Consider the following 214,126-nt stretch of genomic DNA (forward strand, 5'->3'; position numbering starts at 1 on the left):
AAAACCTCCGTCCCCAATTGTTCCTTCATTTCCCAAGGTCCACAGGTCTGAGTCTGCAGGGGTGGTGGACAGGTCATCGTTCTCGAAGTCTCCTGCTACAAAAGAAACATAAAGGCAAAAAACATGAAACATGGGAAATAGTAAAACACAGTGACCTCAACCCTTCTGCCTTCTTACCTTTTTTCATTTATTTAGAGAGAAACAGAGAAAAATGGAGGCAGATAATGACTTATGGCCTATCCAGTCTGCCCATCTCTTTCTCACAACTTAGTACAATGGGGTTCTGTTGAGGTGACCTCGGCAGAAAAATAGAAGCTTCTTGGTCAACCTGATATCCCTGAGACAGATGTGGGTAGATTAATGCTGCTACTTATCACTGATAATTCTCTGCATACAAAGTCTGTTTGTTCATTTTGCTGGAGATCAGAGAAAAACAGAAGAAACTGCCTGAAGGACTCTAGGATTATGTATTTTGCTGGTGTGTAGTTTCTGTGTGGAATAGGGATCTGTAGGAGTCTGGCATGTTTGGAGCTGGTGTAATATTTGCAGTACTGGATTTTCCTAGGCCAGGTTGCTGTGTAAGTCTGGGGAAAGTCAGTGCTGTTTTCAGGTTGTATAGTAACTAAGTAAATGCAACTAGTTACCGTACTTAAGTAAACATTTTGTTACTTTTACTTGTAAAGAAGTGTTACTTATACTTTTACCGAAGTAATAATTTTACCAATTTTTACTACTTTTACAGAGCTACTTCTGATGCTTGTAGTTAAAAGTAAAAAGTAAAAAAGTGGCAGAGAGACCTAAATGATGATTCCTCAGCAAACCAAATGGAACAGCAAAACCTGGAACATGATTTTGATATTGCAAACCTCATTATACAAACTCATCTTAAATTTTGCTTTTCAGGGAATACAGCCCATGAGAACAGTAGAGTTGCCTGTGCTTGGTTACTAGTCTCCAGCCAAACAGAACAGTGATGAGCTGGGTCACTTTGAAGTGGAGACGAAGTTGAAGCAATTCTTGGTGAACAGACATATGTCTCTATCACATCAGACTGCTGGTTATCCCATGGAAAATTTTACATTGGCGTGACTGTCTGTTGGATTGATAGTCTGCTTGTCTGGCCTTAAGACTGAAGAGTTTCCATACATTTGACATTCTTGCATCAGTTCAGAGTTAGCCATCAGATGAAAAATTGTTAGCACAACGACAGACAATGATTTCAACTTTGTGAAAGTTTTCTCTGTAATGGAACAGCACGACAAAGATAACAAAGATGAAGATTGATGAAGATAAAGATGCAATTGATGAATTAGCAGATGATTTAGGGTCTGAGACCTTACTGCCAGCCATAGACCTAGCGGTAAAAAATCTGGGTGGTTATGACCTATGCGTGTCAGATACCACTTGGCGTGCGTCCGTTGCACATGCCAGAAAATAAAAAATATTTTCAGGCACACGTAGCGGACGCGCGCCAAAATTGAAATTACCGCAAGGGCCATGCAGTAACCAGGCAGTAACTCCAATTTGGCGCACATTCGGTGCGCGTAGGCACCTACACGGCTTAGTAAAAGGGGCCCTCAATTCCCAGTGGGCTTCTTTGCATTCAGCGCATGCTAAACGGTGGTGCTGCTTTGTAAAAGGAATCCTAAATGTTTTAAACTTCAATGTGACAAGCAAATATCTGCAAGTCATCACTTCATAAAGCATTGTACTTACGGGGATTGACGCAGCACAGTGCTCTTGCAGGCTGCTGTCGACATGTGATTCAGAATGATGCTGGCAATGGACATAACTCTTCCGCTGTACGTTTCCCTAAATGTGACTATGCCACATGAACTTTATCCTACCACAACATCACTTTGTATTTATTCTCACTGGAGCCGGCAAACGCCTTCCAGTACTATGTAAGCCACATTGAGCCTACAAATATGTGGGAAAATGTGGGCTACAAATGTGACAAATAAAGAATGACCACGATGATGATAAATCATTCTTTGCTATAAGGAAGAAGTGCTTCAGAGAGAGAGAGAGATTCCTTTGACCATTACCTGCAGACCCACTTAAGAGGCATCAGTAATTTTGCAGCCTGGCCTGATCTGAAGGAACTTTTTATCAGACTGAACCATCCACTTCCTGCTAGTGCAGTTGTTGAACACCTTTTTAGCTGTGGTGGATTAAAGACTCACAAGTGTATTCACATAGGCGCCCCGTATAAGAGGCTTGGGGAGGCTAAGCCTCCCCCAATCCAATCGTGGACTTCCGTTTGCGTTGCAGCCCACCCCCCTGACCCGCGCGTTTTGACCTTTTATTTCCGTGGCAGCGACGTCAATGAAGAAAAAGACCACAGGCTCGCCGCCAGCTTCTCCCTTCTCTCTGCACACAGTGTCCCGCCTTATGTGGTGATGCATTTCCTGATTCTGCGAGGGCGGGACACTGTGTGCAGAGAGAAGGGAGAAGCTGGCGGCGAACCTGTAGTGTCTTTTTCTTCATTGGCGTCGCTGCCACAGAGCGTATGGAGGTAAGCTCCGCCCCCTTTAGCCTCCCCAAACACCCCAAACAGTTGGGCTACCGACCGTCTATGTGTATTCACATGAGTGACAGTCATTTTCAAAATTCAGTTTCACTAAAAGAGAAGTAGATTGAATTGCAGAGCAATAAAATTGTTGGGATAAAAATGTTAGCAATAGCTGTAGTTACAATGTTTTTACTTTTTACTCAAAAAGTATTGTATTAGGCAGTACATTTTTTACTTTCACTTAAGTACATTTTTAAATGTGTTCTTCATTGTACTGTTACTCAAGTATTAAAATACACATCCATTTTTATTTTTACTTAAGTACTTTGACCTAGTACTTTGAATAACACTGGCTGTTATAGTATGGCAGTGAGGATCTGTGCCTGGCAGCGGAGGGGGTTCTTCTTCTCTGTTAGCAATCTGTTCTGACAGACATTAAATGTGTCTGTATCCCTTTAAATGGAGAGAGCTCCTCCTGTAATGAATGACATATGAGGAAATAGCAGAATGAGGAAGTAAACGTAGGAGAGACTTGGGTCGTCTGTGCAGGGACATCCTGTTCTGTTAGTTGAATTTGGGTTTGTGAAGAAACAGGAATCTGACTTCATATGGCTCATCAGGTAGGAAACAAGAAGGAACAGGAACTGGGAGTGCAGGGGAGCAATGGTGTGAAGTGTTGTCTGAGGGAAACCTCCTGTTTGCAGTATGGATAAGTACGTAAAACGGGATTAAAGGGTCATGGATTTGATATACTGCCAATATGTGCAGGTACTTTCTCTGTTCCTAGTGGGCTCGCAATCAAAGTTTTTGTATCTGGGGCAGTGGAAACAGTGCAGGCACCGTATAACCTGTAGTCTTTCTATATGCAACACTGCACACATACAGGTTCATTTTCAAAGCACTTAGCCTCCCAAAGTTCCATAGAAACCTATAGAACTTAGCCTCCCAAAGTGCTTTGAAAATATGCCTCAATGTGTATGTATCTGAGTGCTGTGCAACACACTGGAGGTAGGCAGTATGCTTAACTTTATAGACTCCAGCAAATGTACAATTTGGGCTTCTGATTTTAGATGTTAATTGATTAAACACTGATTAAAACACTTCAATGCAAATGCAAAAAGGAAAAAAAAAGAATTACTGTATTTCCTACATTCTAAGACACCTCCCCTCCCTTTGCATACAAGGGGAACCCCCCCCCCCCCCCCCCCACTCGATTCTAAGATGCACCGTCATTTTGCAAAAGAAGGAAAAGCACACACACATTTATTTTCAATTACTGGTGAGGCAAATACATCTTTGTATGACACTTAACATGGAACACTATGGTACTATGGTAAATAATCTTACCACAGTACTATATACTGGTAACTTTTAAAAAACAAAATTACCAGTATATGGTAAACATATGCAGAAGGAAAAGCACAAACTTTTGAAAAACCAAATGATGGTTTCATATACGGTAGTGTATATTCTTCTAATCACTATTCTTAGTACCAGCCGATTCCTCAGAAGCTGAGTGATCGCTGTCAAAGCTTGATGACTCGTCACTCTTGGAATCATAGTCACCGTCGGTGTCTTCCCATATCAGATCATCTTCTGTACCATCATTCGCATTTGTTATACAGCACTGCTTAAATGAGTGCTGCACTATATGTTCCGAAACTTTTTTCCATACAGCTGACACCCACTCTGTGATTTTTGAAGAAGGTTCTGTCTTAATATTCTTGGAAGGCAGCAAAGGAAGGATGTCAGAAAATAACTAGGTCTCATATTCTTCTCTTAAAAAGTATTAATTTTTTTATTCATTGTTTTTATTTATTATTCCATACCAAAGAGTATCAAAGCAATCAAATTTACAACCATAATGTCACGGTCCTACCGTGACTCTGGGCCGGTGCCGTCTGCTAGCGCTGAGAGCTGGTAGGCGTGCTTCCCGATGCTCCTAGAAGTCCCACAGGACCAGCATGGGCACGCTTCCATGCCACATCAAGACGCTGTGCTGACACCCCTGGCGGGTATTTAACTTTCCTGTTGCGGGACTTTGTTGTTGGGGTTTCTGGGTTAGCCACCTGTAGTGGTTTCCTTTCCTTCTGTGGGTTCCTGAGACGCCTTCAGCATCTTGTGTGAGCAGGTTCCTGTACGCTTCAGTGGTTCCAGAGACCCTATAGCGTCAGTGTGTGAGTGGTTTTCTGAGATGCTTTCAGCGTCAGTGCGTGAATAGGTTCCCGAGACGCTTTCAGCTTCAGCGCGTGAGTGGCTCCCTGAGACGCTTTCAGCTTCAGCGCGTGAGTGGCTCCCTGAGACGCGTTCAGCTTCAGTGCGTGAGTGGTTCCCTGAGACGCGTTCAGCTTCAGCGCGTGAGTGGCTCCCTGAGATGCGTTCAACCTCAGCGCATGAGTGGGTTGCTGAGATCAGTGGCGTAGCCACAGGTGGGTTTGGGTGGGCCAGGGCCCACCCATTTATGACTCAGGCCCACCCAACAGTAGTACATGCTTAGTGGTAACTGGTGGGAATCCCAAGCTCCGCCAGCTGAAGATTTTCCCCTGATGCTAACGAGAACGCTGCTCTCCATGACACATGCTCAGTTTCAGTGCATGCCTGCTGCCAAGGTGGAAAAAAGCATTTTCCCACCAGCTGAGATAATTTTTTTTTTTTTGGGGGGGGGGGGGGGGGGAGAACACTTGGTGCCCACCCAATTCTTGCCTAGGCCCACCCAAAATCTGTTGTCTGGCTACGCCTCTGGCTGAGATGCTTCTAACCTTGTGCATGGGCAAGTACCTAAATCTCTGAGGTGCTACTTTGACCCTGCTCACCGTGGTCCAGTACCTTGTTTTTGCTGCACTCCCTTTTAGTCTCTACCTTACCTTATTATCTCTCAGGGTATCGAGTCTTGCTCTTTTCTTGCTCCCCTGCTTTGCCGGAGACTTCTCTGCTCATATCCAGCAGATCGCCAAGACCAGTCATTTCTTTCTTTACAACATCCGTAAAATCCACCCCTTTCTTTCTGAGCACTCTACCAAAACCCTCATCCACACCCTTGTCACCTCTCGTTTGGACTACTGCAATCTGCTTCTTGCTGGCCTCCCACTTAGTCACCTCTCCCCTCTCCAGTCGGTTCAAATCTCTGCTGCCTGTCTCATCTTCCGCCAGGGTCGCTTTACTCATACTACCCCTCTCCTCAAGTTGCTTCACTGGCTCCCTATCCGTTTTCGCATCCTGTTCAAACTTCTTCTACTAACCTATAAATGTACTCACTCTGCTGCTCCCCAGTATCTCTCCACACTCGTCCTTCCCTACACCCCTTCCTGTGCACTCTGTTCCCTGGATAAATCCTTCTTATCTGTTCCCTTCTCCGCTACTGCCAACTCCAGACTTCGCTTCTTCTGTCTTGCTGTGCCCTTTGCCTGGAATAGACTTCCTGAGCCCCTACGTCTTGCCCCATCCTTGACCATCTTTAACTCTAGATTGAAAGCCCACCTCTTTAACATTGCTTTTGACTCGTAACCACTTGTATCCACTCGCCTCCACCTACCCTCCTCTCCTCTTTCCTCCACACGTTAATTGATTTGCTTGCTTTATTTTTTGTCTATTAGATTGTAAGCTCTTTGAGCAGGGACTTTCTTTCTTCTATGTTTGTGCAGCGCTGTGTACGCTTTGTAGCGCTATAGAAATGCTAAATAGTAGTAGACTTGTCTACTGTATTTCTCTCACACTCAGTGATACATCCCCGTTATATAGCTTTGGTCCCCCTCCCCCTCGGAATTGCTCATATTATACAAAAACTGATGTCTAAAAACAATAGAAGTAGGTCCATTAGAAATTACATCTGAAAAATATCATCTCAGAGGAGATGCTCCAAGTCCTCTAATACCATGTCAGAAAGGGCTTCCAAATTTGATTAAAAGCTGTGGATCAGCCTCGTCTCAGAGCTATCAGCTTGCTTAAGTAGTATGCATCCCAGAAAGCACTTTCTAAGAAATGATTTATAGTAGTAGTAGTAACCTTGGTTACTGAGGTAGAGCCATTGATTTCCAGCATTTGGCGACCTCACACCGAATGACAGATATACAAAGGAGTAACACTTCTACTACTATAAATCACTTCTATAGCTTCCAAACATTTCTTCTGATATAGAGGCAGGTGGGATATGTAACAAAAATAAAGCAGGATCTGCCGTGACGGAGATTAAAAACATTTGTGAAAACAGCATGGCAGAGTTTGTATCCAGCATATTCTGTTTGGTGCTACGTGATCAGTGAGCTGACAACACACATACAAGTAGGACTCTTCATTTTGCATTCACTACTTGGTGTATTTATTGACCCCTGATGCAGACGCTTTTTAGCGTCGAAACACGGCCTGGGTTGGGTCGTTATCTTTGATATAATAAAGACTGTTGGACTCACGTCTCCAGTGGTGAATCGTCTATTAGTCTCTACTTTTGCCTTCAGAGTTACATAAGTACATACATTAGTACATAAGTATTGCCATACTGGGAAAGACCAAAGGTCCATCAAGCCCAGCATCCTGTTTCCAATAGTGGCCAATCCAGGTTACAAGTACCTGGCAAGATCCCAAAAAAGTACAAAACATTTTATATAGCTTATTCCATAAATAGTGGATTTTCCCCTAGTCCATTTAATAATGGTCTATGGACTTTTCCTTTAGGAAGCCGTCCAAATCTTTTTAAAGCTCCGCTAAGCTAACCGCCGTTACCACATTCTCTGGCAATGAATTCCAGAGTTTAATTTCACGATGAGTGAAGAAAAATGTTCTCCAATTCGTTTTAAATTTACTACATTGTAGCTTCATCGCATGCCCCCTAGTCCTAGTATTTTTGAAAAGTGTAAACAGACGCTTCACATCTACCTGTTCAACTCCACTCATTATTTTATAGACCTCTATCATATCTCCCCTCAGCCTCCTTTTCTCCAAGCTGAAGAGCACTAGCCGCTTTAGCCTTTCCTCATAGGGAAGTTGTCCCATCCCCTTTATCATTTTTGTTACCCTTCTCTGCACCTTTTCTAATTCCACTATATATTTTTTGAGATGCTGCGACCAGAATTGAGCACAATATTCAAGGTGCGGTCGCACCATGGAGCGATGCTAAGGCATTATAACATCCTCATTTTTGTTTTCCATTCCTTTCCTAATAATGCCTAACATTCTATTTGCTTTCTTAGCCGCAGCAGCAGAACACTGAGCAGAAGGTTTCAACGTATCATCAACGACGACGCCTAGATCACTTTCTTGGTCCGTGACTCCTAACGTGGAACCTTGCATGACGTAGCTATAATTCGGGTTCCTCTTTCCCACATGCATCATTTTGCACTTGCTCACATTATATGTCATCTGCCATTTAGACGCCCAGTCTCCCAGTTTCGTAAGGTCCTCTTGTAATTTTTCACAATCCTCCCGCGATTTAATGACTTTGAATAACTTTGTGTCATCAGCAAATTTAATTACCTCACTAGTTACTCCCATCTCTATGTCATTCATAAATATGTTAAAAAGCAGTGGTCCCAGCACAGACCCCTGGGGAACCCCACTAACTACCCTTCTCCATTGAGAATACTGACCATTTAACCCTACTCTCTGTTTTCTATCTTTTCACCAGTTTTTAGTCCACAATAGAAGGCTACCTCCTATCCCATGACTCTCTAATTTCCTCTGGAGTCTTTCATGAGGTACTTTGTCAAACGCCTTCTGAAATCAAAATTACCGTCCGGGCCACGTGGTAGCCGGGCGGTAACTCCAAATTGACATGGATTGGGCGCACGTAAGCACCTATGTAGCTTAGTAAAAGGGCCCCTCAATATGTAACTTTGGAAGAAAGAGTGGGAGAGGAGAAATATGATGGAGAAGTTTAAATACCAATGTCAAGATAATTTTCAAAACTCCTTGAACTCACCATTTAAACAGGCTTCTAAAAATGTCACAGAAAAAAAAATATTTTTTGGACCAGTCAGCGGTGGGCACATTCCATAATAAACAATTTGTAAGGAATGCCAATTTCCACACAATTTTGTCATAGGTACTTCTTGTTTGAAAGTATCTAAAGAAAAAAAAATATTTCAGTTCATTCATATCCAATCCCTTATAAACTTCAAATTGTACTCGGTGTGGACATTAGCATTCCTTGCAAATTGTTTATTATGGAATGCGCCTACTGCTGATTAGTCCCAAAAAAATTTTTCTGTAACATATTTAGAAGTTTGTTCAGATGGTGAATTCAAGGAGCATTGGGAGTTTTGAAAATTATCTTGTGTTTGTATGCCCCTGCTAGAATTTTGTGAACTGTTCACTAGCAGTAAATACCAATGTGACATAAATGCACAGGAGTGAGTATCTTTTTCAATTGTAAAGGGAACTCTGGAACGAGGGGGTATAGAATGAAGATTAAAGGGGATAGACTCAGAAGTAATCCGAGGACATACTTCTTCAAGGAATGGGTGGTGAATTCATGGAATTGCCTTCTGGTGGAGGGGGTGGTGACGAAAACTGTATTTGAAGGTAAGAAAGCTTGGGACAAGTACATAAGATCCCTAAGGGAGTGAAAGGGAGAGTAGATAGCATGGGTGGGAAGACTGGATAGACCATATAGTTTTTATCTGCCTTCATTTTAATACGTTTCTATCTAAGTAAAAGCAAAGAGGTAGGAAGGCAGAAGGTTTGAGGTCACTGTGTTTTACTGTTTCCCATGTTTCATGTTTTCTGCCCTTATGTTCCTCTTGTAGCAGGAGAGTTCGGGAAGGATGAGCTGTCCACCACCCCTGCAGACTCAGACCTGCGGACCTTGGGAAATGAAGGAGCGACTGGGGACAGGAGGTTTTGGAAATGTAATACGATGGCAGAACAAGGTACAATTTCTTCTTGTACACCTCTCCCATCGGTATCGAACCTGAATGGGGGAATGACAAAGGAAGGTGGTGGTGAATGTATTGGGGTGAGAGATTCGGGACATACAGAAAGGAATGAAGCCATAACAGAGAAGGAGCAGGCAATGCAGGGGGTATGGGGTTCCTTTCCTGTGGGAGGGATAAACATCTTGGGGTAGATTCTGTATAGAGTGCTCACATTTAATCGCCGGGTTGATGTGTGGTAGGCACAAATTCTGTAAAGGCAGACCCGCACAGAACTGTCTTTCTACAATACCAGCTTAAGTCATTTTGGGGCCTAAACATTTACTCCTGCCAAAGTCTGGTGTAATGCCTACGCCTAACTACTGTCAGGCACGGAAGTGGAAGTATTCTATTACCTTGCGCCTAAATCCTTGGAACGTCTTGACCCGCCCATGTCCCTCCCTTGGCCACGCCCCATTTGGAGCTGCACATGAGGTTATATAGCAAGCCATAACCCTGAAAATGATCTTAAATTCTGCCTTGTGTAATAGCATGGGTTGGATTCACCAGCCTCGCATCTGGTCATAATTTCTAGTTTTCATTCTGTTTTCAGGAAACTGGAGAGCAAATTGCTATTAAACAGTGTCGGCAGGAGCTGAGCCCTCGAAATCGTGATAGATGGTGTCTAGAGATTCAGATTATGAAGCGGTGAGACAACATTCTAGAAAATGTATCAAAGCCACATCTTGATATGTGGGGCATAGTTTTTTTATTAATAAGGTGGTCGATATTCAAAGCAATTTAAGCAGCAAGAAGAGGCTCCTGGCCGCTTAAATCGCTAGTACGTAGTTATATGTTTATATTCAGCGGTACTTAACTGGTTGGTATCACTGAATATCACCACAGACTGTTAAACTGAAAGCTATTTTGTGTGCAGTACTGGGGCGGAGTCAGCACTCATGTGGTTAAGTGTTGATATTTAGCACTTAAGCGCCTAAGTTAAGCGGCCAAATCAGACCAGTTAAAACTTAGTCCTATCTTTATGTAGTGTCACTTAGGGGCCCTTTTACTAAGCCGAGTAGGTGCCTACACACGCCCAACACGCACTAGTTTCGAGTTACCACCCAGCTACTGCGTGGCCCTTATGATAATTTCATTTTTGATGCGCCTCCGCTATGCGTACCAGAAAATATTTTTATTTTCTGGTGCACGGGCGATAATTGTCATTCTACGCGCGTAGACCATTACTGCCCGGTTACTGCGTGAGACCTAACCGCTAGGTCAATGGCTGGTGGTAAGGTCTCAGACCCAAAATGGACGCGCGGCAATTTTCATTTTGCTGCACGTACGTTTTCGGAAATTTTTTTTTAAAAAGGCATTTTTTTTACAGGTGAGCTGAAAAATGATTCTGCGTGCGTCCAAAACACACGTCTACACACAACCGCAGGCCATTTTTCAGCATGCCTTTGAAAAAGGGCCCCTTGGGCGGTTAAGTGCCCACTTCAGGCACAGTCAGCTCCTTGTGACTCTGGGCAAGTCACTTAACCCTCCATTGCCTCGCCCCCAGGTACAAATAAGTACCTGTATACAATATGTAAGCCACATTGAGCCTGCCATGAGTGGGAAAGCGCGGGGTACAAATGTAACAAAAATAAAAAAAATAAAAATATTGCACTTCACCGCATAAGAGAGAGCCAGCCACACACAAACCCAGATATTCACCGCTGGTGCCTGGACATGGCCTGGCATTGAATATCTGGGATAAAGAACACCCAGCTGAATATATTACCCAGGGTTTCTAAAAATGAATTCCACAGAATCCCCTTTCTATACAGCATATTTTCAAAGCACTTAGCCTTCCAAAGTTCCATAGCTTAAGTGCTTTGAAAATAAGCATATTTTAGGCACCTGTGTGCCTTTATAAAATAGACAATTACAATGATCCCCAGTAGCATACTTATCTAAGTAAGTGCTATCTTTTGTTGCATCTGCTTTGTATGCATGTATATTCCTGTGCAATTTTCTAATTGCCCTGTTCCACATTTATTTATTTATTAAGTTTTATTTACTGCCTTTTTGAAGGAATTGACTCAAGGCGGTGTACAGTAAGAATAGATCAAACATAGTTTTCCTCAGAAATATTTCCTCAATTATTACTTTAAAAGGAGTGAAGCCTGTGAAAATTGGGATTACTTTAATCAGTGGGATTTGAATTAGAGACTTAAGTATATGTATTGTTAAATAACTTCTGGTTTTTAAAAGTGAAAGAATGTAATCAGATGTATTATTTCTAACTAATATTGGACAATAAGTATGTTTTCAATGAAACGATTTGACTATACACCATATTGGCCTTGAAGAAGCCAACCAGTTGATCAGTGTGAAATAATGAATTAGATGAGTAATATCTGGGGATAGTCAGGTTAATACCACTTTTTTTTCTGTTTACTGTTTAATTGATCTCCTTGTCTTGTTTCATTCTCCCTATTTATTATTATTATTATTATTACATTTGTATCCCACATTATCCCACCTTTTTGCAGGCTCAATGTGGCTTACAATTCATCGTGGATACTGGAAATAGAAAAGAATGTACATTTGTTTTTGCAGAAGGTTTGGGTACATGATGGTGAAATACATGATAGTGTTAAAGCCATAGACATTAGGTGCATGATAGTGTGAAGGCAAAAGACATTAAAGAACATCCCTGGATATCTTAAAGAATGTAGAGTTACGTGTGTTGTTCTTTATGATATATTTTGTCGAAGTGATAAGTTTTCAGGAGTTTGCAGAAATTGGTCATTTCATAGACCGTTTTCAGGTTACGTGGCAGTGTGTTCCAGAGCTGTGTGCTTGTATAGGAAAAGGTTCATGCATGCATTAATTTGTATTTCAAGCCTTTACATTTGGGAGGATGAAGATTGAGGAATGTGCGGGAGGATTTTTTTGCATTTCTGGGTGGTAGTTCTATTAGGTCTGAAAATGTAGGCTGGGGCGTCACCATGGATGATTTTATGGACCAAGGTACAGAGTTTGAACGTGATGCGTTCTTTGAGTGGGAGCCAGTGTAGTTTTTCGCGAAGGGGTGTTGTGCTTTCGTATTTTGGTTTGCCGAATATAAGTCTGGCTGCCGTGTTCTGGGCTGTCTGGAGTTTTTTGAGTATTTGCTCTTTGCAGCCGGCATAGAGTGAATTACAATAGTCCAGATGACTAAGTACCAGTGATTGTACCAGGTAGCGGAAGACATTCCTTGGGAAAAATGGTCTGACTCTTTTTAGTTTCCACATTGAATGGAACATCTTTTTAGTTATGTTTTTTGCATGCACCCTACGCTTGGAATAAACTTCCTGAGCCCCTATGTCTTGCCCCATCCTTGGCCACCTTTAAATCTAGACTGAAAGCCCACCTCTTTAACATTGCTTTTGACTCGTAACCACTTGTAACCACTCGCCTCCACCTACTCTCCTCTCCTCCTTCCTGTACACATTAATTGATTTGATTTGCTTACTTTATTTCTTGTCTATTAGATTGTAAGCTCTTTAAGCAGGGACTGTCTTTCTTCTATGTTTGTGCAGCGCTGCGTACGCCTTGTAGCGCTATAGAAATGCTAAATAGTAGTAGTAGTAGTTATGTTTTTTGCATGATTCTCAAGTGTTAGGTGTCGGTCAATGGTGACTCCAAGGATTTTTAGTGTGTCTGAGACTGGTAGACTTAAGATTAGGTGTGTTGATGGTGGTAAATTCCTTCTTGTTGTATTGCGAGGTGAGTACTAGGCATTGGGTTTTTTCAGCATTTAGTTTCAGTTGAAATGCATCTGCCCAGGAGTTCATAATGTGTAGGCTTTGGTTGATTTCGTCGTAAATTTCTCTTAATCATGTTTGAATGGGATAAAGATCGTTACATCATCAGCATATATATATGGGTTTAGATTCTGAATCGATAGTAGCTTAGCCAAGGGTGTCATCATTAGGTTGATTAGTGGTCTAAGGAAGAGAATAGAATTACCTGAATGAAATAATTCCCATATATTTCTTTCTCTGTATTTCCGGCAAGTTGTTTTATCACTTGTAAAAATTTAAATGGTTATAAAAAAAAAAAGAATAGATCAAACATGAGCACTAGGCAGTTACAGCAGTAAAAATATTCAACTAACAATACAAAGTATGGCATGGTATACTATTTGTTAATATTCTAGAGGACCTCTGGTTTCTTATCTATATATTTAATCTTTTTCCAGATGGTAAAAAAGGAGTTTGTCTCTCAGCTAGGTAAATAAGAATGTATCTCTTTATTTATTTATTTTTTCTTTCTTTATTTTTTCACCAGACCTCAATGATGCCCAGCGTGGCTTTTCTGCAAGGAATACATGCTCGTTGTTTTCTGTCAAACATTCAGAGCGCCTCCGTTGCTATTTGGCTTGTCTATCACTGGTCCAGCTAATTTTTTCTTTTTTCTATTTTCAGTTGTTTTTTTCCTTAATTTCAAGACTGTCCCCTCCGATGTAAACAAAACTTATATCAAGAAAAATCGTCGGGTTAAAGTCTTAAATTCAATTATTCCCTTTGTTGTGAGACAAACACTCCTTTCTTATTTAAGTATTATCATCCAGCTTCTTACTTATCTATTAGGATCTGCAGGTTTTACAATTCCACAAGCTGTTTTATCCAACTTTACTTATCTTGTGCGGCTGGGCTTTTTTCGATCTCGCCCTTCTATTCCGGTTCTCCGGTACGGACTTAGTGCTCACACCGCCATTGTCATGTTCCTTCTATATGACTCCTAATGCTTCTGGGACATAACCTCTCTTCACCTTTACTTTAGGTTTTGTACTCTTCAACAAGTACGTCTTGTTTCGCAGTACCTACTGCTGCTTCAGGAAGAGTTGTTATGTTGGAATGTTTTATTTCTTTCAAAGCCCGCGGCCATTTTGAAAGAAATAAAACATTCCAACATAACAACTCTTCCTGAAGCAGCAGTAGGTACTGCGAAACAAGATGTACTTGTTGAAGAGTACAAAACCTAAAGTAAAGGTGAAGCGAGGTTATGTCCCAGAAGCATTAGGAGTCATATAGAAGGAACATGACAATGGCTAAAATACTAGCAAACATCTTGATGTCTTGGTTTAGTAAGGAGATTGGCCTATACGAGCCCAATTGTTCCTTATCTCTTCCTGGCTTGAGCAATACAAGTCACCCACCTCCTGGCCCGCTCTAAGAACAGCCTGCCCCATATCTCCAAACGGGCCCATCATATGTACCCCCAAAATTTTGTAGTACTCGGGGCCTAATCCGTCTGGTCCTGGCGCCTTTGCTAGCTTCAGCCTCTTAAGCGCAGCCTGAATTTCATTCCCTTTTATGGGCGCATTTGAAACAGCCAACTGATCTGAATTTAACTCTGGTAGGCCAAGTCCTTGAAAAACTCTGTGCGCTGCCCCACATCACAGTGTCCCGAGTCGTACAGTGTTTTATAAAATTCCACAAATGTCTCCTGTATTTCTACTTCTTTTTCACACATCTTCCCCGACCTCGCTTTAATGCAGGAAATCACTTGCTTTGCCGGTCTATTCCTAACTAAGTTTGCCAGCAATCTCCCCGCTTTGTTTCCCCACCTGTGGAGATTATATTTATATAATTGAATGTCTCTCTTGGCCCTTTGGCTCAGAATTTCGTTTATGCTGGATTTCAATTCCTTGAATTTATCCTTCGCCTCTTTATCCCCCCTCACTGTAAGGCCTCGGGTGGCCTGCATTTGCTTCAGCAGAGAGAGAAGTTCCCCATCATGTTTTTTCCTTTTCCGTGCTGTGTATTCTATAATCTTGCCCCTCATGACTGCCTTCCCCGCTTCCCAAAATGTTACTGGACTGGTATCCTTCGGATTATTATCTACAAGATAATGCTGCCATTCCTCTATTAAGAAAGATTTAAACTCCGAATCCAGATATAGTGTGGGGTTCATTCTCCATCCCGATACCCTTTTACCCTTTAAGCTTCCCATCTCTACCCATACCATACTATGATCTGAAACTACAGCTGCTTCGATATCTGCCCTACGGGCCTTTGGGAAGGAGATATCAGAATATAATCCAATCGAGCCCTAACATTGTGTATGTGGGAAAGAAAAGTGTACTCTCTTTCATCCGGGTGCAGAACTCTCCAGATGTCTACCAATCCCAACTCGCATTGCAAAAGTCCCACTCCCTTCGCTTCCAGCCCCTTGGGTCTCTGTTTTGGAGGGTTACAGTCCACTAAGGGATCCGCCATTATGTTGAAATCCCCCCCCCCCCCCCCCACCAATTGATACCCAGAAACCGTGACTAATGCAGCCAATAGGGATGAAAAAAAATTAAGTGAATAAACATTAGGGGCATATACTGAGCAGAGAGCTACCTTACTACCCTGTAGTATCCCAGCCCAGATGACAAACCGCCCTTCTGTATCCTGAATAATTCTGTGCAGAGTGAAGTCTAGACCTTTATTAATCAGCTCCGCAACTCCTCTTTGTCTGTTGTTAAAAGAGGCAGAAGCCAGCTCTCCGACCCACCTTTGTTTCAACTTAGAGTGCTCTGTTTGTGATAAATGTGTCTCCTGAATAAGTAATACATCTACCTTCATGTGCTTGCTGTATTGTAGGATCTTAGAGCTTTTGACAGGCGAGTGAATGCCGTCTGCGTTCAATGTGGCTACACGCAGACTAGCCATACTCCCAATCCCGCCATTTCGCTAGTACAATTAATTTGTTTACCTCTTCCCCGGGTGGCGTCCCAGCCAGACCGCCCCACAGGAACACTGAATATACCACCGCTGAGTGTATATTTCCCCCCATATAGTCCATTACTGCCTGTTTAACACACCTTTCCATCAGCACCAGCTCCCTTCCCCTCCCTCCTATCTCTCCCCAGTCCCCTCTATCCCCCTTCCAGCCACACTCTCAACCATCCACCTCTCATACATCCACTCAAGTTTACATCCCTCCATCCCCCACATCCCCCCTCCCCTCGCCCCTCTTGATTGTACCCAGAACACAAGGCTCCTGCCCCCCTCCCCTCTCTCTCTGTATCACAAATTCACATTTTCTTCCACCCGACACCCTAAATTTTTAACAATTTACTGATACCCCCGTATCAACACAAGGATATAATATCTCACATGTCAGAAGCAACTTTACCCGAACTGGTCCATGTATGTCCATGTATACGGCTTGGCAGTTACCCAATTCTCAATTTGTGTCCATAAGTCCCCACAGATAACTTCTCTCTAAAGTGGCACTGGCCCAGCCGCTCCAAAATGCTGGGACTCTTGTCCTGAGTACTGAATTGTCTCAAAGGTGCGCTCTGCCATTTATATCGCACTCCGTTCCCGCTCCGTGCCGTCAAGTTCCTTGCTTCCCCATGTATTCAAGGGAAAATTCCTCAATTCTTAACTTAAACTGAAACAAACCGTTGCTGCTCCCCTGCATTGCGAGCAGCACCTCGCTTTTCCTGCAGTTTCTTAATGGCTTGCCAGGTGTGCTGCCGCTCCTGTGCTTGTACTGTCGAACACAGTCCACTTCTTTACTCACTTGGAAGCTTAGCCAAAAACGCCTTGAGCTCTTCCACTTTGGTGTAAGTGACCGTGTGGTTATTATGCATGATCCTGACCCGAGCTGGGTATTGGAAGGCAAATTTAACCCCCTTTGTATACAGCTGGGAGCAATATGGCGCCAAAGCCCTCCTCTGCTCCGTTACCCGCACTGAAAAATCCTGAAAAAGTAGCACCCTGGTGCCTTTATAGTCCAACGCCCGCTGTTTCTTAAAGAGTTCCAAGATTTTTGCTTTTATTGCATAGTTAAGGTATCTAGCTATCACGGGTCTCGCCTTTCCAGATTCCTCTGCGTACTCTGATTCTGTGACCCTCTCCACGTGCACCTGGCCTGCCTCCGGGGGGACCCCCAAGGTTTTCGGTAACCAGGTTTCCACCGTTTCTCAGAGTTTATCGGACACACTTTCTGGGATTCCGATGATTCGGAGGTTATTGCGGCGTCCCCTGTTATCCTGGTCCTCCACTCTTTCAATGAGTGTTTGGACCTGATTTTCCAGAATTCCAATATGGCCTTCAGCTGAGGTAAGCAGGTCTTCTTGCGCAGAGATGCGTTTTTCCGCTTGTTGAATTCTCACTGCATGCCCCACCACACTGTCTTTGATTTCCTCCACACCTGCATGGGGTTTAGCCAGTTTATCATCCAGCAGCTACGACAAATTTCGCATAGATACGTGTACCGTATCTTCCTGCAACCCCCTTGACGCCGAAGAGATGTGTGGCGATAGGGCCGCCGCTGACGAGGAAGAGGCCGGCGATGCCATCTTTTTTACAGCAGCGTTTGTTCTCTCTCAGTTCTGCCGCGCCGATTTCACAGGTACCCCCTCACCTCCGCCGCCGCATTCACCTGCTCCCGATCTCTTTGTTTACTGCACGCACTGCTTGGGCTCTTTGCAGCATGGAAGAACGCTTTTAAAACCAATTTTTGAGAAGAAAGGAGAGGAGCCGAGCCAGCAGACGTCCGCTCAGGCTATTACCATCATTTGACTCCCCAGGTTGAGTGAAGAAATATTTTCTCCGATTTGTTTTAAATTTACTACTTTGTAGCTTTATTGCGTGCCCCCTAGTCCTAGTATTTTTGGAAAGAGTAAACAAGTGATTCATGTCCACCTGTTCCACTCCACTCTTTATTTTGTAGATCTCTATTGTATTTCCCCTCAGTCGTCTTTTCTCCAAGCTGAAGAGCCCTAAACACTTCAGCCTTTCCTCATAGGGAAGTCATCCCATCCCCTTTATCATTTTGTCCCCCTTCTCTGTACCTTCTCTAATTCCACTATATCTTTTTTGAGATGCGGCAACCAGAACTGCACACAGTACTCAAGGTGCGGTCACACCATGGAGCGAGGCATTATAACATCCTTATTTTTGTTTTCCATTCTATTTAAGTAATGCCACACTGGGAAAAGACCAAGGGTCCATCGAGCCCAGCATCCTGTCCACGACAGCGGCCAATCCAGGCCAAGGGCACCTATTTGCTTTCTTAGCTTCTGCCGCACACAGAGCAAAGGGTTTCAACGTATCATCAACGATGACGCCTAGATCCCTCTCCTGGTCGGTGACTCCTAATGTGGAACTTTGCATCATGTAACTATAGTTCAGGTTTCTCTTTCCCACATGCATCACTTTGCACTTGCCACATTAAACGTCATCTGCCATTTGGATGCCCAGTCTCCAAGTCTTGTGTGGTCCTCTTGTAATTTTTCACAATCCTCTCTATAGGGTGGGAAGAGTTAACCAAAAGAACTCTATCCAGTTGGCTAGCAGACTGCATATTTCACTGATACAACTTGGCACAGTTACATCTTAATGACATAGCTCTGATTTGATGTGCTTTTATTATGACAGCATCGGTTGCTCATTTATACCGTCCCCATTCAATATATCTATGGAGCTGCAATGTAGTCAGTCGTTGATTCGCACTTTCACATCCACTATCTAGACAGTATGGTCGGAAGAGATTGAGACGAGCAGTGCTTCAAAATTTCAACACCCTCCATCAGCATTCATTCTGGGTTTTCTTAAAGAACAAAGGTCTAATTTCTATCAGGTGTGCATCCCGTGAAGAGGAAGAAGCAGCATGGTATCGCGCTGTGTGGTCTAGCCATGGCCGCCAGGTTGTGAATTGGATATCATTGCAGTGACATCGTAGAAGCACTTAGATATCCCCTAAAGAAGCTTTTTCTGAAACGGAAGTCCCCAATGGAATCTATCATATAAGTTCTGAAACTATATTGTTAAAGTTGCTATGGAAATGCAAATGCAAAGTCGCCCCAGTTATTGAATCACAGGTCTTTGTTTATGATCTGCGATTAAGCATAAGGGCTCAATTTGGACTCTTGCCAATAGATTGTCTGTCAAGGACATGTTAGAAGAAGGCCAATTGTTGGCCAGAAGAACTATGTAAAGTTACTGTGTGTTAGATTATTGTGAAAGATTTAAAATACTTTAGGCCCTGTTTACTAAGCCACACTGTAGGCATGCTAGTGTTTTTAGTCACGCTAACGCTAGTGACACCCATAGGAATATATGGGTGTCTCTAGAGTCAGCGCACGATACATTTTAGCACACGCTAAAAACGCTAGCGCACCTTAGTAAACTGGGCCTTTTATTTTTTTTGCTGTATTAATATTTTTGAACACGCATGGATTTTTTGGAGGTTTTTTGACCTTGATTACAAATGGGGTTGTGTAATTGCATTATTAGACCACAATTCCATATGCCTAAAACCTGCTGAGGTCTTTTTCCTCTTTAAACTTTTGTTTTTTTGAATATTAAAGAATTAAAAATCAAAAAATTACAATAAAGATTCAGCTTTTTACCAGTGTGATTTCCACTTTTTGTTTATAGTGTTAGTACACGTTTTTGGGCTAATTGGAATTTCCCTAAATGTTGATTTTGTGTTCTAATTTCTGTCTAGCAACTATTGATTCCTCACTTTGTATATGATTCATCTTGCTTGTCCATGGAGAAAGCAAAGTTCTTTACCAGTAATGACCAGCCATCCCAGGGAGTTGACTTCTAAGGTTTGTAAAGAATGAGGGAACTCGTGAGGTAGTGATGTGACTGTGTGGCAAGTCCCGCACTTTCCAGAAAATCTCTCTCAGATTTTTCTAAACTGTGAAAGTTCTGTCTGCCTCACTGCTGTCAGATGATGGTATCCTGCTGTCTATGGAGAACCCCTGGTGTAGGGATGCAGCTTTCAGTGTATCTTGTTTTCTGTCCTCAGACTGAATCATCCTAATGTTGTGGCTGCTCGGGATGTTCCCAATGGGATGCAGAAGCTTGCACCCAATGATCTACCTGTCCTGGCCATGGAATATTGTGAAGGGGGAGACCTTCGCAAGGTGAGAATCCACTCAAGTATGTGGACAAGTTTAATGCATATACTTCACAGCTAACTTTCAAGGTCAAACTGCCTGAATAATGATCAAATTGAAAACTAACCAATACAAATATATGTATGTACTTTGGTAAATGCTTTCTTTTAACCTGGGTAGAACCAGAAGCCTGTGCATACTTCAGCTAGATTGAGCAAGGATGGTTTTTAGATAGTCACTATACTTGATAAATTGCCATTTACCCAGGTAACTGACTTTGAAAATTATAAGGGTGGTTCTATAACTAGACGCTTGCGGTTACACACCCCTTGTGCTTGCAAATACACAATAAAATACTACTTAACGTACATATTGTGTAAGGGTCCACATAAGTGCTATGGTGTGTAATTACAAGTGGGCTTCCATGCTGGTGGAGCATGTAGGACATGGGCGGGGCTCCCAGTTACAAGCAAAACTTTTAACACACGTTTAAGCTGGAGCATAGCCAGACAGAAAATTTAGGGTGGGCATGAGCCCAAAGATGGTGAGCCTGAAAACTCATCTCTTCCCCACCCTTCTTGACTTTGGGGTTCTCTCTCCCCTCCCACTCAAACCAAGAGAAATACCTGAGGTGGTGGGGGATCCAGAAGCCCTGCCAGCCGAAGACCTCCTCCCCGGAAAAAAAGAACACTTACACCCTATGGTGGTAGTGTCCCCGAACCACTGACATGGCCAGTTTCTGCGCATGTGCGAAGAAACTTGGATAGGGCAACAGTGGCTCAGCGACAGCACTGGCTGGACAGGGTGTAAGTATTCTTTCTGCCAGGAGGAGAATGGAAATCTTCGGCTGGCGGGGCTTGCAGATCCCCGCCAGCCACGCCTACGGAGCACTGATTTCGGGAGGACCTGACTCCAAAGTGGCCCACCCATGACTACGCCATGGCATTTAAGTTCCCACAGTTACAGCAGGTCCATGGCGAGTGTAATTGCAGAACTGGGATGCCCAGTTATAGAACTACTCCCTATGTTCATGGGAGAAACAGTTTTTGAGTCCCTCATGCCAGGATTTGGGCACATTTGTTGTAACTAGTATCTTATCATACATTCCTGTGACAGGACTGGAGAATGACCTGCTTGTATATCAGCAGGAAACCACAGCATGTACGTTTTGATAGCTACCTAATTTTTGTAATCTTTTGCAAAACTAAATACGAGTTAGTTGCTAAGGATATGAGGCGCTGTATTCCAAAAGATATGATAAAATAATCAGTGAGAAGGCAGATCTGTGTTGTAACATGAACAGATAAACCTCTTCCGTAGATTGCTTTAAAGTGCATTCCAAAATATTTGATCTCTGAAATACTAGAGCAGGCTTGGAGTTTGACCTTTTCTGTTTTTTTTTTTACTTGGGGGGAGAAATGGAAATTTTGACTTCTTGTGCCTTGGATTATTCCAGTATCTAAATCAGTATGAGAACTGCTGTGGTTTGCGGGAGAGCTCAATTCTCACCCTGCTCTCCGATATCGGTAAGTGAGGCATCAGTACTGAGTCCTCTTGAGGGCTTTTGGTCTCTGGGGGGGGGGGGGGGGGGGGGTGGCTTTTGCCCCTTAGGTGACATTTTTGGTTTCTGTGTATTTCAGCATCAGCTCTCAGGTACCTTCATGAAAACCGAATCATTCACCGGGATTTGAAACCGGAGAACATAGTTTTGCAGCAGGGAGAACAAAGGGTAAGTGACACAATTGCTGCTGTGTGACGTGGTAGAGATCAGACTAATGTAGAGCAGGTTTTCCTTCTAGCTCCATTAGGTGCACTGCTGCTTTTTTAAAGATCGGTGGTAGTAGGGTTACCATTTTTTGTCCTCATAAAAAGAGGACACTTGCCCCGCCCCTTTCATGCCCCTGCCCCGCCCCTTTCACGCACTCGCCCCACCCCTGACGCATATTCCCCTCCCCCAGTCATCCCTCCTCCCCCCATCACCTTCCCTCCCCCGTCATCTCCACTCCCCCCCGTCACCTCCCCTCCCCTTACTCTACTATCCCTGGTGGTCTAGAGGTACCTCTTCGGGGCAGGAAAGAGCCCCCTCTTTCCTGCCCGGAGCGCTGCTGCCAGCTCAGCTGCCCTGCATCCTGTGAGACCGGCTTTCGGCGTTTCAAAATGGCCGCCGAGAGTTGGCTGCTTCAACTCTCGGCGGCCATTTTGAAACGCCGAGAGCCGGACTCACAGGATGCAGGGCAGCTAGCAGCAGCGCTCCGGGCAGGAAAGAGGGGGCTGTTTCCTGCCCTGAAGACAAAGAGGTACCTCTAGACCACCAGGGATAGTAGAGTAGAGTAGGGGAGAAGAGTCCCGCGCCTGCCAGCCAGACCGTTTGTCCAGAAATCCGGATAAACGGGCAGGCTGGCCAAATCTGTCCGGACATGTCCTCAAAAAGAGGACATGTCCGGGTAAATCCGGACGTATGGTAACCCTAGGTGGTAGAGGCCCTGCTACATTGTCGGGAACTGTAGACTCCGATCCAAAGGTGGCCATTTTAGAAGCCCTATGAGTGATTTGGACATGCATAAACCAGCATTTACTAAGCTAAAGGCAAGATTCACAATATTTAACCTGGAACCATACAAATATCCAACCTGAAACTTCTTGGTATCCAGTCAAAATTCAATAAACCTTGTTCATATATATCCAAATCTGCTTCATTAACTTTTCATTTACTTTACAGATATACTTTTCATAAGATTCCCAGTGACCTCAGTGATGTTCACCGCCCGCAATACAAAAGTTTTTTATGGCGATGTAGACAACATCAACATCTTCATAGGTTCACGCTAAAGTATTACTATCTTTTATAGAAAAACACTTCTTCAATTATTTGACTTATCTTTTTGAAAACTTGTTCAGTCGGACCCAGTTTTCAAAAAGATAAGTCAAATAATTTAAGAAGTGTTTTTCTATAAAAGATAGTAATACTTTAGAGTGAACCTATGAAGATTTATTTATTTACAGCATTTATATCCCACAATTTCCCACCCATGGGCAGGCCCAATGTGGCTTACAACAATCTACATGAAAACACAGCATGTCAGGGGTCAAACAATTAATGTCCTAGAAGTATAATGGGGAAAAGGCAAAGGCAGGTAAAGTAAAAGAGCAGTGGTGAGTAATGTGACACCGGGGTAAAACAGATCAGAAGGTAGTGATGCCTGGCGGGAGTGATGCATACGCTTTGCCAAATAGAAAGGTCTTGAGGCGCTTTTTGAAAGTAGGGTGATCAGTAGTAAGTTTCACCAGTTTAGGCAGTTCATTCCAGAGATGAGCGCTAGAGTAGGAGAAAGTTGATGCATAGGAGCTTTTGTATTTAAGTCCATTATATACTGGGTAATGGAGGTTTAAGTACGTTCGTGAGGATCCGTGGGAGTTCCTTGGTGGCAAGTTGATCAGGGTGTCCGTGTATGAAGGGGCTTCTCCATAGATGATTTTATGCACCAGAGCGCAAATTTTAAAAGTGATACGGTCCTTGACAGGAAGCCAATGCAGTTTCTCTCGCAGAGGCCTTGTACTTTCAAATCTAGATGCACCATAAATGAGCCTGGCAGCTGTATTCTGAGCTGTCTGTAGTTTTTTCAGAAGCACATCTTTGCACCATGAGTAGATGCCATTGTAATAATCAAGACGGCTAATGACCAGTGATTGTACTAAAGTGTGAAAGACGTCTCTAAGAAAGTATGGTTTTATGCGTTTAAGTTTCCAAAGAGTGAAGAACATGCTTTTGACGGTATTGCTGGCGGTGAACATCACTGAGGTCATTGGGAATCTTATGAAAAGTATATCTAAAGTAAATGAAAAGTTAATGAAGCAGATTTGGATATACAGTGGTGGAAATAAGTATTTGATCCCTTGCTGATTTTGTAAGTTTGCCCACTGACAAAGACATGAGCAGCCCATAATTGAAGGGTAGGTTATTGGTAACAGTGAGAGATAGCACATCACAAATTAAATCCGGAAAATCACATTGTGGAAAGTATATGAATTTATTTGCATTCTGCAGAGGGAAATAAGTATTTGATCCCCCACCAACCAGTAAGAGATCTGGCCCCTACAGACCAGGTAGATGCTCCAAATCAACTCGTTACCTGCATGACAGACAGCTGTCGGCAATGGTCACCTGTATGAAAGACACCTGTCCACAGACTCAGTGAATCAGTCAGACTCTAACCTCTACAAAATGGCCAAGAGCAAGGAGCTGTCTAAGGATGTCAGGGACAAGATCATACACCTGCACAAGGCTGGAATGGGCTACAAAACCATCAGTAAGACGCTGGGCGAGAAGGAGACAACTGTTGGTGCCATAGTAAGAAAATGGAAGAAGTACAAAATGACTGTCAATCGACAAAGATCTGGGGCTCCACGCAAAATCTCACCTCGTGGGGTATCCTTGATCATGAGGAAGGTTAGAAATCAGCCTACAACTACAAGGGGGGGAACTTGTCAATGATCTCAAGGCAGCTGGGACCACTGTCACCACGAAAACCATTGGTAACACATTACGACATAACGGATTGCAATCCTGCAGTGCCCGCAAGGTCTCCCTGCTCCGGAAGGCACATGTGACGGCCCGTCTGAAGTTTGCCAGTGAACACCTGGATGATGCCGAGAGTGATTGGGAGAAGGTGCTGTGGTCAGATGAGACAAAAATTGAGCTCTTTGGCATGAACTCAACTCGCCGTGTTTGGAGGAAGAGAAATGCTGCCTATGACCCAAAGAACACCGTCCCCACTGTCAAGCATGGAGGTGGAAATGTTATGTTTTGGGGGTGTTTCTCTGCTAAGGGCACAGGACTACTTCACCGCATCAATGGGAGAATGGATGGGGCCATGTACCGTACAATTCTGAGTGACAACCTCCTTCCCTCCGCCAGGGCCTTAAAAATGGGTCGTGGCTGGGTCTTCCAGCACGACAATGACCCAAAACATACAGCCAAGGCAACAAAGGAGTGGCTCAGGAAGAAGCACATTAGGGTCATGGAGTGGCCTAGCCAGTCACCAGACCTTAATCCCATTGAAAACTTATGGAGGGAGCTGAAGCTGCGAGTTGCCAAGCGACAGCCCAGAACTCTTAATGATTTAGAGATGATCTGCAAAGAGGAGTGGACCAAAATTCCTCCTGACATGTGTGCAAACCTCATCATCAACTACAGAAGACGTCTGACCGCTGTGCTTGCCAACAAGGGTTTTGCCACCAAGTATTAGGTCTTGTTTGCCAGAGGGATTAAATACTTATTTCCCTCTGCAGAATGCAAATAAATTCATATACTTTCCACAATGTGATTTTCCGGATTTAATTTGTGATGTGCTATCTCTCACTGTTACCAATAACCTACCCTTCAATTATGGGCTGCTCATGTCTTTGTCAGTGGGCAAACTTACAAAATCAGCAAGGGATCAAATACTTATTTCCACCACTGTATATGAACAAGATTTATTGAATTTTGACTGTAAATCAGCATTTAGACATGCATATTGCAGACATATCTAAATCCCGATTTTAGAAAGACAGGATATATGCATCCAGGGACCCTTTTACTAAGCCGTGTAAGCATCTACGCGCGCCCACCGAGCGCCAAAATGGAGTTACTGCACGGCTACCACGTGGCTCTTGCGGTAATTTTATTTTTGCCGTGCGTCTGGCACGCGTGGCCGAAAAATAATGTTTATTTTCTGCCGCGTGTATCAGATGCGCGCCAAGTGGCATTTGGTGCGCGTAGGTCATTACCACCCGGTTACTGCGTGAGACTTCACTGCTAGGTCAATGGCGGGGGGTAAGGTCTCAGACCCAAAATAGGCGCGTGGCAATTTTGATTTTGCAGCATGTCCATTTTCGGCAAAACTTTTTAAAAAGGCCTTTTTTTACGGTTGCGCTGAAAAACGATTCTGCACGCGCCCAAAACCTGCGCCTACACTACCGCAGGCCATTTTTCAGCTCACCTTAGTAAAAGGACCTCCCCCCCCCCAGATTTATGTGCGCGTTGCAAGGAGGCGTAGTCTGGGTGTCTTTCGGGCATTTCAGAAGGGGAAAGCAGATATGTCCCCTGAGATCAGCATCTGGATTTACACCTGCTCCTGGGGATGTCTAGGTCAGGGGTAGGCAACTCCGGTCCTCGAGAGCCGCAGGCAGGTCAGGTTTTCAGGATATCCAAAATGAATATGCAGGAGATAGATTTGCAAGCACTGCCTCCATGGAATGCAAATCTATCTCCTGCATATTCATTCTGGATATCCTGAAAACCGGAGTTGCCTACCCCTGGTCTACGTTATATAAAGGTGCGTGTGTTGTGCAGCGCTGTACTGGAGGGATTAGGGAAGGTTGACACCTTAATCCTGCAGTGCTTTTTGTTTATCTTCCCCCCCCCCCCTCGAATGCTATACTGGCAATGATTTCAAGCTCTGTAATAGAGGAAGCATAGGTATGTATGTTTCTAAAATGACAGATATACACACATATGTTTGAAATATGGACATATGTAAGTATGTCCCTGTGTTGACCCCATTGATATTTTCGATATTGACAGCTGAAAAATAGTTGCTGTTCCTGTAGCTGGCACACACATGTCCATTCCTCTATGTATTTTAGAAAATGCTTTACATTGGCCGACCCTTTTCTAAAATACTAGCAGAAATTGACATGTCTCCATCTGGATGTCTCAATTCTGATTTGTATGGTCTTTCTAAAGCTTTTGGGACAGAGAAATATCCAGTGTATCTGAATGTAACTCACCTTGAGCTACTACTGAAAAAGGTGTGAGAAAAAATCCAAATAAATAAAAATAAATAAAATCTGCCTTGAAAGCACCTAAGCTGAAGACTTATTATTATTTTTGACCTAGTGGTTTCTTCCTCCTTCTTAGAGCCTCCAGCTCAATTGTAACCATGTCTGGGATGCTGGACACTTCATTCACAACTACCTGGCATTTTTCTCCTATTTGTATTTCCCACCTCCACTCTCCCCCCCCCCCCCAAAAGAAAAAAAAAAAAAAACCAAACCCATCTAATCTAGTCATTCAGCTGGGGGACATGCACCAGGATGCCTAGGATCCTTCAATCATGCACTGCAAATCCAGCCACTAGGTGTTGCCCTTGAGCAATGACTATTATTCCCTCTGCTGCATCCCTAGCAGACCTGAGGAGCAGAAGATCTGAATCTTGTGTATGAGTGCTGCTGAGTCACTGGGCCACCCCCTGAAGGGTAACTTATTTCGTTTTGCATGAGGTTTAAAACTCCTTTTCTAGCGATAGTGCCAAATGGAGTCATTACTCTCCCCATCTCCCCAGTTGTACAGGTTCTTGGGCTCAACCAAATGGTTGAGAACCCCTGCTTTAGAGGAAGGCTGGAAGCGTGCAGTCTTAGAACTGCACTGAACTAGTATCGCAGGGCTGCCACATGCTTAGAACTTTAAAACTCTGACCCTGTGCCCTAGTTTAAACCCCTGAATACTCTACCCTGGTCTCCTGATTTATAACCTATCTAAAATCATACACGCACACTAGAAACTTTTTTTCTCAAGCAGGAAGGCAAACAACTTTATGGCCTGCAGTGCCATTGTTTAACTCCAGCGACTGTGACTGGCCCTGCTGGAAACGGGACCAAAAGGCTCCACAATGGACCTGTTATCAGATTTCATGTTTAAACATTTTTTTATTGAACAACAATAAAATATTACAACCAGATTTCTGAGCAAATTGTTCATTTCCTGTTATGCCCCTCCCCCCTTTGCATTCCCTCCCCCCTGCCTCATGTTTAAAATCATTATCCAACATACATGAATAACGTGAAGTCCAGAGAGAAGTCCCACTCAAAGTCCAAAGTAAGTCAGATATAATGATGAGGGAGGTCAAATTCTTGGGCCTTCCCCCATCACACCAGATTAATCCCCCGATTGAAAGCAAAGTCACTGGGACTTGTAGGCTATACAAATCTTTATGTTGCCACATAGCTGTCTCTTGTCTTTAATAGATTCATTCTCTCCCATGAATCCACTCTTACTCATGTAATCCCCCCCAACCCCCCCTCCTCCCTCCCCCATTTCCCACCCTTGCCGATAATTACCCCTAACATCCACCATCACTACAGCGCTCTAAATATTAAAGTTCTGCTCCGAGGAGTCAAAGAATCCAAGTATGCGCCCCATATTTTCAGAAATGCAAGTCTTTTTTTGGGCCCGCTCCTAGCTTCTTTGGCCTCCCACACCACCAATTGGTGAATTAAATTTCTGTTATCAGATTTCAAAACACACTCATTTGCTACTGAAATGCAAAAGTAGAACTTTTCTTTTTTCCTTTGTCTCAAAGTTACATAAAGAACCAGAAGAAAAAGGCACTGAGCTGATAAAGCTGACATTCAACTAGTTACTTTATTTAGAGATAAGTGATGAATGCACTATCAAACCGCAAGAAGCCTATAAAAGGTTCAATGCTATGCACTGCTTGAGTATCAGAATATCACTGTTGGACATCGTGGCTGGGACCCAAGCGCAGAATCTGAGCTATGAGGTGTAAATGTCTCTTGACCAATTTAGAAATACATTGACGGATATTTTCAAAGGCATTATCTCTATATATAAAAGGCACCTCCAACGTTCCAATGAAGCCTCAAGCCGGAAACTTGAGGCGCCTGAGATATCCGGTTTGGCCTGCAGTCACTGTACCTCTGCCCTCGCGTCAAAACGCGATGACGTAGAGGGCAGGGCGGGGCGGGGAAGGCACAACGCACGAGTTCCACAGATTCAGTGACAGCAGCGGGGAGAGCGCTGCGAACTTTAATCACAAACTCCCAACCAAGTGACTGAGGGACGGAGGGAGGGAGAGGGGGTGTGGAACTCGGGAGGGAGGGTGGTGGTGGGGGATTACCTTGCTAGTGCCCGTTTCATTTTTATCCAAAACGGGCATTTCTCACTAGTTTATCAATATATGTAGAACTAGTATGGCATAGACCGGTATGTGTAAAGCCCACGTGGCCATGTTAACCTTAGACCCCTCCACAAAATTATTTCTGGCTATGCCACTGTGTTGCCTTCTGCATTGCTTTCTCAGGTGGGAGTTCAGCAGCCATTGGAGTTTGGACTAGGGGATGGGAAGTTCAGTGGCTGCAGTAGCTGATTTGGTTTAGTTCAGGCAGGAGAGGAAGGAGTTCTCCAGCAGCATCGGAAACTCTGGCAGGTTCAGAGGTACAAATGCCACTTCAGTAACAGCAATCAGAGAAGGGGGGACACGTACAAATGTGCGAGAACTGATGTTCCTCAATCAATCATGCAATATTATAAATAGGAACAAAAGAAAAAGTGATGTGGAGAGAAAAAGAGGAAAAAAAGGAACCGGAGGCATCAGGGATAAATCAGTAAACAGGCTATCAGGTCTCTTATAACGCTTAAGCTATTTCAGACCTCTGAACCTCCTGAATGTCATTAATCATTTGCCTCTCTGGAACCCAAACCTCTATATATGTTTTACTAGCTTTATTAGTATCTTTATTAATTTCTTTTCTTTTGTTAAGTCCATAAGACCTTAAAATATCAAAGACAAAAAAATAGTGACTACTTATCCCTGCATCTGCAGCTTCAGTGCTGAATCAAAACTGTTATGATTGCCCGATGCTGATATCTTGATGAAGCAAACACCCACAGAAGGTGATCTCTCCACAGGAGAACCAAAGACAAAACGTACAAACAGTGGATCCAAAAAAGTCCTCTCACAGTTGGTGTCTTCCTAAACAAGGTCTTTATTCAAATCAATAAAAACAACCCGACACGAAACGTGTTTCGGCTGTAAAGGCCTGCGTCAGGGGTCTATTGATCTTTGATGCAAAACACCTTGTAAAGCAGATGACTCACAGTCAATTATCTGTTAACAGAGATATCGTATGTAATACGTCGCTGCACCAATCTCTGTCAAACGCAGTATACCGGTTAAAAATAAACCAGTATATTGGATTTGACAGAGATTCGTGCAGCAACATATTGTATACGATATCTCTGTTAACAGATAATTGACTGTGAGTCATCTGCTTTACAAGGTATTTTGCATCAAAGATGAATAGACCCCTGACGCAGGTCTTTTTGGCCGAAACACGTTTCGTGTCGGGTCGTTTTTATTGATTTGAATAAAGACCTTGTTTAGGAAGACACCAACTGTGAGAGGACTTTTTTGGATCCACTGTTTGTACGTGATATTTATTTATTTATGGCATTTATATCCCACATTTTCCCACCTGCGGGCAGGCCCAATGTGGCTTACAACAGTAAAGGGCTGAAAACAGCGTTTTGGTCAAAAGACCTGCTTTCAGGGACTGCTGAAAGTCGAAATAATTGCGGCCGGCGTACCGGCTCAAATTAGTCAAGATGAACAGGCTCAAGATATGTCTTTGATACTTTACACATACACATACACATCAAGGATAATTCCCCAAAGCCATTTACTCAGGTAAATGGACTGTTAGAAAACTGCCTATCCTTTCTGCAGGTAAAAGTATGCATTGATGGTTCTTGGAGTTTGTGTGACTGTCAGGATCTATTGATTTGGTTTGTGTGAACTTACTCTGTGCTCTCCCCTGGAAGCTACTGCCCTAGTTGACCACCTAATCTTGTCTAATGGTTGAGCCATCCCAGTGTCCTACCCTCTTCCTCTGAAGACTACATCCCTCTGCTAAACCCTTTTCCAGTTGATTTTTCATATGCTCCTAACCCCATACAGTTTCTGTTGGATTGTGCTTCCTTTCCTCATCATGTGTGATGTGTGTTTTTAACTCTAATTACCATATTTCAGAGGAATAATTACTCTCTCACCATTTTTCATTGTCTCCCTACAGCCACCTCTTAATCTCCATGTGTCAAGTCATTTATCCTCCACTGCCTAGTTGTACCTGAGTGTAATTTGCCTTGAAATACCAAGGAAGGCCTGAGCTAAATCAAAATCTCCTCCTCCTTTCTCTTTTCACTAGTTAATCCACAAAATCATTGATCTGGGATATGCAAAGGAGCTTGACCAGGGGAGTCTCTGTACCTCATTTGTTGGGACCTTGCAATACTTGGTAAGATACTCTTATTGATTATTTTTCACATTTTATGTATCTTTATATATTTTCTAACTTTGATAAGTGTCTTTCTCACTGCAAGCGGGATAACCTCCTGCTTTATAAATTAAACTGCTTCTATGGTGTTTGTGAAAGCGGATGGGAGAAAGGAGTTAATATATCTTGTTCCCCAGTCGGTGGGGAATGCTGAGAATCATTCTATCTGTAGAAGTGAAATAGACATACCACTGGAATATGAAGTGCCCCCCCCCCAATCTCCTCCAGCTTCTGCCTTGGTCTCCATAGGTGGTGGCTCTTATAGAAAGGCAAACTAATTCCAGATCCGTCATGTTTTTAAAATGCCCTATTTTGAGGTTTCTTTTCTTTTTCTTAGTGCAAATGCTAGTTTCTATAAGAAATTGTAAAACACTCTTGATTCAAGTGACTAACCCTGGCAGGGGATTCAGGTCGCTCTTGAACTTTGAATAAGTGGTCTTCATTGTAAAACCCAGGAGCTTGTGGTGTTCTTACTGATTAGTCAAACAAAACAAGTCTTCCAGAATTATTATTTCACTCTGAATCACTGCTTGTGAAAGCTGACTAATTACAGTTAATAACTGCAATTTAACCCAATCTGGAGAGCATTCTTTGAAGGAGGAAAAGGATCTTGGAAACCTAAGGACAAATGAATTGAAAAAATTTGTCCAAAACTGTTCAGTTTTCTATTTGTGCCGCTTGTCTCTTGTGAGTTTGCACTGCACAGTGCCTGGACTCCTGCACTATTCTAAGTCTGTGAGAACTGCAGGGAAATTTGGACACCATACAGCTTAAATTCACTGAGAGGAGAACCAGCTTGGAGCAGGGGTATAGCCAGACCGCGAAGTGGGAGGGGGCCAGAGCCCAAGGTAGGGGGGCACTTTTGGTCATCGCCCTGCCGCCCCCACCCCTCTGCCGCCTCGCTGCTCCCTTTCTGCCGCCCACTGCCACCGCTGTACATCTTGGCTGGCGGTGGTCCCCAGCCCCCGCCAACTGAAGCGCCGCTGCCGCAAATATCTTGGCGCTGGTCTCTGGCACCGCTATATTTCCTGCCCTGCTCTCTCTTCCCCTCACATCTCGCATGCTCCTTTTAGTGAAACTTTAAATTTCACTAAAAGGAGAATGCCTGATGTGAGGGGAATAGAAAGCAGGGCAGGCAATGTGGTGACACCACCGCGGACCAGCGCTGGACGAAGACTTCAGCTGGTGGGGGCTTGGGGACCCCCACCAACCAGGGACCCAGAGCAAATTTTGGGGGGCACAGGCCCCTGTGGCCCCACCTAGCTAGGGCACAGGCTTGGAGGGATGAGGATGGGGGCAACATGGTGGAGGTTGACTGGGAGGGGGCAAGTGGGAGTTGAGTTTGATTGGGATTGGGCGTAGGAAGAATGTGTATTCGAGAAGGAGACTGCTGGGGGAAGTGGAGTGAGTTGAGTGGAAATGGGCTGGGATTAAAAAGAGCATTTGAAGGTGGAGGGGTAGACAAGTTGAAAGAAAAGGTAGGGAGAGCAGACTTTTAGGCGTGCGTTGCTCTGAGCATGCGTGTACAGCTGGGCCAGCCTCATCATTGGAAGGGGATCCTTCTTTGCCCAGGACCTAGGCCTTTATATGGAGGCTCTTACATACATAGAAGCATACATGATTTTTTTTTTTTTTTTGCCAACATAGCTCCCACTTCAGATATTTATTTATTTATTGAGGTTTATTAACCCAGACATGCAAAGTCACACGCATTAGATGTGTGACATGAATATTTGATCCCCCTTCTCCTGGTCACATGAAAAGTGTTCTTCCCTCCGCTGTTCGCTCCTTGCTCCTCAACCTTGCGGTATGACATCTCTTTCCCTTTCCTTGCCCCCCCCCCCCGGGGTCAGCATCTTCCACTGAAGCGCTGAAAACTGGCTGCCTCTGGGCAGTTGGTGGGGCCCAAGTACGTCATAAAGTTGAAGCCATCCTCAACTGTCCGCCCCCTCCATCGCCGCCATATTGACCAGAACAAAACAATTGCTATCGCTATTGAAACTAAAAGCAAACTTATGAGGTTTTATTAAACCTCCTAGGTATTGCATTCTCTCTGTTAGGAGGGGTTGGGGGCGGAAGATGTAAGGGAAGTTCGGGAGCCTCACAAATACAGTTTGAATTTAACCCTCTCCCACTTCACAGGACCCCTTGAAAACTCCCCAACCCCCCAAACTCCCCTTACATCCCCTGCCCTTGATCCCCTCCTAACGGAGAGAATGCAAAACCTAGGAGGTTTAATAAAACCTCACAAGATTGCTATTGTTTTCAATAGCGATTGTTAATGTTTTGTTCCGACTGATATGGTGGCAAGCTCCGCCCACTGCCTTCAGCCCAGATAATGGGCTAGATAGGATCATGCAGGCTCCTGTCATTAAACCTCCTTGGTGGGGCCTTCACTCTCCTGGTCCCAACCCTCAGGAAGTAGGAAGTAGAATCAGAGGAGACAGAACTGGCAGAAGGAAGGCCCTGCAGACTGCCGACAGGTAACTTATTTTCTGTGTTTCTACTGGTTTAGGAGTGAGTGGGAAATGCAGACGCGGGGGGGAGGGAGCAGGGGAGTGACTGGGAGATGCTGAACCATGAGAGGGGGTGCAAGCGAGTGACTGAGAGATGCTGAACCACAGGCAGGTGATGCAAGCGAGTGATTTAGAGATGCTGAACTGTGGAAAGGGATGAGCAACAGAGTGACTGAGAGGTGCCGAACTGTGGGAAGTGTGTGTGTGGGGGGGGGGGGGGGGGCGGGGAGGGTGACAAGCAAGTGACTGAGAGATGCCAATGGTTGGAGGTGGGGCAAGACAAGGGAGTGACTGAGAGAAGGTGAAACATGGGGAAGGGGGGGGGGGCATAGGAGTGACCAAGAGATGCTGAGCCATTAAAAGGGGGGCAAGGGAGTGACAGATCCCAAAAGGGGGGGGGGGGTGACTGAGACCAACATGGGGAGGGGGGGAAAGAGAGTGACTGAGAGATGGTGAAATGGGGTTGAGGGTGGGGGGGGGGGGGGAGATGATGCCATACCATGAGAGAGGGAGAAATAATGATGCCAGGTCCTGCGGGGGACGAGAGATTCTGGACCCCCAGGTGGGGGTTGGTAGGGAACAAGAGAGAGAAAAGACAGAAGAACATTCCTGAATTCCTGAGGAGGAGGGCAGGAGGAAAGGAAGAGAGGGAGAGATGCTGGACATGAAGAGGGATAGTGTAACATATATATAAATTGGGGTTTGATAAAGGGTAGTTTGTGTGTTAGTGAAGCTGGCATTTTGATCTGCATGATTTTTCTGTCAGTTCATGATGACGTCAAGTTTGTGAGACAGAGCAGGCTGTCAGTAAATGTGTCAGTCTTTCTTCTGCATGAAACCAGAGACTGGGATGAACATGATTAGAAAAATAAAATAACTAGACAACAAAGGTAGAAAAAGGCATTTTATTTTCTGTTTATTGGTTAGAATACGTCAGTTTTTGGAATGTACACATGCAAGAACTGGTTTAAGACATGACTGGGGCCTGCGAAAAAAACCTAATTCATTGGACTTAAATCTCCAGCATAGTGGTGGCAAATCTCTAGCTTTGGGATGGGCCACCCTTGACTTCTCTGTTAATTGCCTTTATGAAGAGATTCACCAAGGCAGAGTACAGCAGGTACAGTTTACATAAAAAGCTTGCAGTTTTGTTAACAGCATAACAATAGTAAAATGACCAAATATAAACATAACTACAATCAATGAGGTAAACCTGGAGGAGGCAAATTGAATCCTAGTAATAGGAACTAACACAATACATGACCCCCCTCTCCCCACCACCCCCACCCCCAAAGGAAAGAGGGTTTGGAGAAACAGAAGGATAAGAAGAAATCTCTGGTTAAAGTGAGTTTGGAGGGCAGACTTGTTCTCTCTGGCTAGTGTAGATTATTAGAGAGAAAAAGGAGCATTATCTAATACAATAATTTGCTCCTCCAACATTCCAATGTGTGTCACTGGGATTGTAATCACCTGCTGATGTCACTCCTCCGTCCCCCCTCCCTCCCAGTTCCATGGGACCCTGGAACTGGGAGAGAGGGACGGAGAGAGGGGAGACCCTGGAAATGGGAGGGAGGGAGGGGGGCCTGGAACTTGGAGGGAGGTGAAGAGTGCAGGGGAGAGATGCTACACATGGATGGATGGAAGGGGCAGGGCACAGAGGACGTTGCCTGCATATGGATGAATGCAGGGGAGAGAGCATAATGCAGGGGAGGGAGGGGACCCTGAAACTCAGAGGGAGGCAGGGAGGGGACGACCCTGGAACTCGGAGGGAGGGGACGACTCTGGAACTCGGAGGGAGGGGACGACCCTGGAACTTGGAGGGAGGGAGGGGGGCAACAACCCTGGAACTCGGAGGGAGGGAGGGACAACCCTGGAACTCAGAGGTAGGGGGGACCCTGGCACACACTCTCATGCTCACACACACACACTCGCACCCAGTCTCACTCTCTCTCTGTCACACACACACACACACACTCGCACATTCATTCTCTCTCTCACACAGTCACTCTCACACACACTCGCTCAAACATACACACTCCGAGGAAAACCTTGCTAGCGCCCGTTTAATTTGTGTCAGAAACGGGCCTTTTTTACTAGTAACTAAGATATTTTGCTCTGGCAGCAGCCCTGTGAGTGAAATGTAACCATATGAAGATTGTTTTATTGTGAGAGGTGAACAGCAAAGTGGGCTGGATATATAAACTGCTCACTATGTGGAAAGGCAAACTAATTATCAACATTTATACACTTTGGGGATGATTATCTGTTGAATTGGGTGGATAAAGTTGGGGCTAATAAAGCAAACACACTAAAGGAAAGCAAACGAAGCTTTAAATTGGCCGAGAAGAGCAATGATCAAACAAGGCAATCTGGACAACTAAGCCATTACCTGGGTAAAATCTGTAGTTGAAAATTGCCTTTCTTCTCTGTGACCAGCATGGGAACTTTTACCCACAATGCAAAGGGGACGAAAAAGCTGGCAGGTAATAAATATGTGGAGATTTTATTTTGAAATTCCCATTCATAATTTACAGAAAGGACTTTGCACCTGAATTTTCAAAAGGAAACCCGATGGAGAGATTCTCTTTGAAAATTCGTTTGCAGCCCCTTGGATTCAAGGTGCCCATGGGTATGCAAACTGGCAACAGAGTTTAAAAATTAGGCCTCATTAAGAATAAAAGCACATAGTGTACTTTGTAGTATGCTTTGCTTGGACTGCTTCAGCAGGTTCGAAAGCTGTTGAAGAATCCTTCTATTCAGTGCGTGTTTTTCCTAGCAAAAAATGTGCCGGTACTCAAATGCTAGGCCATCCTTCAGGTGTGGGGTGATCACTGAGGGATCCACCCCACAATAGCCAGGACCCTGCAACCAGTCACAGAATCTAGGCAGAATTGGTTTGTAGAGCCTGAGCTCTTTCATTAAAACTTGGGGTCCATGGGTCAATTTTAGCAGACAGTGGAAAAGGTGCCGGTACTTAGTACCCCCTCAAAAAAAAGCCCTGCTTCTATTTCAGATTACTAGAAAAGGACTGGACATGTAGAAAATGATTCATTCCAAAAAATGATATCACATCTTTCACCCACCTACTGTTCGCTAGATCGGATACTGTCAAATTGGCTAAAGTTTCCCTCTTTAGAACTACTAACCCATCTACACTCAATTATAACAAAAAGCCTTACAGATGGAGTAGTCCCAAAAAATCTCTTAAAGAGGCCCTGGTAAAGCCAAGTCTTAAGAAATCTTCATTGGATCCATACTCCCTAAGTAACTATCATCCAGTTTCAAATCTTCCATTCTTATCCAAAATATTGGAAACGGTTGTGCTTACACAGTTACAATCTTACGTAGAATTGAAAAACGAATTACATCCAAGACAATCAGGTTTTAGGAAAGGTCATAGTACAGAGATGGTTCTGACTTCCCTTCTAAGTGAAGTACATTCTAGACTGGAACAAGGTTACATCGCATTGATTATCTCACTTGATCTGTCCACGGCGTTTGATCTAATAGATCATGATCTACTACTCAATTGTTTGAAGGAAATTGGTATCTCGGGCACAATCTATAATTGGTTTGCATCTTTTCTCAGTAACCGTTCATTCAAAGTTGTTCAAAATCAATCTATTTCAAAATCTCACCCCATCTCCTGTGGGGTACCACAAGGATCGGTTTTATCACCAATATTGTTTAATCTATATGTCAGTCCATTTTCGTTACTTATCCAGTCTCTGGTTATCGGCTCGTATTCATATGCTAATGCTTCCTTCGTATTCATTGCGTGCAGCCGCTGAACATTGATTTGACACCATTTCAAAACTGCCTTGATGAGGTGGCCAGTTGGCTTACAAAGCACCATTTAGTATTAAATCCAGATAAGACAATAACAACTTGGATAACAGGTCATGGATCAATACCATCTTTAATACTTACTCTGTTTAGTAAGCAGATACCTACGGTACAATCCTTTAAATATTTAGGTGTCATTATTGACTCTGCATTATCCTTTAATGAACAAATATCTGATGTAGTAAAAAAATCTTTTTATCATCTACGGAAATTGCGTTCAATCAGAAACTCGAAAGACAAAGACTCCTTGTGTACCCTAACGTATGCAAGTCACTTAACCCTCCATTGCCCCATGTAAGCTGCATTGAGCCTGTCATGAGTGGGAAAGCGCGGGGTACAAATGTAACACAAATAAATAAAATAAATATCATAACACGTATTGACTACTGCAATGTCATTTATGCAGGCCTCACAAAGGTCAATTTAAAATGCCTACAAATGATACAAAACACAACAGCCCGTGTTATCTTCCAGGCCTCAAAATATGACAGGATTACACCCCTTTTACACCATCTTCACTGGCTTCCAATTGAAGTCAGAATAAAATTTAAGATCCTCATTCTGGCATATAAAGCATTACACTTATCAACCCCATCATATTTAGCCAATCTCACCATACCATACTCACCAACACGTGCACTCCGGTCACTCACAGATATTAGATTAGTAATTCCATCACCTTTGAGGGCTGGATGGGAATCTACGCGAGTGTCCGCTTTCTTTTTCTTATCCCTCACACTTTGGAATTGCCTCCCAAAAGTAATTAGATTAGAGGAATCATATACCCGCTTCCGTAAAACCTTAAAAACATACTTTTTCCACAGTACGTAAAACAACGCATGATAAAGGGATAACAGACGCAATGGATGTGCTATTTTCAACCTGCAGCATTATAATCTTGGTTTTTGTATGAACGGTACTGTATTTTTGTTCACTCACCTCTTAGTATGGATGTTTCTGTTTTTGCTGTGCTTTCCTATCGACTAATGGATTTCTTAGTTTGTATGTCTGTGTTCTAAATGTATATTTTTACAGTGTAAACCGTTCTGCTTTGCCAATGCAATAAGTAACGGTATAGTAAATGAATAAACGATAAACGATTCCTCATTTCCTCTTCCATTTCTGTGATGTTTCAGGCTCCTGAGCTCTTAGAACAGCAGAAATACACAGTGACAGTGGATTACTGGAGCTTTGGCACACTGGCTTTTGAATGCATTACTGGTTTTAGACCTTTTCTTCCAAATTGGCAGCCGGTGCAGTGGTGAGTAGCCTGAGCAGGAAAAGAGAACTGGCTGATAGTAACTATGAAAATATATTTGTGTTTGTGTGTATGAGAAGGTGTGTGTGGGGGGTGGGGGGAGTAGGGGAATGGGTAAAGGTATTGGTTAGTCCTTACTTTTATTCTTTTTCCTTACTTGAAATTTTAGGCATTCAAAGGTGAAACTGAAAAGCGAGGACGACCTTGTTGTTTATGAAGATCTGGCAGGGGAAGTGAAGTTTTATAACTCTTTACCGTATCCTAATAATTTAAACAGGTAAACGAGATGAACTCAGTCACTGAGAGGAGATTTCTCTGGTACGCTGGGAAGTTGATATGTGTATTGTTTTGGGTACTAAACAAAAGCTGATTAATTTTTTTTAATGAAGCCGCCAGAGGAGCACATCAGAAGGATGCCTTGGATGTGGCCAACCTGGATTTTAATAAAATCTTTGAAATTGTTCTGTATAGAAGACCAGTGAGTAACATAGGTGGAATCCCCTTTTTATGGGTGGTCAAAAAGAAATTATAAAAAAAATGGATGAGAAGTTGGTCTGTGTGGTCCATTCTACTAAAGAGAAACCGGCAGATATTCAAAGCAGTAGCGTAGCCAGAGTTCAATTTTTAGATGGGCCTGGAGGTGGACTGGGTGGGCACAGGCCTCGCATTTCCTCCCCACCCGCTGCCGCCGCCGCATTTTCTCTCCATCCGGCCGCCGCCGCCACATTTCCTCTCCACCCTCTACCCCCTCCCCCCCGAGACAGCCCCCTGCAAATGGTCAGTTCAGGTCATTTTTACTGACCTGAAGCGCCGTTCTCCCTCCAGCACCGGCGATTCCCATAGCCAGTCTTCTGCCAGCGCGTGTCGTCGGAGCCTCTTCTCAGGCGCGTCCCGCCTACGATGCAACTTCCTGTTTTCCGTAAAGGTGGGACGCAGGAAGTTGCAGAGTAGGCGGGACGCGCCTGAGAAGAGGCCCCGACGACGCGCGCAGGCAGAAGGCTGGCTATGGGAATCGCTGGTGCTGGAGGAAGAACGGCGCTTCAGGGCAGTAAAAGTGAGCAGACCACGCGCATGGGGAGAGCGGGCAGAAGAGGCTGGGCAGGCCTGGAGCAAAAGTGGCTGGGCCTGGGCCCGTCCAGGCCCACCCGTGGCTATGCCCCTGATTCAAAGCTAGTTAACCAGCTGGGGACAGCCGGCGACCGGTTAACTTGATTATCGGCGGCTATCCGGTCATTCTTAGTGGCACTTAACTGGTTATTTTGGCTGAAATTGATCAGTTAGCCCCGAAGTGCTGTGCAAGCTGGGTATGTTGGGGGCATTCCGGGGGCGGAGTCCAGTTAGCCCCGATATTCAGAGCTAATTGCCAAGTGTTAGTGCATAAATATGATCACATAAATAGCAGTCCTGTCTTTGGGCCCTGTTTACTAAGCTGCGTTATAGGCGCGTTAACTATGTATGCGCGTTAACCATGTACATAAGTATTGCCAAACTGGGAAAGACCAAAGGTCCATCGAGCCCAGCATCCTGTTCCCAACAGTGGCCAATCCAGGTCACAAATACCTGGCAAGTTCCCAAAAATGTACAAAACATTTTATACTGCTTATCCCAGAAATAGTGGATTTTCCCCAAGTTCATTTAATAATGGTCTATGGACTTTTCCTTTAGGAAGCCGTCCAAACCTTTTTTAAACTCCGCTAAACTAACCGCCTTTACCACATTCTCTGGCAACGAATTCCAGAGTTTAATTACATGTTGAGTGAAGAAAACTTTTCTCTGATTTGTTTTACATTTACTACATTGTAGCTTCATCGCATGCCCCCATGTACTAGCCTACAATATCTCTATAGGCACCTACATGGTTAGCGCGAGCGCTAATTGTAGGCGCGTTAAAAATGCTAACACGCCTTAGTAAACAGGGCCCTTTATGTGTTAACAAATAGCCAGCTAGCTCGAGTTAACCGGGCATGCGCTAACCAGTTTTAGAAAAAAAAAAAAAACCCCGGATATTCAATTCCGGCAACCGGACACGGCCTGCCATTGAAAATCCGGGTTCAGCGCCGGCAGTGGATATTAACAGCGCAGCCCCACTGCCGGCTGAATATCGGAGGGGGAGGGGAAGGATGCCACAGTGATTAGTATCTTTTTTTCAATTCCTTTTAATGCCTTTATAAGGGACATTTATGAAAGGGCTAGAAAGGAATTTGTGTTTTATGTTTAAATGATTTGTATTGAGATTTCAGCATATTAACCATCTCAATACATTTAACTGAGCAGAGCTCCTCAGCAAATCAGGCAATATACATCTGATGCCGCTTAAAACAATATCCATAATCTTTTTGATTGTTGGTTCCCCCCGTTCCCCCCCCGCCCCTTGATCCCCTTCTATCCCTCCCCCCCTTTAAACTGTAGACATCCCCTTTAACAGATAACAACAACATATGTAACCATTTGTAAACATAATCCAACATCTCTTCACCTGTAACCGTCTCCAGCTATCTTATAAGCTCTCATACTAATACAAAGTTTGTCTATTCCATTTATCATATTCACCTCTCTCCCATCTCATCTCTGTCCCTCCCCCCCCCTCCCTCCTCACCACCGGAGACACTCATCTGCAAAAGAATGAAAATTCTCTCCGTAGGCAATGTAAACCCTGCATCCAGACTTCAGTTCTAAATTGGGTCTTTGATATGTTGTTACTTAAAGTCATCTGTAGAGTTGTATTTACGGAGGCATAATGATAAACCAGATATCCAATTGCTCAACAAAAAAACCACCTTGTCGTCTCCTCTCTTCCCCTTCCCTCCCCCCCCATCCCCTACTCCCCAGTATCATGTCATGTCATGGACTGAAATTTGCGTTTTATTTGCAGATGATATCAAAATCTACCACAGAGTAGATATGCCAGGGGTGATTGAAAAAAAAAAAGATTAAAAAAGACTTTCAGAATATTGAACGACTGATCCAGGGGTTGGCAACTTCTCTTTAATCCAAGCAAATGGTGAATCATATATCTGGGGTGCAGAAATCCACGAGTCGAATACTGTTTTGAAGGGCAAGAACAATCAGCCCCCAAACAGGAAAGAGACTTGGGTAGCAAGAATTTGGGAAATCTAACAGGGCATTTTTTTGGATGACTTTCTATGGTTAGTGCATTGGGCTTTGATTCTGGCAACCTGAGTTCAATTCCCACTGCAGCTCCTTGTGACCTTGGGCAAGTCACTTAACCCTCCATTGCCCCAGGTACAAAAACTTAGATTGTGAGCCCTCTACGGACAGAGAAAAGTACCTGCATAAAGTGCTGGGTACACCTAGTAGCGCTATAGAAATGATTAGTAGTAGTACCTCTCTCTAGATCCACCTTGAGTGCTGTGTGACGTTCTGGGGAGCACATCTACAGAAGGACATTGACAAAGTTGTGGCAATTCTTTTTATTTATGCTTTCATAATATTACACAAGCAATAAAATTGTTACATGTAACTCAGGAATCAAAAGAGATCAAATATTTGAAACAATATATACTCTTACACAGAGATTTACTAATAGAATAAAATATTTCACTTTTGTCCCTTCCTTAGACCACAACCAAGGGGGGAGTGGCAGATAAATCAGGGAAATCACTATAGGAAAAAGGAGAAAAAAAAAGGAAAGGCTTTATGCCCTCCCACCTATATTTTATCTAGCCTTACTGATATTATAGCCCTGACACCCTCTTCAGATCTATGAAAGCTCTAAGTTGATCTGGTGTAAAGAAAATATACTTAACTCCCAAATATTTCACTATACATTTACATGGGTATGCTAACAAGAAAGTTGCCCCCATAGTCTTCGTCTCGTCTCTCATTTCTAGAAATTTTTTCCGTTTTTCTTGAGTAACTTTAGTAACATCAGGGAAAATCCATAATTTTTGACCGCAAAACCTTTGATGTATATTCTTAAAATATAACTTAAGTATAGCATTAAAGTCTTGCTCAAATACAAGTGAAATCAAAAGTGTAGCCCCGTTTGTTACTTCTGATAGTGAGTCCTCTAAGATCAAAGAAATATCTTTCAAATCGTCACGTTTCTCTTCTCACTGAATTTGTTCCAATTCTTCAGGGATCCCCCCCGACTCTTTTTCACAGGAAGAAAATATATCTTTTTTTTATTGGAGGAATATTTTGAGGTGAAATCTTCAAAATTTCAACAAGGTATTTCTTAAATAATTCTAAGGGGAGGATTCCTACTGGCTTTGGAAAACTCAAAATCCTCATATTCAAACGTCTTATTATAGTTTTCAATTTGTTCTATTTTCTGACGTATGCTTCAATTATCCTTCATAACCACTGAGACATTTCCTTTATATTTGAAATATCGTTTTGAGATCTCTGTACCTGGTCATTAAAGTCTTGTTTCAGTCTATCCATCGACTTAGAGAGTTGGTCCACCGTGAAAACAAGAGTAGTGGCAATTCTAAGGAGGACCCCTAAAATGCCCTGTAAACAATAATTAAAGGAGGCAGTTTTCAACCAATTCACAATGCTGCAGAGGACGTGTGTACTTTCACTTTGAAAACCGCTGTGGGGACAAAGTATTTTGCGGATACTTTTTTGATGGAAAATAACACATATCAATTTGTCTTGTTGCTCCCCTGGGAATATCTTCTCATAATGCAGACAAAAATGCTTATACTATGGAACACCACACATTCTTTCATCCGGGTGAAGCTTGGGTGATTTTTCAGGCAGGAAAATGAATGCTTGAAAATTTGCCTCAGAGGGCCCGATGCACAAAATATACTGGGCCAGGAACGAGCAATTGTCCAGCCAGTTCAGCGAGCTCGGTATTCAGCAGGCAAGGCAAAAGGGGCTCTGTGGGCTTTTTAATGTTTGCGGCAGCAGACAACGAGAATCCTATGCTAATGTATTTAAATGAAATAGTAGAGATACAAAAGTCAAATCACTCAATGAGTATGTTCAGCGGAAGTCTCATTCTGTCGCTTCAAATAGCCAGCTAGACTGCCGGTTTCGTGCGACTATTTTAATCATAGACGACCCCCTACCATCCACATACATTTTTTCTTTTTTGTCGTTAATGTGCTCAAAATTATCTCAAAACTAGTGCAATTGAGTGACCGCCATCAAATCAGTGGACGTCTTCTTAAATGTAAATACAAATTATTAATCCATGCCTATGTTTATGCTCAGTAATTGTGTTCTTTATAATACTGTCTACCATTTTGCCCGGCACCGACGTCAGTCTCACCAGTCTATAATTTCCCAGATCACCTCTGGAACCCTTAAAAAAAAAATTGGCATTACACTGGCCACCTTCCAATCTTCCAATTCCATGTTTGATTTTAAAGATAAATTATATATTACTAACAGTAGCTCTGCAAGTTTATTTTTTAGTTCATCACTTCTCTGGAATGTGTACCATCAAGTCCAGGCATTGCTACTCTTTAATTTAACAAATTGCCTCATTATGAAACTGAAGGAAGGGAGGCTCAAAAAATTATTTCACCGAGAGGCTGGTGGACTCCTGGAACAAATATTCAATAAAGCTAGATGCCAAAAGTGTGACAGAATTCAATCATATCAGGGGAGACTTATGATTGAGGTCTACAAAATCCTGAGTGGTGTAGAGTGGTGTGCATTGATTTTTTTTTTTACTCTTTCAAAAAGTACAAAGACTAGGCGTTAGAACTAGAGGGCATGATATGAGAAGGGGGGCAGACTCAAGAAAAATGTCAGGAAGTATTTTTTCACAGAGAGAGTGGTGGATGCTTGGATTGCTCTCCCACGGGAGGTGGTGGAGAGGAAAACGGTAACGGAATTCAAACATGCATGATTTAAACACAAAGGAATCCTGTTCCGAGGGAATAGATCCTCAGAGGCTTAGCTGAGATTGGGTGGCAGAGCCGGTGGTGGGAGGCGGGGATAGTGCTGGGCAGACTTATACGATCTGTGCCAGAGTCGGTGGTTAGGAGGCAGGGATAGTGCTGGGCAGACGTATACTGTCTGTTCCCTGAAAATGACAGGTGGTGGGAGGCGGGACTGGTGGTTTGGAGGTGGGGATAATGCTGGGCAGACTTATACGGTCGGTGCCAGAGCTACAAATCAAGGTAGGGTATACACAAAAAGTAGCACATATGAGTTGATCTTGTTGGGCAGACTAGATGGACCGTGCAGGTCTTTTTCTGCCGTCATTTACTATGTTACTATGTAGATACAAATCAAGGTAAGGTATACACAAAAAGTAGCACATATGAGTTTATGTTGTTGGGCAGACTGGATGGACTGTGCAGGTCTTTTTCTGCCGTCATCTACTATGTTACTATCCAGCTCATAATCGAAAGTGATCGCCGGCCATTTCCCGACACAAATCAGGAGATGGCCGGCGATCTCGGAAAAGCGGCGAAATCGGTATAATCGAAAGCTGCTTTTTTTGACAGCATCGCCGCTTTCCCGCCGCCTCACCGGCGAAAGTTCAAAGGGGCGTGTCGGTGGTGAAGCGAAGGCGGGACATGGGCGGGTATGGGCATGGCTACCAGATAGCCGGCTTTCGCCGATAATGGAAAGAAAATACGGCGTTAAGCAGTATTTCGCCGGGTTTACTTGGTCCTTTTATTTTCACGACCAAGCCTCAAAAAGGTGCCCAAACTGACCACATGACCACCGGAAGGAAGCGGAGATGACCTCCCCGTACTCCCCCAGTGGTCACTAACACCCTCCCACCCAAAAAACCCCACTTTAAACACTTTTTTCCAGCCTGTATGCCAGCCTCAAATGCTGTACCCACCTCTTTGACAGCAGAATGTGTTCTGTCCTCCGACAGCCTTTTCATGCTTGTGATGTGGCTCTGGGGTGAGTGTGACACCTTTTCTGTTATTTGCACTGCAGAGTCACATCAGCAATGCATTGTGGTGGGTGTAGGCATTGGTAGTTGGTAGGCTCTACTCCCCTGGTGTTTTCCCCCTGCTTACTGGGTCAGAGTGTACCCTGTTTTGTTTCCTGTTGTAGTCCATGCAGTAGTGGCCATTTTTGTAAGCCAATTTCAGTTCCCTTTCCTGTGTTACCCACGTTAGAGAAAGTTCTTACCTTGAATGGTGCTGAAAGAGGGCATTGTACACCATTGTGCCAGCTCTGACCTACTGCTTATCTTAGTATCAGGGGACTCTTTGCCAGTGGGCCACAACCTCTGATCTGCAGTTAACTGTGAGTAAACGTGCTTATTCAAATAAAGGACTTTTTCAAAGAGATTAGTCTTCAGGTGTCAACTGGTGTGCCAAAGTTATACAGCAGCAATAAGTCCTAGAGGCTTTATGCAGGTCCCTGGAGCAGTTTTAGTGGGTGCAGTACATTTGTGGGTAGTGGGTTTTTGGGGGGGGCGGTTGGGGGGCTCAGCTCCCAAAGTAAGGGAGCTATGCACGTGGGAGCTTTTCTGAAGTCCACCGCAGTGACCCCTAGGGAGCCCGGTTGGTGTCCTGCCATGTCGGGGGGCCAGTGCACTAAAAATGCTGGCTTCTCCCATGGCCAAATGTCTTGGATTTGGCCGGGGTTTGAGATGGCCGATATAACGTTCCATTATCGCTAAAAAACGACGCCGGCCATCTCAAACCCCGGCCAAATCCAAGGCATTTGGCTGGCCGGAACCGTATTAGCGAAACAAAAGATGGCCGGCCATCTTTTTCGAAAATACGGGTCTGGCCAGCTGTTTGCGGCACCGCCAAAATAAATCGCCGGCCATGTATTTCGTCGGCGCCGTTCGATTATTCCCCTCCACGTTACATGGAAATACTTTTAAAAGAAATAAGAGGAAATATTATAGTTAAGCTCTGGAACTCATTGCTGGAGGGTGTGGTAACAGTGGTTAGTGTATCTGGGTTTAAAAAAAGGTTTGGACAAGTTCATGGAGGAAAAGTTCATAGTTTGCTATTGAGATAGAAATGGGGAACCACTGCTTTCCCTGGGATCAGTAGCATGGAATGTTGCTACTAACTGGGTTTCTGCCAGGAACTTGTGACCTGGATCAACCACTGTTGGAAGCAGGATACTGGGCTAGATGGACCATTGGTCTGACCCAGTATGGCTATTCTTAGTTCTTAAATAAACAATAGAACCTTTAGAGAAGTGAGAGAGAGGATCAAAAACTGAGTAAGATCTGTTTCACAGATCTGCAAACCAAGTATATCGGGCAGTCCTCATCAGCAAACATCTTACAGATTTCTCTGTGAATTTTATACACTTCCTGCATGTATACCCTAATGATATACACAATGTAGGATACATTTTCAAAGGCTAAAGGTGCCTTTTGTGCAGTTAAAAACTGACTTAATCCACCTACATCAGCCTTATCCAAGTAAGCGGATTTTCAGCTGATTAACCAGATAACTATCCTGATCAAGTTTGTTGAGCAAAAAGGTTGTCGTAACTTCTGTTCAGCTATCTGGATATCCCTCCTGTCCAGATAGTGCACCGGTGGGCAACCTGCGACCTGCTATTGAATTTTATGTATCTGCAAGACCATGGAACGTATACATAGAAAACATCATTAACCAGAGTTTTAGCGATTTTAATTACTGTATTTTGCAAATATTTTCAGAATACCCACTCTAGCAGTTTGTTTCCATCATTTTTAGTTGAATTTTTACTTGTGCCTCTATCACAGAGGGTCTATGGAGCTCTGTGCATTTTGGGTTCTGACATTATGTAATATTGTGGCCCACTTGGGGTACTACTGAAATTCATGCAACCCTCTGGGTATAAAGGTGGCCCACCCCTGAGATGGCAATGCCAATCACTGCTCTACCCAGAGATTCACTGCTGCCCTTTATCTGGACTGAATATGAGAATTTGTTTGGCCAGTGTTTAAAAAAATAAATGACCACAGCAGCTAAATACAGACCTATAAGATTGTACCAGAGGCAGTGGAGGGTTAGGTACTTTCAAAAGGGTCAGGGCAGAAGCACGAACTCAGCCCTGGATTGCCTAGCTTACATGCTTTAATTTAGGCGAGCCCATTATAGGCCTATTTTTCGGAACCTCAGTTTAAGATGCTTAAAATTAAAGTTAGGTGCCTATATTCAGGAAAATACTTTAGGCACTTATTTTCATTGAATATAGGATCCCAACCAGCACCTGTCTGAGGAAGCTCTCTTGAGGTGCTCGGCACTCTTTGAATAGGGGGCTCAGTGTGTACAAATATGAGACTGTCTCTGGGAAATGGTGACTAAAGTCGCGGACCCAAAATGCTGAGAATGGCCAATTTATGATGTCATGGATCCATAGGGCAGTCTGAAAAGTGAGGTTCGAACTTTGGAAACTTTTTTTTTTATTTTTTCACATAAAAGGATGGGGTTTGGACTGTTGCGTTACAAATTATTAGCTGTAAAAGGATTCATTAAAACCTTTTCTAGATACTGTACATGACAGATGTTAAATTTCATATCTAACAATTTCTCAGATAAATTGTTTTTGTACTGCTTGGTCTCATTGAATTCTGTTGTACATAAGTTCCCTTTGTCCTTTTCAAAATTCAATAAAGATACTGGGACACAAAAAAAAAAACTTTTTTTTTTTTTCATTGTGGTGACTTTGGTCACCCTTCCCCAGAGATAGTCACATATGTATTTGAAACCTGGTTTGTTTCATGCAGGCTGAAAAGTACGTGCATACTTTTATAATTAGGCATGATTGAAACCGATCTGATTATGTATTCTGAGTACAGCCATCCTGTATTAATTGTATTGCACTTCCTTATCATAATCACTATTTTGAGGTTACTTATATCCTGTTTATAGTAGTATTTCCTACTTTTTCTTCTCCAGCATCCTGGCAGAGCGGCTGGAGAAATGGCTGAAGAAAATGCTTTTGTGGCAGCCACGGCAGAGGGGGACAGATCCTCAGTATGGAGCCAATGGTTGCTTTAAGTCCTTGGACGACATCCTTAGTCTGAATGTGAGTCTAAGACAATTTCTCTGGAAAGGGCAATTCATAGAGATTTGCAGTTGGGATTCTAGTTGTGAGTAGCTAAAGGGAAGCTAAATCTGTGGAACAGGGAAGCCCAAGATAAGGTCAAAGTGGAATATCAGGGAGACGGAGCAGATAAAGCCCACTTAGAAACTGACCACAGGGAATAAGGAGTTCAACAGAAGTGGCACAGTGGTTTGGAATAAGTATGTCAAACAAAAAGATAAGCCTGGCTGTTGTGGTAAGTTCATAGGGCCAGGGCCGGTCTTAGGCAGGGGCGACAGGGGTGGTCGCACAGGGCCTCATGCTCCTAGGGGCCCCGCATCTCTGGCACATCTGTCCTCCTGTCTTGGAACACCTCCCTGCTCCATACCTTAATGTGCATCCACATTTCAGTAGAGAGCATCAGGCAGCGGCAGCGATTTTTATATCCTGTCAGCTGCCAAGCCCAGAGTCTCCTCGCTGCTGTGTCCCGCCCCCTTTTGATGTCACTTCCTACTTCCATAAGGGCGGGACGCAGCAGTGAGGAGGCTGTGGGCTTGGCAGCTGACGGAATATGAAAATTGGTGCCGCTGTCTGCCGCTGTCTACTGAAACGTGGTGGATTGTTATCGAGGTATGGGGTGAGATGGGGTTCCAAGAGCTCTAAACATCCTTATGGCTTGTGGTGGCGGGTGGGTGGGGGCGGATGCGGGCGGCCCACTGAACTGGTCTGCACAGGGCCCTGCAATTGTTAAGACCGGCCCTACATAGGGCATCCAAAGTTTGGCATTGAAATGGGGAAAAACTGGCAGTTGAGCACCAAAAGAAGAGCACATGACAGTTCTTTGCAGAAGTGCACTTAGGCCATATTCTATAAATGAACGCCTAAGTATTCACGTGCATAACTGCAAACGAGGTGTTCCCATGGGTGGGGCATGGGTGGGTCAATGGCATGGCCAGGCATTGAGCGCACATGTTATAGAATACTAAAAAGTTGCGCACCCAACTGCCTGTATGTAGGCATGAGCATTTACACCAGCTTATGCTCACGCCTAAAGTTGGGTGCGCTACTCAAGCTAACATAGTAACTTAGTAGATGACGGCAGAGAAAGACCTGTACGGTCCATCCAGTCTGCCCAACAAGATAAACTCATATGTGCTGTTTTATGTGTATACCTGACCTTGATTTGTATCTGCCATTTTCAGGGCACAAACCGTAGAAGTCTGCCCAGCACTAGCCCCGCCTCCCAACCACTAGCCCTGCCTCCCCCCACCGGCTCTGCCACCCAATCTCCGCTAAGCTTCTGAGGATCCATTCCTTCTGAACAGTATTCTGTATTGGTAGATCCGCACAGAACTGTCTTCATAGAATTGGCAGATAGTGCATGCAATCCCAGCGCCTAACTTTTGAGTGCCCTGTGTAGAATTCCCCTGAAAGTGTGCCGACTAAGGGGTCTTTTTACTAAGCCGCGGTAAAAAGTGTGCTAACTTTGAAATTACCGCTGGGTTGGCGTTCTACCTGGGCGGTAGTGTTGATTTGTCCTACTGCCGCTTTATAAAAGGGGCCCCTATGTGCACAAATATTGTACATGCAGGCCTAAGTATGTGTGCTTACAAGGATGGCCCTTGGGGGATGTGGGTTAATATGTAGAGACTCTTTGTAGGACCTCATCCTTCCTATCCCTGTTGGCATTAATAATGTTCCTTGCCTTTCCTATACCCTGAGCATCAGCACAATCCCTAACCCCCCCCCCCCCCCCAAAAAAAAAAAAAATTCAACAAAAAGAATCTGGCAAGCTCCATACCCAGTGTTGCCAGGGCTGCGGGTTTCCCGCACAATTGGGCGGCTGTCCGCGACCTGTTGCGGCCAATTTTTGATGGCTGCGGGATGGCTGCAGGCTGCGGAAAATTGGTCGGCTTTTTCGCGGCAGCTGTGCGGTTTTGGAAGCTTTTCCGGCGGGGCTTCTAATGGTCCAATTTGGTCCAAGAGAAGCCCTGTGGAGGCGTGGTTAATGACGGCGGAGTCGGCGTTAATGATGGGGGGTTAATGACATCAGAGGCGGGGTCGGAGGCGGGGTTAGTGACGTCGGGGGCGGGCTTTGCCTTTGTGCGGTCTGGGGCTGGTTTTGGGCGGGGAAAATTTTTTCAGTCTGGCAACCCTGTCCATACCTCACCTTCTCTGCTGGCTTCCTCTTTAAGGCAGAACTGCATGGGATGCCCTAATCTTCTAAGACTTACTGGCCCTGCAGTTACAATTTTAATTTATTTTGGTATTTGTATTCTGCTTCTATTGGGAGATTCAAGGTGGATTACAAGATTGAACCAATTTCCATGCTAATAAGGTACCTCTCACCAAATATCCTTTCACTACAATACCCTCCAGTCCCGAAAATAAAACTCAAAAGATCTTTCACACCTAAATCGCCCAAATTAAAACTTTGTCAGCATATATATAACCACTCCATAGCCAATAGAAATCACACTCAGGCAATTTATTTCACCTGCTCATCAATCAAAGCCGCTTCTCAATTTCCCATAAAAGAGAAAAACCATCTCTTTAATTTCTTCCTGAAAGACACTGATTTTGACTTCTCCTCCTCCCTTAATACCACTGGCAGTTTATTCCATTCCTTAGGTCCTATTCTCCTCAATATCTGGCCTCTAGTAACTGCCATTCAGCAATCCTTGATAGATGACGGTTCCAGGTGAATTTCATTTTCAGACCGTAAACAGCGTGATGAGGGAGCACAGAAAATCATACATTTTGAAAGAAAGAAGGAAGGAAACTGGCAAAGGAGGAGGTGGCAGCAAGTAATGTGTGTGGCTCACTAACTACTACCTGCTGGCAGGAGGTTATGGTGCAGGAGACAAGAAAGCAAGACTGCATTTGGTGGGTTGTGGTGGTGACAATGGCCCACCTCCATCTTCTCTCTATAGGAAGCAAAGGACCTGCTAGGCTGGGGACAAGAGGTTGCAGCGACACTGGGCCCAAGGTTTGTGGCATAAACCCTGTGTGCCTATAGCTAACATTCTCCCTGGTGGCAGCAGAGGGAGTGGGGCTGATGGTCAGAGCAGGGCTGTGTGCAAAAGCTTCCTGTCCAATCAAAGGATTGGCTGGCCTTGTGTACTTACATGTTTGTGTCTCCCTCCATCTTCTTTCTCCATGTCTTTGTGCTGCTCTTCATATTTCCTGTGGGATATCTGGTTGCTTTTGTTTCAGCTGGTTCATGTGCTGAACATGGTGACAGGGAGTGTCCACATCTACCCAGTAACAGAGGATGAGAGCTTGCAGAGTCTGAAAGCTCGGATTCAGTCAGACACTGGCATTCTGGAACAACACCAGGAGCTGCTACAAGAGGCTGGACTGGCCTTGCACCTCCCAAAACCTGCTGTGCAGTGCACGATGGACAGCAAGGTGAGGCAACTACTGATTTTTTTACTTCTCTGACCTCTTTTCCAGTAATCAGAATTAACTAGCCCAATCTGTACTAATGTGTCGACACACTTATCACTGTTTGGATTAGTAGAAGCCACGTTATCTCCTCTATATGGATGAACAGCAGGGTGTAAAGAAGCCTAGTGGTACCAGCAGTGGGCTGTGGACCTGGAAAACTAGGGTTCAAATCCTGCCTCTTCCACTAACACCCCTTTTGACCTTGGGCAAGCAATTTCAGTCTGCACTGCCTTAGGTAAAAGTTGTCCCCTCTTGTACCTGAATGTAACGCGCCTTAATATTTTATTTATTTATAGCATTTGTATCCCACATTTCCCCACCTCTTCGCAGGCTCAATGTGGCTTACAATACATCGTGGATAGTGGAAATATAATAGAAAAATAGGCATTTAGTGTTACAGAAAATTTTGGTAACATGATAATGATAAGACATGATAGTAGTCTGACAAGCAGATATTATAAGACATTTCTAACTACGTGTGGAGGATTTATGTATATGTATATTCACATTGGAAAGCTATCTAAATCTAAAATTCAAATCTATATAATTTCCCTCCTTAAAAGATGAAAAAAATTCATGCTTTGTACTCACTCAGCACCAGGGAGTAGTCGAGGCCATACAGCCCTCTCAGGGAAGACCCCGTGCCTTTACCTGCTGCCATTTTCTTTGTTTCTATGGAGTAGAAGATGTTGGCCTAGTTCACTGCAGTGTGATATATATGAATTCTCCTCTTTTCTGTACAGAATGATGGAAGGAAGCTGGAACCAGACCTGGTTTTTCTGTTTGACAATAGCAAGACTACCTATGAAACACAAATGTTAGTGCGACCCCACCCAGACAGCGTTAGCTGCATCCGTAAGTACAAACTGTGAGCTCTGTTAGTATAGCCACATATATTCATAGTTTTTGATCATTTTCTCCTGGTGTGTTTCCAGTTCAAGAGCCAAAGAAAAGTTTGACTTATTTTCAACTGCGAAGGGTGTGGGGCCAGCTTTGGCACACTATTCGGACGATGAAGGAGGACTGCAGCCGACTCCAGCAAGGACAACGAGCCGCTATGTAAGATGCTTCTCTATTGGTAGTTGATTGGTGGAAGGTGGATGGACATGTTGGGGGGGGGGGAGGGGGAGGAAGATTTATAACAGGACACCTGTGGGGAAAAGCCATCCAAAATAATGATCTTAGATAAAAGTTCAGGTATAATTTCAACAACAAACATTTTAATGAACCATTGTACATGAAGCTAGTTTTTCTTGAAATAGCTTCATCTGTGATGGTCCATTAAAAATGATATTGTTGAAAATAATACTTGTTTCATAAAATGTGTGCACATACTGCAGTTCTGCCTCTGCTGCACCCAAACTATGTCCCCTGGAATGCCTACTACTACTGCTATTACTACTAATCATTTCTATCGGCCTACCTGTTTGATGCTGCTTTTAATTCCTAACTTGTCACCTGCTCGTAACCTTTATCTTGTCTTCCTCTCTTCAATAGTCCCTTTTCCCTGTGTGTCCTATCTGTCTGTCCTACCCTTATCCCTTATTTGTCCTGTCTGCCTGTCCTGATTTAGATTGTAAGCTCTTTTTGAGCAAGGACTGTCTTTTCTTCATGTTCAGTTGTGAAGCGCTGTGTACGACTGGTAGCGCTACAGAAATGATTTATAGTAGTAGTAGTAGTACTATAGCACTACTAGAAGTACGCAGCGATGTACAATTGAACATGTAAGAGAGCTTACAATCAGGACAGACAAAGGGGACAAATAAGGGAATTACTTAAGGTGGGAATGATAAAACAGACAAAGGTACTGAACAAGTGAATAGGGGTTAGGAGTTAAAAGCAGCATCAAAAATGTGGGCTTTTAGCCTGGATTTGAAGACTGACTGAGATGGAGCTTAAGTCTAATTGGTGCAGCAAGATAAAAGGAACGGAGTCTGGGGTTGGCAGTGGAGAAGGGTATAGATAAGAGATATTTACCCAATGAACAGAATTCCCGGGGAGAAGTGTAGGGTGTGTAGGGGAGGAGTTTCTACGGAAGAGGCTTGATCAGTGGCGTATCTACTTTAGTTGCCACCCGGGGTGGAGCACCCCTCCTCTGAGCAAGGTGGTACGTGGAGTAGGTGCACGGCTGTCGGCTCTGCTGGTCTCTTGGAACAGGAAGTTGATGTCAGAGGGGACAGGGGACCGGCAGCTCCATGCACCCCCTTGCTGCCTGCACCCAGGGTGGACCGCCTCCACCGCTCCGCCTTTGGTACGCTAGAAGGCTTGATAGATCCATAAGCAGCAAGGTGCAAGAGAAATGCAGATCACGAAGGCAAGGTTTCCTTATATCACAAGTTTTTGTTAAAAAGCCTGACGTGGCCACATTTTGTCCAGCTAAGGGCTGCATCGGGGGGTTAACACAGTAGAGGGAGAAGTAGCAGCAAGGTCCCTCTAAAAGGTCAGCCACTGGTATTCCAACCAACCAGCAGGCACAGTTCGAGTTCACAGCATATACAGATCTCCATTTCTCTTGCACTTTGGAATGCTTAAATCCATGGTCTACATAAATGTATATGTACATAAAATTACCCCTATTACGCACGTTGTCTGTCCTTGCAGGATGAATCTGCTGCGTTACAACAGCACCCTCTCCAAACTGAAGAATTCCATGGCTTCCAAGTCCCAGCAGTTGAAAGCCAAACTGGATTTCTTCCGGAGCAGCATTCAGATAGACCTGGAGAAATACAGTGAGCAGATTGAGTTTGGAATCAGTAAGTACAAGTCTCTGTGTCAGAATACTGCACTTAATGCAATGACTTCACACTCTGTCTTTATTTTATGTACCAGTCTATTCCCCTTGGTAAATCCTTGAATTTGGGGTTCTGTCTGTGAGGTCCCTTCCCTCTGATAACACAAGCAGATGAGTTTTTCCCAAAACAACTAATGTGCTCTTTATTATCAGTGATATATCAGATACAACCCCAAACTAATAAGAGCCAATCATAATCTATGGTGAATGCAAAACCTTACTTTTTTCTCCTGCTCCCCCCACCCCCCACCCCAAGGCAGTTTTCAAATGCCAAGGTTACCTTGACAAATTTCAGTTTATCTAAGTAAACCACTTTGCAAACTGGCCTCTGAATATACAGCTCACAGTTCATTCAACTCACTCAGCAGAGAACAGCCCTCTGTTCCTTGATCCACCCCTTCTATTGCCTTTTGCTTGGCTGGCATGAATGAGAGAGGGGAGGGTGAAGTTTGACAAGACAAAATGAATGTTTGGGAAGATAACATATGGAGAGAGAAAGGGAGATGAGGGAGGGGGAGGGATGGAGAGAAAAGTGTGGACCAGTACATGTGTGTGTCTTTCTGTCACCCCCCCCCCCCCCCCCCCCCCCCCCCCCCATTTGAAACTTTTTCTGTCATCCCCTGCCTGTTTTTCTCTTTCTTTGCCCATGCCATGATGGTAGCAGATCAGGCACCATAAAGTAAGAGTGCTTCTCTTTTATCCCTTCTACCAGTGGGAGAGGGGACAGGACAAGGAGAACTATGTGTTGTAAACACTGTTCACTCTAGCCTAAGCAGAAGTCCTCCACCTACAGTCCTGCCAGTGGGGGGTGCTGTTTCACTATCACATTTTCAATAGTGAGGGACAGGCAAGCTGTGCAGAACTCCAGAGAACCTGCCTGTCCTTAGCAACTGAAAGCACAAAAATGAAGCAGCGCTCCCCACTGGCAGCAGTGCAGTTGGAGGACTCCCACTCAATTTAGAAGGGACAGTTGTTGTAAATGAGCTCAGAGGCTGGCTGCAGGGGACTGGGCCCCTGGTAGTTACCTCAGTTCGTCCTTGTCCTCAGCCAAGAAAGTCCCTTTATCTGTTTTATTATACATAAATGACTTTTAAAAGAATCCCTTAATCTATTAAACATGTTCCACTAAGGGTTTTGTCTCTTGTGAATAAGAGCAGTGACAAGGACCAACTTTGTCTTATACATCTTTCTAAAATACAGGCATTTAGAACTATTCCAGGTGTCCTTGGTTTGCTGTACATGGCCTTTCTGCATTGTGTAAAATCTGAACCTACCCCTGCCTGGATTCTGGGAGCCTTCAATACAAATTTCCACTAGACTTATCAGATTACTTTTTTTTTTTAGCACTGATAAAGTTTCCTCTTTCTCCTCTGCATTATAAATTATCAATGGTTCTTTTACTATTATCAGTTCCCTATCAATCTTTGATGAAATCCACTTGATCCCTGTGCACTCTGGATACAAGAACCATATTGAATCCCATGGCTAGAATTTTACTGTCATAGTTCAAGAGGGAACGAGTCCATAGGTATTGTCTTTAAAAGGACTTTTCCCCACCTTCCCCAAAATTAAAGCATTCAGCAAAATTTCTGGAACTGGTTTTTGTAATGGCACATAATAAAAAAAAAAATACTTGCTAATTCTGAAGTCAAGCTGGGATTTGTCAAGGGCTTGATTCAGTAAATGACGCTGAAAAAAAATTGACATCTTGCGCTATTCTATAAAGGGCGCTTCAGGATGAGCGCTCTTTATAGAACAGCATTGGGCATGGCGACTTACACCAATTGAAACAAAGTGTAAATCCAGGCACAGAAGTTGGGCATGCATCTGCCGTATTCTAGAATACTGCGTGCAATTTTCTGGAATGCTCTCTTTACAGTTGCGCATGGATACACTTAGGCGCTATCCTGTAACTGGTTGTGTAAGTGTATTTCCGCACCGATCTGCCGTTTCAGCACCTTGCATCCATTAGAATGCATTTCTGCGCCAAAATTTGGGTGAAGAATTAGCGCCTAACTTTAGGCGCTATTTTTTAGAATTCTTCAGTTAGCTTCTAGAAACCCTTCCTTTCCTGTACACGTCTCCACTTTCATTCTGAGAATGGCTGCCATTGCAACTGCTATAGCTATTGCACATCCAATCTCTGTCTACCGTCATATATGATTTTCTTCAAACTAATCTAATAACGTTTTCAGATTTCCAAAACTGAAAGAATAATCTCATATTTCAGAAGATTCCATATGTATTCCCTTGGTCATCAAAGATTTTGCTCTCTCCTCTTCATCATTCTGCTTTTAGGGGCCCTTTTACAAAGGCGCGGAAGGGCCTACGTGCTTGCAGCACTTACCAAATTGGAATTACCACCCGACTACCGCCTGCCATGGGTGGTAATTCTGAATTTGGTGCATGCCAAAAATACGTGGTAGAAAATAATTTTCTATTTTCTACCTTGGGGGCGTTCCCGGAAGTAATCGTCAGTTGGCTTGTGCTGGACGGTTACTGTGTGGGTAATGCGCGAGCCCTTACTGCTAAGTCAGTGGGTGGCGTTAAGGGCTCAGGCCATAAGTTAACATGCACTGGTTTTCATTCTGGCGAAAGTCCATTTCCTGGCCCCCCCTCCAAAAACCCCCCTTTTTTCTAGACGCACTCACACTACTGCAGGCCACATTTTGGCATGCTTTGTTAAAGGACCCCTTATTTTTTATTTATATATAGCTTCCTTGTTACATTCTGGACTAGAAGCTGACTGAATTTTGGTTTCAGTTTCACTTTTGGTGCTGAAACCGGCCCCAAATCTTTTTTTTCTGCCTGGTTTTGGTGTTTTGGCAGAAAGGTTATTTTTAGGTCATATTTTCAGTTTCAGCTCAAAATGACCATCTGTTTTTGGTGGAAGACAAAAATTTGTGTTTTGTCCCTGTGATACTGTGAGCGAGGGTTGAGGGTGGGTCTTTGCAATAGCATGGCAGGACAAGGCTGTAAACATAAAATAAGTTCTTTATTAAACTTCAGTCTGAGGCCTGTTACTTCACAGGCTCAGGAACAAAGATAACGTCTCTTTACTTCAGAGAACAAAGTCTTAACCAAGCCCGTGGCTGACAGGGCCAAAACACAGTCCTTAGCTTGTGATTGCCATGCCCCCAACACAGTAAGTTTCTGTTCTCTCTATCTGGGTTTCCAGGTCTGGCCCTAACCAGACCTCAGAACAAGGTTTACAAGTCTTAAAATCACAAGTTGGTTTACCTCAGCCAGGTCACAGTAGCTAGACATATGTCGTAAAGGCGTATGCTGGTGCTTCACTTCTTCCTTCCCTGGGCCTCCTTAATCCCACTCTGGCCCTACCTTTTCTACTTCTTGTTCTTTGTTCCTGCCCTTTCAGCTTCACCCCTTCCATCTCACTTCCTCTGTGGGCAGGACTAATGGTTTTAAGGTGGCTGAGACTACCTGAGGGACTATCCTTAAGGGTAAGGGGCAGTGTTCTATAAACACCATCACAGTCCCATTTGTCTCCCTCCCTCCCTCCGAATAGGAGTTCCCTTTCTCCCAGACCATCCCCCACTCCGAGTGCCTCCTTTTCCACTGGTAGGCCTCTATGGGCCATTCTTACAATCCCTGCTGGTCTAGGAGTGTAGTTGGGACAGGAGCAATCCCCAGCTATTCCTGCCCATTCTGACTCTGCTTGCAAAATGTCTGCCATGACTGGGGCATCACTCTTAGTTGCCCTGAGGACTCTAGGTATTCTTTTTATTTATTTATTTAATTATTTGATTGCATTTGTATCCCACATTCCCCCACCTATTTGCAGGTTCAATGTGGCTTACATAGATTTGTTAACATTGTCATATCAGGATATCAGATACAGTTAGTAATGTGTAGCGATTAAGGAAGGGAAGAGGGAAGAAGGAGGAGAGTTGTTAGGGTAGTTATAGAAGGTGGGCTTTCATAATTGAGTGGGTTGGTGAGGTGGCTTAGTGAGGTTATAGGTTCTCATTGTAGGCCTTGTTGAAGAGAATGTTTTCAGAGATTTTCGAAAGATAGTTGTTTCTTTGATTGCTATTTTGTACTATGATTGCAAGAAATCATGTTATGATCTTGCATAACAGTTTATATGGTAAATAGAATGTTCCAAATAAATGCTTTTGATACACTATTTTTGCAGAAATTTGGGCTGATAAATCCACAGAGGTAACTCCTCAGAGGCCAATTCCTAAGGAGCTTATGACATCAGCTGTCACTTGGAGTGTGGTGCAAAGTCAGCAACTGTAAAAGAACCGTGGCTTTTATTTTCAGTTTTCATTAGCTGTGGTCCATGCGTGTGGAGGCTATTTTGCTTGGACGTAAAACATGGTCTTTCATTATTTAAATTATTATATTCTGGCTTGGATACTGTGGTTTTAGCAGAGTTATGCAGACTGCAAGATCTGACAGTCCCCAGTGGCCTTCACTGGTTCACATTCACACAACTAAACTTGAGTTTTTTGGCTTTGGCTGAAACTGAAAAAAAGCAGTTTGTTGGCCTCAATCCTGAATGGTTTCTGACCTTTCCACTCTTTCCCACATCTCTCACCTTGACCACTCGACCTCTCCCCCATTCTATCCCTCTACATTCCCACTGTTAACCATTCAACTGTGCAAGAGGACTTTGTTTCCCTGGTCATTAAAAAATGTGTTTAATTTAAAGCAGTGCTTCTGACACTGTTTTGGTCCGAGACACCATTTCCCAGCCAAAATCAATCTTGTGACCGCAGCCTTTTTTCTTCAGTATACATCACTTTGTAGTCTTGGCTGATTTTCTCCCGCAGCCCTGCCTTTCACTGAGTCAATGCAAGCTGAGTTATAGTGCTGTCAGTCTATGGAAGCTGATCACACCACTCTCTTGGTTTTGTAGTCATGACCCCATTTGGGGGTCACAACCCACAGTTTGGGAACAGCTGATTTAAGCAATCTTTTGTTAACTTCCACGGGTTGTTGACGCGGTCATCTTCACTAGCAGCATACCATAGAATTATAGTGCTGTCTCATGTCTATGTTTGGTTTCCGTCTTGTGCCTTAAGTCTTTTATATTTATTTATTTATTTTATTTATTTATTTATTGCATTTGTATCCCACATTATCCCACCTCTTTGCAGGCTCAATGTGGCTTACAATTCTTCATGGATGCAGGAGGTAGAAGAGAACATACAATTGGTTCTACAGAGGGTTTTGGGTTACATGGTGGTGAAATACATGATGGTTTTAAAGCAAAAGACATTAAAGAACATTTCTGGATATATTACCTGCCCATAATTAAAGGAGTCTTAGTGTTTGCACCTTAGTGTCTGGCCTCAAACCAGCAAGCTCTAGTCTGTACCTCCAGTCCTCAAGGTTGGTCCATTACTATGCAGGATACTGGCAATCATTTCCCCTCATTAGCAGAGGCTTGCATCTTTGTTGTCCTGCTCCCCTCCATTAGGAAACAGACTTGTGGCCAAAGCAATCACAGCAGAGGACGTGCCATATACCCCACAGTTCGTGGTTAAAGTGATTTTATTTTGTTTTTGTTCTTGGTTTTTATGTTTGTTATTTGCATATGTCATGCATTTTATTATTAGTCACTTAGAAAATTTCAGATTTGAGGCATTACAGTGTATTGAAGGTATTTCTGGTTGCATCTCTCAATACACTCTCTTTTGTCCTTTTCTCTCAATTCACTTTTGTTATGTTTCTATTTATGAGTTTATTCATTAAGCGGGGCTTTCGTACTTTATTAAAAGAGCACATAAATAGCATCATCAGAACTGTGCAGAAACTATCATCCTACACGATGCTGACATCTCTGACTGGCCTTCATTTTATTACTCTTGCCCATTCCCTCTCCTCCTTCCTCCTTCCTGATTTGCCCATATTTCTCTCGTTTTTAAATTGTTTCTTTCAGGTTACCTGCACGGCTGCTTTGTAACCAGCAGGGTTTGCCACTGTAATGGTAGTCATAGACCTTCCGTCCCTGGGTTGAGCATGTCAATTCCTTCTCTCTGGACAGGAGCTGGAAGCAAGACTGGCTCAACTATTAGGCAACACCAGACAGTTGCCTAGGGCAGCCGTTTTGAAGGGGGCAGCAATGAACAGCGGCAGTCAAAGCAAAGCAATAGTTGTGACAGCCCACAAACTCAAAAGAACCATCAGCTTGCATTTTTGTTTACAGGTAGAGTGGGACGTTCCAAGTAGCCATTTACCCAGGGTAATGGTTTTTGGAAATTACTTGTTCGAAATACCAAAAATCAGGAAGCAAAAAATCTAACACCAATCAGATGAAAAATGATATAGCGCTACTAGATGTACGTAGCGCTGTACACTGGACATGAAGAGACAGTCCCTGCTCGACAGAAGTTACAATCTAATTAGGACAGACAAACAGGACAAATAAGGGAATTACTAAGGTGGGAATGATAAAACATGGGTACTGAACAAGTGAGTAAGGGTTAGGAGTTAAAAGCAGCATCAAAAAAGTGGACTTTTAGCCTAGATTTGAAGACGGTCAGAGATTGAGCTTCATGTACTGACTCAGGAAGTCTATTTCAGGCATATAATAACATAGTAGTAACATAGTAAATGATGGCAGATAAAGACCTGAATGGTCCATCCAGTCTGCCCAACAAGATAAGCTCTTTTTACAAGGTATGTGATACTTTATATGTATACTTGAGTTTGATTTGTCCCTGTCTTTCTCAGGACACAGACTGTAAAAGTCTGCCCAGCACTGAATTTAACGTCGAAGCCCCTTCAAATTTACACTCCAGCCCATCCATATTTATTCAGCCACGATCAGGGCGCAGACCGTAGAATTTTTACTCTCCAATTACCGGTGTCGCCACCCAGTCTCCGCTAAGATTCCATAGATCCATTCCTTCTAAACAGGATTCCTTTGTGTTTATCCCACGAAGGTTTGAATTCCATTACCGTTTTCATCTCCACCACCTCCCGTGGGAGGGCATTCCACGAATCTACCACCCTTTCCGTGAAAAAATACTTCCTGACATTACTCCTGAGTTTGCCCCCCTTCAACCATGTCCTCTAGTTCTACCACCTTCCCGTCTTCGGAAAAGGTTTGTTTGCAGATTAATACCTTTCAAATATTTGAACGGCTGTATCATGTCACCCCTGTTTCTCCTTTCCTCCAAGGTATACATGTTCAGGTTGGCAAGTCTCTCCTCATATGGTTTGCAACGTAAATCCCATACCATTTTTGTAGCTTTTCTTTGCACCACTTCTAGTCTTTTTACATTTTTAGCAAGATACAGCCTCCAAAACTGAACACAATGCTCCAAGTGAGGCCTCACCAACGACTTGTAGAGGGGCACCAACACCTCCTTTCTTCTGCTGGCTATACCCCTCTCTATGCAGCCTAGCATCCTTCTGGCCACAGCCATCGGCTTGTCACATTGTTTCTTCACCTTCAGATCCTCGGACACCAACACCCCAAGGTCTCTCTCCTGAGTCGAGCTTACTAATCTCTCCCCTCCTATTCGATATCTCTCTTTTGGGTTTCTGCACCCCAAATGCATCACTCTGCACTTCTTGGCATTAAATTTTAACTCTAGAAACTCAAGACTCAGCTTCACACCCGCTGCATCAATATACTATAAGTACCAACGCTGTCATTAATGGCTAACCACTGCCTCACACATTGTGGTGGAGAAAACAAAGCTTCAGTAACGCCACCCAGCCAGCCCACAATTGGACTATAAGGCATGGGCACAGCGCACCATCATCCGGCTAAGAAAAAACTCCACAATTACTCCGTGTATTTAGGCATCCTTTATCAGCCCTTTATCCCTCCAATATTCTCAGTGACAGACTTGTGTTTATATTTCTTTGAGCACAGAATCCCACTCAACCTATAAACAGTTAATGATAATTCAGACTTTAGATAAATCAGTTCCCAGTATTTCAAGCCATACACCACTTAGCTTTAATCCATCCGAAAAAACACCGGCTTTCACCCAACAGGGAGTCCCTGTTTCGCTTCCGCTGCTTCAGGGGTTCAAAATTCAATATCAGATACCGATCCTGTAGCTCTGCTGTACTCAGGATTCCACCAAATCCATTAAATTTTAACTGCCAGACCCTCGACCATTCTAATTTTTGGAGATCCCTTCTCATCGTTTCTACTCCCTTCGTGTCATCTGCAAAAAGGTAATCCTTTCCTTCCAACCCTTCAGCAATATCTCTCACAAATATATTAAACAGAATAGGCCCCAGCACCGACCCCTGAGGAACTCCACTGCTCACCTTCCTTTCCTCCAAGCAGATTCCATTTACCACCCAGGGCCGCCGAGAGACTGAGCCGGGCACGGGGCAAGGCCACCCCCAGCTCCCCCCCCCCCCAGGATCGCTGCCACCCCGCCCCCGCCTCCCCCCAATCACCACTGCTGCTGTCGCCTTCCTCTCCTGCTCCCAGGCCGCCAGTGCTGCAGTTCCCAGTCTCCACCTACCTTTCCTCAGCAACTTTCTGTCTGCCATTCAACCCCCTTCATTAAAAAAAAAAAATCTCGCAATCGGCAGGCAGCGCAGCGCCTTCTGTGTGAAAGCAGCAGATCCCCTCAGATAGGCCTTCCCTCACTTACTGTGTCCCGCCCTCGCGGAAATAGGAAGTTACATCAGAGGAGGGCGGGACACAGTGAGTGAGGGAAAGCCTGCTCAAGCGGATCTGCCACTTTCACACAGAAGGCACGTGCTGCCCTGCCGATTGCGAGATCTTTTTTTTTATGTATCTGAAACCTTCTTCTTTACACCAAGACTCAAGCCACTTATTGAAATCCACTGTTTTGTGTAGTCTTTCCTCTCCCTTCCCCCATGCGGGAATTACTTCAGAAAAAGCCACAGTCCGAACCAAAGATTTCAGTCACTCCCCAAGCTTCTGGAACGCTCTATGTGCTGTAAACTTGCTATTGTTGGCCAGGTCATTTGTCCCCAGGTGAATTACAACCTCAGTATTTGAAGCCTTGCTCTCTTCTTGGATCACTTTGAGTATTTGGTCAGCACATCTGGTAGCTGAAGATCCTGGAAGGCATTTCACTAGGTTGGAACCCTTGAGCTGTGTTCCTAAGTTAATGCCTCTGATAATGGAGTCTCCGAGCAGTAAGAGTTTTCTGCTTTTCACCAATCTGTCATTGTTTGGGGGATGTTTCTTGGGTTGTGCTACTTTCATTGCCTCTGGTTCCACCACAGTACGTTTTTCAGCATCAAAATGATGCAGCACAGCAAAACTCTCTATACCTGACTGCTTAAAGTACTCTGTAACTTATGAACTTTAATGCAATACCACTCTGTATTTCTCATTCTGATAATGGCGATCGCCACTACGGCATAAAGTAAGCCCCATTGAGCCTGCAAATAGGTGGGAAAATGTGGGATACAAATGCAACAACTAAATAAATAAAAGAATTTGACAGGGGCAAAGGTTGGGAAGGTGAGTGCTTCTGTGTCACAGATCTTAGTCTGCCAGAGCCTACTGTTCCTCTGTAGTTTCATTCTCTGTGGCAGTGGCAAATTGGCTGGGAATTGAGTAATCCTGGGTGCTTTTTTAGTTGTAGCTAATTCTTTCTTGAGTTTCTTGATCTCATCTTTCAAAGCTGATATTTAGAGACAGATAGGACAAACTGTAAGGCCTCCAGATAGTTTGCTTTAGGATTAAAGCAGAACATGTATTGCACTGAATGAAGGTCATATTGATGATTCACAAGTGTAAAAAAGGTGAACTATGATAGGGGATAACAAGGAGTAGGATTGACCAATTATAGTGTAATGAAGATACTTGTCCCTTGATTGCCCTACATAAAGGGAGTTCACCAAGGGGTGGGACTAGGACACCAGTAACCTCAGTTACCAATCAAACCAAGTCTGAAAATGCCCAGCATAGCTCACAGCTCACAAGGTAAACAAGTTCAATTTTTTCTTTTACCACACAGCTCTATACAAATTGCCCCTCCTCCAGAGCTATGAGTCACCAAATGCTATGTAACCAAATTGATTGAATTAAGCCTCTGGCACTGAAATTCAAAACCCAATTCTAATAAACACACCTTTAAGAAAGACACCAGAGTCACCAGGTTTATTAAGTCACTTGGCACAGGTTCAATGCACAGTTCTAGAGAGCACCTTTAAGACAATTGCAGCATAAAAATATGAAATCACTGGCACAGAAGTTCAACACAGTTCAATTAAGAAAATACCAGTATAAAAATATGAAATCACAATGCAACAACAATTGTTAGTTATAGACAATAGGGTGAAGACAGATTAGAAATGTTAGACCTTCTGCAAGTGAAAAGAGGTTTTTTTTTTTTTAAATATGAGAGATAATAGAGTCAACAGTTTATCAGGAAGATTTTAAGACACAGGTAACCCCAGTTACCATTCAGACCAAGTCTGAAAATGCCCAGCATAGCTCACAAGGTAAGAGAGATTTACCCAGTGAACAGAGTTCCCAGGGAGGAGTGTAGGGAGAGATAAGAGTGGAATTTATTTATTTTATTTTTTTATTTAGATTTTGCTCACACCTTTTTTAGTGGTAGCTCAAGGTGAGTTACATTCAGGTACTCTGGATATTTCATCAGACTCACAGAAACAGAAGCCTGTGTGGCCACGTTGCTGATCTGCAAGGGCAGGCTTCTACATGGAATGTTGCTAGTGGAATAGCAACATTCATCCCATGTAGAATCTCAACTAGTAGCAACATTCCAGAATCTCCAATAATAGCAACAGCAACATTCCATGTAGAATCTCAAATATTTATTTAGATTTTGCTCACACCTTTTTCAGTAGTAGCTCAAGGTGAGTTACATTCAGGTATACTGGATATTTCTCTGTCCCAGGAGGGCTCACAATCTAAGTTTGTACCTGAGGCAATAGAGGGTTAAGTGACTTGCCCAAGATCACAAGGAGCGGCGGTGGGATTTGATCCTGCCACCTCTGGATTGCAAGACTGGTGCTCTAACCACTAGGCCACTCCTCCACTTGTAAATTAATAGGAGTTTGAACTGTATGTGGAAATGGATAGGGAGCCAATGAAGTGACGTGAGAGGGCTAATATGAACATAGCAACACTGGAAGGCCAGAGACTTTTAAAGGCAATCCCGAAACAGGAGTCCAGTTTTATCACAAGTTTCAATAATTCCCTGAAAAAGAGCAGCAGAAAAAAACTCCACTCTCCAGTATAGTGGAGAAAAAACAACTGCTCCAAAAGAAGGATGCATCATATCTTTTATCAAAACACTAGCATAGCACTCGCTCAAACTGAAAACTAAATATATATATATGAACAAGTTCCCAAAACTACTATGCACAGAAAAATGAAAAATAAGAGTATCCACTACTTGTCTTCAATAGCATAATTCGGAAAATAGCACAGTTCTACAAAAAAACAGTTTTGAAAATGACCCTCATTAGAAATATAACATCCTGGAAGCAGGGGGAGGGTGCCTAGGAGCCTTGAACGTAAGCGAGAGAGGCAGGAAGCTGAAGACTTGCCTTGGATACCTAATATCATAATGGTCCTGGCTAGAAGTCTTCTGCAGCACAGTGTTACGGTCTGTGATGAGGGGCTCTTGACCGTGCTATTTGACTTGCTAAATTGTTTTTCTAAATTCCTGTTTCAGCCTCTGAGAAACTTCTGTCAGCGTGGAGGGAGATGGAACAAGCAGTCGAGAAGTGTGGACAGGTATTCACACTGTACTATAATTATTATTTATTTATTTATATTTTGCTCACACCTTTTTCAGTAGTAGCTCAAGGTGAGTTACATTCAAGTACACTGGATATATTTCTCTGTCCCAGGAGGGCTCACAATCTAAGTTTGTACCTGAGGCAATGGAGGGTTAAGTGACTTGCCCAAGATCACAAGGAGTAGCAGTGGGATTTGAACTGGCCACCTCTGGATTGCAAGACCGGTGCTCTAACCACTAGGCCACTCCAAAGCTTCCCTCCCCCAGAGCATGTACGCTTCTCCCAAAGCACCCTCCTCACAAAGCTAAATAACATAGGGGCATGTTTACTAAAGGGTGTTAAGCATTTAACACACATTAATAAGGTACCTCATGACTGCATTAAGGCATATTGGGCTAGATTCTATATATCATGCCTAAAAAATCGGCGCCAAAAAGAATACACTTAGGCGTATTCTACAAAGTATGCCTAAATTTAGGTGTACTTTTTAGAATACGCTTAAATTTCCTCGCAGTTTATAGAATATACCAAGCGCCTGTCCATGTGACTAAATTTAGTCAGGGGCAGTTATGCCAAATAAAACTTGGCGTATTCTATATCAACGCACATAGATTTTAGAAACGCCCACGATCCGCCTATTCCACACCCATGGCCACGCCCCCTCTTCAACTATGCGACTTAGAATTTACACCCATCACATTACAGAATACGCTTAGACGGTTGTGGGTGTAAATTCTAATTAAAGCCAATTAGTGTCAATAATTGCTTCTTAACATCCAATTATCAGTGCTGATTGGCTTGTTAAGTAATTAAGTTGCGTGCACAAATCCAGAATACAGCCGGATATGCGTGTGCGACTTAAGTTGCGCTATATAGAGTCCGGGGGATTGCGGTATACCTGTTAGTGCGCCATAACCGTCAAGTTAGGGAATTTTTCAGGAAGAAGGCGTGGCAACATTATCCAGCCAGCAGTAACTGGATATTGCTGAGTTAATGCGTGATCACTTAGTGCCTCCTACATAGGAGATGGTAAGTGATTCCATGTTAATCCCTAGCAGATACTGCACACTAATGACTACTTTAACACATGACCTGCATTTTAAAAAAATACGCTTAAAAATAACAGTGTTAGATTTGCAGTTCACACACTAAAATCCACGTTCACTCCAAATCTTAATGCCCTGTAGTAAATGACAGCAGATAAAAACCTTTGTGGTCCATGCAGTCTGCCCAACGAGGCGGCCAGATTTATTCCTGCCACTCCATACAGGCTACATTCCTTCATGATTAAACACTGACACTACAAACGAGGCAGTCAGCAATACATAATTATTCCAACAATATTGCTAACAACATTTTATTCTCTAATTTTAACCTTAAGATATCTTCCTGTCCTTTACTGAAATTCATATCGTATGCTATGAGTATAGTTGCTATGTATATGATATAAAACATGCATACTTGATCCTGATCTGTCCTTGCCATTTTGCGGGACACAGATTGTAGAAGAGACCCACGGAATATCTCCTTTAACCGCCTAAGCCGAAACTGGCTATGTTGTGGGTGGTCTGGGGGCGGAGTCAGCACTTTATAAGTGTCAATATTCAGAATTTCCATATCATCAAGCTGATCAATCCATAGACTGGTGGGTTGTGTCCATCTACCAGCAGGTGGAGATAGAGAGCAAACTTTTGCCTCCCTATATGTGGTCATGTGCTGCCGGAAACTCCTCAGTATGTTCTCTATCTCAGCAGGTGGTGGTCACACACAGCAGCAGCTCTGGCTAGGCCTCCAAGCCTAATTTTTAGGTTTTGTTGAGTGCCTGGGGTTGAGGGCTCTTTTGAGCAAGTGCAAACCTGGTGGTGCCAGGTCCCTCCTTTTCTCCCCCCTCCCGCTGGCTCCGTTAAAAAAAAAAAAAAAAAAAATTTTAAACGTCCTTAAAGGCGTTTATTTCGACGTTTATTTAAACGTTCATTGCAGCTACTCACTGGGACACCAGTTCGTTACAGCTTGGAGCGGACAGCAGGTAATTTTTACCTTTTTATAGCGGGCAGGGGGTTCCCCGATTCTTCTCCTCGTGGCATATGGCGTCGGAGGGCGAGGGCGCAAAGGGTCGCTCCCCGGATCGCTTGAGCGCTTCTAGAGGGGATGCGGGGGTCTTACAGCCTGATTCGCCCTTGTTGGGTGACAGTTTCGTGACCGATGAATGTCCCGGTCCTTCCTCCGGCGTGGCGGTTTTTCCCGCCATAAACGCCCATCCCCCGCTCCTCGCCTCCGCCATCTTGGCCGGCCACGCGGCTCGGACGGCTTCTTCGTGGGCCGCCCTTGAGGTTGGAGACATTAATGCCATGAACGCCCTTAATTTGGGCGACGGCACAAAAGCGGCTAAAGTTAAGCGCCGTTCTTCCCGCGTGGCTCCTTCGCGGAGTGTCGCGCCGGACGCCATTTTGGATGCGCAGCATGTCTCTCCCCCGCTCTTGCGAGCGCCGGTTGAGGGTGCGTCTAGGGCTGTTGCCCAGGCTGCGGAAGTGCACAGTCTGGGGGGTTTCTCCCCTGAGTTTGTTTTGCTGCTGCATCAGGCTTTCCTCATGCAAAACGCTGCCCCTGCTCCCTCGTCTGGTAAAGAGGTTGAGGTTCCCAGAGGTAAACGCCCTCGGGTTGATTCCCAGGCCTTGGAGGACTTTGTCTCCTCCGATGTAGATGAGGGCAGCGTGTCTGAGGTCTCCCAACGGTCCTTTGCGGATTCCTTGGAGGAGACGGATCCCCGCTCGGATGGAGCGGATGACCCCTCTGCAGCGCGGCTTTTTAGCCCAGAGGATTTGCCCAACCTGTTGTTACAGGCCATGGACACTTTGAAGATTTCCTCTCCGGAGGACGTCTCTCCCTCAGCCCCTGTTGGCTCTGCCATTATGCTGGGGACAAAGCGCCCGCCTAGAACCTTCCACGTGCATGATGCCATGCACACCTTAATTTCGGCTCAATGGGATGTCCCGGAAGCGAGCCTTAAAGTGGCTAGGGCTATGTCCCGCCTCTATCCTTTGGCTGTGAGTGAACGTGAGGCCTATCTGTGGCCTACCGTGGATTCTTTAATCACTGCGGTGACTAAGAAAACGGCGTTGCCGGTGGAAGGTGGCATGGCCCTAAAGGACGCCCAAGACAGAAGATTGGAGGCGGCCTTAAGGTCGTCCTTTGAGGCGGCTGCTTTAAGTTTGCAGGCCTCAGTTTGCGGCTCCTATGTGGCCAGGGCGTGCCTGACTATGGTGCAGCGGGCTTCCCCCTCGGATCATTCCTTGAGGGCTGATTGGCCGGCCCTGGAATCGGGCTTAGCCTATTTGGCAGATTTGCTGTATGATGTCTTGAGGGCCTCAGCTAAAGGCATGGCTCAGACAATCTCTGCGCGGCGGTGGCTTTGGCTGAAACATTGGTCTGCTGACCACGCCTCTAAATCCCGCCTGGCTAGATTGCCTTTTAAAGGCAAGCTGCTCTTTGGGGTCGAGCTGGACAAAATCGTGACCGATCTCGGCACGTCTAAGGGCAAGAAATTACCAGAGGTCAGGGCTCGGGCTAGTACTCGTCCTGGTACCTCCAGAGGACGGTTGCAGGAAGCCCGTCGGTATCGCCCGGGCAAGTCGGGTTCCTCTGCCCCCTCTTCCTTCAAGAGGAATTTCTCCCCCAAGCAGCATTCCTTTCGCAGAGACCGCCGTCCCGGAGGTGCTTCCTCCGGTCCTCCCCCAGGGTCTCGTACCCAATGACGGGGCCTTGGTCCACGCCCCAGTGCAGATTGGAGGACGGCTGTCCTCGTTTCTGGGCGAGTGGACCACAATAACTTCAGACGCGTGGGTGCTGGAAGTCATCAGAGACGGCTACAAGCTAGAGTTCTGCCGACCCTTAAAAGACGGGTTTGTACTCTCTCCCTGCAAGTCTCCGGTCAAAGCTGTGGCAGTGCAGCAGACCTTGGACAATCTGATCCGCCTGGGCGCGGTCGTTCCTGTGCCAGAAAGTCAGCTTGGCAAGGGACGTTACTCCATTTACTTTGTGGTACCAAAGAAAGGAGGTTCTGTCCGGCCTATCCTCGACCTCAAAGGGGTCAATCGGGCCTTGAAAGTGCGGCACTTTCGCATGGAGACTCTCCGCTCTGTTATAGCGGCAGTGAAGGCAGGAGAGTTCTTGGCTTCCTTGGACATCAAGGAAGCGTACCTGCATATTCCCATCTGGCCTCCTCATCAACGCTTCCTGCGTTTTGCAGTCCTGGGACGACACTTCCAGTTCAGAGCCCTCCCATTCGGGTTGGCTACTGCTCCGCGGACCTTTTCCAAAGTAATGGTGGTCATCGCGGCCTTCCTACGAAAGGAAGGGATACAAGTCCATCCTTATCTGGACGACTGGTTGATCCGAGCCCCCTCTTATGCAGAGTGCGGCAAAGCTGTGGACCGGGTAGTTGCTCTTTTGAGCTCCCTGGGATGGATCATCAACTGGGAGAAGAGCCAGCTGCGCCCGACTCAGTCCCTGGAGTACCTGGGAGTTCGATTCGACACCCAAGTGGGCAGAGTGTTCCTGCCAGACAATCGGATTGTCAAACTTCAGGCTCAGGTGGACCAGTTCCTGGGAGCCTCTCCTCTTCGGGCTTGGGACTATGTGCAGCTGTTGGGCTCTATGACGGCCATGATGGAAGTAGTGCCCTGGGCCAGGGCTCATATGAGACCACTTCAACACTCCTTGCTGCAGCGCTGGACTCCGATGTCGGAGGATTATGCTGTGCGACTTCCCTTGGACCCAGCAGTGCGCAAGGCGCTGAGCTGGTGGATGCAGACAGACAAATTGTCTGCGGGAATGCCTCTGGTGACCCCAGAGTGGATTGTCGTCACGACGGACGCCTCTTTGTCGGGCTGGGGAGCCCACTGCTTGGGAAGGACAGCGCAGGGGCTCTGGTCTCCTGCAGAGGCAAAGTGGTCTATCAACCTCCTGGAACTCAGAGCCATTCGGTTGGCGCTTTTGGAGTTCATCCCGGTACTGGTGTGGAAGCCTGTACGGGTCCTGTCGGACAATGCCACGGCTGTGGCCTATGTCAACCGCCAGGGAGGTACTAAGAGCGCCCCTCTAGCCAAGGAGGCTATGTATCTTTGCCAGTGGGCGGAAGCGAACCTGGAGCAGCTTTCAGCGGCCCACATTGCCGGAGTCATGAATGTCAAGGCGGACTTTCTCAGTCGCCATACCTTGGAGCCCGGAGAGTGGCAGCTATCTGCTCAGGCGTTCTTGGACATCACGAAGCGCTGGGGCCAGCCGAGCCTAGATCTGATGGCGTCATCGGCCAATTGCCAAGTGCCGCGCTTCTTCAGCAGAGGACGGGACCCTCGATCCCTGGGAGTAGATGCTCTTCTCCAACAGTGGCCGACACAAGAGCTCCTCTATGTGTTCCCGCCCTGGCCCATGTTGGGCAGGGTGCTAGACCGGGTGGCAAAGCATCCCGGCAGGGTAATCCTGGTGGGTCCGGATTGGCCCAGGCGTCCCTGGTATGCGGACTTGATCAGGCTCTCAGTGGACGATCCTCTGCGTCTGCCAGTGGAACAGGGCCTGTTACATCAGGGTCCTGTGGTGATGGAGGATCCCTCCCCCTTTGGTCTTACGGCCTGGCTATTGAGCGGCAGCGTCTGAGGAAGAAAGGCTTCTCAGACAAGGTCATCGCCACTATGCTGAGAGCGAGGAAGCGCTCTACTTCTACTGCTTACGCCAGGGTTTGGCGTATCTTTGCAGCGTGGTGTGAAGCAGGCTCTCTTTCTCCCTTCACTGCTCCAATTTCTTCAGTGTTGGCGTTCCTGCAAGAAGGTCTGGAGAAAGGCCTGTCGCTCAGTTCCCTTAAAGTCCAGGTAGCGGCTCTGGCTTGCTTCAGGGGCCGCCTGAAGGGTGCTTCCCTGGCTTCACAGCCAGATGTGGTGCGCTTTCTCAAGGGAGTTAATCACCTGCGCCCTCCTCTGCACTCAGTGGTGCCTGCGTGGAATCTCAACCTGGTGCTAAGAGCATTGCAGAAGCCGCCTTTTGAACCCTTGTCGAGGGCATCTCTGAAAGACCTGACGTTGAAAGCAGTCTTTTTGGTGGCTATCACTTCAGCCAGAAGAGTTTCCGAGCTCCAGGCGCTCTCATGTCGAGAGCCTTTTCTGCAGTTCACTGAGGCAGGAGTGTCTATTCGCACAGTGCCTTCCTTTCTGCCCAAGATTGTTTCTCGCTTCCATGTGAATCAGCAGCTCTGTCTCTCTTCCTTTCGTAGGGAGGACTACCCAGAGGAGTACTCTGCTCTTAAATATCTGGATGTGAGACGAGTCATCATCAGATACTTGGAAGTGACCAATGATTTCCGGAAATCGGATCATCTGTTTGTCCTGTTTGCAGGTCCTCGTAAGGGTCTGCAGGCTGCTAAGCCTACAGTGGCAAGATGGGTCAAGGAAGCCATTGCAGCGGCTTATGTGGCCGCGGGGAAGGTGCCGCCTATCCAGCTGAAGGCTCACTCCACGAGAGCTCAGGCGGCCTCGATGGCAGAGGCCGGATCCGTCTCCTTGGAAGAGATATGCAAGGCGGCAACTTGGGCTTCGGCTCATACATTCTCCAAGCATTACCGGTTGACTGTGGCTGCATGGGCGGAGGCCCGGTTTGGAGCTTCAGTGTTGAGGTCAGGGATTTCTATGTCCCACCCTGGGTGAGTATTGCTTCGGTACATCCCACCAGTCTATGGATTGATCAGCTTGATGATATGGAAGGTAAAATTATGTATAATCATACCTGATAATTTTCTTTCCATTAATCATAGCTGATCAATCCATAGCCCCTCCCAGATATCTGTACTGTTTTTATTCTGGTTGCATTTCAGGTTCAAGTTTAGTCTTCAGTTACTTCAGAAAGACTTCGTGTTCAAGTTCTTCCTTCACTTGGATTCTTCAAGAGTTGAGACGAGTTTGTGTTACAGTGAGCTGCTGCATTCCTCTACCCTCCGTTTTACGGGGCTGGATTGAGATTTAAATTCTGCCGGCACTCCCTCCCGCTTCGTGCGGCTGTAGGGCAGCTTTGTACCCCTCCCGCTTCGGCGGTGTTAGGGTCAGTCAGCTCCTCCCGCGGTTGCGGTTGCAGGATAAGCCAGATCCCCCCGCATCGGCGGGTGTGGTGTCCCTCCCCCGCTCCGCGGGGATGAGCTGGACAGATTCCCCTCCCCCACTTGTGTGGGGATGAGCTGGGTTAATTCCCCTCCCCCGTTTCGGCGGTGGTGAGCTGGGCAGAGTGTCCCTTCGTGGGTGTAATTCTCTAAGTGCTGAGTCCTGCGGATGGAGCTTTGATATCAACATACTGAGGAGTTTCCGGCAGCACATGACCACATATAGGGAGGCAAAAGTTTGCTCTCTATCTCCACCTGCTGGTAGATGGACACAACCCACCAGTCTATGGATTGATCAGCTATGATTAATGGAAAGAAAATTATCAGGTATGATTATACATAATTTTACCTTAACTGCGTAAGGTAACCGGACAAATTGGACCACATAAAACACAGTCCTATCTTTGTCTGGTTCCATCAGTCCTGTACCCTGATATGAACCGGAACTGAATATCGGAGCATAAAGCTGGTGGCAGCTAAAAAAAGAAAACGCTCACCACTGTCAGCTGAATATTTACCCCTTTGTGTGTAAATGAAAACCTCAGCCTCCTCCTCCCCCTAGAAATGCCTCCAAAAGGAGTGGGTAAAAACATGCACAAAGGGATCATGGGGTGATTTTAAAACTGTCGCCTATGTATAGACTCCCAGAGGGCAAGTAGGTGTCTACTTTTCTTTACAGAATACTAGTGTAACCGGGTATATGTTGCTTAGCTGCGATACTTACACCAGCTAAACAGCTGTGCACCTAAGTGCCAGTGATGTGCAGGCTCCGCCCACCTGCAAGTGTATATTTTACAGCAGTGATGTGCAGTCTCCGCCCACTCTGCAAGTGTATATTTTACAGCAGTGATGTGCGGGCTCCGCTCACCTGCAAGCATATATTTTACGGGTAGGCGACTGCAGATATGAATGTATTTACAGAATAGCACATAGGCACAGAGCTGGCATGCACGTGTATGTGTGCAAACGTGCATATATGCTAATATTCTGAACATTTATGCATGTAACTGGTGCATGAATGTTTGTGAGAAACAAAAAAGGAGTACAAGATCCTCAAGGATAAATGTGGGTAAAAGTACAGTGAGGTCAACTTGATTTATTGATCAAACACATGGATTTTAAGGACAGTCCAAGCTTCTGTGAATCATCTAGAGCAAGAAGGAACAAGACTCGACATGACTGCATTTCGGCAAAATTGCCTGCATCAGGAGTCAAGCATTCCAGAAGTCAATTTTGGTGTACATAAACACATCAACTTGGGTATTAAGAAACTGATTATGTTCTCTGATGACAGTGAGTAAAACATGGTGTTCTCAAGCAGCCATCTGTGAAAAGCAATTGTAGCAGTAGCTGTGTGGTTCGATCAATAAATCAGGTTGACATCTTTACATCTTTTGGACTCTTTGATTTTATTTCAATGAATGTTAGCGCTTAGAGAATTACACACCAGTGGCGTGGCTACGGGGGGCCTGGGCCCCCTTAGATTTGGGCCTGGGCCCCCTGCCGACGACTCACTCGACCCCTCCCCCTTCCCACCGCCAACCCGCCATCGCCTACCTTTGCTGGCGGGGGACCCCAACCCCCGCCAGCTGAGGTCCTCTTCTTCTCTCAAAAGGCTTCCTTCTGTTTCTGACGTCCTGCACGTACGTGCAGGACGTCAGAAACAGAAGGAAGCCTTTTGAGAGAAGACGAGGACCTTGGCTGGCGGGGGTTGGGCCCCTGTAGCTATGCCACTGGTGCAGAATGAGTTTATAGTCAGTCACCCTGTGAGTTAAAGGCTTGTGAAAAGAGCCAGGCTTTCACCTGTTTCCTGAAGTAGAGGTAGTCTCAAGTTTTACGTAGTATTTATTGAATCCAGCCCTATATATATGAACCTTTATGTGTGTATCAGGATATTTCTGCAGATAAAACATTTTTCTTGCAGGAAAGCCTTTTGAATATTGCCCTTTTGTGTTTACACATAAAGGACTAGATTCTACATATGGCACCGAAAAAAAATCATTGTGGAAGTAAAGCATTTATTGGGATTTGGGCGTTCCCAAAACTTGGGACATTTTTCTGATATAATGGAACAAAACATGATGTGATACCCACAAGCAACCCTTCTCCGGAGTAGCCCCCATGTTCTGGAAGGCGCTCCCTGAAAGGCTTCGCTTAACACAAGACTATCTCTACTTCAGGAAGCAGGTGAAAGCTTGGCTTTTCAACCAGGCCTTTAACGGAAGAAGTAAATGACACCAGCTGAATATATTATAGCAGGACATGTTTATTCACTCCTACCCTAGCCAACATAATGTTAAAGCACCTCTTTTACTAGTCCCTTATTTTCTTACTCTGTTACTCTATCTTATCTATCTATATGTTCCATCTTTGCTTACACCCTATGCTGTCTATTACAATGTTTTATTGTGTATTGTGTTGACATTGTAATCTAGTATACTATCCAGCTTATTTTCGAAAGAGAAAGACGCCCATATTTCGACCCAAATCGGGAGATAGGCGTCTTTCTCCCGTGGGCATCCAAATCGGTATAATCGAAAGCCGATTTTGGGCGTCTTCAACTGCAATCTGTCGCGGAAATGGCCAAAGTTGATGGGGGCGTGGTGAGGGTGGGACTGGGGCATGTTTATCGGCCAAGGAGAGATGAGCGTCCTCGGCCGATAATCGAAAAAAGAAAGGCGTTTTTAGCACGAATTAGGGTCACTTTTGTTGGACCCTTTTTTTTTCACGAACAAGTCCCAAAAAAGTGCCCTAAATGACCAGATGACCACCGGAGGGAATCAGGGATGACCACCCCTGACTCCCCCAGTGGTCATAACCCCCTCCCACCCAAAAAAACAACTTTAAAAACTTTTTTTTCCAGCCTGTATGCCAGCCTCATATGTCATACCCAGCTCCATCACAGTATGCAGGTCCCTGGAGCAGTTGTTAGTGGGTGCAGTGGACTTCAGCCAGGTGGACCCAGGCCCATCCCCCCTACCTGTTACACTTGTGGTGGTAAATGGGAGCGCTCCAAACCACCCCAAAACCCACTGTACCCACATCTAGTTGCCCCCCTTCAGCCATTAGTGCTATGGTAATGGTGTACAGTTGTGGGGAGTGGGTTTTGGGGGGGATTTGGGGGGCTCAGCACCCAAGGGAAGGGAGCTATGGACTTCAGAGGTAGTTTGCTTTGTTTTTTAATTGTTACAAGTGCCCCCTAGGGTGCCCGGTTGGTGTCCTGGCATGTCAGGGGGACCAGTGCACTACGAATCCTGGCCCCTCCCACAACCCAATGCCTTGGATTTGGTCGTTTTTGAGCTGGGCGCCTTTGGTTTCCATTATCGCTGAAAAACGAAACCGCCCAGCTCAAATCCGCACAAGTCCGATGCATTTGGCTGGCACAAACCGTATTATCGGAAAAAAGATGGACGCCCATTTTTTTCGAAAATACGGTTTGTCCCGCCCCATTCTGGGAGATAGACGCCCATGGAGATGAGCGTTCGATTATGCCCCTCCATGCCACACTTTATATTGCTGTCTGAATGTTTTTACTGCTGAAATTATCTGTTGCTTATGTTTGACTTATTCCTGCTGTACACTGCATTGAGTGAATTCCTTCAAAAAAGGTGGTAAATGAATCCTAATAAATAAATAAATTTAGTTCTATTCTATAAACTGTGCCTCATGTTAGGCATGGTTTGTAGAATATGCATAGCACCCAGAACCGCTACTAAATTTAGGCACATCCATTTATGCTAACTAAAATCTCGTGTAAATGCCCATTTCTAACTTAGGTGCAGATTTGGTGTATTCTATAATAGTGTTGTAGTTTCTAGGAATACCCACGTCCCGCTCATGCCCCTCCCATGGCCACACCCACTTTTGAGATCTGCGCAATAGAATTTACATGCACCACTTTACAGAATACGCTTAGAAAGTTGTGCACATAAATTCTAATTAGTGCCAATTAGTGCTGATAACCGCTTGTGATTGGCTTATTAAAAAATTAAGTTGCACGCTGACTTTGGCTGCACTGCCAAGTTTACGCAAGCAATTTTAGTCACTGTACATAGAATCTGGGAGAAAGGGGGCATATGAAATATCCCCCTAATGAGTAATATTCTTCCTCTCAGGAGGAAGAGGTGGAGCAGCTGGTTGGGAAAATGATGGCACTGCAAACGGACACTGTGGATCTGCAGAGAAATCCTTTGGGCCGAAGGCAGGGTGGCACCCTGGATGATTTGTAAGTAAGATTAGGAGGTTTTCTCATGGGTAAACAACTATTTACTTGTGGGAAAATGCTGAAAATTGGTCCTTCCCCCCACGGGGGGGGGGGGGGGGGGAAGAGTTGGGGTTAAGGAGCAGGACTAGGTTGTAAATATATACATTTGCTCCTGTGGCTGATTCCTGTGTGGTCTTTCCCTCGGAGAATGTGGGTGCATTGTGCCTACTGGCCTGCAAACTCTATGGGCTACTTAAAATTTGCCACCGTAGAGGCACTTTTCATTCTGTATGCATATCTGCAAAGTTTATGGGAACTTTTTCCTGTGGAATTTGCACCATATTTTACAGGGAAAGTATGCACTTTGTTTCATTCCCCAGCCTAGCTCCACCCACAGGTGTTCCTTTGCTGGTATAAGTATTCTTGAGTGGAAAATGTTCAAATGGTCAATATCTGAGGCTAAAACGGAATATTTTGTATGGTAATCATAACAATCAGAACAGCTTACTTCTGTCAGGTTTTGGCGTTATCGGCTCATGTCCTGTAGACCGAAGTAAAGCTTCAGTTACAACAGATTGCAGGGCAGATGATGCACTCAGACCATGAGGACGAGAGAGGATGGGTGCTTTTGCAAGAGCACCTCCTACTGGCCCCTTAGCAGCACTGATGAGAAGAGGCCTCATCTTCAACAACTCTTAGCCAGCAAGTAAACCTAAATCTCCCCTGAGCAAATAATTTAGTGAACTTGACTGTAGGTGAATCTGAGTGAAATAAAACAAAACCTAGAAAAGAAACAACTAGTTTATAAAGACAGTTTTCGAACCATTCTTGCTAGTGAAAGAGTTATATTTTACTATTCGTTCAGACTAATGGGTTTATTTGGATGGCTTCATTTATGAAGTTGCCTATCCATTTCCTATAGATCAAAGCAAAGCTTCTGGTAGCATGGGAGATACTGTATTGTGGAAATAGATTGGCTTGAGGCCGATGCTGTACTCTGTGCAGGGTTTCTCAAACTCAGCCCTTGGGCCCTTTGGCCAGGACTGGTTTTGAGGAAAACTAACCTCCACAAGCGAGAATGGACCTTAGATCATATTGTATGCAAAGATAGAGCTTACAAACATGCATTGCAGACACCCTCAAAACCAAGAGAAATCTTGCTTTACCAGTGGGGGAGGGGAAAGCAACATTTTGACTTTCCAGTGCCGGCTAAGAAAGCAAATAGACTAGGAAAGGAATAGAAAACAAAAATGAGAATGTTGTGATGCCTTTGTATCACTCCATGGTGTGTGTGCAGTTCTGGTCACCACCTCTCAAAAAAGATAATAGCAGAATTAGAAAAGGTACAGAGAAGGGCGACAAAAATGATAAAGGGGATGGGACGACTTCCCTATGAGGAAAGGCTAAAGTGGCTGGGGCTCTTCAGCTTGGAGAAGAGATGGCTGAAGGGAGATATGATAGAGGTCTATAAAATGAGTGAAGTGGAACGAGTACAGGGTGAATCGCTTCTTTACTCTTTCCATAAATATTAGGACTAGGGGTCATGCAGTGAAACTGCTAAATAGTAAGTTTAAAACAAAGCAGAGAAAATATTTCTTCACTCAACATGTAATTAAACTCTGGAATTCATTGCCAGAGAATGTGGTAAAAACAGCTAGCTTAGCTCATTGTTTAAAAAAGGTTGGATAATTTCCTAAAAGAAAAGTCCGTAAACCATTATTAAGATGGACTTGGGAAAATCCACTGCTTTTTTCTAGGATAAGCAGGCATAAAATCTGTTGTACTGTTTTGGTACTTGTGACCTGGATTGGCTACTGTTGAAAACAGGATACTGGGCTTGATGGACCTTCAGTCTGTCCCAGTATGGGAATGCTTATGTTCTTATGTTCTATTTCTGAAGGACCTGCTTAGTAGTTTGACCCAAACAACTTTATTTTCTAGAGAAGAGCAAGCGAGAGATCTTTACCGGAGATTACGGGAAAAGCCCAGAGGTAACGAACTTTTGGACTTCCACTTAATGTTCAGTAGAATGTTTCAAAGTCTCACTTAATACTTCCAAAGAAGGACTCCTTTGCTCATCTGGCTAATTTTTCCTCTTTTTGTCTGTTTCTTAATATGTTAACAAAATAGCTTTTTGTCTTTGGGAATCTGGCTACAAGTTCCTTATGTACCTTGTAATAGATTTTTCCATCTCCTACCTACAGAACAGCGATCGTCTGGTGATAGTCAGGAGATGGTGCGTCTACTTCTTCAGGCCATAGTCAGCTATGAGAAGAAAGTGAGACTTATTTATGTTCAACTAAGGTAAAAATAAGCTTAGAATAAAATCATCTCTGCTAAGGGTGCCCCCTATATCAGACACAGCTACGAATGAAACTTTTGTAGCAGAAGAATCTATATCCGAAAAAGTGCCAGAATGAAATCTCTGCACTGGATTGACACCAACTCATGGTATCTGGCACGCAACATGAAACTTCTACATGGGAGGGACCAACCTACAGCATGAGGCAGTCGGGAATGAAATGTCTGTACCAGAGAGACCCCAAACACCACCCTCCAGTCATCCATGAAATTTCTTTAGCAGAGGGATTCATATCCACAGTGTCACGCACAGCCAGGAATGCAACTGCTGCGTGGAAGAAACCCCTGTCCACAGGAAGGCATAAAATTTCTACAGCCGAGGGACGCCACGCTATTTACACTCCCCCCACCCCCCCATATATTCAAAACTATTTAACTTGCCAGAAATGGCTCCTGGCCAGTTAAATAGGGTTTAAGCGCTTAACCGCGGATATATAACTGGTTATCTCCTGCTGAATATCCTGCTAACTGGCTGTATTCCGCGACATAGCTGATTAGACGCAGATATTCAGCTCCTAACTGGCTATGTTGTGCGGTCAAAATAGACTGCTTAATTAGCAGGCTTATCTCTGACCCCTAAAAAGTTAACCAGTGAGTGCTATCAGTATAGCCAGTTAACTTTTTAGCAGCCAAAATAAACTCGGATATTCACTACTACTACTACTACTGCTTAACATTTCTAGAGCGCTACTAGGGTTACGCAGCGCTGTACAAATTAACAAAGAAGGACGGTCCCTGCTCAAAGGAGCTTACAATCTAAAAGACGAAATGTCAAGTTGGGGTAGTCTAGCATTCCTGAGTAGAGGTGTAGTGGTTAGGTGCCAAAGGCGACATTGAAGAGGTGGGCTTTGAGCAATGATTTGAAGATGGGCAGGGAGGGGGCCTGCCGTATGGGCTCAATGCTGAATGCTGGTTATGGCCTGGCATTGAATATCTGGGTTTAACGCCGGCAGCGGACAGCAAATGCGCTGCCTGCCACTGGCTAAATATTGGGCCCACTCAGGATGAAATGGAATCTTTATGCTGTGAGGTGCCTGGACCACAGTGCTGTAGTGGCTGGGGTGCCTGGACACAGTGCTGTAGCGGCTGGGGTGCCTGCACACAGTGCTGTAGCAGCTGGTTATGCCTGGTAGTCTCTGAGCCGCAGGGATTCCTAGGCAGAGGACTGGGGTACTTAGTAGGTGCGTTAGAGAGAGCCAAGCGGATATCAGATTACTAATATTAGACAATATAGCCCAGAAGAGATGTATGGGGCTCAGCAAAAGTTTTATCCAGCAGAGTCAGGGATCTGAGGGTGCTTTGCTGCATTGTTTTTGGCTTCTGTAGCTCAGATGTTGCAAGTCCTTTTCTGTAATTACGCTCTCTTTACAGCAAGACAGTAGTGTGCAAGAAGAAGGCACTTGAATTGTTCCCTCTCGTAGAGGAGGTGATGCGTTTGATGAACGATGAGGAGAAAAGCGTGGTCCGTCTTCAGGAAAAACGACAGAAGGAGTTGTGGAATCTTTTGAAGATCGCCTGTGTGAGTGATGTGCGGGTTTGACCATAGTCTTCGCTGGTTTTATAGCAGTCTGCCTAGTAACTCTCTATAGATCGCCTAAAGTTGGGTGCCAGGATGAGGCGCACTATTCACAAATTCTATACCAGCAATTGCATGCACAATTACCATTATAAAATGGTGAAAAAAAAGCACAAAGGGCCTTCAAGAATGGAACAAGGGTACTTTAATGGTGACCTGGCACGAGCCGCTCCGCTTCAGACACCGGCTCCTGATTTCTCCGAGTGGACCACTATTGTGCCACTACATATGTGATTTTACTTGAAATTCACGCATTTAGTAATTGACCCCTGTGGCAGGTGTTTGTTCATACCAGTGGTGTGCTGGAGCAGGCTCTCACAGGCTCGCAAGAGCCGGTTGTTAAGTTTTTAAGAATTTTGGGAGCCGGTTGTTAAAGTAGGGCCCTCCATGGCTACTTTAACAACTGGCTCCCAAAATGTGGGCTTGGGCCCCCTGCTGAATTCTCTTTTACTTTGCTGGTGGGGATGCTGAGCCCTGCCAGCCAAGTAAATAGACTGCTGCTGCTCCCAGCTCCTTGTTTCCAGCTCTGAGCAGCAGGCTGGGACTTCTCCAGCATGTGTGAGAAGTTTCAGCATGCTGCTCAGAGCAAGACTTTGGGAGTGGTGGCAGTCCATCTATTGGCTGCCAGCAAAGATATGCCTAGCGTGAGGGAGGAGAGAGAGGCAAGTGTTGCTCCCCCCCCCCCCCCCCCCCCCCCCCCCTCCTCCTGGCCATCCCTGGCCCTTCCAACTGCAGAGCTGGCTAAGTCCGGAGAAAGAGCCTGTTGTTAAAAATTTACCAGCACACCCCTGGTTCATACCGAAACTTGGCCCGTGTCGGGTTACTATTAAAGTGGAAAATGAGCAAGCAGATCAGTATATTATCCAAAATATTTTATCGAAGATACCGTATATAAGACAGTTGCCCGACACAGGCTGAGTTTCGCCCAAAAAAGGTCTGCGTCAGGGCCTATAATAAACAAACGTATTAAATTATAGAATCTGAACACTATAAAAACAAATCGATGATATTTAATATTAAAAATTACAAATTAAACCAAACATAAAATGGAAAATATGTAAAATATAGACATGAATTGTTAACAATGAGAGTCACTTTCGATTTTATGTTTGGTCAGTGCCGTAGCGAGGGTGCCTGACACCCGGGGCGGGTCGCCGCTGCGCACCCCCCCCCCCCCCCCCCCCGGGTGCAGGGCACGGTGCCCCCCCCCCCCCGAAACGCACCCTACCTTGCAGCAGGGGGCAGGAGGGAGGGCCGATCCGCCCCCAGTGCATGTCACTGGGAGCTGCGTCGGCTCTGCCGCTTCCCTGCTTTCTCTGCCCCGGAACAGGAAGTAACCTGTTCCGGGGCAGAAAAGAGCAGAGAACCAGCGAGCCGACACCCCCCTCAGCACGTGCACCCGGGGCAGACCGCCCCACCGCCCCCTTCCTACGCCACTGTGTTTGGTTTAATTTGTAATTTGTAATATTAAATATCATCGATTTGTTTTTATAGTGTTCAGATTCTATAATTTAATACATTTGTTTATTATAGGCCCTGACGCAGCCCTTTTTTGGGCGAAACTCAGCCTGTGTCGGGCAACTGTCTTATATACGGTATCTTCAATAAAATATTTTGGATAATACACTGATCTGCTTGCTCATTTTCCACGTTGGAATTCGTAGATCGTTTGCCTTGCTGTTTTCTGGGTTACTATTAAAGTACACTTGTTCCATTCTTGAGAGCTCTTTGTGCTTTTTCTTTTTTTTTTGGACTGTTTATTTTGTGTACTGTGACCCTCTTCGTTGTTTGCTTTGCTGCATTGTAGAATGCTAGCATCAGTCTACGTTAATGCACCAAACTTTAGGTGTGAGCACTTAAGCTAGCTCAATGACTGCTTTAAATGTTTATGGCTAAGTGTAGGCAGTTAGGCATATAAATGCTACCATTCTATAAGATGTGCACATAAGTGCAAGGCACGTCTCTGACCCACCCCGCCCCGTTCAGGTCCACACCCCCTTACAATTGCATGCTATGGATTTTACGTGTGCAAGTTACAGAATCCCAACTAAGGGCAGTTATGTGCATAACTATTAATGCCAATTAGCACTAATTAATACCAATTATAGGTAATTGGTTGTTAATGCAAATTAGCATCTAATTATTATTATTAAACACGCAAGTTTATAGAATTAGGGAGTTTGGGATAATTCTTTAACAGGTCACTGGTAGGAGCCTGTTCTATAAATAAATCTAACCCCTCCGATATTCAGCCAGCAGCAGTCAGCAGTTTTTAAAATGCTCATTGTCGCCGGCTAAGTTGGCCTGGCACTGAATATCGGGGGATAATTTTGGGTGGGCTGCACTTATGTGGGCCCTGCAAATACCGGGGCCTGCATAAGAGTTACGACGCTCCGGCTGAATATTGGTCTGGGGCCTGCATAACTTTTTTTTTTGTTAAAAAAGAGCCCCCTCCTGCCCCCTCTTTCTCTCTTCCAAGACCTCAGCAATAAGAACCCCCCCCCCCCAGAATGACCCCCACCCCCTATGTCAAGATAGACCCGTCCCAGGCCTACCTTTAGCCCTAGTGGTCTAGTGGCGATTGTTGGGGGCAGGAACACAGCCCCCTTGCGCTGACTATCCAAAATGGCTGCCACAAAGTCTTGCTGCACTCCTGCCCCCAACATCCACCAAGGCTAAAGGTAGGCACGGGGGGAGGGGGGAGAGGGAAGGAGAGGGCATTGGGGGGACAGGAGGTTGCTCCAGGATTTTTTTTTTAATTATGCATGTGCCAGCAATATTCAGCATTGGCACCCACATAAATTAAACCATAAACGCAGACTCCTCCCCAGTGCCGTCACCAGCGCCACCCCTGAGCTGCCCACTTTTTGTTTGGGCAATCTGTGGAGATATTTTGCAGCACTCTCCGGTTAAGTGCCGCTGAATGTCCCCACTTAGGCATCGGGTAGCAATTTAAGCAGGCAGGAGAGGCTTCTGCCCGCTTAAATCGCTTTGAATATCGGCCCCTAGTTGCCTACTTTCCTTTCTAGAATACTAGCATTTAGGCATGAGCACTTAGGCCAGCCATAGAGCTGGTGTAAATGGAATGCCTAAGTGCCACAGATGCGCATGTAGGGGTGACTTCTATATATGGCGCTAAAAAAAAAATCTGTGCCGAAAAAAGCGCTATTCTATAAGCTGTGCTTAAAATTAGGAGCAGTTTATAGAATAGCGCTTAGGTGCAGCCATTGGCGCAAATGTACACACCTTAATTAAGCGTGTATTCCCGTTATTTTGTAACAACACACACAATGCTATGAATGCCTCTGTTCTGCCCATGCCCCTCCCATTTCCATGCCCTTTTTTTTTTTTTTTTACTCGTGCCTAAACTTAGGTACGTAGGTTCCAATTAAATCTAAGTAGTGCCAATAATAACTGCTTGCTAAAAAGCCAATTATTGGCACTAATTAGCCCGTTATTCAATTAAATTGCTCATGCAAATTGGGCGCGCATCCAAATTTGCATGTGCAATTTTTGGTGACATTTATAGAATTAGGAGGGTAATGTACAGTATTCTATAAATTGCATATGTAAGTTTGGATCACACTCATGCTCTGTGCCTGTGTACCTGAGGCAGGTATTTGCAGAGTAGCAATTGGCTACCCTGCTAGCACTTAACGCATGCAAATTCTATTATTGTAAACATTTACATATGTAATACATTCATAAATGTGAGTGCCTCTTTTTGCATATTGTTTGGCCCCACTCCTGGCACGCCTTCCAGCCCTCCTCCTAAATCAATAACTTTTGGTCAGAAGTTTATTCAGCCACCAGCCCTGAATTTTTTGTATAAACAGCATATGGGGTTGAGTTCAAATTTTGCACATCAGCCTCTTAAGTTTTTACTTACCTACATTTAAACACTATTAGTGAGGATATAGTCAATTATTAAAAGGTCTGTCTGGTTAATTTTGGGAATTCGGACAAAATTTGCTATTTCAGGGTCCCTTTTACTGAAGTGCAGTATGGTTTTGTGCTTGCCACGCGCTAAATGTGAAGCATTTGGTAAATGTTGGGGGCATTCCCGGCAACTGTCATACAGTTAGGGGTGAATTCTATATATGGTGCTGAAAAAATGCACTATTCTATAAGCTGCGCATAAAGTTAGGCACGGTTTATAGAATAGCGCTTACGCCCTGAAATTGTGCCCAACTTTATCATGCGGCCATTTGCACCAACTGAAATGTGGCGCAAATGTACACACCTACATTAGGCGCATATCCCCCGCATTCTATAACAATGCGCGTAAATATTAGGAACGTCCCCAGCAGAAGTCTCAGCGGCCATTTTGAAGAGCGATCCAGCAGCGGGGGAGGGTCAGCGCCGGCAGCGGGCAGGCAAGACTGGGGATCTTTCCTGCCTGCCCTGAAGAATTCGCTGGACAACCTGGGTGGCTGGAGGGGGGGGGGGCAGGGAAGAGAGGAAAGTCGCTGGACATGGGTGGCTGGAGGGGGGCAGGGGGAGAGGAGGGTCACTGGACATGGGTGGCTGGAGGGGGGGCAGGGGGAGAGGAGGGTTGCTGGACATGGGTGGCTGGAGGGGGGCAGGGGAGGGGAGGGTCACTGGACATGGGTGGATGGAGGGGGGCAGGGGAGAGGAGGGTCGCTGGACATGGGTGGATGGAGGGGGGGCAGGGGAGAGAGGAGGGTCGCTGGATATGGGTGGATGGAGGGGGGCAGGGGAGAGAGGAGGGTCGCTGGATATGGGTGGATGGAGGGGGCAGGGGAGAGAGGAGGGTCGCTGGACATTGGTGGATGGAGGGAGGCAGGGGAGAGGAGAGTCACTGGGAATGGGTGGATGGAGGGGGGTCAGGGGAGAGAAGAGAGTCGCTGGGCATGGGTGGGTCAGGGGAGAGAAGAGAGTCGCTGGACATGGGTGGCTGGAGGGGGGACAGGGGAGAGGAGAGTCGCTGGACATGGGTGGCTGGAGGGGAGCAGGGGAGAGGAGGGTCGCTGGACATGGGTGGCTGGAGGGGGGCAGGGGAGAGAGGAGGGTCACTGGACATGGGTGGCTGGAGGGGGGTAGGGGGAGAGGAGGGTTGCTTAGTGGGGGGGGGGGGGATCAGCGCCGGCAGTGGGCAGGCAAGACTGGGGATCTTTCCTGCCTGCCCCGAATAATTCGCTGGACAACCAGGGACTGGGTGGTTGCCGTCTTCAGGTGCTCGGGGGAGGGGGGAGGACAGCCGGCTCGCCCTCAAGAACAACCGGCTCGCACCCGGCATCCTGATCCGCAACTTGAGTGCCTCCTTCCGCGACAGGCTGGCCTTCTGGGCCCTGCTGCACCACCACCGCCCCAAACTCATGTGAGTACCGACCGAGAAAGGGAGGGGGAATCGCTGTAAGAGTGAACCCCACACGGGGAAGTGGGTGACGCTCTGCTGGCTCGGGTTAGGGCTGTGGCACCTCTGCTCTGACCGACTCCAAGCATCTTCCCCCCCAAATACTGACCAAGTTCTGAGACGTGAGGGGGGGAGGGGGTCCTGAGACAAGAGAGAGGGGGGAGGGGGTCCTGAGTCTAGAGCGGGGGGAAGGGGGGGTCTGAGATGAGAGAGGTGGGGGGGCCTGAGACGAGAGAGAGGTGGGGGCCTGAGATGAGAGAGGGGGGAGGGGGTCCTGAGACGAGGGGGAGGAGGAGGGGTGAGGAGGCCAGGGGAGAATGCAGAGTTGTTGCACATGTAGGGGGGGGGAGGGCAACAGATCGAGGAGAATTGCTGCACCACGATGGATGGAGGGGGCAGGGGAGAGATGCTGCACATGATGCAGCACAGAGGACGTTTGCTGCATATGGATGAATGCAGGGGAGAGAGCATAATTGGTGCACACGGGACACACAGTACACTCACACAGACACACACATTCTGTCTCTCTCTCAATCACACACTGTCTCTCAATCACACACTCTCTCTCTGACACACACTCTTTCTCTCTCACACATACTCTCTGACACATACTTATTCACTCTCTCACACATACTCACTCACTCTCTCTCACACATACTCTCTCCTAACATTTCCCTTAAAAACATAATTGCCATTAGAGGACAACCTTGCTAGCGCCCGTTTCATTTCTTTCAGAAACGGGCCTTTTTTACTAGTATTCTATAATCTGTGCCTGTCTAGGCACCAATTATAGAATACGCTTAGTTAGCACTGATTTCAGCGCTGATCTTTTTAGGTGCCATATATAGAACCTCCTCCTTAGTGTGTGAAATAGGGTGTGCTGTTATGTCCATGGTAAATAATACTGTGCCCATGCACTAAGAGTTACCATGTGCTATTTCATCTGGTACTGCTTATTGCATCTTAGCAACTGATCAATTAAATTTGTTCAGGCATATTGCCCAAAACTTTATCCAGGCAAAAAGAGGCAGCCCTGGAGATGTTCTGGAGGTAGGATTATATCTTGGCTAGTAGATTGGATATTCGGTCTGAAGTTCTTTGGGTTGAATATCTGAATAAACGTTAACTGGACACAGTTGTCTGGTTAATTTTATCTGGCTAGTATTGACTGTGTATAAGGTGCCTTGCAGCTAAGGCCTTATGTTTGATGGTACCTGTTGGGAAGCGAGAGATTCAGTTTCCAGTTCTTGGTTGGATTCCCATCCACATTTTCTGGGCTCCCAGGAATAGGGACATCTTGCCAGCCACTGGTATAAACTGTCTTCCTCTATCCTATCCTGCGAAATTCAGTGCTGCTTGTGTGGTATTATTATTCTTAGATGTTTGTTCAAGGAATTTTTCCCAAGATGATGTGAACCTTAGATCTGGACCCACATCTGGGAGCCGTTTCCTGCCTTTGTCTTCTAACTTGGTTTTATTGTTCCAACAGAGTAAAGTACGAGGGCCAGTGAGTGGCAGCCCAGACAGTATGGGTGCAGCTCGACTCAGTGCCCCTCAGGGACCCTTCTCCGTTGTTGGTTCACCCTTGTGTGCTGAATTGCAAGATTCTGCCAGGAAGAGGTGCGAATGGGGATGTGGGAAAGAGGCAGGACCTGGGTACCAGTAATTAGTTTTCCTCATCCAACCAAACCAAACAAAACACGAAATTAGGAAACCTCTCTTAGTTATAAACAAGAGTATAGGCATCATTTTTCTATTACAAATGATAATATAAATGAGGACAGCCTGGTGGCTTAGGAGTTGATTTCACAGGGATGTAGACACCTAACAATTAGATAATGTAATGTGGTGTGGATTTACAGCCTGTCTTTACCCATTGGTTTCAAAGTAGGTAAAAAAAAAAATTAGTTATGACAACACAGTAGAGCCTAACCCTTCAAATACATAAAATAAAAGAAATCACATCAGACTTAATAAAACATAAACCTAGTAAATAAAATAATTTCAGAGCTACAGTTATACATTCTTAAGCTTAGCTTTTGATCAGTTTATCTTAAAGGAATTATTAAAAAACAGATGTACAAACCTTTTTGAGAATGCAAGATGGCTCTTATCCAGCTTTAGTGATGCTGGCAGTGTATTTCAGATCATTGGTGCTTTTCCCAGAATGGCTCTCAAGCAGCTACAAATCTGCAATCATCAGTTTAGGTGGCTAGGGGCCCCATTTACTACTACTACTTATCATTTCTATAGCACTACTATACGCCGCATTAGGCTCTACGCGCACCCCACGCGCGCCAAAATGAATTTACCCCCCCAACTACCGCATGCCTCTTGCGGTAATTTCATTTTTGGTGCACGTCCGCTACATATTTTTTGATTTTTGGACACGTGTAGCAGACGCTCACCAAGTGGCATCGGACGTGTGTTGGTCCTTACTGCGCAGATTCCTTACCGCTAGGTCTATGGCTGGCGGTAAGGACAGACACCCAAAATGGACGCAAGGCAATTTTGATTTTGCCACACACGTCCATTTTCGGCAAAAATTTTTAAAAAAGGCATTTTTGGTACGTGCGCCCAAAACCCGCGCCTACACTATCACAAACCACTTTTTACAGGGGCTTAGTAAAAGGAGCCCTAGATTAGTTACTTTGAAAATTAACCGGGGCTGGGTATCTAAATTTAGCCAATCCAGTTCTGGGCAGTCCAGGAGATGGCTATCTAACTTTCTTCCCCAAACTATATCCAGTACTGATTTTCAGGACTGGCCAACTAAATTAGCTGTCCAAACCTAGGCACTGCAATAACAGGCCTGCTCCTGAAACTGGGGCTCCACAGGAGGGTCAATGGCCTTTCTTCTCCCCCTACCCTGTAGTGTCTTTGTCTTTCTCCCTCCTGACTCACAGCCTCCCTCCCTACATACTTCAAAGCCTGATGTAACCTTTGGGCATCCTTGCCAGCCTGGTACTGAACTGCTACTCCTACTCCTTCTTCCCCCCTCCCAAAGCCTGGTCTATATTTTTACACCTGTTTTTTGTGGGCTACAGAATGGGAGCAAAACAAAAACAATTATTAATGTTCTCTTGCAATCTGAATACACCCTCAGAAAAGCCTACAATCCCGCTCAAAATTCATGCACTGAGGATAATTTTCAAGCATACCAATTTGACCAGCTAAATAGCTTTACAACTGCTAATATATTGGTTCCAGAGACAGCTGTGCTCTCTGGGCTCTGGTTAAGGACATCTAGGCTTTATAGGAAAGGAGCACATTTAAAAAATGGAACAAAATCCTTGGGTAGCTGTAAATGAAGGCTTATAGTGCTATAGGTAGAAGACTGTTCCAGTCACGCTAGAACAGTCATGGAAAGAAACTTGCAGAAATTAAAATATGCAAGTGGACCTTGTAATTATAGCTATCAAAAATTTTAATTTTTAATGTTCTTCTAAACACCGGAAGCTTTTGCTGGCAGACTCTCTCTTAATGTCCAACGTGGCGGAGTTTCAAAAATATCTTCGTCAGGGACCCGGAGTCATGCTGTCATAACCTACAACCAACAAGTGCACCAGTTTCTGTCGGACACTAAGAGGGATTCTGCCAGCAAAAGCCTCTGGTGTTTAGAAGAACCAGGAGAAACAGCGTCATGTTACAATAGCAGCCGTGTACATTGAGTTTACCTACTACTACTACTACTACTACTACTACTATTACTATTTAGCATTTTTATAGCGCTACAAGGCGTACGCAGCGCTGCACAAACATAGAAGAAAGGCAGTCCCTGCTCAAAGAGCTTACAATCTAATAGACAAAAAATAAAGTAAGCTGCGTACGCCTTGTAGCGCTATAAAAATGCTAAATAGTAGTAGTAGTAGTACTTATTCTACCACAATATCACTCTGTATTTGTTCATACCGGAATTGGTGAATGCCTCTATGGTACTATGTCAGCCACATTGAGCCTGCAAATAGGTGGGAAAATGTGGGATACAAATGTAACAAATAAATAAATACTGTTTGCGAGTGAGTGCCCTCCATAGAAGTGGGGGACATGAGAAATGCTATGGGTTTTGTGAATATTGCAAAAGTTGGGATAGATAATTTTTGTTGAATTTTCCACAGATCCTTCTGTTTCTAGTGTATGTTTTATGTGTGAGCAGAAGTATAATATATTGGAGCAGAAGGTGTGCTTATAAGGAGAATTTCAATGATTGAGAGACTTACCCACACCCTCAAAGAGTAGCTTTTACCTTAGGGTTAGCACTCGAGTGAGTTACAACTCTGAGAATTTCTCCTGATATTCTTCTGATAATCTTAGTGCCTTTTTTTTCATCTCCATATATATACCAGGGGCCTAGCCAGACATTGGCGGGAGGGAGGTCCAGGGCACATTTTAGCCCCCCCGCCAGCGCCGACGACCCCCAGGCGCCATTGCCGACACCCCCCCAGCCCCCGCCAGCCGAAGTCTTCTTCCTTCGTTCTGTTTCTGAGTCTCATGTCCTGCATGTACAACGTGCAGGACGTCAAACTCACAAAAACAGAACGAAGGAAGAAGACTTCGGCTGGCGGGGGTTGGGGTCCCCCGCCAGCAAAGGTAGCAGACGGCGACGGCGGGTTGGCGGCGGGAGGGGGGTTGAGAGGGTCGTTGGCAGGGGGGTCCAGGGCCAAATCTACAGGAGCCCAGGCCCCCGTGGCCCCATAGTAGCTACGCCCCTGATATATACATACATTGTTTCCAGTTGATTTGGATTGTGGAACCCTTCTATATCTCCCTCATAATATTTTGTACTGAGTACCCTGGTTTATAGTTGTTATATGTTGTGGGTTTACCAGTGGTCTAATTGGGAATTACATATTAAAATGTCAGAACGTAGCAGTCGGCATTAACGGCATTATTAGTTGCCATTAACATTTGCACATTAATCGCAAATGTTAATGGCAATTAATCAACAGCACTATTTGTACTCACTTACCGTAGAATGCTGCAATTTTTTGAAAACAGTTGGACCGGTGTTCAAAAGAAGTTATACGTTCACCACAGTGTTGAGCCAAAAATCCATCTGAACAGCTCATATCACTGCAAGAAAGTGATAGAGCAAGGGCAGGGTGCAAAAATCTAGATAGCAACAATATTCAGCTGCTCTCCTGAGAAATCATACATTTAGTTTAGGCCTGCTGGATAGCAGGCCTCAATGTATAGTGGTGGCAGTGGTTACTGCTGAATATACAAACAACTGTGTTTAAATTAACGAAGTGGTCACCACTGCAAAAAACTGGGCCCAGTATGTTTTGGAAATCAACTTCACAGGCTTCCTCCCTTCTCTCCAAACTAGCCTATTGGCACAAAAATCTTAAATCTGGCCTTGCACGCACATACAAAGGCACATCAGTGGAGTTTAACGTAACCCTCCAATTTCATTTATTTAACATCAACTTAATGTGATAGCTTCAAAAACAATGGAGGAAAAGACCTCAGCTCTTTTAAGCTGTGCGATTCAGTTACTGGTACACTTTTTGTTTAACCAGATTCACCCTGCTCAGAACAGACTCATTTGTATCATTGGCCAAAAACCTCCATCGAAACTGTATTTTTAAATTTTTATGAATGCTTGCACAAATCTCAAATCAAAAATCTTCACTCATTTTTCAATTCAAAGCGGGAAAAACCGAAGCACTTAATATAGTGGAGGGTTTTCTCCATTTTTTTTGGAAATTTACACACATACAAAGGGCAATTCTAGAACTAGGGGACCGCAGTTATGTGATTTTTGCATGCGTAAATGCACAGAAAGGTAGTACTTATGTATGTTAGTGACCCAAGCGTTATTCTATAAGAGCGTGCATGAGGGCTACAGAGTGTAAGTACAAGGGGGAGTATACATTTGGGGGTCCTTTTACTAAGCTGTGGTAAAAGGGGCCTGTGCTAGCATAAGCATGTCTTTTTGACGCATGCTGAGGCTCCCTTTTACCGCAGCGGATAAAAGGATGGCCATTTTTAGGAAAAAGAAATGGCCGTGTGGTAAGAGAACCACTTACCGCAATGTCATTTTGGTGGGGAGCTCTTACCACCACCCAATTACCGCTGGTTAAGTTCCGGCACTACAAAATTGGGACATATATTTATAGCACCGGAAATGGTGGTAGTTCCAGATTGGCACACGGTAAGCCCGCAGTGGGCTTACCGCTGCTTAGTAAAAGGGCCCCTTGAAGAGCACGGGCAGGGATCCCAGTTAACACACACAACTTACAGAATACTATAAGTTATACATAAGTACATAAGTATTGCCGTACTGGGACAGACCAAAGGTCCATCAAGCCCAGCATCCTGTTTCCAACAGTGGCCAATCCAGGTCACAAACACCTGGCAAGGTCTCAAAAAAGTACAAAACATTTTATGCTGCTTATCCCAGAAATAAGCAGTGGATTTTCCCCAAGTCCATTTTAATAATGGTCTATGGGCCTTTCCTTTAGGAAGCCGTCCAGACCTTTTTAAAACCCCGCTAAGCTAACCGCCTTTACCACATTCTCTGGCAACAAATTCCAGAGTTGAATTACACGTTGAGTGAAGAAAACTTTTCTCTGATTCGTTTTAAATTTACTACTTTGTAGCTTCATTGAATGCCCCCTAGTCCTAGTATTTTTGGAAAAGAGTAAACAGATGCTTCACATCTACCCTTTCCACTTCACTGTTTATTTTATAGACCTCTACCATATCTCCCCTCAGCCGTCTTTTCTCCAAGCTGAAGAGCCCTAGCCACTTTAGCCTTTCCTCATAGAGAAGTCGTCCCATCCCCTTTATTTTTTTATTATTACATTTATATCCCACATTTTCCCACAGGCTCAAAGTGGCTTACAAAGTCTGTAGTGCAATCTACAGTACAAGAAAAACAATTATACAAATTGAGGATAAGACATAAAATGTTATTTATTTATTGCATTTGTATCCCACATTTTCCCACCTATTTGCAGGCTCAATGTGGCTTACAGAGTTTGGTTATGACTTAATCATAATCATCAAAAGGCGAGAGATAATAACAGTTAATTATTGTCCTTGGATCTGAATTTATAGTGATAGTTAATTCAGTTAAGTTAAACCTGGGGAATAAGCTCCCTTAAACAATACTGATCATTTATCATTTTAATCACCCTTCTCTGCACCTTTTCTAATTCCATTATATCTTTTTTGAGATGCGGTGACCAGAATGAACACAATATTCGAGATGCGGTCGCACCATGGAGCAATACAGACACAGAATGCACCAGGGGCATAGCCAGACCTTGCCAGGAGGGGGGTCCAGAGCCAGGGGTGGGGGTGGGGCACTGTTTCGCCGTCCCCCTCCCCGAGCTGCCGCCACCGCCACATTGGATCCCCCTGCCGGCCTGCTGACGATCCCCTTGAACACCCCCCTCCCGCCACCAACCCTCCCCCACCGTCGCCGCCTGCCCCGCCGCCGCATCAGATACCTTGTTTGCTGACGGGGGCCCCCGAACCCCGCCAGCCGAAGAGAGTCTTCTTCAGCGCCGGAGTAGCGCCTTCGTTCAACTAAGTTCCTGGTGTGATCAGCTGTTTCTGACGCCTTACATCCTGCATGGGGCTGCATGCACAGTGCAGGATGTAAGACGTCAGAAACAGCTGATCACACCAGGAACTTAGTTGAACGAAGGAACTACTCCGGCGCTGAAGAAGACTCTCTTCTGCTGGCGGGGTTCGGGGACTCCCGCCAGCAAACAAGGTATCTGATGCGACGGCGGGGCGGGCGGTGACGGCGGGGGAGGGTTGGTGGTGGGAGGGGGTTTCAAGGGGATCGTCGGCAGGGGGCCAGGGCCTAATCCACAGGGGCCCAGGCCCCCTCAGGCCCCACATAGCTACGCCACTGGAATGCACTCACAGACATGAAGATAGAGAGATGAGCATGCACAGAGACACACACCTCACCCACAGCATGATCTGAGTGTTCTGTAATACGTCTTTGAAGTTAGGCGGAGGCCACAAGCTAGTGAATTTAGGAATGATTTTGTACCTTTTTTTCCAGTGAGGATTTATTGATGGAATCTCAGCGTCTCTGTAGCCAACTGGAAAGCGCAATGCTGGACATCATAAAAGATCAGGATCACAGTTTTATGGTAAGTTGATGAAAATGAAAACTGATATAATTTCAGTCAGTAGGATCCTATCTTGTTTCCAGCAGATTGTACAATTTGTTTTCAAAGGTTTTTTTTTTCTTTCCACAGTGCATAATTAATAGAATCAGTTGTCCCCCTAGCAGGGTTGGATAAGTTCCTGGAGGAAGAGTCCATAAAAACTTTAGACAGGTAGACTGGGAGAGGCAGCAATATAAATTTAACTACTACTGTCTAAATTAGATTATTGCAATATAGTCTTTAAGGAGACTTACAAAAATACAAAATGTAGCGGCCCAATTTTTAATCTCCATAAATTTGATAGAATTGCGCCGTCATTTGTTAAGCTGCATTGACTTCCGACTTAAGCCAGAATTATGTTGCGGCTTGAAGCTTTTTCAGCAACCTGATCTAAATGACTCCAGAAGCAGGTTCTGTGGAACCACAACACCATGCTGTCCTTGTAGTGAGCGTCAGGAGCTCTGCTTATCTTCAGCGCTGTGCCAGTTTGGTGCCAGTTAAGCACTGGGGTTGCTGACTTTGGATTTGAAATGAGTGTGAAAAATTGTTCATTATGGAGCCCTTTTTACTAAGCCACCTAAGCGTCTAAACGGCACCCAACGCGCGCCAAAATGGAGTTACCGCCCAACTATCGCATGGCTCTTGTGGTAATTTCATTTTTTAAATTTTCGGGCGCGTGTAACGGATGCGCGCCAAGTGGCATTTGGCACGCGTAGGTCATTACCGCCCGGTTACCGTGTGAGTCTTTAGCGCTAGGTCAACGGCTAGCGGTAAGGTCCCTGACCCAAAATGGACGCGCGGCAATTTTCATTTTGCCACGTGTCCCATTTTCGACAAAAATTTTAAAAAAGGCCTTTTTTTACAGGCACGGTAAAGACGGATTGGTGCATGTCGAAAACCCGTGCCTACACTACTGCAAGCCATTTTTTAGCATGCCTTTGTAAAAGGACCCCTATGAAAATAAAAAAATCAGAAGGTTCATTACAGTGTAGGAGGCAGATGATTAGGATGTATAAAGTGCTGCAGATCTGGAATAACTTCGTGCTATAGGAGATCACATACCTGATCTAATAGCTCTATGATGCCTCCAAGCTGCATTTACTTTTGAAAGTTTTGTTGGATAGCTGTATATGATTTTCACCACTGTTCCTTGGTTTGGACCAGGGCCGTGCCGATGCGGTAAGCGGGGTAAGCACCGCAGGAGGGCGCCCACCTCTGGAGGGCGCCACCGCGGTGCTTACCCTCGCCCCGTGCCGCCGAGGCCTTTAAATCTTTTACTTGCAGTCGCAGCAGCGTCTGTGAAACCGGAGCGCTGCCGACGTCTCCCTTCCCTTCGCACTGTTGGTTCCCTCAGTGTCCCGCCTTCTTCTGACGTCAGAAGAAGGCGGGACACTGAGGGAACCAACAGCGCGAAGGGAAGGGAGACGTCGGCAGCGCTCCGCTTTCACAGACGCTGCTGCGACTGCAAGTAAAAGATTTAAAGGCCCCCAGGGCGCGCCGCGATCATCTTCACGGGGGGGGGGGCGCGCGCGCGCCAACTGTTCATCTGCGGGGGGGGGGGGGGGCGCCAACTGTTCGTTTGCGGGGGGGCGGCACAGACCCTTGGCACGGGCCTGGTTTGGACACTCCTCTTCATTTTTCTAATTTTCCATTTAGGAGTGACATTTTTTCCTTTGTTTTTCCTGAGGATCCCAAGCAGTATCAAGATTCTATGATACTTACCTCCAGTGATAAGCAGTGGGCCTTCCCGAAATCCACCTTAATGGTTTATGGACTTTCCTCCAGGAACTTATATATATATATATGTATTTTTAAAAATCTAGCTACACTGACTGTTTTTAATCGCATCCTCCGGCAATGAATTCCAGAGCTTTATTATACACTGAGTGAAAAACTATGTTCTACAATCTGTTTTAAATGTGCTACTTAGGAACTTCATGAAATGTCCCCGTATCTTTGTACTTTTTGAATAAGTAAACAACCAATTCATATTTATCCCTTCCATTCCCTTGTGATTTTATAGATATTTGCCTATCGCCCCTCAGCCGTCTCCTCTCCAAGCTACAGCCCTAATCTCTTTCCTCACAGGGAACCTTCCATCCCCGTTATTATTGTGGTCACCCTTCTTTATGGCTTTTCTAGTTCTGCAATGAATTTTTTGAAATGGTGACCAGCATTGCACACAGTACTCAAGGTGCAGTCACACCATAGAATGGTAAAGTTTATAGTACAGGATGACACTAACACGATCGATTTCTGAGTCGCAGTACTGATTCAAGCAGTAAAGAAACCACCTCAGCCTGTGACCCCAGAGTCTATTTTTGTCTGTACTTGGTCAGAGGAGTTACTGGGGTTTCTCTGGAATCAGATTCTATTAAAGCAGCCTCCACACTCACTCTCTCCAGAATTTTCCACAATTATTCATACTTTAATTGAAAAAAAAAAAAAACCAACAACGCTTTTTTTGATTAATGGCATCAGGAAGCACCCATCTTGTTTGGTTTGGGGAGGCCTGTGATCTTCAAATAGCATGGATAGTCTGTAACTTATCTCTTTTTTTTTTTCTGCCCTTATTTTACTGTCTCCTCTCTCTTTCTGCTTCCCTTATAAAACTTTTTTTCATAGACCCTTGATTGGAACTGGCTGCTGTGTCAGGAAAAAGAGAGGACTAACTCTGAGCAGATTCATGGGTGAGAAAAAGAAGAAAAAAATTTGTTTGCCAGAGCATGCATAACAGAAGAAATGGAACTAACCGACTTTTGGTCGATTACTACGTCTGAGTCTTGGAGTCCCATGGTGCTCCAGGCTCACAGCACCCTCTGCTTGCTGCAAGTCCCTTGATGTTCTGGATTTTCAAGATTTACAGGGCCCTCTGCTTTCCGTGATGCCTGTGGTGGTCTGGAGTTTCAAGATTTACAGTGCCCTCTGCTTGCTGCAAGTCCCATGATGCTTTTAGTTTTTGAGATTCACCATGCTGTCTGCTTGTTGCATGCTCCAGGCTGACAAGGTTCACAGCACCCTCTGCTAGCTGCATGTCCCATGGTGTTCTGGATTTTCGAGATTTACCATGCCAAGGGTGTAGCCATGAGTGGGTCTGTTCCCACCCAGCAGCAATGCACAATTCATAGCCGGCATTAGGGAAGCAAGCTGGGTTCCTGCAGCCCTGCATCTCCCTCCATCCATTAATGAGCTTCTCTCTTTAAAGGGTCACTGACTATGGCAGCGATTCCTACACGCTGCCTGCGGCTGACCTGGAAGCCTGCGCTCTGCCACGTCCTGCCCTTTTCTGACGCAACTTCCTATTTCCACCTGGGTATTACGTGGCAGAAGGAAGGCTGGGGGTCAGCCATAGACAATGTAGGAATCTCAGCCACTGCCCCTTTGAAGAGGGAAGCTTGTTAAGGCAGATGGGGGGGGGGGGGGGGGGAGGAACAGATCTAGACCGGGGATCTGCTAGGGAAAGCCTGGACAACGGGAGGGAGAAAGGGAAGAGAGGGAGAATTGGTGAACAAGGGAAGGAAAGTGAATTGCATGGGGGGGAGGGGGCAACAGAGGGAGAAATGCTGGCTATGGCTGTGGAGGAGACAGAAGGAGAGATGCTGCATGGGGGGGTGGGGGAGAGAGGTTGGACTTGGAGTGCAAGGGAGAAGGGTAGAGGAGATGGTAGACAATGGGGAAAGTGTTGGACATGGCAGTGGAGAGAACAGAGGAAGAGATGCTGCATGGGGGGGGGGGGAGAGATGTTGGACCCAGGGTGCAAGGGAGAGGGGAGAGAGAGAGAGATGGTGGAAGAGAAGGAGGAGGGAAGAGAGGGAGAAGTGGTGGACATGGGGTGGAGGAGGAGTGGAGAGGGAGGGCGATATATATATAGGAGGGGGAGGGGAGAAAGAAGGAAATAGTGGATCCAGTGCAGAAGGGATTGATGGAGAGATGCTGGACAATGGGAGGGAGGGAAGAAAGAAAGAAAGAAAGAAAGAGGGAGAAATGCTAAACCACAGGGGAAGGAGGACAGGGAGGGAAGAGAAAAGGGACAGGAAGGTGCTGGGGAATGGAGTAGAAGGGACAGGGAGATAGGCTATGAGGATGGGGAGGGGAGAAAAGAGGGAGCAGATGCTGAGCTAGAAGGGTGAAGGGAGGAAGATGCTGGGAATGGTGAGTCTGGGAAGGAGTGAATGAGAGGAAGATATTGATTTCAGGGGATAGAAATATGGTAATGGGGAGTAGAAGAAAGATGAAAGGGATTTGAAGGTTGGGAAAAGAGTGAAATGGGGAATGGGAGAGCTGCTGGGTGAGAATAGGAGACAGAATTTGATAGGTACCCGAAAAGTATAAAGAAGGGTGAGAAAGAGGGTGAAATTTGAGTGAACAGAGAGGTAGTAAAGAAAAAAAAAGAGAGGAAAGAGCTAAAATGGAAAGACCAATATGTCAGAGGCAGGTGTAGTGAGGGAATAGAACAGGACAGGAGAGAGAAATGACAGAAGCTGCTTGAAGGAGAATTAGCAGAGGACAGACAGGAAAGCAGAAGAGATACTGGAACCAACATGGTGGAAATATAAAATGTCCAGACAACAAGGGTAGACAAAAGCATTTTATTTTTAATTTATTAAGTGAAATATGTTAGCTTTGGGAAATGTACCTAGTAGATGCATTTCCTTTTCTAATGAAAACAATACAAAGACATTTCCCTTTTTATTTCTCTAGTGTCGCAGTACATACTGTTTAACTTCTTTCTCATTTGTGATCCCTTGTTCTGTATTTGGTGAGGGTATGTTGGTGGGGTAGTACTGGCAGGTGGAGAGATCAGATGGGGGAGGCGAGGAGAGGGCATGGGGGGGGGGGGCCTCCTTTATTTTCTAACCTGGGCCCTAGCATGTCTAACACTGGCCCAAACCTTTGCTGTAGCTGGTTGGGATCCACAGTCACCACCAGCTGAGTACATCATCCAAAGGTGGTCAGAACTACCAAGCTCTACGGTTGGCGTCAGCATCCTTGAGCCACTGTCAACTAAGCATGTATGGGGTGCTGATATCGGTGGCTCATGGATGTTTCTACTGTTTGCCAAGTTTGGTAAAAGGGAGCTTTGGCCACTTTTGGAGGAAGTCTTCAGCTCTCAGACCTTGGGGATACTCATTAGCTAAAGTATTTATATTTTGAGTTGGGAGGAGCCAGGGGAGGGTGGAGGCTGAGAGAAAATTTTGTGTCCACCCACTTTGAGCTCAAGCCCATCCAAACTAGCTGTCTGGCTAAGCCACTGCACCATGCTCTCCGTGCAAGTCCTGTGGTGCTCCAGGCTGGTGAGATTCACAGCGTCCTCTGTTTGCCATGGTGCTCTGGGCTTATGAGATCCACCATGCTCTCTGCTTCCCATGAGTCCCAGGTTGTTCTCAGCTTACGAGTACTAGTGCTAATCATGCTGGGGCCCCAAGTCAGAAATTGGTTAAGAAGCCCCAGAGCCTGGTTATAGCACACTTCAGCTTTAGGCAGGATTGGGCCCCTGAGCTGAGGAGGCCCAGGGTACTTACCCCGATTGCACAGCTCCTTAATCCTGGCCCTAGAGCTTTATGAGGCTTACAATAACTTTCTACATGCTCCAAATTCATAGCATCCAATGAATGCCATTAACGGTGGAGTTGACAGTTTAACCGAAGCATGTCATGTAATGTAGTAGTATCAAGATATATTTTGTATATGTTTTGGATTTTCTTGGTTCTTGAAATTTTGATATAATAAAATCATTGTCAGATTAGTGGGACATCTGATTTGTGCCTGTGTAGCTGTACATATAGGCCATGCAGGATATTGTAGGTCAATTGACCCTGAATCTTTTGGGGTCCTGATAACAAATATCTTTGGAATTCAGGATTTAACAAAGAAGAGCCATCAAGAAGGTGTCTAGTCAGGAGGTAAACTAACTTTTCAAAGATTTATTTGGCACAGCTTAATAAAGAAATTTGGGGTGCAGAGGAGTTGATACCTCACTCAGAGACTGGACATCAAGGATCAGTTTTTTTTCCCATTTAAAAATCTGAACATTTTTACAGTATTTTACTTTAGGCCAGGGCTGCTGAATCTCCAGCGACTGCATTTTGCATAAATTACAATTTGCACTAAAACACACCTAACATTTAATTTATCAGATGTCATGAGAGTGAGGGGTTACACTACAATATTAATTTATTGATGCAAAGACCACTCTTCCAAGCCCATAGGGACAACCAAGGAATACAATGAAAACGATCCAATTACATGCAGTACAATTTAAGAACAGTACGAATCTGACCCAGATGTGCCCATCCAGATACCCAAACTCAAATATTTCAAGTTTCCTCACAAACCCTTTCTCATCTAGAAATAGCAAACGCCCTAAAGCCAGGCTAGAACAAGGCTATCCGATAAGCACAATAACCTGTCAAAATACCGTATACTTGACTATAAGTCAATTTCATGTATAACTTGAGGGAAGTTTTGGGACTAAAAATGGCCCAAAATTGGTGTGACCTGTGTATAAGTGGAGGTCACATACATACACTCACTTCTCCCTGCCTCACTCACACCCCACCACACAGATCTAGCATGCCTTTTCTGCAGGCCCTTCACCCCGACTTGCAAGCACTGAAGAAGGACTGGAAAATAATTCTGAGATCTGATATTTGAGCAGCATGACAGAGGGTTGATCCTGTGCCTTCTGCCTGGTTTCTGCCATGTTGGTAGTATTCCTCTCTGCTTTTTTTTGTTGGTCTGCACTATGTCATAGAACAGCACCAGCTGAGATGTCCCCATTCTTTTAGTAATACCCTGTTCCTGGCTTGCACCCTAGTCATCTGCCACCCGTCAGCTGAGTCTGTATTGCCCTCTTCTAGAGTAACATCCTGAGACTTCCCTCCCCTGTGCTGTCTCATCAGAGCTGGCAATGAGCCCAAGCCAGCAGGACTGTGCAAACCAGCCTGCTTTCTTAACATACATAAACCACTTTGGTTGTACCACAGAAAGGCGGTAGATCAAATCTATGACCATTTAACTTTGGAGGCTTAAAAGTCCAGGTGTGGCTCTGGAGTTGGCATTATTGGTGTGCTGTCTGTCCTAAAGTGTGGCTTGCATATGTGCAGCTCTTAGGGCACTCAGCTCAATCCAACCCAGGATGTCATACAATCCTCATATGTTTGAAAAGTTCTACTCAAGATTCTAAAAGAACACTGTCCTACCCCCGTAAACATTCAACTCTTAAATCTCTTCCGTACTGCAGCAGTACATTGCCTGAGGTCTGCTCCAGAGTGCGCCTTCTGACTCAACTTCCTGTTTCCGCACGAACGAGACAGGTCAGAGGGCGTGCTTTGGAACAGACTTGAGGTGGTGTACTGCTGCCAAGGAGGTTTAATAAGAAAGGAGATGGCCTCACATCACAAGGCTGAAGCCGTGGCACCTCCTCCACATAAACACAGCCACCATATTGGTGTACCCTAAACAAACTCTCAGTTGATGCATTGTTATTGGTAGCATTTTTATTTAATCTCAAGTTAAAGAAACATGCCAGCTTGTGCAACATGCAGATGTACACAGAGGAACCATCAGAATGGAATAACCTTTCATTAGTTAGAGTACTAAATAGTTCTAAATCATAATCACTGTGTCATTTTGAGGGGCTGGCTATAGTTATATTGGTTCTAAGATTTTTTTTTCACCTAGTAAAGGGCTACCAAAACTATTGAAGGTTGTTAAAACACGTGCAGACTGTGAAATAATGCAGAAAGACCTTAGAAAATTGGAAGATTGGGCATCCAAACGGCAGATGAAATTTTAATGCAATGTGATACATATTGAAAAGAATAATCCAAATCATAGTTAGCTGATGCTAGGGTCCACCTTGGGGGTCAGCACCCAAGAAACGATGCCCCCACCCTACCGCAGGCCACTTTTTACCGTGGCTTCTACAAAAGAGATGAAATGATTCCATGTGCCCCAATGAAAGGGGAGTTTAATTTTACTTCCATTTAATTTCAATATATTCCATCCTTATAATAGTAGATGTAGGCAGAAAAAGACCTGCACGGTCTATCCAGTCTGCCCAACAAGATAAACTCATATGTGCTACTTTTTGTGTATACCTTACCTTGATTTGTATCTGCCATTTTTCAGGGCACAGACCGTAGAAGTCTTGCCCAGCACTAGCCCCGCCTCCCCCCCACTGGTTCTGCCACCCAATCTCGGCTAAGCTTCTGAAGATCCATGGCTTCCCAAGGCAGATTACAACAGTTAAGATGAACCCATCAGGAAACAGGATATCCTCACTAAAATTTGGCCATGTAGTACTGTATTCTATAGAACAGTGTAGAAAAATGGACACAAAATGCAGAGAGTTTAGTATTGCGGGTTCTACCAGCTACAATAATTTTTTATGCAGTTTTAGTAATTTTCAGTTTTATTTCATGATATATATATACATATGGGAAGCTTTCAAATATAAAAAAAAATCCACACAGAGGCAATCATAAGCGTTTGCTCTTGTTTTTATGTAGAAATATCTTTATTGTCATCATAAGCAAAAATAAAGACATATACCCCCGGATTCTATATATTGTGCTTAGATTTCCGCACAGAAATCCAAACATAATCCATAACAATGCACACAATTTAATTGGTTAACAGGCTAATCAGCGCTAAATGGATGTTAACAAGAAATTATCAGCACTAATTGGCATTAATTAGAACTTGTGTGCAAAAGTCACTAAGCACGTTCTATAACCTGGCCTGTGTAAATTATAATGAGCATTGGCATAAAGGGGGCATGACCATTGGCATGGAATGGGCTAAAAGCCTATTCTATAATCATTTCTATGCAGATTTTTCAGGCGCAATATATAGAACTAGTAAAAAAGTCCCGTTTCCTAAACAGATGAAACGGGCAGTAGCAAGGTAATCCCCCCTCCCTCCCTCTTGAGTTCCAGAGACCCCCCTTGGCGCATCACCGAAGCCCCTACCTCCCCCCCCCCCCCCCCCCCCCGGGCACATAAACCCCCTCGCCACCCGCCAATACTAACACTGTCCAGCTGCTGCTGCTTCTCCTGTTGAGCAGCAGCGGCCTGGACAAAAAGAAAAAAGCAAGAAATCATTTCAAACCTGAAACAGTGCTCCGTAGACAGCCAGCTGGCATTTGCTGTCGTCTCTGCAGCCGCTCCTCCTCTCCCCCGTGACATCGCTGTGCTCCTCTGGGGTCTTCCTCCAGGGGCAGTGACGTGCAGGGGAGAGGAGCAGTGGCTGCAGAGACGACAGCCAATGTCAGCTGGCTGTCTACGGAGCACTGTTTCAGGTTTGAAATGATTTCTTGCTTTTTTCTTTTTGTCCAGGCCGCTGCTGCTCAACAGGAGAAGCAGCAGCGGCTGGACAGTGTTAGTATTGGCGGCTGCGGGTGGCGAGGGGGTTTATGTGCCTGGGGGGGGGGGTATGGGCTTGGGGGATGGGGGCTTGAGTGTTGCGCCGATGGGGGGGCAGGGAGAGGAGTAGGGTACTCCTCCCCCTGCCTGGCCGGGGTGTTGATGTTCGTCGGGTGGGGGTGGTTTGGTGATGCGGCGAGGGGGGGTGTCTTTGTTGCCCCGCGTTTCCCTACTCCTCCCCTTGCCTTGGAATCAGCTGTCACTGACGTCTCTGAAGTCAGTGCGTTCTAGCCTGCCTAGAAGACCACCTCCGAGGGAGTCACGGTCCCAGGCAGGTTAGAATGTTGGAGGTGTGTATTATTATATATAGGACGTAGCCCATAGCACAGCACTGAAATCCACAACACAACATTGCAAATAACAAAGCAAGCTCCAGCAATGACAAAAACATTTTGAGTATAACCCTCCTCCCTTTCATAGACCCCTCGAAAACTCCCCAACTCCTCTTACATCCCTCACAATCTCCTTCTAACAGAAAGATTTTTGTGGCCTTGGCATGAAAAATAGTACAACAAATGCTTTAAGAATTCGATAGCTGTTTTGTTTTTTTTAAACACTATGCTCTAGGTTCGCGGTTTGTTCTATATATTTGCAATCATCATCAGTGAAAAAAGTAGTATTCAAAATAAAATGCGTACAACAAGAACATGTCTATTTGTGTGTGTGCGCGCGTACTACAGGGCACTTAATACCGATGTGTGTTGTGTACATAGCCCCAGCCATTTAAACAGAAATCGAACACACTAGTTGAATGATCTAAAAAAAAAATCTATTCTTTTTTCTTTATGTTTAGGGCCTTTGGGGTGGGGAAGAGGCAATGAATCCTTCTCGCAGCCATACAAACCAATCCAAGCTCCTTGATGCAAACCCCCCATCTGCCATTTTGGCTTCTCTGACCTTGGCCCTTGCTTGAACTGGGGTGGAGCTACTGAAAGCCTCCTACCCCCCCCTCGCCGGACAACACAATGGCACATTCTACAGGTGCAGCAGGACGCGAGCGCTCACTACCCCGATGCCGCAGCCGGGGGGCGCTGGTTAAAGCGGGTGGTCGCGCGAATCTTATCTGCACACGCTCCTGTTCCCGGGGGCGGGGCCGGGGGGCTACTGCGCACGCTCAGTGGGATTTCGTTACAACGGAGGCCGTGCAGCTGCTCTCGGGAACTTATAGACAGGTACTGGGGCTGGGGGGGGGGAAGCCAAGGTCTCTCTCTCCCCGCGTTTGGAAGACCCTCCGCCTTGGTGCCTCTGTTCCCCAGATACAGTACAGAGGTAACGGGGGTGATGAAGTGTTGCTTTCCTCGTGTCTCTGCAGGATTAGACCAACAGAAGAATCGTCCCCAGATGATGCTCTGGCTAAGTTTCCCAGCGCTTAGTTGCCTGGTTGTACATGTACTGCATCGTTTGGGCAGCTCCAGCACAGCTTGCACGATCTCGTCGGCCCTCTGATACGGGGATAGACATTGAGAGGCCTTAGAAAGGGATGAACTTAAGGCGAGAGGGTCTAGTCAGTGGAAAGAAAAAGAAGGTTGTGGGTTATGCTTTAAAATTAATATCATCATCCCGCTTTTTAAAGTAACGGTTTCCTGATAATTTGTGGGCAAGGCAAGGGGAGCATTTTTTTCAGTGGGTTAGTAGAAGTGTATAAATACATGCCATATTTTAAGATGGCTATCACAAGAAATGACAGTGTTTTCCATGCATCACTTTTAAACATTTTCTCCCCTTTCGGTACTGTTTTGTGCCCTCAATGAACTAGCAGAGCAATGAAAAATGAAATAGTCATACGTGCATTGTGGTTGCAGGGGTAGTATTATGGGGGATGAGGGACAATATTTCCTTAGTCTGAACGATTGCTTGTAAACAAAAAATAATTTTGGTTGCTGAGGATTTAGCAAGCATCATAAATTAGTGTTCATTTGAAAAAAACAATGGAAGAGAGCAGAGTCATCTGTATCAGCAATATAGTAGCTCCATTTGATTCAGAATAGTGCACCATGACTGATATAAAGTTGTATGTAACTACTTATAATTTCTATAGTTTTAGACATACTGATCATGTCACACCATTCATACAAAAACTTCACTGTACAATACAGGGCTAAATTTAAACTCTTATGTCTGATCTTCAAAGCCCGTAAAGGGAATGGGCAGTACTTGAAAAACAGGATCTCTCCCTCTACAAACCTGCAAGGGCGCTAAGGTCCTCCCAAGGAGTATCTTTAACCATACCCTTTCCAAAGGAAATCACACGAGGTGACATGCAGTTTCAGATGGAACACACTCCCAGAAAGGCTTGGCTTAATGCAAGACTATCTCTACATCAGGAAGCAGTCAAAAGCTTGGCTCTTCTCCCAAGTCTTTAATAGATGAAGCAGTTAACTAGCTAGTTCCACACAAAGATTGACACCAGAGGCATATACGATAGCTAGCAGGATTACTTTTCCACTCCTACTAACTGAAATCATATTCCTGGACCCTTTCTGACTTCATGTGCAATTTTTCCTTGTTAGTCGCACTTATTTCTGTCTAACTCATGCTACTCTATCTTATCTGTCTATATGTTCCACCTCTGATTACACTATATGCTGTCCATGAAAATGTTTTAAAGTGTATTGTGTTAAAAAATTGTAAGTAGCATACTGTGCCTTAATGTTTATTATTTGAATGTTTACTGCTGTAATTTACTATGTGCGGCTTGTTGTTTACTACCCTGGCAAATACATTCTAATAAATAAATACATATTCAATTAAAAACAAGAAAGTAAAAAAGTTAGTATCCTGTTAATGTGACAAAAATAACATTGTATTAAAAAATTAACAAAGTCATTAGAGATTATTCTTTATAAGTTAATAAATGGTTTGGGATGCAAGCTTTTGGGCCTTCTGAGCTCCAAGGGAAAGACAACATAATAAACATGCTGTTACCAGTATAGGCCAGTTAGATGTGATTCTTGCTAAGATTGCTTCCAGAAGTTCAAGGGAACTGTGGATTAAAGCATGAGCAAAAAAAATTTGATATAGAGTGAGAATTGCTGTTTTCTCTGTGTAGTTGTGAAATGTTGCAGAGTACACCGGGGGGCGGGTGGTAAAGCTAACTTATCTGAATGATATAAAATCCAATTTAAAAATAAAATATGTATTCAGCTACACATCCCTATATCTGCCCAGCTGGTTTCACTGTTGGTGCTAAAAGAAGCTCATCAGCTGTAACAGCCTGCAGTACATGTTAGCAATTAATGTATTTTTAAGCAAAATACTAGCTATGAATACATGACAATTTTCCAGTGGGTGTACAAATGTTTTTGTATTGTTCGCTCATGAAAGGAGTTTCCTATGACTAACTTATGTGAGAAAATAGCAAACACAATAAGATACTAATTAAGGGCTCCTTTTACAAAGCCGCAATAGTGATTCCCGCGCACCAAATGCACGAACCCCACAGGAATTGATTGGACTTTTTCGCATTTGGCGCACTGCTAATAACATGGCTTTGTAAAAGGAGCTGTAAATCCCAATAAATATTTTTTAAGGATAGAGAAGGTCATTTTAAGAAGCATCTAGACGTATAACTAATGACATTGGCATATATAGATTAGCTATATGCATAAAAAGCAATTTCAGAAAGTTGTCATTTACAAATCTGCATCCCTGGAACACAGAAGACCCAATATTCAAAAAAAGATGAGCTCCTAAATTTAGACTTCTAAGTTAGGGTCCTATACTTATGTCTTATTTGCAACATCTAGCAGATCCCCCCTACCAGGCTTGGGTATTACCACCATTAGCATCTTGGCTATCGTACCTGCCATTTGGCCCTTCTCTAAACAGGCAGCATACAGAAATAGCAAATGAGCCATCCGTGCCCAGAATTTTAGGGGGAAAGGGAAATGGGACTTGATATACCGCCTTTTTGAGGATTTTGCAACTACAGTCAAAGTGGTTTACATATATTCAGGTACTTATTTTGTACCAGGGGCAATATAGGGTTAAGTGCAGTGGTGTGCTGGAGCCGGCTCGCACCGGCGTGCAAGAGCCAGTTGTTAAATTTTTTACCATCTTGCGAGCCCGGTTGTTCTTCAGGGCGAGCCGGCTCTCCTCCCTCCCTCCCTCCCTCCCTCCCCCCCCCCCCCCCCGAGCTACAGGGTCCCAGGCTCCATGTCCAGTGTACATACCTGAAGAAGGCAACCACCCTGGTTGTCCAGTGGATTCTTGGGGGCAGGCAGAAAAGATCCCCAGTCTTGCCTGTCCGCTGCCGGCGCTGACCCTCCCCCGCTGCCGGATTGCTCTTTAAAAATGTCCGCCAAGACTTCCAGCGGTGGCCTCATGAGACTTCTGCTGAAGTCTTGGAGGCTGCCCTTGTAAGTCTCGGTGGCCATTTTGAAGAGTGATGCAGTAGCGCAGGCAGGAAAGACTGGGGATCTTTCCTGCCTGCCCCGAAGAAGCCACTGGACAATCAGATTGCCTTCTTCAGGTATGTACTGGACTCCGAGACTGGGACCCTGTAGCTCGCGCGGGGCAGGGGAGGAGGAGGAGAAGAGCAGAGCTGGCTTGCCCTGCACCACAGAATCTCAGTCTTCCTGGAGAGAGTAATGCATTGCCCCCCTCCCAGGCTCTCTCCCCAGCTATAGCCAGCTTTGCAATTTATGGGGGGTGCATGCACAGAGGTGGACCGGGGAGTGACCCCCATTGTGGGGGGGGGGGGGTGCAGAGGTGGACCGGGGAGTGACCCCTGTTGTTGGGGGGGGCACAGAGGTGGACCGGGGAGAGACCCCGTTGTGGAGGGGGGCACATAGAGGTGGACCGAGGAGAGAGCCTGTTTTGGGGGGGGGGCGCGCAGAGGTGGACCGGGGAGAGAGCCTGTTGTGGGGGGGGGGGCACGCAGAGGTGGACTGGGGAGAGAGCTTGTTGTAGGGGGGTGGGGTGAGGGGCGCAGAGGTGGACCGGGGAGTGACCCCCGTTGTTTGGGGGCGCAGAGGTGGACTGGGGAGAGACCCCGTTGTGGGGGGGGGGCGCGTAGAGGTGGATCGGGGAAAGAGCCTGTTGTGGGGGGGCGCACAGAGGTGGACCGGGGAGAGAGCCTGTTGTGGGGGGGGGGGGGGGCGCAGAGGTGGACTGGGGAGAGAGCCTGTTGTTAAAAATTTACCAGCACTCCACTGGTTAAGTGACTTGCCCAGAGTCACAAGGAGCTGCAGTGGTAATCGAACTCGCAGGCAGCTGATAAAAAGCTCTGCGCTGTTCCAAACAGCGCTCTAAAATAGCGCTGGAACAGTGCGGGTGCTATTAGACCTATGATCAGAGATAATGCATGCAAATTTAAGTAGCGCAGTTATCTCTGATTATGGGGTAGAAGTGCGGGAGAATTGTGCCTGAGCATGCGCTCAGCACAATCCTCCCGCACTTGTTTGACAGGTGTGGGCTGGAGACCAATGAAAAGAGAAGGACGTCCATCTTTAAATCGGAAGATGGACATCCTCAACTGCCCTGTTGCAGGGACAGCCAAATTTCAAGGGGGTGCTGGAGGTACAGCGACGGGGCAGTTGAGGACGTCCAAATTTTGTACGTTTCTGCAATGGGCAGTTAAGGACGTCCAAAATGGGATGTTTCTATGACAAAGACGTCTTTCTCATAGAAACATCCAATTTTGGACGTCCTTAACTGCCCATTGCAGAAATGTCCAAAATTTGGACTTCCTCAACTGCCCCGTCACAGAAACGTCCAAATTTGGACGTCCTCAACTGCCCTCGCTGGCAGGTTTGCTGTAGGGGGAATGGGGGCCTGCCAGCATGTAAATGCATTCTGGACAGGGCTCACCATTCCTCCTCAATGATCTGCAAACCCTAATGCCAGCTCGGAGCTGGCGTAGGGTGTGTCGCGGCCAGCGACCCAATCGCGCTGGATGCTGATCATTGGGGATGAATGCGTTAAGTGCTGATTAGCATGCATTTGCAAGCTACTTGTGGTAAGAGCCCTAATGCATGCTACTTGCGCTAAGAGCCCTCGAGTGCGTTGTTTCACGCGCTCGAGGGCTCTGATCATGGGGCGGTACCAAACGCCAGCGCTAGTATGGCGCTAACAGCCTCTAGAGCTGGCGTTTGCTTTTGATCATCTGCCTGCCAGTTCCCCAGGATCAAAGTCTACTGCACTAACCACTAGGCTACTCCTTTACAGGGTTTAAAGGATCTAATGGCTCTTTGAACTTCCTCAGCAGCGAGAGGAGCATCTTAATTTAGGAGCTTAAAAGTTATGTGTATAAATTTTGGCTTGCTGTTCATTTGCTAGATTTATGTGCTGAGTGCTGAAAAATCAATGCTGAACATTTTTTCTGCACCCTAAATTTGCCTCTCTTGCCACCCAGTTTTTATTCTCTTTAATTTAGGAGTTTAGTGAAATTTTGAATATAAATTTAGTCACTAACCCTCAGATTCTGTATGGGTTGTCCATATTTGGGTGTGAATCCGGATCCGTTCAAAAACTAGTTTGTTAATGCTTAACTGACTAATTATTGGTACTTAATTAGCAGTAATTAGGAGTTACTGTGCATCTGCCCTATGCCTTATTCTGTAACATGCATGTCTAAATTTTATAGAGCACAACTCAAAAGGGCGTATAGGCATGGGAGCAGGACAGGGGCGTTCCCAGAAATTAGGCACTATGTTATAGAATACCTGCATTTGTGCACCTAACTGACATCAGTTGGACATGAGCATACATATCAGCTTTTTCAGGCATAAGTGTTCGCGTCCAAGGTTATGCGTGAGAAGCGCTCTACACTGGTATTCTGTAAAAGGCACTCGGCGCAGAGCATTTTCTACAGAATGCTAGCTTAGCATGGATCATAACGGTACCTAACTTCAAATCTGGCCCTAAGGGAGTAATTCTTTAGTGGTTGCCCAAACTTGGACACCAGGATGCAGCATGCTAAATGTGATTCTATATAGGCAATTACGTGCAAAATTACTATTATAGAAGACTAGCGTAAGTCTGCAGTTGTGCATCTAACTTTAGGTGTGAGCATTCATGCTAGTTCAAAGCTGGTGTAAATGCTCACACTTAACTGCAGTCAGGTGCATAATTGCTAGTATTCTATAACATGTGCACATAAGTGCTGGGTACACCCTCGACCCATTTATGTCCTCCTTGCACGTGCCCACTATGGGTTTTGTGCGCTCAATTTCTAGAATCCCGATTAAAGGCAGTTATGCATGTCACTGCTAGTTAGGGCCAATTAGCGCTAGTAAATACCAATTATAGCCAATAATTGGTTAAGACCAATTAGTAGCTAATTATTAAGTTATGAGTGTAACGGGAAATTGTCCTGGGGTAGTTGCAAATGAAGAGACATGGTGCCATAGCTCAACAGATGTTGATTTTTATTTGAACTGGCAACCCAAAGAAGCAGGAGGGAACTGCTAGGCCAAAAAAGTAAATATGGATAGGTGTTATAAAGCATCTGTTTTATAAGTGGACGATAAAAGTGCTTTTTAATGTATAGCTGAAAGCCAGATATTCAGATTTATGAGTTGAAATGTAAGCTGCTATTAGCTGCTGAAGTGCATTAGTTCTGCATTAACTTCATGGCTCATGTGATAGAACTCTGGAAAAGTTACTCTGGATTTCATTAACTCTACCTCTTGATTTTGAGGTCAGAAAAAAAACTCACTTCAGGACTAGATTTCTTGCCCGAAAACCATGGCAGAAGAGAAACGGAGTAACAAGAAGAACCATTCTTCGGAGAAGCCTGAATGTCTAGAAACTTGCAAAGGTAAGTGAGAAAAAGCCCTCTTAAATTGGTCTAAACAGCAGGTTGTTTCCACTTGTGAATGTAATAGGTGAGCTTGTATGCTTTATTCTGATTTTTAAATTGAATTTTCTGTAGTTTTGCAGGATTAAACCCTTGTTGCTTTCAAACGATGGTGATAGCAGAATGAAGGCTTTTCTGTTGAGACATTTACTACTTGTTCTGGAAGGGAATTTATAATGTCAGTGTTGGTTTAGAATTGATTTATGGTTGTCATATTTTGATAAATGTGTGCTGACTGCAAGTCATTACAAGGTCGCAACGCCTTTAACACCATACCTTTCTATTTATATTTCTTGAGAGCTGGAAGGAATCTCATGGGGAGGAACTTCAGGGTTATATTTGGGTTTTGTTTCTATGATCATTTTGTCATTGTCATATATAATTGTAGATGTAAATGAAGAAAAATCCAATTATTTATGCTTTTGAAATACGTATATATGTATATATTTTCCTGGATTCCCACCTTGAACTTTCGTTTTATGTTTGTCCAGGTAGTGTCTTGTTACTAGAGTGTCTGAGTGAGTTTTCCTTCTAGTTCCTTTACTGTTTCCTTACGCTAAGAGTTTGATGGCATTTTCTTGTTTTATAGTCATTGCTGTCATGAGAAGTGTAATTGCATTAATTATGCTGCATAGAAAAACAATGGAAGTTGCTTTCTCAAGTATTTTCTTTATCATTTTAGTGTAATTTCTGGAATTATTTCTGGTTTAGGAGACTTTGGGAAGGCCATCTTCAAAGCCATTTGTGTGTATAAAGTGGTGGTCTTTAAAATTGCTCTCGCTCATTGAGTCTGACATGGAGAGGACAAGCACAAGCAGAAGAAAAACTCCACTGAAGGAAAACACCAGGAATCAAACAGTGGATAAAAAAAGAAGCAGGACCTCTCGCAGCTGGTGTCCAGGAAAAATCTTTATTAACAACAGTCTTCAATAAAAACAAAGGGGACCAGACACGACTTGTGTTGCGGCCCTACCGGCCTGCATCAGGGGTCTAAAATATTACAAACAAACAAATAAATAATAAAAAAATAACCAATAAGAACTAATTACAAAATTAAATCCAAGAATGAAATATAAAAATACATACCTTGGAAACTATTATGTTAAACATATTCCCAGACAAGTCATGAAACAAAGTCTCCTATTGACAATCTAAACATTATAAGCAAAAAAATAAAGAAAGAAGTTGTATATACAACAGATAAATACAAGTTAGCAATAGCCGTTCATGAGTTTTTTATGATACTGAAATCTATATTTATGCATTTATATTACCATGGTTATTACATTCATACAAGCCCGTTTATGATTTTGATGTCTCTATATATTTATTATGACCTTTTATGACAGCTTCCTTTTTATTTATATGTCTCTTACATTCCAATTTGTATTTATCTGCTGTATATACAACTTCTTTGTTTATTATTTTTTTGCTCCTAATCAATGGGCTCGCTCCACCCTAAAGGGCCTCAAGTGCTCACCAAGGTGTAATTGTTGCCGCATGCCAGGTTTCCAAAAAGGTCATAGTAACATAGTAGATGATGGCATAAAAAGACCTGTATAGTCCATTCAATCTGCCCAACAAGATAAGCTCATTACATATGGTATATGATACTTCATATGTATACCTGATCTTGATTTGTCCTTGCCATATTCAGAGTATAGATCGTAGAAGTCTGCCCAGCACTGTCCTTCTTGTTCTAAAATTTATGAAGTTTATGTCAAAGCCCCTGACAAGCTACACTCCAGCCCATCCAAATCTATTCAGCCACGATCAGGGCACAGAACGTAAAGTCTGCTTAGCACTGGCTTTGCTTCTCAGTTACCAATGTTGCCACCCAATCTCCGCTGAACTTCTGTGGATCCATTCCTTCTAAATAGTATTCCTTTGTGTTTATCCCACGCATTTTTGGATTCCATTACAGTAGATCTCCAACAACGATTCCAGGAGGCCCACAAGGCGTAGATTGTTGCGCCTTGAGCGATTCTTGAGGTCATTTACCTTTTGTTCAAGCTCGGTGATCCGTGTTTGTAGCAGGGTTTGATTCCGAGCAAACGTGTGGGCCTGATACTCTAATTCCCCGATCTTTTGGGGTTGCGCGTATTATACAGCTGTTGAATTTTTTTTGTCCAGTGCTACCTCCACTGCTGCTGTAACCTCTGCGGTGAGCTCAGAAGTCCCAGCTGAGCTGATAGTAGGACTGGGCGGGGAGGGCGTAGCCGCTACCTTGCTTTTAGTACAATGCTGTTTGTCCTGCTTCCTTCGGATGTTTTTTGAAACCATAGATAAGAGCCCTTCAACATGCCACTGAAATAAGGAGTTAGACAGCACCCTCCAGCAAACTACCCACTAAACAGGGAAAGTATTGTGGATTGAAAATCGCAGATAATGAGCGTGGTATAGCAGGGCATGGAAGAGCCTCACTTTTTAGTGACTGCTTTCTCGCATCGTGTCACGTGACCTCTGGTTATGCTAGTATTTTATAAAGATACATAGGTGCCTAAGGTGCTTATTTTTGAAGCATATGGACAACCCAAAATGTTGAAATGGACGTCTGTGTGCTTGAAATATCCAAATCCGGGTTTTGCATAGACAGGATTTGGATGTCCAACACTGCTGTATGTCCAAATGACAAGGGAGAGTGTTGTGGGCTTGTTTTGGGCAGAACTAAGGAGGACTTAAAATCAGGATGTCCAACAGCAGTTACCAAAGGGAAGGAAATATCCAAGCCTAAAAAGAAGGACATCCGTAGTTAGACCTGTTTCAGTCACATCTAAGGTACAAAAAGTGCTCTCATTGAGTAGCTGACAACTGGAGGGATTGAGGCATGAGCATCTTGAATACCTCAGTGGTTGCTTTCCTCCTCCCTCTCTTCTGTAAATGAAACTGGAAAGGAATACTAGCGTCTGTGACAGCTTCAGGTAACAGAGCAGCTTGCACATCTGAGGAGTAGCCTTCGTGCAGTGGACTGTAAATCAAGGTGCCCAGGTTCAAATCCCACTTTAACTCTTTTTTTAATTTTTTAAATTGTGTGTCCTCAAGGAACAGAAAAATATCTACTGTACCTAAATATATAATCCACCTGCAAGCTGAAGGCTATTGAGTGGTATACATTCAGGTACAGTTAGGTATTTTTTCTGTTCCTGGAGTGCTCACAATTTAAAAAAAATAAATGAGTTAATGTGGGATTTGAACTTGGGTCCTTTGGTTTATAACCCACTGCACTAACAACTAGACTGCCCTGTGCTCTTTATGTATGTCTGTGTGGCCATTTTCTAAGAATGCTGTCATACGGACGTCCATGGCCTTTGTTTTCCCCATTCGTAATTTGGACGTTACAGTTTGTACAATGGCTGTTCATGCTGGATATCTCCAGCACATGGAAGTCCTTCTCACGTATTTTCTCTTTTTTTTTCTCAAAGAACATCCTTTGATAAGGAAAAGCCAAAGCAATTAAAGTTACAAAGAAAACAAAGAGAATTCTACATCTCCAAATGAATTATATAACTAAGGCTTATAAGTCCACAAACAATGGGGGGCAAGAAACAAGGAAATCCAAAGGCAGGATACTTCATCATAACTATCTATCTATCTATCTATCTATCTATCTATCTATCTATCTATCTATCTATCTATCTATCTATCTATCTATCTATCTATCTATCTATCTATATATTTATTATATAGGCCAAATTATAAACAAGACATCTAGGTAGTCAAAAGAGCTGTACTGTAAATACCTTTACCCTCTAAAAATAATTGCAGCTGCACAACATCATAAAAGATGTATTTAATGTTCTCCAAATTTAACCCAAACATTTACAAGAATATTTTAACTGAAATTTTGCCCCCAAGGAGAGGACTTGTCGATGACGTTCCAAAAACTTTTTCCTTCTATTTTGAGTCCATTTACATATGTCCAGAAAAACATAGGGGCCCTTTTACTAAGCCCTGTAAGCATCTACGTGCATCCCAAATGGAGTTGCCGCCCAGCTACCGCATGGCTCTTGCAGTAATTTCACTTTTGGCGAGCGTCCAATACACTCGCCTGAAAAATAATTTTTGTTTTCAGATGCACATATTGGACGCACACCAAGTAGAATTTGACGCGCATAGGTCATTACTGCCCGGTTACTGTGTGAGCCTTTACTGGTAGGTCAATGGCTTGCGGTAAGTTCTCAGACCCAAAATGAATGCTTGCCAATTTTGATTTTGCCGCACATGCATTTTCAGCAAAAATGTTAAAAAGGCATTTTTTGCAGGTGCGCTGAAAAATGGATTTGCGCATGCCCAAAACACATGCCTACACTACCGCAGACCATTTTTAAGCACACCTTAGTAAAAGGACCCCTTAGACTTTTTTCTAAAAAAAAAAAGTAGAATCAGAGGAATGAAAGAATGCTCTTAACAGATCCTCTTTATCTTGAGAAAAAACAAAAGTAACAAGGAGAGTTGATGTTTCAGCAATCTTCTTGGCCAAATTTTCCAAGATGTTGCTAATAACCAAGTTATCTGAAGAAACTTCTTATATAGATATTTGTATTCTAGTCTTAATGGTTTGAGCTTTAGGAATAAAATATATCCTATTTAAAGGTGGTAACATTTTGATCTGAATGTTTATAATTTTCCTTGAGAAAACGATAGCTCTTTAGGAGTAGTAAATGTTTTAGGAAAATTCAAAAGTCTCAAGTTCAATTGCCTTATATAATTATCAAAGTTTTCCAATTTTTATGAATCAGCATTTTGTCTTGACTTAAAGATCGTTGAACCTTTTTCATTTGCTGGGACTGTTCAGATAGTTCGCGGGTGACAGTGAGTTGATAAGGAATGTTGATGGGTTGGTTGTCTGCTGTATCCCTCCTCGTTTAGGCATCCCTTCTGTTTTATGCACAAAAGTAAGACAGCGTCAAAAAAGAGAATGAGAAGAATGATGCATCTAATCCGGAGCTAATTCCTTGGCGCCCATCTTGCATATTTTCAAACAGGAAATCTTAAGTAGACAATAGTAAGAGGATTACCATACAGGACTCCAAGATGTAAGATCACCGAACATATAAAGAGGAATCCAATAAAATTTATATGGAAATATAATGTTTGATTTTAACAAAATATTTCTAAAAAGCAAGGAAAAGACCTCAAAACGCCCGACCGCTTACTTTCAGTTTTCAGCGGCTTTAACTGGGGGTGTGGTGTTCATCACTGGTCATAAAAACCTTGCTTGGAAAGAATTATTTTAACTTTTAATTTATTTCCAAATAGATTTTAACAATTTTGCTCTTTTTACAAGAAAAGTTTTTCCATATCATCAAGCTGATCAATCCATAGACTGGTGGGTTGTGTCCATCTACCAGCAGGTGGAGATAGAGAGCAAACTTTTGCCTCCCTATATGTGGTCATGTGCTGCCGGAAACTCCTCAGTATGTTCTCTATCTCAGCAGGTGGTGGTCACACACAGCAGCAGCTCTGGCTAGGCCTCCAAGCCTAATCCTTAGGTTTTGTTGAGGCCTGGGGTTGAGGGCTCTTTTGAGCAAGTGCAAACCTGGTGGTGCCAGGTCCCTCCTTTTCTCCCCCCTCCCGCTGGCTCCGTTTAAAAAAAAAAAAAAAAAAATTTTTAAACGTCTTTAAAGGCGTTTAATTCGACGTTTCTTTAAACGTTCATTGCAGCTACTCACTGGGACACCAGTTCGTTACAGCTCGGAGCGGCAAGCAGGTAATTTTACCTTTTTATAGCGGGCAGGGGGTTCCCCGATTCTTCTCCTCGTGGCAATGGCGTCGGAGGGCGAGGGCGCAAAGGGTCGCTCCCCGGATCGCTGGAGCGCTTCTAGAGGGGATGCGGGGGTTTTACAACCTGATTCGCCCTTGATGGGTGATAGTTTAGTGACCGATGAATGTCCCGGTCGTTCCTCCGGCGTGGCGGTTTTTTCCCGCCATAAACGCCCATCCCCCGCTCCTCGCCTCCGCCATCTTGGCCGGCCACGCAGCTCGGACGGCTTCTTCGGGGCCGCCCTTGAGGTTGGAGACATTAATGCCATGAACGCCCTTAATTTGGGCGACGGCACAAAAGCGGCTAAAGTTAAGCGCCGTTCTTCCCGCGCGGCTCCTTCACGGAGTTTCGCGCCGGACGCCATTTTGGATGCACAGCATGTCTCTCCCCCGCTATTGCGAGCGCCGGTTGAGAGTGCGTCTAGGGCTGTTGCCCAGGCTGCGGAAGTGCACAGTCTGGGGGGTTTCTCCCCCGAGTTTGTTTTGCTGCTGCATCAGGCTTTCCTCATGCAAAACGCTGCCCCTGCTCCCTCTTCTGATAAAGAGGTTGAGGTTCCCAGAGGTAAACGCCCTCGGGTTGATTTCCAGGCCTTGGAGGACTTTTGTCTCCTCCGATGTAGATGAGGGCAGCGTGTCTGAGGTCTCCCAACGATCCTTTGCGGATTCCTTGGAGGAGATAGATCCCCGCTCGGATGGAGCGGATGACCCCTCTGCAGCGCGGCTTTTTAGCCCAGAGGATTTGCCCAACCTGTTGTTACAGGCCATGGACACTTTGAAGATTTCCTCTCCGGAGGACGTCTCTCCCTCAGCCCCTGTTGGCTCTGCCATTATGCTGGGGACGAAGCGCCCGCCTAGAACCTTCCACGTGCATGATGCCATGCACACCTTAATTGCGGCTCAATGGGATGTCCCGGAAACAAGCCTTAAAGTGGCTAGGGCTATGTCCCGCCTCTATCCTTTGGCTGTGAGTGAACGTGAGGCCTATCGGTGGCCTACCGTGGATTCTTTAATCACTGCGGTGACTAAGAAAACGGCGTTGCCGGTGGAAGGTGGCACGGCCCTAAAGGACGCCCAAGACAGAAGATTGGAGGCGGCCTTAAGGTCGTCCTTTGAGGCAGCTGCTTTAAGTTTGCAGGCCTCAGTTTGCGGCTCCTATGTGGCCAGGGCGTGCCGGACTATGGTGCAGCGGGCTTCCCCCTCGGATCATTCCTTGAGGGCTGATTGGCCGGCCCTGGAATCGGGCTTAGCCTATATGGCAGACTTGCTGTATGATGTCTGGAGAGCCTCAGCTAAAGGCATGGCTCAGACAGTCTCTGCGCGGCGGTGGCTTTGGCTGAAACATTGGTCTGCTGACCACGCCTCTAAATCCCGCCTGGCTAGATTGCCTTTTAAAGGCAAGCTGCTCTTTGGGGTCGAGCTGGACAAAATCGTGACCGATCTCGGCACGTCTAAGGGCAAGAAATTACCAGAGGTCAGGGCTCGGGTTAGTACTCGTCCCGATACCTCCAGAGGACGGTTGCAGGAAGCCCATCGGTACCGCCCGGGCAAGTCGGGTTCCTCTGCCCCCTCTTCCTTCAAGAGGATTTTCTCCCCCAAGCAGCATTCCTTTCGCAGAGACCGCCGTCCCGGAGGTGCTCCCTCCGGTCCTCCCCCAGGGTCTCGTACCCAATGACGGGGCCTTGGTCCACGCCCCAGTGCAGATTGGAGGACGGCTGTCCTCGTTTCTGGGCGAGTGGACCACTATAACTTCAGACGCGTGGGTGCTGGAAGTCATCAGAGACGGCTACAAGCTAGAGTTCTGCCAACCCTTAAGAGACGGGTTTGTACTCTCTCCCTGCAAGTCTCCGGTCAAGCTGTGGTAGTGCAGCAGACCTTGGACAACCTGATCTGCCTGGGTGCGGTCGTTCCGGTGCCAAAAAATCAGATTGGCAAGGGACGTTACTCCATTTACTTTGTGGTTCCAAAGAAAGGAGGTTCTGTCCGGCCTATCCTCGACCTCAAAGGGGTCAATCGGGCCTGGAAAGTGAGGCACTTTCGCATGGAGACTCTCCGCTCTGTTATAGCGGCAGTGAAGGCAGGAGAGTTCTTGGCTTCCTTGGACATCAAGGAAGCGTACCTGCATATTCCCATCTGGCCTCCTCTCCAACGCTTTCTGCGTTTTACATTCCTGAGACGACACTTCCAGTTCAGAGCCCTCCCTTTCGGGTTGGCTACTGCTCCGCGGACCTTTTCCAAAGTAATGGGGGTCATAGCGGCCTTCCTGCTAAAGGAAGGAGTACAAGTCCATCCTTATCTGGACGACTGGTTGATCCGAGCCCCCTCTTATGCAGAGTGCGGCAAAGCTATGGACCGGGTAGTTGCTCTTTTGAGCTCCCTGGGATGGATCATCAACTGGAAGAAGAGCCAGCTGCGCCCGACTCAGTCCCTGGTGTATCTGGGAGTTCGATTCGACACCCAAGTGGGCAGAGTGTTCCTGCCAGACAATCGGATTGTCAAGCTTCAGGCTCAGGTGGACTAGTTCCTAGTAGCCTCTCCTATTCGGGCTTGGGACTACGTGCAGCTGTTGGGCTCTATGACGGCCACGATGGAAGTAGTGCCCTGGGCCAGGGCTCATATGAGACCACTACAGCTATCTCTGCTGCTGCGCTGGACTCCGATGTCAGAGGATTATGCTGTGCGCCTTCCCGTGGACCCAGCAGTGCGCAAGGCGCTGAGCTGGTGGACGCAGACAGACAAGTTGTCTGCAGGATTGCCTCTGGTGACCCCGGAGTGGATTGTCGTCACGACAGACGCCTCTTTGATGGGCTGGGGAGCCCACGGCTTGGGAAGGACAGCGCAGGGGCTCTAGTCTCCTGCAGAGGCAAGTGGTCTATCAACCTCCTGGAACTCAGAGCCATTCGGTTGGTGTTATTGGAGTTCATCCCGGTACTGGTGTTGAAGCCTGTACGGGTCCTGTCGGACAATGCCACCACGGCTGTGGCCTATATCAACCGCCAGGGAGGTACCAAGAGCGCCCCTCTAGCCAAGGAGGCTATGAGTCTTTGCCAGTGGGCGGAAGCGAACCTGGAGCAGCTTTCAGCGGCCCACATTGCCGGAGTCATGAATGTCAAGGCGGACTTTCTCAGTCGCCATACCTTGGAGCCCGGAGAGTGGCAACTGTCTGCTCAGGCGTTCTTGGACATCACGAAGCGCTGGGGCCAGCCGAGCCTAGATCTGCTGGCGTCGTCGGCCAATGGCCAAGTGCCGCGCTTTTTCAGCAGAGGACGGGACCCTCGATCCCTGGGAGTAGATGCTCTTCTCCAGTGGCCGACACAAGAGCTCCTCTATGTGTTCCCGCCCTGGCCCATGTTGGGCAGGGTGCTAGACCGGGTGGCAAAGCATCCCGGCAGGGTAATCCGGGTGGGTCCGGATTGGCCCAGACGTCCCTGGTATGCGGACTTGTGCAGGCTCTCAGTCGACGATCCTCTGCGGCTGTCAGTGGAGCAGGGCCTGTTACATCAGGGTCCCGTGGTGATGGAGGATCCCTCTCCCTTTGGTCTTACGGCCTGGCTATTGAGCGGCAGCGTCTGAGGAAGAAGGGCTTCTCAGACAAGGTCATCGCCACTATGCTGAGAGCGAGGAAGCGCTCTACTTCTACTGCTTACGCCAGGGTTTGGCGTATCTTTGCAGCATGGTGTGAAGCAGGCTCACTTTCTCCCTTCACTGCTCCAATTTCTTCAGTGTTGGCATTCCTGCAAGAAGGTCTGGAGAAAGGCCTGTCGCTCAGTTCCCTTAAAGTCCAGGTAGCGGCTCTGGCTTGCTTCAGGGGCCACCTGAAGGGTGCTTCCCTGGCTTCGCAGCCAGATGTGGTGCGCTTTCTCAAGGGAGTTAATCACCTGCGCCCTCCTCTGCACTCAGTGGTGCCTGCGTGGAATCTCAACCTGGTGCTAAGAGCATTGCAGAAGCCGCCTTTGGAACCCTTGTCGAGGGCATCTCTGAAAGACCTGACGTTGAAAGCAGTCTTTTTGGTGGCTATCACTTCAGCCAGAAGAGTTTCCGAGCTCCAGGCGCTCTCATGTCGAGAGCCTTTTCTGCAGTTCACTGAGGCAGGAGTGACTATTCGCACAGTGCCTTCCTTCCTGCCCAAGATTGGTTCTCGCTTCCATGTGAATCAGCAGCTCTGTCTCCCTTCCTTTCGTAGGGAGGACTACCCAGAGGAGTACTCCGCTCTTGAATATCTGGATGTGAGACGAGTCATCATCAGATACTTGGAAGTGACCAATGATTTCCGGAAATCGGATCATCTGTTTGTCCTGTTTGCAGGTCCTCGTAAGGGTCTGCAGGCTGCTAAGCCTACAGTGGCAAGATGGGTCAAGGAAGCCATTGCAGCGGCTTATGTGGCCGCGGGGAAGGTGCCGCCTATCCAGCTGAAGGCTCACTCCACGAGAGCTCAGGCGGCCTCGATGGCAGAGGCCGGATCCGTCTCCTTGGAAGAGATATGCAAGGCGGCAACGTGGGCTTCGGCTCATACATTCTCCAAGCATTACCGTTTGACTGTGGCTGCACGGGCGGAGGCCCGGTTTGGAGCTTCAGTGTTGAGGTCAGGGATTTCTATGTCCCGCCCTGGGTGAGTACTGCTTCGGTACATCCCACCAGTCTATGGATTGATCAGCTTGATGATATGGAAGGTAAAATTATGTATAATCATACCTGATAATTTTCTTTCCATTAATCATAGCTGATCAATCCATAGCCCCTCCCAGATATCTGTACTGTTTATATTCTGGTTGAATTTTAGGTTCAAGTTTAGCCTTCAGTTACTTCAGGAGGACTTCGTGTTCAAGTTCTTCTTTCACTTGGATTCTTCAAGAGTTGAGACGAGTTTGTGTTACAGTGAGCTGCTGCATTCCTCTCCCCTCCGTTTTACGGGGCTGGATTGAGACATAAATTCTGCCGGCACTCCCTCCCGCTTCGTGCGGCTGTAGGGCAGCTTTGTACCCCTCCCGCTTCGGCGGTGTTAGGGTCAGTCAGCTCCTCCCGCGGTTGCGGTTGCAGGATAAGCCAGATCCCCCCGCATCGGCGGGTGTGGTGTCCCTCCCCCGCTCCGCGGGGATGAGCTGGACGGATTCCCCTCCCCCACTTGTGTGGGGATGAGCTGGGTTAATTCCCCTCCCCCGTTTCGGCGGTGGTGAGCTGGGCAGAGTGTCCCTTCGTGGGTGTAATTCTCTAAGTGCTGAGTCCTGCGGATGGAGCTTTGATATCGACATACTGAGGAGTTTCCGGCAGCACATGACCACATATAGGGAGGCAAAAGTTTGCTCTGTATCTCCACCTGCTGGTAGATGGACACAACCCACCAGTCTATGGATTGATCAGCTATGATTAATGGAAAGAAAATTATCAGGTATGATTATACATAATTTTACCTTTTTTAATATATTGACAATATCAATGCTAACTTCAAATTTTCTTTGGTTCATAAAAATCTTCACTGATTCTCATGAAGTGCTTTAAAGCAGCTTTACAAAGATAAAGTAAAGTCGAGCACTTATCTGTTGCCCGACGGTGGCCCCATCCGTTTCGCTTGTGGGCTTTTTCAAGGGCTGTGCTTCGACAGGGAAAGCATTGAGAAAATTTTTTTCTTCTCTCTTGATCTGACCATAACTTAGTGCTGCTTTGAAAAAGCCCACAAGCGAAACGGATGGGGCCACCGTCGGGCAACAGATAAGTGCTCAACTTTGTAAAGCTGCTTTAAAGCACTTCATGAGAATCAGTGAAGGTTTTTATGAACCAAAGAAAATTTGAAGTTAGCATTGATATTGTCTACATATTTAAAAAAAAATTCTTGTAAAAAGAGCAAAATTGTTAAAATCTATTTGGAAATAAATTAAAAGTTAAAATAATTCTTTCCAAGCAAGGTTTTTATGACCAGTGATGAACACCACGCCCCCAGTTAAAGCCGCTGAAAACTGAAAGTAAGCGGTCGGGCGTTTTGAGGTCTTTTCCTTGCTTTTTAGAAATATTTTGTTAAAATCAAACATATTTCCATATGAATTTTATTGGATTCCTCTTTATATGTTCGGCAAATAGGAAATCTTGACATATTTCCTTTGGAATATCTTGACATATTTCCTTTGGAATATACATGTGAGATGGGCATCTGTTCTGATGCGGACATCCCTATTCTGACTTGGATATTCTTTTGATAAAGCCCCTACGTGTGTCTTTTAAGATAGCGCCTACTTCCCCTCTTAAACTAGGCACTCCGCTATAAAATTACCCTCTCAATGTATGGTGGCTATCTTTTTACATTCGGACATATGGGAGATAATACTATAGGAGTATGTTTCTGTCCATGTAGCAAAAATGCACTTATTGTAAGCCTCTTTTGTAAAGCAATATAGGCACTTATGTGACTTTATAAAATAGGCTCTTTGAACTAGCAGTAGCAGGCAAATGCGCATGCACACATGTTCACCTGTTCTGAGGAGGTGTAAATATGTGTGTGTATATGTACCCTACTCATGGATCATATTTTTGGGGTTATAAGTCGCAGTTGAATGGGTACAACTTATTTATCTACAAATTTAAAAAAATGTATTTGTCTAGTGAACTTAACCTGACATGCGGACCTCTGGCTGAGTTCACTGACTTATTTCTGCTCCTTTGCCTGGCCTGCTACTTCTCTGGATCTCCAGACGGCTGCGGCAGCAATAGCAAACAGAAGGCAGGTGTGGGGACATTCCCTTATGTGCGCCACTGTTGGCTTAGTTGGTCCCAGAAATAGAAAGTTACATCAGTGCCTGTAACTTCCTGTTTCTGGGACCAACTAAGCCAACAGCGGCGCACATAAGGGAATGTCCCCCGTGCCTTCCTTCTGCTTGCTGCTGCAGCTGCCATGCATACCCACTGGAGCATAAGTAGTAAGTTAGTGAACAAGCAGGAGGATAAGTGGAAAGGGAGACAAATGGGGCAGTGCAGGATATGGGGGTGGGGAGAAATGAGCCAATGCTGAATGATGGTGGTGGTGTGGAGCAAAGAGAGAGATGGGCTGATGGAGGGAGAAAAAGACAGAGGGGTGATGCTGGATGGTGAGGAGAAAGAGAGAGAGACAGACAGAGAGGCTATCTTATTTTGCAATTAACACGTGACTTATTTTCAACAGCCACTTACGTTACTATCTTCTTGCATTGTCCTAATTTTTTCTTCCTGTAACTAATACTTAACTGTGACTTATAACCCCCAAAATAGGGTACCTGTGATGTATTTTATAAAATACACACTTCCACCTCTGCTCTACTCAAATTGTGCCCCCGGGAACACCTGAGCATGTAAACAGCTACAGAGTTTTATGAAAGGCTTTTTCTGTGCATAAAACCATCTTTATGTGTGGAAATATCTTTATCAAATAACCCCTAAAACGGTAATTGTAATATAAAATGCCTAAAAATATTATTATTTCACTTATTTTATAAAGGCAATATATGTGCCTATATGTCTTTTTAAAAAATGGACATCCAAAACCAGCTGCAGTAGCACACAAATAAAAATGCACCAATTTTATACCTGCTCTAAGGCAGGTGTAAACGTACATGCATAGATTACATGCCTTAGGTTGTATTATATATAATGCATACATACATTGCAGCTCTGCTGCAGCTCCACAGCATGCATATATATAAATACACATATATACAGCTGCCTGATTTTAGAAAAGCCCTTCCTCTGCATGTGGAAGATGTTTTAGGCATGGCAAACCCTTTCTAAAATGACCTCTTTAAAATATATTGCATTATGCTCTTGTCTTTTCCTTTATTCTTTTTTGCATAACCTTTCATTTGTATTCCTATTTGATTCTCATCCGGGAGATCCCCTTTATTGTGTTGACATGACTATGTACTGAATTGTTTGTACAGTTTCTGTTCACTGCAAATTTCATTGTAGACAATGATGCACTTGAAGTTGAACTGAGATCCCCTATTCTGTCTGTTAGCTCTTTACATGTAATCATTTTGAATATGGTAAGATTTTGGAGAAAGAGAGAATTGGCGTTAGAAAGCATGGTAGTGAAGTGCTTTGGGAGAGCTATTTTGGAGTTCTAAGTACTGGTATAGCAGAGGATGTTGCAGCACAGGAGTGAGGGGCTTTGGCAGAACTGTGTGTGCATGTGGGTCTCGGTATGTGGATATCAGAGAGCACTTCAGAGCAGCAATGAGGTGTAGAAGCAGAGATGTATGTGAGTTTTGTATTTTACATATTACAGTGGAAAATACTGAAAAGCTGCCCTCTGATTCTCTAAAATTCTGTTGTATTTATGTTAAATGTACTCTGATAAGCAAATTTGAAGTAAATATTCTAATTTTGTTTTGACCCATCTTTTTGATAGGTTGATTGATTTTCCTTTCTACAGTAAATAGTCAATAACCCATTATAATGGTATTCCATAATAAAAATAGCAGCCTAATATAGCATTCTGAACAAAGGATGTGATCTGGGATCTGGCAGACATTAGGGAAATTACTTTTAATGATAGTAAATCTTTCTATTCTTTCCTTTTAGAAGGAGACTTTATTCCACCATCCTATTCTGACCTGGGAAAATCTGCTAGGGATGTGTTCAACAAGGGATTTGGTGAGTCTAGAAGAAATGACAGATACTGAGATATGAAACAAGATGTGAAGTAAATAAATGTATAGGTTGTGGTACTTGCACTTGATGGGCATAATTTTATATCAGGGTGTCCTAGCTGTGAAGGCACATGGAGGCATGTTGCATCTATTTTATAAAGGCAATATAGGTGCTTATCCGCCTTATTTTCAAAAGAGAAAGACGCCCATATTTTGACCCAAATTGGGAGATGGGCGTCTTTCTCCCGTGGGCGGCCAAATCAGTATAATCGAAAGCCGATTTTGGGCGTCTTCAACTGCAATCTGTCGCGGAAATGGCCAAAGTTGATGGGGGCATGTCGGAGACGTGGTGAAGGCGGGACTGGGGCGTGTTTATCGGCCGAGGAGAGATGGGCGTCCTCGGCCGATAATCAAAAAAAGAAAGGCGTTTTTAGCGTGAATTTGGGTCACCTTTTTTGGACCCTTTTTTTTTCATGAACAAGTCCCAAAAAAGTGCCCTAAATGACCAGATGACCACCCCTGACTCCACCGGTGGTCACTAACCCCCTCCCACCCAAAAAAAAACAACTTTAAAAACTTTTTTTTCCAGCCTGTATGCCAGCCTCAAATGTCATACCCAGCTCCATCACAGTATGCAGATCCCTGGAGCAGTTGTTAGTTGGTGCAGTGGACTTCAGGCAGGTGGACCCAGGCCCATCCCCCCTACCTGTTACACTTGTGGTGGTAAATGGGAGCGCTCCAAACCGCCCCCAAAACCCACTGTACCCACATCTAGGTGCCCCCCTTCAGCCATAAGTGCTATGGTAATGGTGTAGAGTTGTGGGCAGTGGGTTTTGGGGGGGATTTGGGGGGCTCAGCACCCAGGGGAAGGGAGCTATGGACTTCAGAGGTTAACTTTTTTTTTTTTTTTTACTTGTTACAAGTGCCCCCTAGGGTGCCCGGTTGGTGTCCTGGCATGTGAGGGGGACCAGTGCACTACGAATCCTGGCCCCTCCCACGACCCAATGCCTTGGATTTGTTCGTTTTTGAGCTAGGCGCCTTCGGTTTCCATTATCGCTGAAAAACGATACTGCCCAGCTCAAATCCGCACAAATCCAATGCATTTGACTGGCACAAACCGTATTATCGGAAAAAAGATGGACGCCCATTTTTTCGAAAATATGGTTTGTCCCGCCCCTTCACGTACCCGTTCTCAGAGATAGACGCCCATGGAGATGGGCGTTCGCGTTCGATTTTGCCCCTCCACATGACCTTATAAAATTAATCCACCAAGTGATATATGCACACATATTTACAACTGCTCCAAGGCTGATTTAATTCTGTGTATGTGGCAGTAAGAATCTGTGCATATGAGCACATTTTAGTCTCTGCCCCTGGGAATGCCCACATCGTGCTATTATTTTTCCATGCCAATGTTTACACAGGCTCTTAAAATTTCTAGTGTATAACTGAGGACATAAAACTCTGATGATCTGCATGCACATACTCCTTATAAAAATGTACCTATATTGGTAAGAGGGCGTTGTGGTATGTTGCATTAATGATGTGTGTTGATTAGATGCTGTGTTAGTTGTAGGAATAAAGCCCATGCTCAAGGTGTAGAATTATGCTGTTTCAGGCCAACTAACATGCTGCTTTTCTGTGGAGTAAAGCTATGTAATTTAATCTGGTTCTTAAACTAAGTGTATACAGATTTGCTTGAGGAATTTTCATGGTAAATAGGCTGAAACCCAGAGCTGGTTGTGGCTTTCAAGTACTATGGCTGTAATCCTCTGTTGTTGTATATAGCTTAGAGAAGTTTTTCTTCTGGAGAAGGGTATTTATTTTTTATATGCATTTATTTTATAAGTTTTGTTATTTTCTTTATGTTCTAGGGTTTGGAATGGTTAAACTAGAGCTGAAGACCAAATCGTCCAATGGAATGGTGAGTATTCAAGGGTTTCAGTGGCACTTGCAAAAATACTTTATAGAGAAAAACCCAGTGTCTTCATTTACTTAGAATCTTATGGTTCTAAAATTGCATTATAAATGACATTAAGGGCCCTGTTACTAAGCAGTGCTATGGGCGCGCTAGCGTTTTTAGCGTGCGTTAATGATTAGCATGCGCTAAATGCTAAGCCGCCATAGGAACGTATGGGCGACTCTAGCGTTTAGTGCGTGCTTAAAAATGCTAGCGCGGCTTAGGAAACAGGGCCCTAAGATTAAATGCTGATTTCATGTTAATATCCAGTAAATAGAAAATTTATAATAGCATTATTAAACAAATTATTCCTTTTGAATATTTAGCTTTACGTTTTGTCTAATTTGAGAAATAGAACTCATTCAGGACCTCATAAGCTTCTGCTTATACACACTCATATTCTCACTAGCCTTGTGGGCACTGGTCTTCATATTGTACCTGTGTGATTCCGTCATATTCTTATTAATCTTAAAGCCCTATAAACTGGTACACTTACCTATCGCTAATGGGACAATTTTCTAACTGTCAGCTTCTTTATCATCCCTGCCAGACCAGTCCAGACAAGTGGGTTATGTCCCCCTACCAGCAGATGATGCCAGAGGAAAAAAAAGCTCAGATTTGGCTTCACTCCTCATAAGGGGGCTGGTGGTGCCTTTAGCTCCTCAGTATTTCTCTGGCTCCAGCAGATATTGCAGACATGTGGCCTAGTGCAGCAGTTGCAAGTAGTCTGCTCCCTGGAAGTTTGTAGGTCCAGATTCCTGGTAGAGCATAGATCGTGGGCTGAGGAACATTGCAGGCAACAGCTCTTTGGGCTGATTTCCTTTCCTCTTGAGAATAGACTGAGCTGGGGTCTAATTTCCCAAACCAGTGGATCCAGTGCTGGGTGGTGATGTTTCAGCTTTGATGGGTCTGACCGCATATTGTCTGTGTTTTTGGAGAGTAATAGGGAGGCAGTACAAATTACAATAAATACTTTCAGTGCAACCTCTTCCCAGCCTGTTTCCAACCACCAGTGGTGTATCAGATTTGGACTCAAGGATTCTAAAGTGATCACACACCATCCCCTTGCTTCCAGAAGTCTGGAAAAAAAGAGAGGTGACACAATGAAGATAAGTCATGGCAGTTTAGAATGCCAGCTGGTGCATTTGACCTGACTTAGGAGCAGGCAGACACGCAGGCACCAGGTGGGCAAGTGCAATCTGTGGAGGTTTAACACCCAGCCAGAAGTGAAGCTGGAAGGGTTCCCAGATTGAGATGTGGCCTGTGGGGTGCACATGGAAAAAGACCTGGTCATCATGTCTGTTTTGATGGCATGATTAGCCAAAAATAATCAAATTGTCTCCCTCTTTTTCTCTGATAAACAAATGGAGAAGTTTCTGAAGGCTACTTATCTGCCTTCAGGTATGACAGAGCCTGTGCAGCCCCAATTCTTTATTGAGTTAATAATTCATCAGGTAACCTCACATGTGTTTTGGAGCTCCCTCTCTCCTCCTCCCCTCCCTTCCAGCTCCTAGAGGTGCAATGGTGGGAACAGTTTGCAGAACAGTCTCTCTACCTCTCTACACAAGTGAAGATCCCCAGAGTGTCTTTAAGGCCAGATTAAGCTTGTGATGCATGAACATTTGTTTCATACTAAGAATAATTTAAAACAAACTATTGGGTGGTTCTGCTGTGGCAGCACCTTCAGGTTCTTCTTTGAACTCTTCCTAGTCCTAATCTGTGTGTCTGCACGGAAGGATCCACAAGTTGACCTTGGCAATGTTTGGGATGGTAGAGAATTACACTGACTGGGGCAAGAGGAAGAGGAGATAGCCAGTTCAGCAGACAGAGGGAGGATGTTTCCTCAGGAGGGGATAATGCCTTGGGTGGGTGAGAGGAGCTGGTGACTCTTATTTTCTAGGGCTTGAATTTTGGGTAGCCACGAGAGACAGTAATCTGTTGAGGGATACTGTATTTGTGGGTGGTTGTAAGCCTCCCCTCAACCCCAGCAAGTGCTTTGTGCTACACTTGATAGCTGGAGATGGGATCTCCGTAGGCTGACAAGCCTGGTTTTACTTTAATAGGGCCAAGATCAAGGGTGAAGAAAAGAATATGGTGTTGGGTAACTAGTGAGGTTGTACTTATCTTATAAAACCACAGTGAAAGGAAGTGCAATGTTCAGGGACACCCATAGTAGAAAGACTTGCGTCACTGTTTAAAGACAATCTTCCTTTCGTCTGTAGTCTTTTTCTTTCCAGGCAGCTATATGCATTAGCTGTATGACTCCTCCTGTGTTGGGTCCAATGTCCCCTGGATGGGGCCATGGTGATCTTCCTGCAAACAAGGGAGTTCTTGTACATTTGTTCACAGGATGTAACCGTTCCTGCATGGATTAACAGCTGGTGAATCTAGCATGATTGAGGTAAGTGATACTAGGAGCTCCTTTGGTTGGATCCTCCATATTGGTCAGGGCTAGTTAAGATAAGACCGCAGTGTTTACAACCAGACTTTGTGGAGCTTCTCATGGTTTGGGCAGAGCATCTGTCCGCTCTATTGGCGGCTCAGGTAGCAAGAGCAACAAATGTTCATGTGAATTTCCTCAGTCGCCACACTCTAGACCTGAGAGAATGGATGTTCAGTGCGACAGCATTTCAGACTGTAGTCAATCGCTGAGGGCTTCTGGTTATGGATCTTATGGCAACAGCCATCTGTTCCAAAGTGCCTCGTTTCTTCAGTTGGAGGAAAGACTGCAAGGCAGAGGGCATAGATGCTCTTCTTCAGCCTTGGCCTGCAGGCCTTCTTTACGTGTTCCCTCCTTGGCCTCTTCTAGGACATCTAATTCAGAGGATCGAGTCGCGGTCAGGTCTCGTGGTTTTGGTAGCTCCGGATTGGCCTCGCAAACCTTGTTATGCTTATCTTGTACGTCTTCTCTTGGATGACCCTCTCAGACTTCCTTAGTCTCCCGGTCTCCTGATCCAGGGTCCTGTACTTCATCCAGATTTGGCTCGGTTTTGTCTTACGGCTTGGCTCTTTGAAAGGACACAGCTGAAGAAGAGAGAATACTGAGCAAATGTGATTCTAGCAATGCTTCATTCGCGGTGTCACTCTATGTCACTGAATTACGTTCGAACTTGGTGCATTTTCAAGGCCTGGTGCTCCAAGCGGGCCGTTTCTCCACTTTGGGCTTCTGTGGCGCAGGTCTTGGATTTATTGCAGGCTGGTTTGGATAAGGGATTAGCCTTGTCTTCTCTTAAGGTACAGCTTGTGGTGTTGGCTTGTTTTTGCGGGCGGATCAAAAGGAAATCTCTGTCTAGTCGTCCGGATGTTGTGCGTTTCTTGCAGGTAGTGGCTCTGATTCGTTCTTTCTAGATCAGTGTTTCCTGCTTGGGATCTCAATTTGGTTCTTTCTGTCCTTACTAAGCCTTCTTTTGAACCTTTGTCAGCTTGTACCCTCAAAGATTTAACTCTAAAGACAGTGTTTTTGGTAGCGATTGCCTCAGCTAGGCGTGTATCAGAGTTGCAGGCACTGTCCTGTCGATCTCCTTTTCTCGAGTTTTATAAAGAATGGGTCATTTTACATCCAGTACCTTCTTTCCTTCCTAAAGTAGTTTCCAGATTTCATTTGAACCAGGACTTGGTTTTGCCAGTGCTAGGCTCTTCCTCTGGATCAGAGAAGCAACGCTGTTTATGTAAACTAGATATCAGAAGAGTGCTCAAGCATTATTTGCACACTGCGGAGGACTTTAGATGATCGGATCATTTTTTTTCTGCTTCTTGGGAGTTCCCGCAAAGGCTTGGCTGCATCTAAGCCCACCATATCTAGCTGGCTTAAGGAAATATTTGCTTCCGCTTATCTTCTCTCAGGTAAGCCTATTCCAGAAGGAGTGAAAGTGCACTCTAACAGAGGTGAGGCTTCTTCGTGGGTGGAGCATTTCTTAGTGCCAGCTTTGGACATTTGTAAAGCAGCGACGTGGTCTTTAAGCATTACAGGCTTGATGTTCAGTGTTGTCAGGACGCAGTGTTTGGCGCGAATGTGCTTACAGTGGGTTTATTAGGGTCCCTCCCTTAAATGCACTGCTCTGTTACTTCCCATCAGTCATTTTTCTGGGCCAATCCGGAGGAACGCTAAGGAAGGAGAAATTAGATCTTACCTGCTAATTTGCTTTCCTTTAGTCCCTCTGGACTAGCCCAGAACCCTCCCTCGTGTTTCCCAGTTGCACAGATTCTTGCTCTTTTTCTTCTGCTTTGTTGCCATAATACAGTGAAACCTCGGTTTTCGTCAATAATTCGTCCGAAAATTGACGAAAACTGAAACCGACGAAAACCGAGGCAACAAGCAATTTTTCTTCTAAATTCTTTTAAATGAATAAAAAAGACTAATGTGTAGAATAGATGAATATTTAACATGGCATTTACCTTTCTGAAGACTCTTCTTGATGTACGGAAGATGGAGAAAGAGGAGCAGATACTGTATTATTGTTTGGAAGGGGGATCCCCCTCCATAAGGACACAATCTGGGGGGGTCACTTCCCTTCTCGTTCTTTTGGCACTAGTACCAGCTTCTGGGGGGAGTGGAGGAGTGGCCTAGTGGTTAGGGTGGTGGACATTGGTCCTGGGGAACTGAGGAGCTGAGTTCAATTCCCACTTCAGGCACAGGCAGCTCTTGTGACTCTGGACAAGTCACTTAACTCTCCATTGCCCCATGTAAGCCACATTGAGCCTGCCATGAGTGGGAAAGCACAGGGTACAAATGTAACAAAAACTTCCCTTCTTGTTCTTTTGGCACTAGGACCAGCTACTGGGGGGTCACTTCCCTTCTTGTTCTTTTGGCACTAGGACCAGCTACTGGGGGGGTCACTTCCCTTCTTGTTCTTTTGGCACTAGGACCAGCCACTGGGGGGTCACTTCCCTTCTTATTCTTTTGGCACTAGGACCAGCCACTGGGGGGTCACTTCCTTTCTTGTTCTTTTGGCACTAGGGCCAGCTTCTGGGGGGGTCACTTCCCTTCTTGTTCTTTTGGCACTAGGACCAGCTTCAGAGTCTGTGGACCCATGCCGCACAAGAAACCTGTCCAAAGAAGTTTGTTTCTGTCGCCTCTTTAAGATTTGCCTAAAACGGGGCAAGACATTATCATTAAACAAGTTGCAGACACGGCCTGCAACAGCTTTGTCTGGGTGATGTTTCTCCACAAACACCTGTACTTTACTCCACATGGAGAAGGTGTCCTTAATCTCTGAAGAAGGCACATTCTCTCCTGTGTCTTCCTCCTTATCCGAAGCAACTTCTTCATCTGCCGTCTGTTGCACTTCTAGTTGAAGGTCTTGCAGCTCTTCAGTGGTGAGTTCTTCACTGTGGTCATCTACCAACTCTTTCACATCTTCACCACTCACCTCCAAACTCATGGATCTACCCAAATGAACAATTGACTGCACAACATGTGTAGGGTCATCAGGTGAAGGATCATTCCTTTCTGAATCTCTCTCATGCACACATCCCAGCCATAATTTCTTCCAGCCACAGTTTATCATCCTGGATGTCACTCCCTGCCAAGCCTTATCTATGAGGCTGATGCAGTTGAGAATGGTGAAATGGTTTTTCTAGAACTCGCTTAAGGACAATTCTGTATCTGATGTCACCTCAAAGCACCTTTGAAACAATGCTTTTGTGTACAGTTTCTTGAAATTGGAAATGACATTCTGGTCCATGGGTGGATGAGTGGTGTGGTATTAGGGGGCAAGAACTTCACAGTGATAAAACTGAACTGCTCCAACAGTGCATCTTTCATACCTGGAGGATGTGCAAGAGCATTGTCCATTAATAGGAGGCACTTAAGGGGCAAGTGATTTTCCTGGAGGTATTTTTTCACACTCTGGCCAAACACTTCATTCATCCACTCAATGAAAATTGCCCTCGTGACTCATGCTTTCTTGTTTGCCCTCCACATCACACACAATTTGCTTTTCATCACATTATTTCTGAATGGTACACCAGTAACGGATTCACTTTACAATCACCACTAGCATTACCACACAACAAAAGAGTTAACCTATCTTTCATAGGCTTATGTCCTGGCAGTGCCTTTTCCTCCTGTGTAATGAACGTTCTCTTGGCATTTTCTTCCAAACAGGCCAGTTTCATCACAATTGAAGACTTGTTGGGGGATGAATCCTTCAGCCTCTACGTAATCTTTGAGTTCAGACACAAATTTTTCGGCACCAGACTTGTCCGAACTCGCAGCTTCTCCGTGCCTAGTAACACTGTGTATGCCAGTGCGCCTCTTGAATTTTTCGAACCAGCCTCTGCTGGCGTTAAAATCACTTAGTGCAGTAGTACTCGTCCCAGGCATTTTCTTAATGAGATCGGCATACAACAGTCTGGCCTTTTCACATATGATGGCCTCAGAAACAGAATCGCCATCTAACTGTTTTTGATTGATCCAAATCAATAGTAACTTCCACATCTTCAATTGTTTGTGATCTCTGTTTTGTTAGCACATTCACACCTTTTGCTACTTTTGCCTCCTTTATCACTTCCTTTTTCGCCACGGTTGAACTTATCGTGTATGGTGACTTCCAGTACATGCGGCCGATTTCAGCAATCTTAATGCCACTCTCGTATTTTTCAGTGATTTCCTTCTTTAACTCAATCGTGTTCCTGTCCTTCTTCTTTGAAGGACTGCTGGATATAGAAACTTTTTTTGGTCCCATGAGGAGAGCAGGCAGTTATGCACAGGCACTTTTTTTCATCAAATAGCAGGCAATTAGAAGCAGCAGTGTGATCCCACAACCAGTAGTGTTGGCAAAACGACGCCTTAGAAGAACTCCCCAGAAGAACACCCCAGAAGAACGACATGTGAGAACGCAAAATTAGCAGTGTCAGCATGCCGACGAATTCCGAGGTGACCAACAAAAACCGTGACAAATTTTTCGGAAAAAAAATCGACGAAAACCGAGGTTTCACTGTACTGAATTTAATTCTACTTAGCCAGGGCTCCTATTGGCTCTCCAGAGAGTCAGAGTTCTCAGTCGCCTCCTACTGGAAGGTGTGCTCAACCCATCAGTCATTTTTCTGGGCTTATCCGGAGGGACTGAAGGAAAGCAAATTAGCAGGTAAAATCTAATTTCTCCTTTGACTACATTCCAAGCATTGGGAAACAAGAAAAATTTTAGATCTAATCTTTAATTGCGTTCTGCATTTAAAAAAGTTGTAGCTCTAGCAATCCATGAGCTTCTATAAGAACTTTAGCTCTAGCAATCCATGAGCTTATATAAGAACTTCAGGTACAATAATAATAATATTTATTTATGTACCACTTTAACCATATAGTTCTAAGCAGTTTACATAATCCAAAAACAGCCAGAAAAATCACTTAGAAATTACATTCAGATAAAAAAATAAACACATTTAAGGCATCAAATTAAATCAGTATTAAACAATTCAAAAGTAAAAAGCTGAACAATAATTAACAGGAAAAGGTTTTCTTAAATAATAAAGTTTTTAAACTTTCTGAATGATAAATAAGAATAAGATTGTTCAAAGCATAGTCTCCCTTCCACATTCTTGGAACTTGCCACAGCACCAAGGTCATATAGCAAGGTTATGGTTGTGGTGGTGGCGGCCCTCCGGTGCCATGGAATTGGAGTTAACCCGTATTTCAACAGCTGGCTCATTCTTTTAAATTCTTTTTCTGACAGTGTGGTGGCAACAAAGTTGTCCGCCTTCTGTAATTGTTAGATGGGATGTTCAGTTTCAAGAAGAGCAGACAAACTCTATCGCAGATGCTGGAGTTTCTAGGCATTGTATCTGATACAGCAAGGGAGAGAATCTTCCTTACGGAACGCAGGAGGTCGAAGCTGATACAACAGATTGGTCTTTCCCTCAGTCAAAGTAGGCCTATGAAGTGGTGCCATGAGCAAGGGCTCATATGCGGCCATTATCGTTTATCATTTATTAAACATTTGCTATACCGCTCGTGTTGAGCACAAATCAGAGCAGTTTACAAAGTAACAGTAAAATCAGAAAATGAAAGGAACTTTAATCATAATGAAGGAAAGTAATACACACACACACACACTTGGGAATGTAAAAGGTTGGAGAAGGCGAAAATGGGAAGGAAAGGGGGAAGATAATTAAAAATAGCAGGATTCTATTCTCAGCCACTGGTCTCTGGTGTAACAGAAGAACAACCTTCATCTTCCTTGGTTGGAGTATATAATGGTGGTTGTCGTCCAGGAATTTGTCTGTCGGAGCTCATTACAAGTTCCATCTGGCACAGGGCACCTGGTCGGAACAGGAGTTTCGGTGGTCTATAAATCGCTTGGAGCTCAGGGCAGTGCAGAATGCCTTACACAACTTGGCTCCCTTTCTGGCGGGGGCCCTGGTCTAATTTTTCTCCGACAATGTGACAGTGGTGGCTTATATCAGCAAGCAAGGCGGGATCTGCAGCCATCCGATGACGGTGGAGGCGGCATGACTCATGAGTTGGGCAGAGAAAAATCTCTGCATGTTGGGAGCTCAATATCACAGGGTCCTTGAATGTGGAGATGGACTTCCTCTCCTTGGACTCGGGAGAATGGGATCTATCCAGCCAGTGTTTTCAGCTGATAGTAGACTGATAGGGGTTCTCCGATTCTGGACTTGATGGCTACGAAAATTAATTCCAAAGTGCCCAAGTTCTTCAGCCGTTGGAAAGAACTGGGCTCAATGAGAATCAATGCCTTACTGGTAAGCCTTGTGTTGAAAAGGATCACATTGCATCGAGGTTGAATAATTCTTGTAGCCCAGGATTAGCCACGGAGGCCGTAGCTTCCGGACCTGATTCCGCAGGTACATGGCCTACTGAAGCAAGGTTCAGTGGTTTATGCCTTGGCCATTGAAAGGGCTCGGTTGAGACAAAAAGGTTATTTAAGTCATCTTTATTAGGAAAAGGCAAAAGGTTTAAGCACAATATAAGACTGCAAAATACAATGCATACAAAGTCACAATCGAACAAACCCAAATCTCAGTTGCTTAAATCACCCCCACCCAACCTCCTCCACTACCTTTCCCTCCCACTCGTCCTAGTATTTTTGGAAAGAGTAAACAAGCAATTCACGTCTACCCATTCCACTCCACTCATTATTTTATAGACCTCTATCATATCACCCCTCAGCCGTTTTTTCTCTAAGCTGAAGAGCCCTAGCCACTTTAGCCTTGCCTCATGCGGAAGTCGTCCCATCCCCTTTATCGTTTTCATCGCCCTTCTCTGTACCTTTTCTAATTCCACTATATCTTTTTTGAGAGGTGGTGGCCAGAATTGCACAATGGAACGATACAAAGATGTTATAAAGTCCTCATTTTTGTTTTCCATTCCTTTCCTAATAATACCTAATATTCTATTTGCTTTCTTAGCCGCCGCTGCACACTGAGCAGAGGGTTTCAATGTATCGTCAATGATGACACCTAGATCCCTTTCCCAGTCAATGATTCCTAATATGGAACCTTGCATTACGTAGGTATAGTTCGGGTTCCTCTTTCCCAGTGCATCACTTTGCACTTGCTCACATTAAACGTCTTCTGCCATTTGGATGCCCAGTCTCCCAGTCTCGTGAAGTTTTGTTATTTTTCACAATCCTCTTGCAATTTAACAACTTTGAATAACTTAGTGTCGTCAGCAAATTTATTTACCTCACTAGTTACTTCCATCTCTAGATCATTTATAAATATGTTAAAAAGCAGCGGTCCCAGCACAGATCCCTGGGTAACCCCACTATCTACCGTTCTTCATTGAGAATACTGACCATTTAATTCCTACTCTCTATTTTCTATCTTTTAACCAGTTTTTAATCCACGTTAGAACACTATCCTCTATCCAATTGTTTTATAATTGGTAGAACCAAATGAGTTACATCAGATCAGTGCAGCAGTCATTGTGGAATATGTAATTCTACACAGTGACATAGATAAGCTGGTGCCAAACCATATAAGACTTTGAAAAAAAAAAAAAAGAAACAGCATAAGTTTAAACATAACACACCCTCACTGGTAGCCAGTGTAATTTAAACAGATAAAGGGTAGTCCTGTCCATCTTCATTCATCCAGAATCATTTTAACTGCTACATTTTGTAGAACCTGTAATCTTTCTAATTGCTGATCAGATAAAGAAATGTTACAGTAATTCTGGTGAGATAGGATAGTTGTCTTAGCTTTGATATATAGGATACTGAGGAGCTAAAGGTAGCACCTGCCCCTTATAAGGGGTGTCAACTCTAAGCTTTCTTTCCTGGCTCCTTCTGCTGGCATGGGGACATAACCCACTCATCTGACAAGACTCAAGCAAAGAAATTTAACAGGTAAGTCCAAATGTCTCCTTTAATTCAAAGTCTGTGGGCCCATTTTACCCATGAGCCTATGCCTGTTTTCCCTTTGGAAACTGATACAGGTACAAGATGTCCAACAGGCTTTTAAAGTTGTTTTTTGTATGGATCAAATTTTTATGGAAAATGATGCATGTAGCTGCATGTTATTTTCTGGTCCTGTTGAAAACACTCCCCTGGGAATGCTTGCTTCAGACATAGTTTACGTGTACATGATGTACAACACCATGCATGCTTTTAGCTGAATTAAGGAAGGGCCATTTTCAGACAGTGAATGTGTGAAGATCATTATTTCTGCATGTACATGACTGATAGGAATGGTCCTCACACTGCATGGCATTTCTGCCTTTTGTTATGTCAAATACGTATTCAACTTGACATTCATCACACTTTATTTTTTTTTTTACTGATTTTATTTCTCAGGATAATCTTTTAATTTTTGAATGCTTTTATCTGTTCATGCAATCACGTTGATGCCTTTATCTGTTTTTCATGCAATTACGTTTTTGGACCCTTCATCAGATGGTAAGAAAGTAAAGGAAGAGATGTTCTCTTGTAATTTATTATCACAATTTTTTGGGGGGTGGGGGTGTTTCTTGACAGTTTGAATCTTTAGACACTTTCTTCTTCTTACTTATGATTTGGGTACTATCACCTTCTCATTGCTTTACATTGTCTGTTATATCATGCAGTTGTGCACTCTTTCCATACACACATTTATCTCCATCCGATTTCAGCCATCCCATCATCCCTCCATCCACCCCCACCCTGCACATCATAAGGGACTGTGTAAGTTTTTTCAAGAACCTCTCCATTGATTCCCAACATGTTGACTATTACCTTCAATTATTCTCCCATTCAGTTCATGCAATCCACATCAGATCTTGGTGTTTATGTGTCCTTTTGTGAGAGAGGTAGCGGTAAGGTAGAAAAGTGAGGAAAGTAATCGCTCCTACCCGTTCTGGAAAAAAAGATAAATTTCTGCTTACAGTGGTGACTAAGAAGGCCACCTTACCGGTGGAAGGGCATTGCCTTAAATGACCTACAGGATAGGAAGCTAGAAGGCTTGCTGAAACAAACCTTTGAAGTGTCTCTTTGCGTCTTCAAGCGACAATGTGCATTTTGTTTGTAGCAAGAGCATGCCTGTAGTAGCATCAACAGTTGGCAACACAAGACAGGTGCCATAAGGCCCAGCTGGAAGTGGGGTTGGCCTGCTTGGTGGATGCTACTTGTGGCGTGTTACTGGTTATGGCTCACAGTATGCTTTGGCTGTCACAGCACGTTAGGAACTCTGGTTGTGTCATTGGACAGCAGATACAGCATCAACTTCATGTCTAGTTAAGCTGCCCTTTTGGGGGAAGTGGCTGTTTGGAGAAGATCTCAATAACTTGGTAAAAGAAGTGGGGGAAAATAAGTCACAGCAGTTGCTGGAGGATAAGCCATCTTAAGGGGGATCTCGATTTCAAGACAGCAGATGGTACTGGCCTGGTTGTCAGCAATATGGTCAGAAGTCCCGCTTTCAGGCACACCAGTGTTCCTTTTGTGCAGACTGGAAGTCCTCTTCTCGTCAGCTAGAGCGCCCAATGCCTCCAGAGCTTTGCAATGATGCGAGGCTGGTCCATTCTTCCCTTCTTCTAGTGGGAGGACATCTTCAGAAGTTTCAAGAGGAGTGAGCCATATTCATGTCAGACCAGTGGGATCTGGATATTCTTATTGAAGGTTACAAGTTGGCGTTCTCCCAACTGGTCGCTCCTCTCTTCTTGTAGTCTCCTTGTCAAAAGGCAACCAAGGTGGTCGAGGTTTAGTCCACAGTAGATTACTTTCTGGTGTTTCCCATTTCCCCAGGCCAAACAGGGACAAGTCAGATGCACCATCTACGTTATTGTCCTAAAGAGAGAAGGCACCTTTCGTCCGGTCTTAGATCTCAAAGGTCTAAATCACTGCCTCCGAATGTCCTGCTTTCTTATGGAGACACTAAGAGCAGTCATAGCCTTAGTTTAAACGGGAGAATTTCTCGCCACCCTCAGTCTCAAAGAGGCATACGTGCATATATCCATATGGCCGCCGCATCAGAGGTTTCTATGCAAAATAATGCATAACGCTTGGCTGCTCTGCATTGGCTTCCCCTCCTTAAGAAGGAAATCGTGTGCAAATGAGCTAACAGCGAGCAGCTCATTTGCATGCGATTTCCTTCATGCATGCCCGTTCCTTTCCGAATCACTAAGGGATCGGTAAGGGAAGGGCTTTTTCCATTCAGTTAGTGCATCAGGTTGCTCTGTTGGTGTCCTGGCATGTCAGGGGACCAGTGCAGTACGAGTGCTGGCTCCTCCCACGACTAAATGAGTTGGATTTGGTCGTTTTTGAGATGGGCGTCCTCGGTTTCCATTATCACCAAAAATCGGGGATGACCATCTCTAAGGTCGACCATCTGAACCTTAGAGATGGTCGACCTAAATGTTGAGATTTGGGCGTCCCCAACCGTATTATCGAAACGAAAAATGGCCGCCCATCTTGTTTCGATAATACGGATTTCTCCGCCCCTTCGCGGGGACGTCCTGCAAGGACGCCCTCAGGAAAACTTGGGCGCCCCATTCGATTATGCCCCTCTATATGTATGAACAAGTATGCGTATGAATAAAGCACTTTACGACTGAAGGGAGGAAAAAGCCTCAAGGAGCTCACGACTAACGAGTCTAAAGAGCTGCTTAGCGATCAAAATGACCAATCAAGCGGTCCATATGATCAGTTCCTCATCATCAGCTGAAAAAACCTCCCTTTGTTGTCCAATGTTGTGCTTCAAAAAAATGTTTTGAAAACCATGCAAAGTCACTCCTTAATAACTTCCGGAGGCAGATATTACGTTGTCTTCACATATATTCAACTACATGCTCAATCCAAAGCTTAGGAATGAAAAAACTTGACTTTGCTTAATGCAGTCGTCCGTCAATAATGCTGCTCCAAGAGTTCCTCAGGACCGACGTTGGCCAGCATTTTGCTTCCACTGATATGAGTGATGCTGCTTCAGGGTCCACAAGTCGAGGAAATTAGGAAAAATGACAGCGTCTCAGTGAGCCTACGCTTTGGACAGATCGGAGTGTGGGACACCCCCTTGGTGGAACTCTTTGCCTTTCAGTTCAGTCACAAAGTCCCTCAGTACTGTTCCAGGTTCCAGGCCCATGACAGACTAGTATCAGATGTCTTCCTCATTCATTGGTGGACTGGTCTTCTGAAACTCAATCAAGACTGAGGAACCATGATCCTAATCACTCTATACTGGCCCCGGCAGATCTGGTTCCCTCTTCTTCTGGAGCTGTCCTCCAAAGAACCTTGGAGATTGGAGTGTTTTCTGAGCCGCATCACGTAGAATGAGGGATCTCTTCTCCATCCCAACCTCCGGTCTCTGGTCCTCACAGCCTGGAAGTTGAGAGCTTAGAATTTGCTTCCTTGTATCTTCCTGAGGATGTCTGCATGGTCTTGCTGACTTCCAGTGAAGAATCCACTAAGAAGTGTTACTCTTTTAAATGGAGGAGGTTTGGCATCAGATGAATACCTTTGACACTTCTCTGACTCTGATCTCAAGACCAACTCTGTAAGGGTTCACCTTAGCGTAATTAGTGCTTACCATCACCGTGTAAAGGGTAAGCCCATCTCTGGACAGCCTCTAGTTGTTTGTTTCATGAGAGGTTTGCTTTTGACAACCCCTGTCAATCCTGTGCCTTGTCATGGGACCTCAAAGTTGGCCTTACCCAGCTGATGAAAGCTCCATTTGAGCCACTTGATTCCTTTCATCTGAAGTATTTGACCTAGACAATCTTGTTTTTGTTGGCTGTTACTTAAGCTCACAGGGTCAGTGAGCTTCAGGCCCTAGTGGCGAATCCACCTTACATTAAGATCATCATAACAGAGTAGTTCTCTGCACGCACCCTAAGTTCCTTCCTAAGGTCGTGTCAGAGTGCCATCTGAACCAGTCAATTGTTCTGTCAACATTCTTTCTGAAACCTCATGCCCATTTTGGCGAAAGCGCATTGGCCTTTTAATTGGAGTAAACTAGGTCCTACAGACAGGCCACCCAGCTTTTTGTTTGTTTTGATCCCAACATAGTAAATGACAGCAGATAAAGACCTGTACGGTCCATCCAGTCTGCCCAACAAGATAAACTCATTTATGTGGTTTGTGATACTTTATTTGAATACCCGAGTTTGATTTGTCCTTGGCGTTCTCAGAGCACAGACTGTAGAAGTCTGCCCAGCACTGTTGTACTAAGTTCTGAAGCTACCGTCGAAGCCCCTTAAAATTTACACTCCAACACATCCCTAGCTATTCAGTCACGATCAGGGCATAGACCTTAGAAGTCTGCCCAGCTCCCATTTTGTTTCCCAATTACCGGCATCGCCACCCAATCTCAGCTAAGATTCCGCGGAACCATTTCTTCTAAACAGGATTCCTTTGTGTTTATCGCACACATTTGAATTCCATTACCTTTTTCATCTCCACCACCTCCCGTGGGAGGGCATTCCACATATTCACCACCCTCTCCGTGAAAAAGTACTTCCTGACATTAGTCCTGAGTCTGCCCCCCTTCAACCTCAATTCATGTCTTCTAGTTCTACCGCCTTCCTGTCTCCGAAAAAGGTTCATTTGCGTATTAATACCTTTTAAATATTTGAACGTCTGTATCATGTTACCACTGTTTCTCCTTCCCTCTAAGGTATATATGTTCAGGTCATCAAGTCTCTCCTCATACAGTTTGCAACGCAAATCCCATACCATTTTTGTAGCTTTTCTTTGCACCGCTTCCAGTCTTTTTACATCTTTAGCAAGATATGGCCTCCAAAAATGAACAGAATACTCCAAGTGGGGCCTCGCCAACGATTTGTAGAGGGGCATCAACACCTCCTTTCTTCTGCTGGTTATGCCCCTCTCTATGCAGCCTAGCATCCTTCTGGCCACAACCAGAACAGGATGAGGGTCGCCATCGGGAAACAAGCAATTTCTAATTGGCTGGCAGATTGCATTTCTTTCACTTATGCCTAGGCTGGGCTGACTCTTGAGGGTCATGTCAAGACTCACCATGTCAGAGCTATGGTGGCATCAGTAGCCTACTTGAGGTCAGCCTCCATTAAAGAGATTTGCAAAGCTGTAACGTGGTCTTCAGTCCACACATTCACATCTCACGACTTCCTTGAGCAAGATATCTGACGTGGTAGTCAGTTGGGACAGACAGTGCTTCAGAATTTGGGGTCTAGAATCCAACTCTGCCCTCCTAAGCCCATTTAGTTCTGTTCCAGTTTGCACTCTCACACAGTTGTATATAGTTTCAGGTTAATAGTATTTTGATCTCGCTGTTGCGAGTTCCAGTTGACCAATAGTTGTTGTCAGTGAGCCTAATACCTAGGGATTCCCACATATGAGAATGTGTCCTGCTTATCCTAGGGGAAAGCGAAGATACTTACCTGTAGCAGGTATTCTCTGAGGCAGCTGGCCATTCATTCTTACATACACTCCCACCTCCCCTTGGAGTTGATTCCATGCTATAGTAATGTACTGCTGGTCCTGCCTTTCGTGGCAGGCAGGAAGGCATTCATGTATGCATGGTGGAGACATTGCACGTGCTTTTAAAGACTTTAACTTTTTTATGCTCCGCACCGGGTGTCATGAATTATGTCACCCACACATGTGAGAGTGAATGTCCTGCTGTCCTCAGAGAATACCTGCTACAGGTAAATATCTTCGCTTTCTTTTTCCTTGGAGCAGATGCAGTTTTGTGCAGGAGGTTTTGGCTTGGTTATTTTTTAAAAGCACAATCTTTCTACTGCATTCAGGGGCCCTTTTACTAAGCCGCATAAGCGTCTACGTGCACCCAACGTGCGCCAAAATGGAGTTACCGCCCTACTACCACGTGACTCTTGTGGTAATTTCATTTTTGATGTGCGTCCAATACATGTTCCCGAAAAATATTTTTTATTTTTGGGCATGTGTAACGGATGCGTTCCAAGTGCCATTTGGCACGTGTAGGTCATTACCGTCCGGTTACCACGTGAGTCTTTACCACTAGGTTGATGACTGGTGGTAAGGTCTCAGACCCAAAATGGACGCGCGGCAATTTTCATTTTGCTGCATGTCTATTTTCTGCAAAAAAAGGCCTTTTTTACTGGCGCGCTAAAAAATGGATCAGCGCAAGCCACTTTTCAGCGCACCTTTGTAAAAGGATCCCTCGATCATGATCTGTTACTTGTTAAACTAAACTTAATTGGCGTCTGTAGAAAAGTAAAATATTGTTTATCTGCTTTTCTTAAAAAACAGAAGTTATAAGGTTGTTAAAAATGGGGAAAGTTCTTCAGTTTGATTCCCTGGTTGTGGTGTACCTCAGGGTTCCTGTTTATCCCCAGTTTTATTTAATATCATCTTTAGTTCTCTGGGTAAATTTAAATCACTGGGTTTGTCTTATGTTTTTATGCTGATGATGTGCAAATTGTTTTTCCTTTCAACCAAAATTAAAAAAACAAAAAGGCACACAACTGCTTACAAAACAGTAGATAAAAAACAACAAAGCAGTGGAATCAAATGCATTTATTTGGAATAATACCCGACGTGGCCACTTTTCGCCCTCAGGCTGCGTCAGGGGTACAAACTATCAAAAATGTATATCAGTATATCATATACACTAGTAGTGAGATGAGAACAGTTATTCCAAAAATCTAGTTCCACTTTTTTGCTACTTCCAACTGAACTGACGCAGCCTGAGGGTGAAACGTGGCCACGTCGGGTATTAGTGGCCTAGTGGTTAGGGTGGTGGACTTTGGTCCTGAGGAACTGAGTTCGATTCCCGGCATAGGCAGCTCCTTGTGACTCTGGGCAAGTCACTTAACCCTCCATTGCCCCATGTAAGCCGCATTGAGCCTGCCATGAGTGGGAAAGCGCGGGGTACAAATGTAACAAAAAAAAAATTATTCCAAATAAATGCATTTGATTCCACTGCTTTGTTGTTTTTTTTCAACCAAAACTATACAGGCTTTGTTTGACCATATGAGCCCCTGTTTTTCTTTTTTTTATCTTCTTTATTTATAATTTTTAAATTTACATCTCATGACATAAATTCGAGAAACATCAGAAATAAGCTTAATAACATGAAAAAATTAATTACTCATTACCTAAACAGGTTCCAAGTAAAGAATAACAGATTAATATTAGTCCACAATAAATTGAGACAAGATACTAGGTAATAAAAAGAAGGAAAGAGAAAAAAAAAAAAAAGGCTTATAAAAATAAGCCAATTATTCATAACGGAAGGACATAGTTGATATCCACAGCCAACGTATCAACGCATTATTTAGGAAGGCAACACATTAGGCACCTGAACATTTTCTTTAGATGAAATAAATTGTAATAATTTTTGAGGGGAAAAAAATATATAATTATTTGGACCAAACATTATGTGACATTTGCATGGGAATTTCAAAAGAAAAGTAGCACCCAATTGTAAAACTCTAGTTTTATAAAGCAAAAATTCCTTTCTTTTCTTTTGTGTATTCCTAGCTAAGTCTGGAAAAATCTGTATTTTTTGCCCCAAAAAAAGATCATTTAAATGGCGAAAATATAATCTAAGTATATTATGTCTATCAGGTTCAAGAGTAAAAGTCACAAGCAATGTTGCTCTCTCTGTGATTGATTCCAGAGAGGTCTCAAGAAATTCAGTCAAGTTCAAATTTTCTGTAGCCTGAGGTTGTTCTTTCAATAATTTCATGGTTCCAGTAATATACTGGAATCGTGTTATAGGTGGAAAACCCTCTTTCGGAATCCCCAAGATTTCACCAAGATATTTTTTAAACATTTCATCTGCTGAAATTATAGGAGATTTGGGGAAATTCAACAACCTCAAGTTGTTCTTTCGAGTAGAATTTTCCAGGTATTCTAATTTTCTTTCCTGAATTTCCTTATCTTTAACCAAAGTCACAGTTAGATTCTTTAATTGTTTAACCTCATCTTCCATCTTAGAAATCTTTTCCTTGTGCTCTTGGACATTTAAAGATAGTTCTTGAGTAGTTTGTTTTAATTCGCCTATCTCGCCCTTAATAGAGGTATTCATCTGCAGTAACATTCCGTTTACCTCCTGTATTGCGTCCCATAGGCTTTCCATAGTCACCGATTCTGGTCTTATTCGTCCTCCACATTTCTCGGGAGGCAAACCTCGAGTAACAGGGGTGGCAACCCGCATCTGCCCCTGTCTTGCTGCTCCTAAACTCGAAGTTAATCCAGCAGTGGGTCCTCCTTCCACTAGCAACGGAAAGGTCGTTTCAAGCTGCCGTGGCCCCTCTGCTAGCAAATCACTTCCGGGTTGTGGAGGTGCGGTGAGAGCGGGAGGACTCAACGTCGCTCCCTCTGCGCTGCACTCATCTCCCGAAGGGTTTGAGACCGTTAAAGTGGAATTCAACTCGCCAAGAATCCCGATACCAAAGTTCTCCAATGTTGATTGCCTAGAGACTGGCGTCGACGTTGGTACCACGGAGGTAGGCACCAGCGTTTTCCCCTTTCTTTTCCCCATCTAAATTGACGGGGAGAGAAATTACTAGGGTCAAACAAAGAAGGTTCTGAGGAGCTCCGGGATCACACATCCGTTACGTGCGCCATCTTGTCCCCAAGTCAAGAGCCCCTGTTTTTCTAGAATATCTAGTTGGATATTTAAACATCTACTTAAACTGAATGTTGAAAAAACTACCTTGCTTTGGATAAATGGAAAATATTCCACTTTCCTCTTCATAATCCAATACTAGATGGTAAATCAACTTCAACCTGTAGCATACAGTCTAGGAGTTTGGCTTGATACTGACTTAAAAGGTGATTGTCAGATCAAACATCTGTGTTTGAAATTCAGATTACTATTTCAAATTTGTCCCTGGATGGTATGCAGAAAATTGTTCATTCTCTCATTTTTTTCTAAAATTATTGTAATTTCCTTTACATTAGAGTTTTTTTAAAAAAAATCCTTTATCTAGGATTCAGTTATTACAAAACTAGTAAAAAAGCCCCGTTTCTGATGCAAATGAAACGGGGGCTAGCAAGGTTTTCTTCTGTGTGCATGTGGGAGTGTGTGTGTCCCTGCCCTCTGGCCTCTCTCCCCTCCCCCCTCTGATTCCTTCACTGTTACAGAGCGAGCGATTTGATTTCGTGCTCTGCTGTTTTCCTTCACTGACTGTTTGTGTTACAGAGAGGGCGGGGCAGACACTCATGGGGAAACCGGATATCTCTCCACCTTCACACTTCCGGCTGGAGGCTTCATAGAACGTTGGTGTTGCCTTTTATATAGAGAGATACTGTAGCAAGAGTACTTCTTCATAATTCAAGATTTGACAGAATCACACCACTTTTAAAATCTCTTCATTGGCTTCCTGTGATTGCTAGAATAGAGTTTAAAATTTTATGTGTTTGTTTTAAAATATTGTATGGCTTTTGTCCATAATATATCTACACAGTGATTTCCCTTCAGACTGGCTGTCACTCCAGCAGATTTCCTCTTATTATACTCCTGGGAGAATTCTGTGCAAAACTTTTGAAAATACTGCAGAATTCTGCATTGTTTATTTGTGGCATTTTTGCACAGAATTTCCCCACCCTAAGGCCCAAAATTTCTCCCTTCAAGCTGCAGCCTCCCCCACCCTCCTCAATGGCATGTTCACGTTTCTCTGCCACACTTCATTGTACTCCTAGAGCTGGCTGTCCCTCTCCTCCACAGATATTGCACAACAAGAGGAAGAGGAAGTGAACTGCTACACAAAAGTACATAAGTATTGCCATACTGGGAAAGACCAAAGGTCCATCGAGCCCAGCATCCTGTTTCCAACAGTGGCCAATCCAGGTCACAAATACTCGGCAAGATCCCAGAAATGTACAAAACATTTTATACTGCTTATCCCAGAAATAGTGGATTTTCCCCAAGTTCATTTAATAACGATCTATGGACTTTTCCTTTAGGAAGCCATCCAAACTTATTTAAAACTCTGCTAAGCTAACCGCCTTTACCATATTCTCTGGCAACGAATTCCAGAGTTTAATTACACGTTGAGTGAAGAAACATTTTCTCCAATTCGTTTTAAATTTACTACATTGTAGCTTCATCGCATGCCCCCTAGTCCTAGTATTTTTGGAAAGCGTGAACAGACGCTTCACATCTACCGGTTCAACTCCACTCATTATTTTATAGACACATCTTGAACTTCCTCCTCTTCTGCCAGCTTAGACCAGACTGTCTGTGAACCTCTTTTAATATTGCTTTAATTACAGCCTCCTTTCTTCTAAGACAGGCCTTCCAGGTTGGCACTCTAGATCCATTCTTCTACCTCAGACTTTTCCACTCCCTTCCAAAGAGAAGGTTCCTTTGGGAATCAGCTAATTTCAAACTAAAACTTTTAATATGGATAAAACTATGTTTCTAATTATAACTAACCCTCACCATCCAATGAATCTTAGTAACTTTATTTTTAAGAACAAAACCTATTCCCTTGAGTCATCAATGAAAATCTTGGGAGTCACCATAGATCATTTCCTCGCTCTTGAAAATCAAGTCTCTAAGTTGACCTTGAGTGTCTTTCACTCACTTTGGAAGCTAAAGAGATTGAAGCCATTTTTCTCTAAATCTGTCTTTCGTACTTTGGTTCAATCCCTTGTCCTCACCAAATTTGATTATTGCAATTCCATCTATGCTGAACTTAAACGTGGTCTTCTCAAAAAATTACAAGCAGATCAAAATACTACTGCCCGTTTCATTACAGTCAGAAACGGGCCTTTTTTACTAGTATATAAATAATCTTATTGAATTACCCCCTCGTAATGCTGTTTCATCATCTAGAGAATATCTTGTCTTACATATCCCTATCTGTAAGAATGTGATATATAAAACAATTCACTCTACTAATTTCTCCTATCAAGGCACCAAAATTTGGAATTCTCTTTCTAAATCAATCAAGTTTACAGATGATACCTAACTTTTAGAAGTCTTCTAAAAACACATGCCAACTATTGCAACGAAATTTATGCCGGATGCTTCAGACCGCTCAAAACACAGCAGCCAGGCTTATATTTTGAAGATCGCGATTCGAAAGCGCCAAACCCCTTCGTGAAAAATTACAGTGGCTCCCAATCAAAGAAAGTATTACTTTTAAAATCTGCACCTTGGTCCACAAAATTATCTATGGAGATGCCCCTGGATATATGTCTGACCTCATAGACCTGCCAACTAGAAACTCAACCAGATCATCACTTACTTACTTAAATCTTTGCCACCCTAGTTGCAAAGGACTCAAGTACAAATCATGCACTCCCAAAAGCCATAAAAACTAGTATGACCACCTCAACTTCCGGAAATCACTAAAGACCAACCTGTTCAAAAAGGCATATCCCACTGACCCAACTTAAGTACCTGAACCCAGCAACACAAAGAAACCTAAACTTTTAATGAACACCATGAACTTTTATATAACGTCCCTCTTTATTATTCCCTAATGTGTTTCTACATATCTATTTCATTGACAGTAACATCACTCTGTATTTGTTTCTTCACCGTGGGTGGCTATTGCTTCACGGTACTATGTAAGCCACATTGAGCCTGCAAATATGTGGGGTACAAATGTAACAAATAACTAAATAAATTCCTTCAGTTTGGTCTTTCTGAATACAAAGAACTCAATTTGAATTTTACCCACACCCTTTTCTTAATCTCGTTTCCCATCTAGCCCTGCCTAATTATGCTCTCACCTATCCACCCTTAATTATTTGTTTGTCCTTGAGATAGTCTAAATCCCTGGTTACTTACTGCACATGTATTAATTTGCTTCTTGAATTTACTGTAATTTGTGTTATATTCTGTACATTATTATGTTTTATTCACTTTATTGTTTGTAGGCCACATTGAACGAGTCTATTTCGGGCTAATTTGGGGTGTAAATGTCATGAATGAATAAATAAATAAATGTGCACCCTAAACCTCACCATTGAGTGCATCTCTGGTATCCAGAAATCAGCGCCAGGAATAAAAAATAAGTCTTTCTATGATAATTAATTTTAGGATTAAAGATCAGAGTTGCTTAGCAAATTGTTTCCTTTCATCTAGTTAAGACATGAACATAAATCATTTGATTTACTCAGGACACACCCAATCTTTATTGTCTTTAGTTTGTAGTAAGTAAGCTTTGAAGCATCTATCAGAAAATAGTAGAAGCATGGCCTCACAAGACATCTGTGCTGCCTTGTGTATCCAAATCTGATCAACCTGATTTTGCTATAATATGACACATTCTCTTAAAAATGTTAAGCCTTTCATCTGACTATTCTGTGGTATTTTTCCCAGGAATTTACTACCAGTGGATCTGCCAACACGGACACAGGGAAGGCCAATGCCCAACTAGAGACCAAATATAAAATGAAGGACATGGGACTCACTTTCCTTCAGAAATGGAACACTGAGAATACCTTAGCAACAGAAATATCAATGGAGGATAAGGTAAAATTATTAACAAAATGAGAATATTAGAGATTAGATAGACTGCTATACAATCAGAAGTAGAGAAATAGTCTTTCAGTCTACAAAGTATGCGATTAGGTATGATCTTATTAGATAAGTGTTGTAAGGGTAAAAGTAAGAGACCATTATAGGAAGTGTAGCTTTATCGCCAAGGTTAATAAAGTGTCAGTGCTAGCAAAAACGTGGTAATTCAGTTGACAGATTTCCTTTTTCTTTTTAATTTTTGAGGAGCTGGTACTTTTGAAAACTCTTCCTACTTAGTTGTTTTTATCTTTCTGAATCTTGTGCTGTGCTGATCCTTATGACAACCCTCACACATCACAACTGTATGTGTAAACTAGCAACATCTTAAAGAGTCAAATGTGGGACACAGAAATGAATAACAACATATTTCTGCACAAAAGAAACAGGGTAGAGCTACAGTAAAAGATGCACATTTTATTGAAGAAGAGAATAAAAGTTTGTAGAAATAAAGGGGCCTTTTTACTAAGCCGCGTAGGTGCCATGCGCACCCAACACACATCAATTTGGAGTTACCGCCTGGCTACTGCGTGGCCTGTGTGGTAAGTTCATTTTTGAGGTGCGTCTGCTACGCATGCCAGAAAATATATTTTATTTTCTGGCATGTGGTGAAAATTGGGCGGTAAGTCCGACTTGACGCGCGTAGGCGATTACCGCATGGTTAATGTGAAAGACCTTACCGCTAAGTCAATGGGTGGCGGTAAGGTCTCACTCCTAAAATGGACGCGTGCTAATTTTTATTTTGACGCCTGTCCATTATCAGCAAAAATGTTTCAGCGACCTTTTTTGCAGGCACACTGAAAAATGGATCTGCACGTGCCCAAAACACGCGCCTACAGTAGCGCAGCGCATTTTTCAGTGCATCTTAGTAAAGGGACCCCAAAGTGTTAGACAAGAATAATCAATGTATTCGAGAAAAGGGCAGGATGAGAATTTGAAGACTGGCCTAGTAGCTGATGCTTAATATGTATTTGTGGATTATAATTGCAATAGCTACAACAGCAGATCAGAATGTGACCAGTGGGGTGACTGAAGCCATCCTTGGCAAAAGCGGTATAGCAGGTATCAATAAATAGATACATAAAAAAATCCTTGAGCCTCCTTTTAGTAATTTACAAATGTCTTCCTGGTTAACCCAATGTAAAATGTTATATGATGTTTTTACTCTTGCAGTTCGTGAAGGGAATGAAGGTATCTTTCGACACTACTTTTGTACCTAACACAGGGTAAGCCTTGTCATAGTTGAGATTTTCATTAAAAGAGTAAATGTCTGCTATATCCAGTTCTAATGTTAACTTCAGTAAGCATCCGCTATTTCTGAAGCTATAATTATGGATGAAAAAAAACCCCCAGGCACTTCAGTTTAAAATAGTGGAAAGCATTCCGAGAATGGCCTAATGAAATTCTTTCCAACCCCACTGTGTATGTTTGCATGTGCATATGTTCAGTGTGTTTATATCTTAGTTGTCTCTGATCTGGAGGTCAGAGGGAAGGGGTGGTATCAGTGGAGCTGTTCCCAAACATTCCTTTGCATTGGAAATAATAATACAGTGGGCCGAGAATCGGGGAAGCCAAAGTTCAAATCCTGCTTTTGCCACTGCCACACTGTGACCTCGGTCAAGGCACTTTACCTTCTATTTGTTCAGGTACCCATATAGAATGTAAGCTTTTCAGGACAAGGATCTATTGTACCGGAACATTTTATTTTGATTTTATTTTAATGTGCTAGATATACCGCTGTTCACATAAAAAAATGCAGCAAAGCAGTTTACAAATAAAATAAAATGGGCCAGAAGTGCCATAGAAAGTGAGAGAGTAGGAAAAGAAGGTAGAGCTAAGTGCTCTGAGAGGAATATTTTTTGAATAGCCAGGTCTTCAGAAGTTTTTTGAAAGCGGTGTTGGAGGTTCAGTTTTGAGTCCCAGCGGGAGAGTGTTTCAGAGCTTGGGGGCAGCATATGCAAAGGCAGTTTCACGAGTTATGCCCAGCTGCAAGCATGAAGGTGGCGTTAATTGTAGGAGTGCCACTTGGGATGAACAAAAGGAGCAAGAGGTAATATATGGCAAGAGAAGGTTGGATATAATCTGGAGCAGAAAGTTTCAGACCTTTGTGTGCCAGCAAAAGTAATTTAAATTGAATGCGTGCTGACATCGGTAACCTGTGCTTTGATGTCAGTAAAGGCATGGCATGGTCAAATTTGTGTGCCTTGTGGAGCAGTTTTACTGCAGTGGATTGAATGAGCTGCAGTCGATCCAAGAAGGATAAAGGAAGGCCAGAGAAAAGTGAATTACAAAAATCCAGGTGTGTGATAACTATTGATAAGATTAACATTCAGATATATGGCATCGGTGAGAGGGATCTAACAGAATGAATACGCTGCAGAGTTAAGAATGAAGACTGAAACACCTTATCTGTATGCGCATTAATCTATAATCAAAAATCATACTTAGAATCCTGACTTGTGCAGCACTGCATACGTCCATCAGTGCTACAAATCAATAAGTGAAACCAAGTGTGATAATATTCCTAATCATTATCACTGTCAAAGATTTCAAAGGGATATATTTTAGGGCGCCACTGTTCCAAGGCAACAGTTATTGCTGTGCTTCTCTTATCACTAGAAGGCAATATACATAGCAACCAGCACTTAAATTCAGATATCAGTTACTAGGTTTCAGTTTACATAGCAACCATAAGAAAGCTGTATGGCTTCCTAGTAGGTTATATTAGGTTTCATAGTAGAATTTTTAACAAAGAAAATGCAATACACAGCCATTTTTAAGAAGTAGCAGAAGCCCTACAGGGTTAAATAGCAGTGACAAAAATGATATGAGTGTTAATAGTGAGATTATGTGGGGAACCCTTATGTGGGGTACCCTCTGGAGCGAGGGGAGGGAGAGAAGGATTTTTGTTGTAAGAAAATCACGGATTGTTTTGATTGTGCTTGGGGAAGCTGTTTTATGTATGGTGTTTTTGTTGTGTGTGTGTGTGTTTTGTTTTGTTTTTTAATTTGTGCTGTTGACATAAGTGAATATGGAATGGATTCTTTGTTGTATGTAACTGGATCTTGATTTGCTAATCTATTAAAGAAAATGAAATACACATCTGAATTACACCAGCAGGGGGTATGTGTAGTCGGGAAAGCATATGGAGCTTCCCTCATGGAATTATTTCCAACACATCTCTGCGTGTTTGTGTGTGTATCAGTGTTTCTCTGAGGACAAGCAGGACAGCAGTATCCTTACACTTGGGTGACATTGTCCTGATGGAGCCTGGTGTGGATGCTGCCAAGCGCACTGTATCTTTAAGAGGCTTTTGGCAGCATCTGTGAGGGTCTTCCCACTCAACGCACAAGTGTGGGACCTTCAGTCTGATTTTTTCAGCGGAACAGGGAGATTGTGTCTAGTAAATCTCCCCCTCAGTACCCTCTTTTTGCAAATTTTATGTCTTCCCGTGTGGGTCATTTTGATAATTTTCTTCATTTTCCCTCATAGTTTTGGTTTTGTCCCTCCGTTTATTCTTTGTAGCCTGTTTAGGCACTTTTAGGGTTTCTTTATTTTTCACGGCTCCCTAGGCCCTCTGAGGCCAGAGCAGAGCTCCATTGGAGGTAAGCATCTTTTTGGCCTCAACATTGAATCTTTTGATTAACTGCTGTTCTTCATACCCCAATGGCTTCAAGCAATGTACCTAGGGCAATCGAGTGTTTTCCAGCACCAGTACACACAGTTGGTGTGTGAGGTGTCTGGGGCCTGACCATGACCCAACTAAATGTGTTCTTTGTTTACAAATGCAGAAAAGAACACGGAAAGTGAACCAGACGCGCTTTGAAGTCTGCCCCATCAACATCAGCATTGGAAGCACTGACCCCCAGTGGTTGCCAGGGCTGTGTCTGACACTGGGAGTGCACCAGCATTGAGGAGATCTCCACCTGCCTCGACATCAGGCGCTAGTATCAGGTACCGGGATCGATCAGCATTGGACCCAACACCAAGGATGCATATGGATTAGGCGGCTGTCATAACTGTCAGGAATGGTGAGCCCTTGGACCAAAGCTGGAGCTTTGACAGACAAATCACCGGGGCTGGCACAAACAAGAATCAGAACAGACTGGACTAGGATAAACTAACAGACTCCACACAGGCAGGACAGAGGTAACTAAACACAATGGACTAAACAAGGACCGGATCCAGATGAGGCAAGGAAAAGAAGGCAAAGGGGCCAGAACTGGAACCCAGACAGGACAAGGCAAAACTCGGAACTGGGTTAAAACTGGGACTGGGACCCAGAAATGCAAGACAAGGCAACACAAGGAAGTAGATTAAAACTGGGTCCAGAAAAGGGCAGGACAAGGAAAGAACTGGATCTGGACAGGACTAGACTGAAAGAGACAAAGCAAAGCAGAACTAGACAGGCAAGACAAGGCAGGAGCTAGGCAACAGAATAACAGAAGCAAGACAATACACAAGGCAGGAACAGGATTCAGGCTTCTCAAACAGGCTTGGCTGGAACAGGATTCAGGATTCTCAAACAGGATTCAGGATTCTCAAACAGGCTTGGCTGGAATCGGATTCTGGAACGGGCTTGGCTTGGCTGGAACCGGATTTTGGAATGGGCTTGGCTTGGCCGGAACTGGATTCTGGAGCGGGCTTGGCTGGAACCGGATTCTGGAGCGGGCTTGGCTTGGCTGGAACCGGATTTTGAAGTGGGCTTGGCTGGAACCGGATTCTGGAGCAGGCTTGGCTGGAACCAGATTCTGGAACGGGCTTGGCTTGGCTGGAACCGGATACTGAAAGGGACTTGGCTTGGCTGGAACAGGATATTGAAAGGGACTTGGCTTAGCAGGGAACTGGGACAGAACTAGCTCAAACATAGAGCAGGAGCAGAACTTGGCTCAAACACACACAGGAACAGAACTTGGCAGAAACAGAGCTCAAGAGCCAGGAAGCAAACAAAGCAGGCAAAGGATTAAGCAGACTAAAGGAAGACAAACAAAGAAGCAATGTGCTTACCAGCACCCACAGCTGGATAGCAGTGAAGTAATCAGGTATGATGCTGGCTTCTACAGACTCAGAATAAACAGACAAGAACCACACACACAGGAAACAGAACAGGGAATACAGAAACAGAGCTTGGCTAAACACAGAGGTTGGCTTAAACACAGAACGTAACTATAGCAAGAGTTAAAAGCAGGGCTAGACTAAAAGCAGGAGCCAAGGGTAGAATCAAACAGATACAGACACCAAGGGCAGAGTGAGGCTCTACAGCCAGGCTTTCAGGAAACAGGATTCAAAAGTAAACACACAGAAACAAAGCAAAGTATTGAAACACAAGACTCAAAGAAACACAGAACAGACCTTCAGGAGCAAAGCCTAATGGAGTGGCCTAATGGTTAGGGTGGTGGACTTTGGTCCTGGGGAACTGAGGAACTGAGTTCGATTCCCACTTCAGGCACAGGCTCTGGGCAAGCTCTGGGCAAGTCACTTAACCCTCCATTGCCCCATGTAAACCGCATTGAGCCTGCCATGAGTGGGAAAGCGCGGGGTACAAATGTAACAAAAATAAAAAATAAATAAATAAAGCCAAGTAGGGAAATAATCTAAACAGGTAACACAAGATTAAGAGACCTCTTGCAAAGGCAACGTAGGAAAGCTCCCTGGGTCCTTATAAAGGCATAGGCTGATGATGTCACAAGTAGGAAATGAAGCAGAAGCAGGGAGACCAAAGCGAGACTTGGCTTACAGGAAGAACAACAACAGGAAATGAAGCAGAAGCAGGGAGACCAAAGCGAGGCTTGGCTTACAGGAAGAACAAAAATAGGGAAAAAGGCAGACTGGAGAGCTAGATACAGAGAAACAGTAGGTCTGAACATAAGGGCACGGCCACAACCGTGACAGCGGCGTTCTCATTGGCACTGAGGGACCTCGATATCAGACATGGGTAAAGGCCAAGAAGTATCGACATCGGTTCCCTTTGACGCACGATGCTGGAAGCTCCGGGGCATCAGCACCGCTGGCAACCAAGAAGCTTCAATATCGAGAGGACTGCTCCACCTCGGTTATTCTAGTACCATCACCTCAGCTCACACGCAGCCAGGACCCCACTTCCAGTTTGGCATCAGCAACTCAGCAGGCTGTTTCCTCACCAACACCAGCCACAGCCTTACCGATACCTGTCCTCAATGATTGGTTCTAGGCCATGCTGAGAGAGGAGATAGGTTTGCTTCAGCTTCAAAGTGCCCAGGCATCAAGGGCACTTGCACCAGCCGTAGCACTTAGCCACTCTAACCTTAAGGCCCACGCTTCACCTGTGGAGCAGTCCCCAACCTCCTTGTCTCAAGGGGCACTGGTGTCGGTATCACCTCATGCACTGCGACACTTAACATTAGAGGAGGAATCTCCCTCAGGGTTGAGAAGTGGGCATATTTATTTAATTTTTATATATATGCCGCTTTTGTCCAAAGTGGGTAACAAAGAAACATACACAAAACATAAAAACTTGAATACACATAACCATCATTGAAATAATCATAGTCAATAAACAGCAATCTACTTCATTCTTCCATAAAGGCCTTCACAAAGTAACGAGTGTTCATAAGACATTTAAATTGCAGAATATTTTCACAAGATATCAAATGTCCTGGCAAAGCATTCCACAAGAATAGACCAGCAATTGATAGTGCTCACATCTTTGTCTCTACATTAATGATAAGACGTTGGAGGAGGCAGACAAAGTTTCTGGGATGTCTCAGATCTTAATGCACAGCCTGGTATATTTTGAGTGTATTGCAGAAATAAGCAGGTGTACAGTCTTATATATACGCTGATGATTTAATACAAGAACTTTAAACAAAGCTCTATACATAACTGGGAGCCAATGTAATCTTTTTAACACTGGAGTGATATGTTCTAATTTTGAAACTCCTGTAATCAATCGTGGAGCAGCAAGCACCTGACACCGAAAAGAAGAAATACCTAGAAATAAAGAATTACAAAAATCAATTTTTGCATGATCGTTCAGAAGTCCTACGATACCACCATGCCCTTCAATTTACTTACAAACTGAAGCTGAAAATAAGATGTAGAAATTACATGATCTATCTGTCTTTGCATCGTCAAATTGCTATCTAAAAAGACTCCCAAATTACAAAAAGATGATTTAACTTTTATCTGCTCTCCTCGATATTCAAAAGTCATTACCAGTGATGGATCTGATATTCTACCTACATACATGACTTCCGTTTTCATAACATTTAATGACAGTTACGTTGTTTCATCCAATTCCCATCTAAAATTTTCTTTAACTTCAATGATCACAGCAACCATTCTCAAGTGGAGAAAAGAACTGCACATCATCTGCATACATTCTGTAGGAAACTTGCAAACTCTGAAACTCTTTCCTGAGAGATACCATAAACAGATTAAACAAAACCGCCGATAATGCGGGTCCCTGTGGTACTATTATGTTCTGTTATTACCATATTATCCAACATCCTTCTGTAATACCAAATGTATATTTTCTATGTAATTCCACTATTCATGATATATTGTAAGCCACATTGAGCCTGCAAAGAGGTGGGAAAATGTGGGATACAAATGCAATAAATAAATAAATCACTCGTGAAACTGAAAAATACGTAAAGACTGATTCCTGTACTTTAACATGGAATGTTCTACCTTGCAAGTAGGAACAAAACTAACACATGATCATGAATGCCAAAACCAGACAATACATTAAGTAAAAGCTGATGGCCAATAGTATCAAAGATAGATGCAATATTCAATATAACAACACAAAAACAAGATTCTGGTCCATTCCAATTCTCAGCTCATCCAACATTGATAAAAGTAAAAATTCCACACTATAGTCTAATCTGAAACTAAATTGATAGTCATCTAACAGATTTCTTTCCTCCAGAAATTGTATTAGCTGTTGCAAAACAGCCTTCGCAATTACCTTTGCTAAAAATGGCAAGTCAGAATTTGGCCTGAAATTATTCACAATTTTGGAATTTAATGATTTTTTTAAACAAAGGTTTCACTGTTGCTTGTTTAAGTGTATCCACTAAATACCCTTCCTGTAAAGATTTATTAACCAACGTTTTCAAAAAAGGACCCATCACATCAAACATTGTTCTTCTACTACTATTTAGCATTTCTATAGCGTTACAAGGCGTATGCAGCGCTGCACAAACATAGAAGAAAGACAGTCCCTGCTCAAAGAGCTTACAGTCTAAATATTATAGAAGAACATGGATCTAAAAGAGCTGTGGTTGGAGACAGACTTTTCACGTAATCCTCAATTTAATTTCTCATCTACTTCAGAAAAACTACACCAAGCATTATCAACTTGATCCTCCTCTGGTATTAAATTACCAGACCCAACACATGATGTCTGATCGTGAAGTTTCTGATTTAGCCACACTGCATATGCTTGAGGATCAGGATTCTGGATCTGATCATCATTTACTCCATTCACCTAGAAATTTACAGTATGAAACACCTCAGCACCTAGCCCCGAGGCCTGGACATCATTCCGGCCAACTGAGGCATGCGCAGACTCAGACATCACATGAAGACTATTTTGCTGAGTCTGATATGGACCGCTCATGGGAGTCTGTGAAGAGTTAGACTTCCTCTTGGAGGAATACCTTCAGACCCCTCTCCGCCTGATGAGAGGAGGGAATCTTCACCTGAACCCCTCTCCTTGACCCATTTTGTCAAAGAAATGACAGATGCAGTTTAAGTTGGAATCAGAGGATGAACCTAGGGCTGAGTTATTTCAAGTCCTAGAGTTTGATTCTCCGCCCAGAGATGCTATGACTGTCCCTTTGCATACAGTTCTCTGGGATGAACAGATGAAGAACTGGAAGACCCTTCTCTCTGTGCAAGTGGTACCCAAGAAGGTGGGGGTGGGGGGTCATGCCTTAATCCCTCCAGTGGTCAGTTAGGGCACCTTTTTGTGACTTAGTTGTGATTGAAATAGGTCTAGATAAAAACGTACTTCTTTTTTTGCCTTGGACCTTTTTTTCTATTCTAATATCACTGAAAAATGTCCAGATTTTAAGCCCACCCAAGTCCTGACCAAAACACACTTCCAACACGCCCCCTGGCAATTTAGTAAAACGTCCCAATCCTGAGTTTCAAAAATCGTGACTTAGACGTTTTTGTGAGAAAACGTTCATCTGCTGCTTTATGCCGCTTTTGAGATTTTTTCTCCTTTGAAAATGAGTGGCATAGACACCCAGTTATGAATTCCCCTCATAGTGGATTATTGATCAAGATGATGTTCATGTCACACTGGATGAGGCTTGTGGTCTTGCATGTTTGCTTTGGCTGTCACGGTGTGTGATTGAATGCTTGACAAAGGCCCAATTTTATGATTATATAGTTTTTTTTATGGATAAACATACTTGTTTTAAATTATCCATCTCTCTGCACTGGTATCAGATAGATATGATTTTTCTTTTGAAAGTTAGTACTAATGAATTACTTGTGACACTGTAGCATCTCTTCATCATGTTTTTTGCAGAGTTTTAGATGTTAGTCGGGGAAATGGAAATAGTATGGTAAATGTAAATATATGGCGTCTTGCTAAAGGTTTGATTTTGGACCAAATACAGTAAAAAATATATTTTAGAGAGAGCTTAATTGTTGATATTAAAATGGAGCGCCTGGCTTCTTCTTTTTTCTTTACTAATTTGTTTACAGTTCTGGAATCTCAGAGGTTGTTTGCACTAGAAATGACCTGGGATATTTTTCTTATATTTGTGTTAAATTACTTGGGGGGGGGGGGGGGGGGGGGCAGGGGTCTGCAAATTGTCACAATGTGACTGCACCATGGGAGTGATTAACCTATGGCAGCTCAGTACCACAAGCTAGTCCTGTGATATATGAATTGTGCTATTTGGGATCAACTTCATAAGCAGCATTATTCACACTGCCCCAGGAGCATCAGCCCACTAAGCCATAGCCCAGTGCTTTCAGGCCACTTTTTAAAGGTGGTATCCAAATTGCTGAGCCCCCCCCCCCCCCCCTAATCCCAACCCTTCCCAGTCACTTTTCAGTACCTCCGAAGACTCTCCCTTTTCCCCAAAAACCTCACCCTACCTTCTTGTAGCCCTGCTCCTGGCTGATCTTGCAATATGGTGTCTATGGGGTCACAACAAGAGCGATCTACAGTTGCTCTGCCCATTAGTGGTACCATTTTGATTCTAGCGCTGGCAAGGGATAGGTGTAACTAGGATTGTTCCTGCCTCTATCCCACTAAACATCAGGAATTTTGCAAGGTAGGCCCTGGGGGGATTTGGGGAAAAGGGAGTCTTAGGGGCAGGGGGAAAAATTAACCGGGTTCTTCAGAAGGTGGGTTGTGATTGGGGGGGGGGGGGGGGCATCAGGAAAGAGGGTTGTGATATGAGAGCATCATTAGTTTCACAGGCTCCTTTAAGAAGTAGACAGGAATATTGGGCGCTGGCTTTATGGCTGATGCTCCCGGCCAGGAATGATAAAGCCAGTTTCTTGTTGATGTTATTTTTCCAGGAATAAAACAGCAAGCTGCATTATTAAATTTACGTAATAATGAGGTGTGTTACATGTATTTGCAGGCTTTACATCTCACTATAGTGCAACCTGCAGTACCTTAGATTAACATGTGTTATGGTAATATAATGCACATTATTCCCTTTAATGTGTGTTAAAATGTAAATAGCATGTGTATGACCATAAAGCACCTTAATAACAACCCCCATAAGTTTCCACCGTGTCTGATGCTAGCAGAACCATATCTGATCAGGGATTTGCCAAGATAAACTTATTCTCCTAGGTGAATTCTGAACACAAATCAAAAAAATTATGTGTGTAAACATAAATGAAAAATTACGTGTGAAAATACTTGAGAATTCTGCATATAATATTTCAAAATTTTGCATACTTCTCAAAATAACTTATGTGATCCTCTCTAGGAAAAGGTGACTAAAGTTACCAGAAACAAAAAATGAGGTTTTAATGAATTGTTAGAGCAAACAACAATTCAAACCCCATTCTTTTATGTGAAAAAAATAAAATGTTACAGAAGTTCAAAAGTGTAACTTTTTTCAGACTGCTTATAGACAGACCCATGACATGAAAAATCAGCCATTCTGAACATTTTGGATCTACTACTTTAGTCACCTTTTCCCAGAGATGGTCACATATAATCACTGCCTTCAAATAATAAATGAAGGACAAAGGTGCCCTTTCACTAAGTGTACTAAGCCTATGTTAGGCTAATTGCAGGATGCACTAAAGCGTCTTGCAATAATTTCCCTGTTTGATTTGAGTTGGAGGTTGGGTTGGGTTCAGAGACCTTTTTTCCCTTTTCTTATCTAAGGTTGTATTACACTTCACAGAACTATAGTTTTGTAAAAGTATTTTTTGCCATCTATACTAGACAGATTGTTTTGTTTTGTTTAGTATTACAGTGATAGCAACCATATCTGAATTCAAGAGAAGTTGGCCAAGTACATAGGATCTCAAAGGGAGTGATAGAGTAGATGGCATAGATGGGCAGACTGGATAAGCCATATGGTCTTTATCTACCTACGTTTTTCCCTGTTTCTGTTCCCCTCCCCCCTTTTCTTTGATTGAGCTTGTTGCCTTCACAGCATGCTTGACTCCTGCCAGTCCCAATGCAAAGGAAACTAGAATCTGACTCACCTGCATTGAAGTGGACAGTGGTGTGGCCAGGAGGCAGTTTTCAAACTCTGATGTATTTGTGAACTTTGCACCACTTTTCAAAAGGAATATGCATGTATATTTCCCTTTGACAAATTACTACAAGGCTAAAGTATGTGTGATCACTTGCACTTGCTTTTTGTGTGGGTAGATTTTTGCTGAAAAAAGTACACACAAAGATTTGAAAATGTAATATATGTGTGTATTTTTCCTCCCCCGACCTAAATGCCATTGGAGTGCCTCCTTTTAATGTGGCTAGAAAGCCACACATTGTAGAAGAACATATAGGCTTTTAGCCACATGAAGTTGAGCAGTTTTCAGACAGCTGATTATAGGAGGTTGATCACTTTGAAAATTACCTATACTCATAATTTAACATCTGTACCTTAAGCAAGCAAAGGAGAATAAGACAAACTTTTTTTTTTCCAACAGAAAGAAGAGTGGGAAGTTGAAGACCTCCTACAAGCGGGATTATGCAAATGTAGGCTGTGACATTGACTTTGACTTTGCTGGACCAACTATCTCTGGCTGCTTAGTGTTGGGCTACGAAGGTTGGCTTGCAGGGTACCAGATGGCTTTCGATACCAGCAAATACAAAGTGGCGCAGAATAACTTTGCTTTGGGTTACAAAGCTGGAGACTTTCAGTTACACACTAACGTGTGAGTATTCATCTGCCCAGAAACACTGCATAAGCATCAGCTTTAAGTACAGGAGGTTGTAAGTAAAGAAGTGGGGCAACTAGGAGGGCACATGAGGGCCTGCCTTCTAGGACTGGAATGATAGGTAGGTTGGAATTCCCCAAAGAGAGGAGCCTTCTGAAATGAAAGTGTACGGATTGTTGGAATTTTTTTTTTTTTTGTTACATTTGTATCCCGCGCTTTCCCACTCATGGCAGGCTCAATGCGGCTTACATGGGGCAATGGAGGGTTAAGTGACTTGCCCAGAGTCACAAGGAGCTGCTTGTGTCTGAAGTGGGAATCGAACTCAGTTCCTGAGGACCAAAGTCCACCACCCTAACCACTAGGCCACTCCAGAAAGGTGGATGGAGACAGGCAGGTAAATTACAGTAATATAAGGTTCTGTATGATGGTGTGTATGTGCGTGTCCTTTTTCTTTACATCACTTTATACTAGAGACCCACAGTGTAGTCCTTATGCAGGGTTAGAGAAAACCTGTAAGCCAGTGAAAAATGTAATAAGTTGTGATGAACTGCACAAACCTTTATCCACTTTTTTCTAATTATCCATTCTCCCTGTGAAGTGCATATTCAGTGTATGTAACACCTTGCTCTAGCACCCTAGTTTGGGCATCATTATTTACAATGTATTGTAAGCCACACTGAGCCCGCAAATAGGTGGGAAAATGTGGGATACAAATGCAATAAAATAAATAAATAAAAATTTGTCCTTGATATGGTGACTTACTAAATTGGAACAATAAATACAAGCAAATACAGATTTATTGGAGCTTTCTGGAGCAGTTTCTAGGTTGGTTTTCTGAAAGATTTGTTGAATGATGTAATGTGGTCATCTTTTAGTTTATACCTTGGCACAATATATTGCTAAGCGTGGACATGTTTGAGTTTTAGCAGCTTTTTTTTCCACACAGCACATTTCCATATAGCACATTCCCATTATGTATCTTCCTACTATTCCAGAACCTGTGGGATAGTTGTGTCCATTGACCAGCAGGTGGAGATAGAGAACTGAAAACTGAGCTGAATCATATATCTCTTGGCATCCAGTCCAGCATTGGACCAGTTGACCAGTTGGACCAGGAGTAAATCACTCAGAAGCAGAGATTTAAAAGTGTGTCCATCCACCCGCTGGAGATAGAAAATACTGAGGAGCTGGACTGGATGCCAAAAGAGATATATCTGTGCTCAGTTTCAGTTTCTATCTCCACCTGCTGGTTGATGGACACAGCTATTACGCAGGTTCTGGAATAGTGGGAAGCTACTTAATTGAAGGAGAAATTAGGTCTTACCTGATCATTTTGTTTCCATTTGTCCTTCCCACTGTTCCAGAGGCCCACTTGAGGTTTCTGAGATGCTTAGTTGGTGTGAAGGAATGGGCAAATAATGACTGTCACCTTGCATAGTGCTTCCTGTATATCTCTTGTTCTCTGGAAGTTGCCCAGAGATGAGAGAGGTCCACATGTGATGGACATAAGTATCGCACAGGTTCTGGAATAGTGAGGAGGACTAATGGAAAGAAAATTATCAGGTAACACCTAATTGTTTCCTTAAACTGCAAAGCTTAGAAATATGAAAATAACAAGATCACTGCTGCTGTTGCTATGGTATTAAATTCATTTTTTTCAAAAAGACTTCCAAAATAGAAAATCATTTTCATAATGGTCTTTCTCTTTGAAATGTAATCAAATATGATTTTTTTTTTAATTTCTGAAAGTGAAAATGATTAGGAAGGAAATTCGTAAGTACCAAATTTCTGAAACTAAATAAAAAATAAAATTAAATAAACCTTACATTGAAAGTTCCTTCACAAACAAAACAGAACAACAGTTTACGAAGGAATAATGATCTTCAAGTCTGAGTTGCACCTCCATCCCTGACTTGCTTTATGACCATAGAAGAGTTGTTATAGCTTGTTACATCTCAGTTTACCCAACTGTAATTGGATAAAAATATTGTTTCCTTGTCATCAGCAGCAGATGAATCCAGAAACTTGTGGGTTATGACCATCTGTCTTTCTTATAGGATAGTAAGCAGTCTGGTCAGTTAGTATCTTTCTATCTCGCAGGCGGTGGATGGTCTCCAGCAGCTTCTGGTTTCATCAGTGAAATTGGCTCCTGTTCTGGTTTTCTAGTTCAGTTGAGCCTGGGGGTGTTTAGGCTATTGATGGTGCCTTCCTAGGAGTACCAGTATGGGCCGATGATCAGAAGTAAACACAGGCTCTAGAGGCTGTTAGCTCCATACTAGCGCCTGCATTTGCTACCGCCACATGATCAGAGCCCCCGAGTGTGTGAAACAATTAGCTCGCAGGCTCTGGGCACATGTAGCATGCAGATGCATGCAAAGAGGGCTAAACTTAGCATCCCCAATGATCAGTGGCCAGCGTGCCAAAGATTGGCTCGCTGGCTGCGGCAAACCCTACGCCAGCCCAGGGTTTGCATGCTAGCAGGCCCCCATTCCCCCCTATGCAGCAGCCCCCCGCAGGAATCTTGACCTGACCAGCAACGCCCCCCCCCCCCCCCCCCCCCCCGGCGACAGGGCTGGAGGTCCAGCGGACCTCTGGTCCCCCCAACACAGGTTCAGCCCCCCCAAGCATTCCTGAGATGTCCCTGGTGGTTCAGTGGGCCGCGGTCAGTCCCCCCCACCCACCCACCTGGTGATCTAGCAGCCCTTCCCCACCCCCCTACCTTAGGTTGGAGGAGGGAGGTGGCCTCCCTCCTCTTCCATTGGCGCCACCTGCAAAATGGCGGCGCCCAGCCCTGCTCAGTGCATCCTGGGATTCACTGGACCATTTAGTGGATGGTGACCCTCACCCCACACACTGAGCCTGACAATCCCACGGCTGCCACAAAAAAAGAAAAGGTCTGTCACAGAATGCCTAGCATCCACCTGGGGTTAACCCTATGGCCACCTGGAGGGTCTGTCCCCAGCACTGCTTGTGCCCACCTGCACCTGGGCACGTGCTCTATACTAGCACCCTCCTCCCACCAACTGGGTCCCACTTGCCTCTGGGAGAGTCTCCTCTCTCAGATTATTCCCTGATGATTTCCATGCTACGTCTCAGAAAGAGGTGGGGTCGCCGGAAGAAGCCTATGCAAAACGGGTCCCCGTCGAAACCTCTACCTAGGACTTAGATGAATCTTGCAGAACAAAGAAAATTGACAATCATTTGAAGTTCTTTTTATTCCGTGCAACTTAAGCTACCGTATTTTTCGGACTATAAGACGCACTTTTTTCCCCCAAAATTTGGGAGGAAAATGGGGGGTGCGTCTTATAGTCCGAAGGTAGCGAGTTCCGAGTTCGGGATCGCCCTTCCCCCGAGTTCGGGATCGCCCTCCCCTACTCACGTCACGCGATGTTCCCTGGTGGTCTAGTGACGTCGGGGCAGGAAAGAGCCCCCTCTTTTCTGCCCAGCGCTCTGCTCTCCGTCCTGTATGCTGCCTGACGGTCTCGGCGAGATTCAAAATGGCTGCCGAGAATTGAAGTCTCGGCGGCCATTTTGAATCTCGCCGAGACCGTCAGGCAGCATACAGGAGGACGGAGAGCAGCGCGCTGGGCAGGAAAGAGGGGGCTCTTTCCTGCCCCGACGTCACTAGACCACCAGGGAACATCGCGTGACGTGAGTAGGGGAGGGCGATCCCAAACTCAGACAAGACGCACCGTAGCACCTAGGTTTTAGAGGAGGGAAAAAGGAAAACATTTTTTTTTCCTATTTCCCTCCTCTAAAACCTAGGTGCGTCTTATGGTCCGGTGCGTCTTATAGTCCGAAAAATACGGTAAGTAGCAATTTTTACTTTATCTGGTTGTTGGTAGAAACTTGTTGTGAATTAAAGTTTTAGAAATTTTTGTCTACCCAACAACTGTGAATAGGAGGTTTTTGCAGACCAATGATGACTTATTTGACCAATCACACATGCAGGAAACTATAAGCTCCAAGTTGTGGATTGAGATCTTAATGAGGTTTTTTCCTCCTAATTTTTGAGAAACAAGAGAATTTGCTCTGTATTTCCTACATATATACCATATTGTATGTTTATAGAGGGACTCTACTATTTTGTTCTGTTCCAGGCTGCACTCTCTCACAGTTGTGTATATAGTTTCAGGTTAATTGCAAGGTCCAGTTGACCTATGGTTGTTTTCGTTGAGCCTAGTAGCTAGGTATTCCCACATATGAGAATATGGCCTGCTTTTCCTCAGAGAAAGTGAAGATACTTTACCTGTAGCAGATATTTTCCAGGGACAGAAGGCCATTCATTCTCACATACCCTCCCACCTCCCCTTGGAGTTGTTTCTATGCTAATTGTACTGACCCGTGGTCTTATGATGAGTGGGAAGGCACTCATGCATGCATGGTGAGGACACTGCGCATGCTCTTAAAGCTGTATTAGCTTTATGTAAGTTCCGCACGGGGCAACATGGATGACATCACCCACATGTAAGAATCGATGGGCTGCTGTCCTCAGAGAATACCTGGTACAGGTTTCATTGTATCTAGAGATCACTAAAGAATTTCGACGGTCAGATCATTGTTTTGCACTTTTTGTGGGTCTCAATAAAGGATGTGTGGTCTCCAAAGCTACAGTTGCTTGATGGATTAAAGACTCAATTTTTTCAGTATATATTCTTTCAGGTAAACAACCTCCCATTTCTTTAAGAGCTTACTCTATTATAGCACTGTCTACATTATGGGCAGAATCTCATGCCTTTTCTGTCAAAGAAATCTGCAGATCAACTATGTGGTCCTTGTTGCACACCTTTTCCAAACATTATCGTTTAGACATTTTGGCTAGATTGGAAGCATCCTTTGGAGCATCATTTATCTCTGCAGGTGTTTCTGTGTCCCACCTGTTTGAGGACTGCTTTGCTACATCCCATTAGTTTCCGGATTCATGTGCTGCTGATGACAAGGAAGGAAAAATTATGTCTTTCCTGATAATTTTCTTTCCTTTAATTACAGTAGATGAATTGAGAAACCTGCCTTCAATCTATTCATGTCCATTTCTCTCAACTTTTTTCTCTGTTTAGAGTTGTTTCAGGTTCTTGTTGTTTCAAGTTTCTGTAATATTCACTCCTTGATTTCTGTGAGAAAGAAGATGTTGTCCTTTGGTTTGTTACTGCCTTCTGCTGTGTTATGAGAATACCATCCTATATGACAGAGTTCAGTTTGTTGTCCTCTATCTTTAGCCGCTGGATTCATGTGCTTTGATTATAGGAAAGAATATTATCAGGTAAGGCATAATTTTTTCCTCGTGCTTTTTCCCCGGAGTTAACTCATGCCAAGCACTAGGCATGAGCTGCCAGATCATGTATTGCATGTTTCTATCAGGGCTGGCTTAACAGGTGAATCAGTGACGCACCACTGGCCACCACTTCAGGAGCACCCAGGGTCAGCATCTCTTCCTCATCCCGGGCTCAGCATCTCTCCTTCTCTGTCAACACCTCCCCTCCCTGGCATCTTAAAATGCAGCCTGCAGCTGGTCTCAGACTCTTCCACATCCAGCCCCCTGTGAGATAACTTTCTGTTTTCTATGGGCAGGATGTGGCAGAGGGAAGAGTCTGGGTCTAGCTGCAGGATGCATATGTAAATCGCTGCTGCTACCAGCACCCTCTACATGGAAAGATGCATTTTAAGGTGCACTGATGGGGGAAGGGGGTGTTGAGAGAGAGGAAAGATTCTGGATTGTGGGTGGGAAAAGAGGTTGAGGGGGGTAGATGCTGGACTGAGGGAGAGAGAGAGCCATTCCTGAAGCAGGGGGAAGGGGTGCCAATGCAGAGTTGAGGCCACCAGAGCAACAGTTGGCTCAGGGTCTCTCAACTTCTTGAGCCAGCACTGGTTTCTGTGCCATTAAACTGTAGAACAGGCTGGGATCCTGTTGGATGAAAGATGCCAATACATCCAAATTTCTGTGGCATATGAAGGGCAATTCTATAACTAGGCAGTTGTGGTTACATGCCCTTTGTGCATCTGAATGCCCAAAAAAGTAGCATTTGCATGCTTAAGCACCCTAAGCACTATTCAATAAGGGTACGTATAACATGTAAGTGCAAAGGGACATATATGTGGGCAGAACATGGGTGGGGCATGGTCAGGGCTTTCCAAATATGCACGTAACTTATAGAATACTGTAAGTTATGCGCGCCCATGCTGCAACTAGGTCTATGGCCGGTGTAACTGCAGGTGCCTAAATGTAAGGTGCATCGATGCTAGGTTACACTATTATTCTATAACGGAATCAGGGTGCCCCGATACTCTTATAGAATAGGCTCTCACTTGGAACATTACGGTGCCTAAAAGGAGGTGCCCACTTATAGAATTGCTCCCTAAGTCTGTATTTTCTTTTGCTCAAATTTTAGTGCTTTGGTACTTAGTGAGCATATATTATTATACATGGCACATAACACAAACAAAGATTTGTTGACAAATGTGGATAAAGAATGTCATTTATTTCAAATTCAGATAAAGTATGACTTGTCAATTCTGTGATTTTGCATACAATTTGTGATTTTTACTTTACTTTAAATCTGTTTTTATTAAACAAAGGACCACACAGTATTAAAAATATGACAATACCAAAATATACCATACAATCACAAAAATGTACTTCTCCCTCCAACTCCCATACACTGTTTTGACTAAAGCATGAGAGGCCTTGTTTCTTAGAGCCACCATGCTTCCAAATTCTAATAGTCCCAACAGTATGTACTCCCCTTCCAATACCACTGTCTCCTATCCCCCCCCAACCCACTCCCATATCACTTTCCAGGAGGTCTAACAAGCCAATGATCTCTCACAACGAAATTTGTGATTTTTATTTCCTTTAAATTGTGTTTATCTTAAAACTAGTTAATTAAAAAAGCAGTTAATATCGACAAGAAACAAAACAGCTGTGACCATATTATTTGCTTCTGCTGCTGTTAAGTAGAGGGGGCAGTTTTGAATAGCCTGTCTTATTTGTAAGATATGTGGACACTTATAGCCCACATACATTGTACATACATGATTTCCCTTTGAAAATTATCAGTTGCAAAATGTGTATGTATGAAGGCAAAATGTCTTCTTACATTGCACCTGTTAGTTGTGTGGACAGAGCGGGTGTGGGAAGTAGGGACAAAAAAGTCTGTGCACTTTTGAAAGGGCAGAAACAAACTCATTTATTACATTTGTACCTCGCGCTTTCCCACACATGGCAGGCTCAATGCGGCTTACATAGTAACAATATAAAGAATTACAAAGTCGTAAGAAGAATATACAGTTTGTAGTAAACCCAAAATTAATGGGGTTAACGGAAGTAGATTGAACATAGGAGGAATTGGGTGCAGAAGGAAATGAGCGTTGGGAGGTAGGCGTAAGAAGATGGAAAGGAATGGATATGGAAGAATATCATTGCACTGGAAGAATATGCCAGGTCCTCTCCACTTCTGTAAAGAGTAAAAATAGCTGTCTAATTTTCAGGCTGGACTGATGCTATTTGATTCTTTGCTTTCTGATTCAGGAATGATGGCACAGAGTTCGGAGGTTCCATCTACCAGAAGGTTACTGACAATGTGGAAACCTCAGTAAATCTGGCCTGGACGGCTGGTAGCAATAACACTCGTTTTGGAGTTGCAGCCAAGTATCAGTGGGATGCAGATACCTCTCTTTCTGTAAGGATATGTGATGCTTATATATCATAAGGGTAATTTTGTAGCTACCTGCATTCATGAAAAGTCAGGGAGGGTGTGTTTATTTGTTTACTTACAGACTGTGCTAGTTTACAGGGTGAAAGTATGCACATACTTTCACCTTGAAAATTACTTTAAGGAAACTGCCTGTACACATTTATACGTACCAACTTGTATGGAAAATACAAAGCATGGGGATAATTCTGGAAAGTAGGCTAACATTTACGCACTAATTATACATGTTAATGATTAGAATAATGGCATGTTTGCCTGTACATGTACATGCCAATGTTCCACGTAAGCGCTATTGTGTGAATACACATATATCTTACGTATGCATATACATGGGCAGACTCACATGCTGACTGGCATTAAGTGCTCACACCTAAATTATAGTCCTATATCTAACCTACTGTGCTAATATTCTATAAATAAAAGTTGAACAGGCACCTAAATGTAGGCATACTGTTAAAGAATTACTTTCTGTAAGGGTAATTCTGTAACAAAGGGCTCAAGCATTTGAGTATGTAAATGCACAAAAAAATTAGTATTTATGTGCGTAAGCACTGTAAGCACTATTCCAGAAGGGTTCACATAAGTGACATAGCAGGAAGATGTAAGAGGGATGCACATGTGGGCAGACATGGGTGTACCTCCCAGTTAAGTGTGTCTCTTCTAGAATACTATCAGTTACACACACCTTTGCCACATTTAGGAGCACCCAGTTACATCAGGTCTGTGGTTGGCGTAGCTGCACACACCTAAATGTAAAGCGTGCCAATGCTGGGTTAAACTAGTATTTTGAAACAGAATCTGGGTGCCAGGCTCTTACCCTTTGCATTAGGGAAAGGGAGGTGTCCACTTACAGAATTGCCGCATGTGTGCAAACCTCTGTTCAACCCTGCCTCCAGGAATAGCTCTTGTCAGGGGTAAACTTGTACATGTACTACACCATGGGACAGGAAATATTGTAAAAGCTCATTCTCACAGTAGATCAACTTTTTATCTATAGAAATGGCTACTTATGTGAGTAAAAGGGCTGTTTGAAAATAGTCCACATTTCTACACATAGTTTTGCGATTTCAAAACTATGCACATTTTGCCCTTGGGAAAACTAGCCACACAAGTTATAAGTATAAATGTACGCATTTAGTTTCCGTAAGGCATAAATATTATAAAGATTCATTACACTTGCAATCAGTATCTGGAATTCCCTGCAGACCTGAAGAGTATATTTTTAGGGAGTTTTTGATGTGGTGGGAGTTAGCGAGATCTTTCTTTAATGACAAGACAATTCCCTGATTTCTTTTATAGTTAGTCACAGTTCTGCCACTTTTGAAGAATCATGTTTTAGATCCAAATATTTTAACAAACTATTGACCTATTTCTTCACTACCAGTTTTGACTAAGTTAATAGAGAAAATTGTGTTGGCTCGGATGATTTTCTGCAACTTGCCGCCATATTGGATCCATTCCAGAATAGCTTTCTTAGGGCATACAGTACCGAATCCCTCCTTTTGCCCACGGATGAATCTCAGCTGTCATTTCATTTTTTTGAGCAGGCTTCAAATCACTGGCATTACTGGATCAGTATTTTACTGGTTTTGAGCTTTTGTTGTGTGGAAGGCAACAAGAACATAAGAATAGCCATACTGGGTCAGACCCATTGTCCATCTAGCTCAGCATCCTGCTTCCAACAGTGGCCAATCCAGGTAACAAGTACCTGGCAGAAACCCAATTAGTAGCAACATTCCATTCTACCAATCCTGGGGCAAGCAGTGGCTTCCCCCATATCTATCTCAATAACAAACTATGGACTCTTCCTCCAGGAACTTGTCCAAACCTTTTTTTTAAATCCAGATATGCTAACTGCTGTTACTACATCCTCCAGCAGCAAGTTCAAACTATTCTTTGAGTGAAAAATATTTCCTCCTATTTTAAAAATATTTCCATGTAATTTAATCAACTGCCCCCTGGTCTTTGTACTTTTTGAAAGAGTGAAAAATTAAATCACTTCTACCCATTCTATACCACGCAGGATTTTATAGACCTCAATCTTATTACCCCTCAGCCGTCTCTTTTCCAAACTGAAGAGCCCTAATCTCCTTATCCTTTCCTCATATGGGAGGAGTTCCATCCCTTTTATCATTTTAGTTGCTTTTCCTTGAAGAAGTATGAATAGAGAAATCATTTTAGCCATAAAAGGATATACTGGCAGGTGTGACCTCAGGAATCCTGTTGATTCGCTGTTTATTTAATACTTCCTAGTGTTTGAGCTGTACTGTACTGTACTGTCCTGAACAAATCTACTTGCAGATGGAGGTAGGAGAAAAATGGGTCTTTTCCAGTGAACTCAGTGGTAAAATCTGCTGGCGCTCAGTAGAAAACTCCAATATTTTCTCTACCTCTAGCAGATGGTAGCAGTGGTGTAGGCAGACAGCCAATTCTGGGTGGGTTTTAGCCCAAGGTGGGTAGGCATGCAGTTCTTGCCCCCCACCCCCCTTCCCTGGGTCTCCGCCTTCGGCTCCTCAAAATATAAATACCTAAGCTGGCAGAGATGCCAAACCCCAGCAGCCGAAGACCTCCCCTGCCTGAGTTGCGCCTGTAGCATCACTTACTCAGCAGCTGCACTTCGCCGTTAATTCCAGCTCTCCTGTGCATGCTTAGTTAGATTTGAAGCTTGGCATCCCTACCAACTAGGAAAGTGGAGGGATCCCAAGCCAAAAGTGAGGTGCTCCAGGCCCCCGAGGTCCCCCATGGCTATGCCACTGGATGGTAGGTTCGGACTGGTTCTCCTAGTCCCTGGCCTAGCTCCGAGTTCTGCAGGCTGTGGCCGCACAGCTTGCTTGAGTCTAACAGCTGCTCCCAGATTCCTGGATCTGATGATCGGACTTGGTTGAGTGTGTCTTCGCTGCTTTGCCCTGCTGGAGGGGGTGCTGGTCCCCATCCCCCTCTTGATCTTGTTCGTCTGTCCTTCTGGTCTGTGGCCACCACAGTAGTGGACGGCAAGTAGCTGTGGTTAGTCCACTGGATGGTGGGTGCAGCTTCTAGGAAATTCCTCATTCAGCTGCCTGTTCAGGGATGGCTTCTGTTTGGGAGATCTGGTAAAGTTAGTCAAGGAAACAGGGGAGATGTCCACTCTGGCCCCCTGAGATTTGCCAGAGGAGTTCTTAGTGACCTTTGACAGCGCAAACTCATGTCAGAGAAGGGGGTAATTTTTATTTGGACAGGTGGCCGGCAACCCAAGCTTCGATTGCCAGTAAGATCCTTCAAACTGGGTTCCCAAAGCGCAGCGACCCAGGTCCCTCTGGAGGTGCTGGGGGATCCTGGTCTACCCAATGAGGGTGCACTGGGCCCCTTGGTGGTGCAGGTGGAAGGGGGGAGATTGTCCCTCTTCCCCCATGAGTGAGCCTGTATAACCTCAGATTGTACAGGCTCACTCATGGGTTTTGGAGGTGCTAGAGAGAGGATATGCCCTGGAGCTGGCCCAGCCCATTCCAGAAGTCTTCATGATTTTACCCTGTGGCTCATAGACACAATGTCAGGCTGTCACACTTACCTTGCAGCATCTTCTTAGAGCTGGGGGCAGTTGAGCCAGTCCTGCTTGTGGAGCAAGGTTTAGGTCAGTGCTCCATTTATTTCATGGTCCCAAAGAGAGGATGGACTTTAAAGGGGTGAAAGCCTTTCTCTGGGTTCAACATTTTTGCATGGAGACCCTGTGTTCGTTAATCACCTCGGTTCAGGTGGGCAAGTTCTTTTCCTCCCTTGATCTCCAGAGGCCTGTCTCCCTGTTCCCAGCATGGAGTATCATAAGCTCTGTCTGTGCTGTGTGTGCTGGTAGTCTCTTCCAGTTTTGTGCTCTGCCCTTTGGGTTGGCAACTGCCCATATACTTGCATATAATACATATAAATTGCTTTGGTTGTACCACAGAAAGGTAGTGGTGGTGGCTCCCTAGCTTTGTCAGGGCATTCTGGTTCATCCTTACTTGGATGATTGGTTGATGGCCACCTCTCCGGTCATTGGCCTACTAGAGAGTCTGGGTTTGGGATGAATCAGAGCAAGTGTCATCTGTTGCCAGCATGGGTCAGGCTATGCAGCCTTCAGGCTCCCAGGGTTTTGGACTACTTCCAACTCCTAGCCTCTGTGGTGGTGACTCTGGAAGTTGTTTTTTGGGTGCAAGTGCTCATGTGGCCTGTTCAGTCGGCCCTGTTGTCCCAGTAGGTGCCAGTCTCTCAGGATCTCAGTTGGCTACCGCTACCTGCCAGAGCGAGGTGCAGCCTGGACTGGTGGGATTCTCTCAGTCACCTCCTTTGGGGGGGTGTATTCTGTGGACCCTCTGGATTGGGTGGTAGTCACCATCGATGCCAGTCTCCTTGGCTGCCTCTTGGTCCTTCAGCCACCTAAGGATTCTGGTGATATGCATTGTCTCTTTGGAGTTCCTTCCTCTGATCCAGGGGCCGGTGGTGCAAGCTGTGGCAGACAATGGGACGGCATGGAACAGCAGTGCCATATGTCTACACAGCAGAGCAACATGAGGAGCCAGACTGCGGACATGGAGGTGGTACTTCTCTGTCACTGGGCGGAAGTGCTCCTAGTGTTCCTTATGGCAGTCCATGTTGCCAATAAGGAAAATGTCCAGGCAGACTTTCTCAGTTGTTCCCTGTTGGATCTGTGGGAGTGAAAACAGAAGCAGGGAGGCCTTTCCGCTCATTCTGGACCAGTGAGGAATGCCAAATTGGAGCATTTCTTCAGTCACAGGCAAAAGGCAGCCATGCAGGGGATAAATACCCTCAATCAGTCATGGCCTGCAGAAGAGCTCTTGTACGTCTTCTCACTGTGGACTTTGATAGATTGGTTCCTGCGCAGGATTGCATGTCATCCTTATTTAGTGCTCCTCGTGGCTCTGGATTGGCATTGCCAACCTTGGTATGCTGAACTGGTCCAGCTGTTGGTGGCCGAGCAGCTTCCCCTTCCCAAAGATTGTGGCCTGCTCTGGTAGCAATGAAAGTCCTGAATCTCTTTGGGCTTACTGTATATCCCATGAGAGGAGGCGCCTAGTGCGGAAAAGGTTTTTGCCTGTTGTAATTTCTACCTTGCTCTAAAGCCCACAAGTCCTCAATCTCCCTGGCCTATATCTGGGTATGGAGGATGTTTCAAGTCCTGGTGTGCCCAGTGTTTGTTGTCTCCTGGAAGGCACAGGTTCCCGATATTCTTGGGGTTTTGCAGCAAAGCTTTGACCAGGGCTGTTGCTGGACTTTCTGAAGGTCCAGCTAGCAGCCCTCTTCAGTGTGTGGGCATAATTCTGGGTCATTTCCTTGATGTTCATGGGGACTTTACCTGATCTTTAAAAGGGGTTGCTCATGGGCATCCTCCAGTCTGGCCTTCTCTCTCCTCTTCGGATCTGCATTTTGTGCTCCTGGTGCTTTCTAGGGCACCCTTTGAACTTCTGAGGTTGGCCTCGGTTAAGGACCTTATTCTGAATTCAGACTTCTTAGTGGCAGCCGCCTTGGTCCAGAGGGTTTGGAGCTCCAGTCCCTATCCTGTTGGGACCCTTACCTCTTCTTTGCAGAGGATTCAGTGTCTATTCATATTCTACCCTTTTTCTGCTGAAGGTAATCTCTCCATTTCACAGGATGCAAGGAGAGTTGTTTGCCCTTCTTTGTGGAGGATGACTTGGCAGCGGTTTTGGCTCAAAGACTTTGAACTGGAGATCCACAAAGTTCTTCTTTTCTCCTTCAGTACTTGCATGTGACAAACGAATTTCATCTTTCAGATTACCCCTTTGTTGGCCCTTGGAAGGGTCATGTGGCTTACAATACCTCCATTGCAAGATGGCTCAAGGCAGCTATTGAGCTGCCTACATTTGCAGAAAAAACATGGCCATCTGGGTTGTGAACTCCTTCTGTTTGGGCTCAGGTGACCTCCTGTGCTGAGGCCTGTTCAGTTGCATCATAGAATACCTGTTAGGCAGTGGCATGATCGTTGCTCCATTCGTTTGTGAAGCTTTACAATATAGATGTGTTGGCCAGAGCCCATTTGGATTTTGGTAGAGCCATCATTCAGGGGGCCTTGTGTTCCCCTGCCTAGCGAGTCTGCTTGGGTACATCCTGCTTGTTCAGGATGGTACAGCCCAGGTGACTAGGAAGGTGAAATTTATTTATTTTATTTATTTATTGCATTTGTATCCCACATTTTCCCACCTGTTTGCAGGCTCAATGTGGCTTACAATACATCATGAATGGTGGAAATATATAAGAGAATATACATTTAGTATTACATAAGGATATTAGGTAACATACCTATTAATTTCTTTTCTTTTAGTTTCCAAGTTTCTTTATTATTTGTTATTCTACTCATTGGGCTCCATCTGAGCAGTTTACATCAATTCAAAATTAAAGAATAGGTGAAAGGAACTCCATTGGTATAGTAAAGTTAAATGTAGAGATATAGATTGGGTTAGAGAAGCATGTTCCAGGCTCTCCATCTGGGTCATACTGTTCTGGAACCCGCCCTCGGAAGACTTAGGTCTGGGGTTCTCTGTTTGTTCTGCCTTTTCTCCCATAAAATTTAATGTAAAAAAAAAAAGTGAAGAAACATGTACCTGGATGTGGTGTTGAGGCTCATGTTTGAATATTTTTACTGCTGTAATTGTCTATTGCTAATGTTTGACTTATTCTTGCAGTACACCGCCTTGAGTGAATTCCTTCTAAAATGTGGTAAATAACAAAAGCTGCGGTGGTTGATGGGGTTTGGATGTGTGCTATTAGAGGGACCTTATGCATTCTATCCTGTATAGCATCTATGCAGATAACATTCAGTTCCTGTTTTCTTTTGACACCTCTGTCAATCTAGCTATAGAATGTCTGAAATGTATAGATAGAATGTATAGATGCTTTTTTGAACATCACCTCTTGGTTGAAAGCAGTAGATTAGCTCTGAATATGTCTAAAACTGAGGAATGCTCGTGACCTCTAACATGGCAAATGGTATCCTGAGTCATATGAAGCTGAATGATTGTTCAGTTAAGATCTATTTGCAGGTCAGAAACTTAGGAATGATATGGATTCAACTTTAGGAGCACTTGCTTTAAGTTGCACTTACTGAATAAAATAAAACCAATGCTTCCAGTTGAAGATTTTCGATCAGTTCTTCAGAGCATGATATTTACTGGCCTTGGCCCATTGTAACTCTCTATATCTTGATCTACCAGTTTTAATGTTGAAATGTTTTCAGATAGTCCTGAATGTGGCCGTGCACTTTTTGTATTGATCTCCTTGTTTTCATCATATTACCCTACTTTTAAGCAGACCCTTCACCTTATTGGGAGTAGAGAAACATTTCCTTTTTGCCATGAACTACTAGTTTAGTGGGATACCAAAGGCCTTTTTGCAGCCCTTTATCTTTGTCACGCCAGTGAGGATGATCCGGAGTAGTGAGCCCTTTGGCCGCTGCCAGAGACTGGCAACAGCAGGCAAACCACCCAAACTGGAAGCGAGGTTCCAGAGGAGATCCGGGAAATTATAGACCGGTGAGTCTGATGTCAGTGCCGGGCAAAATGGTAGAGACTATTATTAAGAACAAAATTACAGAGCATATTCAAAAGCATAGATTAATGAGACAAAGTCAACATGGATTTAGTGAAGGGAAATCTTGCCTCACCAATCTACTACATTTCTTTGAAGGGGTGAACAAACATGTGGATAAAGGTGAGCCGGTTGATATTGTGTATCTGGATTTTCAGAAGGCGTTTGACAAAGTACCTCATGAAAGACTCCAGAGGAAATTGGAGAGTCATGGGATAGGCGGTAGTGTTCTATTGTGGATTAAAAACAGGTTAAAAGATAGAAAACAGAGAGTAGGGTTAAATGGTCAGTATTCTCAATGGTGAAGGGTAGTTAGTTGTTGTTGTTGTTGTTACATTTGTACCCTGTGCTTTCCCACTCATGGCAGGCTCAATGCGGCTTACATGGGGCAATGGAGGGTTAAGAGACTTGCCCAGAGTCACAAGGAGCTGCCTGTGCCTGAAGTGGGAATTGAACTCAGTTCCTCAGGACCAAAGTCCACCACCCTAACCACTAGGCCACTCCTGGGGTTCTCCAGGGGTCTGTGCTGTGACCGCTGCTTTTTAACATATTTATAAATGACCTAGAGATGGGAGTAACTAGTGAGGTAATTAAATTTGCTGATGACACAAAGTTATTCAAAGTCGTTAAATCGCAGGAGGATTGTGAAAAATTACAAGAGGACCTTACGAGACCAGGCGTCTAAATGGCAGATGACGTTTAATGTGAGCAAGTGCAAAGTGATGCATGTGGGAAAGAGGAACCTGAATTATAGCTACGTCATGCAAGGTTCCACGTTAGGAGTCACGGACCAAGAAAGGGATCTAGGTGTCATCGTTGATGACACATTGAAACCTTCTGCTCAGTGTGCTGCTACGGCTAAGAAAGCAAATAGAATGCTAGGTATTATTAGGAAAGGAATGGAAAACAAAAATGAGGATGTTGTAATGCCTTTGTATCGCTCCATGGTGCAACCGCACCTCGAATATTGTGTTCAATTCTGGTTGCCGTATCTCAAAAAAGATATAGTGGAATTAGAAAAGGTGCAGAGAAGGGCGACAAAAATGATAAAGGGGATGGGACGACTTCCCTATGAGGAAAGGCTAATGCGGCTAGGGCTCTTCAGCTTGAAGAAAAGGCGGCTGAGAGGAGATATGATAGAGGTCTATAAAATAATGAGTGGAGTTGAACGGGTAGATGTGACGCGTCTGTTCACGCTTTCCAAAAATACTAGGACTAGGGGGCATGCGATAAAGCTACAATGTAGTAAATTTAAAACGAATCGGAGAAAATGTTTCTTCATTCAACATGTAATTAAACTCTGGAATTCGTTACCAGAGAATGTGGTAAAGGCGGTTAGCATAGCGGAGTTTTAAAAAGGTTTGGACGGCTTCCTAAAGGAAAAGTCCATAGACCGTTATTAAATGGACTTGGGAAAATCCACTATTTCTGGGATAAGCAGTATAAAATGTTTTGTACTTTTTGGGATCTTGCCAGGTATTTGTGACCTGGATTGGCCACTGTTGGAAACAGGATGCTAGGCTTGATGGGCCTTTGGTCTTTCCCAGTATGGCAATACTTATGTACTTATGAGGCCAAACACCAACAGGCTGGTACCAGGTCCAGGAGTCTCGAACAGGTTTGGCTGGACAGGAACCAAATGCTGGCACAGACTTGACTTGGCTGGACTGGAACCAAATGCTGGAATGGACTTGGCTGGAGTGGAACCAAATGCTGGAACTGACTTGGCTTGACTGGACTGGAACCCAGTGCTGGAACGGACTTGGCTTGGCTGGACTGGAAACAAATGCTGGCACGGACTTGGCTTGGCTGGACTGGAACCAAATGCTGGCACGGACTTGGCTTGGCTGGAACTAGATTCAGGGTACTCAAGCAGGATCTAGGATTTCCAAAGAAGCTTGGCAGAAACAGGATTCAAGATACTCGAGCAAGCTTGCCTGGAGCAGGCTTCAGGATTCTCAATCAAGACAGACACAAGCAGGGTAGGGCTGAAGCTAAGTATAAACAGGGTTGGAACAAGCAGGAAGGGGACTAAAGCTAAAGACGAACAGGGCAGCTAGAAACAGGAAGGAACCAAAGCTGAAAACAGACAGGGCAGATACAAACAGAAGGGAACTAGAGTTGAAGACAAACAAGACCAGAACTAGCAAGGCTAGAACTCCAACAAGCACTCACAGACGAAGCTTATCTGAAGACTTCTATTGCAAAGGCAAGTCTGACAATTCTCAGGAGCTTAATAAAGGCAATTACAGATGAGGTCACAGGTGAGGCTTGGCAGCAGAAACACTGGGGGAAGTTTGGAGTGCTGGAACATCAGGACCGGAATGGAGCCTGGAAGACGTCTGGGAAACAGGAAAAGACAGTCCACAGCAACCACAGGGCCCGGTCACCCGGGGGCAAGGTGAGAGTAGGCATGGAATACAGTCACAATCGTGGCAATCTTGCATGTCTTTTTTTATATTGCCACAGTTCCTTTGGCATGAGTATCACATGGTCTCTAGGCTGAGATCAGGATAAATGTGCAATTCTTGGCCCTCATAAAAAAGTGCTTTTCTTTTCCTTGCTTGATGAAGCAGCAACTCAGTTTCGGAATAGCACAACAGTTTTACAACCAGGGCCCGGAGGTAGAGGGGAGATTCAGATCTGAACAAGGCTGGAGCTTCCTGTGTGCTCTCTCTATCTTAAATCCTGGAGATGCAATATCATGCAGGAAACATGCTTGCAATAAAGATTGTGCATAAACCATGTGAGACTTAGCTTCTCTACCCTCTGGTACTCCCAGGAGCCTGAGTTTGGATCATTTGTTTCTATTTTCAAGGTTTTCAAGTTTATCTTGCAGGTCTTCCAGCCGCTGAGAAAGGCGGAATTGCTCCTGCCATGCTTCCACTCGATCCTCCTCCACGTCAACCAAGTTGAACCTCCACTGTGTCCACCATGCTTGAAAGGGGCAAGCCATTCATCTAGGCAGGCCACCAACATTTCTACGATTTCTGCCTTGGTAGCTTTGATTCCATGCAGGACCATTGACCAACTCGGCTCTAGCTCTTCAGAGTTCACCTCGGGGCTTGAGCTCCCCTCTGTGTCAGCTCTGGGAGATCCTCTTATGTCAGGCCTTCCGGTTCCCTTTGGCCCGCTGGCCAACTGTGCTGCATACAGATCTTTAATTGTAGCTGGTGCCTTTGTTTTTAAAAGCATCGGCATATTTCCTCAGCTCAACACAAACTTCCAAAATGAGATTTGAAGACTCTGGGGACTGTGCTGTGTTAAACTTTGAGAGGGTTTCCACAGAGCTCCTTCAGATAACGTCTGCCCACCATGAGTGTTTACCAGAAGTCCTCCACATATTACCCTATAACTTAGAATTGCACTAGCTTCCCATAGATTCATGGATTAAATTTAAAATTTTACTGCTTATTCACCATGCTTTAGAAAGTGCTCCTGCACATCATTTCTCTTCTACTCAGTTTATGTACCAGGTAGATTGGAGGTTGTGTGGTTTCTTGTAATCCCTTTTTTGAGAAGGTTACATTTTGAGGAAACACTGTAACCATGAGAATACCCTTCAGAGGGTGCTGCTGTCAAGCTGAGCCTTTGTTCTCAGAACTTCGAAATATGGCACCCCCTTCCCTGGGCCCTCTACAAGAGCTTGGTGTGAGGGAACATCTCAGGATATCCCCTCCTGGAGGTCCCGCTGGTTCTGTTGTGAGTCTCTTATATTGGGTAGTCCCAGTGCCCTGGCCAACTCACCAGCACTCTTGATTGCTCTCAGATTTAGTGTGGTCTTCAGCTAATTCAGAATGAGGGCTTCTCATCTAATGCTGCAGCTCTATTTACCCTCACCAAAGAGGACAGAAGTCTGAGGGAGGTCCAATTACACTACAGCTGTAGTTTATGTTAACAGAGAGGCACCCGAAGTGTGGAAATAGTATTGGAAACCAGATAGTCAGAACTGTGCATCTCGTAGTGCTTACTGTAGCGCAAAGTAGGGACAGATATTAAGCTGTCAGACTTTATCAGGAGTGCTCTGGACCCTTTGGAGTGGGAACTGAATTCCTCAGTCTTTCAGACCCTGGTGGTTCGTTGGGTATACTCTGAGTCACGACTGGTTGGAGTCGCAGCAGAATTAATTATTCCTAGCTTTCTGCCACAGTCAAAAGCTTGACTTTGGCTCAGAAATTTCGAGCTGGAGACAGGGTTCTCCATTTCTCATTCAGTACTATATGTCAAAGGAATTTTATCTCTCAGATTACCTCTTTGTTGGCCCTTGGAAGGGTCATGTGTCTTCCAGTACCTCCATTACAAGATGGTTCAAGGCAGCTATTGAGGCTGCCTACATTTGCAGAAAAACCATGGCCATCTGGGTTATGAACTGCTTTCACTTGGGCTCAGGTGACCTCCTGGACTGATGCCCGGTCAGTTGCACCACAGGATATCTGTCTGGCAGTGACATGATCGTTGCTCCATCCAGTTGTGGAGCTTTACAGTATGTATGTATTGTGGAGCTTATCACATGGCTGAAGGCTCATAGGCCTGTTTGTTCTTGGCTTACATCTGATATGGCATGTCTTGGAAGGTGCTGCACAGAGGATGACACGTCCCTGGCAAGCAGGCTTGGTTTCCCTTTTATCTTCCTAGAGTTTGCCCTGGAGCAGGGATTGAATCTTTAAAGCTCAGAGAGTAGATCTGTCTTGTTGTTAGAGCAGGATTCAGGTAGTTTTCCTGGCAGTCCATTTGTTGTGTGGTATAGAACATTTTCAGCCCCTTCTGTAGGCGGTGCTGCAGCAGTGGGATCTCAGTCTCAATTTCTTGATTGGTCTGCCATTTTAGCCTTTGATATTGGCCTTCCTGGAAGACCAGTTGTTCTGCCTGTCCAGTGTCAGAGATTCAGGCCTGTGTTTAAGTTTGCAGAAAATACAATATCTCCTTGTACTGTTCCCCATTCTGTGGCAGGAACTACCTTGGATACCTCCTGGCAGCTTCTTAACCTGAATGTGCGCTGGATACTTCTGAGATGCTTGTCAGGATAAGCGTGTCATGAAGCTGCTCAGGCTCTTTTGTGCCCTTTCAGAATCCGAGTGGAAGAGATGGGGAGTAACGTGGCCACTGAGTTGGCCTCTCTCCTTCAAATAAAACAAAAGAGAATGAGAGAGAGAATGTGTCCTTGAGTCTTCAGTTTCACTCCATTTGAGTGCAACTCATTTCTTGAGCTACAGCCTAAGTGGTATCCCAAGATACCTAACCAGTGCTCCATTCCTTGGTAAAGCATTCCAGCATTGATTTTGTAGCCTGGGACATGGTGTTCTCTAGCAGTGCAGTCATTCATGGGGCCTTGTCTTCCCCATCCCAGAGCTTCTTTTATACAGTGGGGGAAATACAGTGGGGGAAATAAGTATTTGATCCCTTGCTGATTTTGTAAGTTTGCCCACTGACAAAGACATGAGCAGCCCATAATTGAAGGGTAGGTTATTGGTAACAGTGAGAGATAGCACATCACAAATTAAATCCAGAAAATCACATTGTGGAAAGTATATGAATTTATTTGCATTCTGCAGAGGGAAATAAGTATTTAATCCCTCTGGCAAACAAGACCTAATACTTGGTGGCAAAACCCTTGTTGGCAAGCACAGCGGTCAGACGTCTTCTGTAGTTGATGATGAGGTTTGCACACATGTCAGGAGGAATTTTGGTCCACTCCTCTTTGCAGATCATCTCTAAATCATTAAGAGTTCTGGGCTGTCGCTTGGCAACTCGCAGCTTCAGCTCCCTCCATAAGTTTTCAATGGGATTAAGGTCTGGTGACTGGCTAGGCCACTCCATGACCCTAATGTGCTTCTTCCTGAGCCACTCCTTTGTTGCCTTGGCTGTATGTTTTGGGTCATTGTCGTGCTGGAAGACCCAGCCACGACCCATTTTTAAGGCCCTGGCGGAGGGAAGGAGGTTGTCACTCAGAATTGTACGGTACATGGCCCCATCCATTCTCCCATTGATGCGGTGAAGTAGTCCTGTGCCCTTAGCAGAGAAACACCCCCAAAACATAACATTTCCACCTCCATGCTTGACAGTGGGGACGATGTTCTTTGGGTCATAGGCAGCATTTCTCTTCCTCCAAACACGGCGAGTTGAGTTCATGCCAAAGAGCTCAATTTTTGTCTCATCTGACCACAGCACCTTCTCCCAATCACTCTCGGCATCATCCAGGTGTTCACTGGCAAACTTCAGACGGGCCGTCACATGTGCCTTCCGGAGCAGGGGGACCTTGCGGGCACTGCAGGATTGCAATCCGTTATGTCGTAATGTGTTACCAATGGTTTTCGTGGTGACAGTGGTCCCAGCTGCCTTGAGATCATTGACAAGTTCCCCCCTTGTAGTTGTAGGCTGATTTCTAACCTTCCTCATGATCAAGGATACCCCACGAGGTGAGATTTTGCGTGGAGCCCCAGATCTTTGTCGATTGACAGTCATTTTGTACTTCTTCCATTTTCTTACTATGGCACCAACAGTTGTCTCCTTCTCGCCCAGCGTCTTACTGATGGTTTTGTAGCCCATTCCAGCCTTGTGCAGGTGTATGATCTTGTCCCTGACATCCTTAGACAGCTCCTTGCTCTTGGCCATTTTGTAGAGGTTAGAGTCTGACTGATTCACTGAGTCTGTGGACAGGTGTCTTTCATACAGGTGACCATTGCCGACAGCTGTCTGTCATGCAGGTAACGAGTTGATTTGGAGCATCTACCTGGTCTGTAGGGGCCAGATCTCTTACTGGTTGGTGGGGGATCAAATACTTATTTCCCTCTGCAGAATGCAAATAAATTCATATACTTTCCACAATGTGATTTTCCGGATTTAATTTGTGATGTGCTATCTCTCACTGTTACCAATAACCTACCCTTCAATTATGGGCTGCTCATGTCTTTGTCAGTGGGCAAACTTACAAAATCAGCAAGGGATCAAATACTTATTTCCCCCACTGTAAGTATTTGATCCCTTGCTGATTTTGTAAGTTTGCCCACTGACAAAGACATGAGCAGCCCATAATTGAAGGGTAGGTTATTGGTAACAGTGAGAGATAGCACATCACAAATTAAATCCGGAAAATCACATTGTGGAAAGTATATGAATTTATTTGCATTCTGCAGAGGGAAATAAGTATTTGATCCCCCACCAACCAGTAAGAGATCTGGCCCCTACAGACCAGGTAGATGCTCCAAATCAACTCGTTACCTGCATGACAGACAGCTGTCGGCAATGGTCACCTGTATGAAAGACACCTGTCCACAGACTCAGTGAATCAGTCAGACTCTAACCTCTACAAAATGGCCAAGAGCAAGGAGCTGTCTAAGGATGTCAGGGACAAGATCATACACCTGCACAAGGCTGGAATGGGCTACAAAACCATCAGTAAGACGCTGGGCGAGAAGGAGACAACTGTTGGTGCCATAGTAAGAAAATGGAAGAAGTACAAAATGACTGTCAATCGACAAAGATCTGGGGCTCCACGCAAAATCTCACCTCGTGGGGTATCCTTGATCATGAGGAAGGTTAGAAATCAGCCTACAAATACAAGGGGGGAACTTGTCAATGATCTCAAGGCAGCTGGGACCACTGTCACCACGAAAACCATTGGTAACACATTATGACATAACGGATTGCAATCCTGCAGTGCCCGCAAGGTCCCCCTGCTCCGGAAGGCACATGTGACGGCCCGTCTGAAGTTTGCCAGTGAACACCTGGATGATGCCGAGAGTGATTGGGAGAAGGTGCTGTGGTCAGATGAGACAAAAATTGAGCTCTTTGGCATGAACTCAACTCGCCGTGTTTGGAGGAAGAGAAATGCTGCCTATGACCCAAAGAACACCGTCCCCACTGTCAAGCATGGAGGTGGAAATGTTATGTTTTGGGGGTGTTTCTCTGCTAAGGGCACAGGACTACTTCACCGCATCAATGGGAGAATGGATGGGGCCATGTACCGTACAATTCTGAGTGACAACCTCCTTCCCTCCGCCAGGGCCTTAAAAATGGGTCGTGGCTGGGTCTTCCAGCACGACAATGACCCAAAACATACAGCCAAGGCAACAAAGGAGTGGCTCAGGAAGAAGCACATTAGGGTCATGGAGTGGCCTAGCCAGTCACCAGACCTTAATCCCATTGAAAACTTATGGAGGGAGCTGAAGCTGCGAGTTGCCAAGCGACAGCCCAGAACTCTTAATGATTTAGAGATGATCTGCAAAGAGGAGTGGACCAAAATTCCTCCTGACATGTGTGCAAACCTCATCATCAACTACAGAAGACGTCTGACCGCTGTGCTTGCCAACAAGGGTTTTGCCACCAAGTATTAGGTCTTGTTTGCCAGAGGGATTAAATACTTATTTCCCTCTGCAGAATGCAAATAAATTCATATACTTTCCACAATGTGATTTTCCGGATTTAATTTGTGATGTGCTATCTCTCACTGTTACCAATAACCTACCCTTCAATTATGGGCTGCTCATGTCTTTGTCAGTGGGCAAACTTACAAAATCAGCAAGGGATCAAATACTTATTTCCCCCACTGTACATATCATTCATCTGGTCTGGTCTAGCCAGATAATAAGGAAGGTGGAATGTATTCATACTTATTCATTTCCTTTCCTTGAATCCTGCTAGACCAGTCCAGGACCTGCCCTGGAAGACTGTGGCTCAGGCGTAAGGTTCCTGGATTTTGTTAGCCCTTTCTCTTCAGAATAAAAGTGTAAATAGTTCATTGAATTAAGGGTGGTTGAAATTTTCTGCAGGGATTCCTTATGAGATGTGTAAGTTTGTGAGTTTGATTCATTGAGCTGCTTTGACAGTAGTATACTAGAGAGTTCTAGACGGCACCAGCCCTTTTAATGGTGATGTTTATTGGAATTTCTGGTAGGGGGACACAACCCATTCATCTGGACTGGTCTAGTAGGATTCAAGGAAAGGAAATTAACAGGTGTGAATACATTTCACTTTAAATTAAATGTTGTCATCAACGATTAATTTAATCCAGTGACTGCAGTGGCCTAATATTGACTCCTTTTATTCTGAAAAATTTAGTTTTCACTGATATATGTTCACAAGAACTCTCTCTTGAAGCATAAAAAAATATGCTGTCATGCAACCGTGGTGTATATAATGTTTGTGTTTTTTCTTTCTATAGGCTAAAGTCAACAATGCTAGTCTCATTGGAGTTGGATACACTCAATATCTTCGGCCTGGTATGTAGAAGGGTCCGATAAATTACCTTTGATAGCTTTACTTACTGAGGTATCATAAGAAATCAAATAGCTTAAATACAATATGAGTACAATAAAAGAAAACCAAGATGCGAAAACATGCATAAAACTATTCAGATATATGCTAATGTATTTATGTCAGACACACAAAAGTACACTGTGTATGCATATTACACATCTATACAGTGTGATTCACATACCCATTTACAGACTATGGTTTGTGCAGTTCACTTAGAAAGAATTAAAACAAGTCCATATAATAAAGGAAAGATGTTTTAAAACAGCACTTGCAGTAGGAAGTTAAAAGTTTCTGCCTGCTGATGTTTAAGAGTCTGCTTTCTCTTCACAGGTGTGAAATTAACTCTTTCTGCTTTGGTTGATGGCAAGAACTTTAATTCAGGAGGCCATAAAGTTGGGATGGGATTTGAGCTGGAGGCTTAACATCATTTTCAGCAGGAAAACAACTGAATCCATATCCTAGAATTGACAATAAAAATGAGCTAATTTTGGCCTTAAAACTCTTTAAAGTATGTGAACTGTCTATGCTTCCAAAGAATTGTTGTAGTCCCCACAAAACGCTAAAGTCCAGAGGGTGAGAATGCCATAATGGAGATACTTGAACGCACCTATAGAAGTTATAATGTTTGTGCCACATACCAGTTCAGTTCCACAGTGTTATTGTAAATTAATTTTTTTTTCCTTTCTGATGGATCACTTCATTTCTCAGACAAGAATGCACACTTATCCATCTGTCCAAAGTTTGTCCATTGCATGTTCTCCACATCTTCTCATGACCATTTTTTTGGTCCTTGTGTTGTAATGAAAGCTTTGGTCTTGCATCAGAGTAGAAATAAAGCCATCATGTTTGGAACATAAAACCTTTTCCTATCTCTATTGTTAGCTTGGTGACGTTTAATATTTATTAATAAATGTTATTTATTTGAATGTGGAAGCAATTTGTGAGCTTGGGGAAGAAAGGCAGGTAAAGGTGAAAGAGTAGAATCCATCCTATGGGAATCAATAATGAGGAGGTCTACAGGTGACTTTGTATTTTTATATGAAGTCTAAGATTACTCTAGTCCAGGTGTAGTAGTGTGAGAAGCATGTAATGAGCATGTCTCCTATACTAAAAAAGGGAGTAGGTAATTTTGTAACATAGGTACTTGCATGTAAATATTCAGAATAATGGCATTTATACACGCATGTTTGCATATACACATGTAACAGCCAAAATTCCACCTAAGCACTATTCTATAAATACCTCTTTATTTACATAGGGCTGATGTTCAGACCACGGGAGTTAGCCCAGATATTCAATGCTGGGCCGTTTCCAGTGACTTGCATTGAATATCTGGTTTATTTTTGGCCGGTTCAAACTTAACTGGCAAAGTCAATATTTAGCACTGGCCAGTTAAGTTTGAACCAGCCAGAGATAGGCCTGGTATTCATGGGGCCAAATATAACCGCCAAACTTGCGCTGAAAATCGGCAGATAGCCAATTATATCATGCGATATAACCACTAACCGTGAATATTCAGCAGGTCATGGCCGGTCATGTCCCGCTGAAAATTTGTTTAACTGGCCAGGTGCCAATCCTGGCTGGTTAAATGCTTTTGAATATCAGTGGGATAGTGCGTATTTGCCAAAAGATGTACAAATGGGTGGAGCTTGAGCAGGATTCAAACTCACACATATAACTTATCGAATACTGTTAAGTTGTTTGTGTATCTGCAGGTACTTGGGCACTAACACTTACACCAGCTCTGTGGCTGATGTTAAGCGCTTGCACCTGTTAAATGCACAAATGCCTGGTTATTCTAGTTTTCTGTAAAGGAATGTAAGCGCCTATCTTCTTTTATGGAATAGGCTTGTACAGGGCATCATGTTAAAAAATTATCCTCCATAGGGGTATTTTTATGAATTATTTTCTGCATTTAAAATAAATTACATGGCTATATATATGTATACAAGTCTATGCACTGACAAGGTTGCATATAATTTATATATGCCCCTTTCATAGATGTTCCTAGGAATACAGTGGGGTGAAGCAGGGGATGGAGTTGTGATATATGCACATATTTAGAAAATATGCATATATATGAGTGGTGTGCCCCCCCCCCCCCCCCCCCCACACACACACTTGCATGCCTCCTCTTCAGAGCAGGTGTACATTTGTGTGTGAGGATTTGTGTATTACTGGGACTAATTCTGTGTGCCTATTTTATAAAGGTGCTTATGTTGCTTTTATACAATATGACGACAAATCCAAAATCTGTGAAGAAATTTTATTTTTGAGGAATCCTACAGACATACATAAAGGGCCAAATTCTATGTATAGCGCCTAAAAACTCTACACAGACTAAATTTCCGCCTTAGCATATTCTGTAAGCTGCGCCTATATTTAGCTGCAGTATATAGAATACGCTTAGTTGATTTCACAGTGCTTAAAACCATGTGCATCCATTTATACCAAGGGAAACGTGGCTTAAATGCCGGCACGTAGATTTAGGCGCACCGGGCCATTTTCTATAACAGTACATGTAAATTTTGGAATGCCCACAAAACACCAATTTCCCCTCCCACAACCACACCCTTTTTTGGCTGGGCACATTAGAATTTAGGCGCAGTGCTTTACAAAATATGCTTAGTGAATTGTGTGTGTAAATTCTAATTATTGCCAATGAGTGCTCATTATTGCTCGTTTAGACCTGTTATCATAAAGATTGCCATACTGGGACAAACTGAAGGTCCATCAAGCCCAGCAGTGGAAAAACTCAAAAATACTAAGATGTAGTCAGCAGTCCAGCAGCGAGAGGGGTGCTATCCAGTCGTTTGCATTGAGTGTCACATGTATGATTATCTTCCAGTTGGTGAGCAGTTATATGTGTGTACCTGATGCAAAGAGCTCCTAGCTCTCAGAGAACGAGTCCGTTCTCTTGAGGCTAGAGTAGCAGACTTGGTGGAGCTGAGGGAGACAGTGAGGTACATAGAGGAGACCTACAGGGACGTTATAGAGAAGTCCCACCTCCAGTCTGGCAGCCCCTGTGCTTCCTTTGAAGAGGGAGGTCTCCTAGAAGGAGAGCATCACCCTGGTGAAGTAGGAAGTACTCCTGTAGCCAGGACCTGCCTACCAGGGGATGTACTATCCTCTCACACCGAGGATATGTCTCCCAAGTTCTGCTCAGAAGGGAAGGGTTAAGACATCTGTTATAGTTGATGATTCAATCATTAAACATATAGATAGCTGTGTAGCTGATGCATGTGAGGCACGCCTGGTGACTTGCTTGCCTGTTGTGAAGGTGGCAGATCTCACGTGTCACCTAGACAGGATCTTAGGTCTATCAGTTAAACAACTTGCAAAGATTACAAGTGTTGCAAAATATATCTGCTAGATTGATTTTGAAAGGTGGTAGATTTGATCATGAAACTCCATTTCTGTGGGAATTACATTGGTTGCCCATTCAAGCTTGGATTAAGTTCAAACTTTTTGACTTTTGTTTTTAAACATTTTGTATGGATTGAGTCTGGGCTATTTGGCAGGTTTGATTAAGATTTATAAACCATTTCGATGTTTATGATCTTCTGAAGAATTACAGCTGGCACCTCTATCACTTACTTTTTCATGACTAAGCAGCACTAAAAAGAGTACACTATTAGGAGTAGTTCCTGAACTTTGGAATACTCATCCGATGGTAGCCATCCGTTTCACTCAATGGCTTCTTCAGGGGTTCATTTTATAGGACAATTAATTACGTTTCAGTTTTTTTGATCATGTCTGCAGCTTGTTCAACTCAAAACACAGCAGCAATTATTAAGGGCACGTTATATTTTCACATAGGAGGTTTTCTACAAAGCCGCGCTAGCGTTTTAGCTCTCGGCAAAAATCAGTGGATGGTAATCACTGAGATGCCTATTATATTTCTATGGGTATCTCAGTGTTTAACGCCAGCTCATTTTTACCATGAGCTAAAAATGCACGGTTTTGTAAAAATGCCCCACAGTATCCTAATACTCTGAAAAGCAAAAGCATACAGTCAACACCTTTGATATCCACTGGTATTCAATCAATCACAAAGCATCCCAAACTTTCAATTTTATGTCCTTGATCAATACACTGGGCCACCAATGATGCCTCTTTCTTATTCTGTGGAGACTAGATCTCCATTCATCCTAATCCTGAATGGTCTTACTGCTTTCCCAGCGTAAAGCTTCTCACATGAATGTTTTATTACATAAATGACAAATTCATTGTTGGATGCAGATAAATCTTTTTTGACTATTTTTTTTATAAAGTATGTTTTATATACTAAATAACATTTTAAATTAGCACAACAGTAAGGCACTTTAGGGGGCTTTTTCAATATGATGTCTAAATCCAATAGCTAATGCCATTTTCAAACCAGAAAATTATCCAACTTTTTGTTTCAAAAATAGCCATTTGCTAGATGTTTTTGTGCTCAGTGTGTCTATCTTTTAAGACCATTAAAAACGCACAAAAACAAGCCTTGGGATGTATTGGGGGGGGGGGCAGCATTCTTAGTAGACTGGCCACACAAACATCTCAGCAAAGCGGTGGGGCACCCTGGGGGCACTGCAATGGACCACATAAAAGATCCCAAGTACACTGTTACCCCCCTTATATGGGTAGCCCTCCAAAACCCACCAAAATCTTACTGTGCCCAACTGTACACCACTACAATAGCAGGTGCCACCTAGATGTAGGTACAGAGGTTTTGGGTGGATTTTGAGGTGGTCACACATTATACCACAAGTGTTCCAGTTAGAGTGGGATATGGGCCTCTGGGTCACCTCTACAGTGCATGGCACCAACCACTAGGCTGCTCCAGAGACCTGCTTGCTGTTGAAATAGGACTTGCCATAACATCTAAAGCTGTCATAGAGGCTGGTATATACTGTTTCTTTCACAGCTTTGGGGGTTGGAAGGCGGTCAGTGACCACTGGGAGAATAAGGGGGGGGGGGGGGTCATACATTAATCTCTTCATTGGTCATCTAGGGCACTTTTTATGATTTAGTTGTGATTGAAACAGGTCTAGACCAAAATATCTTTTAGCCCTGGATGTTTTTCCTTTGTTCCATTATGGCAGAAAAAATGTCCACATTTTTGTAACGCCCACATCTTGCCCCCAACAGAGAAAAACGTCTCAAATCCAAGTTTTGAAAATTGTGATTTGGATGTTTTTCAGGGAAAAATGCCCAAATGCTACTTTATGCTGTTTTTTTTTCTTTTGAAAATGAGCCCCTTAATCAGCTCTGAAATTGAATAATTGGTTTTGTAGATATTTTTGTAAAGCTATTTTTATAATTACAATATCTAAAAGCTCAAGGATTTAGTAAAAGAGAAGAATGTGATGGTTAAATTAGAAAATAGAATAAAATGGAGCTTTTTGACCAAGGAAAGAGTAGCCAACAATTGACACAATTTTATGTGTGGCTGTAGAATTCTGAGGTCTTTTCCTCGAAAATAAAATTTGTTGACAAGATTTTGGATTTGTTATGGTAGCAAGATTTTTCATAATTGTCAAGAAGGTTCTCAGTTTGGTTTTGGTACTTTTACAGAATTATGTATAAAATAGGCACTTTGGTCATTCCACATAGGTACACCCTTCTATATAATTACCTCCCACACTGGCAAATCTCTTTTTTTTTATGTCTGGTCCTGTACTTCATATGGTTTAGCAATTGTTGAGAATGTTTAACTTTAAAAGTAAATTAAGAGGGGCATTTTCAGTATCCCAGCCAAATGGCCAAAAAAAAAAAAAAGTTTAGCAGAAAACATTTTTAAAAAACCAAGTCCATAATGGGGGAAGTTTAAAAGAAAGTTCTCCACTGTTGAAAAATACACTAAGAAAACATTGCATAAAAAGACATGCTGCAAGTGTTATAGACATTTTTGAGAAAAATAACCTCTCCACCACTGCGAAGTACATTATGCAAAACGTGCAATGATGGTACTGGTCCCCATATCAAGAAAACATCCCCGGCAATGACAGCATGTTCCTTCCATGTGCAAAATTTGCATATCTACTTCTGCACGTGGAGGAATGTTCCTCATTATGCCCAGTTATATCTCTGTGTAGGGAGCCAAACCTTTCTGTGCCAGAGTTGAAGGAGAAATTTTCAATGCCACCACCACCTGCCATGTCATAATGTCTCCATGAAGGCAATGGAGATCCATAAGAAGCAGCCTGGAAAGGTGAGTGTGAATCAGTGTCCCCCAGGATCACATCAATACTCATGTGCAAGCACCATGCATAGGCAAGGTCACATACAGTGAGTTCCTTTTGTTGTTGCTGCTTTTGGCTCCTAGCCACTACTCATTTGCCTCCCCCCTTGTTCCTTCTCACCCAGTATTTCCCTTGCCCTTAATTGTCTTGTCTGTCTGTATTATTTTAGATTGTAAGCTCTATTGAGCAGGGACTGTCTCTCTGTGTCAGATGTTCAGCACTGTGTGCGTCTGGTAGCGCTATACAAATGCTAATAATAATAATATATATTATTCATTTTTCATAATAAAGAATAACAAAACATTGCTGAAAGAATGTCCAGAATATCCAATGACAAGTAATTATGGGGCCCCCTCCACTAAGTCTTCAATGCTAAAATTTGGGGCTGCACATAGGGCCCCCTCCTCCTCTCAAGCCTCCTGCCCCATGGGAATGTTGGCAGCAGCTCAATACAGTACATTGAACCACCCACACACCTAGTTTATCCCACTGCCCATTCCCACCTCTCAGCAATAGTGCACATTCTCCATAGAAAGGCCACCATCTCATCCTCTGTCCCTATGGCCACCTCAACTCACATAGCACCTGTGCCTGTGTACTGCATATCCACTTACTTGGCCCCCTCCTCCAAATCTGGCTGTAGCCATCTGTCACAGGCTATGTGAAGAGCATTGCACATGTCATTAAAAAAAAAGTATGCATGTGACGTCAAGAAGGCCCATTTCCTGAACCCTGTCTCTACCAGCTTGTCTTTTGTAGACGATTCGGCATACACAGGGCTCTTGAGTCACTCAGGTGCCATGACTGGAAGAAACAGCAGGAAGTGTTTCAGGGCCCAACGTAAGTACCACTGGCATTACACCCCTATAACAGCTCTGTACTAGATTAAGACCTGAGTAAGTAGCTACCCTCATTTCAGTGTGCCCACAATGCCTATATCCACTAGAATGTGTTGCAGCCAAACCCAAACCTATGTGATGACATGGAAAGGAAGGGGAGAGGAGAGGGGGAAGGGATTTGGACAGCACCTTCCTGTGACCAAATGAAAAGTGGTCAGCATGTCACACACAGCAGCAGCTATGGCAGAGTAAATAAAACTGTAACCAGGGGATAGGCAATTTCTATTGTTAAAACCAGGTGTGCTCAAGTTGGGGGCAACCTTTTTCTTACGATATCCTTGTAAGTGTATAGTATACCATCAAGCGGTTAAATATGTGTTTTTTGAATCAGTTCAACTTTCTGAATTTATTACAGCCTGAACTCCTTAGAGGTTAGCTCTGAATGGACTATAGACACAGATATTAGACCGGTTTAATTTTCCTTTGAATTTACCCAATTTAATTCTCCAAATAGTTAATCTTGGATCTACAACTGTGGACTTGAGTGTACCCAGTCAAGTAAATGTTTCTTTATTATTGTTATTAAGATGTTATTGATGAAGGTACCTTTTCTTGTTTCAAATATGATTGTTATAAATATTTGAAATTAATAAACAAATTTAAATACAAAACTGTAACCAGGGGGTAAGATGGCTGCCTGATGTAATCACAGGTAAAACGCTTCTGGCCCTTCTCTTTTCCACTAAAACTTATAAAAGTTTTTTTTCCTTACAAATGCCTAAATGTAGAGGGATCACACTCTATCCAAGGCAAAGTTCTCACAGTGGAACTATACTGACATGATCCCAAATTCTATCCCACACCAAAAAAAAACTTTTTGACTTTCTCTGAAAACCTCAGCGTTGTAACTTGCCAGCAATCTTTCAATGCTTCAAGACTACAACACTGACTTCTTTATCTGTATTCAGACCTTTTTCTAACAAAACCTTTGTTGTATATATCAAATCTTTAACATATCCTAATCTTAATAAATACAAATGTTTTATTTTTTTGCAAATATTTCTAGAAAAATAGAAGAATACTCATCTTAAAACTGTATATAGTCTCAGTCAGATGGGGGACTCAACGTCCGACATGATCATGTTTTGCATATTCCGGCTGTCTCAAGAACCGTCCTCTGAAGTGCCTTAAGCACTAGCTTAGCTCATAAATATAAGAATTCTGCCTGCCAAGAGGTTGGTGTTGTAAACTCTTGCAGCACTGAAAGATTTCTGGCAAGTTACACTGCTGAGGTCTTCAGAGAAAAAGTCAAAAAAAGGTTTTTTGGTGTGAGACAGAGTTTGGGATTGTGTAAACGTAGAGGGTAACAGAGTAGCTTTCCTGCTGCAGGCCCTGTTACAAGGACAAGCATTGATGGATCGTTTTACTCTTCATGACACAGGATTATGTACCGAGCAGGAGGCTTTGTTGCAGAGGTTGGCGACGGGAGGTGAATTTCCTTCCCTGCTAGAGGTAGAAGTCACCCTCAGCCCAGCCATGAAGAGTGTCCCGTCGATGCTGGCGTTCAGGAGCTTGTACTCAGAGGAAGCTACTCTCTGCAAAATGAGGATTGAGGATCCTGGAACAGGCCCGGTGCAGCTTGAAGGAACGCTGAGTGATGTCGCACTTTTGGGTGTTGCATGGTCTACCAGCGTGGTTGTACTTGGAATGGACACAGTTCCATCTTTGACCCAACATGGGCCTCTACAGCCTCTTATCGTTGGATTCCAGTAAGTTAATTTTTGCCTGAAAACCCTCTACTGTTACTCTTGATTCACTTTGGGACACATTGGCTCGAATGGAGAAATCTTTGTCTCAGAAGCTTGAGTCTTTCTCTGTACAATTATCTGATCATGTTGGTAGAACCACTTTAAGGAACAGAAGATTTTGCTAATGGAAAATAGACTTAGTATTGTGGAAAAAGATGTTAAGAAGGTGATTGATAATCAAGTTATGTTGGTTAAGGGAGATGAAGTTTAGAATAAGAAAATTGAAAATACGGAAAATATTATAAGGAACACTTTATGTATTCTGAATTTCCAAAAGTCCCCTCTGTAGCACCTATGTTTAAATGCTATCTTATTGAAATGTTGTAGTGCCTTTACAGTCTTGTCCACCAGTATCATGGATATATTATTTGCTACCTTTTGCAAAAAAAGAGACTGGCCAGCCAATAGCATCAAATTTAGAAACATTTGACATCTTAAATCTGACTCAGACTTTGGAGGAAGACAACAAAGGGGTTAAACCTTCAACTTTAATTGTGAATTTTGGTGTTGGGGCCTGATGAAGATTGGGTTCTACGTTTATATTTTCACCATCGAGATGTCCTTTTTTTTTTGGATTGCAAGATAAGGATTTACCCAGAAATAGCCAGGGCTACACAGAGGCATCAATAGCATTTCCTTAAGTTGAGACCACGTGTTTTGCAATTAGGAGGGATATTTTGGTTTAATTTTCCTTGTAAATGCCTGGTCACCGATGGCCCTCCAACAAGGCCAGGACCCATCTTGCATGCCCTTAGGGAGACAATCCTCTCAGGGGACAAACAGCTATCATATCCTTGGCTCCGGGGTTCCCTGTTATGTTATCTCATTGGTGCCACAGATCAGAGATGTCCCCCGAGTAACAACCATCAGCCCCCAGCTGGCCCTGTTGCTGCCCACTGAGAGCCAGCTGCACCACTATGCAAGCCATATAGAATGTGTTGATCTCAATTGCAAACCTTTTAAGCAAACTGGTCACCCAGCTGAATGGACACTAGCTGATGTGCGATGATTGAGATAAGGGTGCCTACGTGTGGTTTAATTTGTGGCACCGATATATTTCTGAGCACTTCACTATATATTTGTATAATTTCTATAAGGTCTTGGATAGTGTGTATATTATTTATGCACTATGCATTTGTGCGTTCTGTTATACAATAGCACTTAGTCACCCTACTGTTACTTTCATGAGTAGATGTACAATAATGTGAATAAGTGACAGCATTCTATATATTCATTCATGCAAGGGACAGATAAATGCAGGTGCCCTGTTACAGAATTGCCCTCCACATATTTTGTGTTAAGTAATTTCAAGAGTGTACTTTTAAGATAAAAAGGATTATAATATTTATTTTAGTAGATTATAAATTTTTTGGTGGAAAGTTGCCTAGGGGGAAGTTGCACCCTGCCCTTCCCCACCCCAACCAGGGTGGCCCAGATTTTCAAGCAAAAACCTGGTAACCTTACCCACGCTAATCCCTTCTCTCACACGCCATTACGGGTGTGCAGAACAAAATATTTCAGTTTGTTTACTATAGTTACCTGTATTGCTTATAGGATTTTTCATTTCATACAGATGTTTTTTTGTTTTTTTTTTATTTTGAGGGTACTGTGAACAATAGTGCACTATTGTGGACAGAAGGAAAAACAGAAGTTTTGGGTTTGGAGTTTAAAATGACATGGGAAATGTTTCAAACAAATGTACATCCCTACACTTTACACCCTCTTCAGTTACCTTGGGCTCCTTACATTTGCTTCAAATCCCTCATTCACATCTGCTGCTCACTTTTGCTTCCCATCCTCTTTCTTGTTCCCTTTGCACCTCCATCTGCTCACACACATATGCTCCCTTTGTCCCACATCTGTTTGCTCATGCTCACTCCCTCTCCCACCTCTCGCTGGCTGTCCCTTATCCCTCCTATCCCCTGATTTGCTCTCTCTCGCTGTCATTTCACTTACCTGTGGATAAAGGGGAGCCAGTAGATGGAATGTATCTAGATTGTCAGAAGGGTTTTGACAAAGTCCCTCATGAGAGACTCCTGTGAAGATTAAGAAGCCATGAGAAAGAGGTGGTTAATAAATACTTAAAACGTTTTCTGGTCCCAAGACGATTGAATGAAAATGATCATAAGAAAGGGTCTATTAATTTTTTCATCTTATTGCTAGACAATATTGAAGTCCAGAATGGTCAAGGATAACTTCCCCATTATATCATCATTTTAGAGACCAAATGCAACTGAATTATATTTTGGATATTCTGAGGCTGGTGATTTTTTTCTGCTGATATTGTTTTTGATGCTCTCATGCCCTGTTTTCTACAGCACTGATTATAGGTTTTCCTTGAAGTAGTTCAGTCACACAAAGTCAGAATAAATCAGGGGCCCTTTTACTAAGCTGCCATAAAAAGGGCCGTGTACTAGTGGTGGGGGCCGTTTTTGCCATGCCCTGAGGCCATTTTTACCACAGTGTGTAAAATGGCCAAAAAAAGACATGGTCATACTGTAAGATTACTCTTACTGCGTGGCCATGTGGGGGGGGGGGGGGGGGGGGGGGGAAGAGGGCACTTATTTATTTTATTTATTTGTTGTATTTGTATCCTACATTTTCCCACCTATTTGCAGGCTCAATGTGACTTACAATATTCCGTTATGGCATTCGCCATTCCAGAGTGAAACAATTGGTGTTCCATGAAATACATGGATGACAATATCGAATTAACTTACAAAGTTCCGTTATGGCCATTGCCATTCTGGAGTAAGTGATACATTGGAGTGGATAGCAATATAGAATTAAGCATACGGGTATAGCGAGAGAGTGTAAAGAGTGTAGTTGGAGTGGTATTGTGTTTTCATTAAATTATTGCTCGTTGTGGTAAGCCTTGTTGAATAGATAGGTCTTCAGAGATTTACGGAAGTTGAGGTGGTGGTAAGATCTCCCGCGCTAACCCAGTGGTAACCGGGTAGTGCACGGCGCTGTCTGATTACCGCCGGGTAACCCCCTGCGGAATATTTTTTGAATATTTCTGCTAGCACCGGAAATGCCGCACACTGGGGGTGGACTAGTGCCAGCGCCAGCGGTAGCTCCAGATTGGCATATGGTAAGCCCGTGGTGGACTTACTGCCGCTTAATAAAAGGGCCCCTCGGTGTTTTTCAGTGTAAGGCCCAGAAGCCCCTAGTAGCTCCATCAACCCTAAGTGCACCTCTCAGACACTCTTCTCTCAATACACTCCCCCCACACCCACACAAATGTTCTCCAAAGCATCACCTCTAGAGAAGCTATTCTGTTTTCTGCCTGTACCGTGCAGTGCCTGAACTCCTGTGCTCTTCTCGCAAGACAGCACAGAAGTATAGGCACTGCACAGTTCAAACACATTAAGAGTCACACTGCATCTGGAGAAAACAACAACAGCTGCGCCCAAAGCAGTGTTGGCAGAGAGGGTGAGGGGGATTAACATACTGCGGGAGAGTCAGCTTGGTAGGGAAGGGGTGGGAACAGGATGGTGCAGGCCGACTGTTGGAAGATGTGGCTGAAGTTGGGACTGGTTGAAGTGGAGTTGGAGGAGAGCATGTATTAAGGAACATGAGTGTGTGGGGGAGAAGGGCAGGCAGAGGGAGAGCATCGAAGGGCTAGAATCTGTTGAGGGAGACAAATTGGGTGAAGAGTGTGAGGTAGAAATGGGCTGAGGGAAGAGTGTGTATGAGTGTGTAAAAGCGTGCATTTAAGTATATGGAGGAATGAAAATGGCTTGAGGGAAAGAAAGATAAGGGGAGTAGATTTCAGTTACACAAGTTATTCTAAGTGTGCCTAAGACATTGGGCCTACAAGTCAATGGAGTGGGATATCCTCTTGCCTGGGCATTGGCCACTTTACATAAGAATTGCCATACAGGGTCTTGACTCTTATGTTGAAATATTTTTATTAATAGGTCCATTTGAAAAATAGATGATCTCTAGAAACAAAATATCAACGTACACCTCTCGTAGAGCTAGCAGTCCTTACCACCGAGTTAACCAACCTTTTCTGGTGTCAAGGATAGAAAGACATTCTGAACACTGAAACCAGGAGATGCACATGTTAAGACACTCTGAAGGACAAGGCTATTTATTATTCCTTCAAAGGCTAAATTGCAGATAAGACAGTATTTATTCCCTGGCTTCTCTTTATGAAAAATATCAGACGCATGTCCCCATCCTCTCCTCCCTTCCTGATACTAATCACAAATCCAGTTTTAAATCAGTCATCCAAAGCTGTGAGATAAAAGGCAATGAGTCATCATTTATAATTCATTCCGGAATGATTTGTTTATTTTTGTATAACACCCATATCATAAACAGCTTTATTTCTCTAAAAGTCAACTTCTCCGTTCAAGTTATTTGGAAGAAAGAGGTTGTTGGCTGAGACTCACAGGAAATTGTCAAGGAAGCAGAAGATGAAATAGGCTGGTGAGAACATTTATAACAGAAGATTATAATTAGTATTGGAACCATTATTTTCAGTTCCCTAAAGACCAGATAAAGATGCAGGCATCCTTGCCAGAGCTCAAAGGTGTAGCCTGCACATCCTTATTTCCTGTAGGTGGGGGAAGGAGGTAGTGTTTGTATATTTCATTTATTTATAATATTCATAGTTTCCTTAATTATGACATTTCTAGGTGGGTCACAGTAAACCTTCAGAAATAATATACATACAGTAACATAATACTTAATGTTAATGAAAAGTCACTTCTGAACACAAGCCCATCTGAATCTGTCTAATGTGTGTGTGAACAATATCGCCTTAACATGCCATCAAAAAAGATCTAATCATCCATCATTGGAATCTCTACAAGTAGGGAATTCCACCATAGCAGAGCACTAACAACAACAAAAAAAGCAGTGAAAATAAAAACTTGTGAATCTTTTTGTTCCAAATAACTACTCCAAAAGTTGGGAAATAAGGCCAGTGCCGGACATACGTCTACAGTCTATGTCCTGAAAATGGCAAAGAAGGTCAAGATGAGCTGGAATGAGCTTCAACAGCAACTCCAGTAATTGGGTGGGAAGTAAGACCAGCACAGGGCAGACTTCTATTTGTCAAAGGCAGATCAGGATCAAGCATGGGAACTTTCTATTATATGCTATGAATGTGGGTTCTGTGTGTCAAGGTGGAGGAGGGGAAGACATCTTGAGTTTGAAATTCCAGAGTAAAATGTTAACTAGCAATATGGTTGGATTGTTGGTTTAATCGTTATCAGTGTGTTTTTTCTAGCAAAAAAGGTGCCGGTACTCAAATGCTAGGCCATCTTTTACGGGTGGGGTGAGCACTGAGGGACCCACCCCACAATAGCCAGGACCCTGCAACTAGTCACAGAATCTATGTCAAGGCAGAATTGGTGTGTAGAGACTGAACTCTTTCATTAAACCTTGGGGTCCATGGGTCAATTTTATCAGAAAAGGTGCCGGTACTCAGTACCCCCTCAAAAAAAGCCCTGATCGTTATCATCATGGCTGATTATGCTGAGACCATAATAATAAAACTACTCTTCAGACTATCGGCATGGTGGTGTGATCTTGCGGCATCGTATAGAGCTGCCTATATGTGATAGGCATGGTAACACATAGAACTGACTTGGAAACAAATTGCCAGCTGCCCTGGTTGTGATGCCAATGTTCAATCATGAAGGAATGTAACCTGCACAGAATGGCGGGTGCAGCTCTGGTCACCTTATTGGACAGACTGGATGTACCATGCAGGTATCTATCTGCTGTCATTTACTGTATGAATGAATGGTGACTCATTTTATATCCCTAAAAGAAAGCATATCAAGAGTGTTTTGCTGGGATATGCAAATCATTGAACAGTATTATGATTGCTGGACAATATTGTTCACTTGTCTTTAGATTGTTCTCTTGTCTTTTAGATTATAAGCTCTTTGAGCAGGGACTGTCCTTCTATGTTTAAATTGTACAGCGCTGCGTAACCCTAGTAGCGCTGTAGAAATGTTAGTTAGTAGATATGACCGAAGATATCCATAAGCCTGGGATGAAAGAGGAAGTGCTGTTGCTGGGAGATTTCAACTTGCCTGAGGTGGATTGGAACATCCCAGGATAGTGAGGGAGCTCAGAGAAATCTTGGTGGGACCTCTTAAGGATTTATTTAATAGATCTTTAGGGATGGGAGAGGTTCCATGAGCTTAAAGACAAGCAGATGTGGTCCCTCTTCACAAAAGAAGGGACAGGTAAGAAGTGGGAAACTACAGGTAGGTAAGCTCTTGTCAGTGACAGGAAAAATAATGGAGCTGCTGCTAACGGAAAAGATAGTTAACTTTCTAGAATCCAATGGGTTGCAGGATCTAAGGTAACCAAAGGAAAATCCTCTCAATTGAATCTGATTAAGTTCTTTGACTGGGTGACCAAAGAACTGGATAAAGGACACATGCTAAATGTAATATACTTGTATTTCAGCAAAGCCTTTGATACAGTTCCTCACAGAAGACTCTTGAATAAGCTGAGAGGGCTAAACGTAGGACCCAAAATAGTGAACTGGATTGGAAACTGGTTGACCGACAGATGACAGAAGGTGGTGGTAAATGGAATTCGCTCAGAGGAAAGGAAGGTAAGTAGTGGCATGCCTCAGGGGTCGGTACTGATTCTGTTTAATATATTTGTGAGAGACTGCTGAAGGGTTAGAAGGGAAAATTTGCCTTTTTGCAGATGACACAAATATAGCCAATAGAATGGATAGAAACTATGAGAAGAGATCTCCAAAAATTAGAACAATGGTCAAAGGTCTGGCAGTTGAAATTTAATCCAAACAAAATTACAAAAAAACAAAATAATGCTCCAAATATCAACTAAATAAAATAACATAAAAATATTAATTTTAGTGCTCAGACCAAGTGCATATTGATCAATAGAGAAGCAACTCCTAAACAAATGCACTATCCACTATCATTGCACAAGTCCACCTACCTTCCTAATATTTCTAAAATAAAATGCAGATATCACAATGTAGCTCAAAAGCAAAAACAGATTCTCCACTTATATGCAAACACGTAGGAATGTAGATCTCAAACCATGTCTTCTGATGCAGTAGTCAATGTTCTTTGTTCAGAGGTGGCTCCACCATGATCCAAACAAACATTCAAACTCCAAGTGTTCCAAAATTTTAAATCCACTGTGCACGATTCATAAAGCTCTTCCCACACAAAAGTCACAATAGTTCTCAAAATTCCAAGTCTTGTTCCCTTTGCCTTTGTATGAGGTCTTTTAGCCTTGTCTTTGTGTTCCTATTTAATTTTAGTTCCTGCCTTGCCAAGTTCCTGTCTTGTTCCTGTGAGTCTTGCTCCTGATGCCTTGTTCCTGTGTATCTTGCTCCTAAAGCTTTGTTCCTGCAAACCTTGCTCCTGAAGTCTTGCTCCTGTGTACTCTGTTTCTGATTTCTGCTACAGCCAAGCTCTTTTCCTGGTTCCTGCTACAGCCAATCTCTGTTTCTGGTTCCTGCTACAGCCAAGCTCTGTTCCTGGTTTCTGCTATAGCCAAGCCCTGATCCTGATTTCTGCTTCAGTCAAGCCCTGTTCCTGCTTTGTCCTCAGCCTTGCCCCAGCTTGTTCCTGCTTAGTCTTATAGCCTTGCTTCTGTTTGTTCCTGTTGTGTCTAGCCTTGCCTCTGTTTGTTCTTGTAGCCTTGCCTTGTCTTGTCCAGTCTTATCTAGATCCAGTTCTTGCCTTTTCTGGACCCAGTTTTAATCTAATTCCTAGTTTTGCCTTCCTATGCCTGGGTTTCAGTTCTAGCCCTTTGCCTTGCTTTCCTTGCCTCATCTGGATCTGGCCCTTGTCTTGTCTTTGGTACCTTGCTTTTTCTGCCCTTTGTTTAGACTTGCCTGCGTAGCCTACCCTTCTCTTGTCTAGTCTTGGTTTTTGTTCTGACTCCTGCCCTGTGCCAGCCCAGGGGACTTGTCTGCTGCAGCAGCTCCGGCTGTGGTTTAAGAGCTCACCTACCTTGAATTTGTGACAGTAGAGCACTGAGGCAGTTGGTGAGGAGCAGGTATAGTTAGATGGTGAGTTGATCTGTTCTACCATGAAGGGTGGACTGTTGCAGAAAGGGGACTACCACTAGACAGACCTACACTTGTATGCAATTGAGGTAGGAAGAGAGGGCTGATGGTGCGATGATGCAGGAAGTGGTGTTGTGTCTATAAAGCTGGTTGTTAGCTTCACTCACGCACCCAGTTCTGAGCACTGTTCAAATATATTTCAAACATATTTTAATGTACTTACATAGCTATATTGTATTTACACCAATCACAGGGGGTTTTTTTTAAGTCACCATAAGTAGAAATATAATAGGTTTCTATTTTTGTGTATTTAGTTAAAATTTAATGCCCCCCAAAATAATGCAGAGTGATGCAGTTGGGTTGCTGAAATGCAAAGGAGGTGTACCAGATATGAGAAGAGAGATTGATAAGCACAGCTCAGGAAAAGAGCCTTGGGGTAATGGTGCTTGAGGATCTCAAGGAGACAAAACAGTGCAACAAGACAGTGGCCACATCCAGAAGGATGTTAGGCTGCATAGAGAGGGGTATAACCAGCAGAAGAAAGGAGGTATTGATGCCCCTGTACAAGTTGGGAGGTATGAGGCTTATGTTTGCCCAAAGAGATAAAAGGTTTTGAAAACTAGGCAAATTGAGAATGGATATAGCAATGGTGACATAACTACTACTACTACTACTACTACTACTATCATTTCTATAGCGCTACTAGACGTACGCAGCGCTGTACACTTGAACATGAAGAGACAGTCCCTGCTCGACAGAGCTAACATTCTAATTAGGACAGATAAACAGGACAAACAAGAGATAAGGACAAAGAGTAGCAAGATTCCGGAATCCTAAACAATAGCAAGATTCTGGAATCCCAAAGACTACTACTACTACTTATCATTTCTATAGCGCTACTAGACATACGCAGCGCTGTACACTTGAACATGAAGAGACAGTCCCTGCTCGACAGAGCTAACATTCTAATTAGGACAGATAAACAGGACAAACAAGAGATAAGGACAAAGAGTAGCAAGATTCCGGAATCCTAAACAATAGCAAGATTCTGGAATCCCAAAGACTACTACTACTACTTATCATTTCTATAGCGCTACTAGACATACGCAGCGCTGTACACTTGAACATGAAGAGACAGTCCCTGCTCGACAGAGCTAACATTCTAATTAGGACAGATAAACAGGACAAACAAGAGATAAGGACAAAGAGTAGCAAGATTCCGGAATCCTAAACAATAGCAAGATTCTGGAATCCCAAAGACTACTACTACTACTTATCATTTCTATAGCGCTACTAGACATACGCAGCGCTGTACACTTGAACATGAAGAGACAATCCCTGCTCGACAGAGCTAACATTCTAATTAGGACAGACAAACAGGACAAACAAGAGATAAGGGAATATTAAAGTGAGGATGACAAAAAAAAGGGTTCTGAACAAGTGAATAAGGGTTAGGAGTTAAAAGCAGCATCAAAAAGGTGGGCTTTTAGCTTAGATTTCATAACATGAAACAATGTGCGAGTGTAGGGGAGAGATACGTAGCCCATACATCTTACAGTTCAAAAGTAAGAAAAGTAATAAATCTGATTGGCAAGAAAACTTTAAGATAGGGTTTCAAATTGTCAGCTTCTGTTGGAAACCTGACAGTATGGGTTGGAGACTTCAACTGCTTAGTTTGTCATTAAAAAAAAAACACCCTCAGGAATAAATAGAAATAAAAGGTCAGGGGGTCTTTTACTAAGACGCGCTGGTGTTTTTAGCACGTGCTAAAAATAGGTGTGCACTAAAAGCTAAAGACGCCTATGTATTCCTATGGGCGTCTTTAGCATTTAGCGTGCACCTATTTTTAACGCGTGCTAAAAATGCCAGCGTGCCTAAGTAAAAGACCACCATAGTGTCTGAAGCTCCTTTTACTAAGCTGTATTAGGTGTTAACCTGTGCCTAATGCAACAAGAACAGACTAGCCCCCCATTACCTCTCATCTCTCCCTACATTCCTCCCCTTGACCTCCGCTCACTGGACAAATCTCTCTTGTGGTCATAAAATTGGGCCTTTGTCAAGCATTCAATCACACACCGTGACAGCCAAAGCAAACATGCAAGACCACAAGCCTCATCCCGTGTGACATGAACATCATCTTTCTCTCTTGTCGTCCCCCTTCTCCTCCACTGCTAACTCCAGACTTCGTTCCTTTTCCCTCGCTGCACCTTATACCTGGAATAGACTTCCTGAGCCTGTACGTCTAGCTCCATCTCTACCTGTTTTCAAATCTATGCTGAAAACCCACCTTTTCACTGCTGCTTTTGGCTCCTGGCCACTACTCATTTGCCTCCCCCTCCTTGTTCCTTCTCACCCAGTACTTCCCTCGCCCTTAATTGTCTTGTCTGTCTGTGCTATTTTAGATTGTAAGCTCTATTGAGCAGGGACTATCTCTCTGTGTCAGGTGTTCAGCGCTGCGTGCGTCTGGTAGCGCTATACAAATGCTAATAATAATAATATGTTACAGTGTCACATGATAGTTTAGGAATGTGTGAATGTTAACCGTGCACTAAAATGTTTTTGAGGGGGGGCGTGTTGGGGTTGGAGGGTGGACGTTCCTGCACTAACCAGTTGGTGCATCTACATTACCATGTGCTAACTGGTTAGCACATGGATAATGCAGGAACCTTTACCACCTGCAAAATAGGAAGCAGTAAGTGCTCCTGTGGTAATTTTTAAAAATGGCTATGCACTACTGGACAGAAAATACAGAAGAACAAAAACCTCGCAGAAAAAATATCACTCAGGAGACAGCGAAGGTGACTCAATAAAGCGATGATGCTATATGTTCTGGACAGTTTATTGAACAGCAAAAATGTCATCATTTCATTGTATCACTTTTTTAATTGTATATTTTCATTTTATAACTATTTTTTAATTATATTTTTCCATTTTAGATGCTAGTTTGCACAATTCTGATGACTATTATCAGAATGAACGCATGTTGGTAGAATTTTTACCATCTATAGATTTCTGTGTCAATTCATAGATGTCTTTTATAATAATGAGTCATTTGAATGTATATACTATATTTTATTTTTACATTTATTTATATGTTTTTAATGTTCTTATGTATAGACTCCTGAGGCAGGCCAGTGGGCCGAAACACGGCCATGCCAAGTCGTTACTGCTGAGGGTTTAAATGTGACCAAATTTTGATTTAAGTGCTCAAACACCAACCATAATTTATCATTTAAACTTTAAATATGAAATTGAAAAACTAATATAAAAAATAAATTATGGTTGGTGTTTGAGCACTTAAATCAAAATTTGGTCACATTTAAAACCTCCCCCTCCATTTTTTACTGCAGACTTTTTCTCCCAATGTTAAAAAGTTTGGGGAGTTTTTATTCTGCAGGTGTTTTCGGAAGGTGGAGGAGCCAATGATGTTAATCACTACAGTTGGTGTCCTAAACAAATGGTACCCTGGGCTTATGAGGCTACATTAATTTAAGAAAATATAAAGTGACAGTGGATATAAGTGCTAAAATAGCAATCTATATTCAGAGTATTTGGTAATTTAATAGTTTCTAATTTAATTACTCTGTGTAGTATTTTTTTAATTATTGTAAATAGTATACCATGACATACTTTGTATTGTCATTTGAATATTTTTACTGCTGTAATTGTCTATTGCTCATGTTTGATCTATTCTTACTACACACTGCCTTGAGTGAATTCCTTCAAAAAGACGGTAAATAAATCCTAATAAATAAAAAAATAAAAACAAGTGAGGAGGGAATGGCTTTCCTTTTGTGCTGTCTCTCATTTAGCCAGGAAATTAATTTCTTAGAGGAAGAAGGAACTTAGTGACAGATAAATACAGTACATAAAAGCATAAGTAGCCATACTGGGTCGGACCAATGGTCCATCTAGCCCAGTATCCTGTTTTCCAAACAGTGGTCAAGCCCGGTCACACGTATCTGGCAGAAACCCAATTAGCAAGAGCATTCCATGCTACCAGTCCCAGGGCAAGCAGTTGCTTCCCCATGTCTGTCTCAAGAGCAGACTATGGGCTTTTCCTCCAGGAGTTTTTCCACACCTTTTTTTAAACCCAGATATGTTAACTGCTGTTACTACATCCTCTGGCAAAGACTTCCAGAGCTTAACTATTCATTGAGTGAAAAAATATTTCCTCCTGTTTGTTTTAAAAGTATTTCCATGTAAATTCCTCAAGTGTCCCCTAGTCTTTGAACTTTTGGAACAAGTAAAAAAATCAGTTTACTTCTACTTGTTCTACACCAATCAGGATTTTGTAGACCTCAATCATACCTCCCCTCATCTGTCTCTTTTCCAAGTTGAAGAGCCCTAACCTCTTTAGCCTTTCCTCATACAAAAGGAGTTACATTAAGTACATAATTATTGCCATACTGGGAAAGACCAAACAGGGCTGGTCAAACCCAGTAAGCGAGGTAAGCACCGAAGGGGGGAGCCTGCCTTCAAGAGTGCCGCTGCGGCGCTGCACCACCATACCGCGCCGCCCTTGGGGGTTTAAATCTTTTATTTACCTCCGTTCCAGCGGCTGCATCATTTCAAAGCCTGCCCGTCTCTAGCCTTCCCTCCCTTCGTGAGTTCGTTCCCGCAGAGTCCCCCCTTCTGACATCATTTCCTTGAGGGCGGGACTCTGAGGGAACGAACTCACGAAGGGAGGGAAGGCTAGAGACGGGCAGGGCTTTGAAATGACGGAGGTAAATTAAAAAAAGACTTAAACCAAGCAGGGTGGCAAGAAGAAAAAGGGGGATGTTGGGGGGTAGAAGAGGGTGGGCAGGTGGCCATAAATTGATGGGGGTGAAGGAGAATCGCTGGACAGGGGCAGGGTAGGAGAAGAGAGAAAGGAGAAGCTGGGGGGGGGGGGCGCCAACTGATAGTCTGCAGGGGGGCGCCAGAGACCCTAGGACCGGCCCTGAGACCAAAGGTCTATGAAGTCCAGCATCCTGTTTCCATCAGTGGCCAATTCAGGTCACAAATACCTGGCAAGATCCCAAAATATTACAAAACATTTTATACTGCTTATCCCAGAAATAGTGGATTTTCCCCAAGTCCATTTAATAACGGTCTATGGACTTTTCCTTTAGGAAGCCGTCCAAACCTTTTTAAAACTCCGCTAATCTAACCGCCTTTACCACATTCTCTGGCAATGAATTCCAGAGTTTAATTACACGTTGAGTGAAGAAAAGTTCATCCGATTCATTTTAAATTTACTACATTGTAGCTTCATCGCATGCCCCCTAGTCCTAGTATTTTTGGAAAGCTACCCGTTCCATTCCTTTTATCATTTTGGTTGTTCTTCTTTTAACTTTTTCTAATTCCACTATATCTTTTTTGAGATACGGAGACCAGAACAGAACGCAATACTCAAGGTGCTGTAGCACCATGGAGCAATACAAAGGTATTATTTATTTATTTATTTATTTATTTGTTACATTTGTACCCCACATTTTCCCACCTATTTGCAGGCTCAATGTGGCTTATATAATACCGTAAAGACGTTCGCCAGTCGGTTGATAACAAATACAAGGTTGTATTGTGGTTGAATGAGGTAGGTGTGTGTCAGGCACCGTGAAGGTCGAAGGGTGCCAAGTTTGATCAATTTATTGAGAAGGGGAGATGGGCACAGTATGGGATACACCTGAAGATTCCAGATATATATTCTGGAGAGGGCAGTTGGCTGGAATTCAGTATTTTCAGTCTTATTCACCATCCCTTTCCTAATAATTCCTAATTTCCTGTTTGCTTTTTTTGGCCGCTGCCGCACACTGAGCAGATTATTTCAGCGTATACTGCCTTTAAAGTTTTTTGTGTAAATCCAGGTCCCTATTTGAAACCATGTCCTCTTGTAATACTGAAATGTCATTAAGTTCCTCAAGGAAAGTCTCCTACACTTCCAAATCCTCTTGCATAGCAGCTAAAATGATGCTTCTTTCCAAGCTCCACTGTAACAGTTGATAATCGGAACACTCCTATTGGGCAAGCACCGGTCAGAGAAATATTTATTTTCTCTGTTAAAAATTTTTTTCCTCTTTGAATGACTTGGGTATATCTTCTCCCAGCTCTGTCAATGAAACTAGGGCTGGATGCCCCATGTTATATCTTGAGTCCATCAATTCCACTCTTTGCTTTGCCTCATTTTGAGTCTTATCTGTGGACTATGAGCTACTAAAACAACATGAAGATTACGAACTATCCCTTCTTATCCTCCTTTTTAACTTTTTTTTGCCACTTTCCCTTTTGTCCTTTGCCAACTTAATACTTGCGTGTTCCCCTGACTCCTGAAATCTGCTTCTTCCTCACTGTCCTCCTCCTCGTCTGGCTTTCCTCTTTTAGCACCACATTCTTCCATGCTTTCTGAGTAGATTTTCCTGGTTTTGCTCTGTCGCACTGTACTGCATCACAGGAGTCTGTATCCTTCTCCTCCGCTGCCAACTCCAGACTCCGTTCCTTTTATCTTGCTGCACCATACACCTGGAGTAGATTTCCTGAACTGGTAAGTCAAGCTCCATCTCTGGTCTTCTATAAAATAATGAGTGGAGTGGAATGGGTAGACGTGAATCACTTGTTTACTCTTTCCAAAAATACTAGGACTAGGGGGCACACAGTGAAGCTACAAAGTAGTAAATTTAAAATGATTTGGAGAAAAGTTTGCTTCACTCAACATGTAATTAAACTCTGGTATTCGTTGCCAGAGAATGTAGTAAAAGCAGTTAGCTTAGCGGGGTTTAAAAAAGGTTTGGCTGGCTTCCTAAAGGAAAAGTCCATAGACTTGGGGAAAATCCACAGCTTATTTCTAGGATAAGTGGCATAAAATATATTGTACTGTTTTGGGATCTTGCCAGGTACTTGTGACCTGGATTGGCCATTGTTGGAAACAGGATGCTAGGCTTGATGGACCTTTGGTCTGTCCCAGTATGGCAATACTTATGTACTTAAGTCTTCAAATCTAGACTAAAAGGCCACCCTTTGAAGCTGCTTTTAACACCTAACCCTTATTCACTTATTCAGTATCCATGTCTGTTTTGTCATTCCCACCTTAAGTAATTCCCTTTTCCGTCCGTCCTGATTATTTCTTTATTTAGATTTTGCTCACACTTTTTTCAGTAGTAGCTCAAGGTGAGTTACATTCAGGTACACTGGATATTTCTCTGTCCCTGGAGGGCTCACAATCTAAGTTTGTACCTGAGGCAATGGAGGGTTAAGCGACTTGCCCAAGATCACAAGGAGCAGCAGTGGGATTTGAACTGGCCATCTCTGGATTGCTCTAACAACTAGGCTACTCCTCCCAGACTACACATTGCAGACTGATTATATTGTAAGCTCTGTTGAGCAGGGATTGTCTCTTTCATGTTCATTGTACAGCGCTGTGTATATCTAGCTAAAATTTATAAGGAGGAGGAGGAGACACCATGACCTGCCGTCACTGTTTCCCTGTGATACCTCTGGTCATTTTTACTTTGGTCTTCCTTATTTCTCTCATTTTTTCATTGCTTTATTCACTTTCACACTTCCTCTGGCATCTCTCTCTAGGAGGAGATGGATTCACCCTTCAGAACATGACTTCCAAGCTTGCAGGCCCTCCTATAGCTGATCCTGATCTCCATGTCTTCATCCCCACCCATTTGTCAATGCCCACTGCCACTCCTCCTTAGCCCTGCTACACTGGTCCCCTCTGATCTTCCATCTCACTCTGCAATGTCCCCATACTATGTCCACTCCTGATGGGCACTGCCCCTTCCACCTCTTAATACAACAACAAAAAAGGTTCCTTCTTTTTTAAAAATTTATTTAAATTCTGGCTCACTCAAATTTGTGAATGTTGAGTTTTATCCTTTTTCTAAAGTTAAAATCAGAATTCGGCTTCCAGTCAGATGCTTCTACATTGTCTCTTTTCTCCCCCTGTTCTGCTTTCTTAATGCACCTCCTTTCCTTTCACCTGCCGGAGCTGCCAGAGGTGTATTAATTACGTACTGTATATATTATGTGTCCTTCAAAAATAATAAGGCTGTTTCTTCTGAGTTTAAACAGCTCCTTTCCCAGCCTGTGTTTATAGCTAGACTCGGTTGTGGCCCCGTGTCCAGTAATTAGCTGCACTTGAAAACCGTCCTTTTGACATGAATAAACTTTGCTTCTCTTTGAGCCCAGCTATCAGTGACAGCAGATCTTAGCAAACTCTGGTTTTGAAAGAGATTACCTGACAGCAGAGA

At 44.0% G+C, this 214,126-nt stretch overlaps 2 protein-coding genes and 1 long non-coding RNA gene across 7 annotated transcripts; 2 read left to right on the plus strand and 1 right to left on the minus strand.

The window, feature by feature from the left end:
- The first annotated feature begins 3,030 nt into the window (after window positions 1-3,030).
- IKBKB (inhibitor of nuclear factor kappa B kinase subunit beta) lies at window positions 3,031-99,089 on the plus strand. 2 transcript variants are annotated; one of them, XM_030202068.1, is made up of 22 exons: window positions 3,031-3,135; window positions 9,253-9,375; window positions 9,971-10,065; window positions 20,158-20,275; window positions 21,705-21,774; window positions 21,889-21,977; window positions 31,235-31,324; window positions 38,862-38,986; window positions 39,153-39,260; window positions 48,793-48,922; window positions 52,136-52,330; window positions 53,113-53,224; window positions 53,305-53,428; window positions 54,971-55,122; window positions 66,794-66,855; window positions 78,114-78,223; window positions 80,144-80,193; window positions 80,407-80,506; window positions 81,935-82,082; window positions 89,006-89,136; window positions 95,546-95,636; window positions 98,280-99,089. In XM_030202068.1, the coding sequence occupies exons 1-22, from the start codon at window positions 3,124-3,126 to the stop codon at window positions 98,346-98,348; spliced, it is 2,304 nt and encodes a 767-aa protein (XP_030057928.1). In that variant the 5' UTR covers window positions 3,031-3,123; the 3' UTR covers window positions 98,349-99,089. The 2 variants fall into 2 exon arrangements, with proteins under 2 accessions (XP_030057928.1, XP_030057929.1); XM_030202069.1 differs by having other exon boundaries at window positions 9,256-9,375.
- Window positions 99,090-106,153: 7,064 nt separating this feature from the next.
- VDAC3 (voltage dependent anion channel 3) lies at window positions 106,154-189,857 on the plus strand. 4 transcript variants are annotated; one of them, XM_030202070.1, is made up of 10 exons: window positions 106,154-106,254; window positions 112,725-112,844; window positions 127,185-127,256; window positions 129,127-129,176; window positions 151,887-152,039; window positions 153,255-153,307; window positions 164,220-164,447; window positions 171,976-172,126; window positions 188,889-188,946; window positions 189,314-189,857. In XM_030202070.1, exons 2-10 carry the CDS (start codon window positions 112,772-112,774, stop codon window positions 189,403-189,405), a joined length of 930 nt encoding a protein of 309 aa, XP_030057930.1. In that variant the 5' UTR covers window positions 106,154-106,254; window positions 112,725-112,771; the 3' UTR covers window positions 189,406-189,857. The 4 variants fall into 4 exon arrangements, with proteins under 4 accessions (XP_030057930.1, XP_030057933.1, XP_030057931.1 ...); XM_030202073.1 differs by having other exon boundaries at window positions 106,220-106,254; window positions 112,731-112,844; XM_030202071.1 differs by lacking the exon at window positions 106,154-106,254 and adding an exon at window positions 106,265-106,351.
- Window positions 149,092-161,307, minus strand: LOC115469433. The gene is made up of 3 exons (XR_003942006.1): window positions 161,233-161,307; window positions 151,692-151,696; window positions 149,092-149,102 (listed from the first exon to the last, which is right to left on the minus strand). It is a non-coding gene; the product is annotated as an uncharacterized LOC115469433 (long non-coding RNA).
- Window positions 189,858-214,126: the final 24,269 nt, after the last annotated feature.

The sequence above is a fragment of the Microcaecilia unicolor genome, chromosome 4 (genome assembly GCF_901765095.1).
Source record: "Microcaecilia unicolor chromosome 4, aMicUni1.1, whole genome shotgun sequence".
Lineage (NCBI taxonomy): Eukaryota > Metazoa > Chordata > Amphibia > Gymnophiona > Siphonopidae > Microcaecilia > Microcaecilia unicolor.

What these genes read in the sequence shown, in the direction of transcription:
- IKBKB (XM_030202068.1), top strand. An exon ending in AATTGGCAGCCGGTGCAGTG is followed by an intron (nt 38,987 to 39,152) that starts GTGAGTAGCCTG and finishes TTGAAATTTTAG; the next exon opens with GCATTCAAAGGTGAAACTGA. An exon ending in ACGACATCCTTAGTCTGAAT is followed by an intron (nt 48,923 to 52,135) that starts GTGAGTCTAAGA and finishes CTTTTGTTTCAG; the next exon opens with CTGGTTCATGTGCTGAACAT.
- VDAC3 (XM_030202070.1), top strand. Translation starts at nt 112,772, where the DNA reads ATGGCAGAAGAGAAACGGAGTAACAAGAAGAACCATTCTTCGGAGAAG. An exon ending in ATGTCTAGAAACTTGCAAAG is followed by an intron (nt 112,845 to 127,184) that starts GTAAGTGAGAAA and finishes CTTTCCTTTTAG; the next exon opens with AAGGAGACTTTATTCCACCA. An exon ending in TTTCAGTTACACACTAACGT is followed by an intron (nt 164,448 to 171,975) that starts GTGAGTATTCAT and finishes TTTCTGATTCAG; the next exon opens with GAATGATGGCACAGAGTTCG.